At 42.7% G+C, this 288,358-nt stretch overlaps 2 protein-coding genes and 1 long non-coding RNA gene across 9 annotated transcripts; 1 reads left to right on the top strand and 2 right to left on the bottom strand.

Annotated features, from left to right (window-relative positions):
* Positions 1-16,621: 16,621 nt before the first annotated feature.
* On the bottom strand, positions 16,622-47,270 carry LOC141415553 (uncharacterized). Its single transcript, XR_012440538.1, has 4 exons — positions 45,882-47,270; positions 43,367-43,477; positions 36,972-37,064; positions 16,622-18,871 (listed from the first exon to the last, which is right to left on the bottom strand). It is a non-coding gene; the product is annotated as an uncharacterized lncRNA (long non-coding RNA).
* LOC109675955 (SHC-transforming protein 3) lies at positions 47,269-219,156 on the top strand. 7 transcript variants are annotated; one of them, XM_074052409.1, is made up of 14 exons: positions 47,286-48,671; positions 112,191-112,261; positions 130,678-130,755; positions 139,818-139,881; positions 142,605-142,724; positions 145,623-145,676; positions 150,120-150,171; positions 163,052-163,178; positions 177,246-177,396; positions 178,443-178,530; positions 181,582-181,740; positions 184,602-184,909; positions 211,579-211,740; positions 218,406-218,522. In XM_074052409.1, exons 1-13 carry the CDS (start codon positions 48,192-48,194, stop codon positions 211,705-211,707), a joined length of 1,881 nt encoding a protein of 626 aa, XP_073908510.1. In that variant the 5' UTR covers positions 47,286-48,191; the 3' UTR covers positions 211,708-211,740; positions 218,406-218,522. The 7 variants fall into 7 exon arrangements, with proteins under 7 accessions (XP_073908514.1, XP_073908515.1, XP_073908510.1 ...); XM_074052408.1 differs by lacking the exon at positions 218,406-218,522 and having other exon boundaries at positions 47,287-48,671; positions 211,579-212,681; XM_074052410.1 differs by lacking the exon at positions 218,406-218,522 and having other exon boundaries at positions 47,291-48,671; positions 184,602-184,897; positions 211,579-212,681.
* A 269-nt stretch (positions 219,157-219,425) lies between these two features.
* On the bottom strand, positions 219,426-232,571 carry LOC141415551 (sphingosine 1-phosphate receptor 3-like). The gene is given in 3 exon segments (XM_074052418.1): positions 219,426-222,090; positions 222,092-222,976; positions 232,330-232,571. Coding segments are annotated over 2 exon segments (1,137 nt in total). The 5' UTR covers positions 222,833-222,976; positions 232,330-232,571; the 3' UTR covers positions 219,426-221,694.
* Positions 232,572-288,358: the final 55,787 nt, after the last annotated feature.

Below are 288,358 nucleotides of genomic sequence, written 5' to 3' on the forward strand. Positions count from 1 at the left end.
CTAGATGTTCTAGGCTAAGCAGGTTTGTCCTGCTTCTTTGCACCTCCTGTGTGTACAGAGACCTTTTCCTTACGATAATCAGGGCACGATTAAAAATAGAGCCACAAAAAAAGTCAGATTAAACCTGGGTGACTATTACCTTGGGCTAGTGGAGTGGCTCAAGCAGTAAGAGTGCCTGCCTAGCAAGCATGAAGGCCTAAATTCAAACCCCAGCACTGCCAAAGAAAAACAAAAACACACAAATAAAACTGTGTGTTGCATATGTTCATAAAATACACCCAACAAGGAGAACTGCTGCCAAATAACAAAAATATACCTTTATTTCACTTTTCTGTTGTCTTACTTATTTATTCATTCACTCATTTTGGCAGTACTAAGAATTGACCTCAGGGACTCACATCTCTCACTTGAACCACACTGCCAGTCCTATGTTGGCGCTTTAAAAATTTACTGAACATGGGATCTTTTTCTGATCTTGACCATGATTAGCTGGGGTGAATCCAAGCTGTTCTTTCTGGTTGTCTATATTCTATGGTGTGGATGCACCACAGTACCACACACTGAAAAACTTTTGGTAGTTTCCTGTTTTAGGTTATTGCAGATGAAGCTGTGCCCCTGCTCTCCTCAGATTCTGGTAACTGTAGCATGAAGGGTACAAAGTTAGTTATTCAGGAGAAATATGTCTGGTGGTCTGTTGCATAGTAGGATGCTGTGGGTAGCAATAATGCATTGTATATTTCAGAACAACTAGAAGATTCTGTATGTTCTCATCACAAGGAAGTGATACGTGTTGGAGGTGAAGGACATGCTAATTACCCTGATTTGATCATTCCACAGTATTAAAACATCATGTGACCCCCACAACTGTGTATAATTTTGAATCAATTAAAAACAAAATAAAATGTAAAAACAATTGATCTTCAAATATAAGAAACAAAAGTGAGCCACTGAACATGTTTGTACAAGTTTCTACATAAAAATAAGTTGTTATTTCTCTGGGATAAATTTCCAAGAGTACAACTGCTGGGTTCCATAGTTAGTCCATTTTCAATTTTGAAAGGAGCTGACAAGTTACTTTCCAGAGTGGCTGAACTATTACAGTATTTGTGTGTTTTCTTTGTGATGTTAGCTCAGCTTTTGTTTGTCATGTTCTCATAAGATCGTTTGATTTTTATAGTGTTGACTTTTTGAGAGTTCCATATATTCTTAATACAAGTCCTTTGTTGGACATGTGATTTACAAATAACTCCCCACTCCTGTTAAGAAGGCCTTTTGCAGAGAAAATTTTAAATTTTGATGAGGTCAAATTTATTGATTTTTCTAGATTTAAGAAGTCTTTGCTTAGTTTTAGTACTATAGACTTTTTCCTTTTTCTTAAGACATTTTATATTTATGTTCATGATTGCTTATAAGATGGTTTCTTTTGATCAGATGTGAGGTTTAGCTGTTTTTTCTGTCCATGGATGTTCAATTACTCAAGGGTCATTTGCTAAAAAGTCTTCATCAAATTGCTTTTGCTTCTTTGTATGGATCTACATTTAATGTCTATATTCTGTCTGTTCATCTGTATGTCTGCCCCTCCTCTAGTGTCACTCTGTCTTGTAACTGTAGAGGAAGGCTTAACATCAGGAAGGGTGATGTCTGTCACTCCATTCTTTCTCAAAATTGTTTTGGTTAATCTAACATCTTTCCATTCAAATATAAATAAGATTGTCTGTATATACAAAAACCCTTCTTGATAGAAATTGTGTTGGACCTATAGGTCAATTTAGGGACAATAGACATCTTTTCTGTGATGAGTCTGTTGATTCAGGAGCAATCGTATATTTCTGCAAAACTTAGGTCTTTCTTAATTTCTTTCATTACCATATTGTCATTTTAGAGAACTGTACATAGTTTTGTTATATTTATACTGTGATACTGTGAAATATATATTTGGTCTTTACCCTATTTGGGGGCATAAAATCCTAAAATTCCTGGAATCTGAGAAAGGAGAGTGTCTTATGTATACTACTGAGTTCATTGGTAGCTGGTCTTCTCCAGGTAGCTTCAGGATTGGTGCTGGTCACTGGAAAAACCAACACAGGAGTAGAGGGCTGGCACCACCCCCAGTCTCTGGGAAGGGAAGAAAGAATGAGGGTTAAGTTGGCCAATGGTTTAATCAGTCATGCTTTTGTAATGAAGACTTCAGAGAACCCCAAAAAGATGAGGATTAGAGAGCTTTCAGATGGTTGAACAGGAGGAGGTTCAATCTCTCCTGTGCAGGGTGGTGTACCTGGTGAAGCTCCTTGCTCCTCCTTTTCTGCCTCCCCCTCTGTGTCCCTCCATCTGAATCCCTGTAATATTCTTTATAATAAGCTGTAAACATAAGTATTTCCCTGAGTCCTGTGAGCCATCCTAGCAAATTCCTGGGGAGGGAACTAGATAGGTTCAGAACTGAATCAAATCAGAAGGCGCCCAGCTTATGTCCATGGAAGAACTGATTGCTTAATGTGTGGGGATTTCCCCACACATCTCATGTCAAAAACCTGTGATGAGAATATAGTGGGAGAAAGTGAGTTTGGTTTTTCCTGTATCCTCAGATGACTTAAGTGTTTCTTTTTAGGGGGAGGAATTATAAATGGCATTGCATTCTTATTTAGGGTTTGTACTTGTATGCTGTACAGATGTAGAAATACAAGTGATTTGTGTGTGTTGGTCTTGTATCTAGGTATTTTGGTAATTTATTGGAGTTTCTTTATAAAGAATCATGTCATCTGAAAATAGAGACCATTTTATTTCTTCCTTTTCAATATGGGGATTACATCTTTTTCTAGCCTTTTACTTTCAAGGTACCTTAGGTCAATAATTTGAAATGAGTTTCTTACAGACAGCCTAAAATTACCTTGATTTCTAATCCACTCTGTCAATCTCTATAGTTTAATTATATCAATTATTATTTATATATACACCAATTATTGTTTACTAACTACCAGTTAATATTTGAGTAATTTACATTTGAATTATAGACTTACATGTACCTTTTGTTTGTTTGTTTTCTGTATATTCCTTATGTTTCTCATTTCTCTCTCTCTGTCTTTCTCTCTTTTTTCCCCTGTGGATTACTGGAAATTTTTAGTACCGTATTGATTTGTTTATTTAAATGAAAATGTTTGAGTATGTCACTTAGTACAATTTGCTTAGTGATGGCTGTAGGTACCTTATCCCAGTCCACAGTTAGTGATAGCTTCCTAATGCAAAGTGAGGTCAAGAGTTCTTAGTTCCACTGAGGTCCATTTGCCCCATCACTTTCTAAGCATAATCATCTTAAGTATGTCCCCTACACACACTGAGCACCATGTTGGAAGATGTGACAAATTTTACTTTTGGTCCTTTTGTTGCCCTTTTTTCATTTCTCAAGGTCCCAGTGTGCTTCTGTGGTCATTTTCTTTTTGTTTGGAAAGATTTCTTACCTACTTTAAAAAGAGGTCTGCTAACAACAAACTATCTTAGTTTTCCTTAATCTGAGACTGTCTTTACTTTCCCTTCATTCGCAAAGGATAGTTTTACAAGATATCAGATACACAGTTGATAATTCTTTTCTTTCAAAACTTGAAAAACATTGCTTATCTCCTACTGGCCTCTATGGTGTCTATGGAAACTCTGCTATCACTCAAATTTGTACTTCTCTATGGCAATGTGTCATTTTTCTCTGACTATTGTGGAGATTGTTTTTCCCCTTTGTCTTTAATTTTGAAAAGTTTATGATGTGTTTGGTGTGGGCCTTTTTAAATTTATCAAATTTGGCTTTTGCTTAGCTTTCTTTTCTGTTTTTTTTTTTTTTTTTGTAATACTGGCATTTGAACTCAGGGCTTCGCACTTGCAAAGCAGGCACTCTTCCACTTGAGTCATACCTCGGGCTCTTGCTTAGTTTCTTGAACTGTAGGTATCTGTCTTTTGCTAAATTCAGGAAGACATCAGCCATTATTTCTTTGAATACTTTTTCACATTCTTTCCTTCTTTAAAATTCCAATAACATGAATGCTAGAATTTTTGTCTTTGCCTCTGTCTACTTTATCTCTGCTGTTCAGGTTGAGTAAATTCTGTTAATCTGTCTTCATGTTCATTGATTTTATCATGTTATCTCCACACTACTACTGAGCCCAAACAGTGAGTTTAGAGAATATTCAATTGTATAATGCCCATATGATTCTTTTTGTAGCTCTTACTTCTTTGCTGAGATTTTTATTTTTAAAATTAGTTTCAAGATTTGCAACTGTTATTGTTGCTTTTGAGATGTCAGATAATTACGATTATATGATTCTTATGTTGTCTCTTTCTTGATCCTGATCAAGCCCTCTCTTTCAGTGGACAGTTGTCCTGTTTAAGTTTAGAAAATTTTTGTGGCTATAGTTTCAATAGCAGTTTTGTTTTCAGAACTTTGCAGTGCTATTCTTGTTTGGTTCATCTTTTGGTGCTGCTGGACTCTGACACAATTCCTGCTCTTGTCACCTTCATGGGAAGAAGCCTCCTCTATGGGTATTGCTAGGCCACTTTCTGGAGTAGAGTAGAAGTCCCTAGGCCTTGATCTCCTTCTGCCACTAGTTGGTTGGAGGGTCAGGAAATGCTGGCTCCACTGGCTCAGCAGGTGGATTGTCCCAACAGCTTGTGCCCTGGCTGTGGAAGAGGCCTGGGTCACTCACTGGGGCTTTGAAGCTACCTCTGGGTACAGAAAAGCCAAACAATGCTACAAGGGTCCCTTGTAAGTTGTTGCTAGGTCTCTGCTGGGCTGCTCCTTTTCGGGGGGAGGGAAGGAGGCAAAAAGAAAGGGAGGAAGGGAGGGAAAAAGAGAGAGAGAGAGAGAGAGAGAGAGAGAAAGGTCTTTGTTGTTGAGTTTATTTTATTTTTGGTTTTGTCTTTGAATTTTTTTTTGTCTATGCTCATTGTTCCAGGCATCAGGCTTCTCTAGCACCCAGTCTGCAATATATGGGGATGAAAAGACAGTCCAGAGACCTGACCATGGTGTCACTCCTCAAGTCCTGGGGTCCACAGAGAATTGCTTTCCTTATTCTTGCTTTTAGTGTCCTTTTATGATATCTATTAAATTATTTCCAGACTTTTGGGTTATTTTTGGAAGAGAGGTGCAGGAAGAAGTGAGTCAACAATATCTTCTGAAGGCAGAAGTCTGCAATTGGTATTTTTAAAACCTGGATTGTTAATCTGAACAATATGCATCCCACTGAGTTGGGTTTCTTTCCAGGCAAAATGATCTTTAGAGAACAGTAGATTTGTCTGGATAGCATGTACAGCCAATCCCTGGTTTTCAAGTAGGCAAGAGGTGCAGATATGTGGTTAAGTCTGGAGCCCCCAGGAAGTCCCTCCTGGTGGGATACATGGTGTGGCTTATGGAAGCTGGTGTCCTCTGTATTCTAACACTGTTGAAAGAAGGAAGAAGGTGGTAATACATACATACATGTTCCCCATTTTCTTTACTTTTGAACATTTTCCTTCATTACTTGTAGTTTTGATTTTTATGGAAACAGCCCCTGTGTTGAGAGGTCAGATTTCCATGATTTTCACTAGTTGGAAAGGCGGGGAACTAAATTAATTGGACTCATACTTGTGAGAAGTTCTGAGCCAGTTCAACCAGGCAGTGTAGATCAGAAGGGAATCCACTGCACTGAAGGAGGGAAAGAGATCTTGTAAGTGAACAAGAAATGACTGTCCATCGACGCAGATCATGGGCAATGGGTCAGTAGACTTTAGAGAAGAGTGGAGGGAAGAGCAGGTGACCCCGCAGGGGCAGAGGATCATACTGCTGTGGTCATAGGCATCAGAGTCCAGGGCTGCCCTGAGTGTACACCTGCCAGGTTCCCCTTCTGTCTGTTCCAGTTGGGATGTTAGGATCTGAAAAGCTACAGCAGATGAAATAGTGACCCATGCCTGAATCTGAGTGGGCTTTCAGAAAAGGGCCCAGGAAGCAGCATTCCAGGAAAATACTGATTTGATGTGGGAAGACCTGAGGAGACAGAATGGAGGCTGGGGGAACCTGCTAGGCTCCTCTGACTCAGCTACACTGGTGTAGACACAGACTGGGTTTGTGAAGCCACCTTACCTGCTTCAATACATGCTGCATGGACAGAAGTGAGAGGGAGGAGAAATATGGACTCCAAACCATTCTGTGAGACAAGACCATAGTCCTCATTTGTGGGTTTTTTTTTTTTTGATGGGTCTGGGGTTTGAACTCAGGGCTTTGCACTTGCGAAATAGGCTCTCTACTGCTTGAGCTATACCCCCAGTCCATTTGCTGTGGTTGTTTTGGAGATGGGGGTCTAGTGAACTATTTGCCCAAGCAAATAGTTCACTAGACCCCCATCCTCCCGATCTCAGCCCCCCAAGTAGCTAGGATTATGGGTGTGAGCCACTGGCATCCAGCCACATTCCTTATCTGTGGATGAGGCTCAGTTGAGGCAGGTCATCACCCATGGCTGCCTGCCTGGTCAGTGGTACACAAGGGTTCCTTCCATAGCTCTGCACCTGCCCTCTTTTGGAGAACAGTGACTGGGGGAAGAGAAACAGAGAGGAATCCTACACCTAAATCCTGAGTGTCTTCATTCTATTTAGTAAAGGCAGAACTGAGGCCTCCATTCTGAGCATGTGTTTGCAAATACAGAGCAGGTGATGGATTTCTTGGATGCATGGATTAAAGGCAAGGGAGGAGGTAGAGGGTGCTGATGGTACCATACTGACAGGATTCCTCTGAGGGCGACTGGAATGATGTCTGTGTATGCGTTCTAAAGTGTATGTCAGTAACTTCACAAAATACTTAAAGAAAGAACCTATGGGTGCTGTATCAGAAGAAAGTTAATTCTGTAGTGTACTCGAGGAAGATGTGCATCCTCGAAGACAAAGGACAAGGTAGAATCCGTTTCTTTATGCTTGAAACATTTTCTCCCATTATGTAGCTTTTTGGGGAGTAAATGAATAAAATGGGCTTGTTTTCTCCACTGAAATGTGATAAGTCAATGATGACTTCATAGCTGTGAGGTTCCCAGAAACTACTGAAGATGCCATGTGTCCAGTTAGTGTGACAATATGGCCTGTACTCACCAAGGAGATCATCCTAGAGAGGGCTGGCAGGGCCTAAGGTCACTTTTGGGGGGATGCTGAATTGCTTTTTGCTAGTCTCTAATAGTCCTGCTCAAACATGTAGTTTGTGTGGCATCGGCCCATCCCTGGGCAATCAGAAAACCTGACTTTTGGCTTCAGTGATTGGCTTGGGGTTTACCTGTCACTCGTATAAGACAATCATTGTCTTCCCTGGGAGTTTAGCTCAGAAAATTGTACACTCTTTCTGGTGGGTGGATGACCTGAGAGGACCCATGAGTCAGGAGCCAAATGGGTATTTTGCTTCCATGTGTAGAAGACCTGCCTAAGAAAGAGGTCAAGAAAAGCAAAGCAAGGGGAGAGAGAGAGAGAGAGAGAGAGAGAGAGAGAGAGAGAGAGAGAGAGAGAGAGAGAATAGTGATAATCATTTGAACAACTCGATCCAGCCATGCCTGATGCTTACTTAATATACCCCACAACTTTGGATTTCCTAGTCACAGAAATTAACACATTACTTTAAAAGAAAGTTTATTTGAATTGGGTTTCTGTCACTTATAGCTGAACGAGACCTTGATGAATACTGTTAGTGTAAAATACAGCTATTGTGCTAGAGTGGGCTGGAATTCTCAGCTGGGATGTTCCTAAATGGATCGCATTCCCAGACTAAACCCAAATGAACCTTTCCTAAAGTCCCCTTAGCAACTTAGTTTGCTAACTACAACCATGAAAACTGATCATTAGCTAACAGCAAGAGGGAAGCTGTCTTACTAGTAGACTGCTATGGACTTAATTGTGCTCCCCAAGATTCATATGCAGAAACCCTACCCCCCATGTGATGGGATTAGGAAGCAAGACCTTTGGGAGGTAGTTAGATTTAGATGAGGTCATGAGAGTGGGACCCCATGATAGAATTAGTGTCCTTGTAGGAAGAGACCAGAGAGCTGACTGTCTGGATTTCCCTCCCTTACTTGCACGGCAAGCATGAGGCCATCTGCAAGCTCAGAAGAGGGACCTCACCAGAACCTGACCACACTGGACCTTGATCATGGACTTCCATCCTTCAGAACCATGAGAAGTAGATATCTGTTGTTTACCTCCTCCCACTCCTGTCCCCCAGTATGTGGTATCTTGAAACAGCAGCCCAAGCTGGCCAATACACAGGAGTTAGAGAAAGCCTAGGAGTGGTAACTGCTTCTTAAGTTCCTGATGTCAGATGGAAGCAGTGGGGTATGCCTGTGATCCCAGCTACTTGGGAGGCATAAATAGGAGGATCACTGAATAGGCCAGCATGGACATAAACAGGAGACCAGTTGGAAAAGTAACTAAAGCAAAAAGGCTGGAGGCGTGGCTCAAGTGGTAGAGTGCCCGCCTAGCAAGTGCAAGGTCCTGAGTTCAAAAACCAAGTACCACACACACACACACACACACACACAAAACTTCCTGATGTGCAAAATTGTTCTCTTGGGGAAACAGAACAGGTCAGAGGGAAGGCTTCCTCCAGGGGATACTAGGCTTTAGTGTGGGGGCATGAGCCACTCCTTACACATGTTTCTTATGGAGACATCTCCCCAGGGGACAGAGACAATAAATGACTTCTGTCCAGTTGGGATGGAGTAAGGGTTGGTAGACTTTCTTTCTGTCAAGGGGCAGGTAGTAAATATTTTAGGTCTATGGGCCAGGCTCTGTTATGATCACTTAACTCTGCCACTGTCATGTGGACAGTATGCAGATGACATGGGAACAAATGGCTGTGGCTGTACACCTATCCAGCTTTGTTTGTTAATTTGAATGTCATGTGATTTTCATTTGTCATTAAAAGGTATTCATTTGCTCCAACCATTTAAAAATGTGAAAACCATTGGATCATAGTCAAGTTCATGACATCTTTGGGATGCCTTCTCTTAGTTTTGGTCATTTTCTCCAAGTTGCTAGCTCCTGTTAGTTTCTTAATCATTTTTCATTGAGAGGACTTCCTCAGACATCTTGTGGCATGTGGTTGTAGCTCACATTGAAGAGAGAGGCATTGATAAGGCAGTTGGTAGCTCTATGGCTTGTCCTAGGTGTGGAAGTTGTACTAGTTGTCATGTGGAGACATTGACACTTCCCAGTGTCAGCATCTTTGTTAGGTAGCTTTCTGTTACTATAAGAAAATACCTGAGGTAATCAGCTTATAAAGAGAAGGACTTTTTTTTTCTCTGGTAGTGGGGTTTGAACTCAGGGTTTCCCATGCTAGAAGACCTAGAAGGCTTATTTTGGCTCATGGTTTCATTCAGTGGGTTGGTTTAGCTCTGTTGCTTTTGGGCCGGTCGTGAGGCAGCATCATGGTGGGAGCAGATTGAGGCAGACTCAGAAAGTCCCACTTGGCTTGAGCACACATGATAATCTGGGAAGATAACTCTGATTTCCTTCCTAGAGTCTGGCCCATCTGAAAGCTGGGTATTTGGTCTGTACATGCAGGGGATATGTTTTGACAGAGTCTTTCTCCACAACCCTGTCCTCTCCCCTCACCCTGTCTGTATTAATTCAGAAGCAGGAACTCCAGAAAATGACATAGCGGTGTATATATGTTCACTGAGATTAAAAATAGTAAAATTTACAGGGTTGCAAGTGTCAAGATTATAGTTAGAAGCTGCTTGCCTTTTCTGGAAAATGGCAGTGGACCCTTCCTCTGCCAAGTCACTCATACCACACAGCCCCAATGTCAGTAGAGTCCTTCATAAGACTGGAAATAACTGATGCGTGGGTTATTTTTTGGACATATATACTTGTCATTTAGTATATAGGCCCTTTCCTAGACTAGACTTCCACAGTGGCCCCATATAGTAGTATTTTTATCTATTGTGGCACACACATCAAAGTATATGGACACAGGTTTATATGCTTTTATTATTTTGTCTACCCCTACCACAGTTAAAGTAGCAGAGATTGCTCCTTGGATCCACCACAACCGAGTAAAGCCAGCCTCTCTCGAGGGGGAGTGCATCCCTGATCTGGCTTCACCATGCAAGATCATCCTCTGGAACATCCACTCCCTTCCTTGGAAGGACCCCACTTCCCATGAAACAACAGAGGACCATGGATGGTGGGACAACTGACTCTGGTTGCTAACTCTTGTATGGTTAATGAGGCCTCCCAGCACTGTGAAAACCTTGGACATCTAGCCATTGCTCCTGAGGGTGGTAGGTGGGGTTGAAGCAAATGTGTTGATTACCATAGGAGCACATTGAATAGGTGGTATGGTTGTGGGTTCATGACCCGATAACAGTGCCCAAACATGACTAATAGGTATGAAAAAAGCAAAGTCCTGGTGACAACACTTGCTGCCTGAGTAGTATTCATACATAGGTCACAGTTTGAGATCTGGGGTTTCCCAAGCAAGGGACTGATTGAATTAAACAAAAGGAAAACATGGGAAAGACCCATCCCTGGAGGGGGGAAGAAGATGACTCCTCAACTTTCCATCGTGCATAGACTAGTCAGCTTCTGTGGTGACTAGAGCAGGGCTGTCATCCTGCCATCCATGGTCCTCTGCTGTTTCTTGGGAAGTGGGGTCCTGCTAAGGAAGGGCGTGGACATTCTGGAGGATGATCTTGCATGGCAAAGCTGGATCAGGGATGCACTCCCACTAGAGAGAAGCTGGCTTTACTCGGTTGTGGTGGATCCAAGGATCAATCTCTGCTACTTTAACTGTGGTAGGGGTAGACAAAATAATAAGAAAAGGGACCCTCCAATGAGGCTTTAACAGATGGACATTCCATTCCTTTACCAAGATGGCATCCCCTGGCCTGGAAGTGTGCATGGGAGTTGTCAGACTGACAGGAAGTCTCTCCTAGACTCAGTCATTGAACTCTGGAAGAGTCAACCCAAGGGCCTGCGTCTGTTGCCTCAGGGTGAGATTCTCCTGTATGCCCTTGCTTAAGAGGAGGTGGGTATCCATAAAGGACTTCAAAGGGTGACAGCCCTGTCTGCTTCATGGGACTAGACCTAATCCTTAATAATGTTATGGGTAGTAGTTAATCTCATTGCAGATGGGTCATCTCCTGACATAATTTTCCCAACTGTAATTTTAGAGTCCTATTTATACATTTCACTTTTCCTGAACTCTAGGGGTGGTAGGCCATATGAAACTTCCAGGCAGTTTCCAAACCCTTAGCCATCAGCTGAACTACCTCAGCCACAAAGGCTGGCCTATTATCTGTCCCAATACAGGTATTCAACTAGGGGATGATTTCCTTTAGCAGACATCTGGCCACCTCCCAGGCCTTTTTAGTCCACATGGGGAAGTCTTCCACCCATTCTGAGAGGGTACAAACACCAACAGATATTTGCATTCTTGAGCTCATGGCATTTCAGTGAAGTCCACAATCAAGTTTTTAAGAGGTGTTCCACCAATGCTCTGCACCTGGGGAGGCACCCTTGGCCCTTGCTTGGGGTTGTTTTTGGCACACAGGCTACATCTTTCACATACTGCCTTACTCATGCTGGAGAGTTTGGGGACATAAAAGTGCTGGGCCAGGGTGGCCTCAAGGGTTATTCACCCTGAATGAGCTCCTTCGTGGAATCGGTTGACAAATGTAGGAGCCAGTGACCAGGTTTGGCAATGTGGCCACTGGTAAACTCCCATCATTTGTCTGGTAGAAAATTTTTCTCCTCAGTCTTAAACCAAACCTGCTCTTGTGGTATGAATAATGGATCCCAATTAGCTAAGGGAGATAGGAACAAGGCAACCATCAGGACAGTTGGGACTGGTCCTCTTATGAGGGCTGCTTTTTTGGCTTCCCTGTCAGCTTTTGCTGACAATTGTTGCATCTCTCTTTTGGTGCAGTGTATAACTGTCATCCATTTAGGGACCCATACAGCATCTAGCAGTTTGAGGATTTCCTGCCCATACTTGATACGTCTTCCTCCTGAGTTAATGAGTCCCCTCTCTTTATATAAGGCCCTAGGGACATAAATGGTTGTGAAGGCATATTTGGAGTCAGTGTAGAGGTTTTTCCATACTTCTGCAGTGAGCTGGAGTGCCTGCGTGAGGGCAACAAGTTCAGCCTTTTGGGCAGAAGTTCCAGCCGGTAGCAGGTGGGCCTCAGTGACTGAAACCAGAGTCACCACTGCACACCTGGCACAGTATGTGCCATCCTGGACAAAGCTGCTACCATCTGTGAAATATTCAATGTCCAGATGGCCAATAGGCTGATCAGTTAGATCTGGCTGGCTTGAGAATACCTCATCCATAACCTTTAAGCAGTCATGCTCCAGGGATCCCAAGTCAATCAGCAACAGCATGGCCAGATTTGGAGTCTTAACAACCTCCAGCTAGATGTGTGGGTTTTCACATAGCATGCTCTGGTATTTGAGCATCTCAGGGTTGGACGACCCATAATTTTCCTTATACTCTGTGAGTGTCAGGATGGAATGGGGAACTTGCACAGTGAGTTCTTGCCCTAGGGTAAGATCATCTGCTTCTGTTACCAATGCCACGGTGGCTGCTAGGGCATGCAGGCAAGGCGGCCAGCCCCGGGAACCAGAATCAAGTTGTTTTGACGAGTAAGCCACCAGATAGTGCCAGGAGCCTAGAAGCTGAGTCAGGATCCCAAACGCTGTTCCTTTTTGCTCATGGACATACAAGGAAAAGGGCTTAATCATATCCAGCAGGCCCAGAGCAGGGGCATTTGTGAGTGTCTTCTTGATTTCTTTAAAGGCCTTCTCTTGTTCTCTTCCCCATACTAAAGGTTCCCATTCTCCTCACTATGTGGCTTCATTGAGTGGTTTGGCAAAGACGGAGTAGTTATGGATCCAGATTCAGTAGAAACCTGCAGTTCCCAAAACCTCTCTAATTTGTTGGCAGGTCTTAGGGGCTGGGATGGAACAGACAGCCTGTTTCCTCTCAGAGCTGAGTCTGCATTGCCCTTGGGACAGGTGAAAGCTGAGGTATTTGACAGTGTTTTGGCAAATTTGGGCCTTTTTCCTAGAGGGACTTTCTATACTGCCTCCCATAAAAGAGGAAGGAGAAGGCGAGTCCCTTATATTCAGCCCTCCTGAGTCGGTCCAACCAGCAGAAGGTCATCTATATACTGGAGGAGTGTGCAGCTGTGCTGGTCAGCTAAGGCCTAGAGGTTGGCTGCCAAGCCAGTTCTGAAAATAGTGTGTGAATTTTTGAAACCTTGTGGCAATCAAGTCCAGGCTAGTTGCCCCTTTCCCCAGTATTGGGATTTTCCCATTGGAAGGCAAAAACAGGCTGGCTCTGTGGGGCCATGTGGATGCAGAAAAATACATCCTTAAGATGTAGGCAGGTACAAGACTTTGCCTCAGCTGGGACAAGACTTAAAAGCATGTATGGATTTGGGACTATGGGGTGCAAAGTGACAGTTGCTGAGTTTACTGCCCAGAGGTCCTGAAATCCTCAGTCCTCAGTTTCTGGACTGATAATAAGAGGGTGTTCCAGGATGACTGACAAAGTTGGAGGATCCCATACTTTAGGAGTCTGTCAAAGTGTTTTTGAATTGTGACCTGGGTCTGGCGTTGGATGAAGTATTGATTTTGGCTGACAGGGATGGCTCTCAACTTTAGTTCCACCACTACTGGGGGTACACTTTGGGCTAGACCTGGGGGGTTATCTTCAGCCCATACACCTGGAATCTTGAAGGGAAGCTCAGGAATCTCGAGAGGTCTTCCCTCGGGCATAGGGCCACCATTTATCTTCTTTTATAACTGTGAGGATTAGAGTCTTTGTTTTAAGTCTTCTCAACTTTAAGGCTGCTGCACCATTTGAATAAAAAGTTATCTGTTCCCTCAGCTTGCACAATAAGTCCCTGCCCATCAGGCCTGCAGGGCAATCAGGGAGATAAAGGAATTCATGCCTTACTTTATGACTCCCAAGATTGCAACATCTGGACACTAAGAAGGGATGGCAGGACCAGTTCCCTGTAGCCTTGATAACAGTTGTATGCTTTTTGGAAAGAGGACCCACTGGTTGGGTCACAATTGAATTTTCTGCATTCAGTTCCACCATGAGATCAATGGGATGGCCCCCTATTTTCATTTGGACCATTGGCTCCAGGGAACCCAGTAGAACAGAACCCAGTCTGTCCTCCCAGGGGCTGGCTCCCCTGCAGGTGGGCTGATATTTTCCCCTTGACTACCTGGCCTCTGCCTCTGGTCTAGGGGGCCCTTTAGGTGTCCCTGGCCCACTGGGGACATTCATTCTTTCAATGCCCTTCCTGACGACAGTAGGCACATTGATTTTGTCCTAGTTTCTTCCTAGGGTGGGGGCATTGGTTGCCGTCCACGGTAATTGCCTCTGCCTCTGCCTGGATTAGCTCTCCAGAGCCTGCCTGCCTGTTTTTCAAGGGTGGCTGCAAGAAGATCCACTTTCCTTTTCATCTTCCTGTCGGCCTCCTGTTTAGCCTCCTGATCTTAATTGAAAAAAACCTGTGGCCACCTTCAAGAGCTGGCTGGTGTTTATTCCAGTGAATTCCTCAAGTTTTTAAATTTTTGCCTTATGTCCCCCTGGGCCTGGGCAACAAAAGTGGCATTAATCTGGTTTTCAGTGGCTTCTAGGTCAAAGGGGGTGTACAGACAGAAGGCCTCATACAAATGCTCATAAAACTAACTGGGACTCTCATCTGGCCCTGAGAGGACCTCTGATGTTTTCCTCATGTTCATGGCCTTTTCCCCTCCTTCTTCATGCCTCCTAATAACACCTTCTGATATTGTTTAAGTGGCTGGTTGTCTCAGTCCATCATTGGACCCCAACAGTGGTCTTCCTCAGGGAAATGAACTTGAGTTGCGTGGGCATTTAGAGTGCCCTCAGGGGCATGATCTTTTATCCACTTTAAAGCTGTCAATGTTATATGGCATCACTCTTCAGTATTGAATAGAGTCAGAAGAAACTGTCGACAATCTGTCCAGGTGGGTTTATGAGTCTGGATGATAGATTGCATCAAATCAATCAGAGCCTGAGGCTTTTCTGTGAGGGAGGGGATATGATGTTTCCAGTTTAGGAGGTCTGTGATGGTAAAGGGCTGGTAGACATATATCTGTCCTCTTTATATTTGACTGTTCTGGTCATAATACACTGGATCTTGGACCCCCCTCAGGGGCATCTGCAGGGCAGGGAGGGCCTGAGGAGAGGATGGGTCCTTGTGGAGACTGGGTAGATGCTCATGACTGAATGGGGAATGTGGAGTGAGCACTGGTGGACTTGGAGAAGGTATAGGGTCCATAAGACTCAGGGAGGTCAGAGGAGTTGAGGCCCTAGAGGCTTGTGAGTCAGATTTTACAGGTGTGACTGTCCCTTGAGCTTCCCAATCCAATGTTGGAGGTGGGGGTGTGGAACTGGTAGCAGAGGTGGATAAAGTGGGACATAAGGCAGTGGTAGTTCTTTGGGCTCCCTGGCAAGTATAGGCTCCTTTATTTCCTCTCTCCCACTTGGAAGTTGTGGCCACCCTAGCCACCATGATCCTATTGGCATCTTCTAGACAAGACTTTAGCTATGTGGGCCAGCTGAGGACAGCATCTTGCCAGCAGTCAATATAGAGAAACTGATCTGGATATCCAGGCTTCCCCTCAATTACCCCATAAACTTCATTAACCACAGTTTTATCTAATGACCCTTCTGGGGGCCACCCTACAGCAAAAGCAGACCAATCTACTTCACAAAGAGCTTTAAGCTTGTTAGGAGTTAACTCCATAGTCTCTATTATATGCCTTTTTAAAGTTTTTAACCATACACTCAAAGGGAGTATTTTTACTCTGATTTCCACCCACCTCCTCCTGTTACCAGACATCAAGATAGACACAGAGGGGTAGGGGTTTTAGAGGAAAAGTAAAGGGAGGGTCCTCTTCTCTGACACACAAGGCAGAACAACATGCACCTCTTATCGGTGACCTGGACATAGTTGCCTGGTCAGCAACTACACCTACACAGAGTCCTCACTTATTTCATCTGACTCCAGCTGCTCCTCTCATGGCGATTTAGGTGTCTCAGCCATAGTGACAGACAGAGGCCCCGTTAGGGCTCACCCTAGACCAAATGAGTTTGCCACGGACCCATGGATCAGGACTCCACACTCACTTCATAGCCAAGTTACGTCTCATTCAAGCATGTTCACAAGAAAGTATCCAACATTTTTGCCCTGCACCCAGCACCTGGAAGTCACGGTTTTGCTTTTGCTCAAAGTTACTTGGGTGACCCCAGGAGTTGATCAAGCTCCCCGTCTGCCACTTAGAGGCAGGCCTAATATTTGAACCCTGGCTCTTACCAGTCTGACAGGCAGCTCTCCCCCACTGGTTCTTGCTCCTCACTGGGTTACATTGTGTGTCAGAGGCCCTCACCCTGACTTGCTGGGAGGATGAGTCCCGCCTCAATCAAACTGTCCATTGGCGCCCGGCAGGACCACTTCCCTGGTGGTCCAGGGGATACACCTTGGTGACAAAGGAGGTGAAAAACCACTGTCTCCGAAATCCTGGACAATTCCCCAGAAATGTATCAGGATTCTCGAACAGAGACACAGGACATCAAGGAAATGCAGCAGGAAGCAATGTTTTATTGTGCTGGCACAGACTCACAGACTTGAGTCCATAGGCTGAGCCCTGAGAACAAAGGGGGCTTATCTTATATACCCTTGTAAGGAGATTACAGAAGCAAAAAATAAAGTTTAACCCATATGTGGTTGCATGCAACTCTATTGGTTACTTTACCTCCCCCTGAGTGCTACGTGACCTTCTTCATGTTTAGCTTCTTTAAGTTGTATTTCTCTGCCGTAGCATCCCTTCCCCCTGCTACATCATCAGAATGCAGACTTGCCTGCTTGTGGCCCTCCTCCCTGCTACAGTGGAGGCTTAGAGGCAGGGCCAGCATGGTGTTTAAGGGTCTTGAGTGTTCAAGGCAGCCAAGACCAGTTAGCCAACTCCTGACTCAACACTCTCCTTGAATTGGGCTGTGTTGGTTAAGGTCTGTGTAAGATTTTCCTTTTTTTGGTCAAGGACAATGTCCTTTGGTACTGCCAGGAAGTTCCTTTCCCCCTTTTTCATCATGTGGAGTCAGAAGCTGAAGAAACTGGAATGGGCCACTTAAATTATCAATAACAAAATTTATCCCCAGCAAATAAAACAGTCAATAAAAGTTGGCTTGGTGGAAGATTCTGGATTCCAATCAGGATTTCTGATGAAATGTTACAATCTGCTTGCCAGAATATGATGTTAGAGACATTGAAAGGAAGACTTCAAAAATATTTTGATTTGCTTCATTTGGGGCTTTCTAAACATTTACTATTTTAAAATCTTTCCGATTAATGATTCAAAATGCTGTTTATTTCTGACAACTTATGTTTGGCGTATCCTTGCCATTTATAAATGTTCAACAAAACCAGTCTCATGTGGCATTTTAGCAATGTTTGTAATTGTTATTATTGATTGACCATATGATTTTAATGTGGAGGGTGGAAAGCTCATAAAAGAAAGGTTGATGCAACAGCCAGAGTATAAAAGCTCAGAGGATAACTGGGGAAGTTCTGTCCCCTTTCCCCCTCCCTACAGGCCAGATCTGTATAACAGTTTTGGTGAATTCAATGTAAGTAGATGGAGGAAAAGCACCCTAAATTAAATCTGAATATGCCAGCCAACCTGGCCTCTCAGGCTAACACCATCTCCAGGCTGCAGATAGCACACTGATGTACTTACGGGAGTCCCCCCTTAGCAACAGAGTTGCCATGGAAACACATTGTGACTCCCTGAGAGGAAGCAAGCAAGAGCAGGCATGGGGAGTTTACAGGAATTTCTCATTGAAATAATTACAGTCATTCTCAGTGTGTTTAAGAAATTATTTTTTCAAAGTGTGTTCTTGACAGTCTTGCATCTGAAGAGTTTAGCTCAAAGTCTTATTATTTTACATCCAAATCATATTGTATTTTTTGGACAGCATGTTTGGAAGCATTTGGTGGACAGTTTTTTTCCAGGATGCAGGGAGTTATGTGCATTTAAATATTTATCCAGATATGAAAATCCTGCAGAGGGGACAGGTTATGTATATGTGAGAGAGAAAGGCTGCATGTGACAACCATTATATAGTGGGTTCATCAAAACTTTGACAGAATTTGTGCTTTTGTTCAAATACTATGTATAATGAGCATCTTTTTTTGTTTTTTGGTTGAATCCCTTAATCCAAACATAGATAGATCCTATTGGTGCTGTAACTTCTGAATGTCTAGTCATTTAGGAAATTCTTGGGCCCTCATGAGAGATTTTGTTTATATTTAGAAAACACTGGGTGCTTGTCTGAATCAGAACTAAGAGTAAAAAAAAAAAATGACAATTTAGTGAATTGTTCCTAATTGTTTGTAGAACTTGATTATTATTTAAAAAGCAGCCTTTTATTCCAGTAAAAAATGGAGATGTCTTCCTGGTAGAACCTTTTGCAATTATGTAAAAATATAAAGAAAAATAACAGGATTCTCAAGAAATCTCAGCTATGTTAAGGTTTGGGCATCTCTCCCTAATGTCCTTGGTTTGGGCTTCTGTGTCATTCTTTGGGTGTTGTGCCTTCTGTAGGGTTCTTTAAGCTCCATTCTCATTAGGAGGACTGCGGTTTGGTTTCTGTCTTTCCCTAAGCATTTCCACTTGGAGGTCTTGGGAGCTCAGACCCAACCCTTGATCTTCTGGCCTGGGTAGATCCTTCTTCCAATGTATTCCTCTTGGTGAATGTAGTAGCTGTCCGCATAGGCACTCATGCTAGAGGTCTGGATGGCTTCCTTTTGGTGGAAGTCATCTGATATGAGTAGATTTGGATCTGTAAACAAATGGAGGTTAGAGCATTCTACAGGGAGGTGAGGGTGGTAGTAGCCCATGAAGAGGGTGTTTGTGGTTTCCATTTCACAGGGTAGACCATGCTGCCTCCTGCTCTGGCTGGTAGCCCCTGGGTTGCAGGTACCTTCCAGCTCACCCTTGGTGACTCCTAGTGGACTCAGCTCACACTTGCCAAGAACTCAGCAAATGGAAACAGGGCTTCAGTCTTTTTCTGTTTTTTAAAATATCACTGTCCTTTGCCCTGAAATTCTTCTTGAAGAAAGAGCAGAAATCAGTAATCCTCAGTTTAAATTTAAAGCTAGTCATATGGTCATGTTTTTAAAACAAATTATCATACATTAGTAGCATAAGGGGGGTTCATTATGATAATTCCAAAGATGTGTATAGGGTAACTTAAACAAGTTCACCCCCTCTATTAAATTCCTTTAACCCTCCCTCCTCCCCATGGCTATGGTTTGAATTCAGTTTGTCCTCTCTAAAACTCATTTTTTAATTTAATACTTATTATGAGCTATCAAGAGGTGGGGCTGGAGGTGTGGCTCAAGTGGTAAAGTGCTTGCCTAATAAGCACAAGGCCCTGAGTTCAAAGCCTAGTTCTGCCAAAAAAAGAAAAAAAAAAGAGGAGAGACTTGGTGAAACCTTTAAGAGGTGATTAGGAATCTGCCTATATGAATGCATTAATTATATGCTTAATAGATTAATGAACAAATGGGCTAATGGGTCTTCTTGAGAGCAAGCCTGCTATAAAAGTAATTTTTAAAAACGAGTGCTCTCTGTCTCATGCCATATGATGCACTGCACTACTCAGAATCTTGTTAGCAAGAAGGTCATCACCAGGAGTAGACTTGGACCTCAACCTCCAGAACTGTGAGCAATAAGTTACCTCTTATTTTCTTTTTTCATTTATTTTATTAAGCAGGTGATCTACCACTGAGCTGTACCATAGCCCTTTATAAAGTTACCCAGGCTCAGCTATCTTGTTATAACAATGCAAATCAGACAAACAAACACCATATATAAAAATTAACCTAAAATGAATCAAATACCTAAACACAAGATATAAAATTCTTAGAAGAAAGCATAGGAGGAAAATTGTATGGCATCAGATTTCGTAGTTCTACCCTGTATATAAAACCAAACACACAGGCAACAAAAGAAAAGAAAGATAAAATAGATTCCATTTACAGCAAAAACTTTGGTTCATCAAAGGACACAACTCAGCAAAAGGGCAACCCACAGAGAGGGAGGAAATATTTGTATATGACATGTCTGATAAGACATTAATATCTATCTTATATAAGAAAACTCCTACAACCCAATGACAACAAAAGCAGACATTTTCCCAAAGATTTACAAATGGCCCAGAAGAATATGAGACACTGTTCAGTACTATACATCCTTAGAGAACTATAGGTCAAAAACCACAACAAGAATCCTCCTCACAAACCCATTAGGATGGTTATTATAAAATAATGAATCTTCAGAACATACCAAGTATTGATAAGGACGTTAAGAAATTGGAACTCTTCTTGGGAATATAAAATGGTGCAGCCATTATGAAAAACATGGCAGTTCCCTCAAAAGTTAAACAGAATTACCACATGATCCAGTAATTCCATTTCTTAGCATATGCTCCAAAGAACTGAAAGCAGGGATTGAACAAAATATTTGTGTACCCATGTTCATAGCAGCATTATTCGTCGTTGCCATAAGCCATGGGTTATCCAAGTGTCCATCAACAGATGAATGCATATACAAAATGATCAGAATGTGCGTTCTTCATCACGTGAGACAGCCATGTTGCTTATTTATCGAAGGAGAACATTTTGACTCAACTAACCCCACACTGGTTTTCTTAATTCTCTCTGTAAATTACCCAGTTAGGGTTCTGACCTCTTTGTCTCAGTCCTGGTCAGTAACTTGGTGTTGGTTTTTTCTTTTTTTTTTTGGTAGTACTGGGGGGTTGAACTCAGGGCATCATGTTTGCTAGGCACATCTCCAGCCCAGTTCCTAGATTATGGGCTGTGTGTGGAAACGGTGCAGCTCACTCCCACAGGGAGCCTGGCATGCTTAGGAAGACCAGTAATGGCACTGCAGGGGGTAAGGGGTTTGCAAAGGGTTTTCATAGAACACAGGGGGCTTTAGAGGGCTACAACTGTGCTGGTGAGGCAAGGTGAGGCCCAGCATGAGTCTCAAGAGGACAGGAAATGAAGGTCATGAGATTCAAGGCTAACCAAACCTATGACCTAAATGTTGAGGAAAAGATGTTGGCTGGAAAACCCCCCAGGAAGAGTTAAAGGTCTCCATAACATCTTGGTTAAGGGAAACTTCTAGCAGTATGATGAACCATCTAGTCACACGACATGTATGTTAGTCAGCATTCTGCCTTGTAACAAAATACCTGAGATAATAAACTGTAGTTAGAAAAGTTTGTTTTGGCTCACAGTTTTAGAGATTCTAGCCCATGATTGGTTGATCCCGTTGCTTTGTGCCTGTGTTGAAGCAGCACATGGCAGAGTAAAGGTGCTTGTCTCATGGCCAAAAAAGCAAAAAAGAGATAGAGAGGAAGAGGAAGGGATTTGATTCCCACTGTCTCTTTTTTTTTTTGTTTTCTTTTTTTGTTGTACTTGTACTTGGACTCAGGGCCGACACCTTGAACCACTCTAGCAGCCCTTTTTTGTGAAGGGTTTTTTCAAGATAAGGTCTTGTGAACTGTTTCCCTGGGTTAGCTTTGAACCATCCTCCTCCTGATCTCTGCCTCCTGAGTAGCTAGGATTACAGGTGTGAGCCACGGACGCCCAGCCCCACTGTCTCTTTCAAGGGTGCACCTCCAATAACCTAAGGACTTCCCTCTAGGCTCCATGTCTTAAAGGTTCCACCATGTCCAATAGCACCAAGCTGGAGACAAAGCTTTCAACACATGGGCCTTTGGGAGATAATTAATATCCAAACCACAGCAACTAGGTTATAGCACTAGGAAGTAGGACGAAGAATACACTGAAACAGAAGGATACCTTGGAGCCTGTTCTTTGCCATTGCCCACAGGGATGATGAGGGACTGATGAGTGGGTAGGTAAAATAAGCTCATCGCATCTCACTAGCATATGTAGCTCCTGGCCCATAGACCAAGGCCCAGAGCCGAGTCACAGTACATTCTCCAAGTCAGAACCTCCTTGGGTAGCCTCTTTTAGAATTGTTGGCTTTGCTGGCTGGGCTCAGTCTTCCTGCGCCATGCTGCCCCCACCTCCCACCCTAAGTCCTACCTTTCCAAATGTAGAGAAGAATTGGAAGACTAGATTACTAGGAAGTGTATCCTTTACCTAGTTTCCTGGTTATTTACATTCTGCAATGTTTACATGCTCTCTCTCTCATGAGTTGAGACTGTGTTGAACCGTTTGAAAACACGCACGGACATTATGCCACTTCACCTCTAACTCCCTAGAATGTGTTCCTAAGAACACAGGGTGTGTCCTTCTCAGAAGGTCCACCACATCTGTTTGATTCAGGATCAGTAAGTTCTTCTAGCTTTTGGCTAAAGATGTGCCCACTGGGTTTCTCCATTGTAAAAGAAACCTTCAACATTCTCCATGTTTAAGAAATCCTATTTGTCATATAACTTTCCTTTGGAAAAGTTTTTTTAGTGCTAATTTCATACATTAAATTTGACTAAACAGAAATGGACTATGGTGCTATAACATCTACCATTAAGGTGCTTAAAAAGAGAAAAAGCTCCAAATTTGTACATTCTATCCACGGTGACACCAAGGTTTTATACTAAAAAATACTTCATTTTTCCACATAGCAAATATTCTTAGAGCTTCTACCACATGTAACACAGTACACTAATGGACAAGGTGAGCGGACCTTCCATTCAATGGAAAGGGAAAAATTCATGTAACAGCCAGCTTAACACAATGTGCTAGTTGGTAAGAACCAAGAAATCATATAGCACAAAGTGAGTACAGTAAGCCCACCTTTCCTGTGAATTTCTATGTGCAGTTTTGAGCAAGTGTGGTCAAAAAATGATGAATAAGTAAAATCAAAAGAAATTTAAAAAACGGAACTTTTAAATCCTGCATACATTCCGCAGCTCAGTTGATAGGGAAAGGGTCTCAGTCAGTCCCGTGTTATCCTCAGTTGTGTTTAAATCATTGTGTGAACTGCTGGGTGTTTCCCTGCCCCAAAAGCACGTGGTGTTCAAAAAGCAATGTAAAAGCTAATATACCAAATTAAAGTGATAAAGTGAAAAATTTCTTGAAACACAGTTGTCCTTAACCGAGTTGGGCAGCAGTATGAGAAAATAAATCAAGCATCCCCAGTACTGAGCTGAACCCTACACTTCCTGAGCGTGCAGGGTTTGTCCTCAGTGGTGGTCTCATTCAAGCCATATACCTCTGGGTACCAACCAAAGGGCTACTCTAATTACTTTGCCTGAGAGACAGGGTTGGAAGGTCAGTTGAGGGCTTTGCAGAATTGTTCTGGGAGAGTAGAAGACAGGGTGTCTCTCAGTTTGGGTTGCTATAGAAAAATACTGTAATTTGGGTGGGTTATAAACAACAGAAATTTATTTCTCACAGAACTGGAGGCTGTCCAAGACTTGGTGCTGGCAGACCCTGTGTGTGCTGAGAGCCTGCTTCCTGTTTCCGGCTTCCGTCTTTCTTCTCACTGTATCCTCATATGGAGGAAAGGGTGAGGGAGCTCTTAGGCTGTTTACAAACACACTAAATCCCATTCATGAGGGCTTCAGTTAATGCTAGTGACTTCTCCTGGTTTTCATTCCTAGAGGGCCAGGGCCAGAAATGCCCTAGATATTACAGGTGCAGGAGGAGAGTAATGGCCTTCTAGGTGCATGATGCTGTTCCCAATGAGGGTGTCAGCAGTGTTAGAAACAGAACCAACCAGCAAAGTGCAGCTGAAGGTCGTCATTTCTAAGCTGTGTATTGTATTACTTTTAAAATTTAAAAGAACAGAAAATCCAAGTACAATAGGGTTCCCAGGAGCAGGTAGACAATGAAGACAATGGGAGACATTGGAAAAGGGCACAAAGTAACAGTTATGTAGGATGAGTGTCTTGAGACAGAATTTACATCACATGGGTGACTATAGTTAGCCATAATGTATTGTATACTTGGAATTTGGTGAAAGAGAAGATATTAAGTTTACAGGCACCACACACATGCAAAAGACAGCTGTGTAAAGTGATGTATATATTTCTTTCTCCTTTTATAGTTTTTATGTTTATTCACATGTATATACATTGTTTAGGCCACCTCCCCACTTCCATCTCCCACTTCTAGGCAGAACCTGTTCTGCCACCTTCTTTTCCAATCGTTAAAGAGAAAAACCTAAGAGATAATAAGAAAGTCATATTCTTTTTGCTAGTTTGGGATAAAAATAGCTATACAGAGAGATTCCTAGCATTGCTTCCATGCACTTGTGTATTAAAACCCACATTGGTTCATCTCTGCCAGACCTCTTCACTACTTCTGGTCCCTTTCCCATACTGGCCTCTGCTGTTTTAAGATTACTTTATTTAATCCTCAAAAAGGGAGCACATCAACCACTTTCAAGTTTTAGGTTTCCTTTTCTTTACCTATTTCTCCCATGTGTGTTCTCCCCTTAGTGTGTGACCCAGGTCCAATAATATTACTGCATTTGTTTTGGGCCTATAATCCTCATATGAGGGACAACATATGATTTTTGGTCTTCTGAGCCTGGCTAACTTTGCTTAAGATGATGTTCTCCACTTCCATCCATTTACTTGTGAATGACAAGATTTCATTCTTCTTTGTGGCTGAATATAAATACCACATTTTCTTGATCCATTCAAGCAGTTTCCATAACTTGGCTATTGTGAATAACACTGCAATAAACATGGGTGTGCAGGTGCCTTTGTAATAACTTGAGTCACATTCCTTTGGGTATATCCTTAGGAGTGGTATTGCTGGATCTTATGGGAGATCTATGTTTAGTTTTTTAAGCAGCCTCCATATTGTTTTCCAGAGTGGTTGTACTAGCTTACATTCCCCACCAGCAGTGTATGAGGGTTCCTTTTTCCCTGCATCCAGGTGATGGATATATTAATTGGCTTGACTGTAGTCCAGTTTTGTCTGTATCAAATCATCACACTACATACCTGAAATATATACAATTTACAGGGCTGGTGGAGTGGCTCAAGCAGTAGAGCACCTGTCTTGTAAGTGTGAGGCCCTGAGTTCAAACCCAGTGCCACCAAATATGTGTGTGTGTGTATGTACATACATATGCATCTATACAACATACAATTTTTATCTAAAAACTAAATATAAAAAAGAATACTGCCAACAACTCTAAGAAATAGTGAATCTCTTTGAAGTTATAGTACTAATTTCATCAGAGCGGAAGAATTTCACTCAGTCTCTTCACTTAATTCTGGGGAAATTGCTTTTATTATATTAGTGTTATTCTTGTTGGGTTTGCTGCCATGGTGGGACTTGAACCCGGATCCTGAAGCATGGGAGGCACATGCTCTGCCACTGAGCTACAGTGTTGGCCTCTTCACTCAATTTTGATACCTCATTCCCACATGAACATGCAAAAAATGGGAAAGTTCTGATGGACATCTTTGAACTAATTAGGAAAATTTGAATATGTACTATGTGTTAGTTCATTGTCTATTGCTATAACATCATACCTGAGGCTAGCACTTTATAAATAAAAGTTTACATAGTTCACAGTTCTGGAGAATGAAAGTCTGAGATTGGGTAGCCCATGCTTTTGGCCTCTTTGAGGGTCTTGGGGCTACACTGTAATGTGGTTGGTGGCATCAATAATCAAAGCTGAATGTACAGAGGAGAGAGAGGAAGAAAGAAGAAGAAGAAAGAAGAAGGAAGAAAGAAGAAGGAAGAAAAGAAAGAAAGAAAGAAAGAAAGAAGGAGGAAGGAGGAAGAAGAAAGAAGAAAGAAGAAAGAAGAAGAAGAAGGAGGAGGAGGAGGAGGAGGAAGAAGAGGAAGAGGAAGAGGGAAGAAGAAGAAGAAGAAGAAGAAGAAGAAGAAGAAGAAGAAGAAGAAGAAGAAGAAGAAGAAGAAGAAGAAGAAGAAGAAGAAGAAGAGGAGGAAGAGGAAGAGGAAGAGGAAGAGGAAGAGGAAGAGGAAGAGGAGGAGGAGGAGGAGGAGGAGGAGGAGGAGAAGAAGAAGAAGAAGAAAACCTGAGAAAGATAAACTTACTTTTTATAACAATCCACTTTTGTGGTAACAAGTCCAGTGCCATCAGACCTAACCCATTCCCATAAGATGGACATTAATACCTTACAAAGGAGGACCCCCCGTTACCCAATTACCTCCATACTAGGCCCTACCTCTTAAAGGCATCACCACTTCCTGAAATCGTTACTTTGGGACAAAACTTCCAAGCTTCTGAGCCTTTGGGGGACAAATTATACCCAGGCCACAGCAGACTAGTTCCTAGAGATCATTGAGAAGTTTAAAAAATTATTGCCTGTAACAATAGTCTGGATGGTTGCTTGAATCAATATTTTTATCAGTCACAGATTTATTTTTGAAGTGCTTATGAGTGAACTCACACCATATATGAGACTTGCTTGAAAATGTTGCAGCAAAGAACAACACAAAACAAAACAAAACCAAGGTTGAGATGGATATAATAAAATGGATTGAGCCTGGTGCTGGTGTATAACACCTCTAATCCTAGTTACTCGGGAAGCAGAGATCAGGAGGATCATGGTTCAAAGCCAGCCTGGGCAAATAGTCCCGAAGACCCTATCTGAAAAAAAAAAAAAAAAGAAAAGAAAAAACCATCATAAGAAAGGGCTGGTAGAGTGGGTCAAGTGGTAAAAGTGCCTGCCTAAAAAGTGTGAGGCCCTGAGTTCAAATCCAAAACTGGATTTTCAAAATATTGATATGTGAGAACACTTAGTGATAGGACCGTGAGAGCCCATTATGCTATCCTCTGCATTTTTGTGGTCTGAAAAACTTCATAATAGAAATTTAATAAGTAAAGTTTAAAGATCAATTAAAACATTAAAAACCCCAGCAAAGAATCTAACTTGCTGAGTTTTTATTTTGCTATCATTTTGATATAGATGTGCTTTGATGCTTCATACGTAAGCAGAGGATGTCTGAATCTTAGTAATTTATCAAAGGTAAAAATGTGATATACCTCTTATACCATGGACTTGCTCATCATACCATTCAGAGAAAAAGTCTTGTGATCATTTGTTCTGTGGGCTGTGGTTAAGTCAGGTGAGCATGGACCTCCACTCTTCTGGAGTACAAATACCAAAGCCATCTCTCCAGATTTGTGCTCCTGTGTTCACAATGTAGACCCTAACACAATCACTGTGTTTCCCCAAAATTCTAACTCTGGGGTGCAGTTCTCCATGTAGTGTTAAGAAAAGGCTTAAGACAACTATTTTTTCATATAAAGCACATTCAGGTGTGAGGACTGTCAAGAAACCACACCCTGAACTCAGGTTAACTAGAAATGAAAATGCATTAGTTCTTTCTTTGTGGCAGTAAGACTGAGAATGATTTTCTCAAGAACCAAAAATATGATGTGAAGGGTCAAAGCCCAGAGGAAATGGTGCACTGAGTTTCTATAGGGAGGATCAGACTCTCCTCTGGTAAAACATACAGTGAAGCCTCATCTTGTCCACACCCCAGGGCCACCATGATCCCAGCTGGTCACTCACATCACACATCATCTTGGCAGAGGCCCTGTTAGCCATAGGAAGTCCAGCCATATCCAGCTCAAGGATTCTGGAGACTCCCACAGCCTTTATTCCATTGGCTGTCTCCTAGCAACATGCTCACCACCGTCCCCAAATCCAAACATGGACAGACAGAGGTTCAAGGTAGACAGGAAATCTGCCACAAGAGCCTCCCAAGAAGTCCAGGCATTCTTGTCCCACTACACATGGGCCCAAGAAATGAGAGGAGCACAGCATCGATGATGGAGCCCAAAGTCTACACAAAAGCCAGTAGCATAGCAAATGTGTTCTCAGCATCACTCAAGGAAGGAGCAAAGGGTTAGAACAACTCTAGTAAATGAACCAATTCTCAGCCTTAGAAAGCAGGTAGAAATAAGCATCCAAAGGCCCAAGAAGCACTGATCTATATAATATTATAGTTCATGCAAATTTTCCTACCAATTTTAAGTATTGCTCCATTTATTTTTCTGGATGCAAATTATTACTCCTAAATTTTCCCTGATAGTGAGAAAACAGGAAGCATTCAGGAGAAAGCTGGTTCCAACTCACAAGTACCACTTGTTAAATTTTCAGGTATTTTGTAAGGCTTATATTAAACCATTATTAGTTTAGTATTTGACATGGTGGAGCATTTTACAGCACAGAAATTGGTATACATTTCAGACCAGGGTTTGTTTGTTTTTTAGAGAACTGGTTGTGACACATGTCCCAGGACCCCACTGCTTGTCTGACACTGCCACGTGGACTTGTACCATTTCTTCACTTTTCCAAACTTTACTTTTCTCTGTTTATAATATGAGAACCACTGTTCCATCTCCCTCAAACTATTTTCTTCTTAAATAAGAACAGTGAATGCAAAGTACTTTGCAAATTACCAAGCAGTGGACAATCACTGCATTTGTTTTAACCCTCACACCTAGTCCTTAAGATGTACAAAAATGTCTTTTAATGTTAATATCTGTCTCAGTCCATTTCTTCCCTCCTTCCCTCCCTTCCTTTCTTCTTTCTTTCTTTCTGGCAGTACTGGGGTTTGAACTCTTTCCCTTGTACTTGCTAGGCAGTGTTCTACCATGCCTCCTCCCCCCAGCTCTTTTTGCTTTAATTAGTTTTTAGACAGGACCTCCTTTATTGGCCTGGCCATCCTTAGACCAGGATCCTCCTACCTCTGCCTCCTGCATAGCTGGGACCACATGCACACACCATCACACATGGCTTATTTGTTGAGATGGGGGGAGTCTCACTAACTTTTTGCTTGAGCTGGCCTTGAACCATGATCCTCCCCATCTCTACCTTCTAAGTAATTGGGATTCTAGGTGTGGGCCACCATGCCTGGTCCTTTGCCCATTTTCTATTCTATTAACACAATACCCCAGACTGGGTAAGTTATAAAGAAATAATGTTTATTTGGGCTCAGTTCTGGTCCAAGGTGGAGGGACCACATCTGGGATGGCCTTGTTTCCTCTCTCTCTGTCATATCTCTCTCCTTTATGTCTCTCTTACTCTCTCTCTCCTTATAAAAGTCACCAGAATTGAATCATGGGGACTTCCCCTGGTGGTCTTACCTAACCTTAATCACTTCTTAAAGACCCCCCCCACCTCTGAACATCATAGTTGGATTAATATTTTTCCTTTTTTTTTTTTTGAGACAGGGTCTCACTATGTAGTCCAGGCTGGCTTGAACTTGCAATCCTCCTACCTCAGTTTCCTGAGTGCTAGGATTACAGGTGTGCAATACCACACCTGGCTAAATTTTCTTGATGGTTCAGTGTAGATAAGTTGTGTGTTTTTAGAAATTTATTAGTTCCATCTAGTTTATCAAATTTGTTGGCATATAGCTGTACATAGTATTTTCTTAGAATCCTGTTTATTTGTGTAAAGTTGGTTGTAATGTCTTCCATTTCTTTTCTAGTTTAATTTTAGTTCTGTTTTTTCTTCATATAGCCAAAATTTTGTCTATTTTATTGATATTTTTGCAGAACTAACCTTTAAAAAATCTATTTTTCTATTTCCTACTTTATTTAATGTGTTCTAGTCTTTATTAATAATTTTCTGCTAACTTTGAGTATCGTTCTTTTCCTCCTTTTCTAGTTCCTTAGAGGTATAAATTTAGATTGCTGGTTTGTGAACATTCTTCTTTTAATGAATCATTTACAGCTAAAAATTTCCCTCTTCACACAGTTTTTGCCCCATTCCATGAATCTTGGAATATTGTTTTCATTTCCCTTTCGTCTTAAAACAATTTATCTCCCATGTAATTTCTTCTTCGACCCATTGGTTAAGAACATATAAAGAAATCTTGATTCCTCTATATTGGTGGATTTCCCAGTGTTCCATCTGTGATTGATTTCTAATTTCATTTCAATATAATTGGAAAAGATGCTTTGGATTATTTTTGAATTATTTCAGTGTTCTAAAATTTGTTAAGTTTTTTTGTGGTCTGACTTATTGCCTATTCTGGAGAATGTGCACTTGAGAAAAATGTGTATTTTTCCTGCTGTTGGGTGGAATGTTCTGAATTTGTCTGTTAAGTCCAATTAAGTCTATGGTGTTCAAATCCTCTCTTTCCTTGTTGATCTGCTGTCTGATTCTATGATTGCTGAAAGTCAGATAGTAAAGTCTCCTACTGTGATTGCATTACAGTCTGCTTCTCCTTCAATTCTGTCAATGTTTGCTTCATTTAATTGGGAGGTTTGGTGTTTGGTCCATATATGTTTATAATTATTGTATCTTTCTGGTGAATTGACTCTTCTATCATTTAAAGTTTTTCTTTGTCTTTCTTTCTTTTCTTTTCTTTTTTTTGTACTGGGGTTGAACTTAGGGCCTACACCTTGAGATACTCTACCAGCATTTTTTTATGATTTTTTTTCAAGATAGGGCCTCGTGAACTATTTCCCTGGGCTAGGTTCGAACCTCAATCCTCCTCCTCTCTGCCTCCTCATTAGATAGGATTATAAGTAGGAACCATTGGTGCCTGACTTTTCTTTGACTCTTATAATAGATTTTTTACCTAAGATTTATTTTTGTCTGATTTAGTATAGCTACACCTGCTTTCTTTTGGTTGGTATTTGGATGGAATTTCTTTTTCTTCCTTTTACTTTCAACCTAAGCCTTCCTTAGATTTAAAGCAAGTCTCTTTTAAACAGCATACATTTGACAGAATATTTTTAAATGCATAAAATAAAAGTCATAGTATTACAAGGGGAGCTAAATTATATAGAAATTCGATAATCAATATTTAAAACATATTTATGTCATATATTTATATAGCTACTTATTTATTAATTCATAAGATATCCAGATACAGTGTTTGTAGTTACTATTCTTATAATTTTGGAGTAGCAAGAAACATAAATGATATTTTAAAATGTATTAGAAACTGTACTGTGATATTTACCTACAGTGTTTTTTGTCTTCATCCACACTGTACTGAAATGTTAAATCCAAGTTAACCAAAACTTATTTCTCCCCACTGGAATTTCATTGACCCCAGGCTAAGAACCCTGCTTTCCTAGAATATCCCTTCATAAGGATTGATGCTCAAAATAGCATTAAATGGAAGAATTAGGAGATGAAGCAAAATGATATTATTTACTTGGAAAAATATAGACAGAGATTGAAGGTGTGGACTGAATGTTATTGCTGGTTTAGTTTTCTTTTTCTTGTATGTCTGAATTGTGAGCCCATTTAAATGCCTCATAGCCCTGTCTTTCTCATTCTACAACACAGGATAATTTGCTTCCATTTCTCTTCTCACCAGGGTATGGGGCCATGTTGTTCTTCAGCATGGTAGGTGGTATTCCTTCATGGTGAAAGTTCTGGACCTTTCTGAAGTCGGTTCCAGACTTATTCCTCATCCATTTATTGACCCAACTATTCACTGGGCTGGTCTTTCCTGAGAAGTGAATAAGTGTGTGACGTGCTGGGCAGATCTGGTTTCTGAAGATACGCAGGTGCTTGTGGTGACCCAATTAGTAGACGGGTGCTGTGGGATGCCAACCATTGCCTCCTCCCTGTGAGGACAGTGTGGCTCCACTCTGCTAAACCCATTTTGTGGCCATGTGACTTAGCCTGATTGGTGAAATGTGAGCAACAGTGATTCATTCATGTCATGTCCTAGTGGAAACTTGGCAGGGCTGCACAAGCATTGCCAGCACTTTTCCTTCTGCATGGGATTGTGTGCACAGGGTCCCAGATGGAGACTGGTCTGTCTGCTGAGTCCCTAAAAATAGACAATGGGGAATGGACCCCATCTGACAAGAGATGGGTGTGTGGAAAGGGCAGTAAATAAGCCACAGAGATGTTGTGGTCTTTTGTTATCATATTATAACCTAGTTTGTCCTGATAATACCAAACCAGTTAACAGTACCATTATAGACAGTGTGAAAGCTAGACACTTCCAAGAAATGGTTGTTTCCTCCTGGGTCACACTTCTAGAACAAGTGTCTGATTCAGAGAGGGAAATACAAGGCAAAGTAACCTGTAACCACAACTAAATATAAAATGGCAGCCTGCAGTCTCTAGATATGGAAGTGTTCCTGTATGGCATTAAAGATTATTATATAATCTTCATTTATGGTATTACAGATTACTATAACCTTAGATTATTATAGGTCACTCATGTATTATTATATAATTCACACATAGCACCTCTGATACCCAGTGTGCTTGGAAGGGAGCTCTCAGGAGAAGTTTAGGGCAACCATACCCCTCTAAAATCTACCCTACCTCCTTAAACATATTATTCTTTGTAGGTTTGATAAAAATCCACCAAGAAAGCCAAATCAAACTAGTGAAACAGGTAAGTCTGAGAGAGCTGCATAAAATCATCCAACTTTTTAAACAATTTTTTTAAAAACAACATTCTATGGAAGGAAAACTGGACACCAGTTTTTATCAATTATTGTGTGAATTATTTCCCCCAGATTTGCACCTCTGTGACTATCACTCCACATTTGTGGACTCCAACACCCTCCCTAGATGGGAATCAACAATCCCACCTTTGAAAAAGAAGTAGAGAGGTACTCTAAGAAGGATCTTTTACTGAAGAATTTAATGTCATGGACATAACTCCTTCAGAGAAACCTTAAAGTAGAGTACTACACTCCAGTTTTAAAACTGACAACATTTTTCTAAAGCTTCAGATCATTGATTTTTATCATATCTTCTCCATCTCACTCCATCCCATTCCAAGCAGCTGTGTGTGAGCAAGCTGTATGTCAGCTGACCTGATGTATCATCTTGTATGAGTAACAAATGGTTTCAAGGGCAACCTTTAATAGTACTGGGAGCATCAGCATGCAAATGGTTTTATACAAAGTGATGTCTTACTTTCTATATTTTAAATTAAAAATAGAATTTCTATGCAGGAGGTTATGGGAGGGTCATAGTTCATTGGCAGGATTCTACCTGGAAGAACAAGCTGGGTGTGGTGGTGCACACCTGTAATCCCAGCTATAAGGTAGGCAGAAGCAGGAGGATCACAGTCTAAGGCCAGCCCCAGGGAAAAAAAGTGAGACCCTGCCTGAAAAATAACTAAAGCAAAAAGTGCTGGGGCCTGGCTCAAGAGGTAGAGTGCCTGCCTAGCAAGTTGAGTTCAAACTCCAGTACTTCCCTACCTCAAAGAAATAGGATTTCCAAGTACTTTTTCTTAAAATGGACTCTTTTCTAGGAATAATTTACATCAAGTACAATTTGATAATTTTTAGTAAGTTTATAGGGCTGTACACCAATCAGCACAATACAGTTCTAAAATCTTTCTGAGGCAGGATAAATGGGGCTATAAGATGACATGAAAATCATAAAAAAAAAGTCAAAGTATATTGAGAAAAGCCAAAGTCAGGAACTGAAGCAGAAAACCAGTAGAGCAGCAGGGAATTGAATGTGTACACCTGCACTCCCTCCATCGCCCTCCCTTTCTTTAAATGCTAAGAGGGCTAAGAATAGAAGGTAATCATCTGACCAGAAAGAAATACCTGAAGAGGTCATACCCATCGTTTCCAAGTTTTGGGTAATAATAAACCCATCCTAACCCTTTATCTCCACATTTGAGTAATAGGAAAGCCACTCAAGGTCTCCATTTGGGTAATAGCATTAAAACAGGAATTTAGCAAAAGGATTAAAGGTTGCCAGATGACATGACCACTTATCTAGGAAAATTAAATCTCGACACCCAAGCTTGGTCTAGAAGATATAAATACATCTGGGGTAAGGACCTCATTTTTAGCCTCTTGCTTCACTTCCCCTTCTCCTTCTCCCACTGTACCATCCTGCTTTGCTAAATAAATCTTTGCTTGCCTTCTATCTTGTGAGTTTTCTTTTTTTTTTGTGAAATCCCTCAAAATGCTTTTAGTTGTAGATATGAACAGTGACTAGGGATCTGAGTCAAAGATTTCCTCCTTTCTTATTGGAGATCTTCCTCATCCCTGTCTCTTTTCTGGTGACAATTCTACCATGCCATAAAATTCCTTTGTGTCCATTTGTAGTCTGTCCCTATCCTGGACTTGTGTGTACATTTCACACAGATGGAGTCCGCTGATGGGCTATTGTATCTTTTTCTTAGCATATTTTTTTTTCCTCATCTAAATTGTAGCATGTATTAATAGTTTGTTCCTTTTTACTGCCAAGTAGTATTCCATCAACCAATTGACAGACAATTGGGTTGTTTCCACTCTTGGGCTATTTTGAAAAATGATGCTATGAACATTTTGGCACAGATTTTTTGTGGATATCATGGGCGGATTCCCAGGAGTGGAATTGTTGGGTAGATGAGTCAATCTATGTTTAACCTTTTTTTTTTTTTTTCCCTCCTGGGGATCAAACCCAGGGCCTTGTACATAGTAGGTAAGTGTAACAGGAACTTAAACTGCTTTTTTCTGAAAAGCACTGACTTCTTACTTGGGCTCATGAATTAACTAAAAGCAGGAAAGCTTGGCATCCCTGTCTCTATTTTGTATCTGTGTTCTTTGCACTGAGCTGTTCTCTAGGCAGTCACTGTGCAATCATTTTGGAATCCAGGAAGGACAGGACTGATCTATAACATCTTTACAAGGAGGGATGGGGAAAATGGCTCCCAAAGAAGGGAAGAGCAGAGCCTCCTCAGGACAGGCCACCTGCCAGGCAACAATGAGGTGGCTGCTATGACAGAGATAATGACTGCTCTGGAACCCCTCCTAAGCCAGACTGAGATAATGGTCAACCAGGACATACTTATGCCTGGGACTGTTTAGCTATGCCTATCTTTTGCCTCCTGCCCTAATTCTTTTTTTAAAAATTTAATCCTAAAGCTCATGTTGTACCCTGAAGATGGCTAAAGATGGGCCAAAGTGTTTCCTTTGCCTCTTCTGGTGGCTGCCTGTGTCATGTAATAAATCTCCTTTCCCCGTCTTTTCCCATCTCTTTTTTGGCATGTTGGGGTGAGTGGATAGACCTAATAAGAGGAGTTTGGGGCCTAAAGCTCCAGCTTCATAAGCAGCAGTCTACCACTGAGCTACACCCCAACCCTATTTTTAACCCCTTAAGAAACTTAGAAGTTTTTCCAGAGTGGCTGCACAGTTTTGCATTCCCATTGGGTTAGGTTTTTCCATGAGTGAGCTGGATGCTCTCTTGCCCTAGCAAATGTTAACACTGATGTCCTCTCTGCCCTGGGGATGGAGGACCTTCGACATGCCCAGGGAGCAGGGTCCTAACATCTGATCACCTGCAGACAGAACCAGCAGTGTGAACTGCTACCAGGAAACAGCCATTAGTTTGGGCAGATTCACCATGAAGACATAGAAATTTTACCCAATAGGTCGATTCTCTTAGATACCTAGAAATATATTTGTAGGCAGCTGGTAGGACCACAGATACAGGACTGTCAAAATCAGAACCTTAAGGAAAAAAATTGTGGTAAGTTTTTTATTATAACACTTGATCTGTAAACTGTTATCCTACCCTAATCTTGTACTGCCTAGGTCACCTAGCTGAATTTCTATCCCCCCTTCCTCCATCTTGTCTATCTTTGAGGATCTGATGCCTCTTCAGGTGAGCTGGCCAAAACTGGTTGGTTCTAAGAGGGCAGTCAGAGTGACCAGGAGACAACCTCTAACTTCAGTACAATGCCATTTGCATGCTTAATGACTACATCTCCTACAGTGCCGTGACAGCTGACAGTAGCCATGGCGATGACTAGAAAGAACCATACAAGGAGTGAAAAGAATTCCCAGAAAAATCCCTGCCCAGTCCCAGAAAAGACATGAATATTCCTCCCCTTCATTAGCCTCCCCCTCCCCCTCATTTCTGTTGCCCTATATTTAAAACATCCCCACCATCAACATGAAAAGAAGTTGATGGAGGAATCTATCTCTCCCTTCTCTTATTGTTGGCCAAACTTTCATTTTCTCTCAATCGGCACTCAGGCTTGTCACAATTCTGTGAGTGGAAAGGGACCTAATTTGGGGTCCAAAACTGGTAATGGCTGGAGGAAGCTGTAGCTTCCAGCCTTTCAGATTTCTACTTCTTTATCTGGAAGCTGCTTCTCCCTGCTCCTCTCTGTGTCCCTGCCTCCAGCCTTCCCGCGTGGAATGGTCTCCTTGTCCCCAGGTCCTCAAGGGACTCCTGCATGCTAGGCAAGTGCCCTACTACTGAGCACCACCTGGATGCCTTTTTAGTGGGGTAGGCCCCTGGTGAGCGCCTCCAGACTGGATGTGGGGCTCCTGTTGTGGGAATCTGTGGCACCTCACTGGCCACCTCTTCACCTTCCTTTCCTCTTTCTTTTTTCTTCTGCAGTTCCTGTGATCTGCGTGATGGACTTCTCACCTATTTTGTTTCCACTGCTTTACATTTTTTGCTTTGCTTTCTAGTTTTTCTCAACTTTGGCATCCACCCCGGTATGGGATGAATTATTTCTATCAGCTTAAATTTTCCAAAGATTTCTTTTTATTTCCCTAACATTCTTTTTTGTGTCCCTCCTCCCTCCCTCCCTCTTTCCCTCCCTCCCTCTTTCCCTCCCTCCCTTTTGAGCCAGTCTGTCACTATGTGGCCCAGTCTGGTCTTGAATTCCTAGGCTCGAGTGATCCTGCCTCAACCTCCTGAGTAGCTGGGACTACAGGTGTGTGACACTGTGTCTGGTTTCAAGTTGCTCTTCTCTCTCCATTTTGGTCTCCGATTTCATGTTGGAAGTTTTCTCAGAAGAGCTCCTGCACTCTGGCTGTCCAATGACATTGGACATTGGAGATGCTTGTCTATGGTAGACCTCATGTGGAGATCTGTTAGGCCCTGTCACTTCCCGAGAGAAGGACCCAACAGTGTCCAGTGTGGAAGGACCAGGATGTCTTCAGTATGTGCTCATTGTAATACCTTTGCGAACCCCGTTTGCCAGTGATGCTTGCATCCTTACCTGTACAGGGTGTCTCCCCGCACAGATGTCTCATCCTACCGCCTACTGGGTGAAAGTATCCCGTTTTCTGATGGGCAGGCAAGAAGATACAGCCTGGATGTATAGAGTGGGAAGAGGATCCAAGGATTAGACTACTTTTAAAGCAGAATTGTAAGTGTGCCTCCTCAATGAAGCCACCTCCTCTTTGCACACTCTTCCTGGTACCTGGCATGGCTAACTGGAAGTCACAGCTCAACCTGGAGCCAGAGGGGCAGAATCTGAGTTTGAGGCTCCACCTCAACTAGCCTGAGAACTTAATCTCTTCATGCCTCAGTTTCTCCATCTGTAAAACAGAAGTAATGATAGTAGCTACACCATTAGGATGAAAGCATATCCAAAGTGTGTACAAGAGGACCTGGCTATTACTATGATTTTGAGGGGCTCCTGTTTTAAAATCCTGGCTTTCTTGATTAGGACACTCTCCAGGAAGTTCTAGGAAGGTGGGGCTGGGATCTCTGTAGTAGACAGATTTATATTCAAGGGTTCTCCTGAGTTCTAGCAAGACACAATGTCGGCAGCTTTGCCAGGATTTTGTTTTGCTAGCTCTGTCAAGGTTGGTCATTTTGCCAATCCCCAGATTCTGGGCAGGCTGACTGTCTACAGTGTGTTTTGCCCTGTGCTTGGAATGTGTGCAGGAACTGAATTTCCGGTGTGGGATGGCTGACTTGCACCATGGCTGAATGGTCAGCAGGCCTTGTCTATGTGGAAAGCAACTGAGTCAAACCCTGTGTGGGACCAGTGGTCTGTGTACGACAAGCCCATCAGGGGACTCAGAAGTCCTCTCAGGTTGGAGAACCACTGTTGCTAGCTTGTTGTGGGAAACACAAAGGCTTGGCATTCTGAGGTCGGGAAGGCCTCTGGGGAAGGTCCTTGTGGCCTAAGGTACTTGGTACTGACTCTCTGTATGAAAGAGGAGTAGCATACATTATATGTACACATTTTACCAACACAAGACTTTTGCACACTTACACATAATTATGTATGAAGCATAACACATAATACCTCCATATGAAAGTAGCAGTACAAATGATGTATGTAAATATTATATATAAATATAGATTGTATAAATATATTAGTATCCAGTTCATACATCATAACTCATATCCACATTAAAGATAAATAACACATGTAATATGCATATGTGTATTATACCAACATGTCTTATACATATGTTAGTATCTATAATTATGTACCAATCATAAGATATTATACATCCATATGAAAGAAAAAGAATATACAATTTATACAATTATACAAATATTGGCTAAGTATATTAGTATCTGCAATTATGCATAAATTATAACATATCCACATGAAGGAGAAATTGAAGTATATAGAAATTATGTCAGTATAGGTATTATGCATATAGTCATGTATATAACTATTTATCAGTCATAACATACTTTTTCTATATGAAAGAGAAGTAATACATATAATTAATACAACTTTATGCCAATATAAGTATTAGTGTATGCATATTATATAGGTATATTCGTACATATTATTATGTGTAAATTATAATGTATACTATGCAACATATAAATATATAGCAATGTAATGTGTTTTATATATAATGTAATATACATAATATGTGCTTACTATTTATCAAAAAGTTAAAATGATAAACATTCAACAATGATAGGGAAAACCCATATGGTGTCTAGTATAGAAATAGTCTAATTAAAAGTAGCTAAAACAAGCTGATGGAGTGGCTCAAGCAGTAGAGCACCTGCCTAGCAAGTGTGAGGCTCTGAGTTCAAACTCCACCAAAAAAAAGTAGCTAAACTAGCTGGATGGTGTAGTGGTACACACTTGTAATTTCAGCACTTGGGAGGCTGAGGCAGGAGGATAGTAAATTCCAGGTCTGCCTGTGATACATAGTAAGAACCTGTCTCATAAAACAAAACAAACAAAAAGTAGCTAAACCATCACTGTGACTTCAGAACTAAGAATCTGAGGTTCCCAGTAGGGCCCCCTTTTGCTGGGAAAATGGAGGGGAAGGACTGCAAAGTTAAGTCCACAGAGAATTGTGCCCGCTGAGTCTGGCAGATCTCAGCACTGTATCTTGGGAGCCAATCAGTCAGAATGCAGGCAGAAGTCTGAAATTACTTCACCAATCACAATTGTAGCCATTTTGATAATTATTCAATATAAGGTATGATTCAATGTTGGCAGTTATGAAAACAGCAAAAATAACAAAAACCAGTTGCTGAGGTTACAGGCAAGTTAATAGGCCCCTGATGATTATTGCTGACACTGAGCTGTGCCAGCAACCATGCAGTGGTTGCAAGGTCATTGGGGGTGTGCCCCGGAAGGGTATTGTGAGGCCCTTCCCCTTCCTCTTTCTCTTTTGCTTCCTGGCTATGAGGTGAGTAGGTTGTTTCACCATGTGCTCCCTGCACAGGTATCAGAGGCCATAAGCAATAACTTCATTCCATCTTGAACTGGAACCTCCAAATTTTAAGTCTAAATGAACCTTTTCTCTTTGTAAGTTAGGTATCTAAGGTGATTTTTTGCTCATTTTGGGGGTTTGAACTCATGACCTGTGCTTGCTAGGCAGGTGCTCTACTACTTGAATCATAACCCTAGTCCTTTAGTTATTTTTCAGGTAGGGTCTTATGTTTTTGTTCTGGCAGCCACAGACCTCGATCTTCCTACCCATGTCTCCACATGGCAGGGATCATAGGCATGAACCACCATGACCAGCTTACTGATTGAGATGGGGGTCTTGCTAACTTTTGGCCCAGGCTGGCCTTGAGCATTACTGTGCCAGTCTCTGCTAGAAGAGCAAACACCCATGGCTTTTTTTTTTCTCTCTCCACAGCCCAGGCTGGCCTAGACCTCATCCTGCCTCTACCTCCCAAGTGATAGGATTATAGGCCTGCACTGCCACTCCCAACTATTTCAAGTATGTTGTTATAGTGATAGAAAGCTGACTGACACAACCTCCCTAATCATGAGTTACAGATATTTTCATTCCCTTGTGATTATACTGAGAGGTATTCAGTGGCTACAAAGCAAGAGTTCTCATTATGGCAGTGTTTATAGTATTGATACATTAGAAACAACGGAAGTGTCCAGTGATGGAGGAGGCTGCAGGGAATTCCACTCCACAGAATATAATGATCCAGCCATGAAACATATTTGTGGAGATTATGTTATAAACTGAGAAGTCTTAAAATATATATTTTAGAAGAAAAATGTGGAACATGAAATTGTTTGTACTTTATAGTCAAAAGATTATGTAGATTCTGAAGGGAATAGAGAATTCTCACTGAAAGTGTTTAAACTATTTCTAAGCACACAGTAGCTTCCTGGCTATATCACAGAGTGCAAATCTTTGTAGTTCAAGCTCTCACCTTTCTCTGAGGGACTGTTCCAGGGATCTTCCTATTTGAGAAAATGATTATTTTCCTAGGATGCTGTGCTTGATGGCCTCTTTGTTTCCAAAGTGTGTTAAAGCCTTCCTCTGCTTTCCTATCTCCCGTAAGTAGGACAGCATATTGAGGACTGCCCAGGGCTTACTTTGTCCCCTTTCTGTATGTGAAGTAGGCAGTGACTTGTCCATCTCCCTCCAGTGATAATGAAATGACCTCATGCTGAGTCTGATGCTCTTGTGCGCTGCCTGGTCACCATGGCAACAGTGTGATGCGGTGATAGTCTCCCTCTATGAAAGTGAGATCCGAGCAGTGGCAGGGCTCGAATGGAGACTCCACTTACCCTTGTAGGATTGTCTTTGTGGGGGTTGTTGGGGTCAGGATGGCTTTAGTGGGAATTCCTGCTCTGCCACCTGCTAGCTTTGTTGTCCTGGCAAGTCCCTTAGCCTCTCTGGGCCTCAATGTAAAATGAGGGATAACAGGGCTGATGTGATAGAATCATGAGGATCAGATGAGCTCATGTCTCTGAAAAAGTGTGGCCCCACCTGTCACTCAGTGGGTGGGGAACTGAGCTTCTCAAGTGGAGGGACAATACTTTGAATGTGAGAAATAAAGAAACAGCACCTGGGAAAAGGATGAGGCTGGCTAAGCCAGCCTTTCTGACCCTTCCTTGGAGCTGACCAGGGTACAAGGCCTACTTCTCAGGACACAGACTCAGGTCCAGGTTTGGAGTCCTAAGGGACTCACTCTCCTTGGTGCTGAGATGCCAGGTCCCACTGATGGGTGGCCTGTGTCACAGTATTTTTACACCAAAGATGCTCCACACCAAGTTGTGCCAATCAGTATATGGTCACCTGAGGTCCCTGCAGAGACCAGACCTGTCACCTGGACCTTGGGACCTATAGTTTGGATATGACTTGGGTCCCCCCAAAGGTTCATGTGTTGAGAACTTTGTCCCCAGAGTGGCAGGGTTTTTTCTCTTTTTTTTTTTTGTAGACATATATTAATCGTGCAAAGTGGTTTCAATGTGATGTTTCCACGCAGGCATATAATGAACTTTGATAAAATCCACCTCCATTATTCTCTTTCTCATCCACCCCCCCCCATTTAAAACAATTTGTAATGGATTTCATTCTCCTATTTTCATACATGTGTATGAAGTACTTTGATCATATTCACCAGGGTGGCAGTTTTGGAAGGTGATGGTACCTTTAAGACATGGGTTCTATCTGAAGTCCTTAGGTCCTTGCAGATGCTGCCCTTAGAAGGGTTTGTGGAACCCCAGCTTTCTCTGCTTCTGGTTTGAGATAGATGCACTTGCTTGCTCCCACACATGCTCTGCCAGCTGCCATTCAACATGGGACTCTCACTGAAACTGAGCTGATGCAAGTGCCATGTTGCTGAGCCTCCAAACCTGTGAGCTAAATACACCTGTCTTCCTTGCCTTCATAAATAGCCTGTGTCAAGCAGTTTGTATAGCGATGCGGTACGGGACTTGTACAAGACTTCTCCCTCCACCATCCACTTGAGGTGTGGCTTTCATTTCTCCCTGTCTAAACAGCCTGTAGTGCTTGGCCATCCCACCGTCTTCCCGCGAGATTGTGGGGAAGGAGCTCCCTTCTGTCCCCAGCCCCCTCCCCGAGGACCTCGATTTCTGGCTTTAACAAAACCGGGACTCCACAACCCTCCCTAGCATTCTATGAGGACATTCCCTCTCCCAGCCTGTCCCTCAGGAGGCACCATTAGGGGCCTTCGTCTGCCCCTATCTGTCCATATATCTTAATATGCATCCCTAGGCTGCAGTCTCCCTAGGGACTCAAGAGCTCTGAGACTGACTGAGCCTGGCCCTTCAGTGGCCACGTCCCCCACTTTCCTCTCCCACAGCCCATTCCTGACTCCTGCTAGCCCGTGTGCTCTACACCCTCCCTTCTCTGCCATCATTTCCAAATGAACCCTCCAAAACAACTCCCTCCCTGTCTTCCAGCTCATACCGAGGCAGACCAACACCTACAGAGAAAACCATACCCCTGCCCTGGGACATGACAGGGTCATAGCTGGCCCTTTATAACACACTTTCCTCTCTTGACCCGTTGACAGCATCCTTTACTCCCCTCAAGCAGATTCAAACGTTCATTCTTAAATTCTATACTTAAGTGGACCCTATCACTTTTAAAGTACAACCTTGCTTTGGGGTTACAGAGAAAATCAAGTGAAACATCCAAATCAAGCATGTTTTTGAGCTCCTATCACAGCCACAGACCATTTATCTACCAGTATATCTACTCATGGTGCTGGCTCCCCAGTACCCCCAGCCTTTCCTAGCCAGCTCTGCCTGGGGGCTACTCCCCCATAACCCCATCACCTAGCTCTCTGCACTTCTGGCTTCCTGTGGATTTCCTCATTCCCTGGTCTCCCACTGGGAGGCACCAACAGGAGACCAGGGAGTGGGGAAAGAGAGGCTCAGTATTTCTTCCCTATTCCCTCCTCTTTATCAGTCAGTCATTTTTGTCTTCTTAAGCTACAGCTCACCCTGTCAGCTTCTCTAAAATTCCAACTAGAATTCCACTGGCCACAGTGTGACCCAGTTTCCTTTCTTTCTCTCAACCCTGTAGGCAGACATGGCTTCTGGTTCATATGAATCCTTGATATACTACCATCCTTCTAAGTGATTTTAACCCCATCTCTAGAAGAGTGCTTTTCATGAAAGTCTCTACATTTGAACCATGGGGAGGTGGAAGCTCCTGTGTCCTACATGTACCCTGAAGGGTCTGCTTATCAATTTTGGCCCCTTCCCAAGGGTAAGGTGTTCCATTTCCTGCACAAAAAGCAAGAGCTCTACCTGTGTTTTTTACTCTCTCTCTTTCCCATATCTTAATCTCTCCCATTCTGTTCTGCTTTCTTAAAAATATGCTACCTCTTCTGTCCCTGGCTGTGTTCTCTCAGCTCTACTTCTATCTGTTGTATTGTGTCTTATCTTACCTTTCATTCCTTTCCTTCTTCTGTAAAGTATGATCTTTTCACTCATTTTTGTCTCTCATTCAGTTGGCACCATTCTCCTTCCTATGATGTCTGATGATGGATAATCACCACCTGCAAAAGAGAGGTCTCAGCAGACACCTTATACAACTTCTCTGAAGCAGGGTGATTCATAGTAATGACTATGGCTTCAGAGTCAGACCACTTTGCCAGCTCCTAAGCTAGCGTGGTCCTGGCACATTTCATGACTCCTGGGACCTTTGGCTTCCCTTTGGGCAAAATGGAATGTAAGCTATGTATAACTGGTGAGCATTGCTCGCATGTGGGGACACTTCATCAAGGTGGTTACTGTAGTCATGACTTCATTTGTTAACCACAGTAATTATTGTTGAAAACTATTCTTCCACGGCATCCATCAAACTGGGTTTCCATTTTATTCTCCAAATTCTGACGTTTTTGTTGTTATTTTGAGAGAGGGTCTTACTATAGAGACTTGGCTGGGCTAAAACTTGAGATCCTCTTGTCTCTTCCTCTTGAGTGCTGGGATTCCAGGCATGTGCCACCATGCCTGACATTTGTCCACTTTTTCGTAGTGCCCATCTGGAAATTCTGGCATTTTTAAGTTTCAACCTCCAACCTTGGCTGCTCATCAGCACTGGTTGTCTCTACATAAGAGGCTCCACCACTCACATGCATTTCACACCTAGCCTTCACCTCTGACCTGCCTAACTCATCACCCTAATGGACTGGACCCCACTCAACCTGATCATCCCTGGAAGAATTGTGGACTTCTCTCTATACTTCTCTCAGTAGGAGACTCTAGGCTGTGGCATTACCAAATTTGGATTACCAGGCTGGGGCCAGAAGTTTCTGGATCTTGTCAGAGAAAGAATTCAAAGATGGACAAAGAGGAGACTTAAGCTGGAGCTGATTTACTAATGCAAAACCAAGCCAAAGTATGCCTCCAGGTGGGAGGATGAGCAGGCTCAAGAAGGAGCCAAGACCTCAAACTTTTATTGGGGTGGGGGGCAGTGGACGTGGGGGTGGTCATTAATTTCCAGAGCCTTGGTTATGTGTCATCGCTCTCCCACATGTTAGGTGGGAGAGTTCTTGGCCTTGGATGGTGAGACTGGGTTATCATTTTCCATCTGCTGTGGAGTCAGTAAGACCTGTTGTACACCACAACTTGTTCTATAAAATCAGCACCCAGGACACAATTTCTTATCAACATCCAAGCCCCTGTTCTCAGCCATCAAGTTTCTTCACTCCCTGCCTAACTCCTTTATGTTTGGGGGTGCTGGGAATAAGCAACCTCTACTGTCAGCTCCATCTGAGAGGCTCAGAAGCTGGGTGTTTTCTTCTATTTTGTTAGAGCCTCATAGTCTGTTTTCTATTGCTAATAACACCATCCCACAGATGAGGTGAGTTATTTTTAAAAAGGTGCTTATTTTGGCTTATGGTTCTGATCCAAGGTCATGGGATTGTATGTGGCAATAGTCTTCTTGCTGGCAGAATCCTGAGGTGGCTCAGGGCATAACATGGTGAGGAGCTTGTGTGCGTGTGTATGTGTGTGTGTGTGTGTGTGTGTGTGTGTCCTCTTTTGGCAGTACTGGGGTTTGAACTCAGGGCTTCTTGCTTGTTAGGCAGGTGTTCTACCACTTGAGCCATATCCCCAGCCTCCCCAATCCCTTCTTATAAAGCAACCAAGATTCAATCAGGGGGCTCCACCCTGATGACCTTGTCTAATCCTAATACCTCCAAAGGCCTGGTTTCTAAACACCATAGTCATATTAAATTTCCATCCTCTTAATTCCTCACAATGAGGATTGGATTCCAACATGGGTTTTCAGAGAGAAAAAAACTATATTCAAACCATAGTACAGACTATGAAAATTTCATCTAACTTTGTCATTACCTAACCTTTCATCCATCTGTCCTTTTATCCATCTCTAGGTTGTTGCAGGCTGATAAGCCAGATATGTGGGCTTTAGGGAATAGGGCCTAAAATAAGTGTTCACGACTCTCCTGGAAGAGCAAAGGGCTCTCCTGTGAGTGAGGGGCTTGGCAGCTCCATTCTGATGCTGAGCCACCATTGGGCTTTTTTTCCCTCTATAAAATGTTCACTCCATCCTCCTGGTAGGTTTTACTGCACTATTGTGGTTTTGGAATATTAATCACCCTCTTTGATTATACTTCATTTCATATTTCGTAAATTTATACTGGTATTCATATTTTTAAATGACCCATTTCCTTCCATTAGCTTCATCGTAATAAAAGAACTCAAAGTCTCCTGTTGGTTAAGGGGTTAACTGTGTGGTTTTAGGAGTTTTCCACCCTGGAGAGTCAGCCTGCATAGGTGTTCTCTATTCCTTTATTAGAAAAGAATCTAGGGCCAAGAGCCTAGGCTTTGAATGTGCATTCAGTGTACATTCATAATAAAAGCTGAACCAAATGGCACATTCCTGGCTTCTCCTTGATGTAGATGAAAGGGTGAATGAAAGTTTGGGGCACAGCTCACCTCCAGGAGAGTGGTCCTGTTCTCACTCAGACCTGACCCGTTGATCTTGAATTTCCTTTTAAAACTATTTTTTCCTCTTTCCATAGCAGCTGTCCTCTTCTTTCCAGCATCTTTGTGATCAAGCTGGGTGGATTTTTTTTCTCTTCTTTTTTTTCCCACACTGCCGTTGGATAAAAGATCCCGCCCTTGATTGAAATGGAATCTTCCACTATTGAGCGAGCCTTTGTTGAATGAGTCATCCGCATGGTCGCTCATTGGCTGAGGCCGCTGGAGCCCAGGGGATTGCCTGGCACCGGCTGCAAGGCCCGGCTTCATTCACAGAAACGCTGGCTCGCTCGCTAGCCCTTTCATTCACACAAACAGCATTTCATTCACATTTTGCTGTTTTTGTCTGCTTCTAATGAAGATCATGGTTTGAGAATGATGGAGTTGTTCTGCTTTAGGTCTGAGGGGGATTCTGATAACCATCAAAATCGTCTATGGCTTGTGCATTTGCTGTTGCTATGCAAGCTAGGGGAAGGGAAAAAATGATTGTTGGGTGGCTGTTTGGCTAGGGCTGCGGCGCAGGAGGAGAGCGGTGGGGACGCGTTTCCTGCGCGGGGGACGTCTCAGCTTCTCTGCGCTCCTGCGTTCTAGGAGCCGGCTTCACTCGTGCGCCCGCCATGAGTGGCGCTTATTAAACCCACTCCACAGAGCTCTGTGCAAAACTCGGGACCTCATGTACCACCCAGGTTCAGTTCTGGGCGTGAGAAGACTCAGGGTGACCTGATAGTGTGCTAGAGGTGAATTCATTTGCTTGCACATAAGTTGCTGGGAAACTTTGATAGTGAGTGTTTCACTGTGGGTAGGTTATTTTAATGCATGAGGCCGACTGGTAGAGACCACCGAGGAAGGGATCAGGGGGTGTCAATGTCTCGAGCAGATCTTTTGGAGGTGGAGGGGCGCTCCCAATGCTCTGTTCTCCTGATTGCGGGGAAGAAGGCCTGTGTGTTTCATTTCAAGCTTGAGCCTGACTCCTGAAATCAACGCATTTTTCCTCAGGATTTGAAATGCAATGACAGCAGGTGCATTTTTTTCCCTTTCTGACTGCAGGGCTGTAAGCAGCACCTGAAGGGACATTGAAATGTATTGGTAGCATTTCTTAGGCATTTTTCCAGAGCTGGAACACATTCAGTTGGAATTAAACCTAAAACTCAGCCCCCTTTTTGGAATAGGTTTCTGGAGCCTGTTGCCACTCATCAAAAAAGCACTCTTCTTTTTTTTAAAATAGATTTTCAACTTAACCCTGGCTGAGAGACTGCTGTAAATTAGCAGAGCCCTTGAACGGCAGAAGTTCATACGCAGGCTTGTGGAAGGTGGTTGTTGCTTTTTTTTTTTTTTTTTTTTTTTTTTTGAGGAACTGCATTGCCACAAAGACACTCGTCATGGCTGCTCTGTTGATTTGAAAAACAAAACAAAACAAACAACAAAAACCAAAAACCAAAAAAACTAACCAGAATATTGGTATGTTATGTTCACCTGGGGATGCATATTCCTTTTTTTTCCTATTTAAAAATTATGGCTGCTTTCCAAGTAGGAATTCATGAGGATTCGCTGAAGACTTATTCTTAAAAAGCCTTCGTCACATTTTAACGCATCGCTGTCAGACACTTTTAGGGCTCACCCAGATGAGCTGAGGGAAGAGGAAAAGCTAGCATGGAATAAGGGGTTTCTGAAAGTTCATTTGATCATTTGAAGGAACTGAATTTACCTTTGACACAAATTAGAAAAGGGGGGGATGGGGAGATGCAAATCAAAGGTTGGAAGGAAATATATGGGAAGGTAGAAAAAGGCAATTTGAGAATTGATTGGCTCCAGTTGCTGTCAGAGGGTGGATGTCGGGTTTTTTTTTTTTTTTTCTTCTTCTTTTTTCCTTTTTTTTTTTTTTTTCCTGATACAGGAAGTGATTTGCAGTGCTCACCGAGCCTTTGTTGAGAAGGGTCTCCTCTCAGAGTGAGTCATGCTTTTGCTGTGTGCAGCCCAAGCAGCTGGGCGCTCGCTCCATCAGAGGCAGCTATGACTTTTGGAAAGCAAGCGTTCAGCCCCAAGCAGCGGGCTCCGGGGCGGGGGCTGCCGGGCCGCGGCCGTGCTGGCTTTTAATGGTAGGAGGGCTTGGTCCTGTGACTCCGCGCTCCGTCTCCAGAAGGCTGTCCTGGGACCCCCGCTCTTCGTCCCGCTCCGGGGCCCGCGGCTCATCTGCTATGCGCGGCAGCCCGCGCCGGGGCCGGCACCAGCAGCGCCCGGGCGGATGCGGCGAGCCCACGGAGGGGCATGCTTCCACGCACCAAGTACAACCGCTTCAGGAATGACTCGGTGACATCGGTCGATGACCTTCTCCATAGCCTGTCGGTGAGCGGCGGCGGCGGCAAGGTCTCGGCGGCGCGCGCGACCCCGGCGGCGGCCCCCTACCTGGTGTCCGGCGAGGCGCTGCACAAGGCGCCCGACGATGGGCCCGGCAGCCTGGGCCACCTGCTTCACAAGGTGTCCCACCTGAAACTCTCCAGCTCGGGCCTCCGCGGCCTGTCGTCGGCCGCCCGGGAGCGGGCGGGCGCGCGGCTCTCGGGCAGCTGCAGCGCGCCCAGCCTGGCCGCCCCGGACGGTAGCGCGCCCCCCGCGCCCCGCGCCCCGGCCGAGAGCATGAGCGCAGCCAGGAAGGGCCGGCCGGGCGACGAGCCGCTGCCCAGGCCCCCGCGGGGGGCGCCGCACGCCAGCGATCAGGTGCTGGGGCCGGGAGTCACCTATGTCGTCAAGGTGGGTACAGGCGCTGGCCGCCCTGGCGGGGATCCCGGGTCGGGGTGCCGGGCCAGCTCCCTTCTCTGAAGGAAGGTGTGGGAAACAATCCCTGAGTGTCACGTGAGAGGCCAGGAGACGCGCACTCCTTAGCAATCAGCTGGATTGGCAGCGGTGAAGAGCGAAGTACAAATGTCTTTCCCGCATCCTTTGGGAAAGGGTTGAACAATCGCGTGACCTCCCGCTGTCCTGCTTTCTCCTGGGTTCCACCCTTTTGGCATGCCTTTGCCATCTGGTTTCACCAGATGTCTGGCCAGTGCCCCTTTCGCCATGGGGCGCCCATCCCTGGGACCCGGGTCCGGCCTAGCTAGCGTTTATGAAGCACACTTGTTAGACCCGAGCAGCCCCCTCGGGGCTGCAGGAATGTCACTACTTCTACTTTGTCCTCCCCTGGTGGTGGTAGTGGTGGGGCAATTTCTTTTTCCCCACTGCAAAAATCCCTGGCTCCTGGCAGGGCAGGGCAGGCCAAAAGCTGTCTTGCTTCTTTACCAGACAGGTTCTACTTTCTTCCTAGCAAGGTTTTCTTAGGTGTTTGTCTTTCATTTCATAAAGAATGGTTTTGGTTTACAGTAGCGAGAGGAGAATTTAGGACTATTTTCCAGTGACTGTAGTCTTCCACTTTAATGGACACAGAGGGGCCAAGGTTGCTGCACCCAGTGCCACAGGCTGGAAAAGGAGTTTTTCTTGCAACACAAAGAATGATAAAATCATAATGCAGTTAGTAGAATTCCTCCCTTATGCAAGCGTGCCATGATATTTAAGGAGCAGAGTTCAACTGATCTGCCAAGTGCTTATTTCCCCGTACCTGTCGGGCTCCAGCCAGCCATGGCCTCCATAGCTGGACATGCTTCCCCTAGAGAAGCCGGGATAGTCCAGGTGGCATTATTTCAGTCTTGCCACCCAAGGCATGGCTTTTCATTGAAAATGACATGAGACACAAACTCTCCTCCCGCCTGTGTTAGTAACACTGAGGAACCTGGAGGTTGCCTGCTCTGTAAATACTTGCTGAGATCAATTTAAAAATTCAGCAGAGGAATCTGCAGGGAAAGTGTAGTCTCTTGGCAATCCTGTAACCAAATTTCCAAAGAATTTTCTGGGTTATCTTTAACTGTGGAAAAAGTGCTTATAAATAAAGTGACCACTGGTGTAAAAATAGAGTCCTGTCACCCTTTGAGTCTGCACTTCAATTTGACCTGCTTCTTAGCTTCTGAATATGGATCATGATATTTTACCAAAAAGGATTAGCATAAAATATGCACATTTCATTGAGTTTATCTTAAAGGAAAATGAATATTCTTCTTGTATTGCTAGTTTAAATTACATATCTAGGGGCCAAAACCAAAAAACAAAACCAAACAAAAGACCCCGAAGCCTTTGAGACAAAATATGATCCTAGTGTATATCAAATACTTCTAGAGTGCTAGGATTATATTGCTATTTTTTTAAAGCCTACACTTAAAATAGACAAACAGATCTTGGCCAAGATCTCAAACTATTTCCTTTAAAAAGTCACTTTGCTTAGGGCTTCAGTTTTGCTTTAGAAAGAAGGCAGATATTCAGTACCAAAGGTCAGATGTGGGAAAATACTGTCGAATGTACTAAAATAAGTCTGCTCTGCTTAAACATTCTGTCCTTACAGGCTTTGTGAGTTGCGCCCCCCCCCCGCCCCCCAGCCCCAGCATCAGAAGTGGTGTTTGAGAGTGGAGGGTTGGCTGACTCTGCTCAGAGCCTATCTGCCTATCTGTATCCTGGGGGCTGCAGTGACCAAGGGGACACACAGCGTGATTAATTAGTGCTCTGTGCTGTTGGTGGTTTACCTCTTATTTATCAGCATCTGTGAACAGTGATGTCACGTGAACATAAATCAGGTGTGATTTTTCTCCCGGCTTTCCTGGAGAAGTTTGAAATCACGCAGCAAGAAATCAGGCACTAAAGGCCAATTTCATTTCACGTGTGCATGTTTGGTTCACATGATCATGTGGGTCTCTGTTGGTGCACATGTGCAAACTTCCACATTGCCCATGTTCAGTTTAAAACCACAAAATTATTTTATTGAAACATCATGAAACTGAAAAAAGCCTTAATTTCATGTTATTTACTGATTTGAGAGTAGTTCTATTGGTATTCTTGCTTTAAAAGATCTCTGGTAGATAGAAATGGGTAATCTGTCATAATAACGGATATCAGTTATAACATCTGAAGGTTTAGAATTTGGTAAAGGACTCTTTGATGTAAAATTTTTCTCTAAATTAAAGAAAGCCACAGATGTTTTCCAGTTTCCTGGAAAATTTGTGTAGTGGGTCATTATAGATTTTCTCTTCTCATAGAAATGTCTACTCATAGGTGATATCAAGATATTGCAGACCAGAAGGATAATTCACAACCATTTCAATATCATCTACTTGCTTGGGAAGTAGATATAAAATACTGAAGTCTGGGAGGTTTTGATTATTTAGGAAGCATCAAACCATTTCAGCAGCAGCTCCTAGTATTAATTAATCAAGGCTCAAAAATTTAAACCGAGGCAGGAGCGGGTAGCTCACACCTATAATCCTAGCTACTCAGGAGGTAGAGATCAGGAGAATTGCAGTTCAAAGCCAGCCTGGGCAAATAGTTCCCTAGATCCTATCTCGAAAATCCCTTCACAAGAATAGGGCTGGCGGAGTGGCTCACCATGAAGGCCCCGAGTTCAAGCCCTGGTACCACACATGCACAAAAAACATAAACAAAACATCTGGAAAAAGCTTCTGGACAACAACAGAATTCAAAGCTCACAGCAAGTTTAATGTGTCCTTCTTGCCACCACTGAGCTTGCTGTCACATACCAGCAGATAACACACCCAGCCAGGCCTCCCTGACAGCAGCTTTGTATTCTCCTAAACATTCCTGACACTTGTTTTTTCACTTGTGGAAATGTAGGAGAGAAGGAACAAGAAAGCATGTCCTGGATAGACAGGAAAGAAAAATCCAACATCAAAACAATGAATATTGGGCTGGTGGTGCGGCTCAAGTGGTAGAGTGCCTAGGAAGTGCAAGTGAGTATCGATTATGGTGCTTTCTGCCTTTAAATTTTATTGCCCTGAAGTCAGAGCTGGCTGGGACCCTGCTCATCTGTGGCTGCTGTTGGTACTTAGCAGGTTCAAAGGCATTAGGGAAGAAAGTTAGACAAGCTAGTCCATGGGAAGAGAAAGTTCCTAAAGAGCTTCTGGGTTGATGCAGAAGAGCTGTCTGAAGACAAGCCTTCTGAAGGTAAGCCTTGACATTCAGGATGAGGCTGGAGCAGGGAGGTGTCAACCTTTGGCCTGAAGGACATCCCCACAAAGAGGCTCCTCCTTAGAACACATTGCAGTCCTAAAAAAGGCTAAGGGGATCTGGGAGTATAGCTCAGTAGTAGAGCATATGCTTAGCATGCTCAAGGGCCTACATTCCAATCCAACCCCCCCAAAAAAAGATAGGACAGACCCAGTGCCCCAAAATCAGGACATCTAATTTATTCATTTTTTATATTAATTTTTAGGCAGTTCTTTCTCCTCTATTTTTTATTGTTTATACATTTATTCATATGTGTATACATTGTTTGGGCCACCTCTCTCCCCTGTCCCCCCAATCTCCCTCACCTGCCTCACTTCCAGGCAGAACCTGTTCCACCCTCTTCTTCTCTGATTTTGTTGAAGAGAAAATATAAGAGATAATAAGAAAGACATAGCATTTTTGATAGTTTGAGATAAAGATAGCTATACAGAGAGATTCCTAGCATTGCTTCCATGCACAAGTATATTATAACCCACGTTGGTTCACCTCTAACTGACCTCTTCACTACTTCCTGGTCACCTTCCCATAGTGACCTCTGCTATTTTAAGGTTACTATATTCGCTCCTCTACAGTGGCCACATCAATCACTTTCAAGTTTTAGGTTTCCTTCCCTTTCCTTATTCCTCCTGTACGTGTTCTCCCCTTAGTGTGTGACCCATGTCCAATAATATTACTGCATTTGTTTTAGGTCTATAATCTGCATATAAGGGAGAACATGCAATTTCTGGCCTTCTGAGCCTGTCTAATTTTGTTTCAGATGATGTTCTCCAGTTCCATCCATTTACTTGTGAATGACAAAATTTCATTCTACATGCGGCTGAGTAAAAGTCCATTGTATATAGATACCACATTTTCTTAATCCATTCATCGGTAGTGGGGCATCTTGGCTGTTTCCATAACTTGGCTATTGTGAATAGTGCTGCAATAAACATGGGTGTGCAGGTGCCTCTAGAGTAACCTGTGTCGCATTCCTTTGGTTATATCCCCAAGAGTGGGATTGCTGGATCATATGGCAGATCACTGTTTAGATTTTTAAGAAGTCTCCAAATTTTTTTCCAGAGTGGTTGCTCTAGCTTGCATTCCCACCAGGAGTGTAGGAGGGTTCCTTTTTCCCCCACATCCTCACCAACACCTGTTATTGGTGGTGTTTTTGATAATAGCTACTCTCACAGGAGTGAGGTGGAATCTTAGTGTGGTTTTGATTTGCATTTCCTTTATGGCCAGGGATGGTGAGCATTTTTTCATGTGGTTTTTGGCCATTTGGACTTCTTCCTTTGAAAAATTCTGTTTAGTTCAGTTGCCCATTTCTTTATTGGTTCATTGATTTTGGGGGAGTTTAGTTTTTTTAGTTCCCTATATATTCTGGTTATCAGTCCTTTGTCTGATGTGTAGCTGGCAAATATTTTCTCCCACTCTGTGGGTGGTCTCTTCAGTTTAGAGACCATTTCTTTTGTTGTACAGAAGCCTTTTAATTTCATGTAGTCCCATTTAGGACATCTAATTTAAACCAAGTATTTAGCTATGTGAGAGGCTGAAATCAGGAGGATCATGGTTCCAGGCCAGCTGGGATGAAAAAGTTTGTGAGACCTCAACAGAACAAATCTGGGTGTGGTAGTGTGTGCTTGTCATCCCAGCCAGGGCAGGAGGCTAAAAAGAGGAGGATTACAGTCCAGGCCAGCATGGGCAAAAGGCAAGATCCTATCTCCAAAATAATCATAACAACTAGCACTAGAGGTGTGTCTCCAGCTGTAGAGTGCCTGCCTAGCAGGAGCAAAGACCTGAGTTCAAACCCCAATAACATCAAATAAACAGACAAATTAACAAAATCAAGAGTTTAAGAGCTCAGAACTTTAACACAGTGGCCAGCATTTTCTGAGCATATTGGTTATGCCATTAATAAATTCTGGTGATGTCTCCATCGAACATACAGGCCTCAGTGGAATGTTCCTCTTTACTGAAGGTGAAAATGATGAATTACTTATAGGAGTTTTGAACAATCAAAAAAGGAGTGAATTATTATGCTGGACTATTTTTCTTTTGGAACAAAGCCTTATCTTTATAAGAACTCTTAAAAAGTTACTTTATTTTTCTCACTTATTAATCTTGTGATATTTGAGGTGATATAAATCACCTGTTTTATTAAGGTTCTATTGATCATTATAGGTAGGGTTTATAAGTTGCATTTATTCGAAAATTTATTTTTAATATTTTTTACTTGGCTCAATATCTAAAACGATTTTTTTCTTAGAGCTCTCTTCTTTTGGTAATTGTGAGCAAAGATACAAAACAGCTATTATCAAAGACATTTAAAGAATATCCATGATGAATAGGAGAAGGGGACCAGGAACTAGAGAAAAGGTTAGTTCAAGAAGAATTAATTTAGAAGGTAACACACATGCACAGGAAAGCAATGCAAGTCAACTCCCTATATGGCTATCCTTATCTCAACTAGCAAAAACCCTTGTTCCTTCCTATTATTGCTTATACTCTCTCTACAACAAAATTAGAAATAAGGGCAAAATAGTTTCTGCCGGGTAGCGAGGGGGTGGCAGAGAGAGAGGGAGGGGGCGGAGGGGTAAGGGAGGGGGTGGGGGGAAGGGGGGAGAAATGACCCAAACATTGTATGCACATATAAATAAAAGAAAAATAAATAAATAAAATGGCAAATTAAAAATTAAAAAAAAGAATATCCATGATGTATTTATTGTTACAGAGGAATTGATTGAATTTTCTGTTAGTTCTAAATTAAATTTTTTCCTTCATGTGGAGTTGAACTTCAAAAGTTGATTTTTCCCCGTTAAGTTGTTTGAAAGCCTCATATGTGGGTGACTTACATATAAATATTGTCCAAATGGTTTGAAAAAGAGTTTAAGAAACTGTCTTGATACTAACGATAAAGCTACTAACATGAATTGGGAAGTATGTCATCTCTTTTTCTGTGATACAAGCATAGCTGCGTTAAATGCACACTGCACATTTACGCACATGCACACACCACATACTACACACTCATACCAATACACATCACATACATAAACCTCCCACCCACCACACTCTGCATACTCACCTGCGAATGTACCCTTTTACTCCCTCCACAACCCCCAGCTAACGGACTTGTGATGACTTTGGATGGGGCTGTTTTCTTTGTAATTAGAGAAAAGCAGATGTCATTTTTCCAGAAATACCCAAATGATCTCATCCATTTCCATTATATTCATGTTTAAGAACAAAATCATTCTGAAGATAAGCTACTAGTGAAACTCTGGTTCTATAAAGAGCAGGCTTTTGTTCTTTTGCCTCCCACCACATTTTACTTTTGATGACTGTAGAATAAATATCCTGTAAGTGGGTGCCAGGAAGTCTGGGGTGCCAACATGGAAACTGGCTGAAGGGACTGGCTGTCCAGCTGAGGCTCTGGCTTGGGTGATGGTGCACCCAGCTCAGACCTGGCCTGTGAACGGCAGGACACCAGGTTCCAGCTCAGGGCGGGCTTGCGTGTCAGCCCACCTATCAGAACGCGGGGAGTTGGGGCACAGTTGTGTTCGATAGCTGGGGGTGGCCTTGGTGGAAATGGTAGCATTGTGACGGGGTGGCTCCTTGTCTCCCATATACAACATAATCGGAAAATCTGGACCACAGAAATGAAGCATGTGATTAGAGCTGTGCTCTCCTGAGTGACTGCCTGCTGGAACACTGTGGCCAGGACCAGACCCCATGGTGCCAGCTGGCCCAGTCAGGACGGTGGGGCTAAGAGGACAGCCCTGGGAGGAGCCAGCACATTCATGACAATACCCAAGAGAAAACCTCATGGAGTCAGTGAATTCATAATAAGATCAGTATAGACAAAAGGAAAGAAATGGCCAGTTGGTTGTATTTCCTGGATAAAAGACAAGAGGAAGACGTCTCGTATTTTACCACATAATATCTACAATGTATGCTGGATAAGGAATATCTTTAAAGGGAGGCATTGAGCATTGGAACTACCTATTGTGGGTGGATGCTCACCATAATCTGTGTGTGTGTGTGTATGTGTGTGTGTAACTGCTCCTAGGCTAGATATGATCATAGTGTGTGTGTAACTGAAATTAGGATGGCTGTGACTATTCCTGCAAGGAATTCCAGCAAAACCTGGAAGCCATAGGAAAGGAATTTTTTTCATTTGTTTTGTTTTCATTTTAGACAGGGTCTCACTATGTCTCCAACTTGAGATCCTCCTGACTGAGTCTGCTGGGATTATATGCATGCTGAGCTCAGAAAAGGAATTTTGAGGAGTTGTTTTGAGCAGGTGCCTCATGTGTCCATTAGAGCTTCCAGGTTTCTGACACCCTGATAGTCATCTGAATATATCTGAAACCCCTCAAAGCCAAACTTTCTGAAAAAAAAAGTTCAAGCCATGCCAGGACACTGTGCAGGTCAGCTTTCTGTCACTGTGACAAAATACCTGAGGTAAACAACTTAAAAGGAAGAAATATTTGTTTAGGCTCATGGGTTTAGAGCTTTCAGTCCATGGTCACTTGGCTCTGTTGTTTCTGAGCCTGTGATGAAGCAGAGAATTATGGCAGAAAGGCATGGTAGAAGAAGGCTGCTCACTTCATGGAGGCCGGAAAGCAGAGCAAGGGAAAGAGGAAGGGGCCGGGACCAAATGTACCCTTCAAGAGCACCCTGCCAGTGACTCACCTCCTCCATCTAGGCCCTACCTCCTAAAGTCTCTACCACCTCCATGAAGCTCTGAATCCATCAGTGGATTAATGCAATTAATCCATTTAAACAAATTAACCAGAAGGTCAGAGCCCTTCTGATCTAAAGGTCCCACTTCTGATCACTGTGACATTAGGGGCCAAGCCTTCAACATATGAGCTCCCAGGGGATACTTCAGATTCATACCATAACAGATATCACCTGAAATGTGTCATTGTCCCAAAATGGACAGCCATTTTGGGTGATGTTGGTGGCATCAGGGCATTCCACAACTCCCAAGCACATGCACATTTCTATGGCTGAAGAGAGTAGTATAGCCCCTCTCCTGGTGTAGGAGACCCTCTTGCCTCCTCTCACTCTAGTGCTACACTCTGGCTTGATGGGTACACACTGGCCCATGGTAAACACTCATATAGTTCCTGCTTGGACTACTGGGCTGCCCTAAACAGATCCCAAAGAGCCTCTCTGATCCTTGGGATTGGAAACATCTCTTTTGTCTTCCTCTCCATCCCTATCTTTCAATTTGGGCCCTTCTGGTCTTCTGCAGCTGACGGCCCCTAGAGATTGCTAAGCAGAAGAGGCACTTAAGAGCAGATAGTGGGAGAAATAGGGCCCTGATCCCATTTGTCCTGCCATCCTTGACCCTAGAGGAGGTGTGTGTGTGCATGTGTGTGTGTGTGTGTGTGTGTGTGTAGGAACAGACACTTATCACAGAACTAAATTATTTCTGTAGGACAGGGAAATCACATCTGGTTATGATGAGGGAAAATGTAAACAACAATGTCCACTTCAGGAGGAGGAGACTCACCTTCAGATCCCCCTAGATCTCTAGAGAAACTTCATGGGTCCTAAACCATCTCATACTTCCCCAACCCTTTCATACCAGTTCCCTACCATCTCACACCAATTTCTTCCATCTCACACCAATCCCCACCATCTCACACCCATTCCTACTATTTCACACCTACTCTTGACATCCCACACCTATCCCCAACATCTCACACCTGTTCTCACCATCTCTCACCTGTTCCCACCATCTCACACTGTTCCACACCTTCTCTTTCTGGAAGACCTGTGTGTCTTGTGAGGTTACTTATAACCTTGTGACTTGCCTTGTGAATGGTTCTTCAATAAAATGTAAACATTTATTATGGGAACTTTAAAAGATACATGCCACATATATAACATATGAACATAACAAATGGAGAGATGATAGACAGTTGCCCCTCTTATCTTTGCTTTCTAGTTTCAGTTACCTGCAGTCCACCTTGGTTTGAAAATGTGAATATTTGTCTTGACTCTTTCAAGAGAAAGATCACATTCACATAACTTTTATTATGGTATACTATTATAATTATTCTTTATTATTTGTAGATATTGTTAATCTATGACTATGCCTAGTTTATAAATTTTATCATTGATTTGCATGAATAGCAGTACACATAGCATGTGTAAGGTTTCAGGAATCCATTAAGGCTCTTGAAGTTATCCCCCAATGGATTAGGGGTAACAACTGTAATTAGTCCCAGCTACCTGTCACCAACCCCTGGCTTCTACAAGTATCAGCTCATGGCCATCTCCACATCCTCCTCCCTGAATTATTTGGGAGTCATTTCTAGACTTCCAGGTTTTACTACGGCTCCTCCATGGTAATTTGGGCCTCTTTTCCCTGGAGTCCACATGGTCCATCTGTGACCTGGTGCTCAGAGTTCTGAGGGAGGAGTCCTGCCAGCACGTGGCCAGCTTCTTTCAGAAGTGAACTCACAGGAAGTGTTGGTGCTGATCTGGAAATGAGCAGGGTTGAGCGGGCGCTCTATTGCAGTGCTCAGGAGTGCTTCAGGTCTTGACTGATCATTTGCAGTCTTGGACCTACAAGTGGCCTCAAATATGGTCAAGCATGTTTACTATCCCAAGTGTGCTCAGATGGCCTTGTCTTGAACTCCATGATCCCCAAAGCAGTGCTATGAGGAAGTGGGCAGACCCAGGTGATGGAGGTGGGAGCCAAACCATCTGCCCTCCTTTTCTTAGTGTCTGGTAGGACCTCCTCTAGCAAATAGACAGTCTTGGAAATGGGTGCGCTTCCAAATGGTTCTATTGGTCAGGGTTCATCAGAGAAAAATCAGATGGGCTCTTATAATATAAGAGGTGGATTACAAGGAATTGACTTACACAAGCTTGTAGACAGGCTGGTTCTGAGGTCTGCAGGGTAGACCAGCTGGAGGTGCAAGAGAAATGGTGGGGTGCTCTCCATTCCTGATGCTGGTGGACTTGAGATGCGGGAGGAACTGATGTTTCAGTTTGAGATTAAAAGCAGGTAAACCCCCAAATCCCACAACAAGGCAGCAAGGCAGGAGGAGTTCCCTCTTGTTCTGGGAAGGTTCAGACTTTTTATTATATTCAGGTCTATTGATTGGACAAGGTCCACCTACATTAGGGAGGGCTGTGTGTTCACTCAGTCTGATAATTCAAATGTTCATTTTGTCCAAAGCTGCCCTCACAGACACACCCAAATAGTGTTTAACCAAATATCTGAGCACCCAGTGGCCCATTCAAATACACACCCATCCCCTGTTGTAGTCTTATCTGGAGTGGCCACCTGTGACCTGAAGCATGTAGATAGGTTCATCCTCCCTGAGGTGTAGGATGGGAGATAACAATGGGACATCAGCTGGAAGGATCGCTGGTTTGTTACTGTTCCTATGGGAATTGGTTAGAGAAACCGCTAGAATATTCCTCAAACACTTGTTGAGGTTTTACTGTGAATGGACACAGAACTACAGACAAACTAGGTCCTCTGCTCATAAGGTGCTACGGTTTGGATCTGGAATGTCCTTAAGGCCCTGTGATTGTCTTGGCCATAAGACTGTGGCACTGCTGGGAAGTGGTGGAGCCTTTAGGAGATAAGGCCTAGTAGAAGGAAGTGAAGTCACTGGGGATGTGCCCTTAAAGGGGATTATTGTGATACCTGCCCCTTCCTTTCTCTCCTTTTGCTTCCTGGCTGCCCTGAGGTGAGCTGCTTGGTCCTGCCACCTGCTCCCACCATGATGTGCTACCTCACCAGAGGCCCACAGTACTGGGGCCAAGTGACCATGATGGAACTGTGAACCAAAATGAACATTTCCTTCATGTAAGTTGATTATCTTAAGTATTTTGTCACCACAACAGAGCTGTAAGTAGGTCTTCATAGGAATAGTGGTAAGGGTCCTTGACTGCTTGGTGTGGTGGCTCAGATGGCTACCTGCACCTGGAGAAACCCAAATGTCCTGCTCAGGTCACCCCGGGAAGAGGGGCAAATTTAGCAGCAGCACTTGCAGCCACCATGTGTGGTAACAGGACAGAATCTTCTCAGGTACCCTGGAGGGAGGCATGCTTCTGTGTTCAGGTATTGACTATTCATAAAAATAACAATTTATAGATCCAATTTCCTCCACTTAAGATTTGCTCTTATGGATTTTTCGAAAATATTTTGATGCATGTTTTTATTTGGCATTGACCAAATTGGAAAAAAAAAACACACATGGTAAATAAGTCCTGTCAAAAAATGGAACTAGCCAGCGATCAGGCTCTTTCTGAAAGCTTAGCTGTAAATGGAAAGTCAGTGGTGAGATGGGCAAGGGGCTTGAGCAGCCTATGACCCTGAGCCCCTCCTGCTCTAGATTCTGAGACACTTACTCTTATCCTCTGACTGTCCACCTTCGGATGCTTGGCAGCCCTTGACACATTCTGCCTGCCCACCCCTCCCTAGGGCCAAGGGTTCCAAGGTCTCCTCTGGTGTTCAGGATGGAGAAACTGCTTTGAAAAAATCTGCTATGTGGGAGGAGGTGATGACTGCCCTATCCAAAGAACTAAGCTGTGATTTTTTTTCCCTTGGAAGCCACAACTCCTGTAATAGATTGTTTGCACGATGACTTATTAACTGAGGTGGGAGAAGAAAATAATACTCCCCAAAAGATGGCCAGATGGGAGAATTCTGCTGTCACCACGTGGAACACAGATGGTTACCCTTCATTGCATTACTCTCTCCCTCTGGCTGCCTCTGTTTACCATCTCGATTAGGACCCCTGGGCAGGGTGTGCTGGCAGGAGGTTAACAGCTGGACAACGAATCATGATTTGTAGTGTTCTGGTGTTGGTGGTGATCAGCCACTACTTTGCAGTGGTAGTTTGCAGAGTTGTACAGACACCTGGGACAAGGTCAAGGTGAAGACGGTAGTGTAATGTAGCACAATAATTGGGAAGTGCTAGGTGTTTCATATGAATTACCTTTGTTTTTCTGCTTGTTATATAAGTGTACTGGCATCCTCCTTTGATCTCTTCTACACTAAACAGACTTCCCTTCTTCTTGCCTCCCCTTTAAGCCTCCAGCTTTCCTTTTGGAATCCCTCCTTCCACACTTCACCTCTCTTCTTATTCACATCCCCATGCAGTGATGGGCTTCTCCTGGTCCATGAACAGTGTTCTGGAAAAGTCTCAGTAGGGTCTTTCAGTGTGGAACCTACAGCCCCTTTTCCAGCTGGACTGCCCTCCCTGCAGCCCTGACACCAGTGACCCACAGCCTCATTCAAAGGCCTCTGCCTTGAAGTTGAGTTCCTAGGCAGCCCTGTTGTCTTCTCAATTTTGCTTTGGATTGTGTTTGAGCAGTTTTCTCCTCTCCATCCACCCATTCATCACTATATCTATCCTCCATGGATTTATGAATCAGTTCTTCAATTCAATGGAGATTTATTGAGCCTCCATTCAGGGGATGCTGTGCTAGGAGCAGGGAATAAAGTGGTGGATTGGACTGACTTCCTGCCCTTTCGGTGCTGATGGGGAAGGCAGGAGGGGAAGTACCAGAGGCTTTGCTGGTCATGGCGATGTGTAAATCAAGGGAGGCTGTCCTGGGAGATGATATAGAAATAGAGCCCTGAACATTGGGTGGAAGGTGGTGGAGTACATATGCATTGGTGCTCATGCATGAGCACATTTGGGGCCATTGGAGGGGGTGGAGATAGAGGCAGAGAGTGGCCCTGTAGCTGGAGTGTGTGGATCTGGGGCAGGCAAAGTAGCCCAGGCCAGACTTATAGCCCTCTGGACCTTGGCAAAGGTAGAGGAAGGTCACTGGCTTTCTGTCTTTTGCTTGGAGAGCCAGTTGGACAGGTAGGAATAAACATAGAGGCAATTAAGAGATAATCAGGAGAGATGATGACAGCTGTTCTGTGGACCTCTTAAGGTGGCATGTCTCAAATTGAATTTACAACCTTTCCCTACTGCATCTGTGTTGCCATTCGCCTACTCCCGCAAGTCCGAGACCTCTGAGTCATCCTAGCATTTCCTCTCCCCAAGCTCATTACGTCTGCTCAGTCACTACACTCTCATTCCCACCTCAAGAGTATTTCACATTTTCCTGATTCCCTTTCATCCTGATTCATGACCTCACCATTCCTTGCCTTGATTATTGAAATAAACTACTGGTCTTGGCGGACGAATGCTTTGGGAGAGAGTCTTCTTATTAGAGAAGACCCTTTGATCATCTCCCTGAAATGTTTCAAACAATAGACAAATCTGTGGGGTGAAAAGTGAGTTTCCCCTCATCACTCGCTAATTTTATTCCTGTCAGAGGCAATCTGTAACATCTATTTGCTGTTTACATTTCCAGGGTCTCCTCCATTATACACACTGTACACACACACACACACACACACACACACACAGTCATACCTTTTTCTTTTACTTTCTTTCCTCCTTCCTTCCTGTTACCCAATGCAAAAACATTCTACATATGTTGTTCTGTGAATTCTCTTTTCACTAAATATATCTTGGAGAACTTTTAATATTAGTTCCTATAATTCTGATCTATTCTTTTGAATATTCACTAAATATTCAAATTATGGTTGGAGGCTGGAGTGCAGCTCAAGTGGTAAAGTATCTGCCCAGCAAGTGTAAGGCCCTGGGTTCAATGCTCAATACTGCAAAAAAAGAAAAAAATATATACATATGCATACATTTATACAACATATATGTGTATATACATACATATGAGAAACAATTACAGTTGGATTAAATTTATTCCAACAATTTCCTCAACAAACATGTAGATAGTTCATAATTTCTCACAATAATACAAATATATTCTTCTAAATTCATCTTTCCACTTAGGGAAATATTTTTTCCTCTGTACACAATAAGTTTTAGCTAACAGCAATCCTTTCCTGTTCTTATTGCCTTGGCTAGGGCTTCAGGTACAAAGACCAGTTATATTGGTGAAGGTTACCTTCTTTTCTTTTTTCTTTTTTGGCTGTACTGGTATTGAACTCAGGGTTTTGCACTTGCTATAGGTGCTCTACCACTTGAGACAATGCTCTTAGCCCCCTTTTTTCTTTTTCTTTTTTGGACAGGGTCTCATAGTTTTGCTCATGGCTGCCCTTGCATTATAGTCCTTCTACCCATGCCTCTTGCATAGTTGGACTGACAGGTGTGTACCGCCAAACTCAGCTTATTAGTTGAAATGGGGGTTCACATTATTTGCCTGGGCTGGCTTCAAACTGTCATCCTCCCAGTTTCCCCTTCCTTTTTTTCTTTTCTTTTCTTTCTTTCTTTTTTTTTTTGAGACAGGTTCTTGTCCTGTGTCCCAGGCTGCTTTTGGATCCTGATCTTTCTGCTACTGTGCCCAGCTAAGGTTATCCTCTTGCTCCTGATTAAAAAGTGACTCCATCTGTACTCCACTGTAAAAGAGAACAATTGCTATTAGATACATTATTCAAGTTAGGAAAAATTTCCCTATGATCCTAGTTTTTGATTTAAAAAAATTCTGAAATTATTCCTGGATTTTATCCAGGGCTTCCCTTCCCCTTCCTCCAGCATCTAGTAAAATAAATATGTATATTTTTTACCTTTTTTCTCTTAATGTGATGAATCACTTATCTTTCTCAAATCCATGTCTGTCATCTCATCCTCCTAATTAAAATAAAAGCTCTCTGTTTTTTCTTTGCTTACAGAATTCAATCCAAATTCCTTATTATGAGTAGAAGCACTTTCAGTTTAGTATAGAGAGCCTCATCTCTTGTCTTCTGCCCCTTTACTATTCAAAACACATGGAACAACTTGGTTTTTACCAAACTAGTTGCATCTCTGGGCTCAAACTCTTCCCCCTCTGGGCCTCTTCTCTCTATCCCAACTTGACCTGAACAATTCCTTCAGGGCTTACCCCTCTCTCCCGCTTCTCTCATATAGGCAATTAGTGGCTTACTGCTCCAGGTTCCATGCTTTAGGTTTTTCTTTATAGTCACCAGTCCAATCCATTTCAGATGAGAATCTGCTAGATACCTAACACCTGTGCCCCTGAGAATCCCAGTTCAATTAAATGGTCTATCAAGGAAATCATAATCTAGAGAAGACTTACACACGTGTGATATAAAGTCATGAATTATATGACATATTATGGTGCTAATGTTTGTGTTGCCCAAAGTTCATATATTGAAGTGCTAGTATTAGAAGGTGGGACTTTCAGAGGTAATTAGTTGTGAGGGCATAAGGGAGATTAGTGCCATCATGAAAGGACTCCAGAGGGCTCCCTTACTTCTTTCTATCACATGAACACAGTTATCTACACTTGGAGGTGAGCCCTCACCAGACACTGGATCTGCCAGCACCTTGACCCTGGACTTCCAGCCTCTGTAACTGTGAGAAGTAAGCATTTGTTGTTTAAGCACCATTCTATGGTACATATACTATAAGGCCATGGATGGTGGGAAAGGTGGTCAGCCAGTTGCTTTAGTCTTCTTTTGAAGATCTGAGATTGGGCAATTTATAAGGGAAAGAAGTTAATTTTGGCTCACAGTCTGGAGGCTGAAAAGCCCATGTTTGGTGGCCTCATCTGGTGAAGGCCTTGTGCTGCTTCAACTCATGGCAGGAAGTAGCAGGCCAAGCCGGCCACACAGGGGTCCTTTTTCACAGCCCACTCATGGCAGGTGATCCAGGTCTGTGAGAGCGGGAACTCACTCCCTTGCTAGGTGGCATTAATCCACTCCTGAGGGCTCTGCACCTGATTTACATACCTCTCAACAGTGTGACATCAGCAATCAAACTCCAAATGAGTTTCAGAGGGGATAAGCCATATTCAATCCACAGCAACCAGCACTTCCCAAGACTTCCCTGGGTAAAGAGGCTGTGACATACATGTAATATGTGAAGAGGAGACTAGAGGTGATAGCAGGTCTTTGAGGAATGTGATAGATCAAAAGTGATTGGTGACAAAGTTGAGCTAAGGTTTATTTAGTCTGTAGGGGGTTAAGAACATATTTTGAATGCTGTTGTCTTTGTAAATTTTTTTATCATTGTTCCTTCTGTGAATTGGTATGCCCACCCAAAGTCTTTACAGGCTGTTCCATGGATGGGAGCATAATTAACAGACCCATGAATTCCAGATCCCCTGTCTTTCCACTTTAAAGCTAACCACAGGAGGGTTTCATTAAGAGACTCTGCTTTAATGAGGGCCACAAGAGACCATTATTAAGTTAAAACACTGCATAGCCAGTATGTTTCCAAACAAAAAACCAAACTGCTCAGTGCTTCCTTGTGCACCCACCTGTAATTAGAGCACATGGATTCATGAAAAAGAAAGGAACTGAGTGGATCAACAAGTACTTTTTAAGGGCTCAATTATGCATCTTGCCCTGTAGAAACTATGGTAGGTGGTGAAAGGAGTGCAGAGCTATATTCTAAGAACTTATGATCCAGAAGAACAGGAAAAGCTGTCCCATTTTAATAAGCAAAAAAATTCTGTGTTCCAGAAGGTGCTAATTACATGATAAAGGTCAGGGGTGGGCTGCAGTTCTCAGGAAAGGTGCAGAAGGCAGGGTTTATTCTGGGTCCTAAAAGACAACCTGGATCTGAGGAAGTGGAGGAGTCAAGGGTATCCAGGCAGGAGAACTAGGTGACACTTTGAAGGTGAGTACAGTGTTTGTGGAGGGGACAGGAAAGACTTTCTACTGCATACAGGCCATAGCCAGAGAGAAGCCTGACACTAGATATCAGTTGTCACTTGCTGGCGACATGGGCTGCAGCCTCTTAGAGTAGGAATGCACTGTAGCTGGGCTGGAGTCCTTGGGAAGCTTGGCCCTGCTCGAATTCCTTCAATGGCTGGAATTGAGTAGAGTGGCCAGTGCATTGCTGGTCATTGTGCCCTGCACTTGATGATCTCCCTGTGTCTGGCCTCTGGACAGACTGAGTTCCTTCTTCACCGGACGGCAGTCCTTGAGGAAGCTGATGGTATGTTTTCCCTCAGCCTTCTCTTCTCAAGGTAAACATTTCTTCCTCCATCAACAGTCATGACCCTGCTCTACCTGGGATCTTCTGAGCTCTTTACATGCTGATCTGTGAAATAAATTTAAGAGAACCTACGCATAATAAAGAATATGGTGGGATTATGCTTTTGGCCAAGGTTGATTATATTCTATTTTTAGAGTTTTGTCCAGTCTGAAGAATAATTCTGGCTTTTAGCTCAAATGTCTGCACAAATGAGAGATAGCTTCATCTTTATCGAAGGTACTGTGACTTTCTTTTCAAGGAAGGATCACAGAATGTTCTTTATGGATTATTTACTATAGTCTACAAGAACAGCTATTGGTGATTTCTGCAGTCCAACCTTTTTTGTCCATTTTTTCTTGAGACAGGGTCATGCTATGTAACACAGTCTGGTCTGGAACTCATGATCCTCCTGCCTCAGCCTCCCCAGTACTGGGATTATAGTCATATGCCATGCCTGGATCAAAGTCACACTTTCTTTGATCAAACAGTGCAATATAAACTCACTTCCACTACTCCTTCTTACCTCCTATCTCCTAAGAAGACCCACTCCACAACTGTGAGTTTCTAACCAGAGGAATCATCAGTGGGAATTCTGTCACCAAGCAAACGAAGAGAATGTCCCACTGTAGAATAGAATAAGTTCTGATGCATTTACACAATGGAGTAATATGTAGCCGTTTAACAAAGATCATTAGAATCCTAGAGTGAGTTTTTTTCTTGATCCCTTGTTCTCCTGACCTAACAGGGCTAACTGGGGTGATGGGAGATGCAGAAAGGACAGAGGATAGGCAGACAGACAGACATGCATAAAGTTGGGGCCAGGTGTGCTGGGTGCTTGGATGGAGACTCACAACAGCCTTGTTGGTTCTTTTCTCTAATAACTCTTCTTTTACTCTGCTTCTTTTCTCAATCTTTATTCCTTAAGGCGTTGCTTCTAAAGTCTTTCTTGAAAACCTTGCTTCTAAAGTCTTCTTTTCTGTTCTCTAAAGTCTCTTTCCTTAGACTCACTCTGTCCCATGTTTTCTCTTAGCTTTTCTTTAGCATAATCTCTCTTAGAGTCTTTGCCTTCAGACTTGCACTGTCCCATGTTCTTTCTTTAGCTTTCTTAAAGTCTTGGTGCTCAGACTTGCAAACAACAGCAGCCATGTTAAAAACTGCATTAGCATAACTCTTAAAGTCTTGGTCCTTAGACTTGCACTGTTCCATGTTCTCTTTAGCTTTTTTTCAGCTTAGCTTTTCTAAAGCCTATGTATAAAGTTCTCAGTAGAGAAAACTGCCCTGGTGGAGACACACCAGCCAGCATGAGTGACAGCCAATCAAAATCCCCCATCCAAAAGCCTCCCATCCTTCTTCAGAGAGTCTTTTATATCCAGTGGTAAACAAGGAGGTGGAGCAAAAATTCTCTGGGAGGGGAGTGACACTGTAACAAGAGAAACCTCTTCCTACTTTTCTGAACTTAAACAACTTAGGAAAAGCAGCTGTGCTACATCTTGCCCTCTGCTCTCTTCTGTGCCTGGGGCCCTGCCAAACTCAGCCTGTAGATTATTGGGCACAGCTGTGCTTATGTCAAATTCTCATAGACTTCTCATAATCCACAGTTCACATTAGAGATGATTTGAAAAGATTTTCACGAGGCCATGTTGAGTGAGAAGAGCACTGCAACAAAACATATGGAGTATGAACCTATTCTTGTACCACAACAATGACAGAAATGTATGCATAGATCCAGTGTTCTAGTTGGAGACTTCAACATCCCATTCTAAGCAGTTGGCAGGCAGAAAATCAGTAAAGATATACAAAACCTGAACGATAGAATCAACAAATAGGATCTCATGACGTGTAGAACATCCCATGAAAACACATCAAGATAAGCACTATTTTTATATGGCCATGAAATATTTACCAAGCTATGCCCTATCTTTGACCATAGAATACATCTAATCAAATTTAAAAGAATTAAATTTAAATTTAAATACAGTATAGGTGCCCTGATTGTAATGGAATTAAATTTAAAAATGGAATTAAACTAGAAATTAATAATAGACAACCAGAAAATCTTTCAAACCTTGGGAATTAAATATGTCTATAAATAATTCATGGTACAAAAGAGAATCTTCCAAGGAAATAAAAAATGCAGAGTTGAATGAAAATGAAATTGCAACATGTCAACATTTGTAGGATATAGCTAAAACAGTGCTTACAGGGAAAACAATAGTTCCAGATGCTTTAATCAGAAGAGAGAAAATTTGCCAGGCATGGTGGTACATGTCTGTAATCCCAGCACTTAGGAGGTGGAGGCAGGAGGATTGTGAGTTTGAGGCCTGTCTTGGTTACATAGCGACAACCTATCTCAAAAAAATAGCAAAGATAAAATTAGAAAGTAATGACATTAAAAATGGGAATCCATGGGGAATAATCAATGAAACCAATATTTGGCTCTATAGTAAACTATTAAAGTGATAAACCTAGCAAGACTGACAAAGATAAAAAGAAATAAGACACAAATCATTTATAAAAGGAAGGAAACAACGAATCTCAACAGATCCCACAGTCATTAAAATGATAATAAAGGGATACTATAAACATTTTTATGTTCATAAATTCAAAAACTTGGATGAAATGTTTAAAATCATAAAGTACTCAAAATCAGCCAAGATGAAAGAGACAGCCTTAACAAATAAATAACCATTAAAGATATTGAACTTGCAAGTAAAACGCTCTCCAATTAGAAGCCCCCAGACCCAGTTGGTTTCCCTGGAGAATTTAACTAAACATTTGTAGAATTAACACATCTTTTACTTCATCTCTTCTGGCAAATAGAAGAGGGAACACTTCTGATTAATTTTATGAAAGTAGTATTACCCTATAGGCAAAACCAGACAAGACAGTACTGAATGGAAAAATAAAAACATGTTAAAGAGTCCCCAAATAGATTCAGACAGATATAGCCAGCTGATATTTGACAATTGCAAAAGCAATTCAATGGAGGAAGGCTAGTGTCTTCAGCAAGTGGATGGGAGCAACTGGACATTCATAGGGAAAAAATAAATCATGACCTGAATGTTATGCCTCAAACAAAAGTTAACTCAAAATGAATCTCAGACATAAGTGCAAAATATAAGTTATAAAACTAGAAATTAAACAGAAGAAGAAATCTTTGGGATTTAGGGCTAAGCAAAGTCCTTTGACTTGACACCAAGGTATAGTCCATTCAAGGAAATGATGAATTGGGTCCCATCAAAAAATTTAAAAAATATGTTCTGTAAAAATATCTTCTGTTAGGTGAATGAAAAGAAAAGTTACAAATGAGTGAAAGTATTTTGCCAGTCACATGTCCCATGGAACAGTACTATCTAGAGTCTATAAAAACTCAAATACTCAGTAATAAAAATAGCACTAAACAATATTAAGCAGTCTGAAACTATAAAAGAGCAGGCAATAAGTAATAAACAATAAAAACAGAAATAAAACAAAAAATCCAATTAGGAAATGGACAAAGACATGCAAGCTATTTCACCAAGGGCAAATCAACATGAAAATATGTTACCATTGTTAACCATGGGGTACATGCAAATTAATGCCACAATGAGATGTCATTCCATGCCTATCAGAAAGGTTACAATTAAAGAATAACAGCAGTAAATGCTAGCAAGGCTGTGGAGAAAGCAAATCAAGCATTATTGATGAGAATATAAAAAGCCACAGCCAGTATGGAAACAGCATGGCATTGAAACTTTGGGTTCAATGATGCCCTACAACAAAGTAATTGGCAATGTTTTAGTTTCCTGTTGTTGATCTGACTTACCATATAGCTGCTAAGAACAACACACGTTTACTATCCTATAGTTCTAAAGGTGGAAAATCTGAAATGCATCTTAAGGGCCAAAGTCAAGCTGTCTGTAGGGCTCGTTTCTTCTGCAGGCTGTAGAGGAAAATCTGTGTCTCATCTTTTTCATCTTCTAAGGCTAAGGCTGCAAGCACTCTTTGCCTTGTGGCCACATTGCTCCAACCTCTGCTTCTATGGTCACCTTGTCCTTTTCTTATCTGTAGGCAAGATTTTCTCTGACTCTCTCTTATAAGAACACGTGTGATTACATTTAGGGTCCAGCCTGATCTTCCAGAACAACCACTCCATTTCAAGATCCGTAACTTCATCACATCAATAAATTCCCCTTGGCCACTTAAAATCACACTGAAGGTTCCAGAGATTAGGACTTTAATATCATCCAGGCATTACTTATAAATCATCATCCATCATTATAGGCATTCATACAAAACTAAAAATGCAACTATGATATGAACAGAAATTATACTCTTGGAGATTTAGCTCAGAGAAATGATACTTTATGTTCATACAAAACCCGTACATGGGTGTTCACAGCAGCTTTATTCATAATAGCTCCAAACTGGAAATAACCCAGATGTCCTTCAACGAGTAAATGTTTAAACAAACTGTTGATACATCCATATTGTGGGTTAGTCCCAGCAATTAAAAAAATGAACTATTGAAACATAGAACGATCTGTATGATTCTCCACAGATTTATACTGAAAAAAGGCAGCCATACTGATTTCATACTGTATTACATACCATATTACGTCATATATTTACCTTTTTTGGAAATGATGAAATTATAGAAATGTAGACAAGATTAACGGTTGTTAGAGATTGAACATGGGAGATTCAGGGAGAAGGTGGTATGGTTGAAAAGGACAGTGTGAGGAATCCTTGTGGTGACAGAACTGGTCTGTATCGTAAATGTGTCCACATTGGTATCCTGGTGATATTGTAATATAATTTTGCAAGATGTTACTGTTGGGAAAAACTGGGTTGAAAGGACAAGGGATTTCTCTGTATTATTTTTCACTACTTCATGTAAGTCTACAATTATCTCAAAATTCAAAGGTTAATTTAGAAAGTATATGTGTATATGGATACCTACATGTGTGCAGGGTTCTAGGAGCATGGAGAAAAATAGAGCAACAAGCTATAACTATTTTTTACTGCATTAAAATTGGTGTGCTGTAGCTTACAACTTTTATTATCTCTCTCTCAATTTCTGCTAATCAGGAATTAGGAATTGGCTCAGTTCTAGCTCAGGGTACTTCATGAGGTCATTAGGTCAGCTGCATTTGAAGGCTTACCTGGAGCTGAAGCTCACAGGGCAGTGGCACTGGCTATATGCAGGAGGTCTCTCTTTCTAGGTGGGTTTCTCCACAGTGCCACTTGAGTGTCTTTGTGACATGGTAGATGGCTTCTCCCAAAGTGACTAGTGATCAGGCAGTGACATCTTTCATGACCTATCTTTGGAAGTCACACAAGTCACTTCCCCAATATTCTTTTGGTCACACTGGGCAGGCCTGTTCTGTAGGAGAGGTGAATCCATAAAGGTATAACTACCAGGAAACCTCAGATATGCACATGTTATTTTCATGAGTAGATTCATGGGCTTTAGCCTAGAAAGAACCAGACAAAAACCTTTATAAGAATAAGAATCGGTCGCATGAGAAAAGATAGAATTTAAAAGCTTACTGGAAACAATTCTCCTCTACAAAGAGGTAGATGGTAGATGGGGTGGGCTGGCACAAGGGTTAATTTCCTGTGCAGCTATGACAGGTGGACCCTCAGGTGCCAAATCGAGTTCCCCAGAGCTGGGTTGACAATAGAGATTTACGAGGGAAAAAACCCAAGTTAAGGGAAGTATGTGTGAAGGTGACCTGGTGGAGGGCAGGTAGATGATTTGGAAACCAGATGTGGTTGAGGGTTGAGCTGAGGCCAGAGATAGCAGCCGGTGTCTCTTCTCCAACTTGGCTCTATAAGATGGCCCTCTTAGGATCAGTGGCACCTCAGAATAGGTTCCACATATTGGCTGGTGACCTCAAGACTGTGCTGACACTCATGTAGAAGATGTAGCCTAAAGCAGACCCATGAGGTCTGGGTGACACACCATCCTGTGAGATGGGACTAGAATGGGGATGTGGCCCAGTCTTCAGAGACAGTTGACTCTGTTCTCCATCACTCCATCTAGATCCTGGTGAATTGTCAACTCTTAGGAGCAAGGAGAAAGAATAAGGCTGTGAGCTTAAGGACCAGTGTTTTATTGTACAACACAAGCCAGGCTTCAGATGGGGTCTAATACAATGACCCAGGCATCAGTATGGAGATGGAAGTCCAAGGCCAAGAGGGTCCACAGGAAAGACAAAGAAGGCTGCCCCCTCCATCCAGAAACAGGGCTGACACTGGCTGGTACCTCAGCTACGACTCCATAGAGAGTTGCTCTGCTGACTGTACAGGGGCCTTGTTGGCCAATGATCGTTTTTGGTTGGAGAGGGTAAAGAAACCCTGTGCTCAAGGGAAGAGAGAATGAATTTACTAAGACTAATCAGCCAGATTCATGTCAGAGTGAGGACGAGAATGGTAAATGGAAAAGCCCTAGAATAAAACCGGCTGTTTGGCTTTACCTTCCTCACACATTAGCTAAAATATGGCTTTTGTTTGGGACTACTTCTTTTCTTTGTGATTTGGAATATTTCTTCACTCTTCTCTTTTGACTTTGAATATCAGATATGGTCTATTGCATTGCTGTGATTTTCAGATGGAATCCAGCACAGTGGTTTACTTTTAACCAAACCCCAGCCATCCTTCCTCTCTGTGACTCAGCTTCCTTGTCGTAATGAGATGGATGGCACACACCACCAGCTTGCATTCACAAAAGCTTCCAGTTCTTTTGATGAACACTTACACAGCATTTGTGTTACCACAATTTTCTCTGTGAGGTAAAAGATGAAAAGAGTTTTGACGCTGAGGAAATGTAGATATAGGGTTAGGATATAGCCAAACAGCTAGTTTTTCCCTGAACCCACTGTTTGGATGGGAGTTGGACAAAGTCTGGCAAAGGAGGCAGGAACACTGAAAGTGAGTCAGTGAGTTGGCACCTCTTTCCATACCCAGCCCTTTATTCCTGCAAGGCTGTCCTGGGCATCCCCTTTTTATATGCCTCTGTGCTTGGCTGCACTCAAATACATTCTAGCCACGAAGGAGCCAGACCTCCTCAACCACAGGTACTGGGGCCCTCTCAACATGTGACCAACTTCTCTTTGCTCTAATCTTTCATGTCCCCAGGCTGGTGGCTTGTAGTACGGAGATATATCTGAGTCTCGAGTCTCAAGTCCCTTATCTATAAAATGAGGTCCAGCACTATCTTTAGAGGATCCTCAGAAGGCATGAGGGAAAGAAGGTCTGTAAAAGGGACTTGGCAGAGTGTCTGGCAAGTGACAGAGGCTCCTGAGTGTTCACTTCTGAGCCATCCAGATTCCTATTGTTCAATTCAGAGCTCACCTCTCCAAAACTCCATGAGTCAGGCCAGCCTCTGCCTTTAGTCAAAGAGGTTGATTATTCATGTTTGCTTAATTCAAGAGAGAGTACTTTTATGTCATGAGATTGTGACTCCAGCCATTTGTCAGCTTAGCCTCCTAACTCATGTTGAAACCTGGGCTGCACAGCATGCTGGTGCTGATGCCACCGAGGTGGACAGGAGGTTGAGGCCTCATGGGGGGAATACTGTAAGTAGTTAATGCTCTTCCTGGTCCAGAATATGGATTCTAGGTTCACAGCTTCTGCAATTGAGTTTTGGGGCCACAGCAGTAAAAGGCAGGCCTGTAGGGAGAGCAAAGGACAATGATAACCCTCTAGAGTTTGCAGCACAGTGAACACTGGCACTGTGGCCAGGGTGGGTGTTGTCTGTGTGGCTGCAGCTTTCCATGTTGGTAGGCAAGTTGATGGCATTGGTGAAGAGCTTGCTGGCAGCCACTACCTTATACACAGGACTTCAGACAACACTCATCATACTACCAAGTTATTCTGTGTGGAGTTCAATTGTTTGTTTGTATTTTCCAAATTTTTCTATAATTTCAAGGAGTCTCTTAAAAGAAATGATTTTTTTCAAAAGTTTTCTTTATTGACATATACAGTAGACCAGGCAACCTTAAGCTTTCAGCTCAATGAGTACAATATATACACACAACACACCACACAAACACAACAAATGAGGGTCTAAAGCATTTTTCTGCCCCCCAAAGTTTCTTTTATGCCTTCCAGAATATTCTGACTATTCTGCCACCATTGATTAGTTTATGGTGATGATCTTTTCAAACAAAAAACACTAACAATATTGGTCATATTGGTATAGTTAAGCATGGAACTGACTGTGGATAGTAACTTTTAGATAAATTAAAGGTTGTTATTTAGAGGAAATTTTATAAGTATATAAATATATGACTTTGATGATACAAAATCCCATATAAAATATATTAGAAAAATTAATCAGTGAACGCTAACCTGAAATTTAAAAAAAATTTTAAATGATTATGCTGTTTCCAATATTTTTCAACATAAAAAAATAGATTATTTTGTCATTCATTCATTTATTCAGCAAATTACATTGAATTTATATTAATGGCAGACCCTGTAACAGGTACTGGGAATATAACTGGAGATTAAGAACAGGAGAGGCCCCTGCCCTTGTGACGCTTACACCCTGGTGAAGAAGTCAGAAAACAATCAAGTAATGAAGTGAACTAATCAAGTAGAAATTTAAATAATTAAGTAGCTAATCAATTAATTTAGAAAATTCAGAAATGCTCTGAGTAGACAAAATAGTCTTTAAAAAGAAATACAAATCAACTTCCTGATTTCAACACAGCGTGCTGGTGGGATAAGGATGGACATATAAATCAATAGAATGGAATTTAGTGTCCAAAATAGACCCATATGTCTATGATGAATTGATTTTTGACTTGTGCATGAAGACCATTCAATGCAAAATTGTCTTTTCATATGCTGGAACACCTAAGATGTTCGCATGGAAAAGAAGGAAGTTGGACCTTTTCCCACGTCATATACAAAAACTGACTCTCAATGTACCAAAGACCTGAATATAAGAGAAAACTCCATAAAACTCATAGAAGAATATAAGAGAATAAATCTGTATAGAATACAGAAGAATAAATCTTTGTGACCTTGCATTAGGCAATGGTTTCTTAGATACAATACCAAAAGCACAAATGACATTCTTTGTGGTACTGGGATTTGAACTCAGGGCTTGCTAGACAGGCTCTAACACTTGAGCCACTCTGCCAGCTCTTTTTTTATGGTGGGTATTTTTAAGATAGTGTCTCACAAACTATTTTCCTACGCTGGCCTCGAACTGCAATTCTCTTGATCTCTGCCTCCTGAGTAGCGAGGATTATAGGTGTGAGCCACCACTAGCTTACAAACAACATTCTTCAGATAAATTTAATTTCATTGAACTTAAAAACTATGAACTAAGAATTTAGCTCAGTTGGTGTAGCACTTGCCTATCATAAGTCAGTCCCTGGGTTTGATCTCCAGCACTAAAGAAAAAACTTTGAAAACTGAAAAGAATGAAGCCAAAAACTTCTTTGCTTCAAACAACAATACCAAGACAATTTTTGAAAAGAAAAACCAAAGAATGGGAGAAAATCTGTGTAAATATCATGTAAGAGACTAGCATATAGAACATATAGAGAACTCTGAATACTCAATAATAAAAAGAAAACTGATTAAAAAATGGACAAAGGATTTGAAAAGGCTTTTCTCCCAAAAGACAGGCAGATGGCTAATGAGTCCGTGAAGAGGTGTTCAGTATCATTCACAGTTAGGGCAACACTAATCAAAACCCTAATGAAATGCTGCTTTATATCCTCTGGGATAGCATTGTCCTAAAGGTGGACCATGACAAGTGTTGGTGAGGATGTGGAGGAACTGGGACCCTCCCACATTGCTGTAGGGAATGGTAACATGTGCGGCTGTACTGAAAACAGTCTGGTGGAACCCCAGGTTGTTAGAGCTCCTATGGAAGCCAGCAATTCCATTGTTAGCTGTTTACCCAAGAGAACTGAAAATGTATGTTGACATAAAAATGTGTACTCAAATGCTCACCACAGCATAATTTACAAGAGCCAAAATGTAGAAACATCCAAGTGCTCATCAGCTGCTGGTGGATGAACAGAACGTGGTGTTTCTTGGGTCTATGTGTTGGGATTGTATTCAGCAGTCTGATATGCATAACAATACTGATGAACCTTGCAATGTTGTGCTACATGAAAGAAGCCAGTCACGAAAATTCACTTATTACACAATTCCATTTATATCGAACAGGAGTAATGGACAAATTTGTGGAAACAAGGAGTAGATTAGTGATTGCCAGGAGCTGGGATGGGGGGAGGATGGGCAGTGATTGCTAATGCGTCTGAGATTTCTTTTTTGGGTTGGTGAATAGGTTCCGGAATTAAATAGTGATGGTTGTTCAACATTATTCAACTTTAAAAGTGTGAGTTTTTACATTTGTGAGTTATATGTTGTTTTAATTAGTTTTGTATTGCTGCAACAGAATGCCTGAGACTGGATTATATAGAAAGAAAAGAAATTTATTTCTCACAGTTTTGGAGGCTGGGGGGGTGCATTTTGTGAGGGTCTTCTTGCTGCATTATAACATGTCAGGGGACATCATATGGTGAGAGAGAGGGAGTGTGCAAACTCAACTTTCTCTTCCTCTTCTTAAAAAGTCACTAATGCCACTAAGAGAACCCCACCCTCCTGAGAACTCTAACCCTAATTACCTCCCAAAGGTCCTATCAATCTGCACATTCAGGGATTAAGGGTTTTGTTTTGTTTTGTTTTGTGTTTTGGTGGGACTGGAGTTTGAGCTCAGGGCTTTGCACTTGCAAAAGTGCAAATAACCCATTTTTCTCTGGTTATTTTGGAGATTGGTCTCTTGAAGTATTTGCCTGGGCTGGCCTTGAACTGCAACCCTCCCAATCTCAGATTCCCAAGTAGCTAAAATTACAGGTATGAGGCACTAGTGCCCAGCTAGGGATTAAGCTTTCAACACATAAACTCCTGAAAGACACATGTAACCTATGACATGTTTCAATAAATTGCAAAAAGTACAATTGTTGTTAAGTACAATGAATCAGGTGTGGATGGGGACCTGGCCTTATCAAGGCTCTAAGGTCTGAAGTGTAGTAATTAGCTAGATGAAAAGAAGAGGAAAGATATTCCCAGATCAAATAATCCCATAGATTAGCTGAAAGAGGCTCAGCATTGAAAGTTGCATTAAATCTCATTTCCGAAACAATAAGGTATATTGCAAAAATGTGATATATAAATAATGAAATAAAAATAAACCACCCGCAATCACATCCTGCAGAGCTGGCAAAGGAGAAGAAAGAAGCCTTCACACACTGTGAGTAGATGTGTAAATTGATACAAGTTTTATGAAAAGTTTCTTAGTCCATTTGTGCTGCTAGAACAAAATGCCTGAGATTGGATGATATATAAACAAATAGAAATTTATCGCTCACAGTTCTGGAGGTCGGGAAGTCCAAGATCAAGGCACCAGGAAATTCAGGGTCCATTCCTCATAGATGGTGCCTTCTTGCTGTGTTCTCACATGATGGGAGATGCAAAGAAGCTTACTGAAGGACTGTGAAACTCAGCCCAGACTGGCTGATCTTGCCTTGGCCTCCTGAGTGCTGGGATTATAGGCATGGATAACTACGACTTGTTTGCTGGGTTTGGATTTTTTTTGTAATTTAAATAAGGGTACTAATCCTATTCATGAGAACTGTCCTGCCATAATTTAATCACTTCCCAAATGTCTCAGGGCTGGTAGAGTGGCTCAATTGATAGAACACTTGCCTAGCAAGCATGAGGTTCTGAGTTCAAAACCCAGTACCACAAAAAAAAATAACCAAACCAAATGTCTCACCTTCTAATGGTATTAGATTTCAACATAAGAATTTTGGGTAGACACAGACATTCAGATCATAGCAAAAAGCTATGAAAGTACCACAGCAATGCATCATGGTTGAATAAAAATATTCAATGTCTAGGATACAATATATATAATTTGCTCTGATTATGCTCTGAGTAAGGCCACCTGTCTAAATCCATGTCCTCTTGTGCAATTCTCACTGTTACCCATTCTATAGATGAGGAAACAGAGACTCAAGAAGATGAAGTGATTTGCTGAAGTTCACACACATGAAGCAAATCTTTAATCTAGGGCTATATGATTCCAAAGTCCACTCTCCTCTTGCTGTGTAGCAGGATACAAAAATACATGCAAGTTTTATAGGGCTTTGTCATTTGCCAGCTCAGGGGAAGTGACATATGCTTTTCATGGAAAGTCTCACACTTTAAAAAGAACAGAAGACAGAAAGAGTGAAATCTGACATCAGTGGCTTTTTCTTCACTTTTCTGAGTGCTGAGCATACAAAAGCATTTACTAAATGGCAAGTGGTATAATTGTGATAAACTCAGTGTAAAGGTGCACCTTAGTTAATGTTTACACCTAGATATTAGATAATTATCTCATAGAATATACATTCATCTTGATGTTATAATTAATCATTGGGAAACTCCAAGCCTGTGATTCAACATGGAAAATGTCAACTTATTGATCTTTTAGGAAATGCATCCATAGTTCCAATTTAATGTATTGTACTCATTTTCAGGACACTACTCTAGAAAGGAAGGGCTAGGTACCTGCATAAATTGAGACAAAATGTTGGAATTTATAATAGTAGTGCTATAGGCTATGGGTTTTTTTTTTGGTTTTTTCCTTCCTTCCTTCCCTCCCTCCCTTCCTTTCTTCCTCCCCCCCACCCCCCTGGAGGATTGAACCCAGAGCTTCCTGCATACTAGGTGTGGTAGCCAACATCTCATCACTATGACAACATAGGTGAGATTTGCAACTTAAGGAAGGAAAGATTTATTTGGCTCATGGTTTCAGTCCATGGTCAGCTGGCTCCATTCCTTTTAGGTTGGTGGCAAGGGCACAGAAGAAACACCATGGCGGAAGGGCACAGAAGAGGAAAGCTGCTCACATCATGGTAGCCAGAAAGGAGGGAGGGAGGGAAAGAGGGAGGAAGGAAGCAGGGGAGGAAGGGAGGAAGGGAAGGAGGGAGAGGCTCTCCAGTGACCTATTTCCTCCAACTAGGCTCTACCTCCTAACACATCATTCAGCTATGAACTCATCAATGGGTTAGCCCACTGATAAAGTTGGCACCCTCAGGATCCATTCACCTCTCAGTAACACCACTAGCTGGGGACCAAGCCTTCAAGACATGAGTCTTGAGGGGACATTTCATTTCCAAACCCTAACATTAGGCAAGTGCTGTACCACTGAGCTATACCCATTGCCCTATTTTTCCTTAACTTTTTACTTTGAAATAATTAAGATTCACAGAAAATTACAAATACAAAGCCCATTTTACTCCTTTGTTGAGATCAGCACCCATCTTGTCCCTCATTGTTCTTTAATTGCAGCATACACACTCTAAGTCATTCAATTGGATTAATGTAGTTTAGAGGGAAGTCCATATATCAATAGTGATATGCCTAAATTCCAGAATAATTTTAGGGAAACACAGTCAGAGAATGTTCAAGTATGGTATTTATCATAAACCAATACAAATTGGTCTAATAAGTGAAATAGAAAGTTGATGAAAAATTATAATTCATGAGCTCCCTGCATTAGCAAATGAAGTGCTATAGCTGTCTTGTCCTTATCACAGGGGCATTGGCAAAAATATCTTTAACTTCATTAGCTTTTGGTGAATATGTTCAACAAACATTTATTTTGTACCCATTATTGTGAGGTCTTAGGAATACACAGAGGATAAATCATAGCTGGGCAGATTCTGAGTGACTAATTTGTAAATGGGAGCTGGAACCTATGCCAGGTGTCTGGAGACATGGCACAGCATTTTGGAGGAAAGCTAGGGTGTCAGAGTGTCAGCAGGAGGGAGGAGGTGACAATGCCAGAAAGCTTGAAGGCTTCTCTAGCCCGAGTTTTGGCAGCATCAATTTCTTACATTCGCAGTGCCAAGCATTATGGTATGATAAGGATGGAAAAGGGTATCATACAAGCAGGCAAAGAGGTCAGTGTTAATGGAATGCAAAGAGTTCTCTTGTGAGATAGGAAGGTTATTAGTTGGGGGCTTAGGAGGATTTTGTCGGCATATTTGATGTGGATCATTAGGGATCATAGGATGGAATCTTTGAAATGGAGAAGGAAGAGAGGATTCCAGGAAGGAGGAATCACATATGCAGAGACAAGATGTGTGAAGGGACAGGAAAGGGATGACAAATTTTGTTTGGCAGGAATATGGGCAGGCAGTTGGCACAAGAAAAGCAAAAGCTAGGTGAAGTCTAGACTGATGACTTACTCATGTTTGTGACCTACTTTCCTGACCAGAATGCATCCTCAGTAAGTGAAGGACTTTATGTATACACACACACACACACACACACTTGCCAATTTCCTACCCAATGTCAAGATAAGCATCTGACAGATTGAGGCTAAGTCATCAGTTATTGAAGAATGAGTGGTTGAAGAGCCTTACTATAGTTTTGATCTGGGATGTCCCTCAATGGTCCATGTGTTAGAAACTGGGTCCCCAGCTTGGTGCTATTGGGAGGGAGGTGATAGAACCTTTAAGAGGTGGGACTTAGTAGGAGGTCTCCCTCTCTCTCTGATTTGTATTAATTCTTACTTGAATACAGTCTATTAAGTTGTCTCGGAGATAGTTTTGAATCTATGAATATCTAAAAATGTTATCTACCTTCCCCTTACTCCTGCAGTAGAGTTTAGCTAGGTGTTGGAGTCTAGGTTCAAAAATTATTTTCTCTCAGAATTTGGAAGATGCTGCTGTATTTCTTCTGTGCCTGAATATGCTTATGAATAGTCAGTTGTTCTTCACTCATTCTTTATTTTTTAAATTAATATATATATGTTTAAAATGTGATAAAATACTCGTAATAGAAAAGTTACCATAAGTCTTTTTTGTGGAATGTGTTCAGCAGCATTAAGTACATTCATAAGGTGTGTCTTATGTCTTCTTTTTTCTTAAGTAGTTTTGGCCCTTATCTTGGATGCTGTTATAATTTTCTCTTTATCATTGTTGTACTGACATTACCCCAAAACACCAAAGGTTTTTGTTCATCATTTATTTATTTTTTAACTTTGTTGAGTATTTTTTAAACTTTGTTTAGTATTCAGTGCAACTTATCAAATGAGGACTTGGGTTTTCAGTTCAGGAAGAGTTGTACTTATTATTACTCTCCTATGTGTTCTTCCTTTTTTTTTTTTTCTTTTCAAACTAGGGTTTGAACTCAGAGACTCATGCTTGCTAGGCAGGTGCTCTACCACTTGAGCCACTCTGCCAGCCTATGTTTTTACTTCTGCACCTTATGTTTGATGAACGTCAGAATATCTGGATATGTCCTTCACATCTCCTCAATTTCCTTTTACCCGTCGCTAATTGTTGTCCACTTTTGCTCCCCCAGGGTTTGTGTCCTCTTTTTTCTGTGTAGTAATAACATGCTTTGTGATTGGCACACCAACTTTAGGGACTGTCTTAATCATTCTAAGTCACTGCAGTCACATCCTCCTTGTAAATGATTGGTTCAGGAACCAGGATGAAGGTGACTAGCACAAGCCATCCTCTTAGCAATCCTCTGGGGCTTCTTGATACTCTCTGGACTTCAACATCAGTCTTCTATAGGATGCAGTGTTCGTGATTTCCTTTTTCAGTTTTATTTTCAGAGGCAAGACAGCAATATAATCCAGGTCCTGGACTACTTAGTTTTTCTTGAAATAGCTCAGACAAGGCCCAGTATGATACTGGAGTGTTGTTCCCAAGTTTGTGTCCCGGTGTAGTTGATGATTGAAAAAACCAGGGGCTAAGAGTTAAAGCAAGCACAAAGTTTCTTGAAAGGATAGTAATGCTATCCTTTCAAGATGGTGGGACTTAGGGAAAGAGCTAAGCCAAACAATGGCTGAAGTCTAGGAGATGATAGAAGACACTAGCTGGCTTTGTCCAACTATTCTACCTTGAAATTATATTTGTGATTGGTTGGCATTGAGTCAGCTTCTTGCTGAACTCGGCCACCTATCTGTTCCTCTCCTTATTGAACAGAACATTTCTAGATAGTCTGGTCATCTTGTCCTGGCCTTGGGACCCACATCTTGTAACTATATTTTGTTATTTTGGTTAGAGCCTTGTTATTTCTGTGTGAAATCTGTTGTTTCCCACATCCCTTTTATTCTGCTTCTAAAATGCTTCTCTCATCCAAAATAGAGTCACCTCTATCATTGCTCTTCTTACAAAAGGATACATCCTGCCAGGCCTGTGTGGTATAGAGAAGGATGGTAACCCTATGGCCTGTGAAGCAAGTTCTGTCTACATTTTCACCAGATATCACTATCTCAGGAAAGCCCATCATTGAGACAAAGGGGACTTAATAAAATAGGTCTTTTTCAGGGTAGGTGTCAGTGGAAGAGGGATAGGCATAAAGAAATGGTGAATGTATTTTGTTTTCATGTATGAACACAGAAAAATGAAACCTGATGAAATTGTTCCAAGAAGAGGAGAAGGGGATGAGAGAGAATGATGGAGGGGGTAAATTTAACTAAGATATTTATTAGCACATATGTAAATATCACATTGTATCCCCATGTACAACTATTATATACTAATAAAAATTTTTAAAAATTACTAAGCAATACATACTTAACAACTTTGGAAATATAGAAAGCATGGTTTTAGAGTTTTCAAGATGAACTGGTTTTATATTTAGAAATCCAATAAACATATCATAAAATATTTTTCTAAAATGTTCAGGAAACAAATCTCACTTAGTCCCACCAGAGCGAGGTAGCCCTGGTCAACAGATACTTGAGGTCCAGTTAGAGCCCCACATGTGGCGGTCTAGGTTGAAATCCTAGCACTCCAATGACATTTGAAGGTCAGCATTCTACCTATCAAAGGCACTGGTTCTCAAAGAGTACCATTTGACCATATCATTAGCATCGCCACCTCCCCCAGACCTACTGAGTCAAAAGCCCTTGGTGGTGCCCATCAGATTGAGTTTAACAAGCCCTCCAGGGAATCCTAATGCAGGCTTAAGTTTGAGAACCATGGTGCTGGGCATCAGTTTCTTGTATTTACCCTTAGTGATGTAATAATTTATAATAAGTAATAAATAGATACACTCTTATTGTAAAGAGTTAACACTGTAAGACACAGATAGTATCAAAAAGCAAAAGCCCTTCCTCACACAATGCATCAGAGCTTTTCTCAGTGGCCCACACAGTTTCTAGTTGGGTGCCTGTGCACACATCTCTTTGAGACCTCCTCTACTATTTTCAGGTTCATAAACTTTCAAGATGTACTTCATTTTTGTTTAGGTAAGATCCTTTATGGATGGATCCTCATTGTAAAAACTCATGGTCATGGTTTTGAAAGTCAAACACTAGGTCTCAAGAGACCATACTGCCACCTCAGGGACCCTTCTATAGTTTGGATGTGTTTTAAGTGAGTCCCGCAAAGGTTCATGAGTTGGGAGCTTGGTCCTCAATGACTGGACCTCAAAGGTCCAGTGTTGGTTGTGAGACCTTTAAGAGGTGGGGCCCAGTAGGGGGAATCCTTAGGTCAATTGGGGGTATGACTTTAGAAGAGTTATGGAACCCTATTCTCTCTTTGGCTTCCTGTTTTGAGATGTGATCTCTTCTTCCCATAAGTGCTTCCACCATTAGCATCTTCCATGAGGTGACATAGTCAAGGGAAGGCCCTCACCAGAACATGCACCATGCTGTTTGGGTCTCCAAAACTACAGTTTTGTAAACCATGAGCTAAATAAACATCTTTCTCTCTGTCTCTTAAATTAGCCTGCCTCAAGTATTTCATTAACATATTGAAAAATGAGCTAATACAACCTTAAGGAGGGGCAGGAGGCTGACAGGGTCTAGAAGTCCCAAAGGCCTAAGGGTTCAGTGGTCCCTCCCATTCCCTGAAGTGTGAGGAACATATTTATAATTGGAGTGTTGCATTGCAGTTTACAGAGCACATCTATACACTAACCCTGCAGATGCCTGTGTGCTTTGGGTTCTTGGAGGTCCCAAGTAATAGGAAAAAGTAGGATCAACCTTGAACCTAAAGTATCAGTTTCTAGGCAGTCAAAGCCACCTCTGACCTTCCAACTTTCCTGCAACTCATGAACATGATGAAACTGTCTGTTGTCCTTAGACTCTGTTCCCTGTCCCTAACTTCCCAGGTCCCAGAGGAGCTTCTGCAATTCTGGGTCCAACAATGAGTTCGCCAAACCCCTGAACTCTCTGGGACCCCTGGATGGAAGAACAAATCTGCTATCACCCTTGCCCTCAGGCCACTCATGGTTCCAGTTGACTTGTGTCTCCCAGGTCTTCATAGACCTCAGAGATGGCAGTTCATGGCTTTCCAGGGAGAGGCTGGAGCTCTGAGTCTGCAGACAGCGACAGAGCTATGACTCATCTTTCCCAACTCTTGTTTGGCTTCCTGCCCTTTCCTTGCATTTACAGCCTGCTCAGACTCACAGTTGCAGAGGAAGAAACTCTTACAAAATAATGGCTTTTGTCTGGGCTATTGGCTGTTGTCATTCTTTTCTTCTGTGTGGAAGGAGCAACTGTTTCTCATTTATTTCCCTCTTGTTCCTGATGAATTGAGTTTTCTTTTAGGGTCTTTGTAAATTGCAGCTCCTTTTCTGATGGCCCTCATTTCTTGCCTACATACTCCCATTGTTTCTTTGAATTCTTTAGCAGCTAGCTCCTGTTTATTCTGTCATTGACATTCTCCTTTCAGTTGTGGAAACTCTGTCTCCACCCCACAGTTTTTGCTTTTAATGTGTTTCATTCAGAAAGCCAATTTTATTCTGTGCCCTTGAGTTATCATTTTTAATAACAGCTTTATTTCTCCATATTCCATTTATTTCCCAATGAAAACTTTGAAAACATGAGTGAAATTATTATTTTTTAGTATCATGAACTTGAGTTCTTACAAAGTCCAAGTCCCACCATTGTATCATCAATTTCCTAAAACTTGGGAATTTTTTAATACCTTAACTGGGAACTTCACGTCCAGGACTTACTTAGAAAACAGGAGCAACCAAAGGCACAATATTCGAGAATCTTCAAGGTCATCTTGAGCCTGAAGGAATAAAACACAATGAGATTTAGGCTAAGTGTGATCTGTAGCTGAGCCCTGAGCCATGTGCATAAAGGTGCCCCTGAGAACCCATCTAGAGTGGACAGATAATAAGAGTCATGATATCTCAAGCCATGTGGTGTACGGGGAATTCTGTGAGATTCTTGATATTTACAACAAATGTTGGAAGCCGCTATCATCTTCCATCTTTTCATTTAAGGACACTAAAGCTCAAGGAGAATTAATTAAAAAAAGAAGACACCTAAAAAAACTAAAGGCAAAACTATTTACTGGAAGAACCAAGATCTGAACATCTGTAACTGAACATAGCTCTCATTAGACAAAGAAAGCTTAGAAAGTTAATTTGGTCTACATGTAGGCAAATCTCAAATGTGGCCATTTTAAAACCATAAGGGGAGTATGCAGGAATTTGCACTTCTAGAAAGTTCCCAAGCACTACTGATGCTGCTGGCCAGTTTCAGACTTAGGGCTTCATGGTTTCCCCTCCTGGATTTCCCAGCAGTTTCTCTTTAATCCTGGAGTGGCACATTTGGTTTGCTGTTCCCTGTGATAGCTTTCCTAAGGGTGAAGAGGGAATGCGAAGTCCTTGGAGGACAAGATGAGGCTGATTTCATTCCCCTCCAGCATCTCACAGGTGGAGACGTGTTTTATTAATTGAGAAGATGAACAATGTAGGAGTTGTTTTACATGTAATTAGCAAGTGAATGCTAATATTATTAATAGCTAGAATTTATGATTGTTTATTTCAAAGTATTTTTAAAACTTTTACAAAATAATGGGTTTCATTAATACATACGTATACACAATGTACTTCAATCATATTTACCTCTCCCCCATTGCCCTCTCTTGTCTTCCTCCCATCCTGCTGTGTTATCAGTGCATAAGCCGTCTCTGATCAGAAGATTTCCAAATTCTCTGTGTACCAAGTGGAAGCATCCAGGAAGGACATAGGGGTGCAATGGAGTTTATTACAAGTTAGGGAAGGGAATTACAAAAGAGCACAGTGGGGCCAGGTAGAAGCTGAAAGCAGAGAGAGACTTTCTCTTTTCCAGGTGCTTTTAAAATTTATTCTAACCTATGGGAAGGGAAGAACCTGGTGATTTCTAACCACCAATAGTGGATGTGTGGGAAGGGGAATGGGCGATCCTGGACCAGGTGAAGGTGGTTTGCGTTGTCCTTGAGGCAGGACAGGAATAACCTGCACACATTTGCAATTGAAAAGAAGGCTCAGAGAAAGAGAAGAATGTACACCCTGAAATGTAATATTAAATCATATATGTTCCAAGAGTCCTGAACTTTCCCTAAGTCTACCCTGCCTCAGCTGGTCCTTCTTCCTTAATAGTTCCCCTTTTATAGTCATGTCTTTTTATTCATTTTTTAGATATAAATTCCACATGTAAGAGAAAATGTAATGTTTTTATTTCTAAATCCCATCCATTTTCCTGCAAATGACATAATTTCATTCTTGTTAATGCTGATGAGCATCTAGACTGATTTCCACAGCGTGGCTACTCTGAGTAGTGCTGCAAGGAACAAGGGAGTTCAAGTATCGCGATTGTATGTTGACTTTGATTCCTTTAGGTATGCTATCAGAACCAGAATTATGTGGTAGTTCTATTTTCAGTGTTTTGAGGATCCTCCATACTGATTTCCATAGTGGCTGGACTAGTTTAAATTCTAACCAACAGTGTATAAGAGTTCCCCACCTCTGCCCCACATCCTTGCCTCCTCCTCCTCCTCCTCCTTCTTTCTTCTTTCTTCTTCTTCTTTTCTTTTCTTCTTCTTTCTTTTCTTTGCCATTCTGACTAGAATATCGAGATGGAATTTCAGTGTTGTTTTGATTTGCATATCTTTATGGATAAGGGTATTGAATATTGTTTTCATGTATTTATGGCCATTGTACTTCTTTGAGAACTGTCCGATTCATTTATCCATTTATTAATTTGATTTTTCTTTTGGTATTTAATATTTCGGTTTCTTTTATTATTTTCCCTGGATATTAATTCTTTATCTGATGAATAACTGACAAAGATTTTCTCCCATTCTGTAGGTTTTCTTTTGATTTTGGTAATTGTTTCCTTTGCTGTGCAGAAGCTTATTAATTTGATGCGATAGCATTTGTCAATTTTTGCTCTTGCTCCTTGAGCTATTGGAATCCTATTCAGAAAGTCATTGCCTAAACCTATATCATGAAGGTTCTCTCCTATGTTTTCCTGTAGTAGTTTTATGTATGTATGTATGTATGTATCTATCTATCTGTGGGACTGGGATTTGAACTTAGGGCATTGTGCTTGCAAAGCAGGTGCTTTACTACTTGAGCCACTCCAGTCCTCCTGTAGCAGTTTTAAGTTTTAGGTCTTATATGAAGGTCTTTCATCCACTTTGAATTGACTTTTGTGTAGGGTGAGAGCTAGGGATATAATTTTAGTCTTCTACATGTGAATATCCAATTTTCCCAGCACCAGGTGTTAAGGAGACTATCTTTTCCTCTATTGTATATATTTTTTTTTTGGTGCCTTGTTGAAATTCAGGTTGCTGTCACTGCATTTATTTATTTCTGGATCCTCTATTCCAACTGGTCTACATGTCTGTTTTTGTGCCAATGTCATGTTATTTCTGTTACTATAGCTCTGTAGTGTAGCTTCAAGTCAGGTATTACAATACCTGCAATATTGCTCTTTTTGTTCAGAATTGCTTTGACTATTTAGGTTTTTTGTGCTTTCATCTGAAGTTTAGGAATTTTTTTTCTATTTCAGTAAAGAATGACATTGGAATATTGGTGGGGATTATATCGAATCTGTAGAGCACTTTCAGTAGCCATTTTCACAATATTTAATGTGATCCATGAATGTAGAATCTTCTAGTGTCTTCATTTACTTTCTTTAGTGTTCCATAGTTTTTATTGTACAGACCTTCTCTCTCTTTTGTTTAGTTTGACTAAGGATTTGTTAATCTTGCTTAAACTTTCAAAGGATCAGCTCTTTATTTCATTGATTCTTTGTATTAGTCTTTCAATCTTCATCTTATTAATTTCAGTCCTGACTTTTATTTTTTATTTCCACCTAGCTATTTTGGGTTTGGCATGTTCAATCAGATTGCTCTGATTTTTTAATATATGCACTTATAGCCATAAGCTTCCCTTTTATCTGGTAAGTTGTTTTTTAAAATAGTCATCTGATTCTAGGAATTTTTAAATTTTTTTTCCCTAATTTTTATAATAACCTCACTGATTATCCAAAAGTGTATTATTCAATCTCTATGTGTTTGTTTTTTTCTTTTGCTATTGATGTCTAATTTTATTCCATTATGATCTTATAAGATACAATAAATTATTTCCATTTTTTTTTATTTAAGACTTGCTCTGTGGCCTAAAATGTGATTTATTTTGGAGAAAATTCTATGAGCTGCTGAGTAGAATGTGCATTCTGCTACTGTTGGATGGAATATTCTGTAGATGTGTGTTAAGTCCATTTGATAGGTGGTGCAGTTTAACTCTGAACTTTTTGTGTTGATTTTTTTGCCTGGATGATTAACACATTGATGAGAGCAGGGTATTGAAGTGACCCACTATTTTTGAATCTGGAACTATCTGTCCCTTCATGCCCAGTAGTGTTTGGTTTATGAAATGGGTGCACCAATGTTTGGTGTAGGTAAATTTATAATTGTTGCATCTTCTTGATGAATTATTCTCTATATTAGTAGATAATGACCTTTATTTCTTCTAATTTTTGCTCTGTCATCTTGTTTGATATGAGTATAGCTATTTGCTTTCTTGCACCTTTTAGTTGGAGAGTTAAGATCATTTATAGTTAGGGTTATTATTGTGACATATTTTCTGATTCCCATAATTTTTTTCTGGTTGATTCAGTACTATTTTTCTTTTTTTTCTTCCTTCTTCATCTTGAGGGTTTGCTGGTTTACTGAGTTGATCATGTTTTATTTCTAATTCTCCTTTGTTTCTGTTTCTCTTAGGAACTTTATTCTTTCCTGAACTTTCATCTTTCTTCTTCTTTTGTATGTAGAATTCTTTCCAGTATTTTCTGCATTGCTGGCTTTGTGCTCATGAATACCTTTAGTTTTTGCTTATCTTGGAAAGTCTATTTCTCCATTGATTTTAAAGGATAACTGCTGGGTATAGTAATCTTGGTTGGCAGTTATCTACTTTAGGGCTTGAAATACATTATTTCATGCTTTCCTGACTTTTAAGGTCTCTGCTGAGAGATCTGATATAATTCTGATGGTTTTAACTTTGAAAGTAAGTTGGTATTTTTCTCTTGCACCTTTCAGTATTCTGTCTTTGTTCTGGAATCTTGGCATTTTTACTATAATATGAAATGGATAAATTCTTTTTTGTGTGGTACTGGGAGTTGAACTCAGGGCCTCATGTTTGCTAGGCAGGCACTCTACCTCTTGAACCACTTTCTGCATTGGTTACTTTTGAAATAGGCTCTTACTTTGTGCACAGGCCAGTCTGGACTGTGATACTCCTATTCGTGCTTCCCCATGTAGCTAAGGATGATGGGTGTGCACCAGCACGTCCAGCCTTTGATTGAGATGGGGTCACAAACTTTTTGCCTGGCTTGGCATCAAACTGCAATCCTTCTGATCTCAGCCTCCCAACTTGCGAGGATTGAAGGTGTGAGCCACTGACCCCCTTGACAAGTTCTTTTTCTGGTCATATCTATTTGGGGTTCTAGTTGCCTCCTGTTCTTGGATGCCATATCATTTCCTACATTTGGGAAATTTTCTGCTGTAATTTCATTGAATAGATTTTCTATGCCTTAAGTTTGTATCTCAGCTTCTTTGCATCTCCATAGATTCTTAGGTTCAGTCTATTTGTCATGTCCCAGAGTTCTTGGAAGTTATATTTATACTCGTGATCTTTTTTTTTTCTTTATTGTTGTCTTAATGTAGTATTTCCTTGACCCTGTATTGAATCCTTGGTATTTTTCTTCTTTTGGTGATTCTTCACTCTTTTTTATTTTATTTATTGAGGTTTTTTTTTCTGTTTCCAACATTTATGTTTTTTCCCCCAGAATATCAACATCCTTGTTGAATTTCTCATCCATGTTGCTGACTTTCTCATCAAAGTCTGGAATTGAATTTCTTGCCTCATTCATCTGTTTGTTTATAATCCTTTTTGAGGTCACTGATCATTTTTAAAAGTAAATTTTTTAACTTACCTGGCATTTCAGCCATTTCAGTGTCTTTGGGCTTAGTTATTGGGGAGTCATGAGCTTTGCTTTTTCATATTTCTTGTGTTTCTGCATTGTGATTTGCAGAATCTCAGATCTGCAAATGTCTGTTGCAATCTTAGATCTGCAAATGTTGTAGATGTCTCAGCTTTTTATACTTTTTTAAATTTGAGTCATCTTAGTAGAGAGTCTTCTCTTGGAATCAATTACTCAAAGGAAAGAAAGCAGGCAGCAGTAAAAACAATGGTTCAAAAATACATCAGCTATTTAAATTTAGTACTAAACAAATGGAAACATCATCTACACACCCAAGAAAGTTAGAAAAGAAAGGTACTAAGCTGATGGCTTACACCTGTAATCCTAGCTACTTAGGAGGCTGAGATCGGGAGGATCATGGTTCCAGACCAGCCCAGGCCAAAAAGTTTTGAGACACCATCTCAAGGGAAAACTCTAGGCATGGTGGCATGTACCTGTCATCTCAGTGGTGGTGGGAAGCCTAAAATAGTAAGATGGTAGTCCAGGCAGGCCTAGGCAAAAAGCAAGACCCTGTCTCCAAAATAACCAGAGCAAAAAAAGGGCTGAGGCCTTGGCTCAAATGGTAAAACTCCTGCCTAATAAGCACAAAGCCCTGAGTTCAAACTCCAGTACCAAAAGTAAAAATAAAACAAAACAAACCACCCAACTGGAATACTTATAGGATACATGCTTTAAAAAGTTATCAAAGCTAGAGGTATTAATAATTGAGTAATAAAAAGAAAGGATGGAGAAGGGAAAAAAAGAGAGGCGAAATAAGACAGGAAAGAGAAAAAATATATGGTGTTAAGGTACAGGAAATAATTGAATAATGTCTTTCTGCAGTTTACTTTGTGGGTGGACAGCTTTTGTTTTCTTTGTGAGCTCCAAATAAGTTAGATCAAAAAAGTGTGTCTGCAGGCTGCTTTCCTTCTCTGTGGGCTGAGCCCTGCCTGTCCTGTCTTCCCTGCTGGGTTGAATTCCTGTCATTGTTTTCCCATTTGCAGGACCTGCTCTCAGACTCCTCCCACAGCTCCCACAACTGAGGATCCCCCAGGTTGGAATCTCCTAGCACCAGAGGTGCACTGTCTGTCCTGGTTTAGTGTGGGGACATATCCAAGCAGCAGCTGCTATCCCTCAACCTCTCTGGCCCTCTGGAAATACAGAAAGCAGTCCAATCAAAGCAATTTGTACTGGCTGGGCAAGGCCCCAGTACACTGATCCTGAGTGCCCTAGCCTCACCTTCCATTTTAGCACCCTGGCTCATATTCACAGACCGTGCGTTTCTCTCCTCTTACCAGAGTTTGGAGTTCATGATGCAGCTCCAGTGTTTTTGTCCTTGGGTCTGCTGTCAGGTCCACACTGATTCTTGGGGTAGTTGCTCCCTTAGCCAGTGTGTGTGTATAGGGTCATCTTTGGGGCTTGGTAATCTAAACTGCAGAGTCTTCTGATATCCTCATTTGAGAGGTTTGACTAAAACCTCTCATGTGATGACTCTCCAGAAAGCAAGCTGAAGTGCTAGGGGCCCTTTCATTGCTGTCTGCTTGCTGCATGGTATCTTTTTTTTTTCTTTCAGCAATATGGGGGCTGAACTCAGTACCTGCTTGCCAGGCAGGTGCTCTACCACTTTAGTCACTCTGCCAGCCCTTTTCTTGCATTGGTTATTTTTGAGATAGGGCTTTGCTTATGCCCTGGCTAGCATGGTTTACACTCCTCTTATTTGTGCTTCTTGGCATACCTGAGGATGAAGGTACAAGTCATGCCAGCCATTTGTTGAGATGGGGTCTTGTGATTTTTTTTCCTCCTGGGCTAGTTTCAAACTGCATTCCTCCAGATTCGGCCTCCATGTAGCTAGGATTATAGGCTTGAGCCACTTTTTACCCAGTGCTGTCACAGGCGCTGGTGCAGACTTCCGAATTCTTTGTGTCCCACGAGAAGAATCCTTGGCAGGACACGTGGGTCTAAATGGAGTTTATTGAAAGTTAGGGAAGGGAAATACAAAAGGGAGCATGGTGGGGCCCAGGTGGAATCTGCAGGCCATGAGTGCATGCTTCCTTTTCCCATGTACTTTTAAAGCCTATGCTAACCTATGGGAAGGGCAGAACCAGGTGATTCCCATCAATGAGTGGGGCGGGGCATGGGCAGTTCCCAGCCAGGTGGGGGTGGTCCCTGAGCCAAAGCTGAGATGTAATATTTTTCTATGAGTCCTCAACTTTCCCTAATTTAGCCTGCCCCAGTACCAGAAGCTTAAAAGATAAATTACTCAGTATACTAACAAAATGTTCAAGTTATGATAGACTTTTATTCAGGGTTAGCATAGATGACATTCTCATTATGGATTATGCTTGAAAATAACAGTCCTGGGCACATCAAATCCAAATAAATGTTGGAAAGTGTTCCTAATAGTCACTGTGGGTAAAGAAATCACCAGGATTAAGTATTTATAAAATCTCCTGACTGCCTCTGTCTGGGAAGTTTGGTGGGGGAGCAGAAGGATTAATGCCTTCTACCTTTGGTTGTACAGGTCTGGGAAGCTGGACTTTACTCTGTCTGTCCTAGACAGCACATGCTCTAAACATTACCAGCAACACTTCCAGGACCATAATCACTGGCCTGATTGGGATCTCCTACTTGCCTCTGGCCAATGACTGGGGCCACCAGAATGGAGCTCAGTCACTGACCCTCACTAACTACCACCAGCCAATTCACCCATTGGAGATTGTCTGTGGAAGAGGCCAGCTGCCCTCCATGCCTCCTCCTCACTCCTCTGTGGCTTTGTCCGAATGAGATGACCCTTCAGAGGCTCAATGAGGAGGGAGGTCCATATCCTTTGTAAGTTGAGTCACCAGATATCTGTTGGTCATATTTTGACCATACCAAGGAGGTCAAACTTTATGAAGCATGGTCTTTTTTTTTTTGGTGGAAAAAAGTTTTAGCTTTCTGTTAGTTTGAAAATGGACAAGTAATAAGTGAACACATCCTTGTCACAATATATTTAAACAAGTGTTCACAGATAAAATGCCTTCTTTCCTCCATTCCTATTTACCCTTGCCTCTACTCCATACCTTGACAGAATGTGCTATAACTTCCTATCCTTTCTTTATCTTCATGTCCCTAAAGGAGGATTCAGAGAACCATGTCCCGTCATGTTACGCTCTTGAGTGGTCCCTTCTCCTGAGTGTCAGCTAACCCAGTGACTTGCTTTAACTAATAGAATATGGATGGTTTGGTGGCATTTCTTGGAGGCTACAAGTATGCATCATTTAAAAAGTAGCTGCTTTGGGTCTCGTGCTTTGGATGCCCTCTGTTTAACCATATAGTTATTAATAAACATTTGAGGAGAGACTTCACAATCTTACTTTATAAAGGCAACAAAGCAATATTTTTGCATATACAGTTTCATATGCTTATTATACATGAGTAGAATTACACACACATATGAAATTAATGGATCAAAATGTAAGCACATTTTTCATATCTGTATTTACTTCCAAATAGTCTTTCCAAAGAGTTTTCACCAAATTACATTTACTCCAAGAATATGCAGTATGGCCTCTTTTCTTGTGTCCTCCTCAAATTTGACTTCTTTGCTTGATGAAAAATTTCATCTCCTTCAGTGTTAATTTTTATTTCTCTGATCACTAATCTTTACAGATGTGTGTTAGTCAATTGTCTTTCTTGTTCTGTGACTTTCTTATTTATATTCTTTGTCTTTTTCTATTGAGTTGATGGGCATACTTAATGACTCCTAAGTTCTTTGAGAACCCTGGATATTAACTTTTGTTAAATCTATTACATTTTCTCAGAATTTTACTTGACTTTCTATGTTATTTATATCATTCAAATTATCCTCACAAAAGTTAGGGATTTTCATGAGTTCACTTATGGCCTTTGAGTTTTTGGTCTTGTAATAAAAATATTTTAATTTTTCTGTACTGCTTTTTAATTATGCTTCTTTAACCCTTTTAGGCTTTATTTGGGTAGGGTAAGGTAGGCGTGTTGGAAAGCATGTGCAACTTCTACACCACAGTGTGCATCACATGCCTTACAGCACCATGCACAGCAGCCCTGGTCCAAGCTGTCTCCAGATACTCTTTTTCTAGTGTGCATCTAATCACACCATCACGTTTATTGACTGGTTCATCTTTTCTTCAGTGATTCCTACTATACCCATGTATATGCTTATAAACATGCTTTTCCCCAGGGCCCTATTATGGTTGCTTGTATGATTTGCTTATTCCCATTGTCAATATCACAAATCATATAATTTCCACCCGTTCCCTTTCATCTTAAATCTTCTCCAGAAATTTCTTTGTGTTCTTAAGGATCTTCTTTCATTCTATAAGCTTTAGATTTCCCCAGTTCTGGGGAGAAACAGGCCTGTTGGGACTTTAATTATCATCATAGTAAAACTGTAGATTCATTTGTATATGCTGGAGTGGGAGAGGCTTGGCATGCTTTTATGTTAAGTCCTCCAGTCCAGAACTGTGGCATATTTTCCACATACACAGGTGTTATGATTTAGATATGGTCTGAGTGTGTCCCTCAAAAGCTCATGTCCTGGAAGCTTGGTCCCCAGTGTAGCCATGTTGAAGTGGTGGAACCTTTAGAAATAAGGCCTAGGAGGAGGTAATTAGGTTGTTGGGGACACCGTCTGCCCTAAGAATGGATTGATGATGATCTTACAGAGAAAGTTCGTTCTCACGAGTGGGCCATTAAAAGGTGAGACCTCCTCATGCCTCAGTCCATTTTGCATGCAGCTCTCTCCAGTGTTGTGACACAGCCTGGGGTCTTCACCAGAACCGACACTATGCTGTTTGGATCCTCTAACAAACAGAATCATGAGCCAAAGCCACATCTTGTCTTTGCACATTACCCAGCAACATGTGCTCTGTTGTAAAGTGCAAAGTGGACTATGGCAGTAGGTTTTCTTTTATTCATTCATTCTTCCTTAAGGTTTTTTTCACTTTGGGCTTACATATTGATTAAATGTATGTTTTTTTCATGTCAACCATACATTCTCCTCCCCATTATATTCTTGTTTTCTTTTGTGAGCATTTGCTTGATGTTTTACCTCCTTAGTATTTTCTTTGTGACTTTATTTAATATACACACATTTTTAAATCATTGTGAAAGGCTTTGACCTTTAATTAGCATTCATGATTATTCATTCATGAATTATTGTGATTACTAAGGTGTTTGTATCTATCACTGATGTTTATATTTTGCTTGCCTTTCATTTGTATATTTTCTATTTTTATGCCTTATTTTTTACCAATGGGGCAATTTTTGTATGTTTCTTCCTTTTGCTTTCTTGATGGTTTGGAAAGTAATCATTCTTTTCTTATTTTTTTATAGTGGCTTATAACTTTTCACAAACATGTAAACCCATTTTTCTAGAATTAGTTTGTTCTGGACTCTCCTCTGTGAAGCACTGTACTTCTTTGAACACTTTCTCTTTATCTGTTCTCTAACATCCGTGCTGATGTCTTCCAAGATTTTAGTTCCTGATCATGGTTTTAAAAATACGTATTTGAACTTCTGTATAATTATGCAAGCCTAAGGTGTATTGGTGACCTTTGTTGATTTTTGTCTCATCATTGTTTCTTAGAGCCCACATCCTCCTCTCTGTTGTAGTCATTATATTTCTGGAATATTTCTTTCAGAGAGTGTCTGTGGGTGGTTAACTTTCTAAATCCTTGCTTTTCCCTCCCACTTGAATGCTGGCTTGGGCGGAAAGAAGATTCCTGTCTCAATACTTTCTGCTTCAGATTTTTGACTATGTGACTTGCCTTCCTCTGCTTGGTATTTGTTGTGATTTGGATGTAAAATGTCCCCTACAGACTCACGTGTTAGAAGCTTGGTCCCCAGCTGGTGGCGCTATTTTAAAGGTGCTAGAAACATTAGGTGGTGGGTCCTAGCTGGAGGAAATGAGTTCCTGGTGGTGTGGCCTGGAAGTTCATACCTGGCTCCCAGTTCGTCTTCACCTTCTGCTTCCTGTTTGCCATGGGGCGAACAGCCTCCTCTGCCACATGCCCCCACCACTGTGATGCTTTGCCCAAGTACATGTGGCCTAGTGACCCTGGGGCTGAAGCTAATAGAAATCTTTCCTCCTTGAAGTTGTTTCTGTTAGCTTTTTGGTGGCAGTGATGCACAAGTAACTAACACAGTGTTGAAAGAAAACTTTAATATTACTCTAAGTTTTCTTCCTTTTTAGTTATCTTTTTTCCCCCCTCACTCATATAATGCCTTTTTAAAAGAAAATTTAAAATAAACAACTAAAATTGCACACACTTATGCGCTACTATGTGATATTTTGATACATGTGTACATTGTGTAATGTTCAAATCAAGATACACATATGTATTTCCTCAAACATTTATCATTTCTTAGTGGTAAAAATGTGAAAAATTCTTCCAGCTTCTTAAAAATACATAGTACATTATCATTACTGATAGTCATCCTACTGTGAAATATCAGACCAGATTTATTCTAAATATAATTTAGTACCCATTGACCAACCCCCCATCAATCCTCTCTCCCCACAACTTCCCCCAGTCTTCGGCAACTACTTTGTTCAGGTTTTAGCTTCTCCAAATTGAGGTGAGCACTCAGATATGTGACATGGAGGATAAATAGTATGCATGTTCCCCCCAAAATGAAAACTAGATCTACCATGATGTCTTGCTAGATTATTCTTGGATATATACTCAAAGATATGTAAGTTAGCATACCATAGGGATACACACATGACCATTCTACTGCAGCTATATTCGTGATGGCCAAGTATGGAATCAGCCTAGATGCTTACATCCATCTCTATAGCTCTATCTATCTGTCTGTCTATCTGTCTGTCTATCTATCTGTCTATCTATCTATCTATCACCTATCAGTCTCTCTATCTGTCTATCTATCATCATAGCATTAAAGTTTTCTTTCCACACTGTGTTCATTACTTTTGTATCACTGACACCGGAAGAATGGAATTATGTTTGCAGGAAAATGGATGGAACTAGAGATCACAACATTAAGTGTAATAAACCAGACTCAGAAAGAAATACTTCATGTTCTCTCTCACGTGTGGTATTTAGATCTTGAAAACAGGGACATGAATATAAAAGGAGGCCTACTTGGGATGGGGCCCAGTGGGAGATGGAAGGGGGGAAGAGAGGGTGGGAATAGCTCATAGTACATTGTATGCACATATGAAAAGGTCGTAATAAAACCCATTTTAAAAGTTTGTGCTCAGAGTCTCAGGCACCAGAATGAAGCAGGAGGCAGGATGCAAGAACCTAGTGATTTATGCCCCCACCCCTGCAGTGCCTCCAGTCCCTCCAGACGCCCTAGTGCCCCCAGTACCTCCAGGTTCCGGGGCAAGGCACAGCGGGATGGCAGCGTTCACAGTAAAGAGCAGCAGTCCAGGTGGAGACACTATTGGAGAAGAATGAGAAGTTTTCCCTACAAAGATCGGTGACCCTGGCAGAAAGGCTACCTGAAGGAGCACCAAATGCAGGCGTGGTTCAAGAACTGTGGGGGCTAGAATCTATCAGCAACATCTCCAGGAAGAACTATAACGATCCCCTGGTCTGAGAGGCCAGGGAGCCCTTGCTGCCCTCACCTGTCTTGGAGTTGGTGCTGGGCCCACCAGTCCCTGCTCCTGCCAGTATGGATCCAGTCTTCCCCGGGACCCAGGTTTCTGCTACATCCCTCTATCCAGTCCTCTAGGTATCTTCCCACCTTCTCAGCCTCAGTCAGGCTTTGTGGGGTGTCCAGGAGCGTGTTCTGCCTGCTGTAGCTGTGGCTCGCCCCTTCTCCGTATCCCTCACTCTGGGCTTCTCCACAGACACTGAATTATCTTGACTTCAAGTTGCTCCTCTCACCCCTGGACCTCTTTGAGGAACTCTTGGTCTTTGCCAGGACATCAGGGGACCAAGACAGAGGTAGGATTGAAGACAAGGGCAAGTCAGGCCCTGGACATTTCTGAACTTTTGAGACAAGGCTGGCCTGGATCTTGGGATCCTTTTGCCTCTTCCTTACCAGTACTAGGATTACAGATGTGTGCCATCATGCCAGGCAAAACTTTCATGTGTTTTTGCCGTTTAGGGGTTTGAAACCAGTGTCTTGGTCATGCCGGGCAAGTCCCCTGTGGGCCATGTCCCCAGCCCAGGGCTGGGAGGCTTTATAACACTTGTGTCCTCCTTGTGTTTTGTGTGGTATGTGTGTGGTGTGTGTGCTGTATATGTGGTGTGTGTGTGTGTGTGTGTGTGTGCGTGGTGCGTGTGTGTGTGTGGTGTGTGCTGTATGTGTGGTATGTATGTGGTGTGTGTGTGGTGTGTGGTGTGTGTGTGTTGTCCCGTCCTGCAGGACACATCAGCGTGGGTAGCAAACCTAGAAGGGGAAGAATGAAGGGACAAGAGACACGAAGGAGACAGCAAGACAGGAGTTCTGATCAAGCTGCAAAATTTTATTGTTCACACAGGGGTATTTATGTGCTGAGGGAGTGAGGGGTATGAGGAGGTGCAGGCTGGTTGGCTGGTTCTGCTATAGGACTTCTGATAGGGTGCACGTTCGCGCCGGCGGCAAGGTAAACTCCAGGAAGAGAAGCAGGGACGGCGCCATCTTGTGCTGGAGATGGAGAAGTTGGGACAAACAACCGCAAAATGTTCCAGGGCAAGGTCAAGACAGAATGGCTCACAAAGGGAGCCTTGTCTCCGACAGTGTGTGTGTGTGTGGTGTGTGGTGTGTGTGTGGTGTGTGGTGTGTGGTGTGTGGTGTGTGGTGTGTGTGTGTGTGTGTGTGGTGTCTGTGTGTGTGGTGTGTGTGTGGTGTGTGTGGTGTGTGTGGTGTGTGTGGTGTGTGTGTGTGTGTGTGGTGTGTGTGTGTGGTGTGTGTGTGTGGTGTGTGTGTGTGTGTGGTGTGTGTGTATGGTGTGTGTGTGGTGTGTGTGGTGTGTGGTGTGTGGTGTGGGTGTGTGTGTGTATGGTGTGTGTGTGTATGGTGTGTGTGGGGTGTGTGGTGTGTGTGTGTTATGTGTATGGTGTGTGTGTGGTGTGTGGTGTGTGTGTGTTATGTGTATGGTGTGTGGCGTGTGTGTGTGTGGTGTGTATGGTGTGTGTATGGTGTGTGTGTGTGGTGTGTGTGTGTGTGTGGTGTGTTGTGTGGTGTGTGAGTGTGTGTGCACCAGGCAAGAGCTCTATTCCTGAGCTACAGCTTCAGCTCCATCATGTGGTTTAATGCTTGTTTCCCTGATGACTGAGAAGTTGGGCATTCTCACATGGGCATCAGGAATTCTTGATTAGTGTGTTTGTTTGTTGACTTTGTACAAACATTTGTGATTTCTTAAAAGAAGTTTTTTTGGCAATTAAAAATTTGCAAGAAAATTAAAAATGGGGACTTGGGGGAGGGGATAAGAAAGAGTAACAGAGGTGAGGAATATGATGAAAGCACCTTATATGCATGTATGGAAATATCACAATGAAACCCCTCACTTTGTATACTTAATATGTGTTAATAAAAAATAGTGGGGCTAGGCGCCAGTGGTTCACGTCTGTAATCCTAGCTACTAAGGAGGCAGAGGACATGGTTCAAAGCCAGACCTAGCAAATAGTTCACGAGACCCTATCTTGAAAAAACCCACCACAAAAGGGCTGGTGGAGTGACTCAAGGTGTAGGCCCTGAGTTCAAACCCCAGTACCACAAAAAAGTGGGTTTCTTGGCCAGGCATGGTGGGGTGCGCCTGTAATTCCAGCTACTTGGGAGGTGTGGGTAGGAGAATTGTAGATCCCAGGCCAAGGGGTGACAGGGGAGGGAGTGGGAAAAAGCAGGAGATCCTATCAAAAGAAAACTAAAGCCTAAAGGACTAAGGGGACAAAAATAAATAAATAAATAAATAAAATAAAAGTGTGGTTCTTTACAATAGTTTCTTACATGTATATATGGTATCTTGATCATGTTTATCCTTTAAATTACCCACACTTGTCCTCCCTCCCTTCTCTTCCTCTTCCCTAATAGTTCCCATAATAGGCACATCGTATTTTCTTGTCTTTTTTTTGCTCTTTTTGATTCCATCTATGAGAGAAAACATACAGTATGTATTTTCTGAGTCTGGCTTATTTCATTAAACATGATGATCTCCAGTTCATCCATTTCCATTCAAATGATAGGATTTCATTCTCTAAGTGGCTGAATAATATTCCATTGTGTACATATGCCACATTTTCTCTATCCATCCATCCATCCATCGATGGGCCCCAGGCTGATTCTATAACTTGGCTATTGTGAGTAGTGCTGCAGTCAGCCCAGACTTGCAAATATCTCTGTGGACTAATTGCACTTTTATCTGCATTTCCCTGATGATTATTGATGTTGAACATTTTTTCCTGTAGCCATTGGCTGTTATTTGTATGTCTTCTTTTGAGAAAGTTCTATTTAAGTCTATTTCCCATATTAAAATCAGATCATTTATTTCTATTGAGTTATTTTAATTTCTTATATATTCTGGATATTACCCCTTATCAGATATATAGTTTGAAAATATTTTCACCCATTATGTGGGGTATCTCTTCACTTTCTTTTTCTGGGCAGCTTTTTAGTTTGATGTAATTTTGTTCATATATTTCTGCTTTTGTTTCCTGGGCTTTTGGTGTCTTATCCCCAAAATCCTTGACCTGAACAATGTCATGAAGTATTTGACCTGTTTTCTTGTAGGCATTTTGCAGTTTCAGGTCTTTCATTTCAGCCTTAAATCCATTTTGGGTTGTTTTTATATATGGTAGGAGTTAGGCCTCTAGTTTCATCTTTTAAGATGTGGATGTGTTTTCCCAGCACAACTTATGGAAGAGACTGTCCTTTCTCCAGTGCATGCTCTTAGTGCCTTTGTTGAAGGTCAGTTGGTGACAGAGGTATGAGTTTACTTCAATGTTCTCTATTTTGTTGCATTGGTCTATGTGTCTATTTTTACACTAATCCCATGCTGTTTTGATTACTAGCTTTGTAGTAGATTTTGAAGCCAGGTAATGTGATGCCTACAGCTTTGTTCTTTTTACACAAGGTCACCTTGACCATTGGCTTTTATTTTCCGTCTCATACAAATTATAGATTTTTATTTTTATCTCTGAAGAATATCATTGGTATTTTGATAGGGTATGCATTGAATCTGTAGATCACTGGTGTGAACTTTTTATCACTATTCTTATCAGTGAACAAGGGATGTCTTTTCATTTTTACATGTTCTCTTCAATTTCTTTCTATTTTATGCTTTTCGTTTAAGAGGTCTTTCACATCTTTGGTTAAATTTATTCCTCAGTATTTATTATGTGTAAGTATTGAAAACAAGACTGCTTTCTTTGGTAGTTGATGTGTAGAAATGTTACTGATAATTGTATATTGATTTTGTATCTTGAAAATTCGCTGGATTTACTTACTAGGTCTAACACTGTATGTGTGTTTGTGTGTGTGTATGTGTGTATGTCTGTGTGTGTGGGGGGGAAGGGGGTCTTTGAGATTTTCTCTGTATAAAATCACGTCCTCTGCAACTAGTAACAATTTGACTTCCTCTTTTCCAACTTGGATGCCCTATATTTCTTTGCCTGATTGCTCCAGGTGAGACTGCCAATACTAGGACTGTTGAATAAAAGTAGTGACAGTGGGCATCCTTGTCCTGTCCCAAATCTGTTCCTTCTTTCCTTCCTTCTTTCCTCCTTCCCTCCCTCCCTTCCTTCCTCCCTCCCTTCTCCCCTCCCTCCTTTCCTTCCTTCCTGTTTGTCATCTCTTTTTTTCATGGTACTTGGGGTTGAACTTAAGATCTTATTCTTGCTAGTCAGTGTTATACTAGTTGAGCCATTCTGCCACCCTTGTTGTGTTGGTTATTTTTGAGATAAGGGGTCACTTTATGCCCAGGCTGGCCTGGACCCTGGTCCTCCTATTTTTACTTCTGCACACACAAAGCTAGAATGATCAACGCAGGTCACCGTGCCAAGCCATTGGTTGAGATTGGGTCCTGCAAACTCTTTGCCCCAGCTGGCCTGGAACTGTGTTCCTATCAATCTCCATCTCCCAAGTAGCTAGGATTATAGGTATGAGTCACCACACCCACCCTGTTGCAGATCTCAGCGAGAAAGCTTCAGCTTTTCCCCATGCTTTGAGAATGTTTCTTGATCTTTTTGTCCTGTAACTAAGCAATCATGTATCCATGAGTGGTTCTTGTTTTGCACATTTCTTCTAGAAGAGAAATGTGAACCTTCTTTTCTTTCTCTAACAGTAAAAATTTACTTTATTCATTCTTATATATTTCCCTCCCTCTATTTTTTTCTTTTTCTGGAATTCCTCTGAGGCAGATGGATTTAAATGCCAAGATTTTGCACTTTCCTTTCTATCTCAGTCTCTCTGGGCTTCCCTGTCCAGTTTTCCTAACACTTTGGCTCTTGAGCCTAGTGACTAAGTTTTCTATTTATATCCTGAATCAATCATTTTCTCTGTAAGTAAAAATCAGGCAGGCATTGAATGAAAAAGCCAAACCCTCATTCCTAGCAGTGACCAAAATATTTTTAAAAATTGGAATACTGTGAAAATGTAGTATATAAGTTGCCATCATAATCCAAAAAGGTTTTGCATAAAATGATTTTAAAGATCTTATGGAAAAATACATGAGGTAGGAATTGACAAATGAAGTATAATGGAATAGAGATGGGGTAAATTTCCATACGGAAATCAGAATTCATCATACCACACAATAGCAATCATCTCAGGAAGAAATGGGGGATCACTAAATAAGTGGTGCTGATATAAATAACAGTCCCTCTGGAGGCTCAAACCTTTATACCTCATTCCTCCAAGTAGGCGGAATAGCTAAATGAAACATTTAAATAAACTAAGAATAAATAAATAAGCCAGTGTTTTAAAAATAAATTTCAGGAGTGCATGTGCAAAAACTTGGGGTCGGGAAAATGTTAAGCAAGGCAGGATACTCAGAAGCCATATAGAAAATGATCAAAGCATGTGATTGTAGTAATTCCTGCAGTAATTGTTTTTTATTAGATAAAATATAGATATGATCAAAAGAAAAATGATTGAATAAGGTTAATGTTCCAGGATACAGCTCAGTGGTAGAGTGCTGTCTCTCAAGTTTAATTCTCACAAAAAAATTAAAAATAAAGATCTTTTAAAAAGAGATTAACATTCCATTAATCTGTAAGAAAAAGAACCTAACAAAAAACTGGGCAAAAGATAAGAATAGTTAATAGAAAAAAATACAAATGGTCAATAAACAAGCGAGAATATAACCAAATTAGATATGAAGGGAATGCAAATGAAAACAAAATGAGACACTAGTGCCCTTTATTGGCAATAATTCACAAAAAAGTTTGATGCTATTGAAGTGCCCATCAACTACTGAATGGATAAAGAAAAAGTGGTACAACACACACTGGAACAGTAGTCAGCTTAAAAAAGAATGAAATCCTGTTACTTGTGGCAGCATGGATGGAACTGGAGATCATTGTGTTAATTAAATACGCCAGGCACAGAAAGACAGGTACTGCATCATGTCATTCATGTATGGAGCCTAATGACATTGCTTTCCTAGAACTTGAGAGTAGAATTGTGGTTTCTAGACAAAGTGCTGGACAGAGCAATAAGGTACTGTGTGTTTCAGAAAGATAGAAGAAAGGATTTTTAACATTTTCACCATAAGGTGATGATGCATGCTAGAGGACATAAATATATTTAACCTGATTTAAGCATTACACAATGTGCACATGCATTAAAAATTACAGAGTTTCCTATTTTTTAGCTTCCATTTTTTATTTACTATGCTTAATATAAATTGAAATAACTCGATATTAGTACCAGAACAGTGCTTAGAATTCTTTTTGTAAAGTTTTTTAAATTGTATTTTTGAATTAGGATACATTAATAACACAAGGGGATTTCATTGTGACCCTTGAACAAGTTCACTCCTCCATTATATGCCCATTTTTCTTCTTCCCCCCCCTTTTCAAACAGTGCATGGTGTTTCATTATGCTGTCTTCATATGTACATGTGCAGTGTACATCTATCCTCTTCACCCTCATTGTCTTCTCCTTCCCCTCCTCTTCTGCTGACCCTCACAGACAGTCCCTCTTTCACATTCATGTTCCACCATCATCATCATCAACACCATGATTATCACATTAGATCTCCGTTCCACAAATCAGTGAGAATGTGGTATTTGGCTTTTTAGGCTTGGCTTTTTTCAGCATGATGATCTATATTTCCATCTCTTTTCTTGTAAATGGCATAATTTCACACTTAATGGCTGAGTTATTTATATATATACATAATATTTTCTTTATCCTTTTATCAGTTGTTGGGCACCACAGCTGATTCCACAGTTTGACTATTGTGAAGAGAAGTGCATAACATGAGTGTGCAGTATCTCTTTTATATATTGATTTATATTCTTTTGAATATATACCCAAGAGTAGTAGGGAAGGGTCATGAGGTAAAGTCTTTTTTGAGGAAACTCCATACTGATTTCCATAGTGGTTGCTCCAGTTTACATTCCCACTAAGAATGTAAGAAGGTTCCTTTTCCTCCACATCCTCACCAGCATTTGTTATTTGTTTTCTCAATGGCCCTTCTGACTGGAGTGAGATGGAATTTCAGTGTAGCTTTGATTTGTATTTCCTTTATGGCTAATATGTTGAATATTTCTTCATGTGTTTATAAGCCATTTGTATTTCTTCTGAGAAGTATCTGTTCAATTCATTTTCCCTTTTATTAATTGGATTATTGTTCTTTTGCTTTTAGGCTTTTAAAAAAGTTATTTGTATATTCTGGATATTAATTCCTTATCCATTTAATAGCTGGTAAAGATATTCTCCCATTCTGTGTATTGTTTCTTGATTCTGGTAACTGTTTCTTTTGGTGTACAGAAACTTTTAAATTTGATGCAGTCTCATTTGTTCATTTTTGTTCTTATATCCTAAGCAATTGGAGTCCTATTCTGAAAATAATGAACTATGCCTAGATCTTCCAGAGTTTTGCTATAGTTTCAAAGTTTTAGGTTTTACATTGAGATCTTTGACCCATATGGAGTTGATTTTTGTATAGGATGAGAGATAGGGATCTAGTTTCAGTCTTCTGCATGTAGATAACCAGTTTCCCAGCACCATTTGAAGACAAATGTATATTGTGTATATATTTTTTGGCTTCTTTGTCAAAGATCAGGTGGCAGTAAGTGTGTGATTTTATTTCTGGGTCTTCTAGTTTGCTCTGTTGATCTTCATGTCTGTTTTTGTGCCAGTGCCATTCTGTTTTTGTTACTATGGCTAGGTAGTATAATTTGAAGTCTGGTATTGTGATACCTCCACTGGTACTCTTTTTTGCTCAGAATTACTTTTGTTTTTCAGGAACTTTTATTCTTCCATATGAAGGAGGTCTTTCATTTCCTTGGTTAAGTTTATACCTAGGTTCCTTTCTTTTCTTTCTTTTTTTTTTTTTGAGGATATTGTGAATGAAACTGTTTTCCTGATTTCTTTCTCATCCTGTTCATTGTTGGTTTATAGAAAAGTCATTGATTTTTGTATGTTCATCAGATATAGGAGTTTATTTGATAGAATCTTTCATGTCTTCTAAGTATAGGATCATGTTATTTGCAAATAGGGAGAATTTGACTTCTTACTTCCTTATTTGACTTCTAATTTGTGTTTTGATTTTTTTTTCCTTTGGCAGTACTGGGGTTTGAACTCAGGGTCTTATGCTTACTAGGCAGGTGCTCTACCACTTGAGCTACTGCACCAGTCCCTTATTTGACTTCTTACTCCCTTTATTTCTTTCTTTTGCCTTATTGCTCTGACTAGGAATTCCAGTACTATATTGAAAAGAGTAGGAAGAGTGGATGTCCTTGTCTTCTTCCTGATTTTGGAGGAAATGATCTCAATTTTTCCCTACTTAGTATGATGTTGGCTGTAAGTTTCTTATATACAGCCTTTGTTATGTTGAGGTACCTTTCTTCTATCCCTAGTTTCTTCAGAACTTTTATCATGAAAGGATGTTGAATTCGTCAAAGGTTTTTTCTGCATCAATTGAGATGATCATGTGATATTTGTCCTTGATTCTGTTTGTATGTTGTATTACGTTTCTTGATTTGCATATATTGAGTCATCCTGGCATCCTTGCAATGAAACCAATTTGAACATGGTGTATTGTCTTTTTAATGTGTTGAGAATTTGGTTTGCAAGTATTTATTGAGAATTTTTGTATCTATAGTCATTAAAGAAATTGTTCTACAATTTTCTCTTTTTTTTGTTCTGCCCTTGTCCAGTTTTGGAATGAGTATAATACTGGCTTAATAGAATGAGCTTGGTAGTGTTCCTTCCCTTTCTATTTCATGGAAACGTTTGAGAAGTATTGGTCTTAGTTCTTCTTTAAAGTTCTGGTTGAATTTGGAAGTGAATCCATTGGGTCCTGAATTTTCCTTATTGGGAGACTATTACTGCTTCAATCTTATTGTGCTATAGATCTACTTAAATGTTTTATACCCTCTTGGTTCAATTTTGGTAGGGCAAGTGCATCTAAAAATTTATCCATTTCTTCTAGATTTTCCAGTTTGTGTGAATGTAGGTTTTTCAAGGTATTCCTTCAGGATCCTCTGGATTTTATTGGTATTTATTATAATGACCCCTTTTTATTACTAATTTTATTAATTTGAATCTTTCCTCTTTTCTTTTAGCCAGATTGGCTGAGGGTTTATTAATCTTTTATCTTTTCAAAGATCCAACTTTTTGTTTCTTTGATTCTTTGTAGTCTGCTTTGGTTTCTATGTCACTAATTTTTACTCTAAACTTTATTATAATTTCTCTCCATCTGCTTATTCAAGGTATAGCTTGTTCTTGTTTTTCAAGAAGCTTGAGGTACATCATTAGACTATTTATTTGAGATCTCTTTTTTTTTAAATTAAGGCACTTTTAGAACTGCCTTTACTGTATCCCAGAGGTTCTGAAATAATGTTTTCATTTTCATTAGATTCTAAGAATTTTTGGATTTCCCCCCTTATTTCTTTAATGAACAACATTGTGTTGTTCGGTGTAAATGTGTTTAAATATTTTCTGTAAGTGTTTTTTTTTTGGCTATTGAGTTCTAATTTTATTCTGTTTTGGTCTAATAGGATACAGGGAGTTGTTTCAATTTTTTTTAAATTGGCTGAGACTTGCTTTGTGTATTAAGGTCTATTTTGGAGAAAGTTCCATGGGCTGCTGAAAAGAATGTGCAGCTTGTGTATGAAATACTCTGTAGATGTCTGTTTAGTCCATTTGGTCTACATTTAATTCGGAAGTTTCTTTGTTCATTTTTTGTCTAGATGACCTATCTATTGGTGATAGTGTAGTACTGAAGTCTCACATTATCATTGTATAGAAGTCTATCCATGATTTTCAGTTCAGTAGTGTTTGTTTTATGAAGTTGGGTGCACTGATTTGACACATATGTTAACAATTGTTATTTCCTCTTAATAGATTCTTCCCTTTATTAATATGAAGTGACCTTCTTGGACTACTTTATCAGATATGAGTATAGCTATTCATGCCTGCTTTTGGGATCCATTTGCTGTACCTTATTAACATGTACTATTTTATACTTTTATGTATCCATTAATAAATAAATTAATAAATTTTAAAATATTTATTCTTACAGTATTATGAAGGATGAAGAAGACATATGTGTTGCTATAAGCCCTCAGGAGTATAACTTGCCTCTGTGACATTGGTACTGGTACTCACATACTCGAAATGTAGCGTTGGTGATAACCACATAACTCTGAGAAAGTAGTCCTGTGTATACATAAAACTGCAAAGGGAGTGGTTGTTACAGTTTATACAATTCTGTAACCACATAACTCTTCAATGTGCATCATGGCAGTCACATGAATCTTCCACACTGGTTGTGATTTTAGCATAAATCATTCCCAAACTCTGTGATGTTGATTCTGGTCACCCTGTGATGCTGGTTGTATTCTTTTAGCTCTGTTACACCTTATGTAGTGATCGTGTAACTATGACACTGATCTGTGGCTTAGATGTACCTTGTGCCTCCTGGGTTCATGTGGTGGAAACTTGGTCTCTAGTATAAGGATGTTGAGGAACTTTCAGAAATGGAGCCTTTTGAGGGGTCATCAAGACATTTGGGGGATCAAGAGATTAAAGTAGTTCTCACAAGAGGATTCTTATAAAAGAGCAAGACTGGCCCCTCTCCAGCCTCTCTCTAGCTTCCTGTGTCATCATGTGCTCTCTCCCTCACATGCTCCCATGGGGATGCTGTCCGCCATGTGTCAACCCAACCAAGAAGCTCTCACCAGAGACTGAATCAATAGGGCCACCCAATCTTGGACTTTCATCCTCTGAAACTGTGAGCTAAATAAATTTCTAGTTTTAAAAAATGATCCAGCCTCAGGAATTTCATTACAGTAACAAGAAATGGACTAAAACAGTTGGTCATGATGTAATTCACACGAACCTGCCATCGTGGTGGGGGTAGTCATTTCACGACGCTGCAGGGTTAGGTGCAGAATTTTGACAATACTGTGGCAGTTGCACACATAACTTCACTGTGTTGGTACTGTGTGCACATAATAATGTGCTGGTGATCGTGGTCACACCGTTCTGTGAGGGCTCCAGTGCAGACAGACCTCTGTCCTCTTATGTAACAGTGATATTGTCCTGGCGTCCACATGTTTCTGCGGCATTGTTGACAGTATTCAGAGCACCCTGTGATGGATGGGTATAGGGGACATGCTGCAACCCCAGCATCTGGAGGTAGAGGCAGGGGGATGGTGAGTCTAAGGTCAACCTGGGCTAATAGTGAGACCCCGTCTCAAAAGACAAAACAAACAACTCTCCCAAACAACAACAACAGCAACAAAAACCAAACAGATGCCCTGTGACACTGTTGGAGGAATTGACATAGTATCGTCGTGGTGGTGGTGGTGTTCACATAATTCAGTGACACTGTCCAGTGGTCACATTGCTATGACCTTGGAGACAAAAGGTCTCTGTTGACCTTTGTATCTGTAGACTCCATGATGGTGCATTCATGTAACTCTATGGTGTGGGTGGTGCTCACATAACTGTGACGTTGGCTATGTGTACAGGACACCACACTTCTGCAAAGTTTGCCATGGTGTTCACATAACTTGGCAGCACCTGTATGGGACTGACATCACTGTACTGGTGGCACTGTTCACCTAGCATGGCAACAGTGCTATGCACACCTGTGTGATGTTGTGGTGGATGATACTCACATGGCTTTGCTGGAGATACTCACGCAACTTAGTGATACTGATTGTGACACGTCACACTGTGAAATTGGTCGTGTATGTGATATTTGTATATTTCTGTGGTATTTGTGGTAATGTTCACATAACACTGTGATATCGTACACGATATCTACCAAAGAATTATCTCTGATGGTGATTATGTTCCTTTAACTACAGCAGTGACATCTGTATTTATGTAAATCTGTGACATTGGCAGTGCAACACTGCGGGCAGTAGGCACATAACTTTGTGACATTATTCGTGGTATTCACAGAACTGTGAAGCTGATGGAAGAGGTATCCATGTCCTCTGAGATTTTGGTCATGGTATTCGCCTGTCTCTGAGATGGTGCTGTTTGTGGTATACACACAACTCTGCATCTATGATGGTTGCATTAATGCAACTCTAGTGTTATTCTCACTCTGTGAGAGCATTCATGGTTGACTTAGCACTGTGAGAGTGGTGGATGTGACACTTAAATAGCTATATTTAATAGTAATGGCAGTCATATGTTCACATGACCCTGAAACACTGGTGGAGGTTAATTCACATATTCTGTGGCTTTTGTTGTGGTGTTCACATAATCCTCTGTGTTTTTCATCGTATTGACATCCTTGTGGAACATTTGTGGTGCTACTCATGTATCTGCTGATGATGGTGATGGTGTTATTCATGAAACTCTGCCTTGGTTATGGTATTTCTGTAACTCTGTTATGGGTGACAGTGGATTTGTCACTAACGTGACACTGCAGGTGATGGTGGTGGTGTTCATGTAGGTCTGCGACAGGTCAGAATATTCACATAACTTAGATGTACTGGTTGTTGTGGTTCTTACAGAGCTCTGCAACCAACAGTGCTGGTGATATTTGCATACCTCTGTGGCTGTAGTCACGGTATTAACGTATGTGTACATGGCACTCACACAACTCTGTGGTGGGCTGTGCTGTTCACATAAGTCTGTGACATTGGTCATGAGTTTCACATAGCTCTGCAATGTGGGTGTGCTATTTGCATAATTCTGTGACTTTGATGCTGGTGTTTATTATGACACTGGCCCTGTTATTTGCAGAAACTAGTGGTGTTACGTGTTGTAATCACACTCTGCGTGACGTATCTCTGTGGCATTGGCCATGGAAGTCACATGCCTGGGGTGGTGGTGGTGGTATTCAAATAACTGTGATATTGTGGTGGTGCAATGGTGGGAGGAGTAGTCACACTTTAGGGCTGTAGAGAATTAGACTCAGAGAAGTGTGACTTTAAAGTCATATAACAAGAGATGGCAGAGCCAGGCTCAAGTTCAGGTTTTTTAATAACTCAAATATAGACTGTTTTATAACATACTGTGAGGTTGGTTTGCTAAGTCTAAACTGAAAGGCATTTGTGTAAGCCATCTGTACTTTCAAACTCCCCAAGGGCTTAAGAACATAAATGCTGTATCTAGTATTTAGTTAGGCCCATATATCTACATATGCATTTTCATGTATGAAACTGATCAAAATTTAGCTGTACGTTGAAATATATAAATTTGAACTCAAAATAATTTATGGCAAATAATGGAGAAGAGGACTTTCTGGTAAACCAAAGTAACCCATAATTTATTCATATACTCAAAATATGTTTATTAGACAATGGAGTTTAACATTCATGAGACCATTGGTCATGCATTTTTTTCATTCCTTCTTTAACATTTTATGAAGCTTTGGAGGTCTTGTACAAAGCTAGATATTGGTGGTGGTGCAACGGTGGGGGGAATAGTCATAATATTGGGTGCCTGTGGCTCACACTTGTAACCCTAGCTTCTTGGAAGGCTGAGATTGGGAGGACTGAAGTTTCAGGACAGCCCAGGCAAAAGAAAATTGTGAGACCCCATCTCAGTGGAGAAAAATGTTGGGTGTGTTGACATGCACCTGTCGTCCTGAAGATTGTGGAAAGTTTAAAATAGAGGATCACAGTATAGGCCAGCTAGTCTGTGACAAAACCTAAGAACCTATCTGAAAAATAACCAGGGAATTAAGGGCTGTTGGGCATGGCTCTAGTGGTAGAACACCTGAGTAGCAAGCACAGGCTCTGAGTTACAGAGCTTTGTACCACAAAAAAAAAAAAAAAAAAAAAAAAAGCTTAGAATTATGATATTGGGACCAGGGTGGTAGTTTCATTGCAAATATGTGGTTAAATAACATTTAGTTAAGCATTTAAGATTTTACAGTGCATAAATTATACTTCAACAAAAGCTTTGAAAAAGGTACATCAAAAAAAATGACAATACTAGTATGTTTTAGAAAATTCAAGTGTAAACTGGTTGTGATGGTGCATACCTGTAATCCCAGCACTTGGGAGCTGAGGCAGGAGGATCAAGAGTTCAAGGCCAGCCTGGGTTACATAGCAAGACCTCTCTCAAAAAGAGGTCAACTGTAGTGCCAATCCTAAACACTTAGGATGTGAGGATATGAGATATGAGTTTTTTATGGATATGAGTTATTGCTTTAATAAAAGCAGAACTTGGAGTTAAAATGTGACTCAAGGACTATATACTGCCTCCCCAAATGCCCCCGCTGTAGTTAGGACTGTCTCTTCATCTCTGTTACAAGGCTTATGATTTCTGTTTCTTCCCTTGCAGTACTTGGGGTGCATTGAAGTCCTGCGCTCAATGAGGTCTCTTGACTTCAGTACAAGAACCCAGATTACCAGGTAAGACCCCTTGAAAGTGGACTTCCATGACTTTACCTTAGAAAGGAAAGACCTCAGAGGTTCACAACCTGGACATTTCCAGAAGAAAAGACTGCCTCTTTTGGTGTTGGAGACTGGGACGGAGAGTGTCTTAAGACATTAGTGCCCTAGTCCATCTTTGTGACATGCCAGTCAGGTCATCATGAAGGACGCTCAGGCTGCAAAATTTAATTTAATAACTGAGCTGCAGACAAATGCAGCAGACTCAGTGCTTATGTTTGTTTCTTTACCATAGGAAACGGTAATATGAGATTGGTATTTTAAAATTTACAGAACTGTGTTCTTTTTAAAAAAGAAAATCAAGATGTCAAGATATATATATTCATACACATACATATATACAACATATATATATACACACAAATACACACACATATACATTTATTCTCTGCTACTAACAAAATTCTAAACTTCTTAAGGGCCACCAGAATTAAGCACTGTTTTTATGAAATTTTACAGCTTAGTATCCTTTCTAGTAGGGTTTATACCATCAGAAAAATACCAATTTAGATCATCTCATAGGGCAGAATGAGGACAAAGTCTATGAAAGAAAGTGTTTCTGTAGCCAAGGAGTTCGTGTTGCTTTGGCAGTTGTGGAATTGCTTCATTGAACAATTACTTCAGAAAATACCTCTTGTGTACCTGATTCAAACCATTGTGCTGTGTGTCTTTGAGTTAGCAAGCTAGAATGTAAAGATGGCGCTTTGGGAGCGATCTTTGTGCTGGGATTGCAGCTCAGTGGTTGAGCACTTGCCAAGAAAGCAATTGTCTGCAGTAACGTACACGTTTCAGTCCTGTTCTGAGCGCTGTATAGTGCCTCTGCCTCCTCACTGAAGAAGCTCGTGGTCCAGAGCTGACGCTTCTCTTCTCCTAAAGCGACTCAAGACACATGGGGAGACTCTACCAACACTGCTGATCTATGCTAGGGAAGGAGTCCATCCCACATATTTGTAGAAAATGGTTTATGAAACTTCCAGAGCACTTAAAATCATTCATTCACCATACGCATGAAGAGGCACACAGGTGCACTGGAGTAGGAAGAACACTTGCCAGTGCGAGGGTGGCGGGGGGAGGTGATGAGAACCGTATGCACCTGTTTACGTACTTCTGCGTGGAAGCTGTTGCTTTAAAGAAATGAGAGTCGATTTTTACTGATTTCCTTTACAGATGCTGGAATTTGTGAGGTAGTTTCATGCCATTTAAATCCTTCCAATGTTTTTATTGAGATACGCTACTGGCTATGTACATACAACCTGCCAGGTAACATGGGATGTATACTTTGCCCAGCTTTCCAGTGTTGGGGAGAAAGATGTACATGAAAATGAATGGGAGGCACTTAAAGGACACAGACCAAATCTTGCCCCACTAGGGTGGTGATGGGTGGGGCAAGAGAATAAGCAAATAATTCTACTTTTCCCTTTGATGAAGATTTAATTCTTGGGGATCTCTGGTGTAGAACCCAAGCGCACAAAAGCAATAATAATATTGCAGAAGAAAGCTGGTGGGACAGACATTGGTGGGTTTGGACATTGGATGTCTTTGTCCAGCATTGTTCCATTTAGACTTGTGAAACAGTGAAGCAGCATAATGGAGCAGGTGGGACACTGTACGTCGACTTAGGACACTTGGTGCTGAATTCTGATTGCACCAGAATTGCCTTTTGTTTTACTAGACTTTTGAAAGCCATGTTTGCTTGTCTCTATGGTGCTTTCTGTCCCTTGGGTCATCTTTATCATGTGACGTGTTTCTTACCATAGTTAATTGCTGGAGAGCACTCAAAGGAAAGAATTTGACAAATCAACCTCTGAAGGAAGCCCTTTGCATCCGCTAGGAGACTGCTCCACAAATGTCTTGTGCATGTGGCACAGTGTGGAGCTTTTAAGGTCTCAGTTGTAATTAAGGGTGTAATCATAGTGTACTGATGTGCCGATGATATTCTTGGAATATTGTAGGGAAATTTAATGTTATGATTAAGCTATATGTTGGAGACACTAGGAAAATTTATTTCCAAAGGCACTCCAGCCATGCCTTTTATTTTAGAAATCCATTTTTATAAGCAAATAATCCCTACTTCTCTGTTTTAATGCATTTTGGATATAGTTTAAAAGTTACATCCAGATAGAATTTGGAGGCTCTGACAGCTGTACCATGTGTCTTTTTCAGGGTAGGTTTATATGCTGTTCCTAGCATCTGAGTTTAAATTTATTTTGGCCCTTTCATAAACACTGAGCATGGATTATTGGTTTCCTACTTAAAACATGACTTTAAAAATTACCTGCTGAACTTGCCATTGCTTAGGTGCTTAGTGCAGCTGTCAAATGATCCTACACCTAGGTCCAAGTGGCTTGGTGACTCATTCACTCCAATCACTGCCTGCTTGGTTGAGATGGGCTGGCTGGAGGGCCCAGCTCTGCCAGTTTACCTGTAAAATTGAGAATGACATTGATGGCATGTCTAGTCAGAAAAGTACCAGAATACATCCAGCTCAGTGGCTCTGAGGAACCAAACAGTTTCTGTAGCACAGTGCCTGGCAAAGAGGAAGTGCTGATGAGGTTTGCTAAGTCTCATTGCTACCTTGTGTTCAGCACAGTGGATACAGGACCCCAAACAAGTGTCCACAAGCAGCAGGGCAATCAAGGTAGTGATGATGGCAGCCCTTTGTAGCCATTGCTTCCCCAGGACCAGCTTGCACATGGAGACCACAGGAGAACCCAGCATTGTGTAAGGGTGCCCCATGGACAGAGATGTACTTCTGAGGTACAAGTAGATTCTGCAGAAGAAAATCACTTCCCGAAGGGTCACCATACCTAGCAGAGAACAAATCCTCTGAGCTGTCTCCTAAAAGTAGCTCTTGTCAAATATAGTTACAGAATGTGGCATATAATGTATCCCCTGCCTTCCATCTTTGTAGACTCAAAATATATATTGAATATTAAAGACTATATAGAAACCTTGCTATAGGGGCCAATGAAACTTAGCTGTTTTAATGTTTTCCAAACTTGCTCAACTGGCTGGCGGGTCCCCCTTACTTCCCTCCCCAACATTTGTGTCATATTTCAGCCTGCTGTGCAGCCCCCAAAGACCTGGAGGGAAGGAACTTGGGCTGGTGTCACCCTATGGGAGAGGAGTCCCCAAGTGAGGAGGACCCCGGCTCCCTAGAAGGAGGTCAGTCAGAGAACTCTTCTTTTATCTGAGTGGGGCCATTGGATTTCCATAGTGGCTACCACAGCTACAGAGGCTGGGCATCATCCTGGCCTTGAACGGGATTTCAGAGAACTGCATGGCACACCTCATGGATACCTTCCTGAGAATTCTTCTGTGACCCTCTCATCTCACACTGTAGGAAATTGGTGCTGAATTTCCTGCATGATGGCACTTGCCACATCATATAGCAAAGGCTCCAGGGAGGAGAATGTGCTCTGGAGTCTAAGCATGTGCAGTGCTCATGGAGTGGTCCTGCTCCCCTGGCCTGCAGAGCCCCTAGGGCTTGGAATCTCTGCTCAGGTTAGCCCTGCCTGGTTAAGCCCTGGACAGAGTCAAAAAGCCCCCATGTCCTTTGTCACTAGGCCATTGCAGCCTGACCTCCTCTTACCTTTACTTTGATTTCCTCATCTGTTTTTATTTTATGTATTATGTTAAACTCTGTCTATCATTGGAAGCTCCTTTAAGGCAGTTTTAGAACATGGAAGACTATGAATACATACACAATTAAATCTGGGGCACTCAGTGAGGTGGCCCTTCTCCAACAAAATTGCAAACATGCCTGTCTGTCTTCAACAAGAAATGCAAATGCATGACATGGATTTCTGGTTATAAATGATCCCAGATGACTTCCTGCACTGCTTGGATGCATGGGGTGGCTGTCCAGTTTGCTTCCACTCATGGTCAAGTGGACACAAGCACTCAGCAATGTGTGAAGTTGCTATACCTCCAAGGTGAGCAGCAGATAGATTCAGAACACATTGTCCAGGGCTGCACATAACCTGCTATTTCCAAACTGTAAGAGAGAATAACAGAATCTGTTTTTAAGTTCTTCCCTTATTTTAGTGGATCCAAAGACCCTTGTTTGACCTGGACTTATGCATGGGGCCACCAACCCAGGCCCTCGGATGGGCTTCATGTGTGGCACTGCACTTTGTATAAACAAATGTGAGGATTCTGCTTCAAATGGGAGGGTTCTGGAAATCTTCAGGAGTATGCATGAAATCACCATAGTCTAAAAGCCAGAATCACACGTCCTTGTTCAGTGTGTGCTCTGGGACCTTTGGAGACTTTCTCAGGGGTGTTGGAGTACATGTGCTGAAGTTCAGAGGGCTGTCACTACTCTTGGCATCCCCATAGTACTAAAGTCACAAGGTGGAGGCACAAGTGGACAAACAGACCAGCCACCGCAAATGAGTGGGCTGTAGGCTGTGCAGGGCAACTTTTCTGCTTAATGGTTTACCTGAGGTACTTGAGTTAGAAGGTAGGGATGTGACCAGTACTATTGGTCTGAAGGGGCTAAGAATTTGGTAAGTATGGGACTTTGAATTTGAGTGAATAGCAAGCCATCCCTGGTGATATGAAAAGGGGACATGTGTGAATCGAGGACATCCCTGAGAATCACAGCGCTGTGTGCATGGATGTGGTCTCTTGATACCTGCCTTGTGCATGGATGGTTTCATCTTCAGCAGAAGGAGAACCAGCCAGATCAGACTCAGAGCTTCTCACCACTCTGTCCACCTCTCTTTTTTTCCAAGAGTTGACCCGGAAAGCTCTGCTCTTGTTGCAAAAAAGTTCAAGGTAAAAACTTTCACCATGCAATCCTTTAGCTCCATTGAGCATTCCCATCCACGTGCATCCCACCCCAGCTTCCCTCCATTTATTGTCGTGTGTGTGAACATCTTCCCCCAGACTGAATGCTCACCCTGTTAAATTTTCTTTGAGTGAGGTTGAATCACGTTGACTCACAAGTTATTTGGGGACCGAAATGTTGCACTGTGTGGTTTTAAGAAAGACCACATTTAATAACAAGAGATTTGTGTTGCTCGTCAAGGATTTACTATCTTCAGGGTATCACCCTGGCTGGGGCAGGGGTGGTTGGAACAGAAAAAGGAATAGAGAAAGAAAGGTAGGAACCCTGGGAACCTCACATGTCCGGGGAATGCAGTGAAGGTCTAATGACACCTGCCCAGTTGAATGATGGCAATATCCAGGGCAGTGAGGCTCTGAGCATCTTTTGTTCACGTTTCATGGTAATTATTTCTTCTTGGAGAGTGGGTGGCATCATGAACTCTCCTAAATTGGCAGGAATTTGCTGTGAATGCTTTATGTTCATGAAGACATAATGAATGCAGGCTTAACCAAGTTACTGCAACTTACTCACTTTGGAAACACCAAGGAGGTAATTCTGAAGTGCCTGTCTTTGGGGACCTGCCACATAAAGCATGCTAAGGTGTACACTTTTACCCCTGGCCCATGCTATGGAAAATGAAGCTGATTTTGCTCTTGGGCTTCCTGAGATCTGAGAGGGAATCTTATCGGTAGATCTGATTTTTACAAATCAACTATTTGATCACTATATTTCACAATTTCTTTGTCACTACAAGATAAACAGTTCTCATGTTGATTTCAGTTAGATATGCCAGGGAAAGGAGCGAATCTATTTTTATAGTTTCTTTGTGGCTGATCGAGTCTCAGAATGAGGAAGGAAGAACGCCAGTATGAATCGCCTCTCTCCGCCTCCGTGCATTTGGATAGTGCAGAATGGCTGACTTAGAGTCTGAGTCTTCCAAGCTCATTCTAATTGTACTTGTTCTAAATGTGCTTTGAACTCAAGCTTCTTACAGCCCCCCAGAAGGGGTGAGGTTGGCAGGCTGGGGGAAGCTAGTGTTTTCACAGTTTATTATTCTTTTTAAAAAATCTGCGTGTATGCATCCTGCCTTTGGAACAAAACTCACTTCTACATTGTTACTTCAGTCTTAACACCAGCTAGAAAAATTTCAACCCTTGAGTCTCCTTTATGGGCATTTGCATGTAGGAATGTGCCCAGCACAGGAGTGTGGGGCAGGTCTATAGGGGACCAGGGGAGGAGCCCAGAGTCACAAGGCATTGGGACAAGCATCCATGGCAGACAAGAGAAAATTATTTTGGAGACCTGGAATTGGGTCCCTGGGGGCCAGGGTGAGTCTCGGAGTCTTCTCAGAGGAGGGAGCACCTAAACTGGGAATTTCTCCCCCAACCACATGGTATACTAGTGGAACAGGGCAGGAGGATGGCTTGGACTTGGGCTGGGCTCTCCAGCAAGACCCTCAGGGTATCTGGAACTGGAATGTGGGTAGGGTCACTCCTGGAAAGCCCTTCTGTGGCACTGCCTGTCCACCCTGGGTAGCAATTCTAATGTGCATCCAGGAGTAGGGGCCTGAGCCAGCTCCATGAAGGACCACAGGGCCAGTCTGCATCTGCGGCAGTTTGGCCTGAGCCTTGCTGAAGTTAAGATACCAGAAAAGCCCTGGGGGAGAAGGACACAGGCCCTGCCTCCTCCAGGCCTCATCCTGTTCTGCTCCCATATGCAGTACCTCAACTTTAATGCATGCAACTAGATTCATTTTTGTTTGTGAGGTTAAGCAAGATATCACTGTGGAAACATCTGGTACAGCTGTGGCAGAGGGTAGGGACCCACAAGGTATGTATGTGAGTTTTAATTTGCATCCCTCCTCCCTGCCCCCACTAGACCCTGAGCTGTGGGGTGAGGTTATTAGGGAGGCTATCTAGAGAGCTCCAGCAGGAATAGGTACAAAAAGCAGGGAGAGTAGTCACCAGGCCCTTCTGACAGGGCCTGCTGTAAGTTCCATCCTGGGGGGGTCCTTTTTAGGGAGCCAGAATCTGGGCTATCTGCCCATTGCTCTTTTCCCTCATGTAATGGACAATCCCAGTTGTTCAGTGCTACCCTGAACTGTCTGAGAAAGCTGGAGAAGCCACCATCAGAATGGCAGAGGCCCCACTTGAAGGAGCATGGCCATATTATTGAAGGGACTGTCCAGTGTCTCAGAGTGACTAGGGCTGCCAGGTGACAACACTGGCTGAAGCCACACAGTGCCAAAGTACTGGGCTCCCCATGTCTATCTCTCTGAATCGGTTTCTGGGTTGAGGCTCCTCTGACAGTTGTCTTGGTCCAGTCACTGGACAGCTAGCTCCTGCCTTTTCTGAGCAGGGCCTAGTGATGTTGGGTCACCAACTTCCTGATCTGGTGGGTGAGGTCAGGGATCCTGGGTACCAGCCCACACCTACCACATAGAGAAACAGGTGCTCCATCAACATGATCTAGCTCTCTAGGGTTGGCGTCCTTGTCCAAGGAATAGGAATGGAATCCTCACCCCACCTGCAGGCTTACTGAGAGATTTAGAAATGATACCTGCCAAGTGCTGGGGCTGCACCTGGCACATAGTAGGTGTTCAGCAATCCAGATAGGTTTATCATCATACATCTTAGTTTGCTATTCACCCTTCATAGAGTAATATCCATTGCTGACTGACAGAATTGTCATCATCTGAACCAACTTTATCCAGGATATTTTGTCTAACTGAAGAGAAGGATTGTTTTGATGTAACAAACTAAAGTTATTGAAAAATATTTGGGGATGGAGCATTCATTTTCACCTGCACCAGTATTACTTAGTGTGTCATTCTATGTCCCTCATGTGCTGATTACTAATAATGACAGTGAAATGAACAAGTGTGGAAGATGTGCCATGGTCCAGACACTGCACTGAGTACATCACCCATTCATTCAACAAATACTTCCTGAGCACATACTACATACGGCCAGTCACTGTTTAGATATTGAGCATAGAGTACAGAATAGGAATTTACCTTCTATTATGGGGAAAGAGAGAGAAAGAAAAATAAACATACAAGCATCTCCCTAAGTGGGATATTCAGGCAAATCATAGGAACTTGGCATTTTTGGAGATGAAAATGATCAAATGCCAGCAAATTTACATCATTCTACCTAGTAATTTCAGACAGTGATGAGGGATCATGTGGTCTTTTCTTAGTAACCCCAGTGCATCTTGGGGGTGAGGGGTCAGAGATCAAATTGTCCACATATCTAGGAGGGCACAGAGTTGAGTTTGAACCCAAGCAGTGTGAATCCAGAGTCCACGGCCACGAGAAGCCCAATAGAATATATTGCCCATGAGTAAGACATGATTCCTGGCCAACTCCACAAGGACCCCAGGCAGGTGGACACCATTTGGAGAAGGGAAATCAACTGTAAGTTACAAAACCATTGAAGGGCACTTCCTGACCGTGGGGGAATGACAATCTTATGCTAGGTGCGGTGAAGGCAACTAAAGGCACAGCCTGTGTGGGGCATCTGCCATTGGTAGCGTGAAGGGGGCAGGTCCACAGATAGAGAGGCTCAGCTCTGAGGGCAGTGTGGCCTCTGCAGATCTGCCCTGCCCCTTCCTTCTGGCTTCGTTCATCCCAAGAATGGCAGACACCCTCTTCCTGTGATCCAGCAACTCTGAGAGGAGGAAATGTAGCAAAACAAAAGTCTTCTTAATCAAGCACTTGTGGTGAATAGTCAACAGAAAGAATGAGGCTCTAACTACCATAGATAGCTAGGGATGGGGACACATGGATAGGTGGGGAGGGGTTGGGAAGACCATCTTCCTTTTCTCACCCAAAGATCTGAGTAAAGCAGCTTGACTTCCTGTCCTCTCCCACTAACTGGGAAACACAGACACCCTTCTTCCATTCTGTTCCTACCATGCAATTGCTGATTAACACACTGAGCCTGGTAGCCAGCTCTTCATTATTTTCTGGACAGCCAGCATGGAGCTCAGGTGCAAGCTGTGAAGCTGCCTCTAGCGGTGAGGACGGGTATTACCAAGGGCAGGGAAAACTTGAAAAGCTCCTTGTGGCTGTCCTGTGATTGATGGGTGGGCATGTGTGTGTGCATGGCAGACCCCTGGGTCTGGCATGAGTGAGGGCAGCCAGGTAAGCATAAGCTTGTAGGATGTCTGTCAAGGAAGAGCAAGTGGCAAGAACAGTTCAGATGTTACTGGGATTCAGAGAAAAGGGGATAAGATGGGCAGAGGCAGGAATTAGACATAGAACGTCTGAGTGTTTCAAAGCGCCTTTAGGATTTTGCAGAGCTTTACATGCAATGTCTTGGCACTTATTTAATTGTCTATTTATTGACTTCCTTGGCAGTTTATGAAGCTGGCCCCACCTCCTGGTGGAACACTCTAGTTGGTGGAACATTCCAGTTCAAGGCTGGGGAAATGACATCCTTTCATGGAGGTTCTGCTTCAGAAATGTGTTAGGCTTTGCCTCACTATGACAAAATACCTGAGATAATTATAAAGAGAAAATGTTTATATTGGCTCACAATTTTGGAGGTTTTAATCCAAGATTGGTTTGCTCCTTTCTTTGGGCTTGTAGCAAGGCAGCATATTATGGCAGAAGAATAGTGCAAAACCACTTGTATCATGAGCCAGGGAGCAAAAGAGGAAGAAGGTCTCACAGCCCAAATGACCTAAGGACCTCCCACAAGTCCCCTCCTCCTAAATATCCTCAGCACTACCCAATAGCACCAAACTGAGGACCAAACACATGGGCCTCTGGGGGATACTGAAGATCTAAATTGTAGCAGTGGTGCTGAGGTAAGGCCTGGGAGACCTCCGGCAGGATCCTGATCCATGATGATGACAATAAGGATCAAAGGATGTCCATCTTTTCCCTGCCACATGGTGCCAGAAGGAAAGACTTTGGTCTCCCCTGGAGTGTGAACCTCTAGGACCCCAGCAGGGTGGTTAGAGCAGGGTCACAGGGATGGTCTGTGTTCTGCAGGCTCTCTGATTGGGACTTGGTTCCCAAAGACTTGGTGCTCATGCACAGATCATCTCATTTTTAAAGCAGTAGCTGTCAAACTGGAGCTTACATCCAAATCACCTGGAGCACTTGTTACAACACAGATCCCACCGCTGCCTTTCTGATTTAGTAGGTCTGAGGTGGGGCATGAAAACTCGATTTCTAACAAGTTTTCAGGGGACAGGTTACTGCCTGTCCAGGTACCCCACTTTGAGAACCATTGTTCTAATGTTCTATTTTTAACTTTGAAACCATTTGCACCTGCCATCTATGAAGCCACAGCTTTGAAAAGAAGTCCTTTTATTTTTATTTCAACTGATCCCACTCATCCAGAAATTTTAAAAATGGAGAACATAGATGTCTTGGTGGCTGAGAATGGTTTAAATAGATTCCACACAGTGAATCGTGGCAGTCATTCCCATAGTCTCTGTAAGGACCATCTGTAAGGACCATCTGGCAGGGTGTGTATTTATGATCCTCATGCCAGAAGCACGTTTGTGTCACAGTGTACCTCTCTGACTGCTCCTTTTCTGTCTCTGAGCTCACTTATACCCCAAATAGATCATTCCATAAGGATCCCTTTGCTGTGTCAGAGGCAGCCTCATGGTGCAGGTTTGGAGTCAGACTTTTGTCTGGGATCTGGCGCTTTCCAGCTGGGTGACTTTGTGCACAGGACTTCTCTGTGTCTCTTCCCTATCTCTGCAATGCAAATCACAATGGTGTATTTTTCATTACAGTTTTGAGAATTTATTGAGCTAACACCTGAAAAGCACTTACCTTCCTGTCTAGGACCAGGAGGGTCTCAAACATGTTAGCTAAGATTTGTATTTTCATTTTCTTTCTATTTTCACCCTGTTGGTAATCTCATTGCATCAAGGACACTTGTGGGTGAGAAGTTGCCAGTCAGTATCTCCATCTGTGAACTTCCTCAAGTCCTGGCCTGCATTTACAGTGGTCTGCTGGACGCTTGCCTTTCTGGGATGGTCAGTCTGGTTACGAGGCATAATCCTGTCACTGTGGGGCCTCTTCTGTTTATTTTCTCCCTTCTCATTTCATCTCTGGAGTGGGTCCACTCACCTCCTCTGAATCTTCATCGTAGCCACAATCCACACACTTTCCAAGATTCCAAACCTAGGAGTCTGTTCATCTCATCTCTCCCCTGGGTCAGTTACCAGTGCTCCTTGGTGCCCCCCTGGGAAGCCTCCTTGTGGCTTTTGATCTTTCTCACCTTTAGTTTCCTTTGTTTCTGCTACTAGGCTAGTGTGCCTGAAACATGGTACTCCCTGTTGAACTTCCCTATTTACCCACTACCTGTAGAATGCAAGAAATGTTCTTAGCGCTCAGTGCTCTGCTTGACCTGCCTATAATTTCCTTCCAAACTTGTTTCTTTTGCAAACTACCCCCCCGCAACTGAATGCCCCCAACTGAACACCTGCTCCCATTCTCCTGGTCCTCTGCCCATTCTCTCAAGCTTGAACATTTGCCACAAATATACTTGTTCTATGAACTACAAGACCACGTAGTCTGATTTTATCTAGAGACTTTTACCTTACTGCTTATTATTTGGGGTTTTTAAAGACACAGACCCATTTGTCATCTATCCTAAAATATCAGCTGCTGTAAACCAGCTCATTAATTTATCTTATTAGCATATAGAAGTCGTACAAGTGATACATTGTGATATTTACATATGTGCTTAAAATATATCTTAGTTAGATTTATCCTCTTCATCGTTCTCCCTTCTTTCCCTCCTCCTCTTCTTAGAACAATTTCAACAGGTGTCATTATTTTATTTTCATATATGAATACAAAATACACCCACCACATTCACCCTTATGCCCTCTCCCCACCCTCTGGCACCCACTTCTGGAAGGACTCCTGTCCTTCATTTATTTTAAAGTGTATATTGATAGTCCAGGGTGTACAGATATGCACATGTCATGCTTTAATCATTTTAACTACCCATCACTCATAAATAGATGGGAATGTTCCAATACTTCACATTATCTGACATTCTCTTTTCCTCTCCCACCTCCCCTAATAGTCCCCTTTCATTATTTTATAACTACTAAAAAAATGCTGCCTACTAAAATATGACACAATGCTTTCATCTCACTCAGAATCAATTTATATATATTGAAAAAGCTATTTTGGATTGTTCTAGACACGGATTTATGTCATTATAACACTAGGCCATCTGTTAAGAAGAAAATATAAGCATTATAAAAAGGTGTTCTTAAAAACTTCTTTAAATCCAGAGTCCAGAATATACTGAATCATTTCTTGACTCAGAATCCTTGCTAACTAGGTTTTCCTGTCTGTTTTGTTGTCTTTTAGTCCATTTCAAGAGCGTTAGAAATCAATGAAATTGTACTAGAATAAGAATAGAGAAAATATTTGAAACCAAAGATTAAAAAACCTCTAAAGTCCATAAACTGCTTGTTAGGTACATTAAAAAAAGATAAATGTCCAATGTCAGGAGTGAAGGAGGGGTGTCACCCTACAGGACCACAGAGCTACAGCACTGAGAGAGTTAAGGGACAGCTGGATGCCAATGGGTTTGATAGCTTAGATAGTACGGACCAGTTCCTGGAAAGCCGTGACTTCCAAAGTTTACTAAAGAAAACACAGATAATCTGAATAAATAAATCATACCAAAACAAAACCTTCCTATGGAGAAAAGTCTACAACCAGAAGGTTCCAACCTTTATGAAAGAAATAGTACCAATTCTTTATGATCTATTCCAAAATAGATCATCAGCTAGGCGCCAGTGGCTCACCCCTATAATCCTAGCTGCTCAAGAGACAGAGATCAGGAGGATCCTGGTTCGAAGCCAGACCAGGCAAATAGTTTGTGAGACCCTATCTCAAAAAAAACCCTCCACAAAAAAGAGCTGGTGGGGTGAGTGGCTCAAGGTGTAGGCCCTTAGTTCAAACCCCAACACTGAAAAAAAGTGGGGAGGGATACTTTTTGGTTCATTTTGTGAGGACAATACTGTCTTGATACCAAAACCACACAGAGGCATTACAAGGGGGGACCTCTGGAACACAGACATGATACTGTAACTAACAATATATTTACAAATTGGATACAGCTATACATCAAAAAATAAAAATGTACCACATACCGAGGTGTTTTCCAAAGAATGTAAGATTGGTTCAACATTTTTACAAAATCAATGTAATTCTCCGTATAGACAGACTAAAAAAGAAAAATTACATAAAAATCTCAACAGATACAGAAATATCTTTGACAAAACTCAACAGAAATACTGATAAAAGCTGTCAAAACACTAGGAACAGAAGAAGACTTCAATGTGATAACAGCACATCCACAAAACCTACAGCCAACATCATAAGGAATGGTGAAAACAGTACTTTCCCTCTGAAGATCTGGAATAAGGCAAAGATGTCCACTTTCACCACTCTTATTTAACGTTATGCTGGAGAACCCAGTCAGTGAAGTAAGGCAATAAAAAAATGTAAGTCATGCAAATTGGACAAGAAAAAATAAAGCCATCCTCATTTGCAGGTGATTTGATCATTTACATAGAAATCCTGAAAAAAGTACATGGAAGCTACTGGAGCTAATAGTGACTTTAGCAGCATTACAGTGCTGCTATAAAGGAACATACAATAGCAAAAAAAAAAAAAATCCACAAAACACTTCAGGCTAAACTTAACAAAATATGTGTGAATTTATATGCTAAATACGACCAAACTTTGATGACAGAAATAAAAGACTCAGCATTATTAAAATGTCAGATCTTTCCAGATTGATCTACACATTTAACACAATTTTAATTAAAGACCCAGAAGGCTTTTTGTAGAAATTGAGAAGCTGATTCCTACATGGATACAGAATAATCAAGGATCTAGAATAGCCAAAATAATTTTGAAAAAGCAAATATAAGGAGAACTCACACTGTAAAGTTACAGTAGTCAATAAAGTATAAATCAGTGTCAGGGCATACATACAGATGAGTAGGACAGAAGAGGCCCACACATGACGGTCCATTTATTTTTGATAGAGTGCCAAGATAATTCAACCAGGAACTGATAGTCTTCAACAAATGCTGCTGAGACAATGGGATGTCTATATGTAAAACCAAGAATAACAATAAACAAGAAAAACCTTCCATATCTCATATCATATACAAAAGTGAATTTGAACTGGCTGATAGACCTAAATGCAAATGCTGAAACTATATAACCTCTGGAATAAAACATAGGGCAATGTCTTTGTAACCTTGCATCAGGCAAATACCTATGAACTTAGAAAAGACACAGGAAATCTAAATCACAAAATTGGAGTGGACAGAGGATATCCACAAACCCAAACAGCGTCTTTTGATCCCAAGAAGCACCCTGTTCACATTTTGATATATCTCTGAAATCTGGATGTTTCTCAGATTCATTGACATCTTCATATCTCTTTCTGCCATGCCTGCAGCAATCCTGATTCCCATTATTCCTGAGCCTGTGTTCACTTGGTGGTTTTTCACAAAGGTGTGATTAATTACATCATGGACTTTAGCAATTAGGCTGCTAACCATTAAGGGAACAAGAGTCCTTCCGGTTGGCCAGAGTACCCTGGTCTCCTTGGCCAAGCATTAAAGCTTATAGAATGACCTCCAGTGACTTGGAATAAAATACTGGAAACAGTCACAGAGCCTTCTTTTGAAAAGCTGCTGTATCGCCTAGATTTTTTTTTTCCCTTTGGGGCAGGTGCTCTCCTGCTGAACTACAGCCTCAACCCTCACCTTAGAGGATGCTGCTGCATAGAAAAGCACAGACATGAACAACTCCGAATTCAAAAAGGAGTCAGAAATGTTGACTCAGAATGTGAAGAGATTGGAGGAATACTTTATTTATTTCACTTATTTGTTTTTATGTATGCAGAAGAGTGATATGTAATAAAAATCTGTGCATCCATAAATCTAGAAGCACTTTCTAAAGTGTAAAAGAAGCATTGTGAGTGATAGGAAGTATTGTGTCCTATGTTTAACACTGCATTTTTCTTTAGTATGGAACACAAAATATCCATTTTATAATCACTTGTATCTTTGATTTGATTAAATCAGCATTTCCTTTATTTTTCCAATGCATTTACAAACTTTTTATATGACTGTATGCTAGTTTTCTACTAGCATATGAATAGGACAAATGAATCCTGTGTGCGATAATAAAATTTCTAAATTTTTTTCTGAGCCATTTGAGAGTAAGTTGTGATATTGCTAAGGTGTAATCCTAACTAGTTAAGTGTATACTTCCTGAGAACAATGGTATTTTCTTACACATCCTCAATTCAATCAGAAATTTTAACACTGAGTGAACACTGTTACCTAAATCTAAATCCATAGTCTACATCCAAATTCTATCAGTTGTCATAAAAATGCCCTTTGTAACATTTTTTGTGGTTCTGGGGATTGAATCCAGGGTCTTGTGCCTGCTAGGCAGATGCTCCACCACTGAGTTACATCCCCAGCTCAAACTAGTGTCCGTCTCAGGGGTATGCGTGTCCGTCTTAGGCAGTATATGATGTCACTTTGGCCCAATAGTGATGATACCTACTTTGATGATTTAGTTAAGATGCTGTATTTTTCATGTGCATTTCTGATATATATATTTCTATATATATATAGTGTTCATACTATATACAAAAGGTTGGATTCATCTCTTCTTCCTTAGCATCAAAATCATTTTCTCATTAAATGCTCTTAATATTGTCTGTTATTGAAGAAAAACCAAGTTGTGTGTCTAAATGCAACGGGGATGGAGCCCATTGACCTTGTAAATGTGGGGTTTGCGTTTCCTCCATAGGCTCTGTCACTATGGTGACAGGTAGTTCCCACAAATACCTTCCGGGGAGTCATCATGGAGCGCCTAGTAGGTATTCGGTCAACACTTGCTGAAATCTTAAGGTTTTAGGAGTTCAGGGAGATAACCAAAAATGAAGCAGCAGAGAAAGCAAACTTATTAAGAGCACCAGCTCACGGGACGTGATTGACAAGACCAACTGCCTGGGGAGAAAATTATATTAAATCATTTTCCCTTCCTTTCTGCCCCGAGGGCCTTTTTAATGAAAATGAGTGCACTGTGGAAGTCACTTATTTTAGAAAACATAGCTTCCTTTGTTTGGCATAATATTTTGGAATAATGTCCTTTCTCTCCTGCTTTCATAGACTACTAACCTTGAAAAATGAGACTCATTGGGTAACTTAAAGATTAAGAGCTTGTAACTTCTTTTGAAGTAAAGTTTGTGAGCACTGAAAATTAAATCTAATTAGCCAATTGAAATTTCCTATAATTTAGATAATGCATCTCAGTACTTAAGATACCAGCTAAGAGAGCTACATATTGTTGGAGGAGTGTGAGTCTGCCTCCCCTTCCAGGGCTTGTGTTCTTTTAAAATCATTTTATTTATTTATTTATTTTTTATCAAACACAGGGCCTTGCATACTAGTCAAGCATTCCATCACTGAGATACAGAATGAGCCCTGGGTCCCTACACTGTCTGCTGCTACCCAGAGGTAGCTGGTAGCCTTATGGTGCTCTCTACATTGCCCCCTCTGGTGGAATTTCTAACACAGGTATCCCATAGGAGCCTGCCTCAGTGGGACACCTTCCTCTCCCCCTGAGTAGGGCAAGTTCACATATCCACAGGACAGCTTCAGGGCTGCTCCAGAAGACCAGTGACCTCAGCCAACTTTGTTTGCCTGGGAAGCTGGGGCCCCTGACATTTTGGGCAGGGCCTTTATGGGGGAAAGCAACAGGCATGTCCTTGGGTTCCTTAGTTTTGGGTGTGGGCCTTTGAGACAGACTACCCTGTGTGTTTTAGGGAGTTCAGTAGCCTCCCAACCTCCATCCACAGATGCCAGTAGCACACACCAACCCCCATGGTTTGTGACAACCCAAACCGTCCTCAGACCTTTCTAAATGTCCCCTGGGGGTTAAAAATACTGCTCCACACAACCCACATGTCTTAAAAATAAATTTTTATTTTGTTATAAAAGAAACACATACATATTCACTAGACAAATTTTAGAAAGCATAAGTATAAAAATGGGGGCGGAATTCTCCCTTAATTTTCTGCATATTTGCAATCACACTTCCTACAAAATTTTGTACCCTCTTTTTTCTTCTTAAGTGAAATATTAAGCAATCACCTTCATGTATGAATTCAAACTTGTGTTTTGTGCATACATTAGCACTGGCATTCCCTCTGATCTGTTCAGTTAGTGTTAATGGAATCCACTTCTGGGCCTTGCAAATTTGGTGAGAGCCCCAGAAGGCCAGACCTCACTTGGGGGCACATCAGACAGAGCTACCTTACAGTCTCTGGGCTCTGGAACAGCAGGGTCCCAAGCAGGAAAAGATTTCCCAGTTTTCAGGAATCTTGAATCATCTAATGCCTACTTATTAGCAGCAGCGTTTTTTATGTGTTTGGTTGAATTCTTGCTTCACTCCAATGTGAATGTCTTGTGTGTAGTAGAATAGAACTGGGCCCTCTGCATGTACCTATGTAAGTTCCTGTTATTTCTGACTTTCTGTCTGTGGTTTGTTCACACTGGAGGCAGGGCTTCCTGATGTGTGGCCAGATATGCATGGAACCTTTTAATAGTCATGGAGGATGATGGTCTGTGCTGAAGGAGGCTGTTAAGGCTGTCTCGTGAGAAGCAGCTTACCATTTAGGCCTCAAAGTGCCTTAGCTCAATTGTTCATAGCTTTAGGTGGGGATTCTGCCACTACTAGCATAAAAATGCACCGCAAAATCATGATGATTTTGACAGGAAGTGCTGAAGGTTTAATCATGCTCAGAATGAAGGAAGGGAGTAAATTCCGTATGAAATTCTGTCTGTGCAAGGCCCGTGGGCAGGGGACTCACCATGGCTGTACATCAGGCTGCAACAAAGGTCCTTGTGACCCTGCACAGCCCCGGACACCTGGCTTCAACAGGAACACTTTTACTTTTTATTTCTTTCTTCTCCTTTTCCTCCCTCCCTCCTCTTCCTTCCCCTTCTTTCTTCTCTCTCTCTCTCTCTCTCTCTCTCACACACACACACACATAACACACGTGCCTCGAACTCACAATCCTCTCGTCTCCCAAGTGCTGGGAATGTAGACATGTGTCACTACATCCTGTAGTTCTTGGAAATTTCATTTGGCATTTTCTAGAGTTCTTCTCAGGCTTTTCTAAAGGCTCCCTCTTGCCCCTTTTCTCCCTAATTTAACCAGTAGGGCTTCCCTTCTATGAAGTCCACACAAAAACACAAATGTGGACAGAGGACAGAGATGAGGAGCCAGCTGGACCCACAGCTCTACAGTGTCCCCAGTGGAACTTCCTGGAATGATGGACTGGCATTGTGGCTCCATCAGAAAAGGGAATTAGAACAGCATCCCAAGGTTGATGGTAAATACTGCCAGGCAGTACACCTCCTACAGGAAGTTTGGGACCAGTGATTGACACTGGGTATGGACAGTGAAGAATAAACCAGGGTCTTCTCTCTTGCCTTGCAGGTGCTCACTGCCCACCAAGGGTCTCGTTGCCTCCACTGGGCCTCTGCATGGTCCAACCCCAGGATTTGTGGACTCCAGGTGCACTCTGACTTTTCTTATACTTTTTGTCCTCACACTCCAGCTGTGACCTTGTCTCTGTACCCTTCTGGGTCTCTGCCCTCTGCAGGTCCCCTTCTCCCTCCATCCTTTCCCCCATGGATCTTACTGATCCATTCCTGGGTGTCCAATGGTGCCCATTCCATAGCCTTTCTACTGATTTCATTGTACCATTTCCATGATATTAAAGATTTTTTGTTGAAAAACAAGTAGATCCATTGTGTCCATGGTGCATTTATTTCTAATCTATTCTTTGATCTCATATTGTGCATTGCTTGTCTTCTAGAGCTAGTTTTTAATAGCAATCTGTAGTTGTCTTATGACTAATAAAATGCTGACCAAAGAGGACATATGTGGAGGAGCCATGTGGGACACCAAAAGGTCAAGTGAGTGATGTAGCAGCCCAGGACCTCCCTCTGCTCTCTGCCAGCTGGGCCCAGAAGGCAACTGGTTGGCTCCACAGCTGCCAGGAGAGTATCTGGGTTGCCTTGGCCATGTGGGCCTTCCCAATGTTGGGGCATCACACAGTTTCCTCTTTAGTTACTCAGTGCTGGAGTGCATGTTACCAGTTACCCCAGGATCCAGAGAACTATGACTTAGGGTCCTCTCGGTGAAGGGGGTTCTCTCATCGACAACCATTTGACCATCATGTGTGTGAATTTGTTGCTTTCTACTTGGTTGGGAAGTGGGAAAATTAGTTTTCATTTCTACCATAGACTTGCCAAAGATTTGTGTAGCACACGGCCAAGGATGTCTACAGCCACTCAGTTCATCCACATATGTCCCTGTGTGGGGGTGGGAGGCATGTGCACAGTAGAGCCAGTGGCAGAGAGGGACACAGGACCACTGGGCAGCTTCTTGCTATGCCTCCAGCAAATAAGAAGAAGAAGAAGGAAGAGGAGGAGGAGGAAGAGGAGGAGGAGGAGATGGAGAAACTATTCACACAAGGTTTTTTATTAATTTCTTGGGACTATATGTCTGAAATGAATCAGATTATGGTCCCAGTGAATATATGTGGTGCCTGGGGCCAGAATTAGCTTCCAGGACCTTACGGTTTATGTTTATTTTCTCTCCAGTCCTGAAAGATGACATGCCCAAGCAGCTTTGATTTGGATATTGGTGATGGTAACATTCATAGTTGATTAGTGTTTTCCTGGCATTACTAATGTTTAGAAGTTATATAGATTCATAGATTATGTGATTTTTACCCTCACAGAAGGCCCATAGACACACTTGATTGTTACTGAGGTCTGGGGGCTGAGGCAGGTACCCTCTTGCTTCAAATCTAGGAAAGTGGTGAAGGCACTAAGAGTCTTGCTGAGGAGGATACTCCCTTCTCTGATTATCGCCAGGGTGGATGTTGAGGCTTTGGGAAGCAGTCTTTACACTCAGGCCTGAAGGGATAAGTGCTGGGTCTTTCTTTGAAAACTTGGTGTGTGTCTTTGCGAGGTGGGTTTAGCATCGCTGTCTGTGGGTTGATGCCTGAGAAAAGCCTTGTCCGAGGCAAATTAAACAGAACAGATGGAAACCCGTGAGGTCCCATGGGGAACGATTACGTACAACATGTCTATATGGCTCAGGTCTGCAAATCAGGGCTGCATTCGAAATCCTCCTGTCATCTGACCTGTTTTAACAGCCTCGGACCTGTGTCCATGCATCTGCGGGATCTTGCAGGGAAAGGCTTCCTGGGCTCATGCACACTGTCTTTCAGTGCCTTAGAGAACACAGGACAATGGGAGCCAGCCAAGCCTACATGTCCCAACTGCCCTGCTTGCTAATGGACACCCCTAAATGATTTAGCTGCCATTTTACAGAGAGAGGTGAGCACAGGAGACTGAAGGAGAGACTAGATTCTTAGGTGTGTGTGGTTCAGGAAAAGGGAGTTTTGTTCTCTGGAGACCAGTCCCGAGCATAGCAGGATGCTGTCAGCACCCTGGACAGAGACCCCCCGGGGTAGTACAGCATAGCCTCCTTTCTGGCTCCTCAGTCTTCTTTGCGCCCACACTGCCTTTGAACTTTAGGCTTCCTGAGCATTACATCCCACCACAGAGCCCCCGTGCCTCAGCCTGGACCCTAGGAATCCCACGGTCTCTGACTCTGATCCATGCTTCCTCTCTAGGCTCTTACTATTCCCCACTGCATTTCTACCCACAGAACCTACGTGCCACCCAGTTGAACAGTTCCTTATCCCACAGTCATATCTTGTTTCAGTTCAGAATTGGTTCAAAACAGGTTTAGGATGGCTGCCCACACTCCCTAGGAAAGTTACCTCCCCCACCCCCACTATCAAGCACCTCCAGTCTGCGAAGGCCTCCATGGCAACACTCTAGCATCAGGACTACCCACTGTTCATCTCCATCTAGTGAGACGCACACACACCTTCCTGTGATGTTCCTGGGCTCCTTAGTCCTTGGTCCTCGTGCCTCTGATTCCCTCTCCCTTCAGGTCCTTTGCATTCATCGAGGCACCTCATTCACAGCTATGGTAACTTCCAGTTCCAGCCCTAATGGTTGGGACTTGGGTGGCACTAAGTACTGCTGACTTTGCTAAGGTGGTGTCTACCTCTTGTTGTCCTTATGTTCATATTTTACACATGGTAACTGTGACATCCATGGTCAGGCATTTTTATGTCAATTTTTCCTTTTCAACTATTTTTTCTGGTGCCCCTACTCCATTATAAGGCCTAGTGAACTAATGGTTCCTGATTCCAAGCCTTGCATGATCCACTGGTTTTATTGGAGGATCAGGAAAGAAACACTGATAAAATTGGCAGCTGTGAGGGGCTGACGGGTCTATTATATGCTAGATAATGGCAATAGAACACCATGGATCAGAAGAATTGGGGTCTCTGACATGAAGGAATTGAGTTTGTGGTAATGAAGCAGGCCGATTTTGTTTGGTTTGCAAATCACTAAAATGATAAGTTTTGCAAAGAGAAAGAGTTTGTGTGTGTGTGTGTGTGTGTGTGTGTGTGTGTGTGGTGTTGCTCAGTGATAAATCACTTGCCTAGCTGGTCCCTAGAGCCCCTCATAATTACTGTTCCCTGTTCCTACTTTCCCACCATCATTGTAGACTAGCTTGCCGCTCCTGCAGTCTTATACATACATGTAATCGTGTGGCATGCTCTAAGTTTGGCCTCTTGTACCCAGCATGATTCTTCCAGGACTCTCTCATGCTGTGTGTGTTGATTGACTTGTCTCCACTGCTGAACCCTACCCCATTCTCCATCATGGTTGGATTATCCACACCATGGCCTCTGGTTTCTGGTCCCTGCGACCCTGTTGTACTCATCCTTCAGCTCCACTTGAATTGGTGCTGTATGGTCTTGTATGACTCTGTTTCTCAGGATTATATGATTCTAAGTATTGCTAGAGGTGATTGTGAAGCATAATTTAGCCCTCTGTGGTTCAGCACTCCATGGTCCAGCTCTCTGTGGGTCACCCCAGGTCTGGGTAGCCCCACAGATGATGGCTGACCCACATCAGCAGAGCATGTGGCAAGAGCAGCTATGTTTGGGGAAAAACTGCCCTCCTGTTGCAATTGGTAGAGGCGCTGGTCCTAGGTGGGACCACCTGTGTGGACCCCTCTGAGGGCTTTCTTCTTAAGATTCAGGCCACGTTAGCCACAAAAGGCTGGAGCTACCACACTGTGAATGCCTAGAAGGGCAGGTTGTGTGAGGATGAAGATAGACACTGTAAACTTCACCCCATGGGTGAGATAAAAGTTATGTGAATGTGGTCTCTCCCTCTCAAAATATCATGCTTTCACCTTTTAACTTGCAGCTTTTCTTTGGTGTATCTGAATAGCCAGCATCACTACTCTTGAGCTTTGGGGCCATTATTAAGTAAAATAAGTGTTCCTTGAACATAAGCACTGTGATATACTGTGACAGTCAGTTTGATAATGGGAGGGCTAAGTGACTAACGAGTGGGCAGCATATACAGTGTGGATACACTGAATAAAGAGATGACTCAGACCTTGGGTGGAATGGAGAGAATGGCAGAGATTTCATCACACTGCTCAGAATGGTACATAATTTAAAACTTAAGAATTACTTCTGAAATTTTCTATTTAATATTTTGGGACTGCACTTGACCTTAGCTAACTGAAACCATGGAAATCAAAACCATGGATGAGGGGACTACTGTACTCCAGGGTGAGAGGAGCTTCAAAGAATCTTGGAAGGAATTGGCTACAAACTTCAGCTCTAGACAAAGGGCTCAAGGCTAGAGCTGTGTATGTTATCACCTAACTCTTGACCTCTATGTCCACCCCACTTACCTCCCCCCAATGTGTAAGGAGTCAGGAGCTGCAGCTGGAAGGCAAGGAGGTGTCCTTCATCTCTGGCCACCTGGAGGTTTCCAGTTATAAGCAGGCTTTGGGAAGGGAGCGCTTTCACTTTAAATGGAATTGGGAGTTTTCACAATTCTCTTAGGGCTAGCTGAGTTTGTTACTGAAACTAGGAAAATGAGGGACTCAAAACAAATAAAGATGTTTTCTTGTCTGCAAGTGCATTCATTAAGTACAGGGCGTGCCTGGGGCTTCCCCTGGGCTAGGAAGGACCTGGGACCACTGTGCACATGGACACAGAAAGGGTCAGGGAATTAGATAGTTCTTACTGTATCTGCACCTGCTCACTCTGCACTCTGCATTTGCTCAAGGTGCAAGGCCTACAGGACAGAGAGGAGCAGGGCAGGGATGTCCTGGGCTTGGAGTATGCAAGAAACTCACATGGGAGGTGCATCAAGGGGTCATAGGACTGGAGGACAGGATCAACTGAGGATAGAAATTCCTCACTTATTTTCTAATGTGGAGAGTGCTGGTGAGTTTGCAAGAGGAACTTGTGGGAACAAATGCCCAATTAGAGGTTAAAAAGGTATTGAGAGTAATAACATTCTTGTTTCCCAGTCAGGGGGCTGTAGCCATGTTGGTGGCCCCAACCACGTTCAATAGCTGTTCCATGGAGTTCTCTGGCTTGTCTCTGACCTTATCTGGAGTGAGCATTCTTCTAGACCAAAGACCTTGTGCATCTTCCGTTTTGTTGAGGATATGACCAAATTGCCTCTTGTGCTCACCAATGTGGAAGTGCCCTTGTTCATATGAACTACTATCAAGTGTCAGTCTTTGGCTTCAGTATGCAGACTTTAATTTGTACTCCAATTAAGAGCAAAGTTGGGAATCTTTTCATATTTCCAAGAGGTATTTGTATTTCCTTTCCCCTAAACCCTTTGTGCCTAGCTGCTGCTTAGTTTTCCACTGGGCTTATTTTCCTTATTGACTTATATCAAGATGATCATCTGTTTGTGCAATGTTGCTATGTTTTTCTTATGCCTAAAAATTTTATGCCATTGATTGTGTCAATATTTTCATTTATGGTTTCTGGGTTTTTGCATCATCATTCAACTCAAAGACAATTTTAAAAACGATTCCCAATTTCCTTTTAATACTTTTATGGTTTCATTACAAACAAATTCAATCTGCCATCCTCCTAGAATTTATTTGCATTTCAGGCATGAGACAAGGGCTCAACTTAATTTTTTCCTGGATGGTGCCCAATCCCTCAAACATCATTTAGGTAATTCTTATTCCATGTATCAGATGGACCACTCCTGGTGTGAATTCAGTCCTCCTCCTGCTAGTCTATAAACCCAGCTGTTCTATTTTTTATTGCTTGGCTCTATAAAAGAGCATGTGTGTGTATGTGCACATCCATGTGTGCATGTTTGGGGGAATAGGCAGAAATATAGGTGGTGCTATGTGATTTCAAAGGATCCAGTTCTAAAATTCTATATTCCAAAGAAAAATCTATATTAGCTGTGGAAGGCACTGGCTTTTATGATGAGAATTTTAGGCTAAATTGGGGAAGATGGTGTGGTCATGAGATGAAGGCAGTGTTTGTGGCAGGGCTGGCCATGGTCACTTTCAGATGACCATAGAGGTTGCCAAGTATCCCATTTTCATATTAGCAGAGCTCTGAGGTCAGCATTTGGCTTACTGAAAGGGGTTGTACTGAGCAGAATGTTAAGAAGCAGTCTCTATTATTAAAAACAGGGCAAAATTGGTACCTGGGACTCAAACAGGGATTAAACAGAATTACACAAGGCTAAACAATTATTTCTAAATGAACAAATTGTAACAGTACTGCTCACTAAGATGTGCTGAACTTAAACAGCAAGGAAGGAAATTGAGAATAGCTACATTTAAAATTAGACTTTGGAGTTAAAGTAATTTCAGGCATCTAAATATTGCAATTTTTTAATAGTTGTGTCATTTCTATTTCAAGCAGAAATAGATCCCATCAGCTGGGTTGAAGTGAGGACTCATGCACACAAATCATCACATGAGCATTAGAAACGAGTTTGTGTCAGTTATGAAGGCAGAACATTTTTTTTGAAAAGCAGCTTCATTTGAAAACCTCTGGGAATTCTAAGGGCTCACAGTGTATCCTTAGGACTTCTCTTGAGTACATGAGCTCTGAGAAATTTCTAGACCTTCTTACATTTGCATATTTTAAGAATAAAAGGTTGTCTGAATGTGCCCCGAGACTTTTGTGTGCTTCTTGGCAAAGACTTGCTGGGCAGAGTGGTCCATTATGGCGGTGCTGTGCCCACCCTTTGGAATACCCATGTGTCCTCCATCCCTCCCCTCTCCCCCCACAGCACACAGGTGCAGCATCGCCTACAGAAGTCCCATGCCTGTAGGTTAGACCTTTGATGGTGTGGGCCTTTTTGCAAAACTGCTAAGATTGATTTTACTTTTCCTCTTATACTCCATGTTGATGGATAGAAAAAGAATCTGGTGATTAGTATGGGATATTTAAGGAATGACTCCACATACAGCATTTTTCTAATAGAAATTTAGCTGCTTTGCTGAGCTTAATGTATCATTTAATTTAATAAGCACAGTGCAGAAGTTCACTAAGGTACTTTAAAAAATTGAACAGATTAAATATGGACGCGAGGTTTATATAGTTCTGAGAGAGGCAATGCGGCCTTCTGAAGGTAAACAGGAATTTCCTTTTAGATAGTACTTCGGATGATATGTATTTGATCATTTTTGATAGAGCCACAGTAAGACTGTTAATTATAAAACAAAGAGGACCAAGCATAAACATCAAAATCATTTGCTTCTCACTTGAATTTTCCTAAGTGCTAATGACTCGTGGTCTACACGTTTCCTGGCATCTGACCTTTCAGAAATATATTTCTCTCTCCAGTTTCTACAGTGAACTGAGTGGCAAACGGGAAGCCCGTCTCCATGGTCTGTTGCCTCATTTGACGAGGACACATTTCTCTAAGAGCATTCTGTGTGATGGTGACTATTTTTCTTCTCAGTGGTAGAAATTAATTACAGGAAGGATTCAGTTTGGAAAGTTGGTGGAATGTTTCTGAGGACCCATTCTCTTCTTTTGCATTCTGTGTTTCTCCAAATCTCTGGGTGTTTTTTTTTTCTACATTCTTGTAATCTTTTCTGCTTACTTACGTGGGAGTGGAGAAGTTCTTCCACCTCCTTCCTGGCCTTCTAATGCTGAAGTGCTTTCTGCCCATCTCCTAGACATGTCTTCACTCAGCTGTCAAGATATTGAGAGGGTTTGATTTTAGATGTCCTCATCCTCCACACTGTAGTCTTCTACTGCCTGCATCTGGACCACCACAACCTTCCTCTTTCCCTGACTCATCACTTGTCCTGGCCTTCCCTTTTGCATGTAGTCAGACCTATGCATGCCCAGCTAGTCCTCCACCAGTGCCTCTCAATACTGAGGACAGTGGAGCTGCTCAAGTAATGCTGTTCCATGAACCTGCCCTTCACGGAGCCTCATTTCTGGCTCATTTGTTTAGCATGGGAGTGCCTTTCCTCGAAACCCTTGATTTTATCATACAACTGCTCTTGACTAACAAATCCTTCAAAAGTTGAAAATATTGTATTGTGGAAAGTGCACTGACTATACCTAACCTATGGAGCATGGTAGCTCAGGAGCCCAGCACACTGTAGAATGCTGGTTCTTTCCTCTTGTGACTCTGTGGCCCAGCATCCAGAGAGAGGGTCCAATGGATGAAATCAGAGGACATTATATTAAGTGAAATAAACCAGACCTGAATGTAGAATAGTGAATACTAGAGGTTGGAGGGTGGGGATGGGTACAGACAAAGGGAGACTGGATTCAATCAGGGCACATTCTATGCCTGAGTTGATATATCACACATTAGTTCATGTTAATCACAAATAAGTCCTATGTACGCCTGTATGTAAATGGAAAATGATACCTGTTGAAACTATTCTAGGAATGGAGGGGAGAGGAGGATAAAGGATGATGGAGGGAGTGAATTCAAGTATGATATATTTGATATATTGTAAGAACTTTTGTAAATGCTACAATGTACCCTCACCCAGCACAATAAAAATAAGTTAAAAATAAAATAAAATAAGAGTTTTGAAAGCCTAGAAACCTAAAAAAAGATTAGGTTTCAAAATTTAAAGTATGGTTTTTACCAAATATTAATTGTTTTTGCACTAAAGTAAAGTTGGAAAACCATATTGAATCAATATCACTCAGGAACAATCTGTATTACCACTGCAGAAGCTGGAGATCAAAGTTCTTCTAATTATATTTTAACTCACTTTGGAAGGATCTTGATCAAAGCAGTGATTGATTAGGTTTGGCCCTCATGCTGGGATCATGACAATGCAGACTGGGAAGAGTGCATTTTAGGATGCTGATTTTTAAAAACTGGAATGTTAGCCAAATATTAAAAAATTTTTTAAATGTGGCATTGATAATATTACAGTATTAGTATATGGCTAGCAAAATTTAAAAAAAGACCTAGAATACATCTGGTGAGGGGTTTTAAGATGATCTGTCTGTGTTTTGTTTAGTTTTACTTTTTAAAGGAGAGGTTGGGTGACTCCCCATCTTGCCAGGCCGATTTTCTTTGCCTGAAGTAAGCAGGTAGTTCTTTATTCTGGATGTTTGAGTGCAAACTCTCTGGGTTCTATAGTTCTCATTGGCATATGATAAAATGAATCTCTCTCCCTTTCCTCCTAAGGGAAGCCATCAGCCGTGTTTGTGAAGCTGTACCAGGTGCCAAAGGAGCGTTCAAGAAGAGAAAGGTACTGCCATTGGTTTCGTGTGTCTTACTATTTCCTCCTGTAAGTCCTCCACTTTATATCTTCACCACTTTATATCTTCAGTCATGCAGCCATCCGTTGTCCTCTTCTCGTGGCCTGGCTCTCGTCACTTGTAAAAGCAAAGAGAGCTGAGATTCCTGTCTCTCCTCTGTGGCCGAGGACAGTGAGCTGGCACTGCAGACACTGTGATTAGTCACTGTGGCTTAATCCTGAAGACAATGACAATAGCAGATACCTGGCCAGACATTTCTTTGGATACTTTATATACATTAATTCACTTAATCATAACAAGTCATTGTTGTAGATAGCTCAGCAGTGTGCTGGTAAGTGTTTAACAATCAGCTCGTGGGGTTGGGAAGGGGTTACAAAAGCACTGAATTTGTAGCATTTGCCAATTGCTGTGGCGCCAATACTTCTGTGTGACTGATCTCAACCTGATATCCCTGGAGACAGAGTCAGGAAGAGATACAGAGTATCATCACATAGCGCTCCCACCACACAGGCACGGTAGATTCGACCTGAAGATCATACGTAATAGTCGATGAAGCAAAACTGTTAGGGTACAAGGAGTAGTCTGTTTTTAAAATTTAATTGTAAAATTGTAAAATTGTTGTTAAATGAAAATTTAACAATAGCCGTGTTTAATGGTCAATCCATACAATTCCTAAAAACTTAATAATTGGCTCTCTTTAGTTGGAACTAGCTAGCGCTACAATAACATCAGAAATTCCCATGTTATAGAGATGAAAACTGAGGCACAGAGTTGAGAAACTACAATGCAAGTAGGAAGTGAACTGAGGCCAGGGCCAGACCACCTGCTCCAGAGGCTGAATATTGAACGATTTTACAATCTTTCATCCTGAACATGGTTGGACTAGAAGAAAAAAAAATCTGAATTAAGAGGAGGACACACGCACACACATACACACCCCTTCTTTAGTTAAGTGCCTAGCAAATATATAACTCAAAACTCATGGTCTCAAATTTTCTGCCTAGACAGAGTTATAAGGAAAGTATACCTTGGAGATCTGGCTGTGCCCTGAGGTTGAGCACTCTCCATTCCTGCACCTTTTGGGCAGGTGCATGGTTGCCTCTGCTATTCCCCATACTATAGGTTGTATCTGCCTTTAGAACTGCAGGACATTCATGACCCATAGGGCAACTGCATTTCAGGACGAGAACTCTAAGTGACACCTCAGGTATGCTAGCTTGTGTTCTGTTCAATCCCCTGAGGATCCTGGGGAACAAACTAAGGGTCCAGAATTTTGAGAACAGGAACCGGGGAAGCATTTGAGAAGTGATAGGTGACCTCATCTGTCAGAGCCGGGTGGTACTGACAAGTCTTAGGGTACCCTCATGGCTCTTTTGGTGGGAAGAAGAGGAAATAATGCCAGTTCCCAGGATTTGTCTCAGTATACTTGACCAGGATCTCACAGGTGGGTCAGGGCATCTCTATTTTTAAAGAACTCTTTTAGGAGTGTTAACTTAAAAAAAAAGAAGAAGAAGAAAAGGATTGGCACAGAGATCAAAGGAAATAGCATGTACCTATTTTATCTGAGAAGCAAAGAGCTACAATTTGGGTACACTGAATCAGGGCAGCCATGAATAGTATGCCCTAAGGCGAGCGTAGGAAGGATTTTAATTTTTTTTTTTTGGAAGGGATATCCATAAAAATTTGCTTTTGCAGTTCATTGGCTGTGCAGAAATCCTAAGCTGCCAACCCATTCTGATTGGTTCTCTAATGAGGGTACTCCCAGCTGAGAGCTAGAGAAAGCCAGTGGATACTAACTTAAATAGATGAATCTGCTGGAACATTCTGCAATCTGACCTTCAGCAGGTGGAGTGCACTCCTCAAAATCTCTGGACTCCACTTTAGAAAGCCTTAGCCTTAGTTACTTCATTTTGTCTCCCAGAAGATTAAGAAAGTGCATGCCTGGTTAGGAATTAATTGACTGATCAATGAGATGATGTTCTAATCCAAACTGAAAGAATGGGTTGTCCCAAAGGACAGAGAGATGAATGTTGCAATGCTCATTCAGGGACCTGGTTAGTGGTGGGTGAGAAGCCATAGCCCTTTGCTTTCTGACAGGTGAAGGAGACACCTGTCATAGCCAGCCTCTTTGTCTCCATTCTGTGCTGGCTCCCGGCCATCAGATTTTAACTGAACTGACTAGGTGAGCTCTGACCAGGAAGATGTTTGTGTCAAAAGACTTGTGGTCCATTCCCTTTAGTGGTGAGCATCTTCACCACCCTTTGAGATTGCTCAGAAGCCCCAAAGCTGGTCAGCTTATGTCTTCCCTGAGATAGTTTGATTTAGTTTTCTGAAGCCAGCTTTCAGCATCTGCAGAGCTGCAGCTGTTTTCCCAGGGTTTATATCCAGAGAATTCCATGAGACACCCATGCATGGCCAGAGGCAGCCAGGAAGACTGACACCGCTGACTGCCCTCATTTCAGCATTTGCACTGAATTCTTTTACAACTTTTATATGGCATATTCTAGCAAGTACATGTTAATGTTGGCTCCCCTAACCCCAGCTCAGCCATTTCACTCTTGTCCCCTGTGCCTAAGCGGGTGGGAGTAGTCAGTGAGCGTTTGTGGGTGTGCTGACATCTGTGTCTCTACCTGTTCAGACAAGAACAACAGAGGCCCTGACAGTATGGCCTTCGGTAAAGAAAAAGCTAAACTAATGCTGTTTGATTTTACAGCCTCCAAGCAAAACGCTGTCCAGCATCCTGGGAAAGAGCAACCTTCAGTTTGCAGGGATGAGCATCTCTCTGACCATCTCCACTGCCAGCCTGAACCTGCGGACGCCCGACTCCAAACAGGTGTGCTTGCTCAGTCCTCCTGGTCCCCCACAGAGCCCCAAGGATGGGTGTCGCATGGTCTTGCAGCTTACTGAGCTCACATAGAACATGTTTGTGTAAAATCGTGACCCGTCCGTGAACTTTGACCACTTTGAAGGGTCATCCACACAATGATGGATGAGTTGGGTCTTTGTAGTTTTGCTTGAAATTACCTTTTTTTTTTGAAGATAGCACATGAAATTATTAACCAATAATTAAACAGTAATACTTGCAATATAAAAAATGGTGCTGCATGTGTGAAAGTCTCCTTTTAATATCCTTGCCCTTTAGTGACCACATTTTATTGGTTTTATAGAACACATTTTAATTTTATCACCTTTATAGTGGATAATACACCACAGTTTAATTGACAGTATCTTTTCTTCCTTGGTGGGTCCATATTTTGGAGCATCTTACAATCCATAGTGTTGCAGGGTTGATGAGAAGTGGTGTGTCTATGGAATATAAGTCATGGTGGAATGAGTTCAGAGGTGACCAAGGTGGCACAGCCACATTTATTAAGGCTAATTTCAATTACAATGGTTGTGTTTCATGCAGTACCTATCTTTTAGGTTTCTTTATCTATCATTAGTTTCTTCAGCTGGAAAAAAAAGTGGGTATAGGAATGACTGTCCTGGCTACCAACCGGGCAGAAGGAAGCAAGGCAGAATGAAGGTCAAATGAAGCAAGGGAAGTGAAGACGTTTGTGCATGATAAAGAGGAATGTGGAGTGTGCATGCCATCCTCTGCTCTCCCAGGCCCAACCTCCAGTGCAAGTAGTGTGAGCTGGAAATTGGATGAGGCCTCCGTGTGACACACTCTCTGATTCTGACCATGTTGCCGGGAATGCCTTGGTCACCTTTATGTTACACACATACTTCTATTTATTGATTCCCTAGCTCCAGGTAAGCAAGGAATATCACCAGCTTCATTTATTCCTCCACCTCCCACCCAAGATGTAGAAATAAATTTTAGATCCAGTGTGAAATGAGAAGCAACATCCAGGCTTTGCTTGGGCTAAACTGGATACCACATCTCACTCCATTCTTGTCTTCCATGGACCTGTAGATAATCCCTTGTGTTTTCATGCTTACTCTTCCAAAGGTTTGGGTTAACTGACCCCTGAGGTTGTAGATCACGATGTTGGGCAGGCTCAGCCTTTCTCTGAGCTGTCTCAGGTGGAGCCCTGCCCACTTGGGCCTGCACTTCCATTTACTCTCCTATCCATCCTCTTTCTATATGGCTAGTGGATGGTTTATCTCTAGGAGCCTTCATTCTATGGGGTCTTATCCCTGAGTCCCTCCTTCTCCTTCATTCAGTGAAAGAGAAGGGGCAGTAAGGATGATGCGAGGATGACTGGCCTTGCTCCATCCTGGGATGTGGTGCTGGTTGGGTGAGTCCACTTCACATTTTCCTGCCCTTGCATTTGGTGGAGGGAACTGAGTGCTGGGTTCTGGACACCCAGGGGCTGCCCAGATGACAAAGGCACAGTCTGCAGCAGGTTGGATAGAGGCAGAGCTCAGGGCTCTGGCTCTCCCTTTGGCTGACTTTAAGTCCCAACCATAGCAAATAGTGGTCTGGCAAGACACTCCCTTCTCCATCCAGAGAGAGCAAACAGAATTCTAAATAGAAGAATTGAGATGAAACCTTCATAGCAGAAGCACATGCTGTCTATAACAGTCGCTTAGCACTAACTTTCTTTTTCTCCCTTTAATTTCTGTTACTGGAAGGAGTTAGAAACAGTCATATGATCTGGGGATTGCTATTCCTTGTGGTTCCTTTAGGAGCTGTCTGCCTCTGGTCTAAAGAGAAGATTGTAGAAATAGCAACTATTATTAAAGTCATCGAGGGCATAAGCTACCCAGCCAGTTTCATTGTTTTATATTCACTTCTGAAGTTTTACAAATGCCAACAACCAAATCAGACATTTAGAATATTTTATTTTACCTTATGGTTCAGTTGTATCTTAATTGCAGTTTACAGGAGTATGTTTGGGAAAATTCCTCAGATACCATGACTGTGAAACTCAGCTGTCTGCTGAGGGCAGGGGCTTGAGGCAGCTGCGTGGATACAGACTCAGTCATGTTGGGATGGAGCTGAGCTCTTTTCCTACCCCTAAAAATTTATTTCTACGTCATTACATTGTGTTTAAAAAGATAAAAATAGCCTGGAAGACTTATGTAGCTCCTAAAATTTAGGACAGCTTCTAATTTACTCAGTGTCTGCTAAATTCCACTCCACACTGCAGCTTATAAAGCCAATGGAAATTTCCCATTTTAAAATTAGCTCGGAATGTCCTGTCTGGTTTTTAAGTTGATAAATTATGGGAGTGCTTAAATGGCACTTTGAATCTTGGGTACCAGCTTTCTAAGTTATGTGCACATAATACATATGAAATGAAGAGAGGAATGGGCTACCTTTCCTTCCTTCCTAGCTACAGGGTCTGCTTCAGATGCCCGGATGTGTTTTTACAAACAGAAACCATAAGGTGCAACGTTTAGGTGTGGGTTGAGATTTTTTCCTTCTTGAAGAGGCTTTTGTTAAAATCCTAGCTTTGGAGAGCCTATATATGATCACAGACCTGTGATTATTTGTCTTCTTGTTTTGAGCAAGCCACTCAGCCCCTCTAGCCTCAGGCTCCTCACCTGTAAAGTGTCTTGGGAGGCTTAACGACAGATCCTGGCCAACCAGCTAGATAGCAGCCATCAGGCTAAGATGGTTCGCAACAGGTGATCCGGTGTATGTGCACTTGTTATTTTCCTACTGGTACCAGTTTTCAGGAAAGCTTGTCAGTTTATGTTGCCTGTCAACAAACAGTTGGTTTTGCAAGACTTGGGAGGGATAATAATGGAGCATCTCTTCTTGTTTTGGCCCTGGCAGATCATAGCCAACCATCACATGCAGTCTATCTCCTTTGCTTCCGGGGGAGATCCGGTAAGTGCCTGGACTTGTTTCTCTCGCTCTTACTACAAACTTCTAAGAAGGGACTCCTACCTCAAAAGTGCATCACTTTATGACACTGTAAAAACAGGTAACTGTGATTCCAACTATTTTTCCCGTTTGATTTCAAAAGCTCTTTTTTGACTGTTATTGTTTGGGGACCAGTAAGACATGCTGTTAACTTTCATTTCATTAGCCAAAAGCTGTCAGAAATTCTGGAAACCTTCATCTTCTCAAGAAGTAGCAAATAGCTCCCCCGCTTTCAGAGTTGCCTGGGTCTTCTAACATTGGCACTCCATGCTTGGTTTTGGAGGGTTTTCTTTGTGTGTGTGTGTTTCCTATTGGATCTCCAAAACTGCTTTCCAAAACAGGACCAAACCCAAAACTCACTGCCTGCTCACTGTTGCCACCCAGTCCTTCAAAGAAACCAGGGAGCTAGGGGACAGGGAAGGAGGGGAAGAGACAGGGCTGGCCTTTTCCAGCACTGAAGGGGGAAAAGGCTCCCCTTTCGCTTTCTCCCCCGCCTCCAAAATTATCATATTGATTTTCATTGCTCTAGGTAAAATTTTTACTAGTAAAAATTTAAATTAGTATGACAGAGGGACTTTTTCTTTGAGCTAAATTTATTCCATTGAACAATAAAGTTCTATATCCTGAAATAGCCTTTTTTTTTTTTTTACCGTTTTTGGTGTTAAATAGCCTTTTAAAAACAATGGTAGGCTATAGGTTGTTGTGTTATATTATTTGGTCAAAATTTCAGTAGGCAATCCTCAGATTTTAGGCAAAAGTGTACCCACGCAAGATAGCTTATAAGGCACATTATATTAATCCTTACCTCAAGGTCAGGGACCTAGAGGAGGGATTTTCCCCATGACCTTCCTACCTCTTCACCAGGAGTCCTTGGACATGGGTAACCCTTTCAGAGAAATGCTGTTGGCTCATTGAAAATCAATTGACAGAGCCATAGCTAAAAATTCCAGAGCCTCCACATCCCCAATGGACAACACAGTAGGACCACAGGAATGGCACTGTTGAACTGCACTCTGGTCATCTTTGGACAACTAGGCTGTGACAGAAGGTCAAATCCCTTCCTCTGCTGAGTGCCTGTGGCTCAGGGTCTGAGGTGGGGTGCTGGAAAGTAGGGAGCCCAGCAACGCTCGAAGCGAGCATTGGCCCTGGCCTGCCAACAGCCCTTGTTGGTGCTGATACCTAATATTTAGGTTCTATTGTTTATTTTGTACATATTTAGGTAGCAGTGACAGTTAAAGTAATCTGCAACATTTTATATGTTGTTTTGTTTTGTCAGGAACATTGTTTTGAATCCTAATACACTCCACAAATGTGCCCAGAAGGAATCAAGACTGACATGAGAGCAGCCATGTCTTGACTTGGCTGTTGACCATCTCGAGAGGCATATGTCTCATTGCTGGCCTTCCTTCCTCAGCTTTGAGCCAGAGCAGAGTTTCTTAGTTCAGAGTAATAACGTGAAAAAAAATGGAATTTCCCCACATATGCTAATGCTGACTCAAATTAATTTTGTTAACTAAATATGTACAAAATATATATAGAACCCTTACGTTTATACTTTTTATTGAGCTCTAAACCCCAATAAAATTTGGAAGTTAAATACAAATAAACACTGTTAAGACACTAGCATTCAAAGTGACATTAATTTACAATGACTACAAAGTTTGCTGAAACTGACTCTATGCCCCTGACATGTTGCTGGACTGGCCACCAGCATGCAGAATCTTTTGAGTTCAGCATCTCTCTACTACCACAGGCACCTGGATGGTTTAATTCTCCCACTGATTTCTCCTATTAAAGCAAAAACTTCAGTTGTACATCATTTTCCCTGTTCTTTTCTTTCTAATTCTGTAAACACCTGGCACCCCTAATGCTGGAAGACCAGCTGCAAACCTTGGCACTGAACCTGCAGACCTAGTAACACAGAGGTTGTCCAAATGATCCTGGATATCCTCATATTAGTTTAAGATTATGGAGAGGAAAACACAAAATTGAAAAGCAAATTCCAGTGCTACCTCAAATGCTAGAAAGCACGCCCACAGTTCTCAGTTCGGGAGACACCGGTGCCCTCTCAGATGTTCTGGGAAGCTCTAAGGACACTGCTGACTGTCACGTCCATGAACGTGGGAAGGAAATCTGTGGTAATGAACTACAACCCATATATTTTCGCCAATAGCTTCAGCCCCCACCACTCATCCTTATGGAGATGACCGGAGGTTCACTTGATGGTTTGACTCCTCCCTTCCCTAGTCGGTTTGTGAAAGCACCAGTGAACATGAAAAGGAAGCAGGTTGGAGGGGCCTCTGGGAGAAGGACTCTGGGTAACAATTCCCCAGTCTGCACAGCTGCTGGAAGAGTCCTCTCTTGTAGGCTTGTGAGATCCAGTAATGTCACGGGGAAAGTGCTCAGCCCAACCCACCACCTTGCTCAGTGCCCAGAAAGGGCTCCATGCCCATCTACACCCACTCTTGCCCCTTTCTCCTTGCCCCATTTTCCAGAGTGTGCTGAGAGAGGGGTGCTTTTGTCTCCTCTGCTCGTGGACAGAAGCAGTGGAGGAGGCCGCCACAGAAACCCTTGCAGGTGCTGACAACAGCTAATCTGTCACCTTGGAGCCCTTCAAAGCAATGAGATTTGGGAAGTAGCTACAAACATAGAGCAACTTTACTAGTTTCCCTCTGAGATTTTTTTTGAATGTTTCAAATATCAACTTTGCAGAGAAGTCTTTTTGGCTTTCAAGATTTGGGAGTATGATTGGCTCCCTAATTACTTGTTGAGAAGCTAGTGTGCACAGCACTACTCATACAGAGCTGCCTCTGACACAGCTTTGGGGTCTTGTCTTCCTCTATGCACTAGTTCAATAAGATTGCAGGTGAGGAAACTCATATTCTATCTGGAAGGTGAGCCTTCTAAATACAGCTCATTTAAAAAAACATGTTTTTTCAAACTTTCTATCAACACATGTATGTTAATATTATACACAATAATGAGTTTCACGGTAACAATTTCATGGATGCATATACCTTACTTTGATATAGTCACCCTCCATTACCCTCTCTTACTTCCCTCACTTCTCCCTCATTTCCTTCTTTTTCCCAAATAGTCTCCCTTCAACTTTTATCTTTTTTTCCTTAGTTTCCATATATGAGAGAAAACATGTGACACTGTCTTTCTGAGTCTGACTTATTTTGCTTAACATCATGAGCTCATGTTCTGTCCAGTTTCCTGCAAATGACATGACTTCATTCTTCTTTATGGCTGAATAATACTCCGCTGTGTGTACTTACCACATTTTCTTGATTCATTCATCTGTCAATGGACAAGCTAGGCTGGTTCCATATCTTAGCTATTATAAATAGTGCCGCTGTAAGCATCTGGGTTTTTTTTCGATAAAACAGAACATGACTGTATTTAGATACCTAACTTCTGTATAACCAAAAAATAAAATACCACAATAAAAGAAAACACATTTTTCTCATTTGCAATGCATGACAAAATGTTTACATACTTAATCATAAGTGACTTCTGAGGAATAGTAATAAAGGAACTTACTACAAGAGGATGAAAAGAAACAGAAAATAAACTGTTAATGGATTAAAATGATTGCTATACCCAAGACAAGAAGAGTCATTTACCTCATTCCCACATGAAGGTGGGGGGTGGATGTTAACCAATCTTTGAATATGCACTCTGGTTTTCTTCTAGATCAAGGGTTCTCAAAGTGTGGTCCTCAGTCCAGCGGCAGCTGTAACTTGTCTGAAATTTATCTGGAGGCCCCAGATCCACCAGATAGGAAAGTCTGGGGTGTAGTCCAGCAATCTGTTTTAACACATTCTGCATGGAACTTTGACATGAAGTTTCCTCATGTAGACATTGCTTTCAGCTTTCAGCTTAGGTTCACATTAACATTACTTGGGAGTTTTTTAAAAATGTCCAATGGGCAGGCCTCACATCCAAACTAGTTAAAGCAGATTATATGAGCAACAGGACTCAGGAGTCTGCGTTTTTAAAGCTTCCAGGATCCACCATGCAGGGAAAACAAATGTCTCTCGTCCTGCTGCTGTCAGTAAGGGCGCAGACCACAAATGTGGAAACGCAAAACCTTGGGCCCTGGTAGAATCTGTATCACAGGAACTCTGGGGAATTCCTGCCTACATCATAGTTTGAGAAAATGCCTTAGTTGGGCAATTTGTAGGCAGCATTTGAACTTATTTATTTATTTTTAGTGCTAGGGATCAAACCCAGGGCCTCTCATCTGTGAGGCAAGTGCTCTACCATGAGCTATACTCCCGGCCCTGATTCTTTGGCTGTGTGATGAATGAGTCCTTCCCAGAATGTGGTTGGGCACTGTGTCCTTGTGATGTTGCCTCTCAGTGTGACAAGTGATACGGACATCATTTTTTTTCCTTACAGGACACAACAGACTATGTTGCCTACGTGGCTAAGGACCCTGTAAATCGCAGAGGTAAGCAATGCTTGACCTTTGTAATCACTCATCTGTGTACAGCCAGACTTAATGTACATACCAGCTGTTCTTCATTACCTCAGTTCCCATCATCAAAACAAGCATGTGCTATATGGCATTATTAAGAATTGAGGTAACACATCACCTGGCTGAGTGAGGAGGCTGCGGAACACTGAGCATAAAACTCACACCTGTATCCAGATGGCTACAGACGCCACACCTGACTTACACATAGCAGCTCCCACTGGTGCACTGACAGTGACCTTGGCTGTACCTGGAAGACTCTACACCTGCCCATTGTCCTGGATGCCTGGATTTCATTCTTTGTGTGTGCTCACTGTCCTGTCCCTAGCTCTAGTGTTGCAGTTCAGAGTGTGGTCTCCTTATATCCCTTTATGCTTCTAGGGCCTAAGCACAGGCTGGGACTCCTGAGGACTTCTTCTTCATCCTTAAGTCTTTCTTCAGCATGATGTTTTGTGACTTGTGGCTTGTCTTAAAAGAGGCATTTGAAGAACAAGAGAGTTAGGCAGTTAGTACGTCAGTGGCCCTTGGAAACTACTCCCTAACCTAGCTATAAAGATTTGCATTTCCATGTTATTGTGTGAGGGTTTATTTTTCCACTTGGGCCTTTACCAACCCTGGGTTAAGGAACACTGAAGTTGATGGGCTATTTTTTTAATAGTGTCCTGAGGTTGGAGGTAACAAGGTCATACAAAGTGTTTTAGCTCTGGTTCTTCCCAGGCAAACTTGAGCTTCATCATAAGGCATAATTTGGGAGAAGAGGGCTTCTGTAGATGAGGTAATGCAGGTTCAAAGACAGGTAGCTTCCTTATCTATAATTGTCACATTGTCACTCCTGAACAGAGGTGGAGACAAAGGGAAGGAGCCTGGGTGGTTCTGATGAGCCTAGGATGGTGCCAAGATGCCTTGCTAACATAATACTCTAGCCCCCAACTTCTTGAATGACTGCAAGTAGCCAATGTTTGTCTCAGGTGAGCAGAGGCGGCACACCTGTTCAGTTAGGACTGGCATCTGGGCCAGTTGTGCAAAAGCCAATCTCGTCAATTTAGAGGCTGTATTGTTAGTTTCCTAAGGTTTCTGTGACAAAATACCACAAACTGGGTGGCTTAGAAAACAGAAATGTGTTTCCTCAGAGTTCTGGAGGCTGCCAGTCAGAATTTAGGTGTCAGCGAGGCTGTGCTCCCTTTGAGTCCTTGAAGGGACCTTCCTCACTTCTTCCAAGCTTCTGTTAGTTTCTGGAGATCTGTAGCATTCTGTGGCTGTAGATGAGTCACTATGACCTTCAGTAGTCACATGGTGTTCTCCCCATGTCTCTATGTCCTCATGTGGACATGTAGTGGGAAGGCCAGCCATATTGGGTCAGGGTCCACTCTACCCCAGTAAGACCACAGGTTAACTGGATAGATTTGCAACTGCCCTATTTGCAAACAAGGTCACATTCTGAGGTCCTGGGGGTAAAGACATCAACATAATCTTTTTTTTTTTTTTTAGAGGAACACAATCAACCCAACACCGATGCCAGTCCCTTTACCTATTCTCAAGTCCCACCAAGTCAGGGGAGGGAGTGGAGGAAAGGAGAGTGGCAAGCTGCACCTCACCACACACAGGATTCCCCAAGTTCAGCCTGGAGATAGCAGTCATTGAAGTTGTCTCTATTGTAGTTTGTTTCAAAATAAGTTCAAGTAATCCTGGATTTTTTCTTTTCCTGGACACCTATACTAGGTCAATGGTTCTCTAAATGAGCTACACTTTATAGTCACCTAGGGAGGCTTTAATAATCTCAATATGGAGGCCCCAGAGAGTGGGATGCAGTCAGCAATGCTTTGGGTGATTCTCTGTACAGCAAGATTGGGAAGTAAGGCCAGGGCTACCCCTGAAGGAGTTTGATCCCCTGGCATTTTGCTTCAGGCCATATAAGGCCTATTTTGTTTCACAGGATCTAACCAAGAGTCATTCTGCCTATGGTCCCTTTCCAGGGCCACAGGGATCAGGAGCTCCTCTGTATGCCCGTGATCCCTACACCAGGCTTTCTCTGAGAATCGCATGCAGTCTATTGGGATCTTGGAGGAAAGTGTCTGTGATGGGCTGAATGTTTGTAGCTCCCAAAATTTGTTTGTTGAAATCCAAACCCCCAGTGTGATGGCATTAAGAAATGGAATCTTTGGGAGGTGATTAGGTTACAAGGGTGGAGCCTCATGAGAGGACTCTGTGTCCTATGGAAAAGGTCCCAGAGAGCCCTCTTGCCCAGTTTTCACCATGTGAGGACACAGCAGGAAGGTGCCATCTGAAAACCAGGAAGAGAGCCCTGGCCAGACACCAAATCTTCTGGCACCTTGATCTTGGACTTCCAGCTTCCAGAACTGTGAGAAATGAATGTCTGTAGTTTAAATTCCCCAGTTAATGGTATTGTGGTATAGTAGCCTGAGCTAAGACAGGCTTTTATTTAAGATACTGAGTGGAGAGATGATCATTCTTTGTTCTATTACTCCATGCTTAGTGGTTTAACAAGAACTATTTTATTATATTTTATGATGGGTCAGGAATTTAGTCAGGGTTCAGTTGACCAATTCATCTCTCCCTATGGCATTAGTAGGAGCCATTGATGGTCTTTAAGTGGTGTCAGGGCTGGTCTCACAGGTCTAAATTGGCTTCATCTCCATAGTTGCCACTGGCAGGAATGACTAGAAGTCTATGTCAGCAGGTTCTTCTCTGTTCCATGGAGACTCAGGGCTTCTCCAAGTGACCCCTCCACCCACTAGGGCAGTAGGACTTCCTATAGGGCAGTTCTGGGCTCCATAAGACTGAAAGTGGGGGCTTCCAGTGCTCTTAAAGACAGCTTTACTTCTGCTAGAGTTTATTGTTCAAAGCCATCATTGTGGCTTAGGTTCAAGGACAGGGGAACTGTGCCCAGCCTTCAAGAAGAAGAGTGTTAAGGAATTTGCAATCTTTACTGGTGTTATCCGCCATGTCTGTTTTCCATGCTGGGAAGGCCCAGCATTCTGGGAGACAGTGTGGGTGGAAGGGGAGGGGGACTGGTTCTAGCTGTACCCCCCCAGTAGGAACATTATTTCTGAGCATTTGTCTATTCTATCCATGTCCATTCAGCATCACCTCCTTCTGGGAAGGAGCCAGTGGAAGGGCTTTCTCCCCTTTCTATCTACTGCTTCTATCCCTCCTTCTCCTGTAGGGACAAGTGACTGGTTTAATTTAGTGTGAGTGACCTCTAGCATTGTGTGGTCAGATTTGTGAGAAATTCTGGTTCCTATTCTGGCTCTCAAACATCTAAGCCCTCACATAAAGGCCTCTAGGTCTAGTGCTCCAGTAGCAGTGCTTGGGCGCTGTGCTTCTCAGACTGTAAGTTCAGTTCCTCAGGACACATGGGGCCCCAGAAAGTCTTAGATCGAAAATCTATAACAATAGGTGATGGTTTCTTGCTGTTGTTACTCTTTATCGTTTTCACTGATTCTGGCTTACACATTTTTTGCATTGGTTTCTGATTAATTTAGAAGTATTTCTAATGAGAATCTATATTTTTCTGACTGGCTTCTATAGTTAATCTGGTGGAGAGCAAGAGGTCGTTCACTCTAGTCATTTAAATTGTATGGGAATGACACCTTGCATCTCAAGGAGATAAGGGTCACACGTGAGTGAAATTTTAGGCTTTTGGGGCCTTATGGTTGAAAAGCAGGACCAAAAAGACACCTAGAGATGAAATTCCCAACATGTCAGTCTTTGCTGAATCCTACTCTCCCATTTTTTTAAAGTCAATTTAAAAATTGTATTTAATTTTTAATTGACACAACAATTGTGTATATTTGTAGGATTTTAACACATGTGTACAATGTGTAATGATCAAATTAGGGTAAGTAGTATTTTTGTAACCTCATTTATCATTTTCTTGAGGTGAGAATATTCAAAATTCTTTCTTACAGTTTTTTGAAGTATGTAACATGCTGTTGATGATAGTCACCCTATTGGGCAATAGAATACCAGGGTGTATTCCTCCACCTAACTGTAATTTTGTTCCTGTACACCAATCTCCCCTCATCTCCTCCTCCCTACCCTTCCCAGCCTATGGTCCCCATCTCCACTCCATGACATTAGCTTTTTTTGTTCTATGAATGGGTGAGAAAGTCATCTTTCTGTGCCTGGCTTATTTTACTTCCAGATTTACCCATATTGCCACAAATGACAAGAGTTCATTCACTTTATGACTGAATAGTATTCCATTGTGTGTGTATACCACACTTTCTTTATTCATTCATCTGGTGATTGACGCTGAGGTTGATTGCATTTCTTGGCTGTTGTGAATAATGCTGCAACGAACGTGGAAATGCAGATGTCTCTCATTTCATTTCACTTTCATTTTATTTCAGGTTCTTGAGTAAACACCATGTGGGAACTCTCATTACCACCCAGTGACTCCTACCACTGCAAACTTCTGTATATATTACACAGTTCCAAATGGTCTTTTGGGGTCACAAAAGTGACTACAAAATGATGCTGAAATTAGACACATGGTTGCCTACAAGATGCACGTAATTTGCATAACTTGTAACTGTAATGGCACCATGGTCAGGCACTCTTTAGTGCCCTCTGGACTGAGCCACAAAAAGCCACAGGCCAGACATAGGTGGTGCTGACTCAGCAGGAGAGAAATCGCTATAATTCAGCCTAAACAGCCTCAAAGACAGCCTATGCTCTTTCCCTGGGAGAGCTCATAGTTGGGCTTGAGTGGCAAGCCCATAGGTGGGAAATGCTGCCACAAACAGCCAAATGTATTAATACTGGCCTTCTTTTATAAGATGGTCATTTCAACAAGAGGAGTCCATTTTCTTTGGCGTTGGACCATGGCAGGCCCCAAGTGGTGATTTTCTAAGAAAGGTCTTAAATGATAAGGCCTCATCTCCAGAAAATAATTCAGCACCATCTCTGTATATTAGGTACATGCAATGCTTATTTAACCATGAAATTAAATATTCCACTTATTGATGGTGTGTCTGGGGGGTTATTTAATGTTGGACTTATGTTTATGTACTTCACACATTTAGCTATTGTGAGCAGTGATTTTGCAAATGAAGCTGGTCCCTGGCTTTCAGAATCATCCCTGTGCATAAGAGTCCCACACATACCCTTCTAGCCCAGGTAGCTAGAGTCAGGCATCACCAGCCCGCTCTTCATGTTCTCTTGGAATCTCAGCCTCCAACTTCAGAGGTCACAGATTCAAGAACCCCCTGACTCCCTCACTTTCTTTTGTGTCCTGACTGAGGATCAGAGTGTCTCACGCCTCCCACCAGCCAGGTGCAGGTGTGCCTGCAATCTAGAGCCCAGCCGGGGCCTTCAGCATTCCCAGGCATGGGCAAGGGGTTTAGGTTTTTTTCTAAATCACTGAGAGAAGCTGCCCTAGCTCTGAGCCAACATTCCTTAAACCCTCATGTAAAGCCCACACCCTCGTCCCTCACTGAGATGTCTCTGCCCCTCTCCCTGTTGGCAGTCAGGTGAAGATGTGGCCCCTTTTGGTTCCCCCAATAAATGCTTTGCCCGGATCACCCAGCTTCTTTGCTTGGAATTCCAACGAGACCCATCTCTAGACACTTAGGGCACCCACTGCTTTTGGGTGATTCTAGCTCTTGGTTGGGTGAGACAAAACACCCTCCAAAAAGTACCCTCTGGCCTCAGTCACAACACCCCTTCTGGCCTCCAACACTTCTCTGCCTTCTCTGTTCTACCTGCCATCTATCTGCTACCTGTCATTGAGACTTTGGCCTTCTCAGTCTCCTCAAGCTGCCTCCCGCTAGACTCAGTCAATGCAGGCCTCTCATGGTCCCCATCTTGCCCCGATATGGTAACCAGAGGATCATTTGACAGTAGTGCAATTATGTACTTCCTTTGTTCATCTCACCCAAATTATGCCCTCCCCACACCCAGGGGTCCCTCTGTGAACCCACTCTCAATTAATCCCCTGTCTCATTTTCCATAATCTCCTTGTCCTGACCACTCTGGCTGCACCAACTTCTGCTCTTCCTTGAATATACCCGCAAGCTCCTGCCCCAGGACCTTTGCACTTGTTGAACCTTATGCCTGAGAACTTTTACAACAGCCTCTCCATGCCCTGCCACACAAGGTGTACAGAAGAGTGGGCTCAGTGTAGGGTATGGGGGAGGTGGTGCTCTCAGCCACTATGTTTGCTGTCAGCCTGTGTTGGTGTTGAAGACCTAAAGTTAGATAACTAAGGGAAGTGGATTCACACCTTTTATTAACTAGCTTAAAATTGTTTTTGTTTTATAAATTGACAAACTGTGATTTTTATCGTGTACCACAGGAGGTTCTGAAGTACTCTTGGCCATCCATAACCACAGGCATTCTCAGGTTCTACCTACAACAGATCAAAAATACACAGAAAGGTAACAACACAACAATAAAAATTATACAGATAAAAATACAGTCTAACAACTGTTTACATAGCATTTACACAAGTAAAGTGTATTTTAAGTAATCTACAGATGATTTAAAGTATTTAGGAAGATGTGCATAGGTTATATGCAAATACCATCTCATTTTATAGAAGGGACTTGGGCATCACTGATTTTGGCATCCTGGTGTGAGGTGGGGTCCTGGAACCAACAAATGCTGAGGGACCATTCTGTGTATTCATTGTGGAATGGCCAAGTGTAGCTCATTAACAAATTTGTTGTCTCACCTCATGTAACATGCACTCTTTTCACATTTTTAAGAAGCAATGTTTTGTCGCTAACTCTGGCCCCGTGCTTCATGATTGAGCTCTTGAAGTTCCTCCATCCTCACTGTGACTCTGTGTCCTTTAATCAGCACGTCCCACCCTCCCCAACCCCAACTCCATCCTAGAAGGGAGGCCGCCCTTCTACTCTACTTCTGTGAGATTAAGGTGGGGTTGTTTCAGATTTGTGTACAGATTTAATATGACCCCTATCAAAATACCAATGAAATTCCTCACAGAAATAGAAAAGATAGTTCTAAAGTTTGTATAGAACCATGAAAGACTCTGAAGAGCCAAAGCAGTCCAGACCAAAAAGGACAAAGCTGGAGGCATCACAATACCTGACTTCAAAATATATCGCAAAGCTATAATAACCAAACAGCATAGTTTGGGCATAAGACTTCAAAATATATCGCAAAGCTATAATAACCAAACAGCATAGTTTGGGCATAAAAACATATATAGACCAATGGAACAGAATAGAGAGCCCAGAATTAAACCCATGCCATCACAGCCTACTGACTTTCCACAAAGGGACCAAAGACACACACTGGGGAAAGGATAGTCTCTTTAATAATTGAAGATATTTTATTATCCACATGAAGAAAGATACAACCAGATTCTCATCATACGCAAAAATCAACTATTGAAGGCCCCAGACTATCATACTTCAAGAAGGAAAAATAAGGGAAATGTTTTATAACATTGGTTTAGGTAAGGATTTTTTTTTGGGGGGGTGGGACTAGAGTTTGAACTCAGGGCTTCACCCCTGCAAAGTAGGCACTCTACTGCTTGAACCATGGATCTAGTCCATTTTTCTCTGGTTATTTTGGGGAGAGGGTCTCATGAATTATTTGCCTAGGCTGTCCTTAAACCACAATCCTCCCAATCTCAGCCTCCCAAGTAGCTAGGTTTACAGGTGTAAGTCACCGGCAGGATTTTTTTAAAAATAAGACCTGAAAAGAACAGGCAACAAAAGCAAATGCATACAAATGGAGTTACATCAATCTATTAAATGGTTTTAACTGAATAAATCTCTCAGTGAGGAACCATAAATTAGGACTTATATTATAGTAAAGAGCTTAGGCAATCAGGAAAACTAACAGATGACATGCGCTGGCCTTTGGAACACCTCATAGGTGACATTTCAAAGTAAAAACAATGATAATGTAATCATAAGATAAAAGATCACTCCTCCAGGGGCTGGCGGAGTGACTCAGGTGGTAGAGCCTCCCTAACAAACACAAGACCCTGAGTTCAATCACCAATACCACCAAAAGAAAAGAAAATCACTCCTTCAAGTTAAAACTGACTAAGAAAAATATCTCAAAGATGTGAAAGTCAATTTTTACCCATTGTTACTAGTAACCGCCTACACCCAAAGTCTTTGTCATGCCTTGAGATACTGACCAACAAGGAAATGATGTTTTCTGGGATAACAAGGCATCTTAAGTTTATATTTTATCTTATCCTGTTTAAAGATAAAGCATATATTTAAAATATTTTCATAAGAAACATGATATTAACACAGGAATATGCATTAGTAATTTATAAATAAACAATATTTCAGACATGTAACGAAAAATTCTTTACTTATAGGCATGAATAAAAAGAAAAAAACATGGATACCTCTGACTTCAAGAACTAGACATTGGAGTTGGGTGGTCATGATGAGCATGGCTAATACGGTCATCCCCCTTTTCCATGGGAGATATCCTCTAAGACCCCTCCATGGGTGCCTGAAACTGAGGATAGCACCGAGCCCAATGGCTTAATGTCGTTTGCATCTTAGTTAAGTACTTATCATGCACTGTGGCTATGGCTTTCACAGTTTAAGGTGTAACAGCAAAACTAACCTGAATTTCTTCTTCCTCCTTCACAATTTCACAAATAGAAGATTGGTTCCTACTGTCGTTCTTCCTTAACTCGAGAACTTTCACCTTTTCACTTAAAGGAAGCGCTTTACTGCTTCTCCTTGGCCCATTGGGATTGCCAGCATCACAACTCTTGCACTCTAGACAGTTTTAGGTAAAGGAAGGGTCACATGATTGCAGGCCCTGTGACAGCCAGCAGCATGAAGATGCTGGACATATTCTTAGCGGGACAGGGTGGGATGGCGGGAGATTTCAGCATGCCACTCAGAACAACGCACAATTTAAAACGTACTGGTTTTTTCCTAGAACTTTCCCTTTAATGTTTTGGCCTGCAGTTGATCATGGGTAACAAACCATTAAGCGTGAACCCAAGAATAAGTGGGGGATGCTGCTGTGTCCCACTCTTCCAAACTTATGGACGATCGCACCTGCCAGCTTGCCTGTGTGGGAGGAGCCACAAGACCATGCTGTACCAGGGGTTGAGGGCAGAATGAATGGACCATTTGGTCCTGGTGCAAGGCTCTGCTGGCTCTTTCTTCCTCAGGTTGTTGGGGAGGCCTTGTATTGAGATCCAGAATTAAAAGATCATAGCATCCTGAATCACTGAGTTGCCCAGTAGAGGACAGCTACCCTGGAGAGTTGCCCAGAAATGAGTGAGCAAGAACGAAAGGGTTGTTTTCAGTCAGAGATGTCAGAGTTGCTTGTAACTCTGGCCTACTATGCCCATCCTGACTAATAGAGGAGATGTCCCAGGCAGGGGATGAGAACATGCCCAGGTGAGCAACCTCACACTAGTTGCTGGATGTTCCCAGTTGGCTCATAGTCCACTGAAGGAGCAGATGACCAGACACAGCCTTGAGCTCTGATGGACAGGTGTGGCCTCTGGCCTTTGCATCGATTTGAAGAGACAGGGAAGCTATAAATTTGCATTTTGCTGGATTGGGCTGTAGCTGGGCCCTGGCTTCTGGTTCACTGATACCACTCTTAGCACTGGAAGCCGTCTGCATTGACCTATCAGGAGGCTACACTATGGAAGAAACATGTCACGTCCTCTTGCATGATCGCAAGAGTCACAGTGCATTCACAGGTTAGTGGTTTGCTCTTCAGTGGTCCCTATCAGGGATAGGGAAGCCCTTGGTGTGGCCACAAAGTCCCCTTACTAATGTCATGGGTGACTCTTCCTGAGAGTGGCTTTGGCATTTCTTACTGGGCAGGGCTAAACAAGAGAGATGAATATTGGCAGAGGAGTTCCACCCATGGGTCAATAACACTTTGCTGGTTTTTGGTGTCAATGAAAGGGCCAGATTCCCCAAGGAGGTAGCGTGTGTCATGCCTCTGTTTTGCTGGTCCTCTGAGCCATGGGTTAGGTTTCAAGTAATTTTGAAACCTTGGCACCAACACCCTGTGGCTCTCTCCTCTCTTTCTTCTCCTTGCTTGGGAACTATGCCTTTCTCTGTCATTTCCTCATGGACATGCGAAGCCCTGGCAGTGCCATAATGCCTGATGACCTCCTGGGAGAGCTAAACATTTGATGCACATACCAGATCTCACGGTTAGGCTAGGAAGATGGAGGCTCCCACTGAAAGACTGGCAGTATTCTCAGAGAAGATTCCAGGCTTGGAGATACAATGTCCAGGGTTAGCTTTGGATGGGGTGAGTTTCTGGGACATATAGAGGCTGTTTTACAGACATGTCCCTCATACCAAAGCAACTGATGCAGACATTTCCTCCAGTCATGGGACAGTGCCAGAGTCACGATTTAATTCCCAAGTCCATGTGTCTTCTCACTGTCGGCAGACTCTGCTGCCCTCTTTGACACTTAAGGCTTGGTCCTTACCGTGGTCACTTCCACCTGGATTCTACACTGCTCAAAACATCCTGGAGGACCCATCTCAAGCCTCGTGTTCTCAGATATGTAGAAGGTCAGTGGATACATGGCTGGAGATGTACAGCCCCACCACAGAAATTTAATTTTTCCCTTGGATTTGATCAGACAAGGGTGCTGACAACAAGGGACTGGTGAGAGTGTGGCTGGAAGCCAGCAGACAGGTGGGGAAGGAACAAGATATCATTCTAGATTTTTCTCCCTTATGTCTTAATGCCTACTTCCTTATGAGCTTGAAGCTTCCATGTGTATCACTCAATGACCTGCATCTCTGTGAAAGCTGCTTAAAATCACCTTGCTTTGACTGTCCAGAGTGATGCTTAATAATACTAGTATTCATAACTAAATAAGAAATCGATAATTAAGATAAAAAGTCAACCAGGACACCTGTAGATGAATCCCTTGGCTATTGTTAAAATAAGCCTGCTGTGTCCAACAGGTTGCATTGCAGCCCAAAGCAACAATCCACTCACACGTGCTTTTCCAAGGAAATACTTTTCTCTGTGTTCACCTGGAGCCTAGGAGAGCCCATGGCTACAGGGCGAAGGCAGCTGCCTTCTGAGTGAATGCAAGTTCTTGACTAGCTTTGCATGTGGAGAACCTGGTATTGTGAAAGGTATTGGAAGGGGTTTCTGTCCCCTTCCTGGTGGTTCCACCATCTTTCTCAGGCCTCTTCCTGCTGTGTCTGGCTTCTCCCTGTCTCCCCATCACTGCTCCTGCTGGGGAATAGTGACCCATGGTCCTCACAGGGGCTCCTGGAGGAACCCTCCTTGAAAACAGTCACATTGTGACTTGGCAAGAGCAAGATGGAGTATGTTTGGCAGCTGTCCTTTCCTCCAGGGAGAATTCCTTCATCCCATGAATAATAAGACCTGGTTACGTTTGTCAAGAGACAAAGATTACAACAAATTTAGTCATTGATCTCCTTGGCTTTTATTTGTGATTCATGAACCAGAACACCCTTGTTTTATGAAACAGAATAAGAGCTTCCACGGGGCCATGGAAGACCAGTGGGTTTCATAGGGTGGGAATGAGGAAGCAGAAAGATAGCAAAAGAACCTGACTGCCAACTTTGGATTCCTTATTTGGTAGCAGCTGAAACAGAGGGCCTCTCTTATGCTTCTGGCTCAGGTAGACTGGAATCTCCTGTTTTCTGAAAAAGTGGATGTGTTTTGAGATCTGCCTGCTTCCTACAGTTTTAGCTTGATACTATGGTATTTAGCATAAGTGACTCCATTTTGGACTAATCTGGTCTGTTGAGTCGAGTGCAGGAGCTCAGCCCAACAATGCTTAACATCCTGCTCCTGTCCACAGTCCTGTCAAGGGAGGGGCAGATAGACTCTTCTGTGCTGTGCTCTTCTCTTGGGTGCTGTGGATGTCTTTCTGTGTGTGAAAGTACTTTCCAGGATTCTGGATAAGTAGCACTTTCCCATAAGACCAAGGTTTCACATGGATTGTACCACAGCCTTTCTTCCAGTACAGCCTGTTCTCCTGTCATGGCTTCCATCTCCCCTTGAACAACTAGGGACCCTGTCAGGTCTCTCCCCTTCTCCAAGGTCCCTGTTCCCACCGGCCCTGTTCTAATCCACTGACTCCCCTGGCTTTTATCTACTCTTTCTCACAGCTTCCTTTCTGAGAATCTGCGTGAAAATCTAGTCTCAATTTCATATAGATACAGTGGGACATTGTTGGAATGGTCATACTAATTAATACCCCCCATTAACTTTCATTTCAAAAGATTGTGCTTGAGCGGGCATGGTGGTGGACGCCTATAATCACAGCACTCAGGAGACTCAGGCAGGAGGATCTAGCTTGAAGTGGCCCTGGGCTACATAGTAAGATCTTGTCTCAAAAAAAAAAAAAAGTTGCCCTTTACAATGTTGTCAGAAGCCAAATTTGATGGCCAGCACTTTACCCTCAATGAGAGTAACTGAATAGTTTGCTGTAAGACATCAAAAAGATCAAGATTGATTAGCAGATCCCGGCGTAAAGTCATGGTTTAAGGCTCATAGAAAGGACCTGGTTTGTACAAGCTTAGGCTCTTTGTTGCCATTTTCCTATTGAGGTCAGAACCGATGGTTTGTAAACTCTAAAAATATCGAAGAACTTGAATGTGAACTTGAAAATTCTTTATTTGAAAGCAGAACCTATAATTTTGCAGAAAGCAACTCTAAGAAGTGCATGCCTTCCTCCGTTGCTGTGGGAGGCCCCAGAGGTGAAGCTGCAAGTCTGTCTACTGAAACATAGGATGAAGGACAAGGAGCCTCCTTGTCCCTCTGTTCCTGGGTAGGGACTCTCAGTTGAGAGCCTGGGGAGCTCCCACATCTGTCTCTAATGCCCCTGTGTCGCCCGTTTCTCTCCCAGCTTGTCACATTCTGGAATGCTGTGACGGGCTGGCTCAAGATGTCATCGGTTCCATTGGACAAGCCTTTGAGCTCCGGTTTAAGCAATACTTGCAGTGTCCTTCCAAGATCCCTGCTCTCCAGGATCGGTGAGTAGTACTATCACACCATTTACAAAGCTTCTCTGTGTTCTATGCCCTTTCGTTTTAAAACCATTTCCCAGAGCTGCACTGTGCACAGACCCAACTCATCACAGGCTGTCCTGGGCACTCAGACACCTGGTTGGTGCTGAGCTGTGGCACAGGGAACTGACAGATGGAAGCTAGCATATGGATGATGCTTTGACTGTGTAGAAAACATTTTCTTGAAACTATAGCAATGGTAGCCAAGGTTACCGAAAAGCAACTTCACTGGGGTATTTTGTCTTTCTGTTTCACCTGCAACCATGTGATTTTTCCTTATGTCTTCTCCTTGGGTCTGTGTCTCCACAGATTCTACATGTCCCATTGTCCCTGTTGTCACACTTAGCCAAAGCCCTGCCACAAAGGGGCTCTCACAGGCAGCCAGCATTGTTTTGCCTCATGGGCTCTGTGGCATGAGGAGCTTGTTTGTCTGCTGTGTGCCCAGGGCAAGTTCCCTAACCTCTCTGAGTCTTAGTAGCTTAATCTGTAAACTAGGGATACTAATGGGTGGTAGTTGTTTTAATGAAGATGAGACAGTGAATGTCAACAGCAATCATGACCTATTTAGTTTTTATAGCATACTCAGAGTCCACTACTGAGTTTCCTTAGGATATGAGAATACTCCATGTAGTATAACGCATTTTAAAAAGTACTGTGGCACAGACATGTGGGTCGTTCAGTGTGCTGTCTTTGATCTTGTGTGCATTCTGTCCTTGACGAATTTCATAGTGAAAATCTATTATAATGGTGTGCTCACTGTAAGCAAACTTTATTTCTCCCCTGTGTTTTTTACTCTCTTCAAACTTGTAAAGCCACATTCCGGGATGTAGTCATGAAGTCAGGTGTCTGCTTTTGCTCCACTGTTATTAAGGCTTTTTTCATCTTTCTGGAAAGAGACTCTTAGTTTCTTTTCCTCATCCCCTGGAAAACTCCCTTGAAGATATTCATTTAGAGGTGCCTGTGGAGGACTGCTTCTCCCAGGTGACAGAAAGTTCAGCTAGGTGCTAGCTGGGGCAGGGAGGGCTCCTGGTCTGACAGTGTGTCAACAGATGTCTTCATTTGTATATGATGTGGGACATGGTAGTTAAAAGGATTCATTCAGTATGAACCTGAAGATTTATAACAAAGGATAAGAGCCATTTACAAACATTTTAAAAGCATATGAACAATTTGCAAATATATATAGTTTATGAGTAAAAACATGTGCACAAAGACTATGGGGAACATAGAATAGACGCCCACTACAGGGTATCTGAGGATTTGGTGGGGCTGGGATGATGGTTGAGTTTGAACGGTATTTGGCAAATGTATTTGCCCCTTAACATTTTATAAAGAAAATATTTCAATATACACAATGAATTTTACAGTGAACATTTATGTATCACATTTTTCTATAAACATCACACACGTATCTATTTATCCATGCAAAGTAAGTGTGACAAATTTTCTTTCTTTTCTTTCCTCTCCTTCCTCCCTTCCTTCCCTCCTTCCTCCCATCCCTTTCTTCCTCCCTCCCTCCCTTTCTTCCTTCCTCCCTCCCTTCCTTCCTCCCTCCCTCCCTTCCTCCCTTTCTTCTTTCCTTCCTTCCTTTCCTCCCTCCCACCTCCCATCATTTCGTTCCTTTCTTCCTTCCCCTCTTCCTTCCCTCCCTCCTTTCATCTTTTCCTCTCTCTACCCTCCTTCCTTCCCACCTTCCATGCCCCCTTCCTTCTTTCCTGCCCTCCCTCTTTCTTTCCTTCTCTCCCTCCCTCCCTCCCTCCCTCCTTTCTGCTGGCTGCTAGCTCTGTCCACTTCATAGGCACTGGGAGCACAGCCCATGGGGCCTCCCTGGGGCTGGCTCTACCTTATGTCCCAGTCCCAGTCCCACTCCTCTAGCTAGCGACAGCCTGGGGATGAAAGGGCCTACTCTGCCTCCAGCTGCCCCTCCTCTCTCTTGGATCTCTGGGGACCTGAACTGTGGGTGGCACTGGCAGGTTTTCCTTCTGAGCCATCAGAAGATCTAAGCAGTCCAGTGAGGCAGGAGCTTCTATCGGAGGGGAGTTCTCCTTGGTCTTTCTACTCACTCCTCTGGGCCATTTCTCTAGAAATTGTGATGCATTTGCTGGAGGCAGGGGGATTTGGTGATTCAGATTCGATGCCCATGCAGCCTCAGTGTTCAGTGTCTGAGGAACCAGGGACCCCTTGCCTTCTCTCACTGCTGGTACATATTTGCTTGACTATACATTATTCTTGTTCATCGTGTTAACTGTTTACTCTTAATCTATATCCATCCTCTTCTTTAACTGAAAATCAAAAATAGAACATTTAAATCAATGGTGGTTTTGGTGATGGTCTGATTTTCCTTGCAGAAATCCAAGGTCATTTCAACACCAAATCAGAGAAGATGATTAAAAGCAAATCATATGTAACTAAAGTCCCACTTACTAGTTTTAAAAAACTGATCTGTAATTTATATGTGATTTAATTCATCTTTTTAAATGTATAGTCTTTTCAAAATGTATAGTTCATTTATTTGGAGTTAGTACAATAATCATTAGTTCCAGAAAATTTTCATCAGCCCCAAAAGAAACCCAACACCATCAGCATTTTAAAAAAATTTTCCTATCTCCCTCTTCCCAGTTTGCCAATTCTGGACATTTCTTATAAATGGCATTATATCGTGTGTGTCTGACTGCTTTCACTTTTAAGAATGCTTCAAAATTCATCCGTGTGGTAAAATCTGTCAGTATTTTATAGTTTTTAGGGTACTTAACAATGTTGCATTGTATGGATATATCACCTTTTGTTCATCTGTTCTTTAATTTATGGACATTTGAATTGTTTCTAACTTTAAGCTCTTGTGAATAATGCTGCTATGAAGATGCTTATAAGTTTTTGGGTGGACATGTTTCAGCATCCTTATATATATATACCTAGGAGGAGAATTGATAGGTCAAATGTTCATGCTATGCTAAGCCTTTTTGAGAAGTTGCCAAGCAATTTTCCAAGATGGCTGTACCATTTTACATTCCTATAAGCAATGTAGGAGAGTTCTAGTTTCTTCATGTCTTTATCAACATTTGTTATTGTCCATTTGATTATAACTACCCTACTGAAAATGAAGTGGCCTCTGGTTGTGATTTTGAGTTGCACTCTCCTGATGACTAATGATGTTTAACATCTTTTCATGCGCTTATTGGTTATTGGAGAAATGTCTCATCAAATACTTAGCCCATTTTTAAAGATTGGGTTATTTGTCTTTTTATTATTGAGTTATAGGAGTCTTTATGTTTTCTGGATACATGTTTGTAGATATATGAAGGGCAAATGTTTCCTCTCATTTTGTGGGTTCTGTTTTTTCAACATGCTTTGTGATTTTCAGTGTACAGTCTCTTACTTGTTTCAGCATTTTTTTCTCTTAAATATTTTATTCTTTTTGATGCTATGATTGTTGGCAATAATGGTGCCGATAGGTTTCGGTTCTTATTGCACCCTTAAGCTGCTGTTTCCCAGGGTTACGGTCCTGCCTCAAGTCTAGCTTGAACTCCCCTTCTGCCCCAACCTCCAATCAGCATGAACCATAAGATCCTAACCAATCAGATCATGCCGAGTCTCATGAGGGGTATTTAAGCCCCTGCCCCTCTTTCTTTCTCTCTCTGCTCTCTCCCTCTCCCATGCAGCAATAAAGAATCTCTTGGCCAGATCGTTCCTCTCCACGTGGTCACTTTGGGGCCTACATTTGGTGCCATGACTCGGATCGGGTTTCACCAGTAATCCTGGTGGGACCCCGATTCTGACTCACCCCACGACCACCTTGAGGACATGACTGGCCAGGACTCATCCTCCCGATCTCCCTCGCTCGCATCCAACACCGGACATCCTTTGGTGAGTCCACATACCCTTATTGGGCTCCCTTTGCGGTCTCTCCCTTCAGTGTCTCTGGGGTTTCAGTGTTCCCCCTTTCCAATCATCTCTGGGGCTCAGGCGGTAGAGGAAAGACCTCTTTCCCAATCAGCCTTGGCTTGGGTCTATTTCTGTCGTTCTTGGTCTCAGAGACCACCCGTCCGAAAATCCCAGCGCCAGGTAACCCACAGCCCCCTTGGCCTTTTGACCCTACAAGCCACTAGAATGCAGTGGCAACTGCTTCTCATGCACCGTGTACCATTCTCGGATATTTGAGCTGCATGGGGATGCCCCGCGATTCATAATATCCTCCCAATCCCTTTTTTGTTTCGGGACCAGGTCCCAACATGGGGGCCTCCTCCTCTTTTCCATCTGACTCCCCACTGAGATGCCTCCTCAATAATTTAGACACCTTGGGTTTGACCCCAGGTATAAAACCAAAAAATTTAATTCGCTTTTGCACTCAAATCTGGCCCACTTATCCTTTAGACAACCAAAGTCACTGGCCCCTTTTTGGGTCTTTAGATCCCAACCTTTTATGGGACTTATAACTACTGTGAGCAATAGGGATGATGGGGAGAGATTCCATATGTCCAAGCTTTTTCATACCTCTGCCTAAATCCAGCCTTCTGCACCACTTGCAAGCCAAAACATGTACTTCTTGCCCTCAAACCCTCCCTTTGGACCTTCTGTTCCCCTGTGCAGATTCTATTAGCCTGTAAACCAGTTTCTAAATCAGCCAATTCCTCTCCCAAACCTCCTCCTTCCCCATGTAAACAGACTTCTTGCACTGCTTACCATGCCTGTCTCTTCCTATTTTCCTGAAAAACTTTACCCGTCATGGAGTTAAGCAAGCCACTCCTTGCCAATTCTGGCCTCAAGGAGGTTCCAGCTCTGGGAGAGCTCATGCTCCCTTCCTGTGGGCTGAGACCAAGCCCCGGATTTATTTGGGTATGCCTCATGCTACATTGGTGGAGTCCTGTTTGATTATGGCATCTGACGACTGCTTTTCTTCCCCTGCCCCCACCATCTAATGCCCCTTTTTCCTGAGACAGTGACCAGAGAGTGGAGGTTTCGTTTTGCTGAAAGAGTGCTAGTACCAGTCAATGGGAGCAACCTAGAGACACAGGTGATGGCTAATCCCATAGGCGTGTGTCATGCCTCCAGGCTCTGCCTTCCCCTCCCTTACGTAAGATGTCAGCACACCTTTTCTGCCTCCTCCATGGTCTCACCACATGTCCTTTGTCTCTGTCTGCCTTCCCCTGCCTGGGCTTACTGGGACCCTGCCTCCCATGAAAAACCTGTAGCATGGTACCTTATGACTTAAGTTATTCCAACTAGTTTGCCAGGCTTCTCAGTCTAAAGTAACTTTAAATCAGCTGCTTTACAAAAAGCGCTTACAAAAAACTGCAGCTGCCATGCTTATGCCATAACTCCACCCCCACAAGGGGAGGAGGGAAAGAAAACAGGCACACCTGTGAACAGGATGCCAGCTTCTGGACACAGCAAAAATGCCTGCCATAGCTAAGAAAATCCATAGAGAGGACCCAGTACATCCTGGGCCACCAGCCACATGTGGTGATGGTTGTGGCCCTCCGCCACTTCCCCTAGAATAAACGCACGCAGAGTACACAGGAAGGGGGGAAGGGTGACAGGCCGCAGGATCAGGCCTAGGAAGCCAGGGTCATTTGTCCCAGGTGTGTGTGGAGGGAGTGGCGCCTTGCACAAGTCCTGCTCCTAGCCCCGCCTCACACCTTGGGGCATCAGACCCAGCCCTTGTAAGCCAATTGTTAGCTCAAGGTTATAGTTCCAGAAATAGCAAAATGGACATTACTGTGGTCTCTAATCTTCTCACTTAGAATTTTCTATACCTCAACATAAATTTTTCCCTCCAAATATAAACACTAGTTGTCCCATATGGTACTGTTATTGGCCTGAAATGCCCTCTGAATGCCATTCTCTAACTTTACAAATGATTTCTTTGTTAAAAAGGTAGGCTTTATTAAAGAGGCTGCTTGCTGTTAGCTAAAAGACAGGATCCTAATGTTTTGTTCTTTCTAGATGGGACCTGCAGCTTCCAGACTTCTGGCCTGTAGATGTTGGAAGCTTTGTACTGAGGCCTGGCCTCAGTAAGCCTTGGGTGACCAAGAGAAGTGGCCTTCACAGGGTTCCTTAAATTACAATACCATACTCCAATTAGACCTTTTCTATAAAAGTACAAAAAGTAAACTGAGGTCCCCTATACAATTTCTACCTTCTAAGCCACTCCAATACTCAGAACCTCCTAACGAGTGCTTCCCTCTTCAATAGGCAATGATAAGAAGAGGGCAAGTCATATGTCCCCTTCCAGTTAACAGATCTAAGGGAAATTTAAAAACATCTAAACAGCTGTAAGAAGATAAGTGGCATTAATGTCACTTCAGCCATCTCATAGCAGAAAAACATAGTTTAACATAGACCAAATCCCTCATTTTCAAGTGAGGAAACTGAGGCCCAGAACAGTTCAGAGACCTGCTCTCCAGAGTGTCAGGTGTCAATGTAAAATAACAACTTTACTTTACAGCAACAATCTAAAAAAAAATCCTCTTACCTTTCTACAGCATCTTAAGGATGCCATCAGAAAGCATACCACAGTGGACTCAGAGTCACAGGTGAGAGAGGTTCTCCTCAAAGATAAATTTCTAACAGTCAGCCCCAGATATTCGTAAAAAACTCAGACTGTGGCTGAAGGGAAGTCATTGAGCCAAGTAATACAGCTAGCCATGTCTGTATTTATAGCTATGTCTGTATGTCCAGGACCTTCCTAACAGGAGAGAAAACATAAGAGACACCATGGCCTCATTGCTGCCCTCAGAGAGAGCCCCACCCAACTGGGTCCTGTATCCTGAACTTGCTACCATGATGGACATGAGGGGCACTTCTGCAGAGAATGCTTAAGGGGGGACATCCTGGGAGACAGCCCCGCCCCCAACCGGGACCCTGCCCTCTGCAAGGGTAACCACTGGAGGTCTAAGTGCCCCCATCACCAGATGGAAGGCGAGGTGCCACCTCCTGTGGATTGATGGGTCCCAGCCTCCTGTCCACACTTCACTTCTTGGCATCAATGCTGAGGAGCCATAATGGCAGAAAAACAAAAGATCATTTTCCTCCTAGACAGTGGAGCCTATTTCTCTGTTTTACCTTTTTCTCCTGGTCCCCGGTCCAATGACAAAAGTTATCTTTCAGGGCAAATCTGGCCAGCCCTTAGAGCGCTAGTTTACCTGGCCTCTGGCCTGCTCCTGGGGAGACCTCCTCTTCTGTCACTCTTTCCTCATAGTTCCTGGAACTCCAGTGTCCCTGCTGGGACAAGATTTACTATCTCAATTAAAAGCTCAAAGTCTCCTCCCCCCAGGCAGCTATCTCTGCTGCCCCCTCCTTCAGGAACAAATAGATTCCACAGTGTGGACTGATGAGATGAGTGTAGCATGAGCCAGGCTGGCCCTCCCTATTCAAATAAAACTCAAAAATCCCTCACAGTTTCTACACCCAAAACAACATCCCCTCAAGCCTGAGGGATGATGAGGCCTTATGCATATCATAAATTCCTTAAAACAGCAAGGGCTACTAATTAGTTGCTCCAGCCCCTATAATAAATTTAAAATTCTTATAAAAGTTAATTTTAAAATACAAGTTGCAAAGTAAACTGGAAAAGATATAGATAAGTAATAAATGTATTTTTTGAGAAGTTAAAAGAAAAAGACATGTTTTTGGATGAGAAAGGATTTTGTAAAAAAGGGTTTATCCTAAAGATTGTTTCAAATAGAAGGGGAAAAAACAAGCCATCAAAGGGTTTAGTATGTTATATAAAGGTCTAAGTAAGTTTTAAAAGTGTATAATAAAAAACCAGTGTGTGATAAAGTTAAAGTTGAATATAATCTAAGAGTTGCCTAAAAGATTTTTAGGGTCATGTCAAACTAAAATCAAATCCTCTATGTCTATAAAATAACAAGGTTATCTTAATATTGTTCTGCTCTGAGTAACATCTACAAAAAACCATTACAGAGAAAGATTTTATCAAAGAAATTATTTGTGTTTTCTGCTGATCTTGTCAAGCTTTAAGTACTGCTAAATCAGAGTTCATTTACATATTTGCTTATGTGTCCTAAATGACCACCTTGTAACAGTGTTATGTTATACTTTATCTAAATATGGTACAAACATTTAAAAAGTTAAAAGAGTCAATTTATATAAAATAATGAGCTAAAGCGCTCTTTTATCCAAGATTGTTACATTTAAATCCTGACAGCCCCTGCCTCCCAGAGGTCACCTACCTAGGTGTGGCCTTAAAGGGACAGACTCACTCCCTGAGTCATAAATGCATCAACCCAATCTTCCATTTCCCAACCCCCATACCATAAGACAGCTTACAGCTTTCCTGGCAGTTGTAGGATTTTGCAGAGTTTAGATCCCTAGGTATGCAGTTCTGAGCAGACACCTTTTTATGATCCTCCTAATATTCCTATTTGGGTCTTAGATAATGTATGGTCACCCATTTTTCTTAGAAAACTTGCCTCCAACAGACTCTGCTCCTCTAGCTGACTACTTGCCTTCTCAGGGAACTTCTCAGAGAGCATGCAAACCAGATCCTGCCCCACCCTATAACAATTTCTGTTAAGCCAGGGCATCTTGTTCTCCAAAAAGGATCTTCTACCCTCTCCATTGGGACTTCAATGAACCAGCCCTCATCTGGTCATTCTCATGACACCCACTGCTGTCAAGCTCAATGGGCGCCCCCAATGGCGGCACCTCTCAAGAAACAATTAGAAAAATGGAGAAGAGAATTGGAAGACTCTTGAAATTGTCTAGGGAACAACATTTCACAGTGGTTCTCCTGGCCAATGCCCATCCTAATGCCTGTGTTTCTTCTTGCTCTCCTATTCTTAATCTTCCTCCCTTGTATCATACTATGTGTCTCTATTGCCAATCAAAAACTTAACCAGCTTCTCCTCTAAGGATACCAACCCCTGATAGCACAACCAGAGGACACCTACAATGGACCCTACCAGGACACCGGGTTATAAGCATCATGAGCCCCTCACAGAATGCCTGCTACATTTCCTTGACTCCCTACATGAAGATGGATGGTTAATACCCACCATACGGAGCCTGGGTGTACACCATCATGAGACTCACCACCCCAGCACTGTTTGTCAACTAACCCTCCCTTCCCCTACACTGCCCCTTGCCAGCTTGAAGAAGTCAGAGTGAACACAACGCCCCCCTTCCTTAAACAAACAAAAAAGGAGGAATGCTGGCAATAATGGTGCCGATAGGTTTCAGTTCTTACTGCACCCTTAAGTTTCTGTTTCCCAGGGTCACCGTCCTGCCTCAAGTCTAGCTTGAATTCCCCTTCTGCCCCAACCTCCAATCAGCATGAACCACTTTTCTCTCTCTCTCTCTCTCTCTCTCTCTCTCTCTCTCTCTTCCTCTCTCCCTCTTGCTAATAAAAAATTTAACCAGTTGTACCTCCAGAGATACCAACCTCTCCAAAACCATCCAGAGGACTGCTATGAGGGCCCCCACCAGGACACAGGAGCCTGAGGATCTTGCCCCATACAATGACCCCTGCCAGCAGGAAGCAGCTAAAGAGACCAATGCTTCGCCCCAATTCCTGATCCTCAGCCCCTATCCTCATCATTATTAAAGAAAAAATGGGGGAATGATAGAACAATAATATCACCATTTTGTGAATCAGCCAAAATGGCAGCCCTGCCCTTAAATTCCTGTGCTCTAAGACAGCCCCACCCCTACCCAGAGACTACTGCACATGCACTAACTTCCTTACCCTCCCCCTTCTATAAAAGCCACTGCTCGCCTAGACTCAGGGCTGCACCATCTTTTCCTGGGCCAGCCTGGCAGTTTGGGCCTGCCATTAAACTTTGCTCTATGGACGTGAGACTTTTCTCGTGAGCTTTCTTTGAGAGTGGCATTTTTCCTAACAAAGATAAATGGATTTCTTTGTTAATTCTGTTTTTATTTCTTCATTATTAATGTGTAAAATATAGTTGATTTTTGTACATTGATCTTATAGCCATCAACCTTTCTTAACTTCTTTATTAGCTTTCATAGCTTTTTTTTGTGCATACCTTAGGATTTTCTATTTATAAGACCCTGCTATCTGCAAATAGAGATAGTTTTATTTCTTTGTTTCTAATATGGAAGCCCTTGATTTCTTTGTATTATCTTATTATTCTGGCTAGAACCTCCAGTACAATGACTACAGGAGGCATGTTCCTGATCTTAGGGGAAGAGCATCCTGTCTTTCACTGGTATCTAAGTTGTTAATTGTGAGCTTTTCATAGATGCCTTTATCAGAAATACCTCCCAATTTTTTGAGTGTTTTTATAATGCAAGGTACTGGGTTTTTTTCAAATTATTTTTGTGTCTATATTGAAGTAATAATGTGGCATTTGTTTTTATTCTGTTGATAGGATATATCACATTAGCTGATTTTTATATGTTGAACCAAGTTTATATTTCTAAGATAAATCCCTCTGGGTCATGGCGTATAATTCCCCTTCTATATTGGTGGATTTAGTCTGCTAGGATTCAATCGAGGTTTTTCCATCCATAGTCATAGGAGATAATGATGTTCCATTTTCTTTTCTTTTGGTATCTTTGTATGGTTTTTGTATTAGGGTATTACTGGCTTCATAGGTTGAGTTTTGAGGTGCTGCCTTCTCTACTATTTTTCAGAAGAGTTTGTGAAGAATGGCTGTTAATTTTACTTTAAATATTGTTAGAATTCACTAGGAAGCTGTATGATCCTGGTCTTTTCTGGGAGAGTAATTTTTTTAATGATTAATTCGATTTCTTTACTTTTTACAAATATATTCGGATTTTTAATATTTTCTTGAGTCAGTTTTGGTAGTGGAGTCTTTTAAGGACTGTTTCCATTTTATCCAAGTAGTTTAATTTGTTGCCTTACAATTACTCATTTTTTTAGTAACGTGCCCTCTTTTGTTCTTGATTTTTATCATTTGAGTCTTCTCTCTTTTTATTCTTAGTCAGTCTAGCTAAAGAATTGACAGTTTTGGTGATTTTTCCAAGATCTAACTCTTCGTTTCATTAATTTCCTTTATCATTTTTCTATTGTTTATTTTTGCCTTAATAATACTTTCTTCCTTTTGCTTGCCTTAATAATACTTTCTTCCTTTTGCTTGCTTTGGGCTTAGTTTGCTCTTCCTGTTCTGGTTTCTTAAGATAGACGATCAGTAACTGATTTGAGATCTTTCTTTATCATTAAGTGTTTTATAATATAGTTATTTCCCTCTAAGCACTTCTTTTTCTTTACCCCAAAAATTTTGACATGTTGTTCATTAATCTCAAAGAAATTTCTCATTTGCCTTATGATCTCTTTTTTGATCCATGTTTATAAGAACATTAATTTCTACATTTTGTGAATCCTATGTAATTCCTTCTGCTATTGATTTCTATTTTGATTCTATTATTACATGAAAATATACTTTGCATATTTTCAGTCCTTTAAGATATTCGAGGTTCACTTCTTACCTTAACACATACATGGTCTGTCTTGGAGAAAGTTCCTTTTACACTTGAAAAGAAATTTTGATCTGTGTTGTTGAGTGGAGTGTTCTATAGATGTCTCAAGTTGATATTTTATGTTGTTTAAACTTCCATTTCCCAATCTTATGTCCAGTTGTTTTATTTATTATAAAAAGTGTCATATTTGTGGCTTCAAGTGTTATTGTTGTATTATCTATTTCCCCCTCCAGTTTTTCTTTCTAAAGTGTGTTTCTCATAGAAAACGTAGAGTCAGGGTGGGATCCAGCAGGAGTGGGAAGGATAGAAGAAGAGGGTGAAAGGGGGGTGAAGATGATCAAAGTAATTTGTATGCATGTATGAAAACAGAATACTTATACCCATTTAAATTATTTAAAGAGGGGAGTATGAGGATAAGAAACAGTAGTTGAAGGCACGAATTTGATCAAAATACATTATATGCATATTGTATTTCCATTATATGGAAATATCACAGTGAAATCCCTTGTACAATTAATATATGGTAATAAAAAAAGAAAAAATAATTGTAATAACAAAAAAGAAAAACAAACCATATAGTTAGATAATTTTTTATCAGTTGCACTAATCTCTGATTTTAATTAGAATGTTTAATGCATTTTTATTTAATGCAATTTGCTGATATTTCAGAACTCTCCTCTGACATTTGGATATTTATATTCTATACATTTTATGTCATTTTTGTCCCCTATTCTTCCATTACTATTTCCTTTATGTTAATAAATATTTTTCAAGTGTATCCTGTTAATTTGTCATTTCTTTTACTGTTTTTTAAAAGTAATTTTCTGTGATATATTGTAAGAACTTCTGTAAATGTCACAGTGCACCCCCCAGTACAATAATAACAAAAAAAGGGAAAAAAAGTAATTTTCTCATTGGTTGCTATAGGAATTTCAATTAGCATCTTAATTTATAACAATTTAGTTCAGATGAAGCAACTTAATTTTTATGTACACAGAAGCTTTGCTCCTGTGTAGCTCCATCTTTCCACCCTCCAGTGTCTTGTTATAGTCATGCCAATTACATTGTTATTTATGTGGCCCATCAACACAGATACAATTATTGTTTTATACAGTTTTCTTTTAGAGGGGAGGAATAAAAGTTATAGGCAAAAAGTACATTTATATTGTCTTCTATATTTGTCTGTTAACTTTGCATTATTCTCTGCTTTTTTATGTAAATATGGATTTAGTGTCCTTTCATTTCAATCTGAAGTACTTTTAATATTTCTTGTAGAGAAGATTTGTTAACAATGAATTTTCTCCATTTTTAAAAGCTGGGAATATCTTTTCTGTTACATTTTTGCATTCTGATCTTATTGAACATGGAGTTCTTGGTAGGCAGTCTTTTAGCACATGGAGTCAGTTACTCTATTGCCTGTCTTGCCTCTGTTGGGTCTGGTAAGAATCAGCTGTTGACGTTACTGATGGTCCCTTGTATAGGATGAGTCATTTCTTTTGTGATTTTCAAGATTCTGTTTCTCTTTGGCTTTAAATAACTTGATTATGATGTATGAATCTCTTTGAGTTTATCTTAATTTGAGGTTTTTAGGTCTTTTTTTTTTTTAGCTTCTTAGATGTATAGATCAATGCTTTCTTTTACCACATTTGGGGATATTTTTAACTATTATGTCTTCAAGTTTTTTTTTTTTCTGTCATTCTCAGTCTCTTCTCTTCTTTGGGGACTCCATTATCTATGTATATGTTGGTATACTTAATGGCACGTCCTACAAATCTCTGAGGCTCTGTCCATTTTTCTTAATTATTTTTTTGTTTCTGTTCCTCAGACCTATTCATCTCAATTGACCTATCTTTATGTTCTGTCATTCTTCTGCATGTGCAAATCCACCGTAAGACCTTCAAGCAAGTTTTTTAAATTTGGTTGTTTTTTTATTTCTGTATTTATATTGAGATGCCCTATTTTGTGAGGCATTGTTATTGAGTTTTTTACACATGATTTCTTTCAGTTCTTTGAACACACTGAAAGTAGTTAATTTAGAGTCTTTATTTACTTAGTCCAAAGTCTGAGTTTCTATACAGACAGTTTCCACTATTTATTTTTTCCTATATATGAGCTCTTCCTTTTTTGTTTCTTTGTATGCCTCATATTTTTTGGAATGGAAATTTAAATGACATGGTGTAGTAATTTTGGTAATCAGATTTCTCTCTTTTTCAGGATTTGTTACTGTTGCTGTTTGTTTTAGTGACTTTTCCTCACTAATTCTATAAAAACTCTATTTTTTGTCATATATACCCACTGATGGCTCCACTTGGTTACCTATGTTACTTTGCCAACAATTGAAGACAGATTTCCTTAAATGTCTGGAAACACACTGATGGAGGGCATGCCGTCCATTACCTGTGGACCTCATCCCACTGGGCTCTGCCTCTTAAAGGTCCCAGTACCTCACAACACTACCACTCTGGAGACAAAGCCTTCAACACAAAAAAATTTGGGTGAGGGCGTTCACACTTAAACCACATCCAAACCATAGTAGGTACTGACATTAGATCTGTTGGCCTTGCATTCAAGCTCAAGTGTTGGCAAAAGCCCTTGGAAATCTCTTGACAGAATGCAGAGTCTTGATGAGCCGTGGACAGAAGAGGAGGGAGATGGTCCAGACCACCCTTACTATAACAGCATTCCCAGCAAGATGCCTCCTCCAGGAGGGTTTGTTGATGCACGACTGAAAACCAGACCCCATGCTCCTGACACAGCCCAGGTGAGTCTCATGCTTTCTCCTTGGACAGAGGCTCACTGGACCTTTTTTTTTTTTTTTTCATTTTCTTCAGTTTTATTTCAGATCGATGTTGCATTTAGCTTTTGCCATGATCATTCACGAACTCTTTCACTTCACTTCACAAAACATGTGACAAAGAGAGGTTTTTGCTTAATATCACAGTGCATTAGCCAAGTGCCTTGCAATTAAATTGTGATTCCTGAGATGTGAGCCTGGGAGTCCTCTCCATCCTAGGACAAATCCCATCATATGGTGATCTTAATGAGCAGGAGACAGAACTGAAGGTTTTTTAAATGTCTTATTGTGCTCTGGGTTCTCTGAAAAAAGAGTGAGTATAGGCCTTTAAATTATGAGATTTTTAATGTATTTTCTATTTTATCCATTCCCCCTTCAGCCCCAAATTTCCCCTTTAACTTAAAACTGCTTTTTAGAGTTATTATATTTCTATCTTGTTATAGGAAATTACTTCCCTTCCTCTTTTTTATGGTGCTGGGGATTGAATCCAGAGCCTTGTGAATGCTAAGTACATACTCCACCACTCCCAGCCCTGGAAAATTTTAACATTACCTACTTATGTCAATGAGAATGGTGTCAATAAAAATGGCAATCTAACATTGAAATCAAAGATCTAAGACAGAGGAATTTCCTGATTTTCAGAGCAGACTTCCCCAAATGTGAATGATTGTGGGCCTCTGAATTAGTGGGAAGTGGTATATGTCACATAGATACTCCAATTGTAATTCATTTTAGGTTACATTGAATGACATGACCACACATGAAAGAGGTCACTATAACAGTTGTAGTTGGTGGGGGAGGTGCGCTGTGGGAGTCATAAAAATGAGCAGGGTGCATGTATACCACCCACATAAACTTATTTGTCAAAATGCCATCCATGAGCCATGAAGGAAAAACTGAATGTAACAGAGGGCGCAGTCCACCCATCAAAGTCCTACCACTGCATTGTGGCTTTCAAAGATGGGGAATGAGAGGATAATTCTTTCATTCTGTGTATTTACATGTGTCTATAGTTTTCAGGAAAAGAGCAAACTTATTACCAGGGAAGACACTTAGGAGACACGTTTGGTGAAGACTGGCAGCGAACTCCCATCAGGCAAGGTGAGAGGCAGGGCAAGGTAGGTGAGAAACACGAAACACACTGGTAACAAACAGGGGCTCGCCAGTGAGTCATCACTTCCTGTGGAGTAGCAGGGTGAGGCCTTGCAAAGGTTTGCTGTGAGCAGTGCTACAAATTCCTTACAGACCCCTTAGAGGGGCAGCATCTTTCTCCCATGTCCACTGGCACAAATCCTGTGGTGCCTCCCGGCAGTCCCAGGTCCAGCTCAGACCCACTAGCACTCACTGTCTTTATGTACCTTGGAGACTGGCCACTGGCAGGCTTCCTCTGGCCAGAGCTTAGTTGCCCAGGGCTGCTGAGGAATTGATATTCCAGGAACACCTTTACCAATGTCAAACAGTAGTCAGTGAAGAACCTCTGAGATGTATTTTATTTACAAAAAAGCTCTGTGTTCCCCAGCAAGGGAGAGCCCGTGTCTCCTGCAGTGATTTCTTGTCCTTCCTCATCTCACTTCCCCTTCATGCCCCCCACTCAGGGGCAGCTTCAGGAGCAATGTTGGTACCTGCTTGAGGCTGGGGTTTATGGCACAGGAGGTACTGCAGATGTAAGTCACTCATAGGCCCCCGGTACTTTGAGAAGACATGTCCGTGTCTTAGCAAATCTAATAACACATGCTTATATCACATGCTAAAAATAATTTAGTTATAACTAAATCTAATCTAATGTAAGTATGTATAATCTAGATATCTAAATATCTAATGTAGATATCTAATTTAGATATATCCAGATATAACTATAATTTACATTAACTAAGAACTAGCTACTAACTACTCATAAAAATCTTTACTTTCTATAGTTATTTATATATACATAGTATATATATATATATATGTATTCTCTCTCCATCCTGTCTGTCTATTTATCTATCATCTATCTCTTTCATCTAAATCTATCTCTGTCTATATCTATCTATCTATCTATCTATTTATATTTACTTCCATCCATCCACTCATCTATATATCTATCCAATCTATTCTTTAAAGACTTCTTTCAACTTTAACTTTTTTCCCTTCTCAAAATTTTTCACAACTCTTTCAATATGTCCTGTTACTAAGCCTAGAGTGTCTGAAGAAGCTGGACATAACTGATGCCTTATGAATATAAATTCAGCCACTTACTGGTTTAACATTAAGCCTTATCCCTTCATTCTAGCCATTTGTGCCAGGGCACAAGCAACAATAAGTTTTCTAAATTTTCCTGTAAGAATTCCATTTCTGTCTCACCTGAAGAAAGACTCATAGTATTAGCCTAGCCAACCAAACACAGTAGTCCTGCTGAAGTAACAACCTGACTCTGCCTCTAATGCAATGAATATAGCAAATCAAAGATGTAATTTTGCCAGAGGTTCTTTTTCACTATGAGCTTTGTCCCACAAATATTTCAAATGCATTTAAATAGCATGTGCATTTGTAAGTATAACTGTTAAAGACTAAAGAAGGTACATTAGTTCCTCTAGATATTTACTTTATGGTAAAATATGTCAGATTTATTTTAAAATATATCTTTTAAAAAATATATTCTGCTATTCCAGCCAGGAACACAGCAGTACAGAACACAGCAGGTGCATGAGGGAAAAATGAACCTTACATAAGCTCCCAATCGGAACAGAGACTCATGTTCTTGATAAATTTCAAGGTCTTATTTGGAATAATAGACACATTTTTCCCATAGAACAAATAGGAATGACACTTACTAATTTGCCAGTCGGCATTCCTCCAAAGTGAGCATTAATTCCAGATGCCACTATGGCATGCTTCCCTCTGCCCCAGCTCAGCCACTACTGTTACCTGCAGTTGGAAAGACTGTCAGGAAGGCATTCATGGAACTTTTGATCTTTTCCTTTTTGAAAATTAGTTTGTAGAATTCTTTCTCTAATCACTGATTTGTTTGTAATATATTCAATCATATAAACCTTATTTGGTGGTTGCTGAGCAAGAATACATAATCCAAGAACAGCCTGCTAAACAAATCATGTACAAGGATAAGAAGCCAGAAATTTGGCTTGTGATCTTGCAGGCACAGTTCCCCAGTGAAGGACCATTATTTATTTGTGTATATTTGCACAACACTGCATCCTCACGTGCACAGCCTGGGCAATGGTGGAGTGCTGGAAAATACCTGTCAACAGTTACTGGGAAAACTTTTTAAAAAACCCAGAACTGGAGCTGGGTGTGATGGCACTCACCTGTAAGCCCAGCACTCAAGAGGTAGAGACAGGAGGATCACAAATTTGGGACCAGAATGTACCACTTAGTGAGATCTAGATCAACCTGGATTACATAGTGAGACCCTGTCTCAAAAAGAAAAAAAAGTCCTGAACCGACTCTTCCCAGTGGTATTGAGCCAACATTAATACATCACTACCCCAGAATAGGACAGAAATGTGAATGCCAGGGCATTGTTGTGGATGAGTTTGTGTGAGTGGATTGGAGACTGGTATACACAGAAAAGAGTGACCCAAGCATGCATTCTTGAGTGACAGAACAGCCAAGACCCTCAGGCTTGGCCTCAGCCTCAGCACCCCTTGGCCTACTAGGAAGTCCCTTTGATGCAGTGTGACTGCCTCAGAAGTGTGGCAGGGAGTGTTTCTCAATCCTGCTCCATAGACCCAGGCTAGGAGTGGATCTGGAACACCTGTTTTGTAAGGAAGGACTCTATTTGTTAGGAGGAGCTTTATAATCCATAAAGTGTTCACCGACACTTAAAAAAAAGAGCAGTTAAACTAAGGCTTGTGGTTCTGCTCAGCCATTTCCTATCAGAGCATTTGTGAAGGAGAGGAAAAGTGGGGCACCTCCTCTGACCATCATGGTGCCTATCCTGACATTGACTAGCAGGTCTCTTTTTGACATCTTAGCCAGGACACAGCAGCATTGGGCTTAGAAGAGGAGAATTTAGCTCAAGGACATCTGCAGGAAGAATGTTCTCATTGACTGGCTTCAGGAGCTCCTCTCTGGAATACTGGGGAGCCCAACACCAGAGGCACAAACCTTGTTGCCATCCTAAGAAATAAGGGGCTCATTTTCTTGTTGCAGGGTCCTTGGACATTTACAACATGCCAGAAGGGAAAGGACATGTGGCCACTGTGGGAGAAGCACCCACTTATGTCAACACCCGGCACATCCCACCACAGGCTCTGCCAGCTGCAGCCAGCAGTGCCGAGAGCAGCCCACGGAAAGACCTCTTTGACATGAGTAGGTTTTCCATTGGTCTCTCATTTTCTTCTCTTTTGAGGTTGCTTTTTACACTGCTTTTTATTCACTATACATCTAATCATTGAATTTTCTGCAAGCAGGGTTTTGATTAATGGCTCTTTTCTGGGCTCAGATTGGGCTCATTTTAAGACTTTGGGATTCTAAAATCTTTCTGCAGTCAAGAGGCAGAACCAATTGTCCCCTGTTTGGAACTGACTTTGCTCTTGAAGACTTGTCCATGCATTGAGACAAATGATATACACAAATCAATGTGTTCATTTATCTATTTATTTCAATATTAATTGGCCATTCTTTGCTAACTATTGTGTTATTTACTCAGGATGCACAGATTAAATGTCCTGCATTCTCAGAGGTCTCAGTCTTTTAAACAAGACCAGCATACAAACAAGAAATTGCAATGGGCCTCCCTTACATGTGTTCTCTCTCCATTGCTCATTTGTTCACCTATTTATCCTTCTGATTCTCACTCTTTCTTTCCAACTACTCCTTCCGAAAATTTATTGAGTTCTTAACACACGTAAAATACTTTTCTACTTATTAAAGATATCTAACAAAACAAAACAGACAGCCCCTACTCTGGTGGGGCTTAAAAAACAACTAAGCATGTATTGCCAGGTGAGAAGGGCTCCCAAGTTACAGGCCATAGGTCTGGGAGAGGAGAATGGCAGGAACTTGTCACACATGGCAATGTGGACTTCCTGTTTGTCGTACAGGTTAGGAAAACTAAGTCATTCACAAACCTAGATGGGATGAAAGTGGAAATTATTGTTGAGGAATTTGGAAAGAGTTTCCAAAGCTCACAAAAAGCTTTATACTTTAAAGTTTTCCTTTTTTAATTCCTTGAGAACTTAGCAAGCTGAAAAGGACAGGAAAGGAGACTAGGGCTGAATGAGTTGCTACTCTGTGCTAGGCACTTGCTATTTTGTTTGATTTTTCTCAATTACCCTACAGATAGATTTTATTATTACTGTTACTATCCCTAATTTATCGGGAGGAAATGGAGAATCCTACAAGTTAAGTAACCTCATCACATGTAAAAGACAGCCTTGCTGGTCCAACACTTGCTGCTCATGGTATCTCATGTGGGTGAAGATTGGGTTAAGTGCTCTGAAGACTAAGCAGCATCACGATACCCACACTTTACTCTTCCTCAGCCATTGCGGCTTCCCAGTCTAACTCCCACTTTGACAAAAATCACCTGAACCCAAAGAACTATTGAGTGTCACTGCCTGAAGATAGCTTACAGATCACTCCATCCAATCCCTTCATTTAAAAAAAATGTGAAAACAGCCCGAGAAGTATGAAGCCACTTCCCCAAGTTGTAAAGCAGAGCAGAGCCTCCAGCCTCTGTTCAGTTCTTTCAGTTTCTCTTTATTGTGGTCTAGTGCTGTACTTCCAGGAAAATCATTTCTACTGTTTAATTTAGTCAATTTAACAGTGACTCCTGGCCTCAGAGCCTGAGGAGAGTTAGGTGGGGCTGGATTTTGAGAGCACTGAGAACCAGAGCATCCTTCTCTCCAGTTAACTTCTACTCCTACTCCCAAAGGCAGAGAAGGAGACAGAAAGAAGAAAGGGCTTAAAGGGGGTTGTATCTACTGAGATGGATGGAAGTAAAGGCAATACTGTATGGTGTTGATCATGAACCATTAGAGCTAAGTAATAGTACGGGTGGCAGCGATGGTGATGATGTTGGGGATGTTGTACGTATCACTTTACAGGAAAACTGAATGTTGAAATTTAATTGGCTACTTCTTTTGGCACTGGTATTTGGTGCTGTAGACCAGCAGTTTACCAGTCCCTCTAGAGCAAGAAGTGTGTTCCAAAGGAAACCAAGCCAAGAGTGGTATCAGGTACCCATATTAAAAATAAAAATAAAATAAAAAACAAACATTTTTTGGCAGTACTGGGGTTTGTACAAGCTTCATGCTTGCTAGGCAGGCACTCTACCACTTAAGCCACACCTCCAGCCCCTTCTGCTCTGGGTATTTTGGAGATAGGGTCTTGCTTCTTGTCCAGGCCACCTGACTTGATTCTGTTTATGCTTCCCACCTCTGCTGGGATGGCAGGTATGCACCACTACACCCAACTTTTTACCATTGAGATGAGGTCTTGCAAACTTTTTTGCCTGGACTAGCCTAGAACTGCAATCCTCCTGATCTCAGTCTCTTGCATAGCTTGGAATGATAGTCACATGCCACCACACCCAGCTATCGGTTGTGATAGGGTCTTGCTAACTTTTTGTCTGAGCTGTCCTCAAACTATGATTCTCCCAAGCTCAGCCTCCCACATAACTTGGGATGACAGGCTCACCAGATAAAAACTTTTTGCTATAGAAATGAATGAATGAAGGGAAAGTAGAACTTGTAGCCTGGAGTAGGTCACACAAGTGGCACCCGAGGATTTTGAAATGAACCTTCAGTGGATTGGGCTTAGGTTTTGCATGAAATCAAAGCTTTGTAGGTTGTCTTTCCTTTGGTATTGGCAAATTTTTGTACAAATTTGTTGAGGCTGTCTGATTTTCTAAGGAAAGTAGGTCGCATGAAATGTGTATAGCGTGTAACAATGAAGTCATTCCCAATAGCTAGACAAAGAGTGTGCTTAAATCCTTGGCACAAAGCACAACTCCCAGCTATCTGGGGAAAGCAGATTCACCAGAGTGAGTCATGCCAAAAATTGGGATGTGCTTTAAACGTTTGTGATGAATCCTGTTATACTACCAGCCAGTTGTTTTTCTCTAGTCACTCTCTCCCAAGAAGTTGTGTTTGCATTTTCATCTCTCACACCATGTTTTTATCATTCTTTCTTGGGATTGACTTGTTGCTGGAAAATGTTGTTGACAGAACCTTTTGAAGACGCTCTCAAGAACCAGTCCTTGGGGCCCATGTTGAACAAAGCAGCCTCAGTGGAGTGCATCAGCCCCGTCTCACCCAGAGCCCCAGACGCCAAGATGCTGGAAGAGCTGGATGCTGAGCCTTGGTACCAAGGAGAGATGAGCAGGAAGGAGGCAGAGGGACTGCTGGCGAAAGATGGAGACTTCCTTGTCAGGAAGAGTACCACCAACCCTGGCTCCTTTGTCCTCACAGGCATGCACAATGGCCAGGCCAAGCACCTGCTGCTGGTGGATCCTGAAGGCACGGTGAGGCATGAGGCAAGGGCCTTCCAGTGAGCTCATACCTACCTTTAACCATGTCTACTTCTTGAGCAGTGTGGTGGGGTAACCACCGCACTGTCTCCTCTACCTGTGCATGCCTGGCTGGGACAGAGGACTTAGGCCTTCTGGTCAGAGCCAAAGGAGAGGTGTCCAGGGTGAGTGCCCTATGGGAGTAATAGAACTTGGGAAATTACCATGGCCCCGGCTAAAAGCCCCAATCCATGTCCTTTAAGATAAATAAACAGAATTTTAAGCTTACTATATAGAGACTTAAAAAACATTGAGTCTCTACTCCATATCATATTCTAAAGTAACTTCAGTTGGAATTGAAACCTAAATGTGAAAGATAAAACTAGAAAGCTGTAAAGAGAACTATGAAGAGATAAATCTATGAAAAGAAAGTTTTTCTTCCAAATACATTCACAGTGGACAAGGATATACAGGCTCTTGGATTTTTAATATTTATCTCAAATATTGAGTTGCTGAGGCTGTAAAAATGCTGAGCAGTAGGCGCCCCTACCCCAATTAGTCTCTTGTTTTCCTGTTCAGAGAAGTTATGCCTGGTGACCTGGTGTTGGTACCAGTGTGTCTAAAAAATTCTGTGCATTTGGCTGAATCACCCACCTCCCAATCAGTGAATATATTTGCCTTTACCCTCGGTATAGCCCAATAATTGTTAAGTTTAATAAATGCAATTAAATCAACTTAACCATTGAGTATTCCCAGGATTGTTGTTTACAACTTCTTAGGCTGTGAAAACAAAAAGCACAAGGTAGAATGATTTAAGTAGAATTATTTCAATGATTGATAGTAGGTCTGAATCAATCAATAGCATTGAACTTGCACACAATTTAACCATATGGGATGCATGGGTGGGAGCAGGGAGGGGCTACCCGAGATGATTGAGGGAGTCAGATTGAGATGCCAGCACATCCCAGCTCCTGGTGCTCTCAAAACATCTGTCTTTGCATAGTCCCTTTGCCCTCTGCACTAAGGCCACCGCTTCCCCAAGGATGGACTGTAATGAAAGTGACCACTTCCTTCCAGCCCACCTACAGTAGCTATTTTTTTACATGTACATCATCTACGAAAATATAGTTTTTATGTTTGTGCCTTTTAGAAACTTGCAAACATGATGCTGTTCCATAAATCCCCTTTCCCTTCATATTTTTTATCCCAGGGTGTTTTTGAGAAATGTTGATGGTGCTTTCTGTATATGGGCTCAATACTTGGGTGGGCTGCCTCGGGTCCATCGTACACACATTCTGCACGTCACTTACTGGGCTCTCTGGAGAAGGGCACCTAAGCTGCCACAAAGCATCATGGATGTTTTTCTCTGTACTAAGGTACAAAGTCTCTGAGTCTCTCTGGGGCAAGTGTCAGGAGTGAAACTTTTAGACAGAGGAAATGCATGTGTTTAATTTCACCAGGGATTGCATTTGCATTCTTCAATTAGCTGGACCACTGAGAGGCTCACTAGCAGACCGCAAGGGGTCCCCCATGCTCTTCCTTGATGACGTCTCCCTAGTTTTGCTAGTCTGTAGGAGTAAAGAGTAAAAGGACACCTCATAGTCTAATTTTCAATTTTAATTACATGTCATTAGCAGTTTGCCAGGTATCTCCTGTAATTTTTTTAATGCTTTTATCTTGTCCCATATTTTTCTTTTGACTTCATTTTTTTCCAGTATTGGGGATTGAACTCAGGTCCTCATGCTTGCTAGGTAGGTGCTCTACCATTTGAGTCATTCTGCCAGGCTTGACTTTTTTAAAACTGGGTTTTCTTGTTGAGTTTTTTAGCAATAGAAATTCCATGTGAAAGCTTTTGCTTTTTTTTTTTTTTTTTTTTTGATGGTACTGGCATTTGAATTCAGGGCCTCTTGTGCTTGCTAGCCAAGAAACTACCACTTAAGCCATGCCACCAACCCTTGCTTTTCTTTTTTTTTAATCTGATAATTTTGTCTGTGATGTTCTCCATCAAAAGAGGTTTTTCTTTAGAATGTAGCTGAATCCATCAGTTTTTCAGTTTATGGTTTATGATTTTTTAGTTTAAATTTTTTCCTCACCCACAAGTTACAAACAAACTGCATTCTATGTCTCCTTCTATTAACTTTAGCTTTCACAATTAAGTTTTAGTTCCAGCTGAAGATACCTATTTTTAAAGCCTCCATAAAGTAAGCTCATTTTTGACACCTTTTACCAAATCATTCATATTTTCTCTGCCATACCAATGTTCCTTCTGACTGTATTCTGGGCTGGGATCTGTTTCTGGAGTCTTACTTCTGTTCTATTGATCTACTTATTCCTTGTGTAGGTACTATACATTTTATCATAATGGCTGTAAAATTGTCTTAACATCTAGTGATGTGACTCCTTCCTCTTGATTCTCCTTTATGCAAACTTCATTTGCTCTTCTCAGACATTTACCATTCTTTATTCTGACTTTATTTTTTTATAAACCATACGATTAACTTTTACTGTGTCACTTCTTTTTATTAGCATATGTTAATTGTACAAAATAATGGATTTTGTTAGGACATTTCCATGCATGCACGTAACACACTTTGATCATATTACCCCATATTTATTCTGATTTTTGAATCAGTTTATCAGATCCCCAAAAATACATGCAGGAATTTTGGTAGGACTCACATTGAATGTGTAAATTAATTTGGTGGAGAAGGAACATTTTTAAATCTTAGATCATCACATCCACAAACATGACATAACTCTCCATTCACTCAGTTATCCTTGGTGAAGTTTCAAAATTCTCTCCAGAAAGTTCTTCCATTTCCTTTGTTAGGTGGTTTCCCAGAGTGTCTAGGTTTAGACCCCGCTGTAAGTGAAGTTTTGTGGCTAGGTACCTTTCTCAACAAGCACTGCTATGGAAAGATGAGTGTGGTGTGATCTTTGTGAATCCAGAGTGTTACTGGAACCGGGTCCTACCTTTGCACGCACTGATAGATAACGCACCTCCTGCTCATCATTACACCTGTTCTCACTCTGCTGTGCCTTTGAGCGCTGACCAGAAGGGGGCGCCATTGCCTGGCCCACGCTGAAAGGAATTATTTTGAGATTTTGTTCCATTAAGAAGAGTATTTGCAGTAAGTTTTTGGTAGATGGTCCATCTCAACCTAAGGGACTTAATTAATTAGTTAATTAATTCAGTAAATATGCACCGAGTGCCTCCTAAACCTGAACATCATTTTGGACACCTGGTATTCATCTGTAAGCCAATTTTAAAAGAAAATCTCCTCTTTGGTGGAATGTTTACCTATTACTTTTATCATATATTGCCTCTGAACTTTATCACATGCTTCTTCAGCATCTTTTGAGTTAATAATTTTTTCTTAAATCTTTCAATATGGAGAACGACACAGGTAGATTTTTCTGATGCCATGATCCCATCATAAATGCTACTTTGTCTTGGTATAGTAATTGTTAGGTTTGGACACTTACTCTTTTCTTTAGGATTCTTTGGACTCTCTGTTATAAGTGAAGTCTGCCTTTGCTTGTGAGTGCTTATCTGACTTGAGTATCTATCAGGTTGATATGGTCATACTCACTGCTTAGTGTGAGTATGAACTGGGCTTATTTCAAATCAGACAAGGCTTGTCAGGGAATCCCCTGATAAACCAGAGTATCCCCTGGATACTCTATTTCTTTATTCTGACTTATTTTTTAATACACTTATCACAAACAAGCATTTGCTCAGTTGTTAATTTGATTATTTGATTCCCCCTTCCACTAGAATATAACCTCCGTATGAGTAGCAATCTTATTTTTGCAGTAATTTTCTGCTTTGGGCCCAGTACCTGGCACACAGAGGTGTTCAACCGATGAGTGCTTGACCAACCCAGGCTCTTACAGGTTAGGAATTGAGAATCCAAACAGATGACCTGGGGACATCATACCCTACTAAGTATAGCAGCACATTCGATGTGGTGTGCAGTTGCAGAACCACAAACCAAGTTTTCTAAATGGAACCAGCCCAGAGTTCTGTCTTTGCATAAGCTGTCCACCAATTCACTTGTAGTTTTATAAAAAGAAAACAGGAGAGAAAATTATCAAGCAATTTTATGAGAATATAAATATTTCAGTTGAAATCTGGGCTATTTAAAAACATGATATGGCTAAATCTAGCTAAATATGTCATCATACAAAACAAAGATGGTTACATTTCTGTTCATTTAGTCTTTTTAGACCAAAGAATGCTTTTGAAAGAGAAAGATACTCTACTAACAATATATATGTTGTACATTCAAATCAGTATCAAGATGGTGTAGAAAATGAGGTAATAGGGTTGTAATAATATGGTCAAACTCTGTCCACACAAGCCAATCCCAAAGCTGTGCTGTTCATATAATTTCAGGTTTGGAGGAGAAATTTGCAGTGCAGTTGGGAACACTTGTTAAGTCATACCTACTAATGACTATTCTTTTGGGGGGCTTTTAGCTGAATCTGATTATCTGGTTTAATTGATCTGATGGAGGATAGCTTTAGCTGAAAAGAAAATGGAAAGGAAAGACTTAATTAAAAACGTATGTTGCTCCCTTGCTGTGAGGACACCAAAATAGACGCAGAACACATTCTATTCAATATTTATTCATCTGATTTTCATGGTAATTGGCTGGTCCCTGACTATAAAGGGGAAAACTTGGCAGAACAGATTACGCACAGAAAGAAGGATGCAAAACAGTTCTGCATCTAAATTTAATCCAGAGTCTGCATGCCTCTGAGGCCCTCCCACCATGCGCTGAGGTCACTGGAAACCAGGTGAGAAGGCCACTTGGGACAGATTCTGCACTTCCTTGGTAAGGTGCTGAAAATAAAAGACCCTAAAATAACAGCTGAAAGAGCAGTGACTGGGTCTGAGAGTTAGGCTTCAGAGAGGCAGTCTGAAACCTCCTCTCCCTACCCGTTTTTTCTTTTCAGCATCTTCTGAATCACTCAGTCGGCCTATGTGTGCTTGAAATTATGCCCTGAGTCATTCATCATTGGTTCATCATTTGGCTTTGTAATACCATCCCAGTGGGGTGAGCTTGCACAAGTGGCTGGGTTCTCCCTGGCCTTCATTCATGTGGTCTCTGGTTATTGCACATTTCAGAGCACACACTGGGGCGTTTACCCATTAAATCACAAAGAAATGACAACACTCCAATATTCCCACACTTCTTAGCTATTTCTTTTATCTTGAGAATAACTTTAAAAAAGAAGAAAGGACTTTTTTTAATTGGGTAAGACTCTAAAATTGTGACAATAAAGGCAAAATAGAAAAATGAGATTGCATCAAATTTAAAGCCTTCTACATAGCAAAGGAAACAATCAGCAGAGTGAAGAAACAACCTAAGAATCAGAAAAAGTATTTGCCAAGTGTTTATCTGCTAAGAGGATAGTGTCCACAATATATAAAAATTCAAATCAATAGAAAAAGTCCAATTAAAAAATTAGACAAAAGAGCTAGAAAGACATTTTTCAAAAGACCTACAAATGACCAACAGGTTGGGAAAAAATGCTCAACATCACTTATCACCAGGGAGATGCAAATCAAAACCACACGATGTCACCTCACCAAGTTATTGTGCCTGTTATCAAAAAGACCAAAATAATGAATACTGGTAAACACACAGAAAGAGAGCCATTACACACTCTGGGTGGGAAGGTAAATTGTACAGATGCTATGGAAAACGGTATGGAGTTTCCTTCAAAAAATTTAAAGTAGAACATGTATGATCAATCTCACTGCCCAAAGAAAATGAAATCAATATGTCACAGATACACCTGCACTCCCATGTTTACTGCAGTACTCGTCACAGTAGCAGAATCAACCTAACACACACATACACACACAGGAATACTACTTAGCCCCCAAAGGATGGAATCCTGTCATTTGTCACAACATCGCATGAACCTGCAGAACATTAGGTTAAGTGAAATAATCTAGGCAAATATTGCACACTCTCATTTACCATGGAATCTATGAAAGTTATTTCATAAAAGTAGAGAGTAAAATAGTGATTATCAGAGGCCAGGGAGGCTGGGAAAAGGGGAACTGGGAGAGTAGGTCAACAGTAGGGTTATTATAGCTAAAAATAATGCATTCTGTATTTCAAAAATCTAGAAGAGAAGATTGAGTGTTCTCACCACAAAGAAATGGTACATGTGTGAGGTGATGGATATGCTAATTACCCTGACCTGATCACTGCACAATGTATACATGTATCACATCACATTGGGCCTACATTTGTACAAGTATTGTATGTCCATTTAAAAGGTGGCCCTCGAGCCCCTCCTCTTACTATGCCTTGTTATTGTAAGATTTCATTTGTATCAGTCAGTCTGGGCTGTGTTACAGGAGCAAATAAAGCCTGACTCCTTCACGCTTCACCCAGTAGAACTTCAGTCCTGACGCATGCCCAGTCCCTGTGTGTACCCAGCCTCATCTGATTATTGGGTGGCTCAGGACCCAGGTGCTGTCCATCTTCTGTGTCCACCTGTTCAAACCACCAAGAAATCAAAATTGCTACCGTCTAATCTTCTGAGCCCATTTGTGTTTCTCCAATTATCTAACAATGCCTTTTATTTCAAGAGTCCTGCTCAGAATTGTGCATTTTGTTGTCACATCTGCCTCCTTCAACCTGGAGCAGTCCTCAATTTGGAGGACTGGGTGCTTCGGATGCATCCTTAAATGTCTTCCAAACCCAGGTGTTAAGTGCTATTTCGGAAATGGTCAAGCCTTTAGGAGGTGGGGCCTGGTGGGAGGAAGTTAGGTTATTGGGTACCTGCTCTTGAAAGAGATATTGGGAGCCCAGCCCCTTTTTTTCTCTTTGCTTCCCAGCTGTCAGGAGGTAGATAGCCTCCTCTGCCACTCACTTCCACCATGATGTACCAGTGCAGTCACAAGTCCAAAGCAACAGAGCAAAGGACCATGGACTGGAGCCTCTAAATTTGAGCCAAAGTAAACTTTCCCTCCTTAAAGTTGATTTATCTCAGGACTTTTGTCACAGCACCAGAACACTGACTGATACTCTCACTCTTTGGGTCTGCATCTTGCTGCTCTTTCACAGAAATGACATAGGGTATCTGCTGGTGGAAATGACTGAGTGTTCTCTTTGATGGCTTCATTCAGGAGGCATTTGTCAGGCTTCCCCACTGGAGACTTTCTCCTCTTTCCTTTGTAATTAAGAAACATTGGGTGGAAGGTATGTGGAACTATCCAAACACTCTGGTTGCTAGTAAAAATTTCAGTTATATTGATTCTTTTTGTTAGAATTCATAATTCCCAAATTTACTCATTGGATTCTAATCTGTTAGTGTATTTATCCTGATGCTCCTTCAACTGGCTTCTGTGCCCTTTGTATATGTTCTCATCATTCTTTGAGCACCTCCATCCCTGTAACAGCCTCATCCTCTACCACTAATCCTGCAAGCTGACTTTTCTCCCAAGGACACCTGGAGCTTTCATAAGGGGAATGGTCTCTAGAAACTAAGCTCATGCACAAGCTATGCTTTTTGGGATTGTGTTGGCTCCCTACCATGGTGACAAAATTCCTGAGATAATCAACTTGAAAGGAGGAAAAGTTTCTTTTTGGCTCATGCTTTTAGATATTTCAGTCCATGGTCATTTGGTACTGCTGGAGGCAGCTGCTCACCTCATGTCAACCAGGAAGCAAGAAGAGAAGAAAAAGAGAGAGAGAGAGATTGAGAGAGAAAGGGGAAGGACAGAGAGGCTAAGGTCCCAATATCCCTTTCAAAGGCATGCCCTTAAGGGACCAGAAAACTTCCAACTATGCCCTACCTTGTAAAGATTCCACCAGTAGCATCACAGGCTGGAGACAAATCCTTTAACACAGGGACCTTCAGGGGACACTTATCCAAACCTTAACAAGAGTGTTGCTGTCCCTGGGCCTCTTAATGGTTAGTTAGAGCAGGCACACACACTGCCACACCACACACACACACACACACACACACACACACACACACACACACACACATACACACCAGCCTCTACATACACACACTCACACCTCCACACAATAATGCACACATATACATTATTGTCTATGTTTATTTCCATATCTATCTGTATATATTGGGAACCATGAATTTCAATTCCAATCCAATATCACAGATTGATTATCGGTTGTCTCCTCTTTTCGGCGTGTATAACTCCCTTCTCCAATGATGAGTAGCCTGACTCCCACTATCTTTAATATCTTCACTTACTTGTCCAGTACCACTCATACGTAACCCTTCTCCCATCTTGGCTGCTTCTCCTTGTCTATCATGGGTACCCTTCTTACCTTGTCTGGGCACCTACTCCTTCTGCTGATCATCCCCATATGGCTTCTTACCTTACCCTACTCATGCTCTGACACCCCACACTGGTCCACCCTGTCACCTAGATGTCCACTCCCCTCCCCAGACTCTGGCTTCCCCTACTGGGCTGTGTAGCCTCCTCCCTGATGATGATGCCTTTCTTGACACTCTACTTGGCCTCTAATACCCCCTATTCATCTGTCATCTGGTGGGTACGTTCTACTCACGTGGCTTGGGTCTCTTTTTCCATTCATCTACTCATGGGCATATAGCTGAAATATTTGGCTAGATATGGAAATATTTGGCTATTGTGAATAATGCCATAATAAACGGGAATTTCAGGTATCTCTATAGTAAGCTGATTTTGATTCTTTTGGGTGTATACCTTAAGTGATGTGGCTAGATCATACTATAATTCTATTTTAGAAGTTTTAAGGAACCTTCATATTGATTTCCATAGTAGCTGGACTAATTTACATTCCCACTAGCAGTGGATAAGATTTCCTTTTCCCCTGCATCTTTACCAGCATTTGTTGTTGTTTGTTTTCTTGATGACAGCCATTCTGATTGGAGTAAGATAGAATCTCAATGTGGTTTTGATTGGCATTTCTTTTATGGGTAAGGATGTTGAACATTTTTCATGTATTTATTGGCCATTTGTACTTTTTCATTAGAAAGTTTCTGTTCAGTTGCATTGCGTGTTTATTGATTGGCTTATTTGGTTTTACGCTGTTTAAGTTTTTGAGTTCTTTTTTTTTGTGCTCTACCTATTAATTCCCTGTTGGATGAATATTTGGCAAAGACTTTCTCCTATTCTGCAGGTGTCTCTTCACTGTTTATTTTTTTTCTTTCATTGTGGAGCGGATTTTTATTTTGATACAATCCCATTTGTCAATTCTCACTCTTATTTCCTGAGCTATTGGAATACTATTCAGAAAGTCCTTACCTGTGATTTTATCTTCAAGTCTTTCCCTAACATTTTTCTCTCATAGTTTCAAAGTCCCAGTCTACATGAAGGTCTTTGATCCATTCTGAGTTCGTTTTTTTGTGCAGAGTAAGTGACAGGGATCTAGTTTCAGTATTCTACATGTGGATCAAATTTTCCTAGCACCACTTGTTAAAGAGGCATTTTTTTCCCATGTATGTTCTGGCGGCTTTGTAAAAAATCAAATGGCAGAATCCATTTGGGCTTATTCATGGATCTTCTGTTTTATTCCTATGGCTTATGTGCCTGTTTTTGTGCCACTACCATGCTGGTTTTGTTACCATGTCTCTATAGTATAAAGTCAAGTTTGTGATTGTTTTTCAGTTTTTATTTTTTGTTTGTTTTGTTCAGGGTAGGTTTGGCTATTCAGGGTGTTTTGTGTTTCCATATGAATTTTAGGATTGTTTTTTTCTATTTCTGTGAGCAATATCAATGGAATTTTATGGGGATTACATTGAATTTGTATATTCTTTTTGTAGTATGGTCATTTTAGCAATATTTATTCTGCCTATTCATGAATATGAGATGTCTTTCCATCTTCTAGTGGCTTCTACAATCTCTTTCTTCAGTACTTTATACTTTTCATTAAACACCTTTATCATCTTTGGTTATGTTTACACCTAGGTTTTCTTGCGGCAACTGTGAATGGTGTTGCTTTCCTGATGGCTTTTTCAGTAAGTTCATTGTTGGTGTATAGAAAAGCCATTTATCCACCACTTAGTGTTTATCACATCTAAGAATCTTGGATTTTTTAAGTATAGGATCATACCATCTGCAAACAGGGATAGGTTGACTTCTTCCTTTCCTATTTGCATTCCTTTTATTTCTTTATCTTGCCTTTTGGCTCTGGCTAAGAATTCAAGCACTATATTGAATAAAAGTGGTCATAATGGACGCCCTTATTCATTCCTGATTTTACAGGAAATTCTTTTAGTTTCTTCCCATTTAGTACAATGTTGGTTATAGGTTTTATATGTATATATATATATTTTTTTGTGTGTGTGTGTGTGATATATATATATGTATGTGTGTGTAATATATATACATATTTATGTCATATATGGTCTTTATTATGTTGAGGTATGTTCCTTCTTTTCCTAGTTTCCTCAGGACTTTTTTCATGAAGGATGCTAAACTTTGTCAAGGACTTTTTCTGCATCTATTGAGGGGATTATTTGACTAACATCCTTGCTTCTTTATATTTATTAGATTTATTTATCCTTTCAAGCATGAGGCCATGAGTTCAAACCCCAGTACCAGCAAAAATAAATTGATAAAAAAGGAAGAAAATCTCAACAAATACAAGAAAAGTGAAATAACTTGTTATATTTTATCAGCCCATGATGGAATAAAACTAGACATCAACAGCAAAAACAACTACAGAAAATATATTAACACATGGATGCTAGTTTCCATGTGTTTGCGTATTTTGAGTCATCATTTCATTCTTGGAATGAAACCAACTTGATCATGGTGTATAGTCTCCTTAATGTGTTGTTGAAGTCAATTTGTAAATATTTTCTTTAGGACTTTTGCATCTATGTTCATCAAGGAAATTGGCCTATAGTTTTCTTTCTTTGTTGTTTCCTTATCTGGTTTTGGTATCAGGTAATAATGGCTTCATAGAACGAGTTTGGAAGTGTTGCTTCCCTTTGTATTTCATAGAATATTTTTAGAAGCATTGGTGTTAGTTCTTTAAAGGGCTTATAGAATTCAGTAGAGAATCCATCCAGTTTGGGGCTTTTCTTTGTTGGGAGGGGAGGATTTTTTTTTTATAATACTGTTCAAACTCATTGCTTGTCATTGAACTGTTTAAGTTGTTTGTATCTTCTTGGTTCATTTTTTACAGGTCCTATGTGTCTAGAAATTTATTCATTTATTCTAGAATTTGCAAGTTATTGGGGTATAAATTTTCAAAATATTCCCTAATGATCCTCTGGATTTCAGTGGTAACTGTTTTAAGATCACCTTTTTATTTTTGCTTTTGCTGATATGCATCTCTCTTTCTTTCTTTTGGTGAGTTTGGCTAGCGGTTTGTCTACCTTGTTTATCCTTTCAAAGAACCAACACTTTGTTTCATTGATCTTCTTTTACTTTCTGTTTCATTAATTTCAGCTCTTCATAATTTCTTTCCTTCTACTAATTTTGGGGTTAGTTTGTTCTTGTTTTTTTCTAAGATCTTAAGGTACATTGTTACATTATTTATTTGAGATCTCCAATTTTTTTAATGTAAGCATTGTAACTATAAAACTTCCCTCTTAGAACTGCTTTCTTTGTATACCACAGGGTCTGCTAAGTTATATTTTCATTTTCATTTGCTTCTAGGAATTTTTAATCCTCTCCCCATTATTTCTTTGATGATCCACTGGTCATTCAAAAGTGCATTGTTCAAATGCAGTAATATTATTGGACATGGGTCACACATTAAGGGGAAAATGCACACGGGAGGAATAGGGAAAGAGAAGGAAACCTAAAAGTTGACTGTGGTTGATGTGCTCACTGTAGAGAAGTAAAAGTCTTAAACTGGCAGAGGCCACCATGGGAAGGTGACCAGAAAGTAGTGAAGAAGTCTGGCAGAGATGAACCAATGTGGGTCGCAATACACAAGTGCATGGAAGCAACACTAGGAATCTCTCTATATAGCTCTCTTCATCTCAAACTAGCAAAACACTATGCCTTTTTTTTTTTATTATCTCTTATGTTTTTTCCTCAACAAAATTAGAGAACAAGAGGGTGGAATAGGTTTTGCCTGGAAGGGGGCGGGAGTGGCACAAACAATGTATATACATGTGAGTAAATGTAAAAGCAATTAAATAAAAAAATTTTAAATGTATTGTTCAGTCTCCATGTGTTTGTATATTTTCTGTAGTTGCTTTTGCTGTTGATTTCTAGTTTTATTACATCATGGGCTGATAAAATACAACAAGCTATTTCACTTTTCTTGTATTTGTTGAGATTTTCTTTTTTTTGATGGTACTGGGGTTTGAACTCAGGGTTTCACACTTGCCAGACAGGTCCCTCTACCACTTAAGCCACTCCACCAGTCCTGAGATTTTCTTTATGTCCTAAAACGTGATATATTTTGGAAAATGTTCCATGGGATGCTTAGAAGAATATGTATTTTGTGGCTGTTGGGTGGAATGATCTGTAAGATGTCAGCTTAGTCCCTTTGATATAGTGTCATTTAATTCTGAAGTTTCTTTGCTGATTTTTTTGGTCTGGATGACTTATCCATTGGTATGAGTGAATATTGAAGGCACACACTGCAACTGTGTTGGGCATGGGTTCTGTCCGTACCTTAATGCTCTTCAGTGTTTGTTTTTTGAAATTGGGTACCCTGATGTTTCTGATGTTTGGTGCATTTATCAATTGTGATATCCTTTTGATTGAATGTCTCCTTTCTCAATGTGAAGTGACCTCCTTTGTCTCTTCTGACTAATTTTGGGTTGAAGTCTGCTTGTCAACTGTGAGTGTAGCTATTCCTGCTTGTTTTTGTTTGTTTTTTGTTTTGTTTTTGCTTAGGATACCTTTTCCATCCATTCACTTAGCCTGTGGTTATTTTGCAGCATATGGTTAGGTCTTGTTTACTTATTCAGTCCACCAGTCTATGTCTTTTAATGAGAGAATTGAGTCCATTAGCATTCAGAGTTATTAAAAGGTGTGTAGTACTGGGCACCAGTGTCTCACACCTGTAGTCATAGCCACCCAAAAGACAAGTATCAGGAGGACCACAGTTTAGAGCCAGAACTAGGCAAATAGTTTGTGAGACCCTGTCTTGAAAAAAAAATGCATCACAAAAAGGCTGAAAGTGTGGCTCAAGCAGTAAGAGTGCCTGCCTAGCAAGAATGAGGCTCTGAGTTCAAACCCCAGTGCCACCAAAAAAAAAAAAAAGGTATGTAGTAATTCCTGCCATTTTGTAGTGTTTAATTGACACCTACCTAGTCCTCATTTGCTTATCTACTTATCTAGTGAGATTTATTCTTTCCCATATTTTTATGGTTGTTGTTTATCTTCCTCTTCTGTGTGTAGGCTTTCTTTAAGTATGATCTGTGGTGCTAACTTAGTGGTCATGAATTCCTTTAGTTTTTGTTTACATGGAAGGTTTTTATTTCTCCTTCAATTATGAGGGATAACTTTGACGGGTAGGTACAGTAACCTAGGTTGACTGCTATTTTCTTAAAGGACTTAAAATACATCATTTCATACCCTCCTGGATTTTAAAGTTTCTGTTGAGAAATCTGCTATTATTCTGAAGGGTTTGCCTTTATATGTGACTTGATGCTTTCTTTTGCTGCTTTCGTTATTTTTCCTTATTCTGAGTACTTGATGTTTTGACCATAATATGTTGTTGAGAGGGTCATTTCTAGTCTTGTTTGGTGTTCTAAAGGCTTCCTGTACCTGGATGACCATCTTCTTCTGTTGATTTGGGATATTTTGTGATATTTTATCAAATATGTTTTCTATGCCTTTAGTTTGTACCTCTTATCCTTATTCTATGCCCATAATTTATAGGTTTTGTCTTTTAATTATGCCCAAGGGATCTTTTATGCTTTGTTTTCTTTCTTTATTATTGTCTGAATGTTCTAATCACCAAGTCCTAGAATTCTGTCTTCTTGATCCAGTCTGTTGATGAAACTTTCAACCGTATTTTTATTTGACTTTGGTTTTCATTTCCAAAATTTCAAATTTTTTTTAGAATTTCTTTTTTGAATTCCTCTTCATGTTCTTTGTTGTCTTCCATATTTCATTCAGCTCCTCTTTGAGCTGAATGAAATGAACTCTTTGAGTTCATTTACAATTCATTTGTTCATGCCTTCTGACTTTGTAGCTTGTTCTTATAATAATTATTTTGAATTCTTTGTGTAGGATTCCATCTACTTCACTATTATTGAGTTCTATTGCTGTGGAACCATTGACTTTTGGAGGAAATGTCCTTCTTTGTTTTTCATATTTCTTGTATTTCTGCACTGGGATTTATGCATTTGGGGACAAACTTTTGGTTGGAGGTTTTAATCTCCTGTGTTCTTTAAGATGAAGTATTCTTAATGTCAGGCAGGACTAGTAGTGACTGGGTTGTGGTGCAGTTTCTTGCCACTGGGTAGGGAATATGACTTAATAGCCAAACATTTGCCCAATGTGCTCAAGACACTTGGCCTGACCACATGCACCACTCATGAAGAAGACTAGTTGTAGAAGTGATTACAATTGATAAACACACCCACTAAGAAAATATAGTAACCACTATTTAAGAACAACTACCACCACAAGGCCAGTATCCTTGGAGGAATAAAGAGGCAAAGATAACACTACATGAACAAGAAGGTATCAGTTAATAAAGGTAAGAGTGGAAAAAAAATAGGAGAGATAACACTAGTGAATAGTACAAGATATAATGAGAAATAAAGATAGAAGTATAAGAGGCTAAAGTAAATAGAAGAGGGAATGAGAAGCAAGAAGTAAATACACAGAAAAGATCCAGCTAAAGGTATAGTGAGAAAGAAAATAATATCTAGCAAACAAACACCTACCCAAAACAAATTGTACAAGGTGCAAATAGAGAAAGAAGAAGAAGGAGAGAAAGGGAGAGAGAGAACTGATCTGCCTGATGACAAAAAGAAACTTAAAATCAGTGGTCAGCTACCAGGCATGTACTGTCTTGGCTTCCTGTTTTCCTTGTGTTGTTCCCTAGGAACTAGGAGGTAGGTGATATGGTAAGAGAAGTTGATGGGATCACTTGTAAACTGTTCACAGGCCGGAATCTCTGGACCTTTTAATTATCTGGTCCTATGATGGGGAAGCCATGAAGATTCACCACTGAGGGAGAATGTTCCAGTCCACATGCTCTATTCTCCAGTCCTCCCCTTCCTGGAGCTCTGCTCTGCTAGGAAGCAGCTTACACTTGGTGGTTCAGACCAGTTTTTGTGTGGAGCTTTCTGGGTCCCTGATTCAGATGTTCCTCTCTCTGACTTTTCTGGTGAGCATTCAGGAAGAAAGGGTCCAATCCTTCTTGTGTCTTCCTGTAATGCCTGCTCACAAAGGAATACCCACATGTAACTGAATGCCAAGAGGAGAGCGAAGTTTCCCTGTACCTCCACAGTTTGCCATGTGTATTTTAATTTGACAGAATCAGCTTCATATTTACTCTACTGTATTAGTCAGTTTTATTGTAACTGTGACCAAAACACTTTAAGGAACAACTTAAGGGAGGAAGGATTTATTTTGGCTCATGGTTTCAGAGATGTAACTCGTCATAGTAGGGAGGGCATGGTAGAACCGAGCAGTTCTCATCATGGAGTCAAGAAACAGAACATGGGCACACAGGAAAGGGGCCAGGGCAAGATACAACCTCTAAGGGTATGCCTCCAGTGACCTGCTTCCTCCAATGAGGCCCCACCTTCTATCTTTCACCACCCTGCAATACCATCATATTTTGACTCCATCAAGAAAGTAATGCATTTGTTAGCTTAGAGCCCTCATGATTTTGTAGTCTTTGGAAATACCTTCCCAGACATACCCAGAGTTGCGCTTTACTAATCTCCTAGATAAGTCTCAATTCAGCAAAGTTGACAATCAAAACAAGCTATTACAACCAGCTTAATTCTTGTGATGCATTGAAATATTACTCCCATAGAGCACTCTGTGTTCCCTTTCCTTCTTTTGTGGGATATTATTGCCATACATACTATAACTGCTAATGTTATAAACCCAATGATACATTGGTGTAACTATTACCTCAACATCTGAAGTTGTCTTAGCCAATGTAGCTTTTCTCTCACCACCTCCTTTGTGTTGTTGTCAATATATCATACATATGTTATATTCCTATACCTTACATCCAACATTGCAACATATATGTATTCTTTTATAAAATTGCTTTTTCAATCCATTAATTATGAAGTTTCTAAATGAGCTTGAGATAAGAAAAGCTATGTTTTCCTTATGATGTCATCACTGTTACTCAGTACTGTGGTCATTCCAACTATTATCTGAACACACATGATGACATGTGGGCTTCTGAAGAGGACTAAGGCTTCTAAAGCAAGCCCATCTTCTTAGGGACATATTTTACTGAACTCTCCCGTGGGTTTCAGCCTTTGTGTATCTCATATCTTCTTCTTTCTTGACGCTCACTCCCATCTTACTGGGTTGCTTCTGCAAGAAACTTTCTTATCCTTACATATTTGAAAATGTGCTTTGAAATCACTTTTCATTCACAGAATAGTTGGTTATAGTATAGCTGTCTGATTCTTCATTCCTTGTGGTTATGTGTTTCTGGAAAGGGTTAACTTTTTCTTTTTCCTTTATATCTGCAATGATGTAGTCATGAATCTAAGTGTGGATCTTTTCCGCTCACTTTTCTAGGGAGTTGATAGCCTTTTTCAATCAGAAGACTTGTGTTTTTCTTTAATCAGAGCAATTTTCACATATGCCTTCTTTGGTAATGTCCTGCTTTGTGTATTCATTCCTTTCAGAATTCCTGGGTGAGCAGGTTGACCTCTTGGACTGAGCTGCTGTCTCTTGTCTTTCCCCCAAGTCCCTCAAGTTTCCTATTCTTTAAATTTTTGCTCTATGTTCTGGGAGTTTTTCTTAATTGTGTTACAAAGTTTGTGTTCTCTATATGTGAGGGATATAGATCTTATATGCATATATACATAGCCTTTTTCTTCTTTCTTTTCCCCTTGTGTATCAGTGCTTCACCCATCTCTAGTTATTTTCTATGACGATTTAAAAATCAAGCAAAATTAAAGAAATGGAAACATACAGGTATGTTTCTTTAGCATCCTCCTCACTCGGTAATGGATGGGGAATGTTCCTTCCTTCTCTCTGTAGTTATGCAGATGGCCAGAAGCACCTGACCCCAGGGAACTGGGAGACAATGTATCCATGACTCCGCTATGGCTCTGAAAATGTGCTGATTGCTGATATTCCCTAGGCATTTCTTTATTGGTTACCACAGTCAATTCTTTACCTTTCTTTTTCTTCTCTTCTCAGGAACAGGCTTTGCTTACTCTTGGGCAAATTTGGGGATGATAGTTTTTCCAGTATCTTGACGATAGGAAGGAAAGGAAGTTTGACCCAGGAATGGGGCCCAGGAGGCTGAACTAAAAGGGTCCAAGGGAGCCCTACAGTTTTGCCCTTTTCTGAACATGGCTGGTCAGGGAGACCAAGGGAGCAGGGAGGGGCAACATATCCAGGGCCCCACCTGGGCAGAGATTCAGGGTCAAGATCATCATTTGAGTGAAAAACTAGTGCATGTGTGCATAGGGGTGGACTCCGGGTGGGTGAGCAGTGGGTATAAAAAAATCCTAAGCTTGGCTCCTGGCATTGTAGCAACAGCCCTGTGATCCAACCATTGCTTCTCAGAAGGACCTGAATCACGTCTTCATTTCAGACCTAGTGGAAGCTCAGGCAGCATTTCTGGGTTGGGTTTATATCTCACCTGGCTTAGGTTAGATTCAGGAATGAACCTTTGGGTGGGTTTGGGGACTTCCAGTGGTCCAGCTGAAGTCAGTAGACAAAGGGCAGCAGCACACTGTTCCCATGTAACCCAACTTTTAATTAGGACTTATCTTGGCTGATGGCTTTGCCCATTCCAATATAACCTTTTAGAAAGGCCAGATGAAATCACCTATCATTGATTTGCTTCAGGTGGCTGGTGTTTGCAACATTTCCTTTTAAGTTAGGGACCCTCCACCCCCAACTTTGCTGTAGGTCCTTGACTTTGATCACAGAATAAAAATTTTGGACAAGTCATAATAGTAAAGAAAAGTTGGCAGAGCTTTATTAACGAGCAACAGAGAACAAAGGCTCACTCTAATAGGTAGAGTGTGGGTGCTCCAAAGGAGACCCCTGAGCAGTTTGGACATCAGGGGTGTATATGGTGTGAAAGGTGGGTTATGGGTTTTGGCTATAATTCACCTTAGGACAAGTGCTCCCCTTTGTTCTAGTATAAATAACTATTTTTGCTGCTACACGGTCTCATCAATTAGGCCCAGATTTCAAGGTTGATCTGCTCATTCAATTTGGGTCACTATTGACATAGGTGTTTGAACATCCCTTTGAACAAAGGATGGGTACTGCCAGGTGCTCCCTTCAGGACAGGTGTCCATTCTTGTGATAAGTATTTTTCTAGTAGATACTTTTTATGCTCAGAGGAGTCATTTTCTCAGAGTTCTTTCCCCGGATGAGTATCTTTCTTTACAATATCCTTACTCTGTTCTTAGAGTGCAATAATTATTTTTGGGCAAGGGGACAAGGTCCAGAGGAGAGAGCTGCTCTTCCCCACCCTTTTTTTTCCCCCTTTTTACTAAATGTTGCAGCTTGTTAGAGGAGGTGTAAGGCTTAGAGCAAAGAAAGCAGTTATCTATGTGTTTTTAATTGAGCTGTTCATTAGTACAATGCTTGTTTGTAAATTCCTGGCTGCTATTTCCCATGCTTCAATTTCTCTCATCTATGCTGCCTCAGGGTGAGTATACTTTTAAGAATCTTGAAACAGTGTTTCTAATTGTATGCAAGGCAACTCCACTCACATGTTTCCTAGGCAACACAGTCACCATAGTTTGCAGCAAAGTTCCTGGTCTGTACCTCCAGGCTCCAGCCATCTCCTGGGTTCCTTTCTACTGCCCAGTTCAGGAACTGCTCCTGCTTCTCCAAAGATTCACCAAACTGCCCAAAATAATTCTGAAAGCTGCTGCTTTTCCCTATCTGACTTCTAGTGACTCCCCCTGCCTGTCATCAGGGGACTCTGCTGATGTCACTTCTCTGCACAGATCATTCTCAGATGCCTGCTGCCTCCAGGGAGAGGATAGATAGCCCAGGATGGTAAGAAAATCACAATAGTGATGCATCTGAGCCCTTCCAAGGGGCCATGCACTGCACTTACCACTTCCGGCAAACTAATCATTTAATTCTAATAACAGGGCTGTGAGGTAGGACTTGTGATCATTTACAAGAGAGGTCAGTTCCTTGACATCAGGGACACTGTTAGGAGGGCCAGACTGGCACGTGACAGGTGCACAAAACCAACTTCTTGTCACTGCTCCAGTTCTCTTTTCATGGGTAAAAGGCACGACAGTACCCCTGACAATACTTAACAAGGTACAAGGGCCTAGGTAACTGCTTTGTGCATCTGGGGAGAAAGGGCTTGAGATCACTGGGCTGTTCACATATCAAAGGGGCCACTTGAGAGCATCACTTTGTTGTTTGGATCATGGGAGAGGCTGAGGGAACTGAGAAGAAATGGCTCATTCCACTTAACAATGCAAAGTACACTAACACAACTTCCAGCCTTGTTCTAGCCCAGCTGTTCTCAGGGTCCATGTCTAGCAGCCTTAGCACCGCCTGGAACTTGGACAGAAATGCAGGTTCTCAGGCTACCTGCTTCTGGTTGGAAACCCTGGGTAAGGGGTCAGCAGTGGGAGCTTTTATCAACCCACTGGGAGCTTTAGACGCCATTCAAGTTGAGATCCATGGGTCTAGTCCACAGGATCTTGTGAAGATGAGGAAGGACATGTGAGGTAACTTGGCAGTAGAACACAGCACCTTAGCAGTAGAGGCAGGATTCGAACCCAAGACTGGTGATTTCTTGAGCAGTGAGCTTTCCCCGCTGGATAGTTCCCTCTGATGCTGTTCTGGTTGCATGGTCACTGAAACACAAATAAATAATCTAGATGTGAATCAAACTTGAAAATTTAACTTCTACCTCAGTTCTGCATGGTAGATAAGAACAGGAAGTGCTGTAGTTTGGATCTGGAATGTTCTCTAGAGGCCCATGGGTTAAAAACTTTGGTCCTCAGCTTGGCACTGTTAAGAGATGGTGGAATCTTTAGGAGGTGGGGCCTAGTGGGAGGAAGTTAGATCACTGGGGACAAAAGGGATATTAGGACCCCAGCCCCTTTTGTTCTTTCTTTTTTGCTTCCTGGCTCCCTACCTGCTCCCACCATGATGTGCTGTTTTGTCACAAGCAGCTCCCAAGTATGGGCCAACCCACCATGGATGGAAGTCTCCGATACTGTGAGCCAAAATAATCCTCTCTCTCTCTCTTTCTGTCTTTTCAGTCCTGGGGCTTGAACTCAGGGCCTATACCTTAAGCCACTCCACCAGTCCTTTTTTTTTTTTTTGGCAATGGGTATTTACAAGATAGGGTCTCATAAACTATTTGTCCAGGCTGGCTTCAAACCACAATCCTCCTGATTTCTGCCTCCTGAGTAGCTAGGATTACAGGTATGAGCCACCAGCACCCAGCAAACCTTTCCTCTTTGTAAGTTGATTGTCTTAAGTTGTTTTGTCACAGTGGTGGAAAGCTGACTAACACAGAAAGTAAAAAGAGAAATTACCAGGAAGGATTTCTACCTCCCTCACACCAAACGAATTTTCTGGAGGTTGTGATGGAGAATAGAAACAAAGAGATGGTTATAATCTTAAATAATGGATTTGGAAAATTAGAACAAATGTCATATTTGTTAATTATTTTGATTACCCCTTACCCCATTTTTGAGTTGTTTTTCAGGTTCCTAGACGTTCCTGGTCCCACATAAGCCCAGTCCTTCTGGATGTCTGGAACTTGTTTCCTTTACACCGAACTTCCTTTTGTCCATGGGACCTGAGTCTCCTCTACTTTCAAACTCTTTCTCAAATGACTAAAAATACTGTAAGTTTCAGGATTTGGAGATCAGGAGGATCACACTTTGAGACCAACCTGGGCAAATAACTAGTGAAACCCTATGTCAACCAACAAACTGGGCATGATGGCATGCGTCTGTAATTCCGGCTATGCAAGAGGCATAGGTAGGAGGATCATGGTTCAAGGCTAGTCTTGGACTAAAGCACAAGACCCTATCTGAAAAACAACTACAGCGAAAAAGGGCTAGGGGAGTGGTTCAAGTGGTAGAGCACTGTCCAGCAAGTGTGAGACCGAGTTCAGACCCAAGTACCACCAAAAATAAAAATAAAAATATTATGAACAGCCCAGAGACCATACTGATAAGCCTTATCAAGTTGGTCATACCTGACAGCCAACCAGATCTCATCATACAGAGCAGAGTTGGGTGTGACTGAGGCCCCAAGCAAATCTGACTCTAAGATGGTTTGCATCACACCGAGAAAGCCTGTCCCTGCCCCTGCCCCTGCCCTAAGAAGATGCTGCCAGGTGCAGCCTCTGCACTCGAATCAACCACATGCCTCAAGAATCCCACCGTGCCACAGGTAATGGCAGCCAGGCTTGGGCAACAGGCCTGGAGAAGGCCATGGGCACCATAATCCCCACCTCCCCCTGTCCTAAGCTGGGCAGTGGGGCAGGATTCCTCCTTTCCCTGCATCTTGGAGGTCCTTTCATCTTCTTCCAGACTTCTGGGCCCCTGGGGGATGGCCAATGCTCTTGAGCCGTGCCTCAGGCTATGCAGGTTCCTGCCAGCTTCTCTGCTGAGGACCCAATTCTGTCAACATCATGGTTGGTCCCTACTGGTGTGTGGGGTGAGGCAGGGCTATCTGCCCAGCAGAATGAAAGAGGCTTCTGCTCAGTCTAGTAGATGACATGCCAACTTCTATTCTGGGCCTTGGAAATAGAGAATATGGTGTGACCATAATTATCGAGTCACCCATGGCTCTGGGTAGTTGTGTGACTTCCCCAGCACATGGAGGTGTTAGCTAGAAAGGACCATCTTCCAGTCCTGCTTTGGGCAACCCCAAGGGGCAGAGTGGACTTCTGGGAGTGCTCTGGAGCTTGCTCCCTCCTGCCTCCTTTCTGTTACACATTTTGGGCATCCACACAGGGCTCTGGGTGACAAGTTGTTGCCTGACTAAGAAAATGTTTCCAGACACCAGCGTTGAATGGAAAAATTCAAATTCCCCACCATTGTGTTCTTCTGGCCACAAGGTGGCGATGGAAGCACACAGTTTCCACCTTACAAGGGATGGAGGAGCCTCACCCTAGGAGTACCCAAGGCAGGTGAGCATCTGGGCCTCTGCTTCCCACCTAGGCGCAGGCAGACTGTAGGGAAAGCCAGCTGCTCATTTCCTGCCTGCACTTCCTCTTTTTCTCCAGCTTTGCTCTGGGTTTGTGGAGTTTTATGAATGTATGAGGTTGTTTTGTGGGAAGGCTGCGTTCCTGTTCCCCTCTGTGAATGGATTTGGTGGTGTCCTTGGTCACTGAGGATGTTTCTGGGGCAGATGGCATTAAAGAAATTGAGTGTGGTGGCCCCACCTCCCTCTTTGAGCAGTAAAGTAAGGATTTCCTTGTGTTTCTTCTAGTGACTCCTCAAATGGCATCCTGGAGGCCTCCTGGGGATAGCACACCTCCAAGATTGCCTAGGCTCCCAAGGGTGGGGCTAGGATCACAGAAGGGCTTTGAGGGACAGGGGGAGTCCCTGAGTTATATTCCTGGGGTGAGACTCTGCTATTTTATCCAGCCACAGAGCTCCTAAGACATCATTTTGAAGGTAGAATTGACTGTGAGAGTCCATGCTAACAACAGGTAGACAGTCAGCCCTCTGAATCTGTGCTTCCTACAGACATGGAACCAACTGGGGGAAAATTATGTCTGTACTAAACATGCACAGACTTTTTCTTGTCACTGTTCCCTGAACAATACAGTATAATAACTATTTACACAGCATTTACATTGAATAATCTAGAGATTATTTAAAGTCTAGGAGGAGGATTGTGTAGGTTATATGTGAATACTATGCCATTTTATATAAGGAGATTGAGCATCCCTGGATTTGGGTATCTGCAGGGGGTCCTGGAAACAATCCCCTGGGATTCTGAAGGACGACTGTACCTCCCATGCGATTAGAACAAAAGCTGCACATAAGCCCAGGACTGCCAGCATTCCAAAGCGCTGGGTTAGCCACCTCCAGCTTTTACAAGAGCATGTAAGTTCAGTGCAAACTGACCATATGAGGTCAATGAAGCCTGCAGCACAGTGGCTTAGGGACCACTGCATCTTCCCAATTCCCAAGTGTCCTAGAAGGCTCAGATGTACCAACAAGAGGGCAGGAGGCTTCCCTTCAGGCTCCCACCACCAGGCAATTCTGACAGTCACCAAGTGCAGAGCCCAAAGAGCAGAGTTCTACCCTGATGCATTAATGTAGCTCAACGGGTGTCCATGCATGACTTAGTCATTGCTGAGGGAGAGCTGCAGGAGTTAGTGAGGGGGTCTGGGTTGTGTCCCCAACCCTAGACCTCTATGTCCTTCTCACAAAATCTGCTATCTGAGGTTGGCTGTCCACTGTGCCCCTCTCAGACAGGTACCTCCCACCTCACATGACTGCTGTTTTTCTCCAACCCTGGAAGGACTTCTGTGAGGGTCCTCTTTCTATCCCATGGCATTGTCAGTGCCTGCTTTAGGCCTGGAAATAGGTCATGGCCAGAGGAGGACTCCATGCCTTCTCACCAGCCATCTGGGGAACCATAAGAGGTTTCCAGGAGGAAGGACACAAATGATAAGCCAGATTGTGGTTGTCTGCGGGCCACAGGGGCTCCACACCTGAGTTTGACAGGAATGTACCTGCCATGCAACCTGTGCCTGTCTTCTGCCTCCAACACCCCGACCCTAGCCCCAGCTCAGCCCTCCCCAGTTGTGACACTGGGAGAGAAGCCTGCTGACTGCAGTCCATGATGCTGTGTGTGTGTGCCCCTGCCTCAGAAAAGGCTAGCTCAATTAATCACTTTGGAACCTTGGGAGTCTATTTAAAATAATAGCATTTTTTTTTTTTTTTAGCAATAATGGTCTCCAGAGATCAAACCAAAGAAGAAATTCCTTACCATGAAAATTTGCAGAGGCTCTGAAGTAGCCTTGTTCCAACAAGGGAGACATTGTTTTCTCTTCTGTGTAAAATCTTACCCACCTCCTCCATCTGTTCTAGCTGAAGTCAACACTCTTAGGTTGCTCATTGAGTCTATTCTTTGTTTTTAATAGACTTAATTTTTAAGAGAAATGTTAGGGTTGCAACAAAACTGAGTGAAAGAGCCAGAGGTTTCCCATATATGCCCTACCTCCTCCCTACCCGCAACTATCAACATCCCCGGCCAAAGTGGTCTATTGGTTACAATGGTGCATCATCAGCCAAAGTCCATAGTTTACAGTAGAGTTTGCTCTTGCTATTATATATCCTTTGGGTTTGGACATGGATATATACATACCTGTGGATGATAAGCACCCACTATTACAGTATCAAGCAGTAGTTTCATTGCCCTAAAAATCTTCTGTACCCCCCTAATCCTCCCCATTCCTTCCCCGCCAAACCCTGGTCATCATTGATCTTTTTACTTTCTCTGTAATTCAGAGCATGGTATAGTTGGAGTCATAACAGCATGTTGACCTTTCAGATTGGCTTCTTTCACTTAGTAATATGCATTTAAATTTCTTCCATGGCTTTCCATGGCTTGATGGCTCTTTTCTTTACAGCACTACTTGGGTGTACCACACTTTATCTGTTGACCTACTGAAGACATTTTTGTTACTTCCAAGTTTGTGTGATGAAGAATAAAACTGTTATAAACATCTGTGTGCGGGTTTTTGCGCAGACATCAGTTTTCAACTCCTTTAGGTAAATACCAAGGAGTGTCATAGGTAGATTGCATGGTAAGAATGTGTTTACTTATAAGAAAAACCACCAAACTCTCTCGTAGCCATACCATTTTGCATCCCCCAGGCAGTGAGAGAGATTTCCTGTTGCTCAGCCTCTTTCCCAGCGTTTGGTGTTGTCAGTGTCCTGGATTTTGGACATTCTGATAGGTGTGGTATACTCGCATCCCACTGTGATTTTAATTTGCATTTCCCTGATGACATACGATGCAGAAGATTTTACGTATGCTTATTTCCCAACGGCTATCTTCTTTGTGGAGGTCCCTGTATTGGACTTTGAGTCATTTTTACTGGATTATTTGTTTTGTCATTGCTTAGTTTGAATATTTCTTTGTGTATTTTGGATAGCAGTGTCTTATCAGATGTATTTTTACAAAGATTTTTCTCCCAATCCATGGCTAGTCTTCTCAATCTCTTTTGAGAGTGTCTTTCACAGCACAGAATTTTTAAATTTTAATGAAGTCCAGGTTAACAATTCTTTCTTTCATGGATTGTGCCTTTGGTGTTGTACCTAAGAAGTCATTGTCAAACCCAAGGTGGTCTAGATTTTTTTCTATATTGTTTTCTAAAAGTTTTATAGTTTCCTGTTTTATATTTAAGTCTGTAATGCATTTTGAGCTAATTTTTAAAGGGTATAAAGATTCTGTGTAGATTTTTTTTCATGTGAATGCCCAGTTGCTCCAGGAACATCTGTTAAAATGTTATCTCCTCTTCATTGCTCCTTGTTAAAGTTCAGATGACAGTATTTGTGTGGATCTATTTCTGGAATCCATATTCTCTTGCATTGATCTATTGTCTATTCTTCCACTAATACCAAAGCATCTTGATTGCTATAACTTTGTGGTATGTCATTAAGTTTAGTAGTTGCCAACCTCCAAATTTGTCCTTTTTCAATATTATGTTGGCTACTCTGTATCTCTTTCTTCTCCATATAAACTTTAGAGAACATTTGTTGATACCCACAACATAATCTGCAAAGAATAGGATTGGGATTGTCTTCACTCTAGAGATCAGTTTGGGAAGAACTGACATCTCGACAATATTGAGTCTTCCTATTCATGAACATGGAATATCTTCTCCTTTTACTGAGTTATTTTTAATCAGACTTTTGCGGATTTCCTCACATAGACCTTTACATACTTTGTTAGATTTAAACCTAAGTATTTCATTGAATATAAGTACTCAATTTTTGAAGATGTTAATATAATTGGCATTGTTTTAACTTTCAAATTCCATGTATTCAATGCTGGTATAAATGAAAGTGATGAATTTTGTCTATTAACTTTGTTTCTTGGAACCTTACATAATTGTTTATCAGTTAAAGGAGGTATTTTGTTATTGATTCAGATTTTCTTCATAGACAATCATGCAGTCTATGTACAATGGCAGTTTTTTTTCTTCTTTCTTTATCTTTGTATCTTTTATTCCTTTACTTATCTTACTGTATGCAGGGACTTCCAGTTCCCTGTCCCAGTGTTGTCATGGAGGGAAGGAATAACAAAGGTGGGTCCATGGAACATTCCAGGGGTCAGTCTTAGAGTGTGGACAAATGAAACGTCTGAACTGGACAGCTGTCACTTGCTAGGGTTTGTGCAGAAAGCATCTCTGAGATAAGATATGGGCCCTTGGGCCCCAGGAAAACAGCCCTCCCATGGCCCCTTGCCCTTGGAGGCCAACTCAGATGATCCAGCTGACTTTGAGATGGTAGAGCATGGTATCTTCTCTTTATTTTCTGTCTGTGGGACATGCTTAACCTCCCCTTCATGTTCTCCACAGATCCGGACGAAGGACAGGGTCTTCGACAACATCAGCCATCTCATTAACCACCACCTGGAGAGCAGACTGCCCATTGTCTCTGCTGGGAGTGAGCTCTGCCTCCAGCAGCCAGTGGAGAGGAAGCAGTGAGCCGGCCCACCTCCTCCTGAAGCTGTGCACCAGGTCAGGAGGTCCTGGGGTTGATTAGTCTCCAGTTATGGGAACTGAGGCAACTGCCTGTGGGCTCAGCACCTTCTTCAAAAACCCCCAAAGGAAGGTTTCCTTCGAGTTCAAGTTTCATAAACTTATTCCAGATTTCTCATATGCATATTAAAGGTGTATATACCTATACATCCTGTACAAAATTTCCCTCTATATTTATATTTTTTAAGATTAAGAAAGATGTAAGACTAATGTTCTGTGATGTATGTTTTTAATGAAAAAAAAAAGTGTGGCTGAAGTTGTCCAGGCAGAAATTTAACTCACTTGATCTATTCCACTGGGAAAATTTCACTTAGAAGGTGTAACCTGAAGTTTTACCTAATAAGCACAATACCAGGGGAAAAGAGAAAAGCAAAAGGCGCCACGATAAATCATGATAAAATAAGGCAGCGTGCTGCCAGACAATGTGTAGCCCTACATTTAAAGTACCATGTAAACTCTGGTTCTGAGATATGGTTGCATTGCTGATGGCTGATGGGGAGTCAGCTTCTTCCTTCAGCCATCCTCCTATGCTCTGCATTGCATGCTGTTGTGCCCAGGATTCCACCTCTGAACCAATTCACCATGGCTTCACTAAAGAGCAAGTGGCACCCTACCTCCCCTGGGTCATGCTGATCATGAGAACCTGTTACCCTTCACCCCAGTCCTGTGAGGGTTTTTGGGATTTGTTTGCAGCCAAATATGGCACAAAATAAGGCTCCTCAATCAAGGTCTTAGTTGATAACTGCTTCCCTGTTTTCACCCATTGAAAGATGAAATGAGTATCCATAGAATGTACTTAAGGTGAGTTCTTGGTCTGTACCTTTCTAGCCAGTGGGCTGTCACTGAAATTTCTCCCCCTCCCCCTGTATTCAATAGACAAAAAAAAGCACGTGTAAGAGCCCTGCAAAGGCAGATACAGGCAGTCGTGCAGAGTTCGGTCCTGGAGACACACACACTGCCCAATACTCCTGGCTCTAGAGTCTTTGGAATCATTAGAAGTTTTGCCCCTGGAGTGAGGGGTGGTGAATCCCTTGCTCCCCCTCCTAAGGTTTCCCAGTGCTCCATGGAAAAGACTCTTTGTGTTCATTCTCTGCCTTTCAAATCAAAAGCTGTCATTCCATGATGGATCACGTGGAATTAAAAATTAGCAGTGTTTATGACTTTTTAAAAAAAATCTGGGCTTTGATTACCCTGTGACTTAACAGATGTTACACAGATGTTACGGCTTTTGATGCAGAGATGGTGGATTCATTTGTTGGTTGGTACCTCTTCAGACAGCTGCAACCTTAGCTCTGGTCCCCGTGAGATCCCATGGCTTGTGGCACCCCTTGTCAGTGGAACAGAAGAACATTCTGCACACACTTGAGAGTTGGATAGTGATAAGCTGGATGCTTTAAAAGCAGTGAGTCACAGTTCTGCAAAGTTATAATGCTAAGTGTGGCTACCCTGTTTTGGGAGGACAGGGTGGAGCTAATAGGTAGGGATGGATTGGGGCAGATTCCAGGCTTTACACACACACAGAGGTTGCTTTGGAGTTTTCAAAGTTCTGATAAATCCAGGCTGAGAATGGAGTATATCTTCTTGAATGTTCAGTGATGGACTGAAACTCAAGAGAGCCTGGCACTAGTGTAAACACCCGCTGCTTCCTGAGTGGTGTTGGTTTCAGGCACAGCATGCATGCAAGCATCACTGTATTCCCCTGTCCCCAGAAGGCTGTGCTCCATACATGCACATATACACAGGTCTGACCCTCTTGTGTGTGGATGTTCTCTACACATATGAATGTATGAAATACCTCCTTTCAACAGTCTTGGATTCCTCACTTGTGTGAGGCCAAAATGCTGGTGCTCACATTAACACTGGCGAAGTAGGAAGCAGAAGTTAAGAACCATGTACACTGTAAGGTTTGCACTACCTTGTTTTCCTCTTGAGGGAAATTCAGAGGTAGTAATCCATAGTGGTAGTAGCTCTGAAGTCAGTGCTGATTTTTAGGTTGGTAAGTTCTCTCTATATAATATTTTGCATGGGAATCAGTGTAGAAAATTGGGAGAATTTGAGTCAAGTTTTTTTAAATTTTCAATATTAATTCAAAATACATCATTTTGATCTCCAATTACAAGATTGATCACATTGGAATAGTGCCAAGTGAAAAGATTGGCATTCCTTTTTCACTGTCAGAGCAGATGTCAGACATAGCAGATGGCAGCCATTTTCTAGTCTCTGTTCCCTTCTATTGGTAAAGTGTTAGAGCACACAGCTCTCTCATCTCTTCCTTCTGGCCCCACGCAATGGGGCATTCTCCCGAGCCTCACTTACATATGGGGAAAATGAGGCTCGCTCCAGGTGACGAGGTCAGCTGGCAGCAGAGCTATCCTGCTCCCTCGACATTAACTGAGTGCTGCCGTGTGCCACCCTGCAGCTCAGGATTTGGAAGCAAGTCCAACAGGACTTCCTTCCTACCCGGCCTGGGCTGCTGCCCCAAGGCTCTCAGACTGCATCTTTGGCTGGATGCCAGAGCACTGCCGAACAGCAAGCCAGGCAGAGCAGCACTATAGGTGCATTCAGGGGCTCCGATCCCCAGGGCACAGTGGCTGGGCCACCCTGAGCCTGTGGGGCATGCCCAGGCCCTGCTGCCCCTCCCATGGTGGGCGCCCCACCACTCCATCCAGAACTCTGCTTCTGTTGGGAGTATAAGATGGGGTCCAGCAGTCTTAAAACAGCCTCTTATTGCCCTTTCACAGTGACTCTACTGACCAATGGCCCCTCCCTCCTGCTTCTATCCTGTAGGGACATTAGCCACTCTTCAAATGGCATCTGTGTCCTATGAGGATAGCTGGGACCCCGTTGGGGTTTTTTATCGTGGTCTAGTCAGCCTTGGTTCTTAACCACCCAGGTTCAACTGATTGTCTCCCGTAGCATGAGGTAGACAGTCTGACAAACAGCGTGACCAAATGATTCACTTTTAAATCCTATGGTTAAACTACCAAGGGTGCAGCTTTTAACATTTGAAGGACCATGGAGCTGGGTGCCTGCTCAGCTTTGAGGGGCACCTCTTTGTTCAGGCCATCTCCTATGTTGGGTAGATGGACCAATGTCCCCCTGAGTAGTGGCAGAGAGAGTGGTGGACAATTTTGAATGAAGACAGAAAGCTGATAAGCCATGAGTGGGGGTAAAGGTCTAACATGGAAGGAAGGATAGGCCCAGAGAGAAGAAGGCACAAAAGGGTCCAAGGGCTTCGGGCCACAGTTGTCATGTGTCCAGGCTCCATGCCAATCCTTGGGCTCCTGAAGTTGGCCTGAGCTCCTAAAGTGAAGTTTTTCTCCCTGGTGGCATCACTTTGTTGTTCCATTGTCTGAGTAAGGCTTTAGTTCTCATTTCCTCTGCCTCAGAAACTACCTGAGGGTCAGTTCCATGTTCTCTTCCTGTTGGGCTGAGTTGAGCAGAAGCCTGAACTGCAGATCTCTGTGGGGGCAGTGCCAGCAGCACAGGACTCCTCTGTCCAGCCACAGCTCCAACACAGCCAGAGTGACCAGGCTGGTTGCTGGGTTTCTCTTGAGCTGTGGCTTGCTCTATGCCCACAGTGGGGGGCAGGGTGGGGATGATGAACACGTGCAATGCATGAACAGTTACTTCCTGGGATACCTCATTCACAAAAGCACATGCTGGTTCTGAGACTGCATGCTATCTGTAAACCCCTTCCTGTAGATGGTGACAGCCAGATTGAAAGTGGGTGGGAGGAGTGTGTAAAGATTACAAAATAAATCATTGCACCCAGACAAGTCTTTGCAGTGGGTTTCAATATAGCACTGGTTCTTGTGGAACTTGTAGTGTGCTTTCTAAGAAACCCAAAGTAGAGAAACCCTTCTTGGAACATCCTGAACACCTACAACTGTTGTCTTCATAGGGGATAACAGGGAAGGGTGCTTTACAAGGCACCCTAACAGCACCTCAGCTGGAGGAACCATTGTTTTTCAGATGAGCAAACTGGAGCCAAGTGACCTGCCAGGGGATGGCAAGGGTCAATGGCTGAATCTGGGAAAGAGTGCAGGACTTACTAAGTTCCTTGAGGACTTGCACAAGAAGCTCACCCCATGAAAATAGCACAGGGCACCATCCTTCTCAAATTTATATTCATATTCCATCTCAAAACACATGGAAGCCTGAGTCATTCAGATGGGAGAGGCAGGGCTTCTAGTTCCTCTGTTCGAGCTGGGGATCTTCCAGAAGAAGACACGAAAGAGGATCTTAGCATGTGTTGGTTATTTGGTGATAATCCCAGAATTGGGAAAGGAGGTTGCTGACCAGGGCAGTTCCCTCTGGAGCCCTGAGAGACAGGGCTGAGGCAGAATGTCGGACTCTCCACCAAGCCCATCATCCATGAAGGCTGTTTCCAGGGGCAATTTCTCCCATCCAAGTGCTAGCCAGTGACCAGCCTGCTTAGCTTTTGAGGTCAGACTTAGCCTCGTGAGAGCATTCAGAGTGGTATAGCTATAGACCTGGGATAATTTTTCACTGCCTGTGGACCCCCCAGCATACTCTGCAAGCTGGGAATTCCTTGGCTACAGGCAGGCATTTCTAATGAGTAGACTTGAGGTGGAGGGCAACCACCGGAACCATCTGGCTTCTTGTGGGTTCACCCAAAAATTGCAGGGCTCTGTTCCCTGAGGTCCTGACTCAGTGGGCTTGGAGTGAAGCCTGGAAATTTGCCTTTCAAAAACATTTTGAGATGATACTGATGCTGTCAGTCAGGAGTCTTGACTTTGGGAACCATCAACTGCTGACAGTATCCAGCCCTTCCCTGACTCTTATTGATATCTTTCCCCTCTATTTTGTGATTTTCACACCACTTCATGTTAGAAATCCCAGGACCCAATCTGTGAATTTAAAAGTGGAGGATTAATAACCACTTATAACTCAATGCACCCATTGCTGGCAAATAAAATGCCATCTGCCAGACACGATTTATTTATAATGGGGTTTATACATATTTATAAGTTTGCAAGCAACAAATGTAGCTTTAAAACTGGCACATTTTACAGCAGCCAGAAAAAAATTGCAACTTGATTCCAGGACTTGTGAATGTGGTTTATATATATATATATATATATATATATATATATATATATATATATATATAACTTCCATTGATCAGAGCGATATGCATCTCTGTGTGCGTGTGTCCACACACAGATAGGCTCTGTGCTGAGCACCTTGGGACTCCTCGGGTTTTGTAACTAACAAGGACAAGTAGGACTCAAGCAAGCATGGAGAATTTGGGGATTGACAGCTCCTGGAACCTGCAGACATAGGCAGGAGGGCCCTGGATACTGCAGGTTGCAGTACCCCAGCATAAAAGGAGCAGGAACTGGGCACAAGGACAGTGAGGGGGCACTGTGGGCCATTACAGAGGGACAAGAGGGAAGTCAGCAGGGGAAGACAAGGAAAAAAGGCCTACAGGTAGGATAAAGGTGGGAAGAAGGAAGAAGGAAGAGAAAACACCTGCAGACTTACATTTTTATCTACCCAGTAGCACACAGCACTTTTGTGCTGAAAAGGAGGCTGTCTCCATTGTGGTGTGTTTGGGCTAGTGATTGTGTTTCCTGGGTGTACTGCATATGGTCCACACAGCCTCTTGCTTTTCTAGCCAGCCTTCCTGGTCATATTTGTGTGTTAGTTACTATGTGGCAGGCCCTGCACTGGGGTTCCTGGGATGAAAATTCCAGTGAAACTTTGAGAATTCTGCTTGAGTTTATAAGCTAGTAACACACACACACACACACACACACACACACACACACACACACACGAGGGGGTTGGAGTGTGGCAAGCCTTATGGTGCTGGTGTGTTCAAGTTCAATACGACCACTGAGGTTAGGCACCAGTTTTGCACAGTAGCTGGTGATGTGGAGCAGCAGAGGAGGCAGAACAGACACTGGGTGAGGCAGGCTCAGGACTCACCTGGTCCTGGGAGGCACCAGGTCAGTAGGATGCTCAGAGGGAAGGGAGCAGCTCCCAGCCTTCTCTCTGCTGTCTCAGATGCCCCGAATAAGTGAATCCCTGAGACCCCAAACACACAGGCTCCTCCCCCTGGGATGGAAGAACCATCCTCACAGGGGAAACCATAGGAAACAAAAAACCCCACAGCTTTAAATGTCTATTTTGTTGGCTCACCTTGAGCTATTGTAGAACTATGCCTGGAGGGTGGCCTGACCTGAAGCCTTCGAGGCCACGAATTGACACTCAAGTAGACACTTTCACCACAACAAAGTTTCTAACCACTGAAATCAAGCGTGACAGTTCACAATATAGAAACGAACAACAAACCCACCTCTGAACACGAGTTCCTTTTTTTTGTAACAACTATGTGTGAGTTGCAAGCGGAATGTTCTCTGTTCATTTGACTATTGAATATAACTTGTTCCGGAATATTGTGAAATTAAGTATATGACTGTTTCTTTGTATTCAGAATTGAACATTTGGTGTTTAAATCCCAGGATTTGGAGATAGTGCCATGTAAAAACTAAATATGTAATAATGAGATATTTAGTAATTTTTTAAAAGCATTTGGGTGGCAAATTATACATACTGATAAATGATTACTGATTGAAGTGTTTGCTTCATTTCCATTGACTTTTGTAACACAGAAGAATTACTGAAGAAGTCTGTGTGGGTGTACACAATACACTCCTTTCTACCTTCATACTGGAATGGAAATGGCTTCTCGGACATCCCTCGGGTGGATGTATAACACCGATTTCAAGTTTTCTATCTTTGATGAAAGCTGACTTATTTGGCCACATCTTGGAGACTCATCTGAAAAGACAGGTGAAGATAATTGGCTTAGTCTCCTTCCGCCCCTTCAGGGAATCCATTTCACTCCTTCACGAAATGATGTGCTTTCCACTCGCGGGCCCTTCACTGTGGGTCTGGCACGTCCCCGTGCTTCTGGGATCGCCCGGTGGAGGTAGCACATAGCATCTCCATGTCATCACCGTGACCCAGGAATGACAGATGCCATTATTTAGGTAATGCTGCACTTCTCATTATAATTGGTCATTGGAAAATGTGCCTTTATCATCAGAAAAGTGGTACGTGCATTTCTGATTACGTAGCACCCCCTTTAGATATTTGACTTAGATACTGAAAACACTTGAGTGTTGAGATTTTGCACTTCTAGATACAATTTAAAAGCATGGAACTGGCAATGTAATTAGATGTTTTCTATAAAATGCACCTTGTTACACTTCTGTGAAAGGCTCTTTACCAGCTCAGAATAACTATGGCTCAGTGGTTGAGAGAAACGACCATTTTTTAATAGTTAATTGTTTCAGTGGCTATAGATGTAAGTCTGTTGGCAATAAAGACTGTCTTGAAAAGTCTCGTTCATTTGGATAACGGGTCTTGCACTGTCTCACAAAACAGAGGAGAGAGGTTTGAAACTTTCTTCTAGAAAATAAGTGTTCTCAGGCACTCCCCAGAAGGAAAGTGGCAGCTTAGTAGAGTGCTCTGGAGGGACCCTTGGGGATTCATGGCCTTGACAAGGATCAGAAGTGACAGATGAGCCAGGCGGCTGCATTCTTTGGTGAATCAGTTGTAGTAAGTGTTACCATCAGAACATATATTTATGCCAAACACCAGATGCTCTTTTCAAAGGACACAGGACAGAGAGGCTAAAACTTTTATTTGTGAAGGAGAAATCTAGAGCAAAGGTCTGCTCTGCCTGTCCACAACTCTTGCATAAATCACAGCCATGGAAGCAGAACCAGAGATCCCATGACTTTGGCTGTACTGTTGGAACGGCTCTCACAAATTCCTCCTATCAAATAGCTGTGTATTGGTCCTTTTCTTCAAAACAGTGGGATCTTCCAAAGCTGGTACAAATAGTGCCCAGTACACCAAAGCTTCAATAAAACACCATCTATGAGAGTGGGGAGGGATAAAGGTAAAAGGTGATTGGGGGTGCTAAGTGTTTATTTCCCAAATAAGGACAAAGGTACCAGGTGATTAGGAAGAGCTTGTGTGAAAGCATGGGCACAATCTACCACGTGGACTCTCAAGAATGGGCTTATATGAAGGCTTTCAGTTTTATTTCACAAACACACATTGGAAATAGTAAAGGTGGTTAACGGCAATGAGACCTGATGCATAGGTTCTCTGTGTTATGGCATTTGAAACCCTGTTTCTATCCTTCAGGGTGAAGGCTTTGACATGCCCTGCTTCTAAATTATCTCCAGCTGGCTAGCCAGTTAGGAAGGTGTGTATGGCTATCAAAGGTGATTGGGTTTTGCATATATCAAACGAGCAAATTACTTTTTTAGTATATTTTAAATTTTGATTGCTTAAAAGTTTTGAGTTTTCGCTAAGGACCCTAGGTCACACCACAAGCATGGACACCTCCTAGTGGGAACAGTGGGTGTGGCTAATGAATGAGAGCTGACGTTTATACTCAGGATCACGGGCAAAGTGTTGTTTGCCCAAGAGATCCAAGACCCCCAAAGCAACTCAAAATTAGGACAGACCAAGTCCTAAAGTCATTTCATTTTCCATGTGAAAATGCATTTTGGCTCCCAGATGCAATTATTTATTTATTTTTCCCCTAAACCTGGTGCCTTAATGATTTCCTTTTTTTTGGAGTGCCCTGGAGTTTCTCAGGCTATGTGACCAGAGAACCAGCTATTTTTCAGTGATGTAGAGAACACAGCAAAAACACAAAACAAAACAAAAAGAATGGCTGCACAGAGCACTGCGTTTCTCAGATGACATTCTATGTCGTCTTATAAGGAAGAGTCTTTGGTGAGCATGTGGACAATGGAAAAGTCCCGAATAAGAGTACGTGCCTCAGGTGATATTCCCGCATAAATTTCTTCTAGAAAGTCATTAAGACTGCTCATTCAGTTATTAACAAGGCACAATTCTCATTGAACCTACAAGACTTTAGGGGACGCTCATGAGGCTCCCGCAGGTGAGAATCCTTTTGACGATTGTGTTTGTTGGTGTTTTTACAAAGCACTTCACCCAGCAGTGGTGTGTACATGCGAGCTCCACACACCTGTTCACACCTCATCTGTGTACCGCGTGTGGAATCCTTGGCGAGGAGCGTGTAAGATGTCTTCTGAGCAGTTCCTTTGTAAACGGAGTGACATAGGCTCAGCTGATGTTGCAATGAAATCTTTCGGTATCATGTGGGAAACATCACAGTTCAGCTCTCTGAACTGTAATGCATCAACAGGCAGATGATGTTTTCTGACAATTCACGGCTCTCACAGTCACGGACAGTGTCTGCTCTCAAAACTGCCCACGGCCCCAGCTCCTTGGTGGAGCCTCCACACATCTAAACTGGCCTCGGACAAACCTTTCTATGAATATAGAAGCCTTAAAACCTTGCCTAGCATGAGATCTCAGATCACTCCAGGGAGGCAGGGAGTGGCATGTCCACTTAATCATGCCATGTCCTTGTTCCTGGTGCTGTAGTCAGAACACATCTGTAGAACCAGTTACATAGATAGTTATGTGGCCTCCACTTGGCAAACGCCTGGAACACAAATCCCATACAATATGGTCATGGATAAATATATGAGCACCAATTCTATGCATAATAAATGTAGTGTGAAGTTATCAAAAATCATCATGTGTATCCTGCATCACTACCTTCCCTCTCCTTCAACAAGGGAAAGTGATGTCTGGGATTCAGTGGAAGGCAGGAGATAATGTCAGCAGCTGAGTACATCCTGAAGATGCTGGGGCAGGAAACAGACAAGGCACATCTATATTGAAAGTAGATGGCAACTCCTTGTGTCCCTTCCTCGGGAGACATCCACACTGGGCAGGCTGTTGGGCCACATCAAGCAGATTCCCCAAGTCAAAGTCTTTAGGGGCGCACAGGGAAGTGCCATAAATAAGAGTGTGGCTGTAGAGATGGCCTCATGAAGGTGTTCACTTGCACACGACCCCGTTCTGAAGCATTCTGTTTCTGTCAGTGATGCAGGGAGAGGTGGCTGCACGGGGCAGGTCTTCCTTGATCTTTGGGGAGTGGCTGCTGTTGTTGCTGGTGCTCGATTTGCTTCTGCTTGGGTCGAGTGCAGGTTGCATGGGCGAGTTATGGGCCCCCTGGCTCCTGACCAGGCAGCTGCAGACCAGCCGGAAGAAGGCACGCCGCATCTCCTTGCTAGCCAACGTGTAGATGATAGGGTTCATGGCAGAGTTGAGGACAGCCAACATGATGAACCACTGATCCTTGAACAATATAGAGCACTCCTTCACCCTGCAGGCCACGTCGATGAGGAAGAGGATGAAAAGGGGGGCCCAGCAAGCGATGAACACACTCACTACAAATCACCACCGTTCGCAGCAGGGCCATGGACCGTTCTGAGTTGTTGTGGTTGGCCACCTTGCGGCTGCTGGACTTGACCAGGAAATAGATGCGTGCATACAGGATAACGATGGTCACCAGGATAGCTATAAAGATGCTGATACAGAAGGCAATGTACTTCTTGGAGTAGAGAGGCAAGATGGTGGAGCAGTCAGAGAAGTTCTGCAAGCAATTCCAGCCCAGGATGGGCAGGGCGCCCAGCGAAAACGCAAAGAGCCAACACATCCCAATCAGAAGGAAGACACGGTGCTTCTTGTTGGCGTCATACGGTCTCATCTTGATCATTGTCAAGTGCCGCTCAATGGCGATGGCCAGTAAGCTGCAGGTGGATGCCCCGAGAGCCACGAACATACTGCCCTCCCTGAGGAACCAGACCGTCAGAGACAGGCTAAACGTCTTTTTGCCTGACATCAGAATGTTGACCTTGTACACTATGCCTGCCAGCAGGTCACAGAGAGCCAAATTGCCAATGAAAAAGTACATGCGGTTGTGAAATTTATTATTTTTCCAGATGGCAATCAAAACCATCAGGTTCTCCAAGACAATGAAGCTGCAGATGACCAAGAAGAGGATGGTGGTGAGTGTGCTGCCCTTGGGGGGGTCCCGCAGCCTGCCTTCCAGCTTACCCACGTAGTTGTAATGTGCCAGCAGAGTCTCATTCCCCAAGATGGGCAGGGGGCGTGGCCGGACTGTGGTTGCCATCCCTTGGCATTGACGGACAGTTAGCTCCACAATCCACAAGAGGGCGCCCAGGGAACATTCATTTCAGAGGACAGCCAGTGCTGCCACAGTAGCTTTGGGAATAAGTGCAGGCCCGACTCCAGCAAGGATGATGAAAACAGGCTCCTGTAACAAGATGAAAGGAGTGGGACCCGTGGATAAAGTGAACACATAAGGAGCCGTGCAAAAAACAGTGCTTTAAGCATTGGTTGGGTAGGGCTGCAGAGCAGGATCTTAAACACAAGCCAAGTTTGTAAGTGGTTGACAGAGACCAGGGTAGAGTTTTAATGCACGAATTACTTATTCATGTAATCAAGGCACACAGAGCCCCAAATAAAGCTTCCACTTGGATATTTCGAAGCACCAAGAAATGCTAACGGGTTAGCCCTCATCCACCACAAGGGAGCTGGTAAACCATTACCCTTAGTTATCCAGGGACAAACAGGATTGTCTCAGGACAAAACAAAACAAGAAAACCCAGGACAGAGTCAGAATGGTGCCCACTGGACTTCTGAGACCACCCTGATGAGTTTGGGGGAGATATACTAGGAGGTGCCCATACTTCCTCTGGATGGGCCTTTGGTCTATCTATCAGAGAGCCCTGAGGCCTGACCATGCAGCCATGGCAGGAAGGACAGCCTGAGGCTAAGCATGGCCTATGTGACCACTTCACTGTGCAAAGCTGAGCTTGGAGCTCAGTGAGGAAGGAATACAAACCCGTACAAATGGAAGAAAAGGAAAGTGAAGCACGCCATGTGAGTTTTGAGCTTTGAGCATGGATTAAATGCAGAGGTCCAGGCTGGGCATGGAGCCCAGAAGGTCCTGGGTTCTATCCCTAACACCATGAAAAAAACCAGAGGCCTAACTGTTAAGTATAACTGCGTCGATGCATCTAGGCCAGAGGACACAGTGTATCTGGGGGCCCTATGAGACCTGAAGGCAGTGAGTCCAGCACCCGGTCAACAGGGTCTTGACTGGGATACTTCCTGGATGCGTCCACCTGACCCCAGTGCTAATCTTGATCAGCCTCCCGTGATACAGATGATGCTGACCCAGCGATTAAGGTGGAAGTTGTTTCCAGTGGACTGTCTTACTTTTACTACCACGCAATATACGTACATATTTGTGGGGTGCAGAGTGGTTATTCAATATATAAATATGTCTAATGGCGAAATCAGGGTAATTAGCATTTCCACCTTTTTACACATTTATCATTTCTTTGTATTGGGAAGTTCTGAACTCCTCTTTTCTGGTTCTTTATAAGACATATCACAAATTGCTATAGAGCCACCTCATCTTGCTATAGAACACTAGAACTCATTCCGTACCCAACTGAAACTCTGCACACCTTACCCAACCTCCTTCCACTGCCCTCCCCACCACCCAATCTCGAGACACCGCTGTTCTTCCCTCTACTTCTGTGAAATCAACTTTTTAGCTTCTATGTGTGACTGAAAACTATCTTTCTAGATTCACATTTTTTCCATTTTTATTAGGATATATTTGTTGTACTGGGGGGAGTCATTGTGCCAGTACAAACGGCCTTACATTGTACATCGGTTAGATTGCCCACCCATCTCCCTCACAACCTCCTCCCCATCCCACCTAAAGCCCTTGCAAGAGGTTTCATCACTCTATTTCATGTAAGTATGTGAACCCATCAAACATATTCCTTCACCTTTATCTCCTCCATAGATTCACATTTTTAAAATTAAAATTATTTGAATATTTAAATACCTAATGAAGACCAAATGAAGTTAATTTAAAATACTCCACTATTTGTATTCAGTGAAGATTTGGTTACCCTCATAATGTTTAACCTGCAGCCCTAAATTTGGTTCAGAGACTGATGAACTGCTCTGCAACAAAGTAGGGGTCTGCATTTTGGGGTTCAATAGAATCTGAAGTTGTTTTGTTTTGTTTCTGGTAGTACTGGGGCTTGAACTCAGGACCTTGTGCTTGCTAGAAGCCTCCAACTCCAACAGAATCTGAAGGCCTCTGTTGTCCATGAGCTTTTCCACATATAAATTTAGGTCCAGTGAGGCCTTTGAATAACAGTGGCTCCTGCTGGTGGCTTTGCTGTGAGACTGAGAAGCTCTTGAGACCACAGACACCATCCAAGCCCTTCCCTTCCCACATCACTCTGAAGATCTTGGATTTTCCAAGATTAGGAAAAGACAGACATGGTTTCTTTGCAGAGATTTCTTCCAGTGTCCTAGAACTAGGAGGGGCTGGTAGTTTTGGAAGCCCTGGTTGCTGTCTGAAGTGCCATCTGCGTTCTGCCTGGAACTATCCCACGCTGTCCCTCCAGGAGAGCTGTCTGCATGGCATCACAGAGGGCTTAGGTCAAAGTCAGCTTGAATGCTACATGCTGGCAGAAACCTTTATATGTTGGCCAAGGTCCTCTTTTAACTTCAAAAAGGAATGCAGCCCAGCTCTGAAGCTGGGTTGCTGATGGAGGGAGTCACCTGCTCAGACCTCCCCTGCCATTCTGAGCTCACTGTACTGTGGCACACCTCTCCAGCAGCCCAGGACCTTGGGCCTCTGCAGGTTTTCCTGGACCCAGACAGGACAGCTTGGTGGGCAGCTTTCTTACTGGCCCCTTCCCATGTTCGCCTCTCCTGATTTTTATTTAATTCTTGTCTGTCCTTCAAACTCCCAAGTCAGATTCTGCTATAAGGCCAGCCCTCCTCCCCCAGGGAATTTCCCCTGAGGCTGCAAGTCACTTAAAAAAATTGCAAGCTCTCTTTTAAAGAGTAGAATTAATATGCAGCTGAAATTTTCTGAGCACTGACTATGAACCCACTAACATGTGGACTCTGCCTGATAGCTTATTTTACACTCTCACCTACACACTGAAGTTCACAGTCTCGGTCCCAGCATTAAAAGATGCTCAAGAGACGCTTGTGGCTTTATTATCGCTTGTCCACATGTTTCTTTATCTGTGATCAGTGACTGGAGAATTACTATTTCCATGTCCAAATGGGCAACTCCTGGGTTTGCTAGGACAAAGAGCACACCCAGTGCCATGTCCTGTGGGCGCTGTTCCCCCCACAGCAGTTGGGCTGCAGCTTTCACCATGATGCTGAATGGACCTGCATAGATGCTGGAGGGACTGTCCCATGCCCTGTCCCCTCCCTGCCAGGCTGTCAGCTGTGCCATCTATGCCACCACTGTGCCAGCTTACCTCAACATGTCCCTGGGCTATCTGCTCCACCATCAGGGGCTTCTGTCCCAGAAGCTGGCAAGCTTAGACAGACTGTGGCTCCGATGTCAACGCCTAAAGCCCTGCCTCCCACTCAGTATGACACCACGTTCTCAGCGTTTCAGGTGATGCGGGTATGCTTATAATTCAGACTGTTCTTCTGCTGACTCAGCTTGTCTCCTGTATCCACTTTCTCCCACTGTAATCCACACCCCACTTTATACACCCCATCACTCCCTTGGAAGTTTTGAACACCTTGGATGTTGCCAAAAGTGTGAACAGAAGGGAAGTGAGTCCCTTTAAATCGACCAGGTCCGACAGGATCTGTTAGGGACAAAGAGCACAAGACTCTGCAAGCGCTTATCTTTTTCTTCTTTCCACCCCACCCCCCACCGATCTCTGTTTATAGGGATGAACGGAGCAAAAGAAGAATAAGCAAACAATAAAAACAAGTAACCGGCAACCCAATAACCCCAGTAAAAATAATGGAAGATGTGCCAGAGATGCATTGAGACCATGGACATTCTTTCCCATTAATGCTTGAATTCTTGTTTCTCTTAATGAAATATTAATCACTCATGGAGCGTTACTTTTACAGAATAGCTTTTGTTAAATATGAATTCTCTATGACTGGAAGATATCTGGTTATCTTTGGAATCCAAAGGTATATTTCCCCTGGTTAGTAATATTTACAAAGGTGGCCCCACCCTGAGAGTTAAATGCTAGGCTAAAAATCAAAGGCCAGATTGATTTTGGATTGATTTTGCTTGTGGTTATTGCACACAAGCAAATCATGTCATGGAGAAGTTCTCCTCTCCCCTCCCCTCCTGTCTTGTGGAGTGCCAGCCTTGAGTTTGTGGGAAGAATGCTCTGCCCCTCTCACTGTGCCACTCTCCTCATCTGCTAAGGGCAAGGTGGGGACATCTCAGTACTGCCACTGCTGGTCACTGAAGCTCTGGACATCACACTGGGAGGCCAGCCTGCCACACAGACAACCTTAACACCTGTGAGATCAGCAGCAGGATGGGCCCCATTCCTCAGGTTACCTAGTGCCTCTCCTGGTCACCACCACCCCTGAGGATGACTGGTGTGGACTTCTCCTCAGATGAGGTCAGCTTGCTTCTTCCCTTTGTATAAATGGAGCCCACAGAGACAGCTGCCTAGTACACTTCTCTAACCAGGACGCTCCCGGGAGTCATGCCTGTGGGTGCAAGCAAGTCCTTTTTCTCCCACCCAGCATGTGGCTGCATATACCACTATTCATTCCAGCTTGTGGACATGGGTAATTGCTTCTGCAGCTTCTCAGGGAGTAGTGCTGCTAGCATTGGTTGAGCCACTCTCTCTGCAATCACATGCCTGAATTTTTGCAGGTCACCTTTGCTTTCTGACTGGCCTGCTGGAATCTAAGGCAGGCCTTAACCATGACACAGAGGTGCTGGGCTTCCTGGAAGTGAGTACTTGTCCGGTCCATCCTGCAAAATGGATGTTCATGAGGGACAAGAGCGTCCCCACTAAGGGGAAGACTGATGCGGTAGAGAGACTTGTATTTTACTCTATTTGAAAGAGTAAGTGTCCAGAGCTGGCAGTGACATTGTAAGTTTGACTGCTAATTAAGCTCTTCCTGAACATTTAAAAAGAGACCCCAGTTCTGAGAAATACAGCTATGTGCGGACTGATGATGTTTGCATTCGGAAAGCTGAAACACATTCCAGGAGACGCAGAGGTCCAGGCAAGCTCCAGGGTAGAGATGCTCTCTCTCACTCGCAGTGGTCTAACCAATGCAGATTCCCTGACAGATCCTTGCTGGAGGGTGAGCAAGGATCCAGTACTCATTTCCAAGTCCTGCACTGATGGGTCCCCGACAGCCCGAGCAGACTCCTCACCCTCCTCCCTGGGCTTTGACAGGGACTGAAGTATTTCATGGTTGGCAGCACCTGCATCCTCAGTCACTCTGTTTAGTGAGAGCCTCTGTCACTTCTGGACTTCCCTTAGGACCCACGTTGGCCTCATTAAGCTCAGGTCACACAGCCTACCCCAAGGCATCTTAGCACCAAGACGTTCTCTTTTGTCAAGAAGGAGTAAGATGCCTTCTAGAAAATTATTTCACAGTGGATGACCCCAAGTTAGACCTTGCCAGCGCTAGGGATGCCTACCTTCCCCCACGCCAAAAGGAGCATCCCCAGGGGAGGTGGGGAGGAGCCAGATGGATTCCAGATGTGCTTTCCACACTGACGGTTCACTTTCTCCACACATCAGTTTAAAAAGTAAACAAACTATAAAAAGAAGAAAAAGGGGGAAAAAGAAAATATTTCTACAAAGCATAGCCTTTCCCCTTCACTCCCCACTCCCCAAAAAAGAAATTTCCTTTGGTCAGATTCAGGACACTGTATTTTTAAAAGGCATGTCCTCCCTGGGAGACCAACTACTTCACTGTTCAAATAAATGAAATTAAATGTTTGCCAACAAACAAGCAAAATTTCTTGGAAAGTATTTCCCTCCGTCCTTTTCCTCCCTTTTACTCTTTCTTTCTTTCTTTCCTTCTTTCCTTCCTTCCTTCCTTCTCTCTCTCTCTCTCTCTCTCTCTCTCTCTCTCTCTCTCTCTCTCTCTCTCTCTCTCTCTTCTTTCTGTTTTCTTCTCTTCCTTTCTTTTTTTCTTTCTTCATTCATTTACCAGAACTTAGAAAACAAATAGTGAGCTGGCCATTTCACAACTCCAGCAAAATTCCTTTGCTAATGAGTCTTTTTCCCTGCTCTGGTTTTCTTGGGTGAACTCGCTTTGCCTCCAGAGACAGTTTGTGGCAAAATGAGGGCTTGGCACGCACAGCCTCCTGCACTTGACACTTCAGTGAAGCGCCCTGTGAATGACAACCTGTGAAGTCAGGTGGAGACTTGATAGCTTACTTTTTCTTCTTCAGAGCATGGACATGACCCTGCCTGTCTAGTGGGGCTTGCAGCATCCTGGTGGCTTTTTCCCATGTCCTTCTCTTTAGCAAACAAGTCTCAGATGCCATCACAGATCTATGCCATCACAGCTCTATGCACAGATCTATCCAACTATCTTCCTGCGAATGTCCACCTGGTCTTCCAGACTTACCCATGGGAAGGCAACCAAATTTGCTGCACCCACCCCCCACACCCTACACCCCACTTTCCAGCATCTTTTCAAACCTTCTCTACTCTGCCCACTCTCAGCAAGGGGCAGATTTAATTACTACCATGATTTCCACAAAACAAATGCGGGTGTGCAGAAATAGGTTTTGTAAGGAAGTTAAAGACATACAGCTAAAAGGAGGCATCTTGCCCAAGAAGCCCATCTGTGGTCCCTCAGGTCACATCTAGTCCCCACAACAGCACATGCCTTCTGAGAAAACTGAGACTGGGGGAGGGGCATTCATCCTTAGTGGCAAATCCTGGCTGAGCTGGATGTCCAGGTCATCTGGTTCCAGCCCACCCTATCAGGGCAGGCTGTCACCTTCCTCCTTGTCCTTTAACTAGGAGGTGGTGAGAGCTTCTCTAATAGGCTCTAAGCCCAATCACATCTAGCTACAATGCTAGCAAAATGTTAGAATGCCATTCTAGGGGCTTTATTGAAATATTTGGAAAAGTCTGAAGCCAGGGAAATGGGGTAGAACCTTCAAAGCCAAGGAGCATGGACAACTGACTGATGGCCTCAGTGCAGCTGACACCAGCACAGCTTGTGGACAGGGGACACCCACCACTAATGCCTCATTCTCCATGGAACAAACTTTTCACTGACTTGATCCCAGGGCCATTGCCTGGACTCATAAAAAGAATGCAGAGGGAGGGGAGAGAAGGAGACTTTCTGCCCCATAGCAGCAACAAAACCAATAATTGAAATGTATTACAAACTAAAGTTAGATAGAATTCCATTCACCATATTTGTTTTTGTTTTTCAAATATCACATTATCTCCAAAAGCTATAGAAAATCTGTTCAGGCAGTCAATTCAACAGAAAATGCATGGCAAAGGAATCACATGAACCGGATCCAAAATTGCTAAGAAAGGAGTTATGAAGCTAGATGTGAAGACACAGAAAGGCTCAGGCCACACACACACCACAGTAGGGCAATTCTTAAGAGTGGCCCCTGAGAGAAACTAAAGCAGATACCTTAAAAGCAACTGAGGCCAATAGGAAAAGGGGACCAGGAGCTAGAGAAAAGGTTAGATCAAAAAGAATTAACCTAGAAGGTAACACACACGCACAGGAAATCAATGTGAGTCAATGCCCTGTATAGCTATCCTTATCTCAACCAGCAAAAACCCTTGTTCCTTCCTATTATTACTTATACTCTCTCTACAACAAAATTAGAAATAAGGGCAAAATAGTTTCTGCTGGGTATTGAGGGGGTGGGGGGGAGAAGGAGGGAGCGGAGTGGGTGGTAAGGGAGGGGTGGGGGCAGGGGAGAGAAATGACCCAAGCCTTGTATGCACATATGAATAATAAAAGAAAAAAAAAAAAGAGTGGCCCCTGGGCTTTGGCAGAGGAAAAGGGCTCCTACCACAAGGCAACCCCATATTTTTCAAGATTTGTGACATGTTCAAATTTTCATTATTTTTGTCATAAAAATATTTAAATAAACTGTGGGTGTTGAAGAAGATGGAAGTGATACCATGGAATTAAGTATTTTAATTTCTAGAAAGAGGAAAATTGGTTCCTCAGTTGTGAGAAATCAGTCATGATGTCAATACTTAGATCTTCTTTTACAGGAAATGGGAGTTTCTGTCATCCAAATAAGGTAGAAAATCATGAGAGTCCTGTACTTCAAAAAATTCACAGATGTAAAGAGGAAAATGTATTTTTCAGAGATGAAAACTGGCTATGACATCATTCTCACTGTATCTTAGGAGAAGCTGTGAAGGGCTGGCTTGCAGGTTACATCTCTGGTGTCAGAGAACAGTGTTCATAGCAGATGCCATGTATCAATCACAGAGTTCCTTCTTAGGGTGGAATATGGTGCCATGTTCTCAGCCTTGTAAGCTAAGCTGCTTTTAGAACAGCAGTTACATGCTTCTTTGAAGTACACCATAATTCACTTAGTAGGCCCAATATGAATGCTGGCTGGTTTGCGGTTGAGAAAACCCAATGTGTGGTTCTACTAAGGCAATAAAATTATTTATCCCAGCATTGAGCTCTGCATCAAGTAGGAAAATGTATAGACCTGGACACTTCCACAACTCCACAGGCACAACATGCACCATCACCACCACCACCACTTATACCTGTTAGAGAACCAGCTCTGGCTATGGCCATTCTTGTCAGTCATTTACCTGCAAAACATAATCCTCCACTGTACGTTCTAGGAATAATAGCTTTGTTAACCCTATCTGCAAGATTTTTCCATCTATGAAAAAAAAATATTGAAAGGGTAAATTACGTGCATATGATTATCTACAACAGCCAAGCTTTCTAATGTCTGTCTTGTAGAAACATGCAGAACTCAGGAGGTCTCAGAGCTCTGGCTAGGGACGGGTACCTGGTACAGGGGAGAGCCTTTGCTCGTGCTACTATCTTTCCTTATTGTAATGTTCAAATCAAGTGCATTCCCTTTAAAGTTCCACAAGAAGTCCCTCTCTTCCATCTAAATATAAAAACACCACAAGGAAATATGCCATTGGGAGTGTCTGAAGCCAGAGGGGAGGAGGGGGTGGGGAGAAGTTCAGAGACCCCGCAGTTACAATCTGCAAAGTGCCTTCCTAGGCTTTATCTGTTTTGACTGTAAGATAGCAGTTCTCTGGGAACCTCATTATTGAATTGCGGGGACTTTGTCTTCCAGCTCCAATCCTTACAGCCCTAATTGTCTTGTTTGAGAACTGCTAGAAAACTGGAATGTGGCTAACATAACCTAAAAGAAGAAAGGCCACATCCCTCCCCGACCCCCAGTCCCACTTCTCCTAGGAGGGCACCTAAGTGTTTAACTGTCCAAGGAAAACGTGAACTTCTCCATGTCCAGCCATCTAACATTATTCGGGTTTTTCAGATTCAGATCGCTTAAAAATCTCCAGTTGTAGCTGAAAAGGAATTGTGCCCCTCTGCCCCTGCGGTGGCTGGGTCACTGGAGTGGATGACGGGGCGGGGGAGGGGGGATGCTGATGTGGAGCGCCCTGGCGGCTGCAGCGCGCTCGTGCGCCCAGGTCACTATCGCGCCCTGAGTCGGTTGGAATTTTGTCTGAAAAGTGGATCCAGTGGTGCCCCCAGCCCACTCCACGCGTGCTCGGTGTTTGCGCACCCCCAGGACCAGTCTCGCCGGCTCACCTCGTCTGGAAAGGGCATTCGGGCCACAGGCATCCTGGCAGGGGGCGCACGGCGGTGCCGGGGTGGGTGCCGCTTCCTCGGCTCAGGCTCCAGCCTCGGGGCTCGGGAGGTCCCTCCTGGCCTGCGGTCCCTTTGGGGCTCGTCCTGCCTCCTCGCTCAGTTCTGGGCTCGAGTCGAGGCCGGCTCAGTCTCTGCCCCCGCGCGAGTCCCAGCGCAAACTTTTCCAGCGGCCCGCGGGGGCGGGGCCCCGTCCGCCCTCCTCCGCCGCCCCGGCCCCGCCCCTCTGCCCGTCCCGGCCCCGCCCACTTCCCCACCGTCCCTTCCCCCCCTCCCCAGTCTCCGGGCGCCCCCGCCCGCCTAGCACCCAGTCCGGCCCATCTTACCTGGGCAGGATCCTCACCCCGCGTGGATGCTACCCCCATTCATCACTCCACATGGGGGCTCGCTCGACTCCCCAGAACGGCGGGCAAACTCCATGTGTCGCCTCCGTGAGCCCCGGGACCTAGCAGGGACAGACACTGAACCGGGTCAGCGGGCTGGGCTTGGGAGGGCACCTGCCGAGCAGGCAGCAACGAAGGTCAGCGTCAGGATCGTGACCATTTCCGTCTGAAGTTGACTGACCACCGGCTAGAACTTATAGGTGAGCGTGTGGCGACGCCAGCGTTTCCTGTGCACGTCTCTCTTCTTGGGCAGCCTTCTCCCCTCGCGTGCCTGCCTCGTCCTTCTCTGGGCTCGGATCCTCTAGGCGCATGCTGACCACCCTTGGGCTTGGGAGAAGCACGTCAGAGCTCAGACCGCCCTCCTCCCCAGAACGGCCCCCTCCTGCGCTCGGCTTAAGGATTGGCCCCTATGTGAGGATAAATGAGATAACACCAGGGAAGTCCTCAGAGACAAGAATCCCTGGGAGAGAATTGCCAAATTGTCAGAAAGCACAGGCCTTTGGTGCCTGAACACAGAAACAATCCTATAGGCTTTGGGGAGAAGTGAGGAGAAAAAGGAAAAGAAGGAGGGAATTGGATTCATCTGGCATACACTAAGGCATCCTGTGCAAGCCTTGGCCTACTGTGTTGTTCCCTTGTGAGAAACTCAGGCTCTCAGGGACATGACCCCTGCCCAGACGAAGAGGACTCTGTCTGCCTCAGTGGTAGTGTGGTGCCCTTGACCTCGGGACGTCCCCAGTCATTTCACTTAATCTTATTTGCCTAGCCTTCCAAATTTTCTCAGAGTGACATGGGATGGTAGTAGAGCCCCCACCTAGCAAGCATGAAGCTCTGAGTTCAAATCCCATAGCCACCAAAACAAAAGAAAAGTTACTCGTAAATTTGCTGAGTGTCAGTGGTTGCACAGCTCTGAGCAACCATTTCTGTCCCAAATTGCAAATGGGATCCACTGGGTCTTCATTTGTTCGACTTCTACAGCATCAGGTCAAGGAAAGGAGAGGTGAGAACACGCTCCTGTGGCCACTCATCATGGCCAGGTGGCACACAGCAGTTTCTAACCCTACCAAGACGCTCGGTTGGATCATTGACAATTCTGCTCATTCAGTTGCTTCCTACTATGTAACAGTCATTGCTGGGCTATTGGCTAAAGTTTGTTTTGACTGATACCCAGTCTCCAATTCCTGAGAAACTCTGTAACCTTTAAATAACAAGGTGACCATGAATTCCCCAGTGATGGCTCTAAAACTGGCCTCAGGAATCACACCCCAGAAGCCCTGAGAAATAATGGGGCTTTTTACTCCTACCTATAGGTTCCGCTAAGACGGACCAAGGAGTTGACCCATGACCTTGACCACGTGTCCTTGAAACCCTTTCAATGAAGCTTCTTTTCCCCAACAATTCCTAGTTGTCATCTCCCCCCTCTACCCGCCTGCCTCACCCTCATCCCCACCTCACACCTCTCACTGACTTTGCCCACTGCTGTCTGCTCTCCTGTCTCTGGATTTTAAAGCTCAGACACTGGACCCTAGCAACTGGGCTCTGTGCCCACAAAGACCTCCTAAAGACAGACATCCCTCATTGCTTCTCTCACAGTCCCAGTGACGCCTAGTCTTCACTTCTGCTAGACTGTAGTTCATGAGAGACAGCAGCAACTGGATGAATGAATGTCAGTCCCTAAGCACAAAAGGAACAGGGAAATGAGGAAGTCCTCCTTCTGCAGCCATCAATGAAATGATCAAGTCAGGCTGTGCATGGGCGTGAAGCCCTTAGGTGGAAGTGTGCAGGTTCATCACCTGGTGCTTACTTGAAAAGGATAAAGGCTTTCCATTCTCCATGGAGACATCTGGTGGGTGTGATGGTTAATTTTTGTGTAGCAACTTGCCTGGGTTACAGGGTACCCATATTTTTAGTCAAGCATTATTCTGAGTGTGTATGTGAAGGTATTTTTAGATGAGATGAACATTTGAACTGGTAGACTGAGTAAAGTAGAAAGCCCTCCCCAGAGTGAGTGGGTCTCACCCAATCAGATAAAGGCCTGAATATACCTTTGTGAAGACAAAAGGCCAAATCTCCCCCAGTAAGAGCAGATTCTTCTGCTGACTCTCTTCAGACTGGGGCTCTTCCTGGTTCTGCAGAAATGTAGATTGCTTCAGACTCCAGCTGGGGCACTGGATCTACAGATGTTGGATCCATTAGCCTCCATAATTGTGTGAACCAGTCCTTAGTAGATGTGTGTGTGTGTGTGCCCACGCGCGAATGCCTGTGTATCTCTTGTTGCTCTGTTTCTCTGCAGAGCCCTGCCACAGTGGCCCCAGGAAAAGGGCAGACCTTTTCGTAGATTGGGCCGCTGTGGTAGAAAGCAGCCTTCGGCAAGTGACTTAGGTCTTGTGGTCACTCTGCAACTTGATAGACAACCCCAAGCCACTTCCTCTCCGCTGGCTTTCTCTGTAAGACCCTGGGAGAAATACCTTTATCATGACCTAGATGTGGACTTGCAGAATGAAACTTGATCCTATGTATGATAGCCCTGTTTGGACCCAAGGAAGCCTGTGACTCACTGCCAGAATCCTCCAAGGGAGAGAGCTCATTCGGTGGCAGAGATGTCTATTAAAGCTGAGTGACCACACCACCTGGTCCCCATCATCCCACTCCTGCTCTGTCTCCAGTCTCCATCCTTGAGGCCAGAATAGTTTCAGGAACTATTCTTGCCACACTTCATATTTTATAAGGATGTTTCTAGTGTGTGTAGAGTGTGGGCGTGTGTGGGTATAGTCCAGAAGTGTGTGATGTGTGCCAATACTTACGTGGTGTGTGTGAAGGGTGGCATGTGGCATGCCTGTGATATGTGTGCTCTATGTGTTGCATGTGATGTGTGTTTGTCATGCGTGTGTTATATGTGGGGTGTGTATGTGCTGGGGAGGGAGGGAATGTGTCAGATCCTTCAAGGAAAATGTATACAAGTACCTTAAGGTATAATAAGAAATCAATATTTGGCCTTTGGGGTTCGGTTCTGCTGACAGATCTCCTAAGTACTTGGGATTTTCTCTTTTCTTATGCTGATGAGATGACTGGTGGTTGGGGACCCTCTTGGTTTTAGGTTGGGGAGAGCTGGCCAGAAAAGCCATCCATATGATTAGAGACTTGGAACTTTTGGTTCCAGCCTTTGATCTCCAGAGAGGGGAGAGGGGCTAGAGGTAAGAGTTGCCATCAGTGGTCAATGATGCGTCTGTGTAAACTCCATAAAACCTCCATGTCACAGGTGGAGGGCTTCCAGGTGTGAGCACTTGGAGGTGTCCAGAGAGGGCACACGAGTTTCATGTCCCTCCCCATACCTTACCCTATGCATGTCTTCATCTGGCTGCTTCTGAATTCTATCCTTGTAATCAACCACTAGTCTAGTTAAGAAAAAGTGTTCCGTGAGTTGTTCAGGAAAATTGTCACACCTAAGAAGGCTCTGCTTTTGTGCAGAACTCCTGTATTAGCATCTATCTGGGTGGAAGCGGGAACAGTGGTAGGGGCAGTCTTGAGCAACAGACCCCTTCACCTGTGGGGTGCTCATTGACTCTGGGTAGTCAGGGTCAGAATTGTGTGGTAGGACACTCAGAGGGCCTTGAAGAACCAAAGGACTGGCTGGTGTTGGGATGCATGTGTTGTTGGAAACAACCACCTGGGCCCACAAAGATGCCCCGTGGCCCCAGGATCTGCAACCCAAATGTTTCTGGCAGCCAGCAGGAGAAGACCGTGTCCCAGGCAGACAGTGAACATCCAGCTTCTCTCATGGGATGCCTGCCACTCTCATCCCAGCCTCAGCTCCTCCATTTCCCTCTCCACCATGCTGGGATGTCAGTCAGAGGGGATCTGCAGGATGCTTCACTGAAAGTCCTTGGTGACATTAATTCTTTGACCACTTCTTATTTCCTCCTTGGCTCTTGGCATTTGTGTCTCTGGCTCCTGATGTGACTCCAACATGTGGCACCTTTGTGCAGGACAGTTCCAGGGTGACCATCCCAGCTTTTACTGGGCACACCCATTGGCTGTTTCAGTAGGAATGAATTTCCCTTGTGCTATACTTGAAAAAGTTTAGTACGATAATTAAGGTATTGCTCGTGAGGCAAGAGGAATGATCTGATCACCCACTGGCTGGAGCTGAGTGTGTCTGCAGGCATTTTAATCCACGAGACAGATTCTGTACATACTCACAAGATAAGATGACTTGATAGTCCTTCAACTGAAACCAGCAAGAAGGGTGCAATCCCATTTGTGTCGGCATGTGTGTGAACCTGTCATAGAGTGTGATGCTTCGGTGTCCACAGGGATTGTTTTCAGAACCCCTCAGTTACCGCAATGTGTAGATGCTTGAGTCCCTGAGATGAAAGGGAGCATTGCTTGCATATAACCTAGCGCACCCTCCTGTACACTTTAAATCCTCTCCAGATCACTTACAGTACCTGAGACAGTGCAAATGTAATAACAGTTGTTATGCCGTATTGTTTAGAGAATAATGAGAAGAAAAACATCTGTACCTGAACATAATTTTTTCCTAATATTTTCAATCTAGGAAAATATTAGGCTGAATCCATATCTTGGCTATTGTGAATAGGACCTCATGCTTGCATCTGCAGATGTGGGATCCCTCTGATATGGAGGGCTTACTGTATATGAAATGTCTAAAATAAGCAGATGTGGACAGGCAGAAAGTAGAGGAGTGCCTAGGCAGTAGACCCACACCCAGGTGTGGGACGTGGGTGGGTTAAGAGGGATACAAGAGGTCTGTGGATACAAGAGGTCTTTGGAGGTTGACAAAAATAATCTAAAACTGTGGTGATATTGTACCCCTGTGAAGATACTAAAATCCATCCCAGTGTTTACATGGTGAACTGCACGGTCTGAATTGTATTTCATGAAAGTTGTTAAAATCATTCTATAGGTCTGCACAGGAGAGTTTCTGAAGACTGCCCACATTTAGAGGATGTTATTAGAAATAGGTGGTGTGGCAGAATGACTTTTTTTTTTTTTTGGCAGTAGTAGGGTTTGAACTCAGGGCCTCATGCTTGCTAGGCAAGTGCTCTACTGCTTGAGCCACTCTGTCAGCCCAATCACTTTTATTTTATTCCTTGCTTTCTAATTTCACCCTTTTGTCTTATGTCTATCTATATGATCTTTATTTAAAGAAAACTGATTTGGAAGGCTTTATCTTATCACAGATGCTCTGAACAGGGCAGAGATGTTCAGGTTACACTGTTCCCTGATTTTTGTTGTGCTGTGCTCACACCCTGTCCAGCACCCCGTAGGTCTGCTCCATGCAGCAGCTCTGCCTCAATGGCTTTGGGGGGACCTGAAGACCAGGGCAGCGCAGAGAACCATAAGCCTTCCCTTAGCTGAAAGCTTCTACCCACATTCATGTGGTCACCTGCTGGAGGGAGAGCCACAGATGGAGGAGCTCCTACAAAACTATGTCAGAGGAAGGCAATCTTCAAAAGTGAGGTCAGAGCCCTGACTCTCTCTCTGCCTCGGATGCTCCATGGTACCTTCCCCCCCCTGCCAGGCACCGTGAGAACACAGAAGACAAGCAGCAGAGGGAGGAGCTTGAGGCTCCTGGTGGTCCCCGGGGTGGCTTTCTGCTTGATCTGCTTCCCTCTCCCTCTTCCTTTCCTGGGCTGCGTGGTACCCAGGCAGCATCTGAGTTATTGTCAGGTGCAAGTTCAATAGCATATCTGAGCGGGAGGTGCATACTCCATCCGAGTCCACAGACTTCTGGGGGTCCTAAGTCCTTGTTGGTGAAAAGCATATCAAGACTTTTAATAACCAAAAGGTAAATTCAACCTATTACAGCTCTTTTCTGGGTGAAATTGTCCCTTTGCCCTGACTGATGACAGAATGGGTATTAACCATCCCTTGAGTCACTTGGCTCCCTTCACTTCCACCCATGATGTAGTAGGAAGAAGTGTTCCTCAATTATGAAACAGGAAATGAAAGTCACCTCGAAAGAACGTACATCACCACCAAATTTAAATCCAAACCAAAAATACATCAGCACATCCACAATCAATCCATCCATCTCTGTACAATTCACTGTACGGAGAACCTTGTAAAATGAGTTTCATAACTGAAAATGGTAGGCTTAGCTCTTTATTACTGGTAATAGGTATTAGCTGTGCATATGGGGTTCAGTATCATAGTTCCACACATGCACACAGGGTCCACTTTTCTTTCTCCCATCCTCCCCTCTCACACCCTTCCCCATCACGGGTAGTCACCATTCTACTTCCAGGTTTACTTTTTAAGTTTCCACATATGAGAGAGAGCATGTGGTATTTGTCTTTCTATGAATGTCTTATTTCACTTAACACAATGGATGGTCCTTCAGTTCCATCCGTTTTGCTGCAGATGACAGAATTTCATTCTTTATGGCTGCATAATACTTCATTGTGCCATATGCCACATTTTCTTTATCCATTCATACATCATTAGGCACCTAGGCTGAATCCATATCTTGGCTATTGTGAATAGTGCCTCAGTAAGCATGAGTGTGCAGTTATCTCTTTGGATATATACCCAGAAGTGGGATAGCTGAATCATATGCTCGATATATTCTTAGCTTTTTTGAGGAACCTCCATATTGTCTTCCCTGGTGGCTGCACTAATTTTCATTCTCACTAAATATGTGGAGGAGATGAAGGTGAGGGAATATGGTTGATGGGCTTCAGATACATATACAAAATAGAATGATGAACCCTCTTGCAAGTGCTTTTAGTGAGGTGAGGAGTGGCTAGCCAGGGGAATGGTGGGGGCGACCTAACCAATGTACAATGTACGGCTATTCGGAATTGTCACGATGACTCCCCCTTGAACAATGGATATATCCTATTAAAAATGAGAAAAAAAAAAGTTCCTGTTCCCCACATCCTCATTTACACTTACTTATTTTTGATACTAGCCATTGCAACAGGAGCGAGGCGGCGTCTCATTGCATTTTGATCTGCATTTCCTGATAGTTAAGGATAGTGATCTTTTCATACATGTGTTGGCACAGGGGGAAAACTCGAGACGTTGGTACAGGCAATGGTTTTCTGGAAAAGATCCCAAAGCGCAGGAAACAGTAGCCCCTTTAACTTAGACACAGCCTTGGGGAGAGGCTCAGACATCTGGGGCGGAGGAGGAGCTCCACGCAGCGCCTGCTCGCTGGGGGTTGGGTCCATTTTGCCTGGCGTTGCTGCAACAAGCCTTTTACTGTGGTTGGCACATGAGAAAACCAGGCTCAGAAAGAGGAACTCAAAGCCTACACAGCCGTGAGTAGGAGAGCCACGGACTGTCACATCGTCCCACTGAGCGTTTCCTCTCTGTCTTGATGGTGACAGCGCCACATTAAAGGCAGAGGGGCAAAATGTGGTGCAAATTGTTGCCTGGCGCCATTTGCTCGGGATGGCGCATCGCTGCACGTGGAGCATCTTTATTCGTGCTGCGCCCTCGGGGACACAGGTCGGCTCAGTTTGCTAACTGTAGCGTCACTTTGGGTCTTGGAAGGCACAACTTCTGGCTGGGGGAGAGAGGCTCCCCGCGGCCGGGCGAGGGGGGTTCGGCAGCGCTAGGGACCCGCGCGCGGCGGGGAGGCGGGAGCTCGCGTCTGCGCCTGCGCGGGCCGCCTGTGGGCGTCTGTGCTGCAGAGACCGAGGCTGGCGGACACCCGGTTGGCTGAGGCCATCTCGATCCACTCCACTGTTTAGATCAGGAAAATCGCCTAAGGGCTGGCGGGGACGTGCATTTGAATTCCACTGTCTGGCAGCCTTCCACAGCCTGGTTGCCTCAGGTCAGATTTACCGCACACCCGCCCCCAAGTGTCCTCTCTCTATGGATACCACACATGGGAAATCGTGGCGTACTGATGAAGTGCTGTCCATTTGCAATCTGTTCCTAGGGCAAGGTCGTACTGTGTAGTTCAACAACAACAACAAAAGCCCAGTCGTGTTCATTCACTAAACAGCACGATGGGGGTAGGGTGGCTGGATGAAAACCTGTCTGCATTCTGCTTAGACTAGTTTGGTACATTCCCGCTGTGCCCCTGGGTGTTTGAACCAGTGTCTACAATGTTCCTGAATAACTTTGCTTTTTCTTGGTGACCAAATGGTTTGCTTGGTGGTGGAGGTGGAGACAGAGGGTGTAGGCTAACTAAATAGTAATCGCCAATTTCCTCCCTCCTCCAACATCAAAGGCTGGGGATTGCAAGCAGAAAAGACTGATGCTTTCATGAGGTCATAAGAGCAAATGTCAGCAAACACTGGCCTGCTGCTTACAGGAGCTTCCCTTTCCTTCCCGCACGCATGAAGTGATTCCCCCTCAGAACAACCATAGGCGATCAATACCAATACCATCCTGTGTTTCAGATGAGAAAGGAAGGCACAGAGATCCTCATCAATTTTCCTGGAGTTGCACAGCTGGCAAGTGGCAGAGCTGTGGTTTGGGCCTGGCTACTTGAACGTCTGCCAGGATCTTCAGTTGGTGCAACTTGCCTGGCAGACACTGGGCGACACCACTCCATGGGTGACCTAGAGCACTTGCAAAGAGGTGAAGAGGGCAGAAGAGGAAGATGGACCCACTACAGACCCTCCATCTTGCTCCTCCCCACCTCTCAACATTTCCTCATCATAGATTGGTTTTGGGGAAGACTGAAGAGAACCCACAGGATCGAAGGGCACAGGCTGAGCTACTGCTGTTCTCCCCCACATCACTCCTGATTAACTTAGAAACCATGTAACCTCTGTGGGTCAGCACTCTCAATCTATAGCATATGCAAATTTCCTTCCATATTAGTTGAATTGAAACCATGCATGACCCTTAGTTTTTGATGAGAAAAACATTTAAAAGCTGAGGTAAAAGCAAGAAAAACCTCAAATCAATAATGTAAGGTCTCATTTCAAGATATCAGAAAAGGTAGAGCAAAATAAACTCAATGCAAACAAAAGGAAGGATGTGACAAAGAGAACAGAAATTAGTTGAAATGGGACAGAATCATATGAACAAAAGTTTCTTTGGAAAAGATTCTATTTGCTACTATTTTCTTAGAAGTGTTTATGTCTATATTTATGAGGGATACAGTCTTTTTTTGTGCTGAAAAAGCAGTTCAATAAAAGAATGATCAGCTATTAGCCAGTGGTGCCGGTGCAATTGGATTTCCATAAGCAAAGAAATGTGTCTTTTGTTGGTGGTATTTGGGTTTGAACTCAGAGCCTCACACCTGCTAGGCAGGCACTCTACCACTTGAGCTACTCCACCAGTCCCCAAGAACTGTGTCTTGACACCTATGCAAAAACTAACTCAAAATCACAGAATTAAATGTAAAGTGTAAAGCTATAAACTTTTTATAAGATGACATAGGAGAGCATCTTTGGAACCTAGGGCTTGATGGAAGAGTAATTCAACATTACAGCAAGCCATGATCCACAAAAGAAAACTGTCAATAAACAAGACCTCATCAAAATGGAAAGGTTTGCTCAGCAGTAAAGAAAGAAAGAAAGAAAGAAAAAGACAACAACCTGGTAAGAGGGTGAGTGGACAAGCTGGAGACAGGAAAAAAATATTTGTAAAATATTTGCAAATCACAGACCTGACAAAGGGCTCATAGCTAGTATATATAAAACTCTTAAAACTTAACCTTAAAAGCAAAGATCCAAACTATTCAAATCTCACGGGGGCAGAAGATGGAAAGCAGTCACAGTGATGGAGAACAGATACGTGACTGGCCATCACATAAGTGCAAAGAAAGTCGCAATGAAATTTTACCACGCATCTGTGAGAACATCTACAATAAAAGTATGGCACAAACCAACTGCTTATGAGGATGCAGAGAAGTTGAAACACTCTAATGGGTGTGTGGAATGGTACAGTCCCTCTGGAAAATAGTTTCTTAAAAAATTATACTTGCAATACCAAACAACCTAGTAATTGCACTCCTGGGCTCTCATCCCAGTAGGTTGAAAATTGAACTCATCCTGGTGGAATTCCATGGAATGTCCACAGAAAGTCTGTGCATGGTTGACCACAGCAACTTTGCTTGTAATAACCCCAAACTGCAAATGACCAAAACGTTCCCAGCAGGTGAACCACGGAAGGAATGGTGGCACAGGTACTGTGGTGTTTTCTCAGCAGTAAACAGGAATTCGTGTTGATAATACAACAACCTGGATGGATCACAAGGATATGTGGAGTGAGAAAAGCCAATCTCTACTGGTCACACTCTGTATGGTTCCATTTCTATAACACGAATGGACACAGAGTGCAGATTAATGACTGCCAGGGGCTCGGATTGGGGACTGATGGTGTGAACATACAGGTAGCACGAGCCTGACCTTTGTGGTCATGGTCTGCACAAATCTACGCATGGAATGGTTGGTTCTATAAGCGCGGTAAAATATCAATTTCCTGCTTGTGATGTACTAAAAATACATAGGATATGAAAAGTACTTGAGTCCTCTCCGTACTAGACTTTCCTTGTAATTCCTATAAATCTATAATAGTAAAAGTTAACATTTTAGGTAATTAAAAATGAGAAAGTCCATTTTTTTCCTGGCAAAAGATTTCACAAGTGATGTCGCTCTGTTCCACTGGCAAATTCGAAGGGAGCCTGTGTGTGTTCTCATGACCATGTACAGAACTGGGTGTAGACCCCCCAGTGAGAAAGAACTGAACTGGGTTGCTCTCATGGGGCCAGTGGGGTGGCTAAAAACCACATGTGGAAATCCCAGGGACTTGGTTTCAAATACGTTGCTGTTCCAGGCACTTGTGGTCTCCATGAGAAATGTTTACGAACCCCTCCTGCCAAGTATGCTCCTTCCAGCCAATGCAGTAGATTTCATAGAACTGAAAACCTTGAGTCAGCAAACCCCAGGACCTTGAGGTCAGCTGGAGGGAAGCTGGTGGGACTGAAGGCCGCCTGTGCCACAGAGCAGTGCTCAAACTGGGTAGCCACTTCCTGCTTTAAGGAGTTCAGGTGACTCCTGAGATTCAGTTCCTGCTGATTCTCAAGTTGCCTTTGACTCTATCTTTTAGATAACTGCATGGTTCCCAATTGAGTTTATCCACTTACCTCCTCTTGGTTAGCCTGAGCGACTAATGAGAAACCATAATGTTCCAAAGCCTGTGTGTGCCGTTATGGTCGATCAAACCCTGGTGAATTCTCCCCCTTGCCCCTCATTAAATGGAATCCACTCTACGAATCAAGATGGAGTCCTTCTAGCACAATGGGATCTTTTTTGGGGTAATAGAGAGGAGTCTTAGCTACCGGTGGGACTTCTGACAGAACTTTGCAGGCGTAGTTCTTTTCTGGTTTATGACTCACCTCTGCTTTTATTTGCAAGGGCCTAAGGCGACAGAACCAGGCATCTGGGAAGTTTTGGGTAGCTTTACCTAACTTAGAGAGTTTCAGTTTTGAAGCTGGGATCAGAAGCCACCGTGGACCCCTGGGACTGAAGAATTTGGGTCACTTTCCTTCTTCCTGTGTTGTTAGGGACAGCAAGGGAGCCAGGGGGACAGGGAAGGAGGGAGCGGTGCTTGGTTTATGGAAGACTGAGGACATTTACACAGAACACCTTTTGTGCTGCTTAGTAATCATCTCATTAACGTGACTTACACACAACGACCACGTGAATGGGTAAAAAGGTGAGGGTGGGCATCTCACTTGGTTCCGTCTAAGACATTCTTGGGCTGTGCAGCCTGACCCCCTGCATGTCCTTCCTCTTCCCTTTCTTACGTCTTACACCCCTCTTCTCCACCATGCCTCTGCCAGTGGCACTTCTTCCATCCCCAGCAACTACAATGTTTACCTGTTCCCAGGAAACAGCAATGTTTGATGTGGTTCATAAATTATGGCACTGGACATAGGCCAAGAAGCTGGAGGAAGATCACTCTCCTAGCACAGGCTTTTCAGGTGTGGAAAGGAGGAGGAGAGCAGGGCTGGTCACTGGCCTCATCCTCACTCCTTCTCAGGCATCCTGGGGTTTGTGGTCCTGGGGTCCTGGCTTGGGTTTCTTGACTTCAGGGCCCATAGTTGCTCTCCAGTTTTGATGCCCATTCTCAAGTGACTTCCCAAGAAAGGGACATCAAAGGTAAAGTCTTTCCATCCTTGGATGGTCTAAAATCATCTTTGTAATACCCTCAGGCTTGGTGGATAGTTTGGCTAGTGTAGAATTCCAGGGTGAAAGACTTTTCCTGTGGACTTGTAAAGGCATTGCTGCCTCCACCCCTGACAGAGCCCATGCTGCTCAGGGCTTGTTTCCTGGTATGGACCTCCCTGTCCTTCTTCTGCCTGGCCATTTAGGGTGTTTCCTTTACCCTCCCTGCTGAAATGTGTTGGTAATCATTTTGTCAGTCATATTTGGGGGCCTCTGGGAGTCTTTTCAGTCTGGAAATTTGTGATCTTCAGTTTTAGAAATTTCTTACTTTCTATGTTCTCTTGTGCAAGGCTGATTTTCTGGATTTATTCTATAATTTTTTCTTATTTCTTATTTAAACTCTGTCTTTTTACTCTAATTCCTGGGAGATATTTTTTTGAACTTTAACTTAGAATCCCATCCGATGCACTTGTTAAATTTCAGTACTTTATGTGTCGATACATAAGTGTGTGTATGTGTATGTATAATATATATTTATCTGCCTGCCTATCATCTATCTATCTAATCTACCAATCATCTATCATTTATCTATCTAATTTACTAGTCATCTGGCTATCTATCTATCATCTATCTGTCTCTTCTCTGCATTGTATTATTTGTGCGGTGGTCCCCGCCGCTTTTCATCCTTGCCATTTGTGAGCCTTGTTCTCTTTCAGGCTGGAGGTTTTTGTCAGACTTGGTTGATCTTTGCCTCTTTGTTCAAGTGTGGGTCAGCACTGAGTGCTATAGTGTGGTCCTGGAATGTCCCCCAAAGGCCCATGAGTTACAGGCTCAGTCCCCAGCTCGGCACAATCTGGATGGTGGAACTTTTAAGAGGAGGGGCCTGGTAGGAAGTCTTCTGATCAAGGTTGCGGGGTGCTCTTGAAGAGGATTGTGGGACCTCGGCTGCCCTTCTTTTCTTCACTCCTGATGGAGCCATGAGGTGGGTTACTTTGCTTCACCATGTGCTCTCTGACATGATGTGATTGTCACAAACCCAAAAGCAATGATGACAATCAACCATAGACTGAAACCTCCCAAACTGCCAACCAAAATAAACCTTTGTTCTTCTTTTTTTTTTTCCTCAGTACTGGGGTTTGAACTCATGGCCTACACCTTCAGCCACTCCACCAGCCCTTTTTTGTGATGGTTTTTTTCAAGATAGGGTCTCAAAAACTATTTGCCTGGGCTAGCTTCAAACTGTAATCCTCCTGATCTCTGCCCCCTGAGTAGCTAGGATTACAGGTGTGAGCCACTGACACCCAGCACCTTTCCTCTTCAGAAGTTGATCATCTCAGGTATTCTGTTATAGTAATGGAAAGCTGACTAACGCAGTGAATGTCTTTGCTACAGGAACCCAAGTGTCAGTGTCTGAAGTTTTTTGGCTTGTCCCCCAGTCATGTTCTCTGGCAGTGGAAACTTCAGGTCTTCTCACTCTGAGACTTGGCTGTGCTCTAGAAATGGGGGAGGGACAACTGGTTCCCCACTTTCCTTGGGTTTCTGGTGCCAGCAACTACCACAAGCCTACAGCCCTGAGGCTGGGCGGGTCCTGAAGGAGGTGCCCCAAGCTTGTTACCAGCCCCTCCCTGCCAGCCCCAGTCACAGCTCTCTGGTGTTGCCAAGGCAGCTTCCACCTTTCGTTTACTTGGCTTCTCCCCAAAGTGGAACCAGCTGTCTTTCCCCTGGTGTTACTGGTCCATTTTTCTTTGTCCCTTTGACTTCAAATCCCATGAACTTACCGGGCTTTCAAGAGGAAGAGATCAATGTAGCATACCTGGCTGGAGAGCAATTGGCTTTTCTTCTTTTTTTGGCAGTGCCGAGGCTTGAACTCAGGGCCTTGTGCTTGCTAGGTTGGCATTCTATCACTTAAGCCAGGCACCCAGTCCTAGCAATAGGGGTTTAGAAGCAAAGTCTTTCTCATCTCAGACCACAACGCAGACCCTCTCATGCCAACCATTTTACAGCTACTCTCCTCCCTCTTTCCTCTTCTTTCTGGAATGTTACCATTTCCTTCTCGTCTTCCTTCCCTTTCCTCAGTTTACCCTCATCCAGCTTGAATCTGTTGTTCTGATCCAAAGTCTCCTGCTGAGGCCATCCAATGCCCCTGACTGACACTGTGACCTTTCGGCCAGTGTCACTTATACTGACACACTCTCAGCAGCTGTTTCCACCTTGGTTACCTGCTTACCCTGCATCTGATGCTCCTGTCCTCTGCTTTGCAAATGGCTGGTTTTCTTGAGGCTTGGCCTTGGCTGTCCGAAGGCAGGCTCAAGGCCCTTCTCACTTTTAATTTCCATAATGGCCACACACACACACACACACACACGCACACATCCTGAGCTCTTCCCAGTGAAAAACTCAAAAGAATCTTTTCAAAATACGTTTCAATTGTGCCCAGCTCCTGAGATATCAGCTGCACTCTTTCACAGCCGTGGTGCCTGGGTACTTCTGCTCCAGTCTGTCTCCTGTCTTCTCACATGTCATCCTCTCTTGGCACTGCCCCACAGTGGAAACCTCATCTTTACCATGCTGTCTCCTGTCACAGGGCCTTTGTGTATGCTGTTCCACCACACCTTAAAGGTTTGCTTCCTTCTTTACTTCCTTAAATTCCAAACGTGCTTTCAGATAAACTGGCTCTTCCTATAGGAAGCCATCCCTGAGGTATCCAGTTTGGTCCATATTCCCTCCAGGCCATTCAAAGGATAAATGCCTCCCTAATCTCCCCTCCCACCCCTGCTGGTTCCTGCATTGCTGTAAAGCTTGAGCTCCATCAACAAAGGACTTGGGTCTTCCTGGCACTTGAGCAACAGGTCCCCAGGACTTTGCATCCTGCATGGCAGTCCCCACACAGGGTGGAGAGGGCGTGGGAACACAGCTCCCATTCACTGTCAGGCCTGTGTTCAAATGATGCACTTCCTGGGCTCTTGGAGGTAGGGGAGGAGGATTTGTTTTTTTTCAAGTACTTACATGAAATGGTATTTTTATTTTTAAAATTCACACACAATTTACCTGTAACAGAAGCAAATGTTCAGGGCATGGAGACTATTTTTGGTGTCACCCTAGCCTGCCACAGCTCCACACCCCCACACTGGGACCTGGTACTCGGGAGCCTTGGGGAATCACCTGGGGAGTCCCCCTGGCACAGCCATGCCTGGGGATTAGCTTGAATGACCATCAGGTCGGGGATGGAAACAAAAGACGTCTGGACGCGCAGCCAAGTGACGTTTTGGAGGAAGAATAAGAACTTTCCGAGTGAAGTGGCTTTCATTTACCAATTTACCATGTGTGACAGTTGATTGCTTAATATGAGCGGATGGGACGGAAATGGACGCCAGGAGCCAAGACTGGGACAACAGACAGTCACTTTGGGTGGGTGCCAAAACCCGGAGGTGGGAAAAACGTTGGTTCTGCAATTCTGTGGTCCTGATCTACAGGACCCTGAGCAAAGGGTAGAGTGTGTCACGTGTGTGTGTACCAGGCTGTGTGCATAGATATGTGTGTACGCATGCTTGCGAATGTGTGTGTGTGCTCACATGTGCACGCATGCTTTTCAGTGTGCGTGAGTGTGGTTGCCTCCAGGTGTGAGGGCCTGGCTGTGTGTACATGTGTGTGGCAGGGGCAGGGGTCTCAAAACTGGACAAGCAGTTTTGCTCAGCTGAGAGAGTTGAGTCTGCAGTGGTGCCCTGCTGTCTCCTCGGGACTCTTGCTTAGCAGTTGTTTCTGGATCCCAGTGCACCTGACGGTGATTTTTTGAGTGTCTTTTGTGTGTGTGTGTGGTGGCACTAGGGTTTGAACTCAGGGCCCCATGTTTGCAAGGCAGACACTCTTATCATTTGAACCATTCTGCAAGCCTTTTTTGTGATGGGTTTTTTTTGTTTTTTTTTTTTTTGAGATAGGGTCTCGAGAACTATTTGCAGGAGGCTGGCTTTGAACCTCAGTCCTCCTGATCTCTGCCTCCTTAGTAGCTAAGATTATGGGCGTGAGCCACAGGACCCAGCTTAGATTTTGGTTGTCTTGTGCTAGTTACCATTTTGACTCCAAGAATTTTCAACCCGTTTTCTGTTAACTATGTTGGAAGAGAATTTAAAATGCAGCTTATCTTATTTTCTTTCCACTATTCATCTTACTGGATCTGGACCACAAGGAAGCAAGGCATTTTCTGGAACTTGTAAACTGGAACTTGTAAATACTGTTCTGATATGAAGTCATGCTCACTGTGCACGACAGAAGCCATGCTGTGCCTGAACATGAGGACAAGGATTTGATCCACTCACTGCCCAAGCAGCCTTTGTTTATATTCCTGTCACTTTTGATGAAATCTTAAATGTGAACCTGCCAAACTCACCAGCCTCCCTTTTTGTCATGTGCTGTGTCATACAAAGAGTAAATTCCAGAGCTCTTTTTTTTTTTTTTAAATAGAAAACATGGTTTGGGTAACTAAATGCTTTTCATCTCCCTCTCCTCTCCCATCCTCTCTTCTATTATTTGTTTATTTTTTCTTAATTTAATTTTTTGCAATGCTGGGATTGGAACTCAGGGCCTACACCTTGAGCCACACTACTTGCCCTTTTTTGTGATGGGTTCTTTTTTTCGAGGTAGGATTTGGCAACCTATTTGTAACTTTGAACCACAATCCTCCAGGATTACAGGTATGAGTCACTGGTGCCCAGGTAATTTGTATATTTCTGTTTGTTAACTAATGTTTGTGGTGCTAGGTTCAGAACAAGCCCTGGGGACATGGTGATTGAGTTTGTCAGTTTTTTGTGACAACAACAAAATACCTGAACCATCAGCTAATAAGGAGAGAAGGCTCCTTGCTTCTGAGGTTTCTGTCTATGATGTACTATCCCAGTGCTTTTGGACTGAGGTGAGGTTGCTCACTGTGGCAAGAACACATGCCAGAGAAAGCTCTTCATTCTGTGGCCAGGAAGCAAAAGACAGGAAGAGGAGAAGGCTGGGGTCCCACAGTCTCCTTCAGAGGCATACCCCCAGTGAGGACCTCCCACTAGGCTCCACCTCCTAAAGGTGCCACCACCTCCCAATAGAGCCACAGGCTGGGGACCAAGCCTTTAGGACATGGCTTTTTGAGGACATTCAAGATCCAAACTAACAGTGATGAAGAGGAACAAAAATCTGTTCTCAAAAGATCTATAATCTACAAGGAGGGGAGGCCTAGAAGAGAGAGCCAGTGACAAATAGAGGAGCTGTTCTCACTGAGGGGCACAGTGAAAGAGAGTTGCAGAGGACAGCCATGGGAACCTCAGCTGGGACGGGATGCTGGGGCAGTGCCAAGTCAGGGCAGGGCCAGCCTCTGGACATGGTCAGCAGTTGAAGTGACTTAGGATCAATCTGTGTGTGGGCACACACCCATGTGCAGTGAGTTTGTGTGGTGTGCGTGTGTTGCAGAGGTGGGTACAGTGGTGGGAAGGGCCAGGAAACAGTAACTGGCCCCTGTAGGCCTCACAGCAGGAGTGTCCTGCTCCAACTGACGTATGAGGTTACACTTAGGTGGACACCAGGGGACAGGGACAGGGGAAGCCAGGCCTGCCTGCAGGCATCAGCTGTGCCATGGCCACAGAGATCAGGAGGGAGGCATCAGATGTGGGATCCAGGTGCTGGGGGCACCTCAGTTCCCTGAGAGGACACTGTGAGACTCTGCTGCCCACCCTGGGCATCTAGAAGTTGCAGGCAGGAGGGTTCCAAACAGACGTCTTTCTTTAAGGCTGGTGATTAAGGTGCCTAGGACAGGCACAGGGCACCTGCAGGAAAAGTCCTGCTCATGTCTTTACTTGAGCATTTATTGAATATTTGTATGACCCTTGACACACACCTGCCCTGCATTGAGACTGATACATCACCCTCATTTCCCAAGAGCCCTCAGCCTAGCAGAAGGCCCAAAAGGACCAAGCTGGTATGTGAGGAGTCAGAGGAGAGAGGCTGCCTGCTGATCTCAGACCTCCCACCTGAGGCCAGGGTCAGGCTAGGGGGATGGGGAGGAGCTTGGAAAGAGCCTGCACAGTGTTCCTGAGGAGGCTGGCAGCACTGGGTCAGACACTCACAGAGGAACACAGGTCAGCAGCCCTTTCCCATCCTCTAGCCCAAATGACCTTGAATCTCAGGCTTCATGGTTTTGATCCACAAGAGATTAGATTGAAGATCCAGGTCTGCTTGGTTCCTGTGTCAACCTGAGACCCCCTGTGTCTAGAGCATCCTGTACTAGTTACACATGCAGAATCTTAGACCTGGCACAGACAGTCGCCCGAAGTTGTGGGGAGACCTGGGACCCTGCAGGGCCAGGTCAGTTCCCAGGTGATTTCTGCTGTGTCCCAATCAAACCAAATAGGTTGGGCTCCACACAGCACAAGGGATTCAGTTACTGGAAAAGTGAAGAAAGATTACTTAGTTGGCAAAAACAAAACAAAAACCATGTGGTCCCAACAAGCATTAAACACATGACAGTTATAAACCCAGGCTTCTGAGGTGAACCCATGAAAAGAGCAGGCATGGTAGGTGGGAGGTAGACACTTGTCCTTGCAGAGTGTGTGAATGCTGCTGTGCAAGGAGGGACGTAAGAGATGGGCACATGGCAGGGCAGGGCAGGGCAGGGTGTGTGCGCCGTGTGTGCAGTGCTGAGTGTAAATGACACAGAGGCAGTCCCGGGCGTGAATGCTGTGTGTGGCCTCTTTCTTGTTGAAATGGCGCCTTCTCTGGTCACTCCCACAGCCAGCTGTGCTGCTGCCCCTGGTCTGTCCATTCTCCCTGATTGGTGGCTGCGTGCTTCTGACGCAGGTTGCTGTCCCCCTTTCTGTTGACTAGATCCTGTCAGTGCCCAGTGTACCCCATTGTTGAGGACTGCTCCCCAACACCTGTGGACAGCTGATGCTTTCAAAGTCACTCTCTTTCCTGTCCTCACTGTTTCTCACTTCCTTCCTGGGACTTCCTGGGTCAGGCCTTGGACCCCACTGTCTTACCACTGTTCTGACCCATCAAGGGTTGATCATGGGTGGACTGAAACCCTCCTCCTGAAACTGCTCACTCCACTTGTGGCAGTGTCCTTCACTTGTCCCCTGCCTCAATGCAGGGCCTTCCAGACCCTTTGGCCAATTTTCTCCACTGTCTTGTGATCCTGAACTCCAGACTCCACATGTCCAATGGACACCCCAAAAGGAACAGATAATATACATACTACAAGCAGCCAACACATGTGTAATACAATATCCGTGACCATGTGCAAACCAAACACAGCCACCTCCTCTTGACTCACAAAAGGACATCAGCTTCATACATAGGTGCACACACACCAACATGTTTCAGCTCTAAAACTTCTGCTTGCCCGATGACACTATAGGAAATTTGTGCTGATTTTATTGCAATCCAACTGTGTTTGTAACAATTTAATTTTCTGCCTTGATTCTTTGTAGACTGGTGGACTGATTATTATTATTTTCAAAGCAAATGATTGAAACCTTCACCATGAGCACTTTTTCAGCGTTAAGACACTTGGAATATTTTGATGTTCAGTTTCTACATTGAGGTTCCTGATTCACTGTGTCTGAGACACAGAGAGCTAACAGAAGAGTTGAAGGTAAATGACACAAATGCACATTTAGAAAGCATCTTTTTCTCCTTGAAACAAAGAGGAAACAATAAGCAAAATAAGGAATGTGGAGTCAATGCAAAGCAAGTCTGGGAAGGAGAAGCCAACTGCTCAGGTCGGAGAGGCATTGCAGGGCCACAGGAGGAACAAGCAAGCCACAGTCGGCTCCACACAGGGGCTTCCCCTGGAAGTGGTGCTGTCCAGGGCCTCTCCGGCTCCTGTGACGTGGAGGGTCATTTACTTTTATAGCTTTATCTTTAACACGGACATCCAAGGAAGATTTCACCCTACAGAGTTTTAACGATGGCTTCAAAGTGGCAGCTGGTATCCAGAAGCCCCAAGGGAGCTTCCCAGGTGCAGGTTTCTGAGTGCCCCCAAGGGCGCTGCAATCCAGAAAGGACAAATGGTAGCCATGGACTGTGCTGCACACTTGGGGGCAGAGGGATAGAGCTTCCTTTCCTGCCCTGGACTGGAGAGGCTGCCAAGGACTGAGATCAAGGGCTTTGAGAATGTTGTTGGCTGCAGTGATTGGGCAGATGGTCACATTCTCTCAGCAGGGTTTTCTCTCTGCAAATAGTGTCTAAGAATGCAGGGTAACTAAGGCTGAGCTGACCCAGGGTCACATTCAGAGCCCAGCCCCACAGGGAGTGTGGGTCTTTGTCCGCCTGCTGTCTGGGACAATGCCTTATAAATGTTAAGGAAAGTTCCAGATGGTCCTCAGACCCTGGGAATACAGCCTCTTTTATAAAGTGTAAGTTTCAAGGCACATGATGGTTTACAATGCAGTCAGAAGAAATAGACAGCCTGAGAGTGAATTACAAGAAACCAGGACCGTTCCCAGTCTGGGTCCTTTCTGACGATGATCCTCAAAGCAAGGACATTCATGATGCTTGGCAGAGAGTTCATTAAACAAAAGGTTCACATTCAACTTGATCTGTTTACTTTCTTATGGAGTGATCTCTTCTCAATGTATCGCTCACACGCACACACACACACACACACACACACACACACACACTCTGACATATTATGCATTGGAAGAATTTCCAAGTAGCATTACTTCCCAAATCCCTTTGCAGGAGCAAGAACAAAAAGGGTGTAAATCAAGCAAGAAGCTTGACAATAAGTTTACTCAACATGGTAGTGATTGGCAGGGTAGACCCAAGCTTGGAGATGGAGACCAGAGATCTGGAAATGTGGTGAAGGAGGTCTTGGGAGACGTTTAATCTGTAAGAATATAGAGACACTCCATCAGATGCATCAGATGTAGGTGGCCCATCTGAAAGATTCAGACAGAAGAAAATAAAGTTACAAGTCACCTTGAAGAATTTGTGCATATTAACCAAGAGCTTAGTCCAGCATGTATGGGACCTGCAGTGGGGTATGCACTGCAGTTACTTTGCATATTGACGTCTTGACACCCACTATAAGAACCCTCTCCAAGAACTCCTGAGGATTCCCCCACCCCCTGCAGCTCTTATCTGAAGGCAAAGTATTTTGTTCTAATTCAATCTGATCTGTCCAGTTGAAAGAGTCAGTCAGTCTATGGTTTATATCGTATATTTCCAAGGAACAGGCTTTCCAGTGTCTCCCTACCTTGTATTTCAGTAACTCAACCTAGATTTATATCACACTCCACTTATTGTCACAACTTGCCCACCAAGAGGCTTGGGCTTCCTGCATTGGATTTAATTTTGTTCTTTCCTTAGATTGACTCTATATTTGACAAATGACATCAGTGTCAAATGCTTCGGAGAGTCTGGTGGGGAAGAACAACCTCTCAGTTCTACTGAAGCTGAGCCTCTTTGTTCTCTGAGGCCTGGATGGGAAAGGTGACAGGCTGGTGACACAGCAGCCAGATGTGACTGAGCAGGCAGGCCATCACACCCAGGACTGGGGGTAACTTCAAAGCAAATTTTACCACCAGTTTATTAAAGTTTAACAGGAAAATGAAAATTATGGATGCTTACAGTGTACAACTCAATGTTTTGATGTATGTACACATTGTAAAATGATTAAATCAGGCTAATGAACATATGCATCACCTCACATACTTTATTTTTTGTGGTAAGAACATTTAAATCTAATCTCTTAGCAGTTTTCAAGTATATAATACATTATTATTATTTTGGTGGGACTAGGATTTGAACTCAGGGCCTCATGCTTGCTAGGTAGCATTCTACTGCTTAAGCCAAGTATCCAGTCTAGTATTCCACACAGTCTTTATCTGGTCATCTGATGATGGACACTCAGTTTGATTTTGTATCTTGTCTACAGTGAATAATGCTTGATGAATATGGGAGTGCTGGCTCTGATTTCATTTCCTTTGAGTTAATACTCAGTAGTGAAATTGCTAGGTCATATGGTAGTTTAAATTTTAAATGTTTGAGGAAATACCCTAGTGTTTTCCATACTGGCAGTGCTAATTTAGATTCCCACCAACAGTTTGTGAGGGTTCTATTTTCTTCACATCCTCACAGACACTTATCTTTTGTCTTCATGACAATAGCCATTCTTAGACATTGCAAGGTGATTTCTCATTCTGGTTTTGATTTGCATTTCCCTGATGACTAGTGATGGTGAACATTTTTTATATAACGTTGGCCATTCCTATGTCATTTCTGAGAAATCTATTCAGGTCCTCTGACTGTTTTTAAATTGGGGTATCTGTCTTCTTGCTATCGAGTTATTTGAGTTCCTTATGTATTTGGATCTTACCCCATAATAGATATACAGTCTGCAAATACTTTCTCCCATTACGTAGGCTGCCTCCTCCTCTGTTGGTTGTTTCCTTTACTGTGCAGAGCCTTTTTTGTTTGATGTAATCCCTTTTGTCTATTTCTGCTTTGATTGCTGCTTTTTAAGTCACATTTAAAAAAAATCCCTGCCCAGACCAACTTCAAGAAACTTTTCTTTTATGATTTCTTCTAGTGGTTTTATAGTCTCAGGTCTTTAATTTGAATGTTTAATCTATTCACATTTATTTTTTAGTGTGAGATGAGGGTCCAATTTCATTTTCTTGCTTGTTGATCCTCTGAAACTCTTCCAGAGGCTCCACACCAGAAGTTCTTGGCCAGAGGTAATTTTCACCCAGGGGTTGTATGGCAGTTTCTGGAGGCTTTTTTTTTTTCCTTTGGTGGTACTGGGATTTGAGGGTCTCATGCTTGCTAGGCAGGTGCTGTACCACTTCAGCCACTCTGCCAGCCCCTGGAAGATTGTTTTTTTTTTTTTGTCACAGTTGGGAAGAGGGAATTGCATGAGTATTCTGTTTGACATCCTACAGCACACAAGACAGCTCCTCCAAGAAAGAATCATCCAGTCCAAACGTCAATTCTTCTAAGGACAAGAAAGAACACTTATGTGTCATTTTAAAAACTGATTGTTTGATAGGCACCTGTGGCTCATGCCTGTAATCCTAGGTACTTAGGAGGCTTAGGTTGGGAGGATCATGCTCAAAGCCAGCTGGCAGGAAATTTGAGAGACCACATCTCAACCAATAGATGGGCACAGTGGTACATGCCTGTCATTCCAAGCTATGCAGGAGGCTGAGATTAGGAGGATTGCAATTCTAGGGCAGCCTGCTCAAAAAAGCTTGTGGGACCCCATCTCAATGGAAAAAAAGCTGTATGTGGTGGTACTCACCTGTCATCTCAGCTACTGCAGGAAGCTTAAAATAGGAAAATTGTGGTCCAGGCTGGCCTGGACCTTATCTCCAAAATAATAAATTTTTATTATTATAAAAATAATAAAAATCTCCAGAGTATAAAGGGCTGGAGACATGGCCCGAGCAGTACAGCACCTGTCCTGCAAGGGCAAAGTCCTAAGTTCAAACCCTACTGCTGCCAAAAAAAAAGTTTTTAAAACAAGTCAATTAAAGAGGCTTCCAGAACACAATGTGCTGTCTTGTCTCTCCATGTGTCTGAGAGTCCTTGCCAACATCCCACCAAATCATGCAGCCCTAGACTTTCCAGCTCACTTGGGTAGTCCACCAGCTCTGGACTGAGGGAGCTTGCATTGTAGCATGGGCACCTTTCAAACCAGATACTGAGGCAAGGTTTGGCTGCAGTTATTTATTTAGGGGCTGATTCCTGGCAGCACTACTGGGGAGAGAGGAAGTGAGGAGTCTGAGGATGGTGAGGAGCTGTGGACAGCTGGGGCTCTGTCCTTTGTCCTGTGGGTTGGGACAGAGTCTGCCTTCAGCATTGCTCTTCAGAAGACTTGTCCCTGGCAATATCCTGGCTCTCTCTGTTGTGTTGCCATAACGAAAGCAAACAGGAATTACTGTGTAATTTATCTCCAAGAATCCAAACCCATGATCACTTTCACTGTGGAATCTTCTGACAAGAAAGGTGCCCACCCCGACTTTCTGAGAAGTGTCTAGTAGTCCAAGATGGGTCTAGTAGGTGGTCTAAGTCAAGGGTCCTGGGTTTGTGGCTTCTTTTGGGGGCATCGTGGATTCTGGGTAAGGTGGAAAGTGAGTGGATTTCCAGCACACTGTCTGGTTCTCCAATGGTCTGCAACAGACCACTCAATTCAGACAGAAGGACCAAGGATCCTTAAGCCCTCCCAACAGAGCAGTGGTCCTGAGTGTAGCCTGCAGTACCATATAAGAAATGCAAATTCTCAGGTCTCTCTCAGCCTGCTCTGTCAGGCTGGCGCAGGGCCCAGCCATCTGCATTTTAAAACTTTCTCCTAGGGGTTCTTGATGCCCGAGGACCCCTGCAATGAGCAATAATAAGTTCTGTACCCACAGATCAGCTGGGGCAAAATTCAGCCCATGGTTACCAATTCTGCTATCATTCTGAAACTGAGGGAAAACCTGATGCTAGCTTCAACTGCTCTTAGTTGACTTGCAAAAAAAAATCCCGAATTTTGGAGGTCACGCAGATGAGTGACACATTATCAGTTTCCACTGCTTTGTTGTAGATAACACCTCTGATGTTATGATGATAATGGTTGCCTAGGTTGCTTTTCAAGGACTGGAAGGGAGTACGCTTTTGTTAAAACCACTGACCCTTCACTTGGGCCTGTGCAGCTGTCCAATGTGTGACCTTTGATGTCGGGAGTTAAGAGCTCCACCCTCAGAACCTGCTGACTCTGCCATTTTCTGAACATGTATCCCATGAAAAGTCATTGATTATACCCATGCAGGACAATGGCTCCATGGCCTCCACTAATCCTTCATTCTGCTTCTGTATCACAGAACGATCCCTAAACCCATCCTTGTGGAGTCGATTTGAGACTTGGGTCTACCACCTCCAGGCTTGGATAAACTCCTAGTCTTTTATAAAGCTCCCTGTTTCTTTTGCATACTGGGAGGTGGGCAAGAGAGTCCTGGCTGCCTGACAAACCTGACACTTGCCTTCCCAAGTTGTTTGGAAAGCATCTCACCTCTCTAGCTGTCTGTTTCCAAGCTGGATCTTCTCCTGCCACAAACTTTCTCTGGCCTCTTTGTTCAAGGTCAAGTACAGTCACATTCTCTCAGCAACCTGGGCTCCTTCTCTGACCAGGGACCCTGGAGAGCAAGGACGACGCCTCATTGCACTGGCCAGGGACCGATAAAATGCACTGTGGTGTTTAGTGAGTATCACTAATAGCAGCCTTGCTTTCATTCCACCCAGATAAACAGGTTGTGAATCCATCAGCCAGAATATTGATCAGGGGCCTCCAGAGAAGCAGAGCCAATATGGTGGTGTGTGTGCTTGTGTGTGTGAATCCATATGTGTGCCAATAGAAAAAGGGAGAGGGAAAGGGAGAGAGAGAGAAAAGAGAGATTTTAAGGAACTGGACCACATGATTGTGAAGCTGACAAGTCCAAAACCTGCAGAGAGTTTGAAGAGCTCAAGGCTGTCAGGATTCAGAATTCCCACCTCTAAGGAATCATCCTTTTCCCTAGCATCTTTGAATGATTGCATGTGGCCCACCCACATTACAGAGGATAATCCGCTTTAATCAAAAACCATTAATTTAAACTAAAAAAAAAGTATCTTCACATTTGATCTGACCAAACATCTAGGCACTATCACCTAGCCAAGCTGACATATAAAATGCACCATCACACCAGTGTCCTAATGGAAGCAGCAGAACTTAAGAAATTGTAGGAAGAGCCAGGGTGCAGGAGTGTCTGCTCAGGGCACACACATGCTCACAGGTGTGTACTGCACTTGCACACATGCTCACACACACAAAGGTTAGTTGGAGAAGAATTAACCTAGAAGGTAACACACATGCACAGGAAAGCAATGCATGTCAACTCCCTGTATAGCTATCCTTATATCAAGTAGCAAAAACCCTTGTTCCTTCCTATTATTGCTTATACTCTCTTTCAACAAAATTAGAGATAAGGGCAAAATAGTTTCTGCTGGGTAGCAAGGGGGTGGGGGGGAGAAGGAGGGGTGGGGGAAGAGGGGAGAAATGACCCAAGCATTGTATGCACATATGAATAAAAGAAATTAAAAAAAAAAGGTTCAAACAGACTAATGCCCTTGAAATTAAAATTCTCTGTGTTGGCATTTTGGCTGAGCGTGATGGAGGTGAGCCGGCAGGGCCTTGCGGGGGGATGGCAAGGGGCCACCCCACTGGATGCTGACAACACATGAAGGCTCTCAGCTCCACGCTGAATGGAGAAGTTGGTGGCAAGCCAGATAGTGGGACCCAGTCTAAGGTTTTACGGGCCTGACCTGGCAGTGGTGATGTACACAGCCATGACACTCCAGTCACAGTCAGTAGTCAGGCCACCACCTCATCCTAAAAACAGGTTAGACAGATCCTAAAAGCAATGTGGGCTTTTGAAGAGGGGCCTTAAGTTCAAGGAGGAGTGTAACATTTTGAGAGGAGGGGCAAAGGATCCTTTAATAGTGAGCATTTTAGCAAGAGCGCACTCCTGTGCTGAGATGTTAGCTGCGTACGTGTGGAATCAAGTTTGATCCATGTTTCTTTTGCAGAGTTCACACACACACACACACACACACACACAGTGCATTTTGACGATGTTGCCTGTGAGGCCACTAGCCATGACTGAGGCTCCAGGCATCTTTCTGGGACTGTCTCCAGTTATCTTCTGGGCACCAGGAGGGGAAATGACCAGCATTTGTCCTGTGTGGGTGGAGCTGGTGAGGGATCCATCACGTTGGGGTACAATTAGCATTGCCACAAATGTGAATGAAGCTAAAAGTGTGAGAGGCAAGTGTTTGTATGCTGTGACCAATCTATTCTGCCTTTGAACGTCCCCTGCAATTAGCTGAGTCTTTTTTTTTTTTTTTTTTTTGTGGTACTAGGGTTTGAACTCAGGGGCTACATCTTGGTTTTTTTTTTTTTTAAGATAGGATCTCGAGAACTATTTACTCTGGCTGGCTTCGAACTGTGATCCTCCTGATCTCTGCCTCCTGAATAGCTAGGATTATAGACATGAGCCACTGGCTCCTGGCTTGAGTCTTAAATAAACCGCGCCTGGGTCTCCAGGGTTAGATTCCAGATGCTGGAAAAGAAATTGCCGGCAGAGGAGAAGACAACCCCGAAGCTTGCAGGTTCTTTGGAATGTTTTGTCCTCACTGCTCACGGTCATGTTTACAGAAATGACATCTCCCAGCTGTCCAGAAGTCCAATGTTTTGTGGAGTTCCACTACAGAGTATGTACTCAGAGCAGTGTTGGCATAGTGTCACCATGAAATCTTGCTTTACAAAAAAAAAAAATCAAAACCTATCTTCCAGCCAGGCATGTTGACTTAGCTTCTTGAGAGGCCATACATTGGGAGGATTGCCATTTGAGGCCAGGCCAGGAAAAAGCTAGTGAGACTTCATCTCAACCAATTAACCAATGAAAATGGTGGTACATGCCTGTGGTCCCAGTTTAAGTAGGAGAATTGTGGTCTAAGCCAGCCCAGACAAAAAACATGAAACTCTACCTAAAAAATAACTAAAGCAAAAAAGGCTGGGGGCAAGGCTTAAATAGTAGTGCACCTACCTAGCAAGAGCAAGAACCAGAGTTCAAACCCCAGTATGGCCAAAACAACAACAACAAAAACCCCTAGCTTCCTTTCTAGAAATCAAGGATACCACCTGGCGAACATCTTACAAGGATGCTGGTATTTTTCATTGTCTTCTACTTTCCCACACCCAAGATTCTGCTTATGAGCCAATGTCACAGCCTCAGAGGGGCTGGCTGTCACAGTTGCTTTGAGAACATTAAAACTTTCTTATTCTCAGTGAATTGAGACTGGCAGTCATTAGCCAAAGTCAGGAGACATCAACCAACACACCTCTCCCATTGCAAAGGGAAAAAAATGTCAGTTAAAAGTGTTGGAAGAGGTAGATAGAAAAATCTATTCAGCAAAAAGGAAGGGACAATTTTGATAAGAAGAAATGTGGCAAGTGACTCTTGTCCCCTCCCGCCATCATGGACACACATGCACACACATACACGAGTGTGCAGACTCACACATGCACTCACACATGCACACCCATGCACGCTCCCCCATACACAGACACATATGCGTGCATTCATGAGTACAAGCACCCATGCACACATCTTACAGCAACACTCTCCCATCTTCTTCTTTTTTAATCTTTAAAAAAGATTTTTGTTGTACTGGGGGTACATTGTGACATTTACCAAAGTTCTTACAGTATGTGATAGTTGAATTCACCCCTCCAGCATTCTCCTTTATCTCCCCTCCCCCTCATTCCTGGAATAGTTTCAGCAGGGCTCATTTCTCCATTTTCATGCATGAGGACACAACATTTCCACCATATTCACCTCCTACACCCTTCCCTCATAGCCTCCTCCTACTACTGGTTAAAAACCCCAGACAGGACCTGTTTTACCTTCCTGTTCTCTGTTCTTGATAAGATATTTTTGTTTGCTTAAGACAGCAATACAGAGAGTTTCCTTGTGACATTTCCATGTGTATATGTATTATAACCCAAATTGGTTCATCCCCTCTATTTTTCTCCTTTCTAACTTGATCCCATTCTTATGCTGTTTTCAACATAAGAAAAGCTTAAAACTTCTCTATTCATTCTTATGTTGAAAGTTCATCAACCACATTCACCTTCTTAACGTCCTTCTTCTACCTTCCCTCTTCCATTAGTGACCTCCCCTATTTTTTATAATATTGCTGTATTTGTATTAGGTCTATATTCCACATATGAGAGGGAACATGTGGCCTTTGGCTTTCGAACCTGGCTAACTTCACTTAAGATGATGTTCTCCAGTTCCATCTGTTTATCTGCAAAAGACAAAAATTCATCTTCTTTATGACTGAATAAAATTCCATTGTATATAAATACCACATTTTCTTAATCCATTCATCCGTTGTGGGAAATGTTGACTGTTTCCATAGCTTAGCTAGTGTGAATATCTCATCATCTTCTTTGTCTATCTTCCCCCTCCCTGGTTCAGATGAGGTTGGTGGTCACCTTCCTTCTCACTTCTTCATAGTGAGAAGGAACCATTCGCCACTGACTTCCTACACTTCACTTACCGCTGCTGGCCAGTGCTTACAACAGATGCTCATTTTGTCCAAAATGAAGTAAGACTTTCATCCTTTGTTAAGAAGCCCCAAATCTCTGAGCCAAACAAAATTCTTGAATTCCTTGAATTCCAGTATGATGCCATTTTTCAAACCCACCACCAAGAGCACCTGGGAAAGATCTGAGGGAGACTGAGGCACAGGAAAGTTTGGGGACCAGACCCTCATGCCCAGCTGGAGTGTTTGACCCAGAATTCCTCAGGGAAACCACTTTTGAAACTCTCTAGAACTCATTCTACCCTGTCATTTGCTTTATAAAAGCACAGCCTTGCTGAAGACAATGTGGGTAAGTTTTTATGCCCTCTGTCCTATTTTATTCTACACCAAGCAATGGGAAGGTGACACACAGAGCTCCTGCTTGGGAATACTGACTGTTCAGCAGCAGTTTTTGTTTGGTCATGTGAGCTTCTATTTGTGTCTACAATCTATCATCAACATAGTTTTGTATGTTTTCACAGGAAATAACATCAAGATATCAAAATAAAGTATTATTCTAATGATGGATTTTTATTCCAATGCTTGTAAAGCCACATGGACCCACATGTGACTTGACACTGTGGGCAGCAGCACCAGTGTCCCCCACACTGTGATACAGTAGCTCATGACCTCAGGTAGGAAGATGGGGTGGGGGGCTGGAGCTGGGGGAGAGGCTACTCAGCCATGGCACTACAGAGCAGCTCAAGGTGAAAACCGGCTTCAGTCGATCAACAAAATATATGTGTAGCAGCCCAAAGACTGTATTGGTTTATTTTTCTAATGACTTACTTGAATAAAACACAAGTACTTTACCACATCCCACTGTTTCTCCCCATTTCCTTTGTTACACACTTTTCATGATCTGGCATTAACTTTGCCACTTTGACTTCAATAATTACCCAGTGGGTTTAGTCACCTGTGGTAAAAATGATGGTCTAATTTAATGATAATGCAATCACTTATCTTACTGTTTACTTGGACATCACTGGGGTTAGGTAGGAATTAAGGGGAAGAAATGAGGGGAAAGGAATTCTATTGAGAAGAACTGCAATGAGCAATCTGGTGGGGAAACTGAGGCACATAGCTGAAGCAATAAATGTAATTGATTGAAGAATAGAATGAAAGGGCTGAAAGGGCCTCAGCCCCCAAGCTGCATGAGGGGTCCCAGTGTTTGTAGGGTGGAAGGAGCTTCTTTCTACCTCTTTTAGTTGGTCATGGGTCCCCAATCTATTCTGACTCAGCGCTCCATCAGGAAAACATTTTCAGTGCACCTTCCCCACATATGTTCATCTTTTCATGTCTAAACCATCCTGTCGTTACGTATTATGTACATATGGGAATGACAGTGATGAAATGGGAAATAAAATAAGTAAAGTTCTGAGCTTCTATTTGCGTGCTGAGCACTCCTCCTGTTGGAGACAGTTCTAGAAAGGCAGTAGGGAGCAATTGAAGGTCAAAGCCCACACTCACCCTTTTCTGGACAGAAGTCCTGAGGCTGATGAGGAATCTCCAAGGAGGTTGGTATTAGTCCCTGTTCTCCTGCTGTAACAGAATATTCAAGACTGGGCTATCTACAATGAACAGAAGTATATTTGGCTTGTGGTCCGGGAGGCTGGAAGGTCCAAAGCATAGGTCCAGTGTTGGCAAGGGGCTTCATGCTGCATACTCTCACGATACAGGGCAGAAGAACAAGAGCGGGCGAGAGCCAGAGAGGACCAAACTACCTTCTACTAGCTTTATTATTATTATTATTAATGTTATTCTTGTTATAAAAATTAACTCATATTCATTGTACAAATTGATGCCTTCTCTGTGGCACTACATCCTCTCTTGCTCTTCCCTCTCATCCCCAACACCCTTCCCCATCCCTGTAACTCTCTCTTCTACTTTCAGGTCCACTATCTCTGATAACTTACCCACCCTCCCGATAACTATCTCACTGCTGCAGTAACACCAGCAACCCCTTCATGAGGATGGAGCCTGCCTGACCTACTCACCCCTTATTCAGCCCCATGTCCCAACGTTGTTGCATTAGGGATTAAGTTTCTAACAAATGAACTTAGTGGGACACTTTGGGGGATTCAAACCACAGCAAGGTGCAATTAGAGACTCCTGTAAAGTCAGTTACAGATTAAGGCAGTAGGAGGCAAAGATCTCCATGGGGCCCACAGGAAGTGAAGTCACCAGGAAGGAGAGAGCTCCTGGGGGCCCTGGATTCCTGATGGCCTTCACCGTCTGAGCCTCAGGTCAAGGGGTAGGCAGACCAATGCTGAGTGTGGAAGCACCATTGCTATGGTCACTGCACAAACTCCACAAGGGTCTCTTTGCTATGGAATCACCCCTGGGGAGCACGGACGTCTGCTGTGGTCCTTCTCTGAACACCTCCCTGCTCCATCTCCTGCTGCCCTCCCCAGGATGCAGCAGCCTGAGGCTCAGAAGAGCTTCAGGAACCTATATGTCTGTCTCCCAGACAGAATTTTCACTGCAAACTTTGTTGTTCAATAATGCTAAGTTTCTGGAAGATTTTGAGACTAGATGAACAAAAAAATGTCAAAAACAACCATTTTTGTTCCCATTGTCCAGAGTTATGGAAACTTTGGTGCCTTTCCTTCCAAACATTTTTCTCTGTGGGGTGTGTGTTTGTGTGTGTGTGTGTGTGTGTGTGTGTGTGTGTTCATAAATATGGTATATTTTAAGTAATTTTTGTAAACTGCCTTTTCTATTTAATAATATATTAGTTTTCACATGATTTTGTGTTCTGACATCTTTTTTATTGGGCAAAATACATACAAAATATATCATTTTAGCCATCTTTAAGCATACAGTTCCTTGGCATTAAGTTCACCCTCACTGTTGTCCAACTGTCACCACCACCAGCCTCCGGGACTCTTTTTCATCTTTCAAATCTGTAACCAAACATATTGTTCCTCCCCTTCTCCAGCCCGTGGATTCTACTTGTATCTCTGTGAATAAATATTAACTATTTTATTTACCTCATATGAGTGGGATCATGCAGTATTTGTCTTTTGGTGACTGGCTTATTTCATTCAGCATAATGTCTTCAAGTTTCACTCAAGCTGTAGCAGGTGTCAGAATTTCCTTCTTTTGAAGGCTGACTAATATTCCATTGTACTTCAACATCTTTCAAAATGACTGCACAGTCTTTCTCACACAGATGTACTATGATTTGTTTAATTCGCTTTTTATTCTTAAATGCTTGGCTTATTCCCAGTTTGGACTATCATAAACAACACAGCAGTGAATGTCTTCATAACTAAATATTTGTGCACAAATGTGACCCTTCTTAGGATATCAATTCTAAGTAGAATTGCTGAGTCAAATGGTGGAGCCATACTCTTGAAAGGGTGCATGGTGAAGGGACCATGGTGAAGGGTGGCCTCTCCCCTAGCAGGTCTCTGATAACCAAAATTCCACCCCTAACAATTTATTCTGTCTTAAACAGCTCTCCAGTTAGAGTTAAGGCCCGATTCAGAGTTCAGGCCACCACTGTGGACTGCAAATTACTACATCTAGTCTGTTTCCTCAGCAAGAGAAAGGACTCAGGGTGGGAAGGGAAAAGAATATTCATTATTTGAGTGTATTTTATATTACCTGACCTTTTAAGGCTATTCCCATGATAGCTCCTCATCATCCAGCCGTTAGAGTCAACCTTCTTTCAAAATTTTTCATTCTGAGATAATTTTAGATTTCCAGAAGTTTGTAAAGACAGCACAGAAATTTCTCATCTTCACTCAACTCCCTCTGATGCTAAAGTTTTATGTAACCACTTCGCTTTGTCCAAACTAAGAAGCTCTCCTCAGTACTACACTATTAGCCAAGCTACAGACTATCAGGATGTCACCAGTGTCCCATTAACGTCCTTCTTTCTGCCCCAAAATCCAATCCAAGACTCCATGTTGCATTAAACTGCCAGACTTCTTACTCCCCCCAGGGCAGTGACAGTTTCTGGCCTCTCCTTATCATGATTTCAGTGGTTACGAAGAGCACTGGCTAGTATTTTGGAGCCTGTCCCTCAAGTGTGGGTCTGAGTGATATTTTCTCATGGCAATGTTTACACTGGGAATACAGATCCGGGGGAGAAGGTGACAAAGGGAGAGTGTCCTCACTGCCTCCTCCAGGTGCATGGTGCCAGGTGACATCCCTGTTGCTGGCAACCTGTGCCACCTGGGGGAAGTGGTGCCTGCAGGGTTCATCTTTTATGAAGCCACGATGTTTCCTTAACTCTCCCATTAGTTAGATGTGCTCACCAAGTTCATCGCAGGCTCCAGGAGAAGGGAAGTGACATCTACCTCCTAGAGGTGTATAAAAGAATTTTTCAGACATATTAAAAAAATCATCAGGATTAAGAAGCGTTTTGGGGTAGGTGTTTTAAGCAATGCTAACATCCTGACCTTTCTTCACGCTCTGTTCATCACCTAGCACGTCTGGTGGACTTTACCTGCAGGAGTTCCCACAGGTCCTCATCCCTTCTCCATTTATTATTTGGAATTCTTAAAAGATCTGATCCATTTCTTCACTTATTTGTTTTTACAGTCATTTATTTATATCATGAATATTTATTTTATTCTCTGGCTTACAATTTAATACTCTACTTATTTATCTTGTTGCTCAATTTGTTCTAACTCTGGCCATAGGGAAGGCTTTTTTTTTTTTTCAGGTTGGTTTCCGTGCTATTTCAAAATGCCTCCAACTTGCTATTTTTTTCATTTTTTAAAAAATGCTTTCTTGATTTCTGGCACAACAAAATGTCCCTGCTCATCTTGTCTTTCCTTTGCCCACGTCCTGGAATCACTCATGTCTCCAGGGATTCATGGCTCTGTGCATTGGAAAATGGTGTTGAGAAAGTCAAAAGTGGGTACTGATACACTGTTGCACCTGGGGTGTCACATGTCCAGACTCAGTTGGTGGACAAAGTTATCGACTATACAGAATCTCCTCTATTTGTGACAGGGTTGTATCCCAATAAGCACCTTAAGATGACAATAAAAAAGTAAAAATTGTGATCGCCAGCCTGACTGGGAGCTGGCACTGGTCCCCACTCTCCAACACCCAAAAAAAGGATTGTCCCACATATCCTTAGCCTGGACAAAGCTCAAAATTCAGATTGCAAGTACAAGTACTGGTGGAATGGCTCAAGTGGTAGAGCACTGGCCTAGCAAGCATGACATGGCCCTGAGTTCAAACCCCAGTGCTGCCAAAAACCAAAACAAATAATTGCAAGTATAGCTTCTACTGAATATATGTTGCTTTCCCATCATTATAAAGTTGTAAGTCAAAGATCATTTGTGTTTGTGTGTGCACACACCTACGTATGTGCACGTGTCTATGTTTATTTGAGTATCTTTCTATTTTTTATCTGTAGTAAAACAAATATAGCTTCATATCTCTATCTTCATCTTTATTCCATCTCAGTCTATTGTTAGCATGGTTAGATTGAGAATGGAGGGCAATATAAATATATAATTTTTTAGTTCCTACAAATGGTGTTTCTCAGAAATCCTTTTTGTTTCATGTTTGGTTTTCTAAAGTCAAGAAAAGATGAAACTACAACAAAAACTCGTATGTGTGTTGATAAGGAGTAGATATAAACTTTAGACTACCAACTTTGACAGGCAAACATATTCATTTCTTTATTTTTCTTGAAATGTGACTCTGAGTGCTTATGTGTTCAGGATGGTGGACAGTTGATCTCAGGCAGTCTTATAATCTCCTGCTGTCCAAGGTCACCCCAGGGGATGCTCCCATGATGGGAGGAGCTGCTAAGCTGAGTGCCATCCTGGAGGTTGCCGACTCGCTCATGTCATAGCTGGTGGTGGCCAGCTTTCTACTGTCATGCCTCAAGTGGAACAAAAATTGTAACCACAGCTGAGAGCCACAGTGTTGGGGACTCATCTACCATCTCCTCTCTACTTTCACACCTCTTCAGGTTCCCTTCTTGCTATTCCTATCCCAACCCCTAATCTCAACCTATTTGTTCAAGCTCTGAAAAGTCTCTCCCTTTCCTCTGGTTGCCCACAAAGGCGCTGAGAATAAAATCTTTAATGTACTCAGACCTCAGGAAAAGAGGGACCAGAGGAGAACCTATGTCCTTCTTCCCATATGGTCATTCCAGCAGAGTTGGGAGGAAGAGGGGGAGCAGACTTGCACCCTTGTCTCCTCTGGGTGGCATTTTTAAGAGCCCCAACTATTGAAAAGAAATGTTCAAAAAAAAAGGAAGATAGTTCTATCAACTATGGTTGGTAATAGTAAAGTTTTATATAATCAACTTCGATATAAATATGTATATATAATATCAAGTGATTAAAAAAAAGAAATGTTCATTATTTTTGATGGATATATTGTGCTTGTGTCCTGCTGTCTTGAATTGGACAACTTGGACAGTTCAGGGTCATGGGGCATGGACCAAGAGGCAGGAGGATCCCCAGATAAAGGCGTGTTCCTGAAAACTGAGGTCTTGAAGGTTCCCTACTATTACCTGGAAACACCCACTGCTAATGCAAATTGTCTCAGGTGATTAAACCAACTGGGGTTGGCTGCCAAATTGGGGGGTTGGCTCTCTTTACTATGAGGGAAATTCTGTTTCTGGATTCAGCCTCACTCCAGATGTCCTGAAGCACTGCTGGAGTGGGTAGGTTAGAGGGCATCTCTAGCTGTCACGTGGTCTCAGATGGGTTGGAGCCACAGTTCTTTAATAAAAGTCATTTTTTTGGCTTATAAACATCACCTGTATTCCCTATAATAGCTATAAAAAGTTTAATGAAGAAAATTAAAGTTACTTATTGTTCAATTACCCAAAATGAGTGCTGGAATATTTCAAAGTTTCTTTCATGTGAAATTGACCAAGAACTGGGATGCACTGTGGCCTGGGTCCCCTTGTTTGCATTAGCACTTCATTTCTGCAGCTCTGAATTGCAGGCCCTTGGGTAGTTTCCTTAATTCTACAAATCCCAGCCATCTTAGTGTACCAATTGGGGTGCACTTCCTTCTAGTTTCCTGCAGCTGTTGTAACAGTGTGCTACACAGCTGGAGGCCAGATGTCCCAAGTCAGTGTTCTTCAGGGCCATGCCTTGGCTTGAAGAGGCCTTGCTCTAAATCCTACCTCCACTACAGTGCCTGTTTCCACTATGTATCTGCATTCAAATTTCCCTCGTGTAAGGACACCAGTCTTAGAGTTAAAGCCCAAAACTGACTTCATCTTAACCTGATAACATCTGCCAAGAATCCCCTTGCCAAGTAAGGTCATTGTTAGGGGCTGGATGTGATTCTGTTACAGCAGGAAGAGTGCGAAGGAGGATGCTGGTAGCCAGCCTCACACGTGGCAAATGTAACAAGCACCCTGAGCTTATGGTAAATGAGCACCTTCCTCCAGAGGGCTTCGTTTCGGAGCCACGCATGTGCATTCTTAGCATAGAATCCCCAGGTGACCTCTACTCATGGCCCCATACCTGCGGAGTTAGATTGAGAGGGGTAAAAGGATCCTCTATGCACGTCTCTGACCACCATGCAGGCGTGCACCTTTCCACAACCAGGCAACACATTTTCTTGTCCTGGACCCAAAAAGTCACACTGACAGACTTCCTTCCCCATTGCCTATGGAACAAAGGCCTGAGAACAATGACGGCTCGGGACAGGGAGATGGTCTCTCTGAGCTGCCCCTCACATCTGGAGGTGTACTTTCACCTTTAATAAAATCTCTGTCACAATAAAAGTTTCATTCTCTGTTGTTGGGGACCCTGGCTGATTCCACAGTTGGGTTATTGTACATAGTGTCGTGATGAGCGTGGGAGTGCAGGATTTATATTTCTTCACATATGTGCCCAAGAGTGGTATGGCAGGGTCATAAGGTAGGTCTATCTTTAGTTTTTTAGTGCATCGTGGCTGCACTAGCTTACATTTGTACCAACAGCGAGGGTTTCCTGGTCCTCCAATCCTCACCAGCATTTGTTGTTGTTTGTTTTCTTGATGATAGGCAATTTGACCAGGGTGAGATGAAATCTTAGTGTGGTTTAGATTTGCCTTTCCTTTATGCCTAAGGACGTTGAACAAGGCTTCATGTATTTATTAGCCATTAGTACTTCTTCCGAGAACTATTTGTTCAATTCATCTGCCCATTTACTAATCAAATTATTTGTTCTTTTACTGTTGTATTCTAGACATTAATCCTTTATCTGATGACTAGCTGGCAAAGATTCTCTCAGATTCTTGATTCCGGTTATTGTTTCCTTTGATGTGCAGAAGCTTTTTAGTTTCATGCAATCCTATTTGTCAGTTCTTACTCTTATTTCCTGGTGATTGGAGTCCTGTTTAGGAAGCATTTACCTATGCCCAACAATCCGTAAATGGACAAAGAAAATGTGATTATATATAGATATACATATATGTAACATATATATGTTATATACATATATTATATGCATACACACAATGAAGTATTATTCAGTCATAAAGAAGAAGAAATTATGTTATTTGGTAGAAAATGGATGGAACTGGAGATCATCATTTTGAGCGAAATAAACCAAGTTCAAAAAGCCAAATAGTGCATGTTTTACTCCTATGTGGAAGCTAGGTCTAAAATGACAATAATACTAATAATGAAAATGGTGCATGAATATAGAAGGGGGATGTGCAGTGAGTGGGAGGGGGACGAGAGAGGACTGGGAAGTGAACAGGTTTGAAGTGCACTCCATGCATACGCATGAAGACAGCATAATGAAACACACCAAACACTGTCTGAAAGGGGAGGAGAATAGGGGGTTAGGGAAGTGCATTGGAGAGGTGAACTTACCCAGAGTGCTCTATGAAATTTTTACAGTGCAACTCCCTTGTGCTGTTAATGATTCCTAAAGATAAAATAAAATAAACATAGTCTCATTCTCTGCTGTGCTTTCCTTTGCCTGCTTATTTTCCTTTTTCTGCCTCTGAGACAGTAGTCTAGTTTCAGACACGATAGCCAAGAACCAAGGCCATTGTTCCACCACGTCCACCAACCACTGCCAACTGCTTACGATTCGCCCCACAAAGGTTCATATGCGGGGAACTTGGTGCCTAGTGTGGATGTTGAGGTGGTGGAACACTTTAAGAGGCAGGGCCTAGTGGAGAGTGCCCTCCAGGGTAGATTCATGCTGTCATACTGGAATGGATCAGGTCTGCCTATGGGGTGGTTAGTTCTCACTAGAATGGATTGTTGTAAAGCAAGGCCGTCCCAAGGGCTTGCACGCTGGCTATTTCCCTTCCCACTTCTCTGCTGTATTGTGACACAGCCAATGGGTCTTTGCCAGGATGCCAGCACCATGCTGTTTGGACTTCCCAGCCACCAGAACTGTGAACCAAATAAACCTCTTTTATTTTTATGTTACCCAGGGTTAGGTACTCCACACAAAACAGACAAAACCAGTCATACTCACAGGTCCCAGTTCTGGCAAGGAATAAATGAGGCACCATTTCCAAAACACTTAAGTGTTGTGCATGGCAGGTCACACAGTAGGTTCTCAGTAAATGGCAGTCTTTATTAGTCTTTTAGTTAGATCTATCTGCACCTATATCTCTACAACTAACTGCATGTAAAACTTACTCTGAAAATGTAGTGTGAACCACACCATATGCCACATGTGTATACTGTGTAGTATAAACTAGGGTGTGTGACATAAAGCCTTTGCCCCGTGTGTTAGAATACCTAGTGTGTTTTCCCTTGTGTCATTAAAAAACAATTTTTTCCTGTGGCTATTGTTTTCCATCAGTTATGTACAAAATCATTTCTCTACTGTCTAATGGCTGATGTGCCCTTCCCAGGTGTCATTACTTCTGGGAGGAAGCCCCATGCAGGTCCTGACTGGGAGGCACATTTCTGTCATTGGCTCTCCAAGAAGAGCAGTATCAACTCAAGAGCTTCTGGACATTCCCTGTGACTTGATTCTGCTACTCTCTGGTCCCTGTGACTCTGCTTACCAAAGGTTTAGACTCATTCCACTGCTCCAAGACAAGTTAAAGGTTTCCTACTAGACTGACTGCGATTTATATATCTGCCACACATGCCAGATACACATGCATGTGTCACGTATGTTCTAGTTCCTGGAAGTAGGGTTGCATGAATCTTTCTTAGTCGGTGGATTACTGGAAGGAGTCAATGAGAGACCTTTTCTAAAATAAAACAAGTATTTATTGACTCTAATCATAATAGAACTTATTGATAATCACAAACAGGATGATTTAAAGAAAAACAAACCCAGTCACTGGCTAAGAACATTTTATTAAATTTAAATGTTATTTAGTCTCTGTTAAAGTTAAGCTGCACTCAGTGTCTCAAATGTTACTTTTTTGAGAATTCTTTTCTTGGTCATAAGCTGAGGATAAGTGGTTCTGAGATGCTTTGAAGGCTCAGAAGTTGGGCCTTTGTGTTCCCCAACTCTCTTGGGCTGCTGAGCTGGAGCAGACAGTGTCCTGGCAGCTTCCTGGGCCTTGCATCACTCCTGTGCACCAGGCCAGAGAAAGGCAAGGGTCTCTGGAGACACCCACCCTTAGTCGCCTGCATCTAGACCATGGTGGGCAGTGGGGAATGTTCTCTGTTGAAATTTCTGCAGCTCTCTTCCAATTCTTAATTGAACAGCAAACAGAATACAGTCCACACATCTCACAGCTTTTCAAAAACTCTAGGATGAGATCTCAGGAATGAGAGAGTGAGAAGCTCCACAGACCCTCTTCCCAACAAATCAACACACTCACTGATGATATTATTTAAAAATGCATTTAATGTCTCTGGAAAGTTTCCCAAGAACAACCATGTAGCATATGGATAAACATTAATTCAAGCAAAATATGCTAATTCTTGGCAAGAGCAGTGGTAATTGGTGGCATTTGAGCTATGAAGTGTTCCATCGAATTCTGTCCTGGGCTTATGTAGCCAAGAAGCCAGGAATCCCTTTCCCCCAGATCCTAGTCTGGGGGTACAGTTCCACTTGGAGATGGACAAACAGCAGCATGTCTCACCCCCAGGCCTAGGTTGCAATGGCTCTAGCCAACTGAGAGGACCAGGTCCTTTCCCCCTCCACCTGCCCATACTGGTAGAGTGAATGCTATACTCCAAAAGGTGACAGGCGGAGTTTACAGGGGTCCCAGTAACTCCCTGCAGTAGCTAGAAGTGCCATGCTAGGAGGATCAGGCAGAGCGGAACAGGGGCTCCCCCCCACCCCACCAGGGCCCAGTTGGAAAGTGAACTGGGTCTTTGCAGAGAAGACCCCCCCACCCCGCTTCTCTGGCACAGTAGTGCAAGGGACAGATCAGCCACACTGTAGTTTTCAGCCCTGTTTGAGAGAATTTAATTAATTTGGATCAGAAAGTGGAGAATCCATGCCTGCTGGTGTTGGGGGAAAACAGCTTACATCTTGGTGGGTGGAGAGCATGTAAAAAAGGCTGGTAACTCCAACCACAGAAAAACATGGGATACTATTAAATATATCAGTATGCAAGTAGAGGGAGTTCCAGAAAGAAAGAGAGAAAAGGAATAGAAAAATATACTTTAAGAAGTAATGGATGAAAACATTGCAAATTTGAGTAAAATATTTTCCATGTGTCCAAGAAGTGTATCAAATTTCAAGTACAATAAGCAGAGAGACCCCACCACCACCACACACACACATCGTAGTCAAGATTGTGAAAAGCAAAAGTCAACAGAAAATCTTCAAAGGAACAAGAGAAAAATGAGTCATCATGTACAAGGGACCCAAGCAAAAAGAGATGAGTTTTCCGCAGAAATAATGGTGGCTGGAGGTAGTGCCACAACTCATTCAAAGTGCTGAACACAGAACCAAAAACCAAACTGACAACCATGGATCCAGAATCTCATAGCCAGGAAAAGATTCACTCAAAAGCACAGGAGAAATGAGGGCATTCATGGACATAGAAAAACTAAGAATCCATTCTTTAGAGATCCATCTTACAAAAACTATTAAAGGAGGTTTCAACCAAGAGACAAATAATAACTGGAAAAAAACCCAGAAATGACAGTAAAATTTAATATTTATTCTCTTTTCTTCTCTTAATTGATTCATAGGAAGTTCTACCCATCAGTCTATCTATTTGCCTATCACTGATCTATCTGTATTATTGGACTTGTAGCATATAAAATGTAATATGTTTGACAATAAGAGCAAAAAGGAAGTGTTTGAACAAATTGTAAAAATGCTCTCCTTTCTCATCCATTTTTTCCAAATGTCTTGAAGAGATACAAAATTATACAAAATAATTATTTCAATAGATGACTACATATATAGACATGACATATCAGAACAGTAATACAAAAATGGAACATGTAAATCTCACTGGCATTCAGTTTGCAACATCTTAGAACTATTCTGTTCAGTGTATCTTTTTTCTTTTTTTTGGTGGGACTGGGATTTGAACTCAGGACTTTGTGCTTGTAAAGCAGACACTCTATCACTTGAGCCACACCTCCAGTCCTAGAACTATTCTGAAGTAATTACAATACATTAAGGATGTATATTGTATGCTCTAGAATAACACTAGTGAAAAATCCTTAAAGGAATTAAAATGTTACATTATAAAACATTTACCAAATGCCAAAAAAGAGGAAGTGAGGAACAAAAAGCAAAATATTTAGAAAACAAAAATTAAAATGGGAGGTTACTAAACAATCAAAGGCAGAGATCAACCAAGTTAAAAAAGGAAAATGACATGTTGTTTACAAGAAGCACACTGTACTTCAAATGTTCAATGGATTGAATGGAAAATAATGGAAAAATGTATACCTTAAAAACAGCAAGATGGGGAGTTAGTACAAGGTGGGAGGAGGAAGATACAGGGGAAGGTGTGGGAGGAAGGTGGGAATGTTCTGTACTTATGTATATAAATAGAAAAATGAGACCCGTTGAAACTACTCCAGGAGTGGCGGTAAGAAGGAGAAAGGAGAATGATGGGGAGAGGGAGTGAGCTCAACTAGGATATATTGTAAGAATTTGGTAAATGTCATAATGTACCCCCAGTACACAATAATTCTTAAAAAGAGAAAAAACAGCAAGAGAAGTGGAATGACTATGTTCATATCACAAAAAAATAGATTTTAAAAAAAGTTACTGGGGATTAAAATGGCACCTTATTTAAAGAAAAAAGGATGAGTCCATCAGGAAGATATAACAATAAGCATATGTCCATCTAACAACAGAGCTAAAAATATATGAAGCAACAACTGAAAAAATAGGCAATTCAATAACAAAAGTTGAAGACTTGAATATTCCTCTTTCAAAAATGGTTAAATTAATTAGACAGATGATAGACAAGGAAGCATAAGACTTAACTAGCAATAAAACCCAACCAGACCTAACAGACATATGGAATGCTCCCTTCAACAGCACGAGAATACACTTCTTCTCAGGTTCAGTGAAATGCTCTCCGGGATAGACCAAATGCTGGCTCATAAAAAAGGCTTCAATGAATTCAAAAGGATTGAAATCATACTCAATTAGAACTTTGGCCACAGCACCACAATGGAAAAAAATTACAAATCATGGAGAGAGGAAAATTTGGACAATTTACATTTCTGTGGAATTTAATCAACACACTCCTAAATGACCAATGAGACAAAAAGGAAAATCATAAGAAAGTCAGAAAAAATTTTGAGATAAATAAAAATGAGGGCATAACATACAAAGACATATAGGGTGACCATAATGCAAGGCTTAAAGGGAAAGTTGTGGCTATTAATTCTTATTTTTAAAAAATTAAGATCTCGAATGAGTAATATAATCTTCTACTTTAAGACACTAGCAACAAAGAAGGCTAACTTAAAGCAAAGAAAGGGAAAATAAAGAACAGCAGGTAAATTGAAGGGGAAAAATAAAACAGAGAAATCAATGAAATCAAACTTGATTTTTTAAAAACAAAATTGACAAACCCTTACTGTCATTGATCAAGCCAGAGAGGGAGAGAAAACATAGCCTCAAGAAATAAAAAGGAGTATAATACAATGTTATAAACTATATGCCAGCAAGTTAGCTAACTTAGGTAAAATGGACAGCTTCCTAGAAAGATACAAATGATTGAAACTAACTCAAGAAGAAATGGAATACCTGAATAGACCTAAAACTAGAGATCAGATTAGTAATTTCAAAAACATATTCCACAATGAAAATATCCTTCCCCTATAACTTCGTTGGTGAATTCCACCAAACACTGAAAGAAGTTTCCTTCAGAGAGTAGAAGAGAAGGGAGCGTTTCCAAGTTGCCTCTGAACCCAGTATTGTTCTGATGTTAATACCAGGAAAGAAAATGAAACAATGTCCCTTAGGAACATAGTCACAGAAATCCTGAAATAGGTAACTAGTATTGTACAAAGACCAAGTGGGATCTATGTTTGGTTTAATCATCCAAAACTCAATTAGTGTAATGCAGTAATTTAACAAAATTTATTAACAAAATTATAATATTTTAAAATGATCACATCATAGATGCAGAAAATCATTTGATAAAATCCAAAACTTTTCATTATAAAGCCATTCTACAAACAATAAATAAAAGGAAACTCCCTTAACCTTCTTTTTATTTTAATTTTTTTGGTGGTATGGGGTTTGAACTCAGGGCCTCATGCTTGCTAGCCATTTGAGCCACTCTGCCAGCCATTTTTTGGTGTATGTGTGTGTTGAGTTTTTTTGAGATAGGGTCTCTCAAACTATTTGCCCAGCTGGCTTTAAGCCATGATCCTCCTGATCATTGCCTTCCAAACCATGGGTGCCCAGCTCAGCTTCCTTAACCTTATAAAACACATCATGGAAAACCCACAGCTAACATCATATTTAAAGATGAAAACTGAATATTTTCCCCTTAGGATCAAGAGCAAAACAAGGATATCTGCTCTCATCACTTTTATTCAATCTTGTGCTTGAATTCCAGCCAAAGCAATTAAGCAAGAAAATAAAATTAAAGGCATCCAGTTTGGGGAACAGGTAATAGTGTATCCAAAGATGGCATGGCATTCCTAAGAAATATACCATAAAAATCCACTATGAGAACTAATAAATGAGTTTAGCAAAGAGTCAGAATATAAGACTGACATGCAAAAGTAAATTGCAGTTCTATACATTAGCAATGAAAAGAAATGAAACAATATGACCTTTAATAGCATTGAAAAAAATAAGACACTTAGGAATAAATTTAATAAGTTATATTGAAAGGCATCTATGTTTATGGTTTGTGAAGATAATTGTTAAAGTTGCCATATTCCATCACAATAGCTACAAATTCAGTATAAGCTCTATGACTCACACACCCACCCCCCCACTCCCCCCCCCACATACACACACATACATACACACTCACACCCACCACACACACCCCCACACCCACACCACACACCCACACCCCTCCCACACACACATACACGCCCACACACACCCACACATACACACACACATACACACCACACACACACACACACACACACAAACACACCCACACACACCTACACATACACACACACCCACACACCCACACCCACACCCTCCCCCCCCACACACATACACACATACACACACCCTGTACATACTTATATTAGTATTTTACATAATAGCCCCAAAGTGGAAACAGCCCAAGTATCCATGAATTTATGAATGAATAAATAAAATGTGGTATACTATAGACTGTAGTAGTATTCGGTCATAAAATGAAATGAAGTAATGATACAAGGCACAACATGAATAAACCACAAAAACCATGGGGCAAGTGAAAAAACTCAAGTCACTACAGACTTTATAGTGTATAGTTTGATGTAAAGAAACATCCAGAATAGATAAATATATAGAGACAGGAGTTGGATATTTAATGGATATTTGAGGCTGGGCAGGAGTGAGAGAGAAGTATGGACACAGCTAATTGGTAGTGGGTTCTTTTAAGAGTGGTGAAAGTGTTCCAAATTAGGCAGTGTGCTGATTGCATAACCCTGTGAATATAATAAAATACACTGGGCTATATATTTTAATGGACGAATTATATGTATATGAAATATAATATAGCTGCTTTTAAAAAACCCACTTACTTATTATCTTCCAGTATCCGTGAGTCAGGAGTGGGCAGGCTCAGCCCAGTCTCCACCTGGGTCTCCGAAGGCTGAGATCTGGATGTCCGTCAGGCTGCGTTCCCACTGAGGCTTGACATCCCTTCTAGGTTCACACACTTGTTGAACATACCGGGTTTCAATATCTAGGCTCCGTGACCCTATCCTTAGGCATGTCACTTGATGGCATGGACTTCTTCCAGAAGCAACAGGGTCTGTCTGTGCATGTAGCAAGACCACACCTTAAACAGAACTGCTCATAACCTGATCGCAGCAGAGACAGCTGGTCACTTGCCCATGTCCCATTGGTTAGAAGCAAGCCACAGGTACTGCTTATGTGACATGGGAGGAGGTCACACAGGGCATAACACAGGGCTGTCTTGGAACCATCTCAAAATTCTCTCTACCCAGTGCCACCTCCTTCCTCTCCTCACAAATGTCGCTTCACAGTAGATGATTTTCCAATAACTGAGTGAGTTATTTTTAAACCCGATTTTTTTGTGGTGCTGAAGATCTGAACACAGAGCCTTGTGCATGCTAAGCAGTTATATCTAGCTCTCAGTTATATCTTCCATCTATGAGGAGCTTCTTAAAGGAGCCAATTTTTTTCTTTTTTTCCCCTTCAGTTTTTAGCATACACAAATTGTACAGGGATTCATTGTGACATTTCTGAATAGCCTTACATTGCATATTGGTTAGGTTCACCCTCCCACCATCTTGCTCCCTCATCCCCTTCCCCACCCCAGCTAAAACAATCGCAAAAAGTTTCATTGTTTTATTTCATATAAGTATATAAAACACATTGATAACATTTACCCTCCTATTGTCCCTCCTCCCACATGAATCATCCACCCCCTATAGGACCTATTTTACAGTCCTGTCCTTTCTTCTTAATTCTAAAGTCTAGGTTCAAAGGGGTTTTTCCATGTGTCTCAGCTGTGAATATACTGTACTTTGGTCAGTTCAAATCCTGTACCTTTTCCCTTCTACTCTCCCTTAATTGTTCCCTCCTATTACCTATTAACAGTTTTCAGTATGTTTTGTTATGTCATCTACCTGCACAGATGTAATACATTTTGATACTTTTAACTTTCTTTCATTTGCTTTTTCTTGCCTTACCCCCCCCCCCAACTTCCATAGAATAGTTCCTCTATTACAAGTATGTTCTCTATATAAACATGTCTATGATCATATTCGTTTTTGTGTATATATTTACTTTTGGATCTATCTTCCACATATGAGGGAAAACATGTGGCCTTTGTCTTTCTGAACCTGACTCACTTTATTTAACATGATGTCCTCCAATTCCATCCATTTGCCTGCAAGCAACATAATTTAAGAGCCAATTTCTTTCTTCCCCTTTTTCCTTACTCATTAACTTCTCTTTTTCAATATTTTAGGTCTTTCAAAATAAGTAGACTAGTTTTAAACAGTGATATCACAATCCATCCAAACCAGCTCACGGAAAATATACAGAACTTTAAAAATTTTCCAATGGAAGGAGCCTACTGAGAGACCAGAGACTGAAATTCCTAATAGTTGTGGGGAAATTAACTTCCCTCAAAGCAAATCCCATCATATGCACTAATAAAACCTCCCCCATACATCTTAAAGATTCCTTGTAGTTAATTGGAAACGTTTTCATGTGGGTTGTTTCATGTCTATGAAGACCTGACATGACAGTATGAGTTTCAGAGAACTTTCCTTCTGTGTCCTTTCTCACCTCAAATGCTGATAATCTGTGTTCCTAACTTCCAGATCCTACCTGGGCTCAGTTATCACACTGCACACACCTGTCCTCCCAGAAGACATACCTGAGTTAGACACACCTGAGCCAGAGTTGATTTTCAAGACAGGTTCTTGCTATGTAGCCCAGGGTGGCCTGGAATTTGCAGTCCTCCTGCCTCAGCCTCTGATTACAAGCATGTACCCCCACACCTGGTTGAGCCAGAGTTTTGATTATCTTGACCACTGAATGATTTCTTTTTCTGAAAATGAGATAAGGCAATGCTCAATTTCTGGGGTTCCAGAGATGTTATGGATTCAGCCTTGTCTATTAGGTCAGCATAAGAACACACATGCACAAATGCCCCTTTGACACTCTTGCCCACTGCTATCTGCTTGACAGGAAACAGACCAAAGGTCCTAGAAGAGTGCTCTGCTCTAGAATGTGGACCCTGTAGTGGTGAGTCTTGTTCCTGGAGATCTGGGCCATGTTCACACTATCCACAGTAGGAGTAGGACTTTTTCCTTCTCAACAGAGTTCAAAATTTGAGGTATGGTTTCTGTTGAATGGGTATTGCTTTGGCACTATCACAAAGTTGAAAATTTGTGAGTTAGACTGTCATCAATTGGAAACCATCTGTGAAGCATACGTCAGAACATTTGTGACAAGCAGATGGAGGTTCTGGAAAACTGGAGTTTCCTAATAAATGATCCCATTCTCACATGCCCATGTGTTGAAGGCTTGGTTCCTAGTCTCTGGTGCTATTGGGAGGGGGTGGAACCTTTAGGAGGTAAGACCTAGTGGGAGGAAGTTAGGTCATTTTGGGCAAGTCTTGAGGAAGATTGTGGGATGTTGACCTTTCCTGTCTCACTGTTTTCTGGATGTCATGAAATGAGCAGTCTTCTCTACCATACACTCTCTCCTTTATGCTCTGTGACACAGCACAGGCCCAAAGGCAATAGGGCCAAACAACCATGTACTGAAATCTCTGAAACTATGAGTCAAAATAAACTTTTCATCTTTTTTTGAGGTACTGGGATTTGAACTCAGGGCCTACACCTTGAACCAGCCCTTTTTTGTGGTGGGTTTTTTCAAGATAGGGTCTTGTAAACTATTTGCTCAGGCTGGCTTCAAACTGCAATCATCCTGATCTCTATCTCTTGAGCACCTAGGAATGCAAGCATGAGCCACCAGCACCTGACTAAACCTTTCATCTTTTAAAGTTGAGTTTCCCAGGTATTTTGTCATAATGGTGGAAAGCTAACTCAGGGATTCTGTCAAGAAGGGATTGACCCTTCTTGACAGAAGAAGGGGGTTATTAGGTTTAAGACAGAGAAGGAGAGAAGGTTATAGGATGTTTGTAGTCTGCTGAAAATGAATCACTTACCCAAATCACTGAATTGCTGAATTGCCTTCCTGCCAGGGTGCAGCAGTAAGAGTATTGTCCCCCCCATAGACCATATGGTTCAGCTGTCCCAGCCAAATGCCACCAAAAATGGTTTCAAGTGTCTTTTGTCTAAGGCTGAGGTGATGAAGCTCAAGTGTTGTTAAAGAATTCTATTGCTTGATCTTAACAAGAATTGTCTTAAACCTGAAATCAACACAAAGGATGGCTTGATGGAGATCTGGGGGAGGTTTTCTCCACTGTGCGGAGGCAGCCACTGCTACTGCCGGTCAGGAAGTACTGGGGAGTGTGCTGCTGGTTCTACTTATCTACCCAGTGGTAGAGCCTACTCTCTGAGGCGGTTCTGAGATCCTGGTGTCTAACCTAAAGTCCACCTTGCATTTACTGTCTCTGTGACCTTAGGGTTTGTGTTCTCCCATAAGTGAACGTTCTTCACCAGCTAAAGTACTTCTGGACTCTCCCACTCAAAACCCCTGGGAGCATCCCCCAAACTGACCATCAGCCATGGAAGGAATGAGCAAGGGCTTTATATGCTTTTCCTCTGAGTGGGAGGAAAATGTGTCAACAGGAGAAAGCTTTTCAGAAATACAAATAACTGTCCTACAACTTATGACTCCTCCAATGCCCCGGAGATGCCCTGAGCAGGTCCTTCTCAGGGAGCTTATCTGATCAATAATGTGTAAGTTAGTCCGTTTTCTGTTGCCACAACAGAATACTCAAGACTGGGTAATTTATAGAGAAGAAGTTTGCTTTAGTTCATGAATCTGGAGTTGGGGAAGCTCAAGATCGAGCAGCTGTATGTGATGGTCTGACGAGGGCACTGGTAAGGGCTCCCTCACGCTGTGGTAGACGTCAGAAGGGGAAGTGCGTGTGTGTGTGTGTGTGTGTGTGTGTGTGTGTGTGTGTGTGTGAAAGAGACAAAGCATGGAGGGCAACCTTGCTTTAGGGCAGGCTCATCTTGTGGGAGCCAATCTAGTTCCTCAAGAATGAACCCAGTCTCATAGAAAGCCATGAGTCTATCTTAATCACCTGGTCACCTCTTACAGGCCCCACATCCCAGCACCACCACAATGGCAATCAGATTTTAACGTGAGTTTCAGAGGGAACAAACCACGTCCAGCCAGTGGCACAGAGTGAAGGACTTGTGAGGCTGCCTGCCTTCCCCAGCTGGTGATGTGCTCGATTCATTGCAGGAGAGCTGGCAGGAGCCTCCTTGTTCTCTTTACCGTAGCCCAGGCCTACTTGTTCTACTTGTTTTCTGAACCGAAGGGAGGCCCACGCCCCACTAAGCAACCACCATCTGCTTTGCACATGTCTCCTGGGGTGTCGCGGTGGGAGACATCCTCTGAGGGGTTTGCACAAAGCCAGCATCACAGTCACTGGGGTCATGTGCTTGGCCAGGGTGCCAGCTCTGGTCCACCCTTGGTCCCAAGGCTCCCACTGGCCTACTTGGACAATCCTAGTGGCTTGTGCTGTGTACACTAAGAGTATGAGCTGCACTTGAGACTGGTCTTTTGGAAAGCCTTTTTTTCCGCGGCGGAATTGGTCAAGCCACTTCCGACGCTGACGTGGCTTCCTGTGTAATATAGCCACAGAAGCCAGTGTGAGAGACCCATGTGGACATTAATCAATGGGAGTCTGAGCCTGTGTCTTAACTAAGGGAAGGAGACTTGACCTTTCAGGGTCTGGATCCCAGCCAGGGCAGTGAAGACATGGCTGCACAGCTGGCCTTCAAGAGGGTCACAGTGCTCTCTGTCCAATTGTCTCGACTCCCCAGATCATAGCTCCTCCTCAGCCCTGTGAGCGCAGTGAACCACTGAGCCCGAATAAGCAGCCTGGAGCCAACATTCCATGCTGTGACCAGCCAGGACGCATGCCTGATGAGGTTGTGTGATATTTGTCTCTGTGCTTGGCTTATTTCACTTACAGTTCCATCCATGATGCCACAAGGAATCAGGTTTCCTTCTTTAATGGTTTATATGTTCCATGGTGTGTGTATACTGCATTTTTTGATCCATTCATCTGCTGATGGACACATAGGTTTGTCCTGTGTCTTGGCTACTGTAAATAGTGCCACGATAAACGTGGGAGTAAGATGACTCTTTGGCATACTGACTCCTTTATATGTGGAAGCCAGAAAAAGTTGCTGTCATAGAAGTAGAGAGTACAATAGTGGTAATCAGAGGCTGGAGAGAGTGGGGGGAGAGGACAGAGAAAGGTTGGTGATTAGGTACCAAGCTACAGCTAGACAGGAGAAATGAGTTCTCCTGCTCCATAGCCCAGTAGGGGGACGACAATTAACAACTTGTCGCATATTTCAAAATAGCTAGAAGAAAGGATTCAGTGTTTGAGGTGAGAGAAATGTTAAGCATGATTTGGTCATTAAACATTGTATATAAATATCAAAACATCACACTGTGCTACATCACTCTGTACAATTTCTTATGTGTTAGTTTAAAACAAGAAGAAAAAAAAACCAAAACCAGGACTCACACAGTTAAGTCCTTGGGCTCAGCCAACAGAGCAGAAAGAAAAACAAGTGAGACACAACCTGGCCTCTGTCCCTAAGGAATGGAAATGTCCAGTTGCAGAGGCCAAGAGTCATGCTGAAATTCCTGAGGATGAAGAAATCTGTTCTCTGCCCCCAAGTGATGAGAGAAAATTAGGGAGTGGGAAGTGACTGAGGGGAAGCGAGACGGAGGAACATGCCTGTCTGAGGGCTGTGTGAGTATCTGAGACACAGTGGTGTACTTTAGAGGCACTTGAAGCATTCCACCAACAAAGTCCACTCTGAAGGATCCTGAGGGCGAGGTGCTCTTTCCCACCCTGTGCATTGTGAGACTGCTGTGGCCTGGAGAAATATAAGAGCTACAGTGAACACAGGGTAAAGGCAGAACTCAAGACCCCAGTGGTCCCCAAGATCAAGTGATCAACAGGGAGTGGTGTCTGGGGGCCACCTTGTCACAAAGCCATCTCCAAACCAGGGATTCCACTCTTTCTAATGTCCTGAACTCCTGTCACTGCGTGGAGAGGGTATGTGTAAGTGTCTGTATGTTTGAAATCTAACAAGGGAGCAAAAGACAAAATAGAAAAAGGAAAAAAACAACGCAGCTCTGATTTTTAGTAATGAGTGTTTTGTTGGAACAAGTGAAAACTGAACATAGAAATCCAGGAAAAAGGAAGAGATCAGAAACTACCAAGGCAAAGAAGGATCTGAAAAGTGGAGAAAATTAACTGCACAAAGCAACTACACAGGGAGAAGAAGATGGGAGAATAACTAAAGAAAATGCTAATTTTCTAAGAGATGGGAGTGTTTCCAGCACAGCTAAAGATGGAAACTATTCCACGCTCTTGTACATCCTCACACACTCGCCAGCTCTCTTCTTTCCTGTCTTCCTTCACTCAGGACTTAGGATACTTGCATCCTCCCAGAGCTGGCTTCCTGGCCAGTGACACAGAGGAGCCCTCCTTCTTGGGGTTTCCCAGTGGGAAAGCAACCCTGATGATAACGTCTTGACTTTTCAAAGCACTTCATCTTTACTCTAGAATGGCTTTAGAATTTCCCAGAGATCCAAATAGATTCCAGAAAGTCTGTTAGCTTTGGAGGCCCCGCTCTACACAGAGAGCTGTACCATAAGAATGAGCAACAGGTTGGTAAGAAGCAAAAGGGTGAAAAATAAGGTTTGGAAGTAAAAGAAATGGAAGTGACCATTGCTAAAAAAACTAAATGGACTCTGGAGGTGGCCTGCTCTGTGTATACACATTGTTTTAAAAATTGCTGACCTGAGTTGTGGGTGCAATCTCTGATGTTCCTGAACAGCAATTTTCTCATCTACATAATGACAGTCATTTGTGCCACTGCAGTCATTCCCAACATTATCAACATCCACCAGCTTTATCACCATCACCACCACCATATCACCATCACCATCACCACCACCTCCACCACCATCACCCCTACCACCACCATCACCACCACCATCATCACCATCACCACCACCATCACCACCACCTCCACCACCATCACCCCTACCACCACCATCACCACCACCTCCACCACCATCACCACCACCATTATCATCACCATCGCCACCACCATCACCACCACCATCACCTCTACCACCACACCATCACCACCACCTCCACCACCATCACCACTACCATCATCACCATCACCACCACCGTCATCACCATCACCATCACCACCACCACCATCATCACCGCCATTATTATCACCACCTCCACCACCATCACCCCTACCATCACTACCACCACCATCACCATCACCACCACTGTCGTCGTCATTATCATCATCCCTCAATGACTAGGAGGATCTTAGGCAGGACCACTCTACAGTCAGCTTGGAGTCCTTGTCAAACAAAGCAGTGCCACAGTTCAGTGTGTATACAGCTGGTGTGGCCCCAACCTTCAACTCATACAATGGTTAACAAGCATACAAGATGGAAGGTAGGAAAATCCACAGTCAGCATGTATTACCTGTTTAACAATTTAATTTGCAGTGTTATTCACTTAACATAAAATTTATCATCTTAGCCACTTTAAAGTGTACATCCAATGGTGTAAGCACACTCACATTTTTGTGCAGCCACCATGACCATCCATCTCCACAACTTTTTCATCTTGCACAACTGAAACTGCACCCACAGAGCACCAACTCCCCCTCCCCGCCACTCTCTCTGACTCACAACCCTTGCAGCCACCACTCCTCGTTCTGTCTCTATGGATTTGATCACTCTGGATATCTTGCATGAGTAAAGTCATACGGTATTTGTCTTTTTGTGACTGCCTTATTTCAATTCATATCATGTCCTCAAGGTTCATCCATGTTGTAGCATGTGTGAGAATTCCCTTCCCTTTTTGGACTGAGTAATGCTCCACTCTGTGGATGGATCATATTTTATTTATGCAGTTGTCTGTCAGTGGACTTGATTTTCTTTCACCCCTGGGCTACTGTGAGTGATGCTGCTGTGAACATGGATGTACAAATATCTTTCTGAGACTCTGATTTCAGTTTTTTAGGGGCACACTCATACCATTCATTGACAGCACATTTTGCTTAAGTCCTGTCCTTTGAGAGGACAAAAAGCTCTCAAGATGTCCCAGCTCTCTCAGTACCTGGACCAGGGTATGAGTTCATGATCATGAGCTCCAATTCCAACCATGGCTCAGGCAACTGAGTAACACATACAGCTTGAGAAAAACGAACTTCATTTCTCGTTAAAAAGATACTGTTCTTTTGTTCTGTTTTAGGCTATTCAAACTTAGGTATCAGCTGTTTGCTTTTTATAATTTAAACAGTTTGGACAACAGTTAGGAGTGAGTTACTCAAAAACAAACCCATACATTGTTACAGAACAAGACAGTTTTTCAAAGAAAACTTGATCAGTAATATAGAGTAAATTACAATAACAAGATTTTTTTCATAATTTTCTTTTTTGTAGAGGAAGATGATATATATCATAATTTGCTATTGTTAGGGACTATCTTAGTTTTGTGTTGTTGTAACAAAATGACTGATGCTGATTACCTTATAAACAAAGAAGTGTATTTGGCTAATGATTCTGGTGGCTGGAGAGTCCAAAGAGCATGGCACTGGAATCTTGCTGAGGGTTCCCCAACTGTATCATGACATGGCAGAGAAATGGAAAGGAAACAAATAGAGGTAACAGCCAAGAATGATAGAGCCAATTGTTGGTGGCGTCTTTATAATTCATCAGGTTCTGGGTTTCCACAAACCAGACATAATTCAGAACCTCCGATCTGGAGATGTGTTGTTAAAGCTTTCTAGTGCTCTTGAATTATTTTTCCAATTTTTCTGCTACTGAACAGGGCTGGGAACCACCGGCATGGCTTCCTCCACCTTTATAAAGGTGTCCTCTTGCTTAGTTAGGTGTTTAGTGATGGCTGTTCTGTAGACTTTGTTCCCATTCACTTCCACGATGAACATTTTCCCCTTGGCGGGTCCAGGTTCTCTGTGCTGCAGTTGATATGTCTTCAGATTTGTCTTGTCTGAACAGGTAATGTTGGATGACTGCTTTGTCTCCGGAAGGAGGGAGTCTCTGCCATTGACCACAGTAGCCTGTGCACAGCTGAATATAGTGCAGGTCAAAACTGAGGAAGCAAACAGATGCCCACAGTTGGGGTGAGGAAGCCACAAGGGAGGGGATTTCCAGGTCTGCTGAGCTGCCACTCAGGTGGCCAGAGAAAGAGATGGAGACTGACGCAGGGATCTCCACTTAGCACCTGGAGCTCCTTTCTCCTGGCAGTCTTAGGCTCCTCCTTTTCCACCAAGTTTCTCTTTGTTGGCACTCTGTAGAGTCCTTCTTAAAGTGGGGGTTACTGGCACACTTTATACAGGGCACCAAAAACACACAGCTTGGACTGCCTGTGGTTGGCTTTGAAACAGAAACTATCACTTCTGCTGCATTTCATTGGTAAAACAGGTTCTGGACCCTGCCCAGATTCAAGACAAAGGAACCACCAGGGCCATCAGCTCACCAGGCCCATGCTAATCTGTTTCATTCTTTGTACCCCATCAGAGAAAAGACAGAGCAGGGGTGGTTATTGCTCAATGAAGGAGATTAAGGGCCAAATGAATAACCAACCTGCATCTCTGCAGCCTGGATCCACTGCTCAAAGGCCTCTGGAGGAGGTAGCCTCATTGCCTTCACTTGTCATTGACTGAGCATGAGTCTGAGACAGGCAGGCTTGGGCTAGAAGTTTGTCTCTGCCACTGATTGCCCTGGCAGCCTCTCCAAATGTATACAGAACAAGAAAGCACACGCAGCATTCTGGCTCCCCTTTTCAGCGTCCCTTCTCACCACCTTCCATGGTGCTAAGCTTGCTTTGTTGAAACACCTCAATATTGTGTTTAAAACTTGACAGCAGTTTCAACTTTAATTGATCAGTAGAGCCAAACTTTGAACGCCCAAGGCTTTGTCTCCTGAATCTTGGTTATTTGAAGGCTTTAAGATGCAGAAATTATTGAACACTGAAGGTCAGCTTCAGGTTTTTATATTACAGTCAGTATGCAAAACTCAGATAATATGTACATCAGGAAACACACAGCAAACTTGTGTGGAAATAGAATTACTTTTCTCATGTAGACTTTAG

The sequence above is a fragment of the Castor canadensis genome, chromosome 13 (genome assembly GCF_047511655.1).
Source record: "Castor canadensis chromosome 13, mCasCan1.hap1v2, whole genome shotgun sequence".
NCBI classification, from domain to species: domain Eukaryota; kingdom Metazoa; phylum Chordata; class Mammalia; order Rodentia; family Castoridae; genus Castor; species Castor canadensis.

What these genes read in the sequence shown, in the direction of transcription:
- LOC109675955 (XM_074052409.1), top strand. Translation starts at nt 48,192, where the DNA reads ATGCTTCCACGCACCAAGTACAACCGCTTCAGGAATGACTCGGTGACA. An exon ending in GGACCCTGTAAATCGCAGAG is followed by an intron (nt 150,172 to 163,051) that starts GTAAGCAATGCT and finishes TTTCTCTCCCAG; the next exon opens with CTTGTCACATTCTGGAATGC. An exon ending in ATCCCTGCTCTCCAGGATCG is followed by an intron (nt 163,179 to 177,245) that starts GTGAGTAGTACT and finishes ATCTCTTGACAG; the next exon opens with AATGCAGAGTCTTGATGAGC.